Source organism: Hypomesus transpacificus, chromosome 26 (genome assembly GCF_021917145.1).
Source record: "Hypomesus transpacificus isolate Combined female chromosome 26, fHypTra1, whole genome shotgun sequence".
Classification (NCBI taxonomy): domain Eukaryota; kingdom Metazoa; phylum Chordata; class Actinopteri; order Osmeriformes; family Osmeridae; genus Hypomesus; species Hypomesus transpacificus.
The window spans coordinates 545,892-803,575 of record NC_061085.1 but is presented as its reverse complement, the minus strand read 5'-3'; the positions used below and the strand labels follow the sequence as shown (position 1 = coordinate 803,575).

Below are 257,684 nucleotides of genomic sequence, written 5' to 3'. Positions count from 1 at the left end.
AACTTTTGAGTAGAGGTTCAAGGCTTTTTGTCACTTAGTTCTTCAGCCGTGGATGTTTTTTTTACTCCAGATTAATGGAGGCTATGTGTAAAACAAGCCCCCTGACCTAGCTCTTCAGTTTGAAGCCAGAAAGGCCCAAATGGAGTTTGATTGTATTGCTTTCGCGTTTTGGCAACCTTGTTCTGGTCATTTGAATCCAAAATAGTGTTTTACAGTACCTACTTTGTTTTTACTAATGAGTACTTTTTAAAAATCATTAGTACTGTACTAATGATTTTAACTAAGTGGTACTTAACTGTAGGCTACTAATTTACCCTGATAGCTTGTTAAATCAGAACATGGACTAAATTGTGCCACAAACATTCCTGCTTCTTGGCACGTCTCAGGCTATGCTCTTATTCTGAAAGTGAATTTACAAAACCGGAAACGATTTTAAGGTCGTGTTCGTGGCCAGTTTCACTAACGCCTACTCGAGTTTATGTTGGGAAAGGTAAACCTGGACGTTATGTTTGGAAATGTATTAGACTATTTATTCAAATGGTAATGCATTTTTCAAATGGCAATTCAATGTGCAAAAGTGACAATGCAATCCGCAATTCAAATTGAAAAGCAGTTGTCAAATGGCATTTCAATATGTAAATGAAAATGCAATCCGCAATTCAGTTTGTATAATTTTGAATATAATTTTGAAATAACACTTATTACATTGCATTTAATATTGACAAGGTTTTTCGACTCTTTATTCAAATGGAAATGCTTTTTTCAAATGGCAATTAAATGTGCGAAGCAGGGCTGGACTAGCCGTCTGGCATACCGGGCATTCGCCCGATGGGCCGACGCATTTTTGGGCCGAATAGCCGATGTAATTTATACGCTTTTTTTGTTCGGGCCGGCTATGAAGAATTGACACCGGCCCATTGGTTAATTTTATTTATTGGCACTGGCCTGACCCAATCAAATCCAGGAACTCCTTTCCCCTGATTCATAATATCGCCTCCCTCAGGCCCTGATACACGAGCTGTTGGCTAATGCGCTAACATGGAGAAACGACCACCAAAGCGCAAATAAGGCACAGAAAAGTTAAGGGACATATAGATTTTTACAAAATCTACAGGCGAATGTACGGAGCCCCAGACATGACATCCGAAAAAAAAGAATTTGTTCCCACAAAATACTAATTTGTGGCCCATGAAATACTCATTCGTTCCCACGAAATAATTAGTGGCCAAGAAATGCTATTTTGGGGGGCACATATACCCAGGGCACGTTAAAGGTGCCGTCATGGACAGAGCTGATTTGATTGTATTGTATATTAGGCTGGTAATTGACCGTTGTAAAGTTGGTTTGAAGTTCGATATTCAACAGCTATTCTGACGCCCAGTATTGTGTTATTTTAACCGGTGTTAGCATCGCTACGACCGGCCGCTTAGCCAATGCTTTTGGCTGCCTAAACAACGCGTATGTTTAGGGACCATCAACAAATTACACGTTTCAAAAGTCAATAGCTTCTCAACAACATGAACTAGGAGCGTCTAAATAATGTTAAACTGTTGAAGATGTATGCATTCATGCTGCACAGCCTTTAGGTTTTTCATTTCTATCTCACATTAATTAAAGGACATTTTTGAAAATTTAAAACCACCACCTCAGAGGCTTTTTCCCCATAGGGCTTTTGCCTGCATATAATACAATTTAAAAAAAGGATTGTTCATTTCACCATGGAACTGATCTTCAGAGTCTTTATTCACATGCTCTATACTTTTATGTGTTTAGCATGCAATATGGTCAGAGTGTTTTTTCATGTTTGACGAAAGAACGCACGTGTTGGAACACAGGAAGAGCTTCATCCATGCTTGTACTGTTCAACAAAATTGCAAAGCAATGTGTGACATACTCCTTCAGTCCTTTGTCTTGCATCCTTTTCCCAAATCCTAGTGAGACAGCTTTTAGAATGTGGGCAGAGCAAAGGTGTAAAACTGTGAACTTATGAAGGTCACTGTTGAATTTCTGAATTTCAATGACAATATGGGCTCTTTCAAGATAGGCAGATATAGTCTCCCTGTTAAAGGACAGTAGCACACTATCCATCAGAGCCCAGCTGTAGTCTATCTCTACTTGTTGGACCCTTTTGATTTGGGATCTTTGAAACAACACCACCAGTAGCGTCAAGATGGAGAGTAACTGGTGTGGGTTGTTTAAGATGCTCTACCATTATATTTATTCCTACATCCATGTACATATGGACTCCAAATGGGTTCACCTGCAGGTGCTGAAAATGACCACCAAAAGAAACATTGCTGCTGCACATAATTTTCTCTGTGAGCATCAGCAGGGCCGCCCATAGAAATTGCTGGGCCCCTGAAAAGGTCCAGTGAATGGGCCCCACCTAATAGGTCTTTACTTATTAACGCATGCGCGTGTGTGCTCTCTCTCTCCTACATAAAACATATGTAAACTTAAAGAGACTTAGGCCCCGTTTACACGGAAGAAAAACGCATATATTTTCATGCGGTTTGGCCTTTCATTTACACGAAAACTGAGGTTTTATCACGGAAAACGATCATTTCTAAAAACTCCGGCCAAAGTGGAGATTTCTGAAAACTCTGTTTTTGTGCTTGCGTGTGCACTAGCTTAAACGGAGGTTTAGGTTCTCAAAGCTCACAGTATGGGACTAAAAAAGCATCACGTCATGAGAGTGTCCTGTTTATAGTAACACGTGCGTTCGACTTCATGCAGCGCCGGCGTCGCCTGCAGCCCGGCTGACTTGAAGCAGCCAATGGCTTTCTCAGTTTCAACGCAGTCGGCTGTCGGCACCGCTGGTGGTGCATGAAGTCGAACACAACAAGCATAATGGGGTCATTTATTTGTGAATTGCGTTACATATCTGAATCACGAAATACATTTGTGCATCGCATTTGTGAATCATTCTAACAAATGAACCTCGGGCCTGAAAGGTAAAGGAAGTCGGTTGTGTTATTCGTATTTGTTGATTTTGAAAATTGTGATTGGTTTGCATGGCTTTATCCTTCACATTACACTGCCGTCTACAGGTTAGGCATAGTTATGATGGCGCTCGGGGGCTTATATGCGGATTCATGTAAACAGAAACATTTTTGAAAACGTACTTGTGTGTACGACGTTATTTTAGAAAACGGAGGGGCAGAAATATTCGTTTCTGTAAATACCCAGCTATGTGTAAACGTGGCCTTACTCAGTGATGGGAGCTACATTATAGCAAAACAAGTACATCTTTATACATAAAAAAAAAAAAAGGTTTAATAAATATAACTGAGATGCTTTAACAACTTGTGTGGCGCCGGGCCAGACAAACACACACACCCACACAATAATTTGACAAACTGAGATCTGCTACACTCACCATATTTTCTAGTATAAAATACAATTTACCTGCCTTCATCTTTGCCTAATATACAGCCATCTTCCTTGTCTTTCTGGATGCAAAGTCTTTTATAATGTGTTTGAAGTCAATTTGTTTAGCTATTTCACACTCAATGGAAAGTATTGTGATTGAGCCTCTCCTGGCTCAGTGTGGAGCATAAGTTGTTATGATTTTGAGTTTACTGAAGTACCTTTCTCCTCCTGCAAAGTTACAAGTAAAGTGCAGAAAGTCCTCAGAGCAATGCAGAACATGCGCTTTCTCAGTGTCAGCTTTGCTCTAACTAGCTTCCTCTTGGCTAGCATCGTGGTTACTGCTGCTTGTCTCGTTAGCCTGGCTGGGAGCTTCTTTCGGAGTTGACCGGAAAAAAATATGTATTACTTTTATTTGGGGGTCGAATGCCTTTGCTAGCTCTCTCCTTTTTTTCTCTTTTCTTTTTTTATATCCCGATTTCTGAACAGGCATAGCAACGAAATGTAGCCTACTCTGACATTATTACCTTAAATTTAGATCAATAAATGACATAGCTAAACAAAAAACGACTCATACCATTTTTAGGAGGGGGGGGGGGGGTTTCATTTACATTTAGCAGACGCTCTTATCCAGAGCCACTTACAGTAAGTACAGGGACATTACCCCCGAGGCAAGTAGGGGGAAGTGCCTTGCCCAAGGACACAACGTCATTTGGCGGGGCGAGGAATCGATCCGGTAACCTTCTGATTAGTAGCCCGACTCCCTCACGGCTCAGCCATCTGACTCCAGGTCAGATTTCATTATGAAACAGGCTACATTTTACTAAAGCAACAATACAATGTTTGGTTGCTTTTTTAAGTAATGGTGAGTATTTCAGTTCAAAATAAATTGGTTATAATTTTAAAATATTTAAGACGAACATGATTATTGTTGGCATCGCGGCTGGGCCCCCCACCACGGCTGGGCCCCCCACCACGGCTGGGCCCCCCACCACGGCTGGGCCCCCCACCACGGCTGGGCCCCCCACCACGGCTGGGCCCCAGAAAGCTTTCCCCCCTTATGGCCCTGAGCATCAGCTCCAGCAGGACATCATTATGGAGTCTCGTACTTTTTTGCACTTCAGAGGAAATAATTTTCAGAACATCTTTTGTAAGACTCCTGATGATATTACCACCATATAGTTTGTCTTTTGGAGTCTTCCTGAGCAGCTGATAGTTGTAGTTGCTCGCACCTTTGTGGATCGATCTGGCAGTTTTACCTCTTCTCGGGAAGCTCGCATACCAACATTTTCTTTCCTTTTTGGCACAAGTGACTTCTCCTAATCTCAGCACTTTGATGGTTATGCTTTTTTGTTGTGATTATGGGCTATTGTTTTCTCCTGAACACATACACGGCTTTGCATGTCTTAAGTGTGCAAACTGCAGATACATGCAGGTATAGTCACATTCTTTTACAGTAGTGTGTAGCTTTAGACTGGGACAAAATTGCCCTGGCATTTTTTCTCAGACCGGCCCACCGCAATCGGTCGGACTCTGAGCCACTGCATCTGACACAAGAAACAGCGGGAGAGGGGTGGAGCCTGATAAGAGAAGTGATTGGGATATCCCAGTGTCAGCATATAGAAAGAACCACGTTTTTATTTTACACCGGCCCAACCTCAGCCAGCCGGATATTTGCCCGGTATGACAGATTACCAGTCCAGGCCTATTTGACTTTACAGTTGCCCTTTGGGTTTTACACCTGACTCCACTTCCTAGGAGTAGTCAAGTTTGGATGTGTGACTGTCATTAACACAAATTGTGAATAGATAAGAGAAAGTCTCAGCCTCCAAATGGACATGTATAAATGTCCTTTCTTAGCAGTTAAACAGGGCTTTGGAATATACAGGTCACATGATCAAAAAGCTATTGAAGTTTGAAATATTTAAAAATTCATCTAAAATAGTGTGAGGTGAAAATGAACAAAATAAAGGCTGTGTAACATCTATGCATAGTCAGTGAACGCTGAAATGAATAGATTATAGGTCACATGACCAAAAAGCTATTGACGTTTGAAGGTTTATTTTGAATAAAGAATACATTTCTAATTACTTGAGATGAAAATGAACAAAATAAAGGCTGTGCAGCATGAATGCATACATCTTCAACAGTTTAACATTATTTTGACACTCCTAGTTCACGTTGTTGAGAAGCTATTGACTTTTGAAACGTGTAATTTGTTGACGGTCCCTAAACATACGTTGTTTAGGCAGCCAAAAGCATTGGCTAAGCCAGCGGTTCTCAAACTTTTCCCCTGGCGACCCCCCAAAATTCTGTGCTATTTTTTTTTTTTATTATTTTAAAACCGGTTTATTGTATGTTCCCACAATTGTACAAACTGAAAGGAAAATAATCAAACAAGAAACAATTGTATCAAAGGAAAAATTACAAGGTGACTAGTTTATTTAAAACAAGAACTTACACACGACAGGCCTGAACAAGACGCATAAGCGACAAACCTCAAAAAATGTATAAAAATAAAATTAAAGCCAAGAGCATGCATCCGATCTTAATGTATTGAGGGTATTTATAGCTTGGGACTTCCAGTCTTATCACAGCATGTTGTCGTTTGTATTTTTTTTTTACATTAATGTGAAGGGTGGGCCTGCTTTTTGGAACATAAGACATTCATTCTTGGGCTGATGCCGCACACGGCGACTCAGAGATTTTCCTCCACGCTGCTCAGCCGACATCTGTACTTGTTTTTTAAGTACACTAGGGACGAGAATGTCTTTTCGCACAGATATGTCGACCCAAAGTGTGTAAGAATGGCCATAGCGGCCGCAGACAGTGCGGGGTACTCCTGTGCAACTGAAAGCCAAAACTCATCCAGTGTCTTGGATGCAAACGACATCTGCAACGTCCGATCACTGGAGAGCTCAAGCAACGCATCTTCGAGCTCAGAGTCTACTTCGCTTGAAGCGCAGCTGCTGAATGGCTGACGTATCCAGTCATATTTTTCCACATTCTCTGCGGGAAAGTATTGGTGGAATTTTTGCAGGAGCTGGTGGAGGTGACTGATTATTGAGCATTTAAGTGAAGTGACATTAATGGCATTCTCTTCCAAAAAGTCATGTAGGTCTGAGAACATTTTGAAATCGCCATTCTCGATACGGGCTGCCCAACGCTCCAGCTTTTTCATGAAAGCATTGACTTTGTCTGACAGGGATAGGATGTTACTGTTGGGGCCTTGCAGTGATATATTTAGTGAGTTTAATTTGTCAAATATACCCGACAGGTATGCAAGACATGCGATCCATGTTGAGTCGGCAAGATGATGCGCAAAAGTGGAGTGTGTGTTGGAGAGAAAGGTGTGCACCTCATCTCTCAGCTCGAATAGGCGTGTAAGAACCTTTCCTCTCGAAAGCCACCTAACCTCTGAATGGAACAGAAGTGATTCGTGAGTAGCTCCCATCTCTTGGCATAGAATGGCAAAGAGTCTGGTGTTTAGGGGGCGTGACTTGATGTGATTGACTATTTTGACTGCTGTTTGGAGAACATCCTCCAGCTCTGGTTCCAGTGATTTCGCTGCCAAGGCTTCCCTGTGGATAAGGCAGTGGGTAAACCTGATGTGTGGTGCAACAGTGAGAACCTTTGCTTTAAGTCCTTTATTTTTCCCCATCATAGCTCCGGCTCCATCAGTGCATATGCTTATGCATTTTTCCCAACACAATCCTGCGTCCTCCATCCAACTTTTTAGACAATTGAAAATGTCATCACCAGTACACCGTCCTTCTAATGGAGCACAGAACAGCATATCCTCGTGGAGTTTTCCCTCGTGACTGTAACGAATACACACCATCAGGTGTGCGACACCAACCATGTCTGTGGACTCGTCCAGCTGCAAAGCAAATCTGCTGTTTTGTACTCGCTCAAGCAGTTGACATTCCATATCGTGGGCGATGTCGTAAATGCGCCTGGACATGTGTCATTGGAGAGCGGGATGGTCTTCAATGCATTCGCAACCTTTTCGCCGTGCATTGCACTCACCATTGCAATTGCTGCAGGGAGGAGTAGACTCTCAGCAATTGTGTGTGGCTTCAGAGATTTTGCTACCAGGTGGGCCACCTCATAGGATGCTGCGAGGGCTTTGGTGGGCACAGTTGCTTGCCCATGCATTGCAGACTTTTGCCCAAGCAGTGCCATTTCTTTTCTTTGAAAGAACTGAATGGGTTTCTGGGCATGATCTGGGTGTCGAGTTTCTAAATGTCTTTTCATTTTAACAGGTTTTAAACTTTCGTGTGCCAGAACGTCGCCGCAAAGCACACATTGTGGATGCTCCACCTGATTTTTAACATGGCACGTGAATCCGAATTGAATGTATTCCTTTAGAAATTTGCGATGCTTTTTTTTCTCACCGGGGTCCCCTGCATCATGAATGCCTGTCCCACCTGAAGATCGCGGAACAGAGGCACTGGTGGATGGTTCAGAGGCACTCGTGGATGGTTCAGAGGCACTGGTGGATTGCTCTTCCGAGCTTTTCTCTGATGTTCTTAGCAGCCATCTGTCCATTTTCTGTTAAATGTGTATGCTAACAACCCCCGAAATGACCTGTCCTCCGACCCTAACTCAGTCACGGTATACCACAGCCTAACAGCTCCTGTTACCGTGGAAACGAAGCCAGCTGTAGCTGCTGCAAATGACCAACGCTAAAAATATAATTATTCTAAAATGGCCATTAGATGGCACTAAACTGCCTAACCTATTTAAAACCCTTTACTGCCTAAGCCAACATTCCATATGCTTTTGAAATATGATTCATATTAATATTTTATGAATTTTCATATTAAATCATACACCTTAACTGTTTATACCATATTGAAGAGGAGAATTAAGGGATTTTTATGATATGAGTAAATATATGATTACTTAAGGAAAATAATATTTTATCAAGGTGATTTCAGGCAGCCATTTTTTACATAAACTTCTCCATCCACCATACCTCATCAGACAACTTAATTCATTTTTAACCACTTCATTTACAAGATGGAGAAATACTTTGAGTAGGTGGAATATCTGCAAATATGTGGGAAATGTAGAACAGAAGACAGATTAGAAATATCATATTTTGATTAAAAGTTATGACCATTCTAGTGACTAGTGGAGACATAGGGGAAACCGGAATTCTCCTCCCCCAAAAGTAGCTAGCGCTATGGATGGATACTCCTCTCGATAACTAAAAAACGTTCGAGTTTCTTCCACAATCGACCGAATTGGCCAAACAAGGCATGTGCATTTACCTTACAGTGTACATAATCTGGCAAGTGTTGTTTTTCCAAGTTTTCTAGAAATCTGCTCAAATCGAGGCTTAACAGTGCTACTACTACCGTCTTAGCTGCCTGTCCTGTCGGACACGCAATTATTTCCTAAAAAACTTGCGTCACTCCCACAAACAAATTCTTTGTAAGTAAAAAGTTTAGACTTTTAATTGACAATATGGACAACACATTAAGAAATTTGTCTTTACTCATAATATCGTCTCCGATTTCGAAGCTGTAAATCTACCATGGTATCCGCTCTGGCTCCGCCTTGGAAAACAATGGCTGCCGTTGCTGACGATACATTTCCCCCTCCCAGTAACCCCTTAACCAATGATATATGCTTTGAGCTAAGTTGTCATGAGTATCTGTCAGTTTTCAGAAATAAAATCGGTGATTGGACGGCAAAGATATCAAGGCAGGAAACATGGGAATTTTATTTCCCATATTTGAATTGTCCGGCAGGAATCATCTCGCCTCCGAACATTTTTAACGACCCCAAAAAAACCTTTCCCAAAAAACCTTTCCCAAAAAACCCCACTTTGAGAACCGCTGGGCTAAGCGGCCGGTCGTAGCGATGCTAACACCGGTTAAAATAACAATACTGGGCGTCAGCATATCTGTTGAATATCGAACTTCAATCCAACTTTACCACGGTCATTCACCAGCTTAAAATACAATACAATCAAATCAGCTCTGTCCATGACTGCACCTTCAGCGTGCTCTGGGTATATGTGCCCCACACTGCCCGCATTATAGTTGGCCTACATCGTTATCCCCAAAATGGTATTTCGTGGCCACGAATTAGTATTTTGTGGGAACGAATTAGTATTTCGTGGCCACGAATAAGTATTTTGTGGCCACAAATTCTTTTTTGGGGGGGGGGGGATGTCATATCTGGGGCTCCGTAGGAATGCCACAAAATGTGACAACATGTCGAACATGTTTGGGGGGGGGCGTTAGTTGCTTCAACATCTGCATTACCTGTGAGGAAGGAGGAGAAGTAGAAACATACTGACAGGGTCAGTGAAGAAGTCGAGGAGGAGGAGAGTGACCATGACAGGGCCATGGGAACAAATGAGGAAAATATGGAAGAAAGAGTAGTTGACGACGTGGTAAGGAGTAGGCAAATTAACTCAGGAAGGGAGGGAGGCTGTGTGTGTTTCTGTATAGTATTTAGCAGACATGTATGTCCAAAGGGACAAAATATGAATCTTTCAATCATTAAAATGAACAGTAAACTGTTTTAAAGGTTGTTAAGCCAATATTAAGCAAAATAGTAATAATAACAATACAATATCAAATATCAATATGTATATATTTTTTTATACCTTAAATATACAAATCATAACTCTAAGAATTAATTAATAATTTACGTGTAAGATCAACAGATAAGTCTTGAAACCCTTCTTGAAGGATCCAAAACTATCACATGAACTCAGAACACAACAACTCATATTATAGAATGCACGCATATTTTAAGGACTGTCTGCAGGGAATGTGTCTGACCAGTCACGGTGAGTGTGGGCCGCCTGGGCCAAAAATGTTGAAACAAAAAAACATTGTAAGATTCATATTTTTTCGCTTTGGACAAAAGTGTCTGCTAAATACTATACAGAAACACACACACAGCCTCCCTCCCTTCCTGAGTCCCTGCTAATTTGCCTACTCCTTACCACGTCGTCAACTACTCTTTCTTCCATATTTTCCTCACTCGCTCCCATGGCCCTGTCATGGTCACTCTCCTCCCCCTCAACTTCTTCAATGACCCTATCAGTATGTTTCTACCTCTCCTCCCTCCTCACAGGTAATGCAGATGTTGAAGCAGCTAAAGCCCCCCCCAAACATGTTCGAAATGTTGTCACATTTTGTGGCATTTGCCTGTAGATTAAAAAATGTATTTTTGTCCCTTAACTTTTATGTGCCTTCCTTGCGCTTTGGTGGTCGTTTCTCCATTTTAGCGAAACTTTAACAATGCTAAACCAGCATACGCATTAGCCAACAGCTCGTGTGTCAGGGCCTGAGGGAGGCGATATTACTATTGGGTCCTGTCAGTTATAGTATTAAAGTGGTTGCTATGGCGTTTAATCTACGATTCCGAATTAAAGTAGGCCTAGGCAATGTTTCCAGCACAGACCCACTTACTAGAGATAAATATGTATTGTTGGTTTGATTCCTGGCCGTGGCGTATGACGTTGTGTCCCTGGGCACGGCACTTCACCCTACTTGCCTCGAGGTGTCCTTACTCTAAATGACTAAATGTAAATTATACTAGTAGTAGTGGGTAGATACAGCGTCAGTTTACAATGTTAGCTTCTGTACCTCCATTGCCTGTTGTTCTATCTAGCTTAACTTTACAGTGGTTAGTTAAGTTTGTTGGTAATAGTAGCTCTAAAAACTAGCTACTATGAAGATAATATTAGAAGTAGGCCTAATTGTATCAGTAACCATAATTTTTTAATCCAGTTTTGAGAATGTAATCTCACATTTTATAGCCAGCTAGCTAGGGTAGGGCTTCAGAGAGAGTACAATAGCAACACAGTACGTTGAAATAGACAAAAGTATGTTTGTAGATCTTTAAGATATTCAGCTGAGGATGGGGCATACCACACTGTTTTACTCTTGGATTTGTGGCTGTGGAAAGGGGAAAATTGACTCTCCCCTCTAAACTCCTGGGATACTTGCTATCTGATTTGTATGTTCCATATGGCATTTTGCACCTTAACTGTTCAGTCTATAGAGCTATAGACCTTTTTTGAAACGTAAACAGTGACAGATCAATTTAGAACGTAAGGCCCTGAACTACATCCGGCTAGCGTGTTTCGTACATTAGTCGCTAGCTACGTTACATTTACATTTATTCATTTAGCAGACGCTTTTATCCAAAGCGACTTCCAAGAGAGCTTTACAAAAGTGCATAGGTCACTGATCATAACACCGAGATATCCCCAACATTGCGGGTAGCCAAACATGAAGCATACATTGTGAAAAACCAAAAATAAGTGCCAAAGGGAAGAACCATAAGAGCATGTAGTTAAACAAGTTACAATTAAACAACATGAACCTCAAAAAAGTGCAGGCGTGTACCTGTAGAAAAGCAAGCAACAGTAAGCATATTTCACAGCGAGTTCAGTTACAGCTAACCAACAAGAGCAACAAGTCTCTAAGTAACAGTCATTGTGATCCTGGAGGAAACTAACATCAGGTCTAGCAAATCATTCCTAGGTGCCGTTGTTTTCCCGGAACAAGTGTGTCTTGAGCCTTTTCTTGAAGTTGGGGAGACAGTCAGTGTCTCTGATGGAGGTGGGGAGTTGATTCCACCACTGGGGGGCCAGACAGGAGAAGAGCTTGTCAGGGTGGCCGCAGGTCCTTAAAAAGTCTTAAAACGTCTTAAATTCAGATTGGATGGGTCTTAAAATGTTTTGTGTCATGTCACTGCGATAATGCAGGCAATCTGTTCTGCCAGGTTGGATATTTTTTTGTAGGCTATATGCGCTATCTATGGTAAGGTCAGAGCGTAGCCTACTGCGCAGATTTTTATTACGTAAAAAGCACCGGCAATACAGTTAATACAGCAATGGTTGATAGCCACTCAACTTAGAAACATGGGGAAATGAAAGTTCAATTACAAATGGCTTGAAAAGAACGAGTATTCTTGGTTATGGTTGGTGCCTGGAAATGCTTATGAAGCGAACTGCATGTTGGAAGAATTTCAAACTTGGGACAATGGGGATCAGAGCGATGAAATCGCACGTGCACAACAGCACAGAGACTACGTAAAGGCACGCCAGCAGCCTGCAATTGCTAGTTTCTGGTAGGGATGGGACGTATGGCACTGACGCATCGATGCTTGTGTCGCAAAACCAATACGCACAGTTTCGAAAAAGTGTTTTGGAGCTTGTATCAAATTACGAAACCACGTGACAGATGACGTTCAATGCTTCAAACGTCACGAACTGGTTCGAAGTTTTGCCGCTCTTCTGAACCAGAGCCATGGAAGGAACGAAGCCACCGCTTCTTGTTAAAGACAAATCTCACATTGTCAGAGAAGCAGCACCAGGCATCGCTAGAGTTTCTTCCATCAGTCATTATTATTTAGCCAAATCCGTATAGTAATAATTATAAATCCGTGCATTTGTGTTGTGTTATTTTATTGAAATGAAACGTAACATGATAGAACTAGGTAGGTCTATACAGTGCCCAGAAAACAAATGTTGATGATTCGTCAACATTGTCAACAGTAATAATAATTTGTAAAAATAAAGTTCCCCCAGTTCACAATAGACCTACATATCACAAATGTTAAGAAAAAATCGGTGTTATCTAATTTAATTGATATAAAGACCATATCTAGAAAAGTCCGTCCACCCGCAAAAAAAAGTAATGATTTCTTTGGTGGTGTAGTTGGTTAAAGCACTGTACGCCAACATATTGTTAATGCGAATCTGGAATCCTGAGTTCGCGCCTCAATGCAGGGACCCTCGTACGACGTTCTTTAACTTTTACTCTGAGAAAATGACATAATTCTAAAGGCCTACGGATGTATCACAACATTTTAATGTGTGAGAACTAATATCAGATCAAAATGAACACATGTAGCCTTAATTAAATATTGAATAACGTAGGGTAGTCTACCGTCGGAGACAACCACTACGCCTCATTCAGCCAGTTTAAGCGGCTGCTAGATGACGCTGTTCATTTTCAATGCGCCAATGGTTCGGCTCTTTGGGCCGGCACAATCCGGAAGAAACCACCAAAGCTTCACAAGGCATCGTTCGCCCATCCCTAGTTTCTGGTCCACCATTTCCACCGCTAACAACGACAGACACCCCAACCTGCAGAGACTCATTTCCGGGAGGTGGCTCGACCCCCCCCCCCCCGGGACGCAATCCGCACGCGTGATGTACCCCCTCAACCAGCACGTACCACCCCCCACCCCCCCGGTACGCAATCAGGATGCGCGATATGCACTTATTTAGACCATAAATGGCCATTGCAGTCTGGCACTCGCTCTAAATACAAAATCCCCAAATTCCAGGAGAAGAGGTGCGTTCGACATGGACTGCGGCTGCATGAAACGACCGGCGAGAGTAGCCGCTTGCAGTCGGGGAGGACTTGAAAAAGGCTCTGTGAAGTCGGACATTCCAGCTTCTCATGGTTTGCTGCGTTGATGTCAGTCATGGCCGATCAAGCGCTGTTTGCTTACTTTACTTTATTTATAATTTAACCGTTACTGAAGAGGCAGACTAAAACCTCTTCTTCAACACATTTTTTATTCAATTAAACTTTTTTGAGCGTTGGCGAAACTGAAGGTGTCCGAATATTACAAAACACGCGTCAAAGTTGTCGTGTGTGAGTCTGGCCAATCATGAAATAGCTGTGTCGTCACTTGAACCCGTGCAGTTGCTTTTGAGAAAAAATGCACTCGGCTACACAGCCGGCAGTTCTCGAATCGATCTCACGGTACTTTGATGGCGACGTCATAGTGACGTATCCTCGGCGTCGTCTCAAGTCGGACAAAAAGTTGAACCAGAATTCACTGTTTCAAGTCAGCCGCCTGCAGCCGGCTGCGGCGCCACATGAAGTCGGGTCATGTCAAACGCACCTATTGTATAGCATTTGCGGGTGTCCGGGAGCCGCTATTGAAATGCGGGAGACTCCCGGAACTTCCGGGAGACTTGGGATGTCTGCAACGATGTCAATTCTACAACGCTAGTCACGATAGGAAATCCAGAGCCAACAATGCCATCTGACCTCTGAGCAATTACACACATTTAGTCAATGTTCTTAAACTCAACTGATTATTGTCATTTTACTATACTGTTCATTTTGAACAGACATCAGTGTGTTTATTTAGAAATATTACTGTATATTTCCACTTTAGATTTGTATTTCCATTGTAGGTTTAGTCTTAAATTTCATTTGGAAGTGGTATTAAAAGGTCTTAAAAAGTCTTACATTTAATTAGTTTATACCTGTAGACACCCTGATTACATCAACATTTCTGTGGCTTGTTGAGTTGGAGGGAGGAGATGACAGATCTATAGCCAGAGCTGTTGTGGCTTTCCTGGAGAAGTGTTGCCTTGAAAAAAACGAACTCCAGGGGATAGGGACTGACAATGCCTCTGCTATAACAGGGATTAACAATGGAGTCCATAAAGTGCTCAAGGAGGAATATAATCTCAAAGATCTTGTCCTTATTCGCTGTGTGTGTCTATCTCTGCAGCTTTCTGTAAGTCATGCTTCCAATGACACCATCCCCGTAGTGTGGAGTACTTGGTTAGGGAAACTTATAACTGGTTTTCAGTGTCACCAAAGTGCAGGGAGGCCTACAAGGCCATATATGAGACCATCAACTGTGGGGAAAAACCCTTACAAATAACAAAGGTGTGTGCCACACGTTGGCTATCCAGTGAACCGGCGGTTTCACGCATTTTAGACCAGTGGGACCTGATTAAACTGCATTTTGCAGTCACCAAGTCCAGTGAACACTGTTACATTGCTGAGGTTTTGTACTCCATGTACAGTGATCCTCAGAACATTTTGTATCTGACTTTTTTGAAGTCAGTGCTGGGTGAGGTACAGTTGGCCATCAAGGCTTTTGAGGGAGAGCAGATAGATCCTCTTAACCTACTTGAAAGTTTAACTGATAACTAGCCTTTTTTTCCTATCCCCATCTCCCCCTCCTCACTGGACTGAGTTACATTTGACAAAAGAATACCACCAACATTGTTGTGTCGCAATCACGTTTCTATCTATCGGTCTATCTAAAGTCTGTAAGTAGCAGGGTGTTGAATCCACTGGAAATTATAGATTTACTCAAAGAGCCAATTGATGGATACATCAGTCCTGAACCGTACCTTGGTTACCTTTTCGAGTTGAAGGCAGCTGAGCTCCATGTTGCGCCTGAGGAGGATGCCCGAAAGCAGTGTGTAGCCTTCACAATCTCCCTTACTAAGGAGTTGAGGGTAAGACTGACAGACAAGATTGAAACATTGCTGTACATGTCAGTTTTCAATGTAGAGGAAACTCTAAAGCACAATAAGAACCTGAGCGAAATAGAAAAAATAGCCAAGCACTTTGGCTACTCTCCTGTAGAGATAGACAAGATTGTCCAGCAATGGCGTGCCATCCATCTCAGTAAGTGGAATAAAACCCAAAACACAGTGGGGTGAGGTTTGGAAGTTCAGGAATGCAGCTGATATCAACCAGTTTCAGGAACTTGCCATGGTTGCTGTGTCTGTGTTGTCCTTGCCACACTCAAATGCTGAAGTTGAGAGATTATTTAGCCAGATGAGTGTGGTAAAAAGCAAACTTAGAAATTGGATGTCCTTGCAGACACTTAACTCCATTCTGTATATCCGATATGGTCTGAAGCTGTCTGGTGAGGCTTGCTATGAGCACGAACTGCCTGATAATGTTTTGCAGCTTTTTGGCACATCAGCTGCTTACTCATTCAAGTCAACTCCCTCCATTGCTAAACCTGCCATTGAAAGCCTTAACCAAAATGAAAAGGATGTGCTCTTTCTGTGAGCCAGCACAGCGTGTGTGTGTGGAGAGGGGTCTGAAAAAAAGAACAATGAACCTGAATTAAGACCAGACTAGTTATCACCACACTTCTTGGGTCTCTTTTTGGTCTATTAAGATGTCAATGTTGTTAAAGTTAAAACCATTTATACCAAAAAAGGTTTAAAAGATGTTTTATAGTTATGGAAAAGAACATTCATGTTTTATCATTACTTAATGTAACAAGAAAATTAATTTGTAGTTCTAAATATATTTAGGATGTTTTTACCCACCTTTTGTCTCTCCAACAATGCCATTCCTCTTCAGTCATTTAGCGACTTTGAAGTCTTTTTTTTTTTTTTTTTTCAGGTACACAGAACAACACAAGGTGTCTAACCTTGTGTTGGGCACTGAAATTCTTAAGACAAGACAACGCAAGCACCTGGCATAACATATAACTACACGGAACATTATTTACATCTATGCTGAGCTTAAATAAGTGAAACTTCCTAATATACAGATAGCAATAAATAGTACACTATACTAACCTTAAATGCACAAAAAACCTGTTTCAACCCAATAACCTATTCTAACCTAAGTGGAGTACAGTGCAATAGTGCAAATTTGCAGATCAGTGACTATGTCAATGACCATTACAGGAGCCTGGTGGCGAGGTACAGTGAGGTACAGTAGTGCAATATTACTGAAAGAGCAACCAGTAGCTGAAAGTGACAGTGTATAAGTGACTAGTGTGCAGTAAATCAATGTCCATATCAGTGTCCATTCAGAAGCCTGATGGCCCTTGGGTAGAAACTGTTGTCCAGTCTGCGTGTGTGCAACCGGATGCTGCGGTAACGGCTGCCAGAAGGCAATGGGGTAAAGAGACTGAAGGATGGGTGGGAACAGTCTCTTAGAATCCTGCCGGCTTTCCTTAGGCAACTATGTGGTAGGTGTCCTGTAGGGCTGGGAGCTTCCTGCCGATGATGAACTCAGCAGAACGGACCACACTTCGTAGGGCCTTGTGGTCCCGGTCTGTGCAGCTCCCATACCACACTGTAATACAACCAGTCAGAATGCTCTCTATAGTGTATCTGTAAAAGTTAGTGAGGATGACTGAGTTCATACCAAACTTCTTCAGTCTCCTCAGGAAGAAGAGGCGTTTACGGGCCACTTTGACCACCTTGTCCGTGTGAACAGACCAGGTGAGGTCGTTGCTGATGTTCACCCCGAGGAACTTGAAGCAGCTGACCATCTCCACTTCCGATCCATTGATGAGTAGGGGTGCATGCTCCTCCTCCTGCCGCCTCCTATAGTCCACAATCATCTCCTTGGTCTTGCTGATGTTGAGAGAGAGGTTATTGTCCTGGCACCATGATGTCAGGGTGTAAACCTCCTCTCTGTAGGCTGACTCGTCACTGTCAGAGATGGTTGTGTGTCGTCAGCAAACTTAACAAGGAGGTTGGAGCTGTGCGTTGCCGCACAGTCGTGGGTGAACAAGGAGAACAGGAGAGGGCTGAGCACACTGCCCTGGGGGGTGCCTGTGTTGGTGATCAGTACGGATGAGGTGCGGTCACCGATTCTCACCACCTGTGGCCTCCCCGTCAGGAAGTGGAAGATCCACTTGCAGAGGGAGGTGCTTAGTCCCAGATCCACAAGCTTGGAGACCAGTCTGGAGGGGGTGATGGTGTTGAATGCAGAGCTGTAGTCAATGAACAGCATCCTCACATATGTATTGCCCTTGTCCAGGTGGGAGAGAGCGGTGTGCATAGTCAGAGCAATGGCATCGTCTGTAGACCTGTTGGACCGGTATGCAAACTGCATAGGGTCCAGTGTGGGGGGCAGCGAGGAGCAGATGAATGATTTGACTAGCCGCTCGCAGCACTTCATGATGACAGAGGTCAGTGCTATTGGGCGATAGTCGTTCAGACATGTGACCTTGGTGTCTTGGGCACAGGGATAATGGTGGTCCTCTTGAAGCAGGTGGGGAGTACGGACAGGTTAAGGGAGAGGTTGAAGATGTCACTGAAGACCCCTGCCAGCTGGTCAGCGAGGCCCCTGAGGTCCCTACCTGATATGCCGTCTGGGCAAGGTACCTTGCGAGGGTTTGAGTCTTTTTTAAAGACTCAAACCCTTTTTTTAACCTCACCTCGGCTACAGTTAGTGTAGGCACACCACTGGCTTGGCCTTCAGGTAGCTCCATTACAGGGGGGTCACTGTCTCTCTCAAAGCGAGCGTAGAAGGAGTTCAGCTCGTCTGGCAGTAGGACAGAGGACTGGGTCTCATTGTAGCCTCTCCTTTTGTAGTCAGTAATGGCTTTAAGTCCACTCCACATGCGCCTGGGGTCAGAGCCATGGTAGCTGGACTCCACCTTGGTCCTGCAAGCCCTTTTCGCTGCTTTGATGGCCTTCAGAAGGTCGTATCTGGCCTTCCTGTACTCATCAGGGTCCCCAGAGTTAAAAGCGACAGTGCGGGCTCTCAGCTTGGCCCGGACCGCGGCATCAACCCAGGGCTTCTGATTCGGGACAAGAAGGACAACCTTCTTGGGGACAACGTCATCAATGCAGTGCTGGATATAGCTGGAGACAGTGTCTGAGTATTCGTTAATGTCCCCATCTGCTGCCTCCCTGAACATCAGCCAGTCAGTGGTGTCAAAGCAGTCCTGGAGGGTCGCCACACACTCGTCACTCCATAGGTGAACTGACCTCTCAACCGGTCTGACCTGTTTAAGCTTTTGTTCATATGCGGGGAGGAGAAGAATGGAGGTGTGATCAGCCTTCCCAAAAGCAGGGCGGGGGAGGGGTTTGTAACTGCCCTTGAATGTTGTATAACAATGGTCAAGGATCTGGTCTCCACGTGTGAAGAAGTCAATGTGCTGATAGTACTTGGGCAGGACTTTCTTCATGTTAGCTCTGTTGAAATCACCAACAACAATGAAGGCTGCCTCTGGGTGCACATTTTCCAGACCATTGATAATCCCATACAGTTAATCCAAAGCAGCGGCCTTGTCTACCTGGGGGGATGTAGACTGCACTCATGACGACCGCAGTGAATTCCCGATGTAGATAGAAGGGTCTTATTTTAACAGTTAGCAGCTCAAGGACCGGAGAGCAGTGAGATGCTAATGCCGCTATATCCATAGCCCAGAGAGAGTTAACCATAACACAGACCCCTCCGCCCCTGCACTTCCCTGAATCAGCTGTTCTGTCCTGGCGGTATATGAATCCCAACGGTGTAACCGCTGCGTCGGAGATCTCCGGAGACAGCCAGGTCTCGACGAACCCCAGTACACAGCAGTTCCTGATGTCCCGTTGGAATTTGACACAAGCGTTAAGTTCATCCATTTTGTTGTCGATGGACTGAACGTTAGCTAGTAAGATGGTTGGAAAAGCAGATTTGAAGCACCGTTTCCGAGTTCGAACAAGAACTCCAGCACGCCGGCCTTGTTTCTTCTTCCTCCGTCTTGCAGGTAAACAGAGCGGCGGAACAACAAAGGGCCAGCTGCAGTCCGAGCTCGCACTCCGAAAAGTGGAATTTAAGTTCGTAAAATAATCCTTGCCAAGTGACAATTTAATGTCCAGAAGTGTCTGCCGGTCGTACTGAATAAACGACAATATAACATTGACAAAACAAGTAACTTTGATAGAAGTCAGCGAGTTTAGAAGCATTAGTGAGCAAGTTACTGTAGTAAAAAATGTTTTTTTTAACAATATCAATTGGCTGGGTTTGGCTGTTCGTTGAGATTGGGGAAGAACAAGTTGTCAACAATCAAGATGTTTACATTAACTGAAAAAACGGGAAGACTGGGTTTCTGCTGTAAAGAATAGCTACGTATAATAATATTTAATAATTGTACAATAGAGCTTTAAAAAGTTGGTTTGCGGTGCCCTAACTTGTCATGGAAGGGAATTTCCAATCATGCCTAGCATCAGTGGCATGGCCGGACAAACCATATGGGCAACTGGGCAACTGCCCAGGGGCACCAAAACTCCATCAACCAATTTTTATATAATAAAAAATAAATAATAATAAATGTAATTGCAATATTACAGTACATACATTTGGGACAACAGTGACCCAAAAAATCACTCACGTCAACGTCCCGCAATGTGTCTCAGTCTGCCTGTGGTGCCTCCTGCGTTGTGACTGTGCAAGCAGGGCACCCAAGTATTGCCCCTCCACCCACCTGTCCTAATGCTTGCCCCATACCCACTATAACTCTCCTGGGCTGCATTTCCCGAAAGAATCGTAAGCCTAAATTGATCGTAGAGTCCATCGTATGATGGATCTTAGTTGTACGGGTCGTTTCCCGAAACCATCGTAGCTAAAAAGGCACTTGAAAATCTTTGTAGATTAACGAGAGCTCCAGTCATAGATCCCTAAGTGCATCGTAGCACAGAGACTCAGTGGAGACACACGTAGGCCGACCATGAAAACTACATTAGACTAATGCTGAAAGTTACTTCCGATGGAAAATAAGATTAATTTAGTCCTCTTTTTACATCAGTTACGCTGGAACTGGGATATTTCTTAGTGAACCATACAAATTTAAGTGCCGAAACAATATCAGAATCCGGTTTATTCTCAAGTAAATGTAATAATTTGATTTGGTGGGTTTGGCGCATGCAATGAAGGTATTTAAAAAACAAATGTCAGTCTTATTCAAAAAACTATAACATTGAAATATGGCTGTTGTAATGTGCAATAATAACTAGAAATGCATTAACGTAACGCTTTTACGAGTACGATAACACAACAACAATTGAACATTGAATATGTTTATTAGAATTATAGGGCTGGTAGCACGCCAAGCACGGTGGATGAAGAGGCTGGTGGCAGAGCCAGTCTGATGTTAGGAGATGGTGGCGGCCAGGAAATGGAAATACTCCACAGGGTTGACTTGGAAGTCACATAGGGTGAAGGGGCTGGGGGGAGTGAAAACTCGTACAAAAATCATAAAAACCATTGAAGATAGCCTAAGTCCTGCACCGCAGAATGGTCCCCTCTGATGTGGGGAATTGGATATGGTCTGGGATGTGGCAAAGTAATGCAGTTGTGACAGCCTGCACAGATTTTGACACTGAGGCCTTGGAGAGCCTATGTCCCTGTAGCAACCGATAATGTAATAACGGCCAATAATGTAATAACGGCCAATAACGTTATAATTTAAATGTAATAAAACCAATAACGTAATACATTTCCAATAATGTAACAAAGTTGTTGAGCCAATAACGTGATAACTTTTTGCCAATAATGTAATAACTTTTTACTTTATTGGCTGGTTATTACATTATTGGCCTTGCATTGGATTTATTTTATGTAATAACAGAGCCAATAATGTAATAACCAAGGTGTCACTTTATTTTATCTTCAATTTCTGGAAAGAAAGTGTCACTCTTTAGTCTTAATATTGCATCTTGAAATTTCTATTTTTTTTGTGTGTGTGTACTGTAATTCGTCAAATATTTTGGTTAACGTTTTAATTTTCAAGTCTTAAAGTTGCGTCAGAAGAATCACTTCAGTACAATGGACAGCGTCTTGTTAAGTGCAACTTAAGAGACACATACGATGGTTCTCCTTATGAGCATGTTCGGGAAATGCACTTAAGAAATAACGATGGATCGTTATTTTGATCGTAGAGAACCCTTGTAACAGCTACGATCCATCGTTATCGGGAAACGCAACCCTGGTTGGTTGCTGTGCAGTAGTATGAAGTACAGTATGAAAAAAAATGTTTTATCATTGGTTCATTCAGACCCCACGTCAGCACAATTTGATGTTCCAAACACAATGCACAAACTCAGCAAAAGAGATCAAGATGAAGCGACAGCAACTTAGCGGAAATGCAAAACGACAGTTGAAAAAAGATAGAGTGTAGAAATGCGGCCACTTAAAAAAATGTCCCTCATGTGGTGGAATTTTCTATGATTGAATGTCTGAAGTCAGAAGAATTTGTCTTTATCTGTTTATTCTTGAAATCAAGGAGGAGCAATTCCAAAACAGTATCATAAATGATGTCTGGAGTAGAAGGGCTCTCTAAAGGTGTCATGATCTGAACACTCTTCTATACAGTAATTCCAGACAGTTACATCATTAGTTCAATAGTTCATGTCTATCAAAAGAGGAACTCTTCAATAACAGAAAGTTAAAATGAAATAGGTTGCAGAACTGGATACAGATGTTCAATATAAAAAACAGAGCTTAAGACAACAGAAGCAGAACTTGTCAGCAAAAACCCCTGGAGTATGGGCAAACAGTCAAATTGTTAGACGTTTGTCAGCAAACGGAAACTTAAGCAATACTGTCTTAGGCTAAAAGGTTATGCCATTTTTACAGAAGTTAAAACCGCAGCAATAATTGTTCTAGGCCAAATAATATTATAGACATCTTAAAGAATAGTAATTTTCTATTACACTCAAATAGCTAGTTTCTTTATTTGTACAGAAGAACATAAACTGCCAGGGGGATGCAGCAGTTAATTTAGCAGAAGCAGCAGCAGCACTGAAGCTAATCTAGCTAACGACATATCTGCTAAACCACCTAGTAGCAACGATGTCGATGACAGCTCTGCCAAGCCAGCTACAGCTACTGCTAGCAATGACAACAGCTCTGTGCAACAAAACACAGTGAGCGACAGTACAGCCGACGGTGAATCTCAGCCTCAGCAGCGACTGGAGCCGGAGGAGACCGCCAGCCCGGGCGTGAGCGGCACCCAGGACCAGGCGCCGGCGGAGGAAGATGGAACTGAGGCCCAGCACCAAAGTCATCGGTGGCATCAACAGTACATCACGACTGGCACCCGGCATTATGGGGAAGGGGACCCATCACAGAGAAAGTGTGGGAAGTGGCTATTCAGTGGGGGCCTGCAGCCTATCAGAACCGGGCTGCCAAATATCCATAGTTTGCGTTGTCCGCTCTCAATGGTTCTGAAATGATAGTTTCATTTGCAAAGGTTTGAACAGTGTAAATAAATAAAGCTTGATTTGTTTTGTACAAATGCTCATGTTCTCCTTTTCTGTGTAGATTATAGCAGATTTAAGTCTGTATATCCTACTTAAGTACCAAAAGTAAAAGTATAAACTTTCTTATGATGTAGACGAATAATATACCTGTTGAGATTAGTAAGGATCAAGCACTGACTCTCTACGAATCGTATGGCTTGTGTTCTGCGGGGCGGGGGTAGGTGGGCACCAGAGGCCCGTTGCCCAGGGGCACCATGAAGTCTTAATACGGGCATGATCAGTGGCGATGTGTCCTGGCTTAGGTTACTGAAATGAATGAATTTGCACAACTAGGGAGGACAATAGAACGCGTCATTTTTGGCCTAGGCTAACCAACTGTCAAATACTGTGGAACGCCGGTAGCAAACGCATTAAATCGAATGCTAAGTTAGCCTGAATGTAGCTAAGAACGCCACTGAGAATTCTGGCACCGGAATTTTAAGGTCCACGTCCTTTTCTTAGCTCTATAACTAGCGACTACTATCGAGATATTAAAAACAAACATGCCAGTTAACATGTAGACACTTACCCCTTAATGCTATCAAATGTTGGTTGCAATACATATTGAGGAAGTGTGTGAAAATAATGTTTATAGTTTTTGCTGCTTTGGCTACCTTTCATAGAAGGTCGGCACCACCGGGAGACATATCTTAAATGAAAGAGTAGGTTGTTTTCTTCAAAATAAGGTATATTTAGTCAATTTTAAAACATATACATTTTGAGAAAAATCAAGTTGAAGACATGTTGCTGAAAATCCCATAGGAATGCATTGAAATCTGAACGTTCTATTGAGAAAAAGGTTGGTTTTTCCCTTGTAACTTTTTCCCACATGTCGGCACCACCCTGATACTTCCTGGAAAGCAAGGTTACGTAGAAAGACGTCATCAGTCAAATTTTAAAGAAAATCGAAAGACATACATTTTGTGTTTTGGCTCCCTGAATGAGTCTTTCAGAAACCTGTGACGTCAGACGTTTTGAGCCTCTGTAACTCCCGCGCTTGACTCATGCTAGGCCGCTTCCAATGCTCACATCAATTGATTGACATCGTTTGTGTCCTACTAGCCTTATTATATATACCCGTATGTGGAAGCAAGTATCGGTCATGGTTACTGGTTTGAAAGATAAATATTTTTGACACTTTACATGCATCTTTTCAGTGTGCAGAACAAAAAACAAACATTGATGATATAAAAACCACTCTCTTGGTGACTTAAAAAAAAAGAAGTTTCTATCGAAATGATTCATGGTCGTGATATGCAAATGTTGTCACGTAGCACCAATCGGAACCAATCATTACCTTTTTGTCTGTCAGGAAATGCAAATCTATTTAAAAAAAAAGCGCGAATATTCTTTTTTTCCAGCAATCAATTTTGCAAGACAGGAAATTCTATGGCAGATAAAAAGACAAGAACTACTGAAATTGCATTCACAGGTGAGGGGGAGCAACACATGGCCACTTGCAAAAGTTTTGGTATGATTTTAGATCCAAATAGTCTTAGGGTTTGTGGTAAATTACCATTAGAAACATTAACAAATGGGATCATGATCGACATTATCACGCTTTGTCACACATTAGTATTTCAAATGCCAGCGCACCTTGTAACGTTTAATATAATTAAAAATGACTTTAAACTCCACAAGCATTGAAAAGATGTAACTTTACCGGACAAAATGACCAATTTAAATGACCAAATACTGTAGGCCTACTGGCAGGGCCGCCCATAGAAATGGCTGGACCCCTGAAAAGGTCCAGTGAATGAGCCCCCCCTAATAGGTCTTTAGGCTACTTATATTAACGCATGTACGTGTGTGCTCTCTCTCTCTACATTAAACATATGTAAACAGAGAGATACTTACTCAGCGATGGGTGCTACATTATAGAAAAACAAATACATCTTTATACATAAAACTTAAACATAAAGTTTAATAAATATAACTGAGAGGCCTTAACAACTTGTGTGGTGCCGGGCCAGACACACACACATAAAAATAAGAATTTGACATACTGAGATCTGCTACACTCACACCACATTTTCTAGTATAAAATGCAATTTACCTGCCTTCATCTTTGCCTATTATACAGCTATCTTCCTTTTCTTTCTGGATGCAAAGTCTTTTATAATGTATTTAAAGTCAATTTGTTTAGCCATTTCACACTCAATGGCAAGTATTGTGATTGAGCCTCTCCTGGCTCATTGTGGAGCGCAAGACTTTGAGTTTACTTAAGGACCTTTCTCCTCCTGCCACAGTTAATTGGTTAAGGTAAAGTGCAGAATATCCTCAGAGCAATGAGCAATGCAAAACATGCGCTTTCTCAGTGTCAGCTTTGCTCAAACTAGCTTCCTCTTGGTTAGCATCGTGGCTACTGCTGCTCGTCTCTGCCATAGATATATCGATGGTTTCTGCAGCCTGGCTGGGAGCATCTTTCGAAGTTGACTGGAGAGCAAGCAACAACAACCATTATCTAGCGGCTAACTTGGTCTAGCGTTATGTTGTGTAGTCTGTCCTGTACCCTGACTGTTTAATAATCAACACTTGGTCCAACCCTGCGTTCGCACCACTCGTTGACTTCACCGGTTAAGTCAACAATACAATGTTTATGTTTGCTTTTTTAAGTAGGCCCTAATCGTGAGTATTTCAGTTCAAAATAAAATTGGTTATAATTTCTTAAAATATTTAGGGACGAACATGATTATTGCTGGCATCGCGGCTGGGCCCTACCACGGCAGGGCCCCAGAAAGTTTTCCCATATATGGGCAGCCCTGCCTACTGAACATGTATTAGCAATGAATGATAGGTGTAGAACGCTTGTTATAAGCTTAGCGAGTGGCAGGCAGACAGCAGGCAGTTTATGAAGGGTCACTCTGTTTGAGGATGTAGACATCCACAGAGGACCCATCTTAGATAAGTTGTTGGAGTCAACGTCAGAAGAGTTTGATGCTATGACTCAACAAGTTCTAGAACTTGTATTTGCTAGTTTAGTGAAAGTTTGCTGTAGGTTGGTAGCGGACCACTTGGAACAAGGACGGTATGATGATGTGTCTGAAGATCAGTATCATGTCCTCAGATCAGTGCCCAAAACAAATGTTTCATGCGAGAGGGATTTTGTGATATTTGATTATTTGATTAGATCAAAGTTCAGGGCAAGTAAAATAGCATTAGAGGGTATGGTCATATTTAAGAAGAATAGGTCCTGGGAATGGTTGTCAGGGTTAGATCCAGATAGAAAAGCTAAAGTTCTCGCCTCAGCTCAGACATCTGTGAAAGGATTTATAAATAGGTTTGTAGTCTTGCAATGGGTATGTAATATTCAGACTGTATTGGGTAAGTAGTCATTTGTTTGGTTTTAGCATTGTGTTGTCTGATCAAGTGGGCCTGTGCGGCACTGACAGACTTAGCTTTGCAGTGTGTCATTTAGCTATTGGTATGTAATATTCAGGCTTTGTGGTAGCTTGAGGATATTCATGATGGACCATTTTGTGATATGAGACAGGGGGCCCCAGTAGGGGGTGACTCCCTGTTAAGCCAAATGGTCTGCCATAATATCTGATAGCTGCATTGGGTAAGTACTAGTAGTATTTGTTTGGTTTTAGCATTTGGTTGTCTGATCAAGTGGGCCTGTGCGGCACGGACAGACTTAGCTTTGCAATATTAAAACGGAGTATGTCTATAAAAGTAGATACAGGTAGGATTAAAAGTAAAACAGTTTGGTGATATGAGACAGGGGGCCCTGTAATGGGGTGACTCCCTGTTAAGCCAAACTGTCTAGCTCAGAGGTCGCCAACCTGTCGATCGCGATCGACGTGTCGATCTCGGAGACTTTCCCTGTCGATCTCCAAAATAATTTCAGAAATACTGATCTCCGACTAATTCATGAACGCGGAGGATTCTTAAACTGAACGCGCGTTCTCTTGTACCTGGATTTGCATATTGGCCTGTGCGTGTTGCAAAGCAATTCACCGACAGAATAAATGGGCGTTTTTTCCCGAAGACGACCTTTGAGAGACCTGCTATCCCAGGATACCTGTGGGCGTGGTTGCCGTTGGTTTGTTTATTTACCCGGCCGTGTTGTCCACATAGTGTTAGCAAGCATGGCAGAGGCACCACGAAAGAGGGCGAAAAACTACAGTTTCCATCATGAATGGGAGGAGGAATTCATCTTTACCTTGGTAAAAGACAAGAGTGTGTGTATGTTGTGCCACCAGCCACAGGCACTGTCTAAGCGAGGGAATTTGGAGCGGCACCACAACACTAACCATCCGAAATTCAAAGACTGCTATCCACCAAAGAGCGCAATCCGCGCCAAAAAAGTTCAGGAGCTGAAAGTGGAGTTGAAGGCTCAACAGTCGCTTTTCTCACAACCTACGTCTCAAAGTAAGGCTGCAACTGAGGCGTCATTTCGTATTAGCCACATTTTGGCTAAACACAAGAGACCTTTTACAGATGGGGATTTGTTTAAGGAACTATTGACCGTCACCGCAGAGACTGTTTGCAGCACCTTCAAAAACAAAGAGGACATAAAAGCTGCATTCCGTGCTGTGCCTCTTGGTCCTACAACAGTGACACGAAGGATCGAGTTACTGTCGGATAACGTTGGTCAACAGGTGTTGGAGGACTTGTCACTCTGTGAATATTTTTCACTGCAGTTTGATGAATCGCTGGATGTAATGGACACGGCTCAGCTTGTTGTATTTGTCAGAATGGCTTTCCAGGACTTTACAACAAAGGAGGACTTCCTCACTCTTCTCCAATTAAAAGAGAGAACGAGAGGTGAGGATATTTACAACGTTTTTAAAAGCTATGTCCGTGAAAAGAACATCCCCATTCAGAAACTGGTGGCAATCACTACCGATGGGGCACCGGCAATGTGCGGTGTGCACGCTGGTTTTATAGCACTGTGCCGTAATGATCCGGATTTCCCCGACTTCATGAAGTATCACTGTGTGATTCATCAGCAAGCCTTGGCTGGGAAAGTTGTGGACTTTTCTCATGTCATGTCACTGGTGGTCAAAGTGGTAAACTCGATTCGAGCAAAAGCGCTTCAGCATCGCTTATTCAAGGCGTTATTGGATGAGCTCGATTCGGCGTATGGAGACCTGCTTCTGCATGCTGATGTCAGGTGGTTGAGTCGCGGAAAAGTGCTGCAGCGATTTGTTGACTTGCTGCCTGAGATTAAGACGTTTCTGTCGAAAAGGAACGAGGAGCACGAGGAACTTTCAACGGATGCGTGGCTACTGGACCTGGGGTTTCTGACGGACCTAACCGGAAAACTGAACTCGCTCAACCACGAACTCCAGGGAAAAGACCGGCACCTCCTCCACATGATCAGCGCAGTGAATGCGTTCAAGGCCAAACTCTGTGTCTGGACCACGAATCTGAGGAAAGGGACGCTGACACACTTTACAAACCTGGAAAAAATGTCACAGTCCATCAAAGACTCTTCTGACTTTCACCCTGAGCAGTACTGTGTGCACCTGGACAAACTGGCAGCGGAGTTCAGTCGACGTTTTGGTGAGTTAGAAATCATGAAGGATATTGCTGCATTTCTTTCAAACCCATTCCTGCCTATTAATACAGAGGAGGTTGCAGACCAATTCGAGAAAGCATTTGCTTTGCCAAGTGGAGTGGACATGGAGATGCTTGATTTGCAAAATGACATTGAGCTGAAAGCCAGGTCAAGGGACAGTGACTTTTGGGGACTTGTCAGCCGAGAGAAGTTTCCTCTCCTCAGTGCATGTGCACTAAAAGTGAGTGCCTACTTTGGATCGACCTACCTCTGTGAAATGGCATTTTCACAGATGAAAATCACCAAATCCAAGTACAGGAGCCGGCTTACTGACAGACACCTCACAGACTGCCTCAGACTGGCTGTCTCTGCTTATGAGCCAAACTACAAGGCACTCACAGACAGTGTTCAGTCACAGCCATCACACTGACTTGTCACATGAGAAATTTGTCAGTGTTGTGTTGTAACTTCAGTTTATAAATAAAACCGTTCATATCCAGCCTGCTCATTGCAAAAGTGTTTTTTCTTGTTCATATTGTTCACAAAGTGTTTGATTTCATTCAATTACAATAAGGCCAAATATAAAGTTAAGTTGTAAGTTCAGTCTGGAGTCTGTTCTGTCTCTCAACGCCTCAATAGGTAGATCTTCGGGTCACCAAGGCAAAGGTCGGTGATCTTTGGCCTAAAAAGGTTGGTGACCACTGGTCTAGCTAGTATAGAAGTAATAGATACAAGTTGCTCCCCTGAACCTTCACCATGGATGCAGAGGTGCCCAATTGTCCTCTGAGAGCTATCAACCTGTAGGTTTTTTTCACAGGCAATGACTACATTTTGGACCATAAGTTTCATATCCCTATAAATAAAGTATATTATTCATAATACAATTAGTGTATACTTTTTTTCCATCATAAACAAACAGACGTGTTCAAATCAAGGTATTTGAAAATAATGGGCAATGTCACAACAAGCACACACAAAAACCCTGTTCAATGTTAAATACACCCCCAAGTGGCCCAATTTACATTACAGCAGTAATGCTAAACGTGACAAACATTTGCATATTCGTGGTCTCGATTTAACATAATTATTTATAGCGAAGTACTGGACACCCCATTAGCTCGCAATGTACAAAGAATGTAAGTCTGGATAAGAGCAGAGAATCTGATAATAGTATCTGCTAAATGACAAAAGCAAGTCATATTTCCCGCGCTGGCTAGAAGCAGAGCTCTGTGACGTAGAACAATGGCGTTCTTAAAGGGAAGCTTACAGCTTCTCGGTGCCACAAATCTCAAGGCTTAAAGCGGTGGAACGTTTCAAAAAATTACCTAAAATCACGACTAAAAACTGGATTTGTGAGAAAACTAATAGAGGTAACTGAAATCTGACTTCGGATAAGTTTAAGTTACGTTAGGTTACATACGGAATTGAAAGAAAAACGGAGCAAAACTGATAGGAAATTTTTGGTCTGTCCTCCCTAGCACAACAGGCAAGGGATCCACCTGAACAATAAATATACTTCAGTAGAGATACCTCGGTTGTGGATCTGATATTACCATGCATAGTCCTATGCTACCGCTGACTCTCATATTCAGCAGGGATGGATTAACGAACGGGCCTACCGGGCCCAGGCCCAGGGGCCCATGAGCTCAGGGGGCCCCTAAACCATAGCCTCTGCGTGGTGACGTCGCTGTTATTAACTTTGTATTGATATGATGATATGAAACGATGTGCCGTAGCCGGTATATTCTTGGCCTAAGTCATTCATGTCAGTAACAAACTGCCGTTGCTGACGATACATTTATTTATTTTCACTGCCAGTAACCCCTTAACCAATGGTATGTGCTTTGAGCTTAAGTTGTCATGAGTATCTGGCAGTTTTCAGAAATAAAATAGGTGATTGGACGGCAAATATATTAAAGCGGGAACCATGGGAATTGTATTTCCCATATTCGAATGGTCCGGCAGGAAAGGGTCGAGTGATATTATAGCAGACTTTTTTTTTTACTTTTTTTTACTAAGGGACTGTAAAAGGGACAAATTATTTGAGTTATTTGAGCAGTTGATGATGAGGTCAATCAATCTTGAGAAGAGCACAAGCAAAATGGACAACAGCCGTACACTAAGTGGAGCAGCTAAATGAAAGCTAAGGAAAGAAAAAGAAGCAAGGCAAGCAGATATTGTCAATCAAGTTCCTTGCATTTCAAGTTTTTTCTAAAACATTCAAAAGAATTATGAGAACAAGAACATTGCAGCGGACATTCACGAGCCCAAGATGGGAAGTGGTGGTGAGGAGGAGTGTTGACAAATGAGCAGCTTACATGCAGACTGCCCAATGGCCAAGTGGTTGATAGACAGTGAGTAACATATTCCCCATCCACAGGAAATATTTACTGTTTTCCATGCAAGCTGTTTTCCTCCCAAAAATCTCAAGCATTCGTTACTGGCTACTTTGACTGGAAACACCCAGAGGGAATCTGCGAGCACGAGACAAGTGCAGAACATGTAGCCTGCATGCTTGCCCTGCATCAGAGAGACACAGGTGCCACCGTGTATTCCGACCTTGTTAAGCAAATCAATGGAGAGAAGCAATATTGGAGAGAGGTGCTTAGGAGAGTGGTCTCTGTCATTAAGTTCCTGGGGGAGAGGGGCCTTGCATTTAGGGGAAATGATGAAATGCCAGGTTCACCACTCAATGGCAACTACTTGGGCATCTTGGAATTGTTGTCGCAATTTGACCCGTTCTTGGGAGCGCATATTAGCAAGTTTGGACAGATGGGTAGGGGCAATGTTACGTATTTATCCTCAACAATTTGCAAGGAGTTCGTATAACTTATGGGACAGAAAACGAAACAAGCAATTATAAATGAATTACAAAACGCAAAATATTTCTCTGTAATAGTCGACTCTACTCCTGATCTATCCCATGTAGATCAGCTCACATTTATATTTCAATTTGTGAACCAAACGGGCCATGTAGTGGAACGCTTTCTAGGATTCGAGCCCATCTCTGCCTCCACGCATCGCTGGGGCACAGTATTTGGAGATTCAAATGTGCGCATCAATCTCACTCTTAAATCTCTTTCCACTACACGCTGGAGCTGCTGTGCTGACTCAACAAAAGCACTTTGGGAAAATTACCAGAATATACAAGAGAGGCTCAGGACTTTGTCTACGGATGACACTGAAAAAAGGGACACGCTCTGAAGGTGCTGCACTCTGTGCACAAATGGAGACATTGGAGATGGCGTTCATGGCCATCATCATTCATGGTTTTGGGATACTATATTATCCATTTCAAGCAACTAGCACTGTTTTACTGCGAGGTGATATAGCCCTTTTAACTGCAGTTAGGGCATTCGAATCCTTGCGTGATTTTGTGGCTGCACAGAGACACTTTTTTGACAGTTTTGAGAGGGCCGCTCTGAGTGTACCTGGCGTCAGCCAGACTTGGAGACATGACAGCCATCGCAGAACGATACGCAAGACTTTTGCTGACGAGAGTGGAGAGCAGGATACTGAGCTTGATGGAAGACGCAAGTTTCAGGTAGAGACCTTCAATGTTGCCATCGACACGCTCACTCAGAGCCTTGGACACGTCTGGAGGCCTACAGGCACCTGTGCAGTTTGTTCAGTGTGCTTTTCTGTGAAAAATCTGAGTCCAATTCCTCAGTGACTGAGAAGGCAACAGTTCTGGCATCTGCATACCCATCTGACCTAGATGACAGTTTAGGCGATGAACTGATTCAGCACAGATCAGTTATTAAGCCTGAAGATGACACAAGCCCAAAAGGACTGCTCCGAAAAATTCTAGATTGTGGCCTGCAATCTATGTTTCCGAATGTTGAATGGCTCAATTGGCTGAGATGTTGTGCTGGTAAGCAAGGGCTTGTAGGTTCAAAACCAATCAAAGGCATAGTTTTTTATTTTTTATTCTGACAAAACGGTTTCTAGTCTTCAGATAAATCCTCCGGTTGTAAAACATAGCAATGCGTGTTTATTTGAGCCCATCACAACACTCCAATCATCTGTTTAGTGAGACTGTGTAAACCACTGCAAAACAAGTCAGGTTCACCACACTAGCTAGCTACTTGTAGTCTACGCATGGTAGAGATAACGCTCATGGTTATCTCTAATGAAGTAAATTGATTGTTCAGGTGGATTCCTCGTCTGTTGCACAAATTCATTTCAGTAACCTAAGCCAGGACACATCCCCACTGATGCTATGCATGATTTGAAATTCCCTTCCATGACAAGTTATGGCACTCCAAACAACCTTTTAAAAAAACTATAAGTAAGTTTTTCTTTACAGCAGCAACCCAGTCATCCCGTTGTCCCATTTTCATAGGAAATGTACAAGCAGTTTCAACTTTGGCTGAATCTAACAACGCTCACCACAGGAGAAACAACTTACTTTTTAATACAGTAACTGAACATGACAATATTCAACACTGAGAATAGCTCAATGGGCTTGGATGGTGACCTGTAAAGTATAAGGTCGTAGGTTGGAATCCAGCCATTATCTTTTGGCCTGTCATCATTTTGATTATCTGTTTAGTTCAATGGGATGACATCATTCTGAAGTACCACAAACAATTTCACCTTGGTATGTCAAAATATGATTGAATTAGAGCAGTTTCAACGTTGGCTGAATCTAACAACGCTTACCACAGGAGAAACAGCTTACTTTTTTATACAGTTACTGAACATGACAATATTCAACACTGAGAATAGCTCAATGGGCTTGGATGGTGACCTGTAAAGTATAAGGTCGTAGGTTGGAATCCAGCCATAATCTTATGGCCTTTCATAATTTTGATTATCTGTTTAGTTCAATGGGATGACATCGTTCCGAAGTACCACAAACAATTTCACCTCGGTATGTCAAAATATGATTGAATTAGAGCAGTTTCAATGTTGGCTGAATCTAACAACGCTCACAACAGGAGAAACAACTTACTTTTTAATACAGTAACTGAACATGACAATATTCAACACTGAGAATAGCTCAATGGGCTGGGATGGTGACCTGTAAAGTATAAAGTATTAGGTTGGAATCCAGCCATTATATTTTGGCATGTCATAATTTTTATTATCTGTTTAGTTAATCAGGACGACATCATTCTGAAATACCCTGCACAAATTCATGCAATTTCACCTTGAAATTCCTAACCTTTGTTGCAAAGCTGACCAAAGCTAATACTCTGCCCTTTCTATTCATACAATCTCAACAGTTGGTGTGTAGCAGAGAGGATAGAGACTGACTTGTAACCTTATGCTCATGAGTTCAAATCCCCATTCAGCCTATTGTTGTTGGCCAAACATGAAGTAGTTTTGCTCTCTTGTTGTCCAACTCTCGATCTTCTACAGTGTACATGTTTATAATATTTTGCGGAGGAACCTGCATCGCTGCTTGCAGCTATATTTGTTGGTATTCTTATTATTATTTTTCTTCTCCATGCGCCCCAATATCTCAAAAAGTCCCTTGTCATACATTTTCTAATTTAGCACATTGATACTACATCCAAGTGGGTACCCCCACACCAAATATGGGCCACATCGGACCATAGGGGGCGCCACAGGCCACCCCCAAAAGTCCGATTTTCAAAGTGATGGCATTTCCACCTTATTACTCCAATTCTCCTGAAACTTGGTGTGCATGCCTCATTTTTCATGAGGAACAAAAAAGCCTCAAAGACCCATAAGGTCCGCCATGATGGATTTTCCTGTACAGTGATAATTTGGGAAAACATTCAAAATTCCTCTGCTCTTGAACCAAAGGTCTTATTAACTTGAAATTTTGTACAGATATGTATCATTGACGTATTTAAAAATGTTACTTAAGGCAATTGAATCAAGTACAAAATGGCTGAAATTGATGTATTTATGTAAATGTACACATTGCCTCAATATGTTTGTGTCACTAAATCAAATGCATTTTTGAAGGATGGTTCAAACCTTATAGGCTTTAAGGTGACATGCCTCTGAAGTATCATGCACAGTTTTACCTTGATATGTCAAAATATGACTTAATTAAAGCTGTTTGAACTTGGACCAAATCTGACAATGCTCGCCATTGGAGAAACAGCTTTTTTGATTATCTTGTTATTGAACTTTGTGTATTCCATGCCTGGGAATTGCTCAATTGGCTGAGATGTAGTGCTGGAAAGCAAAGGGTTGTAGGTTCAAAACCAGTCAGAAGCATAGTTTTTAAATTTTCATTCTGACAAAACGGTTTCTAGTCTTCCGATAAATCCTCCGGTTGTAAAACATAGCCAATGCGTGTTTATTTGAGCCCATCACAACACTCCAATCATCTGTTTAACGAGACTGTGTAAACCACAGCAAAACAAGCCAGGTTCACCACAGTAGCTAGCTACTGGAGGTCGGATGGCTGAGCCGTTAAGGAGTCGGGCTATTAATCAGGATGTTGTTGGTTTGATTCCCACTCGTGCCAAATAACGTTGTGTCCTTGGGCAAGGCACTTCATCCTACTTGCCTCGGGGAGAATATCCCTGGACTTTAAGTCGCTCTGGAAAAGAGGGTCTGCTAAAATGAGTAAATGTAAATGTACTTGTAGTTTACGCATGGTAGAGATAACGCTAATGGTTATCTCTAATGAAGTAAATTGATTGTTCTGGTGGATCCCTTGTATGTTGCTCAAATTCATTTCAGTAACCTAAGCCAGGACACATCCCCACTAATGCTAGGCATGATTTGAAATTCCCTTCAATGACAAGTTATGGCACTCCAAACAACCTTTTATAAAAACTATAAGTAAGTTATTCTTTACAGCAGCAACCCAGTCATCCTGTTGTCCCATTTTTATAGGAAATTTATAAGCAGTTTCAACTTTGGCTGAATCTAACAACGCTTACCACAGGAGAAACAGCTTACTTTTTGATACAGTAACTGAACATGACAATATTCAACACTGAGAATAGCTCAATGGGCTGGGATGGTGACCTGTAAAGTATAAGGTCGTAGGTTGGAATCCAGCCATTATCTTTTGGCCTGTCATCATTTTGATTATCTGTTTAGTTCAATAGGATGAGATCATTCTGAAGTACCACAAACAATTTCACCTTCGTATGTCAAAATATGATTGAATTAGAGCAGTTTCAACGTTGGCTGAATCTAACAACGCTTACCACAGGAGAAACAGCTTACTTTTTTATACAGTAACTGAACATGACACTACTCAACACTGAGAATAGCTTAATGGACTGGGATGGTGACCTGTAAAGTATAAAGTATTAGGTTGGAATCCAGCCATTATATTTTGGCCTGTCATAATTTGTATTATCTGTTTAGTTAAACAGGACGACATCATTCTGAAATACCCTGCACAAATTCATGCAATTTCACCTTGAAATTCCTAACCTTTGTCGCAAAGCTGACCAAAGCTAATACTCTGCCCTTTCTATTCATACAATCTCAACAGTTGGTGTGTAGCAGAGAGGATAGAGACTTACTTGTAACCTTATGCTCATGAGTTCAAATCCCCATTCAGCCCATTGTTGTTGGCCAAACATGAAGTAGTTTTGCTCTCTTGTTGTCCAAGTCTCGATCTTCTACAGTGTACATGTTTATAATATTTTGCGGTGGAACCTGCATCGCTGCTTGCAGCTATATTTATTATTATTATTCTAGTAATTTATCTCATGAACACATTGGTAATAAGTTTTGAAATTTGGCATATTGATACAACATGCCACAACTACGGCCCAAACACAGACTGGCCCACATCAGACCATAGGGGGCGCCACAGGAAACGCCCAAAAGTCAGATTTTCAAAGTGATAGCATTTCCACCCCATTGCTCTAATTCTTCTGAAACTTGGTGTGCATGCCTCATTTCTCATGGCAAACAAAAAAGCCTCAAGGACCCATAAGGTCCGCCTGATATATTTTCCTGTACAGTGATAATTTGGGAAAACCTTCAAAATACCTCTTCTCTTGAACCAAAGGTCAAATTAACTTGAGATTTTGTACAGATATGTATCATTGACATATTTAAAAACGTTACTTATAGCAAATGAATAAAATACAAAATGGCTGAAAGGGGTGTATTTATATAAATGTCCACATTGCTTCAATATGTTTGTGTCACTAAATCAAATGTCATTTTGAATGATGGGTTTTTAAACGTAATCGACTTTAAGGTGACACGTCCCTGAAGTACCATAACAATTTCACCTTGATATGTCAAAATATGACTGAATTACAGCTGTTTGAACTTGGACCAAATCTGACAATGCTCACCATTGGAGAAAAAGCTTTTTTTTGTACAGCAGGGGTGTCGAACTCCGGTCCTCGAGGGCCGCTGTCCTGCATGTTTTAGATGTTTCCCTGCTCCAACACACCTGATTCAATTAAAAGGGTTGTTATAACGACCATTCATTTGAATCAGGTGAGCTGGATCAGGGAAACATCTAAAACATGCAGGACAGCGGCCCTCGAGGACCGGAGCTCGACACCCGTGTTGTACAGTAACTGAACATGCCAATTCTCAACACTGAGAATAGCTCAACGAGCTGGAACGGTGACCTGCAAAGTGCAAGGTCGAAGGTTTAAATCCAGCCACACTGAGTCTGTCTTAAATTTGAATATATGTTTAGTTAAACAGGATGACATCGTTCTGAAGTACCATGCCTAATTTCACCTTGATATGTCAAAAGATCATTGAATTACAGCTGTTTAAGCTTTGGCCGGATCGAACAAGCAATGCTACAGGATATACAGCTTTTTTTTTTGACAGAAACTGACCAGAATTTCTCAGCCTTGCGGGTAGCTCAATGGGTTGAAACGTTGTACTGCAAAGCATAAGGTCACAGGTTCGAATCCAGGCACCGTCTTTTGGCCTGTCATAATTTTGATTACTTGTTTAGTTAAACAGGCAGACATCATTCTGAAATACCATGCACAATTTCATGCAATTTAACCTTGAAATGTCAACCGTTTCTTAACCTTTGTCCCAAAGCTGACAAAAAAACGAATACTCATATCACGCAGTCGGAGCATAGCTAGATAATCAGCGTCAGCACCCTTGGGTACCCAGCATGCAGTGCGGCATGCCCAAAAATGCAAAGACTTGTGGAAAATAGTTTGGTTACAACAGCCTTGCAAGGGATTGAAACACAAGCTTGGTTGTGTTCGTTCAGTTAGATGTTTGTAATGTTATTGTTGGTTAGTTAATATAATCTTGTTGGTCACCCTGATTGTACATGTTGTGTAGTTTAATGGGACCAGAGAGTCGGCTGCTAAACCGGCACAGCCTATTCTTGCAAGGAGCTGGATATAAACGCTGCCCTAGCCCAGTTGCTCACATGACTTTAGTTAGTTGCGCATTGACCGAGAGTCTGGAATTCTTTTTGACCAAACATGAAGTTGTTTTGCTCTCTTGTTGTCCAAGTCTTGATCTTCTGCAGTGTACATATAATATCATGCCATTTTGCGGAGGAACCCGCAACGCAATTTTTTATGATTAATTTAGGCTTATAAAATGTTCCTGTGTTTGCTATTTGTGACACCATAGCTTGCTGTCAATTGTTTTTAGACTTTGTTCTCGTTGATGTTAGAGGTAGCTTAAATGTTCCCTCCCTCCGGTCTGCAGGAGGAGCGGTCTGGTGTGGTCTGTTCTTGACGTGAAATGTTGGCCCTGCAGCGCGAGAAACCGTGGAAACGAACGGAGCCTCCACCAGAAAACACAAGGAAGAAGTCAAACGAAGCATAGAGGATCACAGGAGGTAATAGGAGCTAGCTAGAGTAGTAAAGTAAAAAGTTAAATTAATGCGGCAGTGGTTAGGACAAACTTCTGGGGGCGAGAAGAGGAACGAGGCAGGGCATGAGGATATTGATAGCACTAGAAAATAAGAAAAGTAAATGTAATGCCAAATGGCTGACGGGTTGGGAATGGCTTGTGTTTGACAATGAAAATGTTGTCATGTTTTGTAAGGATTGCCACATGTAGTCTACATGAAAGAAAATGATGTTGCTTAATACTGACAGTCTTCTGCAATGTAATCACACTGTTCTTAATAAAGAGTATATTAGGTCGGTTTAATTAATGCCTGCTTAGGACAGGTGTTGGTGATTTCACATACCCTTGCATCATACTTCTGTGCTTCATTTTACGTGTTTTTCATGCCAATTATGTAAATAAAATGATCAAATGCATTCCGTTAAACTCATAATTGTTCTTATTTTCACCAGAAAGAATTTGGCTAGTGGAAATTCTGTGGTTTTAGAAAGTTACCTGCTACATTGGCTGGTGATCAAAAAAGTTTATTTAGAACCCTGCTCATATCCCATGTTTTGTTTTACCTTCGACCATACACTGAGTTGAGCAAAGACAGGTGGGTGATGTAAAAACAGCAAATCATATTGAACATTTATCGGTTTATGAATTACTACAATTTCACAGCAGTTATTTAACAAGTAACCAGCAAATAAACATAGACTACCTGCTGGTGCTCCACACACCTTCCCGTTGCTTTTTAGTTTGCAGGCATTACAGCTGGTCTAGGTCTTTTTAAGCCGTCTCTGTCGGCTATGTACATTGTTGACTCCCATAAAAAAATAGTTGCAGGCATCAAACTTTTGTAGGCTTCTGTTCTCTTTGCTTTTTAATTTTCAAATACTATTTGGTTGGCTAATTGTATTGGTAGCTACTATTTGAAATTGTGGTAGACATCGACATAGATTAGCTATAGCTAAGGTAGGCTATCAATTTCTGATCAGCTGAAAATAGATTATAGCCTAAAATAAATAACATTATGATCCAGTGGGTCGGTTAAGGCAGTGGTTTCCAACCTTGGTCCTCAGGACACACCTGTCCTGCATGTTTTTGATGTTTCCCTGCTCTAACACACCCGATTCAAATGAATGGGTTGTTATCCAGCTCTGCAGAAACCTGCTTATGACCATTCATTTGAATCAAGCAGGGAAACATCTAAAACAGGGGTGGCCAACCCAGAGCCTCAGTCCGGCATGTTTTAGATGTTTCCCTGCTCCAGCACACCTGATTCAAATGAACGGTCATTCTCAGGCTTGGGTAACGACCATTCATTTGAATCAGGTGTGCTGGAGAAGGGAAACCTCTGAAACATGCAGGACTGAGACTCGAGGACCAGGGTTGGCCACCACTGATCTAAAACATGCATAACAGGCGTGCCCTGAGGACCAGCGTTGGGAGCCACTGGGTTAAGGGACACTATTCGATGCATCGCTGCTATTCACAGCCAGTTAATTGATGGTAATATGCGCTAGTCATGTTAACTCGATGGTAATGTCACACTAGTGACACGGTTAAAAGCAGGTGTTATCCTTGGGCCACAGTCACACAGCCGAAAGACAGATGCAGAAAATAGTTTTTAATGGTACAATAAGAGATAAAATGTCCAAATACTAAAAACAATCTCTGTCCTTTAAAATCAGAAAACGTCTCGAAGCCTACGGCTGCTTTGGTATATGTCCACTCCGGTCGAGGACCGCCGTCGGCTCCGTGTAGTACCGCTCCTTCCTCCCTTGGTCCACCGCTCGTAATTTGCAGTGAGCCTGCCTGGACGAAAATAAAACTACTTGGCTACTCTGGTTGCACACCACGCAAGTAACTTCAGGAGAGATTCAGGTACTTCCCTTTTCTCAGTAGTCGAGCCGTGGTTGTGCCTCTGAAGTCTGAATGGAGTAGCGGAATACCGGTCGTCGCTTCTCTTGTGCTCTTGCCTGTGTCCCCGTAGAATTTTCCCTGGTTCTGTTCCGTCTCCTCTCCTTTTTTAAAGGAGTGCCTCTCATTGGCCAACCAATCAGTTCAGAATCAATTAGGAGTAATGGCTGCGTCCCTGTCAGCTGGGGAGTTTCCTGCCCCCGTCCTTGTTGTCAAACAGTACACACACAATCACAGCAAATAATATGAAAACACCACAGCAACCAATATGAAAACACCACAGCAAACAACCACAAACACAGCAAACAATATGAAAATACCACAACAACCAATATGAAAACACCACAGCAAACAATAGTCAAAACCAAACTAAAGTAACAGACAACATAGGCTGGCCAACTGACATCTGTGACAGTAACATCTTCAACCTACCCAGATACACATCAAGTCTCTCCTCCTGCCCTACACCCGCACCCGCCACCTACGGTCTTCTTCTGACAACCGTCTGGTGGTCCTTCCGCTCAAGACCGCCCAGTCCCAACACAAGCCAGGGTGTCTACAGGTATAACCTTTTCTGGAGACTGTTAAATGTGCCTAAAAACGCCTAAACAGCATGCCCAAAGTAAATTGAAAGCTGTTCTTGAACCATTTGGAGTACATGCATGTAAATGGACTCTTTTGAAAGCTGACACTCTGAAGTTATGTTCCTTGTTGTCAGGACCCCTGTCAGTCCTACTGGTGTTGAGTAATAGAAGCTTGAACACAAGGAAAGTGAAAGTTTCTATTTCCGCCTGGATTTTGTTTTGAAAACAGAGGCCTGAAGAGGCCTAGAGGTGGTAGGTATTAGCTGGAAGACAGAATTGGACCACAGGTTGAAGCCTTACCCAATTAAGATCAAAAGTCAAACATAATACCACAATATATTCATATTTGACACATGTTTTTATAAGAGTACATCCAGGCGTTTTCTAAAAGGGCCTTTTGGAGACTCCAGAATGACCCTTCTAACCAAGGTCAAATTCTTAGGATAAAAAGGTATAATTGTTATCTCTAATGAAAGGTGGTCCTTAGAACTATCATATATAACAGCTAAATCCCTCATTTGTATTACTGAAACACGAAAACTGAAGCATGAACACATTGGAGTGATTTATCTGATTTCCAGGATTGGCACACAAAGAAGGCTCCACAAAACCTGGCATATGGGGTATCGCCATTTACAGCTAGCGCTAAGCTACAAGGATAACTAGCTCTTTTCAGAATCAGTCCAAGCCAGTTAGAAAAAATCGTGTAGAGGGGGCGGGGGGGGTGGGCGGGGGGGGTGGGCGGGGGGCGGGCTGGACGCACAGACCTGGTTGGCTTTAGAGGACTGTCACCGGGGCATGGAAGCTCCTATTGGCTAAACCAAGGTGTCTATCAAAAGGTCAGAGTGTAGCGGCCATTTTAAGACTATCCCCGTGTTTCTACTTGACCCAGATCTCATGCTATGAGCTAAAGTGCGTTGAGAGACAGAATTTTTTTTTTTTACAAGTAACAATGAAGCAACAAGAGCGTGGCTATGTGTGGATATAATTCTTTGTTTGGACAACTACTCGACATGGTTTGATAATTTGGACCCTTGGGAATGTAAGCAGATGAGGTTTTGATGAGTTGTGTGCATACCTGGACATTCCTAAGTAATCGAAGGTAAGTACAACTTTTTTCTCTGGCATTGTTGAATGAACGGTCACCGGACAAAGACGTTGACGCTACTTTCTGTTGCAAGTTGAGCTTGAATTGGTTTATTTCAATGGAAGCACAAGAATCGTAGCTTTCCAACGATGTATAACTTGTGTACTAGTCGAAAAAAATTATTTATGATTTTTAATGCGTAATAACTGGGGGAGGAGGGGGCAGTGTTTCCCGCACGCAAAACAGGATAAACAAGTTGAATTTAAGACTTTTTAAGACCTTTTAATATCACTTCCAAATGACATTTAAGACCAAACTTACAATGGAAATACAAATCAAAAGTGGAAATATACAGTAATCTTTCTAAATAAACACACTGATGTCTGTTCAAAATGAACAGTATAGTAAAATGACAATATTCGGTTGAGTTTAAGAACATTGACTAAATGTGTGTAATTGCGCAGAGGTCAGATGGCATTGTTGGCTCTGGATTTCCTATCGTAACTAGGGTTGTAGCGTTGACATCGTTGCAGACATCCCAAGTCTCCCGGAAGTTCCGGGAGTCTCCCGCATTTCAATAGCGGCTCCCGGACACACAATGCTATACAATCTCCCGGAATTCAGGGATTTTGTATTTAGAACGAGCGCGAGACTGTGCAATGGCCATTTATGGTCTAAATAAGTGCATATCGCGCGTCCTGATTGCGTCCCGGGGGGGTGGGGGGTGGTACGTGCTGGTTGAGGGGGTACATCACGCATGCGGATTGCGTCCCGGGGGGGGGGGGGAAGCCACCTCCCGGAAATGAGTCTCTGCAGGTTGGGGTGTCTGTCGTTGCTAGCGGTGGAAATGGTGGACAAGAAACTAGCAATTGCAGGCTGCTGGCGTGCCTTTACGTAGTCTCTGTGCTGTTGCTGTGCACGTGCGATTTCATCGCTCTGATCCCCATTGTCCCAAGTTTAAAATTCTTCCAACACGCAGTTCGAAGCATTTCCAGGCACCAACCATAACCAAGAATACTCGTTCTTTTCAAGCCATTTGTAATTGAACTTTCATTTCCCCATGTTTCTAAGTTGAGTGGCTATCAACCATTGCTGTATTGACTGTATTGCCGATGCTTTTTTCGTCATCAAAATCTGCGCAGTAGGCTACGCTCTGACCTTACCATAGATAGCGCAGCGCATATAGCCTACAAAAAAAATATCCGACCTAACAGAACAGATTGCAATATCGCAGTGACATGACAAAAAAAATTAAGACCCATCCAATCTGAATTTAAGACAATTTAATACTTTTTAAGGCCTTATTTTAAAAAAACATGATTTAAGACTTTTTAAGTAATAGTCTGTAATTGTCTGTTTGGTGTAGGGATGCACTGGTTAAGATTCTGCCAAATCCGAATACCGAATCGTACTGCTATCCTCAGTCCATTAACACAGTAAACACATTAATGAAGTAAACACCAGTGTATTTCTGTATTTTTTTACTGTAAAAAAAATAGGCAACATTATGCATTCCCCCCAGGATTTCGCGGGCCTTTTTTGTGATAGTTGCGGGCTAAAATTTCTGATTTCACGGGAGCTTTTCCAAAAAGTTGCAATGAAAGTTGCTGTGTCTTTTTAAGTGAAAGTTGCGATAAAAAGTTACGAATTTCCCTCTTTGTAATTTTTATTGAGTTATTGGTTGAAAAATAAATAATAATTAAACAAACATTCATTAAAGAATAAAACCAATACCGCTCTCGGCCTCGCGAGCCCACATTGTAACGCGTTACACCCAACACTGTTCATCAGCCAATAGCCTAATACAGTATGTTCAGTTCACGTTCACCACAATTATGAACGAATTCATGAACTTTCGTTTAATGAACGCGTTCAGGTGCAACACTGGATTTAACCCCTACCGAAGAGAGTTGTGGGAGACGACGATGATTGGTCAAAGTTGCGGGAAAATTGCGGTGATTGGTTAAAATTGCAACGTCGCGCTGAATTCGCCGGGAATCGTTGAATTTGCGTGAATTGGTGCGATCACAACATCGCAAATTCCTGGAGGGTCTGATAATGTCAGGAAGACAAGTGGGAAAAACTATTTTGACATTTACCATATGCCTATGTTTACCCTATCTCAAGATCCAATCAATATCCAAAATATTAGCCAATATTAACCAATCACAAGTTCCATTTTCACTGTCTCTCGGCCTACTGCATTGAACGATCCACCTACGTAAACACCTTCCCGTAATCAAGATGAGTCGGCATTGAGTAATAGTCTCTGGCCCACTACCTGCTAGGGGGACTGACGAGATCTACAGCAGGCTTGTCTGTCTCTCTCAACAGCTGGTTGACTCGCTTTTGCTCAGAACAGGGTTTAGGATTTGTAGATAATTAGGGTTCCTCCGGTAGGAGGAAACCTATTGTTTTTGTTAGTATTTAGGGTTTCTCCGGTAGGAGGAAACCTATTGTTTTTGTTAGTATTCTTATTCTTATTATATTTCTCCGCTAAATGGCCCAATAGCTCAAAAAGTCCTGGACACGATTTTTTCCAGTTTGGCCCAATGATACAACAGGTCAGTCATTACTCCCAGACGGCCAGTGGCCCATGTGAGCCCATAGGTGGCGCTATAAAACATGCCCAAAGTCTACATGATTTCCTCAGCGCCCCATTACTCCAAAATGCCTGAAAATTGGTTTACATGCCTTATTTCTCATAGGGAACAAAAAAGCCTCAAGAACCCATAAGGTCCGCCATGATAGATTTTGCTGTACAGTCCAAATTTGGTACAACATTCAAAACCCTGCTACTCATAAACCATAGACCCAATCGACTTGAAATTAGTTCCAGATGTGTATAATACATGTCTTTACATAGGGCGACATGGAATAAGAAATGCAATACAAAATGGCGGAAAGAAGTGTATTTATGTAAATGTCCAAATTGCCTCAATATTTTTTTTGTTAATAAATCAAATATAATTTTGACTGATTGAGTGTAACAGAGGATGCCCCGTAGCCTTCACCCCCACCAGTTTGCCTACAGAGCGAACAGATCCACAGGAGACGCAGTGGCGGCAGCACTCCATGCGCTCTGTCACACCTGGAGCAGCAAGGGAGCTATGTGCGAATGCTCATTGTGGATTACAGCTCTGCATTCAACACCATCCTCCCACACAAGCTAGTGATTAAGCTGGGGGACCTCGGGCTCCCTTATACCACATGCAGGTGGATCAGCGGCTTCCTTTCTGGCCGCAGACAGTCAGAGTGGGCCATCACACATCCACAGCCCTAAAGGTGCCAGTATGGTACTCCGACTCCGTTACGGATGCGCGGGCCGCCGGATAGGACGGATTAATTAGCATTTCTGTTGCCTTTATGGTTCTCCAAAGGCTGGGGGTGCTGAAAACAATTCACCGCCAGAACAATAGGTGGAGAAGCGTTTTTTTGTCGAAAACACGTTGCTTTGTTGCGTCTTTGTAAGTTAGAAATCGTCGTTGTTTATCTCCCACCTCTCATCACGCGTGTGACACTTACCAGCTGTCACTAGTCAGTCGATGAGTGCAGCAGGTGCAGTCACATAATATTATAGTAAAGACTGTGTCTAATGCAATATAACCACCTGAAAGAGCAAACTTATCTCTATCATGGTAGGTATTATTTGTGGGGAAAATAGTAGCACTCTATAACAAAATGATATGCTTATCTTATATACCCCGCCAGGTCATTTTATGTGGCCCGCGGAAGCTTAATGGGCTATTGAAATAAGTCTACGCTCCTTTACAGCGTGCATTGACCATAAACAACATCTCTCACCATGCATTTCGATTGTGTTACGGCAAAGTGACGACATCCCGCCTCTAGAAAGCAGTGTATGCACATCAGTGTTAAACGCAAAGTTTAACTGGGTGAAGGCGAGCACGGTTTGAATGACAGCACTCCAATGCAGCCGGTTCTGCGAATCGGGTAATGGGTACCCATGTGCATTTTCAGCCAAGGTCCTCGGGCATTCAACCCAAGTTGGTATCGCTCTCGAACTTGGTTAGAGTACTCAGCCAAGCTAGCATGTTTCTGCTTCCCTTGTCGACAATTTGGAGCCAGAAATGATTAAGACATCACCTTCATTAGACAAGGCTTTACCAATTGGAAAACGGCAATGTTTATTTTACATAAAGCTCAAAAAGCTATTCTGCGTTCAAATGAAGGGCAAAAAAAGTTTTGCTCTTGCGCTATGCGCGCTTGCATTTTGTCACCAAACACTGAGAAAAATTTGCAAATTTATCCTCCAAGAAAAACAGCAGATTGTCCAAGAATTAAAAGCAAACTTCAATTGCAGCATAATAGGCCCTATGTTCACAAAAGCTACAACAAAAACACCATGTTTTTACATCGGAGGGGTCTCCGACGGCCCCGCAGACGACGGAGAGGGCGTTTCAGAGCGTTCCAACTATGCGTAGGCCCTTCCCATGTGTCTGTAATCGTGAAGTACGGAGTAGCATATAACGGCCTTTAGCCTCAGCACTGGCTCCCCCCGGGGCTGTGTGCTCAGTCCCCTGCTCTACTTCCTCTACACACACGACTGCACCACTGTCCATCACAGTAACACCATTGTAAAGTTTGCAGATGACACCACAGTGGCGGGGTTTATCTCTGGGGGGGATGAGCCCACCTACAGAGAAGAAGTGGAGCGGCTGTCGAATTGGAGCACGGCCAACAACCTTCTCCTTAACACTGCAAAGACAAAATAACTCATAATAGACTACAGGAGAAAGAAGACTGAGATCACACCATTGACCATCAGCCGGATCAGTGTGGAGAGGGTGGCAGACTTTCGCTTCCTGGGGGTCCACATACAGGACAGCCTATCCTGGAGTGTGGACACCTCTGAGCTGCTGAAAAAGGCCCAGCAGAGACTGTCCTTCCTGAGAATACTCAGGAATTGAGGAGTAACATCACACAAAGACTGCTGGTGTTCTTTTACCGAGCCTCCATTGAAAGTATACTCACATACTGCATAGGCATTTGGTATACCAGCTGTACAGTGGCTCAGAGGAAAATGCTCCAGAGGTCATCAACACCGCTCAAAAGATTGTTGGCTGCCCGTTGTCTCAAAAGAGCCCAGAACATCATAAGACACTTCACATCCTGGGCACTCCCTGTTTGAAATGTTGCCGTCAGGCAGACGGTACAGATCAATCAAGGTAAGGACAAAAAGACTCAAACAGTTTTTATCCAACTGCAATAACCACTGTCAATGCTGCCAAAAAATAATGTGCACAATGTCATGTTATGTTTTATGTGATGACTGTGGATGAATGACATTTACATTTACATTTACATTTAGTCATTTAGCAGACGCTCTTATCCAGAGCGACTTACAGTAAGTACAGGGACATTCTCCCCGAGGCAAGTAGGGTGAAGTGCCTTGCCCAAGGACATGGGTGTGTTGTTTATGGTACTGTCTCAGGTATATTTATTCTGATTTATTAGTTATTGTTGTTTATTTTAGTAATTTTAGTACTTTAGTAATTTTATCCTTTTTTTTATTTTTAGGCCAATGAATGTTGCACTGACTGGAAGCACCTTAATTTCGTTGTACCTGTGACAATGACAAATAAAGATCTATCTATCAGGATGCAACAGAGGATGCTGTGAGCAACACAGACCCCTTGCTGGACTACCCCTCTCTAGCTGGACAGCTTCTCTTCAGCCCTGACCCCAGGATGGCTTCATCCAGCTGGCCTGCTCTGCCTGCCTGCAGGCTCTGCTTGCCACTGCCTGCCAGCCCTCCAGAGACAGACAGTACAATACAAAATGGCTGAAAGGGGTGTATTTATGTAAATGTACACATTGCCTCAAATCTTTGTGATACTGATTATTGATTTAGTTAAACAGGTGTCCAGGTACTCCACAGTATGACTAGCTGTATAGTCAATATAGTAACGGTAATGTTTCATTCTGAGGGGATTCCTACACAATAGCTAAATCTGGCTCTTTTTTCATTTAACTGGCAAGTTTTCCTTTTACATGGTAGTTGCTATGGCTCAGGGGTATTGACAATTGCGGTGGACATTTGAGAATGAATACACCCAAAGCTGCTAGAATGTAGTAAGTATTTATTGAATATAGCTTTTGCAGAAAGGACCTGACACACACAGCGTACATTGGGTAGTCTGTCGGCATCTGATGAAACATTCTCCAGAAACAGGCTTTTTATACATGGAGATACAGCTGTAGCCACCTGCACACATCAGTGTCTTGTTCATATTAGCACAAAGTATCAAAACACAAGGCTACAGTTTTCTCAGAAACTTTCTAGAAAGTCACTAAATTATATATATTCACTACAACAGCTTGATTGATGGAAAGATTAACATTTCTTGTTTAGAACAGACAATAAGTCAGTCTTTTCAAAGGTATGCAATTTACTTAAAAGTTTAGTTTAATTGTTTATTTTATAGTTAATATAAAGGTGAATTGCCTTTCGTAATTAACAACTATAAAAGTCATGATTTGCTTGCTCTATAGAAAGTCAACACAATTGATTGTTGGTTTCACTTGTTGCTTGTCTACCCTTTTGGTTTGCCATTTACTATGTAGTCTACAGTTGGTATTATAGGCTTGTGTGCTGTCAGTTATGTGTTTACTGCCTTTTTTCTTACTGTGCTGCCACCTGCCAAAGAAAAATGTAATGTATGCATTTGATGAATAATAAAGGGTTGTTGTTTTACTATGTCTGGCCATTAAATCCATAGACATAATAAAGAATGTCTATGTTGAAATCATTAAGTGACCTAAAAACAGGTGTGAAGCCTGATCATTTCCGGTTATTTTCTGCCACGAGGTACGAAGGCAAACAAGCATCTATGAGAAGCAACTACTAAATCAAAGTAAGTCATCACAAATTATGCATACAAATTAAATATATTATATATATAGTCAACAGGGAATGAGTTTGTTAGGCTACTAGCGTAAAGTTAAGTTTGGTAATAATTTCAGTAGACCCTAACAGTTGTTTGGCGAGAACGAGAACTGAACGTTATGTGCTAGCCTAGCCTAGCTGTTGTTAGGTTCAGTTTTTCATGTTTTTTCCGCAAGATGATACAATCTCAACGTTTCATATGTTAAAGATATAATTGAAAGAGGCACATAGTAGTACTATACAAATTTATTCTAAGGGTAGTGACTTAGGTAGTCTGCGTTAGTCATTAAACTGAGTAGGATACCAGGGGCCCGTTCGTCGTAAGGGTTGAAGCTAAGTTAATCAATTATCCCTTTAGCCCGTTAACATTAGCGAGCTAACTGAGAACCGCAAATATCTGTTCGTCGACGGCTGATCCGCATCCAAATTATGTGGTTAATTTCAATCAGGCTAAACTTATCAGGTTAAGTGCAAGAGCACGTCCTACTTCAAAAAGCAGGAAAGGTCGATCACCAAAACCGTGATTTTCTGACGGTATGATGGCGGAAAAGACGAAAGAGAGAGCGCCATCTGAGCAAACTATTATAATGAGTCTCTACGAAGACAATAAGCATATTGTTATGGCTAAGTCAAACACCGCTGCCAGAGCAAGACAGGCAGGTTGGCAAAAAAATTGCCGATAAACTAAACGCGTATTTTGGTAAAATGTATAGGCTCATCTTTAGTGCCTTATTACCCCGATCAGTCAGATCACATTTTTTTTTATGTGCCTGCTGGCAGTAGGCTTAATGGAAATTAATCATCGAATGAGATCTTGCTAGCAAAAATAATGATATCAACTATTTCAGAATAAGTATAAAAACAAGGCCAAAGAGTATCTAATTGATCCGAATTCATAGACACTTATGAGGATATATGTAGGCCTACTGAAAGCACATGTACTAGGGTGATATCAGGTAAAATGGGCCACTTTTTGGTAAATCGTTTGGGACAATAATGCAATACCATGTATGCCTTTTCCATGTGTTTTTATGATTACTAATGACTGTTTTTGATCATTTTTGTTGAAATGATGTAATAAAATATAATTATTTAGGCCCTACAGTTCTTGAAACATCAGCTGGGGCAACTTTTTTGGCACAAGCAGTTTCAGGTAAAATGGACCAGCTGTTCAGGTAAAATGGGCCAGTGAAACTGCAAAGGGAAATAGTAATTTATCATCAATTTACATTTTTAAACACAGTTGCTTATACAGCCATATAGCATTTAAACTGCATTAAACAAACATATTCATATGTGCCATAATAAAAAAAATATTATCCTGAAGCCCAGACTCGTCAGAGTTCCATATATATATGTGACGGTGTGCCCTCAATACCCAGCTCGACCAAAAGGCTCTCATACTGGTTAAACCACTGGTTAACCACTTCTTTGTTAAGTCCAGCAGCCCGTGCTGCAGACAGGACCTCTGGCTTGCAGCTTAAAATGTAGCCTACCTGACGCGAAAAACCTCAAGGCTATGCAGAGAGTCTGAAGCACAGTAAAAGTATCTTTATTGTCCATTTCTTCACGTCAAGACATAAAAAGGAATCGATATGACGTTTCCCACGCTCCCACAGTGACACATAAAAAGCACAGGCACAACAGATAAGACATTTCTTAAAACATAGCGTTACATATTCACATACAGGAGCATAAGCTCATAAAGCATTAAACTTGCTGCTGCGTGTGATATTTGCAATGTACGGCCCGAGAAGGTCTTGCAAAAAAAAATGTTCCTTGTCGGCTGAATCGATATCGCTCAAACAAGAACTCATCCATGTGAAATAAAGGATCATGGCGATCGCGAAGAACTCTATTGATATGGAAAGCTAATCGAACTAGAATATGTCTCCTTGGTCAGGGTCTCAAAAAGGGAGCTGCCAATTATTTTCCGGGGGTGTGGCAAGCTTATCCAGCTACACTTACGTTAACCTGCTCTCGAGCAGGTTAGTGCTAATTGATATGTTACTATGGTGATTTATCGAAAGTTGCTTCCACGAACCAAAAAGAGGGGCGTGTTTTATCTTAGCCTGAAAATTAGCTCGCTAAACTGCTTAGCGAACTATGACGAATACCCCAGTTTAGTAGGCTTTGCATACACATGTACACATGAGCCCCCCGATATATCAAACCCCAATTTACCCCCTGATTGTAACTTATGTCATAGAGTTATATCCGTGATTCAGACTGTAGCCTGTTGCAACATTCCTTAAACGGTCTTAACAGCAGAGGTATTGTAGTCGAAAGGGAATGGGTCTCAATAGTTTCGTTACCCGGGCTTGCATGATTAAGTTAATGACTTGTGTGTAGCGTTAGCTAGCTTGTAGTCGTGGAGTGCATTTCATTAACACAGTGAATGAACTATTTAGTACTGTTTAACCAACACGGTTGAATATAGTAGGTTTAGTTAGATTTGTTGCCAACGTGGGACAACTGCATAAGACTTCTCAGACATCACTCATGGTTCCCAACAGTTGGTGTGTAGCAGAGAGGATAGAGAGACTGACTTGTAACCTTACGCTCATGAGTTCAAATCCCCGTTCAGCCTATTGTTGTTGGCTAATCATGAAATCGTTTTGCTTGTACATTTTTATAATATTTTGCCATTTTGAGAAGGAACCCGCATCGCTGCTTGCAGCTATATTTGGTCTTGTTTCTGGGCCAAACCTGGCTTGTTGAAAAGTGACGGGCTCCATCCTAGCAGGAGAGGTGCTTTTCTTTTGTTTAGGAATATTGAAGCTATTCTAAAGCAGAACTGACACTCACTAGAACAAGCCGGGCCACAGTCTCCTCTTAGAGAGTCTGATAGGTATGTTGATAGGCATGTTGTGAGCTGTTGGGGGCCCGATAGCTCAGCTTGTAGTGTAGCCAGGGTGGTTGCTGATGTCGTTTTTCCCATTGGTATTGATTATACCAATTTAATATGTATTCAGCCTTGCTCACCCGTTGCTCTTCCTACTAAGTTTTCTGATAACAGTGCCACCTTTCCAGAAGTATTATCTACGTCTAAAGCTGCCAAAAACCCATAATGGAATGTTGGGCTCCTAAACATCAGATCTCTATCCACAAAGGCCGTTTTGATTAATGATCTGATGTCTGAATGCAGCCTGGACCTGATTGGACTCACCGAAACCTGGCTAAAACCTGGCGAATATTCCCCCCTGAATGAAGCATCGCCTCCGGATTTTGCGTACTCACACATCCCTCGTGTTTCAAAGAAAGGTGGTGGTGTTGCTATGATATATAAACCTAGCTTCAACCTCAGCCTAAAATCTGTAAATACCTTTAAATCATTTGAAATAATTTGCATGAAACCACCAACTACTTTAAAAGGACTAATTCTACTACTGTTGCCCCCCCTCCCTCATTTTGTATAGTTACTCTATACCGGCCCCCTGGCCCGTATTCCCTCTTCCTAGAGGAATTTGCTGATTTTAGTGCTGATCTTGTGACATATACTGACAATATCTTAATTATGGGTGATTTTAACATTCATGTGGATGACCCAAAAGATCCTCTAAGTAAGGCCTTTACTGCTCTAATGGATTCCACAGGTCTCACTCAGGTGGTTTCTAAACCTACCCATCTTCCCTTGCATACATTGGATTTAGTTATCACGCGGAATCAAGATTAGTGACATCATTGTCCACCCCCACAATCCTATATTATCAGACCACTGCCTGGTAACCTTTAAAATGGATCTCTGCCAGAGCCTTGGAGGCACTCAGAATATTTCTATTAGCCGCTGCTTAACCCCAAACACAGCTCTGGAACTGGCTAGTATTATACCTGCTGCACTAGAAGCACTTGACGTCCCAAATAAATCATTAAATACTAAAACAAGGGATCTGAATTTGGTTCTTCAGCAATCCCTAGATTCTGTTGCCCCACTCAAACCAAGAAAAAGAAAAGACAAAAAAACTGGCTCCATGGTATTCAGAGGAAACCCGCACTCTCAAGAGGTCCACTAGAAAATTTGAGCATAAGTGGCGTACCACTAAATTGGAGGTTTTCCGCCTGGCCTGGAAGGACAGCCAAATGGAGTACAAGCAAGTCCTCATCAGGTCCAGATCAGAATATTTCTCAGTTTTCTAAGTTGATTAGTAAGAACAAACACAACACTAAGTTCCTATTTGATACTGTTGCGAAACTCACTAAGAAAAATACACTCTGTGTTAGTCAGATCTCTCTCCCAATGATTTCTTAAATTTCTTTGACCAAAAAATCTATGCAATAAGGGACAAACTACAGACTAGCCCTGGAGGAGTGGCCATCAACACTGATTTTCCCTCTGTACCCAGCATGCTGCATGTTGAGGCTCTCACTCACTTTAACCCTATTTCTATGGAAGCGTTCATCAAGCTGATAGATTCCTCGAAACCCACTAGCTGCCTTCTCGATCCCCTCCCTGCCAAACTTTGTAGGGAACTTCTCCCTATTATTGGACCACCCATGCTTAGTATTATTAATGAATCTATTGTAACTTGACAAGTCCCTGACGATTTCAAACAAGCTATTATTAAGCCCCTTCTTAAAAAAACAGGTTGTCTTAGCAATTACAGGCCAAATTTGCCATTTCTCTCCAACATTTTTGAAAAAGCTGTGGCAAAACAGCTCACTGAGCACCTCTCCTCAAATCAGCTTTATGAACCTCTCCAGTCTGGATTTCATCTCCACCACAGCACTGAAACTGCATTAGCCAAGGTAGTCAATGATCTATTATTAGCCTCTGACGCGGGCTCTAGCTCTGTCCTGGTTCTTCTAGACCTAAGTGCAGCTTTTGACACTGTGGATCATGAGATTCTCCTGGAACGTATGGAGAACTATGTTGGGATTTCTGGTACTTCACTTCAGTGGTTTAGATCGTATCTATCTGATAGATCACAATATGTCCACTATGATAGCTGCTCATCCAGGAGCTCCACTGTAAAATACGGAGTACCACAGGGTTCAGTTCTAGGCCCTCTGTTATTTTCACTCTATATGTTGCCTTTAGGAAACATAATTAGAAGCTCTGAGGTAAATTTTCACTGTTAGGCAGATGATACTCAGCTATACATGTCTATAAAACCTGGAGAATTTCCACATGCTATGGAAAAATGTGTTTCCGGGTTGAAAACTTGGATGACAGCAAATTTCTTTCTTCTTAATTCAGATAAAACCGAGGTTCAAATTTTTGGCCCAAAAAAACACAGAGATAATTGATCCATTCTGACCTTAGACTTAGACGGCGTCAAAGTATCTCAAAGCCAGCTGGTAAAAAATCTAGGAGTCACATTGGACCCAGACCTTTCGTTTGAGTACCATATTAAGCAAATCACCAGAACCGCATTTTTCCATCTACGTAATATTGCCAAAATACGAAAATTCCTCTCAAAGGATGATGCTGAAAAACAAATACATGCTTTTATTACATCCCGATTGGACTACTGCAATGTGTTGTTCTCTGGCCTCCCAATTACCTACCTAAAAAATTTATAGCGGGTGGACAATGCTGCTGCTACCCTATTGACTAAAACAAGAAAGTTTGATCATATAACATCTACTCTTATCTCTTTACACTGGCTCCCTATCCAAGCCAGAGCTGATTTCAAAGTTTTATTACTAACTTACAAATCTCTGCATGGATTGGCACCACTGTACCTCTCCGGTCTCCTTGCACCCTATTGCCCCGCAAGGACTCTAAGATCTCAAGATGCCGGCTATCTGGTAATACCCAAAATTAAGAAAAAAACTGCTGGAGGTAGGGCGTTCTCATATAGAGCACCTCTTCTCTGGAACAAATTACCTGTCTCAATAAAGGAGGCTGATACTGTTTTGACATTTGAAACAAGATTAAAAACGTTCTTGTTTAGTCAATGCTATGATTGTTAAAGGTAAGTATGTGTACTTTCTATGTAAACCTGTGGTGTGCGTTTGCCGGTGTGTATCACATGTAACTTTTAAATTGTAAGTATAGCTGATGTTCACATTGCCCATCTAGATGTCACAAATAAAGTCAACCTGTTACTGTATATTGTTACTGTTATAGTTCCGTTGGTGTATATTGTTATTGTTATAGTTGTTGTTACTAGTTGGAGACAACGGGGGACTGGTTGTTTTCATCCTTATTCGTATAAGTATAACCTATTTTAGAGTTCTTTCCCCTGGAACAGATTTCATGCTCCAACGGAGGGGAGCTGTCGCTGTCTTGGTGTGTGGGGCTGTATCAAATACCCTGTTAGCTCTGTTAAATTGATGCACTAGTCCACACTTGACCGGTGGGGATCTAATTATGACTGTAACTGTTAGCTGCTCCTGGCATTCTCTAATCCCTGCTCTCCTCTCTCTGCCCCCCCCCACACACGTGGTGTGGGGGGTTTGAGCTGTCAGGACCTGCCTGGTCGTTGGTCTGCCAACTCTGGAGCAGGTCGTCAACCTGATTACAGTCTCCATGACGGCCAACAGCATGTTTCCCGGTCCCATCCAACGTCTATAAAGCCGAACAATGGATTTTGGTGTTTCAAAACCCATTGACACTTTATGACTATGTTTAGCTTGTGTTCTGCTCCTCTCTCTTACCAACCGTCTCTGGAGGAGGGGATCCCTCTTTGAATTGCTCCTCCCAAGGTTTCTTAAATTTTTTCTCCCGTTGGGAGTTTTTCTGTGAGTTTTCCTTGTCTTCCTTGAGGGTTTAGGTTGGTTGAGGGGCAGTTCTATGGGCGTATGTGAAGCCCTCTGTGACATGCTAGCGTGTAAAAAGGGCTATACAAATACATTTGATTAGATAAATTGATAACAAAAAGTGACAGAGAAATGTTACAATAACGTAGGAGTTAGGGTTTGTGCGGCCTGGGGTGCGGCCGTCACACACGGGCTGTGACGCAGTCTTGTCTTTCTATGGGAAGGGAAAGAAATCTGCATGGCTGACTTGGGAAGTCTGTGATAAGGTTTCTGAAACCTTTACAAAACTCAGCAACTGTACAACAGAGGTTTCTGAAGATGACCTGCAAAAGCTGGAGAAATTTGTTGTTGTCATGTATGACAGATCAAGTGCAGCCACCGGTGTTGACGAGGTAAGGCTGAATCTCTTTGCCTGTAAGGAGAGGTCCTATGATGCGATCCCACCAACCAGTGCAGCCCTCATGGAACACGCAAAATGCGCTGCTTACCAGGCTGGTATCATATGTAGGGATGGGTATCGAGAACCAGTTTTGTAAGGACCCGGTTTCCAAATTTCTCAAAACCTGAATATCAATAAGGTCCAAGCTTATCGATACCGCTATCGAGACTAAGTAATATAATGTAACCTTGACTTATGTTTCGAGAAATAAGTAATGTTATTTAAATCAAATCACTGGTGCACAAACATACAACGTTTGACTAGTAAAATGACTAAATACAATTGAATGGCCTGCCAACCGCCTTTAAACTAAACAAAGAAGAATGTAATTGCTTCATTTATCATTTTGTTGCTAGCTACGATGGCAGAACGCACGAAACGGTCAAAGGCTTGGCTACATTTTATTACAGCCAAAGATAATTGGGATATGGGAAAACAACTGCGATGAACAAGCACCTCAACGTTGTGCATCAGATAAAGATAAAATGCAGTACTTCGACTGTCTCCGAGTCACAACGGTGCCAACTCCAGCTGCCTTTGCAGGACAATCCTCTGGTGAGCGCACCCCAACTTTGTAGCGAGTCTCCATCCATGACAATAATAAGCCAATTCAGGGCTCAACAGTGCAACCATTTCACTTGCATATGCCCCTAAAATTTGATGTGTGCGCGAACTGCAAAACATTTTTACGAGCACAGTGTGTGAGTAAAGACAAGCCTCCCCCCCCTCACTGCTGATCATTAAAAACATAGTCACCGCGAGCATGGCTCTGTGGGATGATTAAGCATCATGTTAAACAAAAACAGAGACAGAAGAAAATAGGGATAGGATTAGGAATGTTTGGGTTTGGTTAGCTGGTCATTTAGCTATATCAGGTGCCTTTTGTTGAAACGTGTTCAACTTTTCATGAAGTCGATGAGCTTGACAATGTCACTTTTCGTCAACCAACCAATCACAGTCTAGTTGCTCATCCAGGTTGTGGATGGTACATCCATTGTGCCTATATATACTCCTTTTAGCCAGCCTCCTCCTGAGAGCAACACGTTCCCCTTGTTCTATCTGTTTTACTTAAGAAATAGAAAAGTATCAATAGTGGTATCGATAAAGACTCGAATCGTTAAGCAGTCTCGAAAATGGTATCGATTTCGACAAAAATTAACGATACCCATCCCTAATCATATGGGGTCAAGCAACAGTAACCAATCCAGAAGTCGTCAGTCCTGCCGACTGGGGATGGAGTCGGAAGGGAGACATATGGCAGATCTATTGGACAACGCTTCCACCTATTGCAGCCAGCTATCAGGAACTGACCCAGTGTTCCTGCAAGGAAGGCTGAAACCGGAGATGCAAATGCTTTCGTTCAGGGCTTGCCTGCACTGCAGCTGTGTATGTCAGCTGTAGTGTAATGGCTAAAAAACTTTGCTAATTTGTTTAACCACTTCTTGGAGTTCCGGTGATGTATCTTGACGAGTGATCTACATAGAGTCCAGGAGACGTGGATTTAGTGAACTTGATTCCATTTATTTCGCAAGCTCCATCAAAAATAAAGTAAAGCATGAAAGTATTGTTTTGTTATAAATTCAAGGCTCTGCACGTTTCCCTGGTCACGCTTCCTGATCACGGTCAATGATGGTATGCGCAGGCCGGAACCCTGACTCTCCTTGGCCTGTCACACCTTTATCCTGATGCCAGTGATTGTCTGACCTATAGGAGGCACACACTCAGAAACAATTACTAATTGACCAATTCAAGACATATTAGATAATTACAAATGATATAGTCACACAAACTGGAGTGTCAAGTCATACACCCATAAGGACTCAACTGGCCCCTACACACCGGCCCCTGATAGTGTGCATGGGCGACTATCACAACATCCAAAATCATAAAGGAGCCTAAATTCATTGTAGTTTACTGTTACTCTTACATCAATCAATCATATCATGAGTGGGTATTACTCATCTCTGGCCAGTGTCATCTTTTCTGCTCCTTCTAGAAGCAGACAGAGCTTGGTTACTGGCCTCACAAACACACCAGTCTTTGTGATGATCTTCACCGTCCTCACCAAACCTCTGGAATCTGGTTGGACTTCTATTATTCTTCCAAGGTTCCAGGACCCTCGAGGGGCTGAACTATCCACCACCATCACAATGTCTCCTACTTGAAAACCTCTCTTGACCGTAGTCCATTTCTGTCTTTCCTGTAAGAGGGGTGGGTATTCTTTCGTCCATCTCTTCCAAAAGAGATCGGCAAGAAACTGAACTTGTTTCCAGCGCCGTCTGCTGTATGTGTCTGATTTCTGAAACAGTCCAGGGGGAAAAGCAGGATGGCACTTCAGAAGAAGAATATGGTTAGGCGTTAGTGCCTTAAGATCAGAATCATCTTCATGGACTGTGCTGATAGGGCGACTGTTCAGAATGCCTTCCACCTCACAGAAAAGTGTTTGCAAACCTTCGTCGTCAAGTGGTTGTTCATGAGCAATGGAGGTGAGAGTCTGCCTGACCATACGGATTAGCCTCTCCCATACCCCGCCATGATGTGAGGCTGCTGGTGGATTGAAGATCCATTGAATACCTTTCTGGAGCATTGTGTTCTGAATATTTTCTTTGTTCCAGTTCGAGATGGCGTCCTGTAATTCTCTTATAGCTCCGACGAGGTTAGTTCCGTTGTCAGAGCGGATGCGTGTCACCTGACCTCTTCTGCTTATGAACCGCCTCAGAGCGTGAATGCAAGAGTCTGTGTCTAAAGAGTGTGCCATCTCCAAGTGTACTGCCCTACTTGACATACAAGTGAAAATTACACCATAGCGCTTGACTAGGCTTCTACCTCTTTTAGTTACATAGGGCCCAAAGTAATCAACACCCACATTGCTGAAAGGTGGAAGGTCGGCTTCGAGTCTTTCTTTCGGCAGGTCTGCCATCTTCTGTTCTCCAATCCGTCCTCTGACACGTCTGCACACAACGCACTTGGATATGACTTTGCGAGCTGCGGAGTTGGCATTAACGATCCAAAATCTTTCTTGGAGTTGTGAGAGAACATGGTTTCTCGCGCCATGTCCAAGCTGCTCATGTATGTGTCGAAGTATTAGTGTGGAGACATGAATGTGTTCGGGCAGGATCATGGGACGCTTAGCATCCCCAGGCATTGCGGCCTTGCTGAGTCCTACTCTCAAGACTCCATCCTCTAGTACAGGATCCAGCTTGTAGATCGTGCTGATCCGCCTTAGTCCTTTCCCAACGAATTCCGTCTTTTCCAGCTTTGCTATTTCCTCTGGATAGCTTTGATGTTGATAGAACACTACAATTGCTTTCTCCGCCCTCATCAGGTCATCCAGGGATATACGTTGGCCGCCAGGTTTGTTCTTTCCGGCTTTCCTCTTGCTGTTCAGCATTTTGCTCTGGCTTCTTGTCTGGGTGTGGAGACACTTTACCCTGTATCTTTCTGTTCACACTGAGAACAAGAAGAAGGTTTCTCAAGTTCAAGTACCACACAACGGCTCTTTTTAACTTATTCCAACTTGAAAAGTATTCAAGCAACTGCCACGTTGGATTGTTCTGTGTCTTGATCACAGCACTGTACACTGCTGTGCATCTCTTGACCTCTAGGTCATCCTGTGTAAGTGGCATGGCTTCCAATGGGTTCTGTGGCCACTCATCTTCTGGTTTCCACAGGAACTCTGGTCCGTGGATCCACTTGCTGCATTTGATGAATGTGTCTGCACACATTCCTCTAGATGCTAAATCAGCTGGATTCAGCTTTGTTCCAATGAATTTCCACTGTGTGACATCGATGTTCTCTCTAATGACAGAGATCCTATTGGCTACGAATGTGCAGAATCTTGTATCTTTGTTTGCAACGTACTTTAACACTGTCTGACTGTCTGTCCAGAAGGTTGAACTGTTGAGTGTGATGTCTAGTTCTTTTCTGAGCATTCTGTCTACCCCAACGGCTACGACAGCTGCCACCAGTTCCAAGCGTGGTATTGTCGTCTGCTTCAAGGGCGCTACCCTGGCTTTGCCAAGCATGAAAGCTACATGCACAGTGTGTTTTCACTGTGTCAGTCGTAGATAGCTTACTGTTCCATACGCATGGTCACTAGCGTCTGAGAAGTGATGGAGTTCAGCCTGTGTGGGCTTTCCGAGTCCATCTGGCTTCACACAGCGTGTCACTCTGAAGTGTTCCAGTTTGTCAAGACCAGTCAGCCATTTCCTCCACTTCTCTGATGCAGCCTGTGGTACTTCATGGTCCCAGCTGCACTTGTTTCTGCAAAGGTCCTGAAGAAGCAACTTAGCAGGCAGAGTAAGAGGAGACAGGAAACCCAGTGGGTCATATATAGAACTGACCGTTGACAGGATGTTTCTTCTAGTGTGTGTCTTATCCTTGACAGAGATGTTGAACTTGAATGTGTCACTTTCTACACACTATAGCAATCCTAGGGCTCTTTCTGTTGGGAGTTTGTCCCTGTCCAAATCCAGTTCTTTCATTTCAGTGGCTCTGTCTTCTTTGGGGATATGGGACAGTACAGTGCGACTGTTACTCACCCATTTGGTTAGGTGGAAACCCCCACTGTGGCAAACACAAGTAAGGTCTCTCACCAGGTCCACTGCTTCATTTTCTGTTTCCAGAGACTTCATAAACGTCAACATAACGTCAACATAAATTTTTTTTCAATAGTGCTCGTCACTACCTGATCGAAACAGCCGCTATTGTCTTTAGCAGTTTGTCTGAGCGCAAAGTTTGCGCAGCCCGGAGAAGACACTGCTCCAAACAGGTGCACCTTCATGCGATGATCAACAGGGGGTAGAGACACGTCACCTTTAGGCCACCACAGGAATCGTAAAAAGTCAACGTCATATTTTGAGACTCTGACTTGGTGAAACATTGATTTTATGTCAGCCATGAGAGCCATAGGATGTTGTCTAAATCTTGTGAGAACACCAAGGAGTGTGCTGGTTAGGTCTGGCCCTTGTAGGAGTTCAGCATTCAGTGACGTTCCATGAAATGTTGCGCCACAGTCGAAAACCACTCTAAGAGTCCCTTTCACACACCATGGTGTGGGATGTACCATACCTTGCCGTCTTCTCCTTTAAGGTCGGCTTGAGGCACCTCCTCAGCATGCCCATTGCTTATCACATCCTCCATGAACTTGGTGTACTCACTTCTGAATGTTTCGTTCCCTTTGAACTTCCTTTTCAGGCCTATAAGGCGTTGTTCTGCAACCTGATACCTGTGATACTTATACAGCAGTGAAAGTTGGTGCCAGTGTATGGGCCACTGTAAAAGTTTGCTTTGGAAGATTTTTACAGTTTTAAGGGTTTTTATTATTATTTTCGATTTTGTTTCCTTATGGAATTACATGATCCAAATGCTTAGTACCTTAATGCAAAATGTGTATATTTAATGTTTATATTGTGTAAATAAAGTATTAGGAGTATCATTTGATGTGTTATGTTGTTATTTTATATAAAGTGTTAATTTTCTACCATTTACAGTATTATAATGGTAGTGAAAGTAAAAAAAGAAATAGATTCAGCGTGCAAGAAAACATAGAAATCGACACCAAGATCATTCAAATCCATCAAGTACTTGCATATCTTTGAGCAAAACCATTTTTGGCAGATGCATTCGGCGGCCATCTTGAAAAATGGCCGCCATCTTGGATTTTTGACTGGCACGTCAGGCAGATTTGTTAAGTAGACCCTTGGGAACCACCAAATTTGGTGCTTGTATCACATTTTGCACACATTTTCTATTATCTGTCCCACTACTATCAGACATCCTGTACTCATCAAGTTCACGTTGCAGTTGTCTGTTTTCTTCCAACGGGCGGTTTACTTCTGCACATCTGTGCACACAGAAGTTACATTCTGTTTGTGTCACTGCCCCCTCCTGTGTGTTGTGGGTCTCTTCTTCTGTGTGTTGCTCACCATCTCCAGCTTCTTGTATCTCATCCTCAGTGTGTCTCTCACCATCTCCAGCCTCTTGTCTCATCCTCAGTGTTGCTCACCGCCTGCTTCAGCCTCTTGTGTCTCATCCTCTGTGTGTTGCTCACCATCTCCAGCCTCTTGTGTCTCATCCTCTGTGTGTTGATCACCATCTCCAGCCTCTTGTGTCTCATCCTCAGTGTGTTGCTCACTGCCTCCTTCAGCCTTGTGTGTCTCATTCACAGTGTGTTGCTCATCGGCTTCAGCTGGCTGCAGTGTGTTTTTTCTTTGCTCCCTCTTCCTTTGCCTTGCAGAGCATGCATTGTTTGTGCAAGTGATTTCTGTGACCCCGATGGAGGGAGGGTGTCCAGTCTGGGTCAGTCTCATCTCATATGCAGGTTGACCTGAAATAACATGATAAAGGTTTTAGCTTCATAACATGGGACCAGAAGTGTTACTATTAGGCAGAAATTATACTAAAGTAAGAGTACATATATGTTACAGCCCTGTATAAGACGATTGCATGACATTTAACGGACATTTAACGGAGGATGTTTCGCCCATAATAAAAGACTTGAACTTGAACACAATCGCTGTTACAACCATGCATTGTTTTGACACGTGGATGTAACGTTAGCGCTTAATGTTGCGGGGCAGCAGGGACGGACTGGGAGTAAAAATAGGCCCGGGACTTTGATCCAGACCGGCCCACCAGAACCGGCCCCCGTATATGCCACCACAGCTGCCCTGCTAATGCATGCACATTCTGTGTTTGATGTGATGCTAGTTCGGGAGTTTGATACTTAATGCGAGCACGCATAGCGCCCAAACCAAATTTTTAGGCTTTATTTGAACGCAAAATAGGTGAGCTTTGTGTCAAATAAACATAGCCGTTTTTCAATTGGTAAAACCTTGTCTAGCGAAGGTGATATATTTTTGTCCCTTCATTTTTTAGCCCTACCCTTACGGTTTTCCATTGTTATTCTTCTCCCGGTGCTGCGGGGCTTTAAATTATCGTGCTGTCAGGGGGTGCACCCTCAGCACCCCTAGTTCCCGTGGCCATGGGCCCGCCAACACATTTGGACCGGGCCTTTGAACAATGCCAGACTTTTTTATTTATTTTATATATATAAAAATAAAAAACAGTTTACATTGATTAATATGCATAAGTAAGTAAATGTTTTGATTTCAATAGCAATGAATATGAAAACATATTTTAATAGGCTATAAATCCCTTGATATGTACGGATGTACGGTGCATAGCAAAATAATAAACTAATCTATAAATGTGCCACACTACAACAGGCAACCAAATATAAAAATACATTCATTTAAAAAAAAAGTTCTCAGGGCAGGACCCTCAGACTCCCCAGCAGATGTCCCCCCCAATGTTGACTCCATGTCTACGGCCTTGCTCCGGACAATGTAATTTTCTGTTACAGACTGACCCAGCCCCACAATAAAGAAAGGAAAACATTTCTGGCCCCCGGAGAAAAAACTTTGGGGACCCCTGGATTAGACATTCTCTGGTATAAGTAAGTAAGTAAGTAAGACTTTATTTATATAGCACATTTCATACAGGAATTGCAGCTCAAAGTGCTTTACATAAAATCAACAAAAACAATAAGGCGGGTTAGCTAGCTAGTCTTCTTGTCAAACATGTTGTCAAATTATATTTACTATTTGTCAACAGTACACAATGGTTTGTACACACACCTTTGATTCTTGCTAGCATAACGTTAGAGCTAGCTTAGCTTTCTGGCTAATAGCTCAGCCAAAGGAAAACCGGTGTTGGGCTGAGCGGAAATATCAGAGTTGGTTAACGTTGAAAAACGTTAGATTTTTATTGCAAAATGCATTAAAACATAATTTAAAGTTTGTAAAATTGTTTAAACTTTGCAGGTGACCAAAGGGATAGGCATGTTGCAAGGTGTAAAATATCATACAATAATGAGCATTATCCCTTACTTAATTTTAGATGTCAGTAAATGGTATGTTACATTTTTTAAATAGACTCTAGGGACGGAGCAAACAGCCTCTGGGCCCGTACGTTCCCCACCCATGCCCCTGCTTGAGAGATCCTGCACAGGAACATAAAACATCTGCCGTCGCAATCCGGGTGGAGTTGGAGGTTGGACTGGTTTACAGGAAGTAGAGTGTCATTTAGATGTATGTGTGTCCTTAGCTTGCTAAAGTACCTACAATAGCAGGCTGACAAATGTGTTCCACGTGGAAATGTGAGCTGACTTGCGCCTAAAGAGGATTAATGTAATTTTAGAATTCACCCCTTATTGGAATTGGTCTATGTTGCGCGTCGGAAATAAAGTTGCATGGTAAGTTAAATAATGATTATATTACTCGCTACTAGCTAGCTAGCACAGCAAACTGACCGCTAGCTTGTCTAGCTGTCGTTAAAATAATAGGGGACATGTCATGGTGTGTAATGGGTGGCTATCTGCTTCTTAAGCTAATTATATGAGGGGCATAGCTGCAACATTTTTTTTAGAAAAAACTGAATGTTTTAAAGCAACCAAAATTGACGGCACAAAACATCACATAACCTTTGAGATCTAATCAGTGTGAAAGTTAGAGCTAGGTACGCGCTTCAGCACATCGCCAACCTTTTAGAACGGATATTTTGTGCTGCAACGATCTAGCAACTGTAGCCTGTCTGATTGTTGTGGTACTGGTTGGAGTACCTGTTTAAGTTTACTGTTGTTGGTAATGTACTCTACCTATCTTTGTAGCCGAATAATGGTAGGCTCTAACTAGCTTGCTAATTAATACATGTATAAAGAGCAAGTCTAGTGAAAGCCAGCCTAGATAGCAATTTTCAGCTCTGATTGGACTTGCTACAGTAACCTAATGCCCAAAGCACACCTATCTTTGTAGCCGAATAATGGTAGGCTCCAACTAGCTTGCTAATTAATACATGTATAAAGAGTAAGTCTAGTGAAAGCCAGCCTAGATAGCAATTTACAGCTCTGATTGGACTTGCTACAGTAACCTAACGCCCAAAGCACTGTGGTAGTATTCTACACACACATTTTGCACACGTTTCAACCAAATCAAAATACAAATAGCCAAATTACAGAAATGTATCTAAATCAGGGACCAGTAGTGCATCTGCTAGATTTAACGGGATTTTGATGGTCAGTCAACGGTCTATATCATTCATAGGCATAAGTTAGTGCAAGTACAGTACCCACACCTCAGCTACTATAGTCACTAGTGTTGCATACTTAAAGACACCTTACAGTATGTTCTAAATGGCATAAATGCTGCCAATTAATAATTGACGTAAAAACTTATTGTAAATGCAGTGGCCTAGCCTACAGATTAAGGTAGGCCACTCGGAAGCATGTACACTGTCTGCTTCATTTGATCTTGATAGGCTAAGCATTCTGTAGCAAATAATAACAATATACCCACTATTTATTCATTAAAACTAGGCTACTTAAGCATAATAATGCACCTAAAATACAAACGTGAGCAAGGGCAGCAATCGCTATCGAATCAACAGACGTGCAATTTCGCTAGCAGGGGAAGAATACAAACAACGAAAATCACCAGTTAACTTAATTTAAATTTGCAAGAACTATAGACTAATACAATAACAGGCTTAAATGAACTGACAACATAAGTTATACGACTTTCAGTTCTCAAGGATGCACACGCGCAATGTCAACTGCGCTGTGAAGCGCGTCTGTGCTATTCTCCGACATGCGTTCTAACAATCACGGCTGATAGACGGCCTAAAATTTTGTACAGCTCTAATTCTGATACCGTGGCGGCAGAAATATAACCGTGGCGGGCCAACATAGGGGAAACACTGACCCACTGAATATTAAGCACCACAACTAAAATGTATGTTTGTAGATTTATTTTTCGCGCTAGTTAGCTCCTTGTCATGTGACAACGGAGCGCAGTGACAAGAAGTGACTGACTGCTAAGCGAACACAAATCTGCAGTTTCCCCTACCACTGTTTTGGAGCCCCCCCACTGACCTCCTACCCCCTAAAAGTATGACAATATATATTGGGCTATATTTTCAAGATCAACATGCAACAGTTGTTGAAAAATAGAGGCAATTTGCTTCTTGCTCGTCATCTCATAAGTTTGACTCATTTGGGACAAAAGTTTGCGCAACGTTGCTATTGTTATTTACACCTGATCGCCCGTGAGTGAGTAGCCTACACTAGCGATGGGGATTTAAATTGATTTTACGATTCGAATAGTGTCCAAAATGATTTTCGAATATCTGGATAATCTATTTTTACTAATGCGGTTTCGTTATGTAATTAGCCTGACATGACGCAAAGCATAGACTACAGTAAACACATGAACCACCCCATATTCTGGCAATTCTTGTGACTGTTAAGCTATTAGATTGAATAAGAGTAAAAATAAATAAATAAATATATATATATAATAATTAACTTGAAAAAAGACGTAGGCTCTTAAATTGGCCGAATAGTGCTTAGCCATTATTATGTGAAATAAAAAGTAAAAAAAAAAATTGATTTCAACGTATGACATAATTTGAAAGCTTATGTCACACAACTCTGCTATAAGTCCCTTTGTCTGTTGCTCTGTTCTCCTGTATTTTTTTTTACTCCCGTTTCACAAGCACAAAAGGGAACATTAGCCGATTGCTGATTTACCTGCAGGGCTCGACAATAATGATGGCCCGGGGCCAGTAAAAAGTTACGTTGGGACAGTTAAACTAGCAACTCACTGTCCTGATCGGGCCACTGCAAAGCATTGATTGAAAACAAATTACATTGTAAAACGTAATATCCTGCATGTTTTGTTATCTGCTAAATGCATAAATACATTTGCAGCTTGTGGGGCGCACCGTTTGCCAATCAGTTGAGTTTTGAGTGAAGAGTGGTTGTCAAATTGTAATTACCATTTTTTTTTTACAACTGGCGCGAGACACTGAAGTGAAGATGGCAGCAAAGGAGAGCTCAAACGGAAGCAACATGTTACACCTGACATGTTTGATCCGTTTCAATCGGACCACGGTCCGTTTTCTCTGAAAGTCCGGTTCGTTTGGATAGGTGAGAACACGCATTCGAACTCTGGTACGGACCAAACAACCGAACTAGGGGTGTCACGATACCAAAAATTCAGTAGTCGGTGCCAATACCATTAAAATAACACGATTCTCGATGCCAATTTCGATACCATGGTAAAAAAAAAGAGGATTGTCTAAGATTCCATGTAGGCTACTTGAACCATGAACTTCTTTAAAATATTTGAAAAATAGCAAAATGTCCTACAAAGACATACAAAACATGTGCAATAGAGCATAGCACAACATAATAAAGTGCAATTAAGCCATTCAGCCAACAAGATGAACATGACATGAGTTTACCTTCTAAGCTATGGGCTAACGTTAAAACTACAGCTAACCTAAACTATGTACATAAGCCATTGTAACACATGTGCCCACCATCTCAAACATCATGTAACGTGTATTTTTTTTTTTTGAAAAATTTATTTATTGAGTTTTAATTTTTTTGGCAAAAGAAAAGAAAAAAACACCAAAAACAGACTTAATAGAATAAAATAAAATAGTACAATGTAAAGTATAAATAACAATACATATATAAAAATAATATACATATACGCATACATGGATACCGACATATTACATTATGAGAAAAAGTATGTAAATGTACGCATACACATACACCCATATATAAATGCTTAGATAAATAATAAGTTAACAGAAATATTAAATTTTAAAAAGGATATTCAAATGAAAAAAAAAAAAAAAAAAAAAACCCTCCACTTCATCGAGCATCTGAGAGAGATCATTGTCCCTGATGTAGTTAATGAATGGGCCCCATATTACTTTAAACTTCTCTTGTTTGTCCCTGAGTGTATAAGTAATTTTTTCTAGAGGCAGACATAATGACATTTCTTTGAACCATTGTCTAATAATTGGTCTCCCATTGCTTTTCCATGTTAATGCAATCAATCTTTTGGCTGGTAATGGATTGGTTCTGATAGGATCTAATAAAACTTTTTAGTTGTAAATATTTAAAGAAGTGTTTTTTGGGAATGTTATACATACTTACTAGGTCCTCAAACGTTTTAAAATGACCGTCATTCGGATTATAAATATCCTTCATTTGTTTTATTCCTTTATCAGCCCATAACTTGAACCCACCATCAGCTCTTCCTGGTACAAAATGGTTATTGCCCCAAATTGGACTAAACCTGGAAAGAACAGAAGTTTCCTTGTGGTATTTATTTACATCATACCATACCACAATCATGTTCTTAACTATTGGATTTGTTGTTTTCTTTTTAAGGTTTTTAAAAGTATCCGAATATATATATGCAGGTAATGGAATCTTTTCAGAGCCGGATTCAATATCTTTCCATACTAGCGAGTTTTCCGTGTAATAATAATACTTCATAGTTCTTATTTGAGTAGCCCAGTAATACCATAATAGATTGGGGCATTGGAGCCCTCCCCTGTCATACGGTAGGTACAGAAGGGACAAACTAAGTCTGGGGCGTCTATTTTTCCAAATAAAATTGCAAAAAAGTTTCTTGAATCTAGGAAAGAAGTCTGAGGGAGGCGGCAAAGGGATATTTTGGAAAAGGTACAATAGTTTGGGCAGAATACTCATCTTCAATATATTAATTCTACCTAAGAGGGAGATTGGAAGTGTTGACCATTTTTCAAGTGATTCACAAGTAGATGCAATAACAGGATTGTAATTGGCTTGAACAATTTCTTCAATTTTGTAAGTGATTTGAATACCTAAGTATGTGAAACTGTTGACTGAGTTGAATTGACTTACGCTAGTCGGAGGGTTATTCCTATCATTCGAATTACACAATAAAATGGAGGATTTGGAGGTGTTAATTTTGTAACCTGATACATTGCCAAATCTTTTTATAAGGTCCATAAGCGCTGGAACAGATATATCCAATTTTTTTTTTAAAATAATGACATCATCAGCATAAAGAGCCAGACGGTGTTCGACTAGACCTGTACATATGTCCGAGATCAGTGAGTGATGTATTATTGCAATTGCTAAAGGCTCAATTGCAATCGTAAATAATAACGGCGATAATGGGCAACCCTGTCTACAACCCCTGTTAATTTGAATTGGTTTGGATAGATTATTATTAGTAACAATTTCTGCATATGGCTCTCTATATAAAAGTTTCACCCAATTACAAAAATTATTCCCAAACCCGAACCTATCGAGTACTTCAAACAAGAATGCCCATTCCACCCTGTCAAACGCCTTCTCTGCGTCTAGTGACAGGAAGGCTGTATCTGGTATCTCTCTCTGGTTATGTAGAATATTTAAGACTCTTCTTACATTATGAAACCCCTGACGACCTAAAATAAATCCGTTTTGATCTCCATTTATTATTCCCGGTAATACATTTTCTAATCTTTTTGCTAAAATTTTACACAGTATTTTTAAATCAGAATTTAGGAGACTTATTGGCCTAAGATTCTCACATTTATCATTCGTCTTTCCAGGTTTAGGAAGAAGTGTGATCAAAGCACCCCTTAAGGAGGGAGGAAGAATGCCTTCCTGAAAAGATTCAATAAACATTTCGAGGAGGGGCGCCTTTAACTTAGATTCAAACTTCTTATAAAACTCAATGGGCAGGCCGTCCGGACCAGCAGCCTTCCCAGATTTCATGCCTTTAATTGCCAAAGAAATTTCTTCTAGAGTTATATTTTCCTCCAAAGCCACCCTCTCCTCCTCCAAGACTTTAGGAATGTTTAAATTGCTTAAGAACATACTTTGATCTGATATTTCCGAATTTCTTTCTGAGCTGTACAATTTTGCATAGTAGTCTCTAAATGACACATTAATTTTAATAGGGTCAATAATATCATCAGCCCCATGCCTTTTCAGTACAGTAATAGCTCTTTCAGTTTGAAGTTGTTTTATGCGCCAGGCCATTTTCCTGGTTTTTCCCCTTGGTCAAAAATAGTTTGTTTGAGTTTTAAAAGATTAGCTGTAGCTTTGGTGGATGACATTTCATTATATTGAGTTCTTAGCAGAAGTAATTCTTGGTGTAATTTAGGACAGGTGTTTTGAAAGTATTTGGTCTCCACAATCTTAATTTTTGACTCTAACAGTGCCAGCTTTTGTTTAGTTTTTTTTAATTTGGAACTTGTAAAATTAATGATCTGACCCCTAATAAAAGCTTTAAAAGCTTCCCACCTGGTACTAGCAGATGTTTCAGACCCATTCACTGTGAAATATAAATAAATTTGAGTTTCAAGAAAAGAGATAAGGTCTGGGTCCCTCAGCCACTGTTGCTTTACTCTCCATCTAGGTGGATCCTTTTTCAGCCCTGGATCTACATATTTTAAGCTATTTGGGGCGTGATCTGAGACCAGTATACTGTCATAAGTACAGTCCTTGATCTTAGACATCAGACTTGCGGAAACAAGAAAATAATCGATTCGGGAGTATGATTTATATGTACTGGAGAAACATGAATAAAATGCCACATCAGGATTCCTATCTCTCCACACATCTGTTAGATTTAATGATTTGATGAAATGATGAATAATAATATGAGTCTTGTCTATATGCGAAGATCTGTCTTTATGGGGGTCCAGTGTACAATTGAAATCACCTGCTATTATATATTGACCATTAAGGGATGATAGTGTATAGAACAAGTTATTGAAAAATGTGTCATCATTATTGGGCGCATAAATATTAACCAAATTAAGCATTTCTGACAAAAGTGTCCCTTGAACTATTAAGTATCTACCTGCTTTATCTGCAATTACGTTGGTGATATTATAAGGAATCGACTTGTGAATGAGTGTCATAACCCCCCTTGCCTGAGTATTATAGGCCGCTGATAGTACCCTGCCCTGCCATCTCCTTCTAATTCTAATGTCCTCTTGTGCCGTAAGGTGAGTCTCTTGAAGGAAAATGATTTGAGGATTTATACTCTTTAACCTGGCCATAACTTCCTTTACCTTTTTAATTTTTTGCAACCCTCTGCAATTCCAAGATGTAAATTTAATTTCTAATTCACCTGTCATATAGAATCATAGCTTTGTGGATTGTACAACAAACAGTAAGCAAAAATGTACCAGAAAAAGAGAAGAGAGAAAAAAAAAAGAAAGGAAAAAGAAAACGTGATCTCAATAAACTGGTAACACACAAACCCCACACCCCAATGGCTCCAGAACTGAGCCTCCCCCCACCCCCTAGCTGCACACTCCAGCAACCTAGAAAAACACTCCACACTAAGTGAGGAATATTCAAGCTAAACGTAACATTCTCCCTCCACTATTTATCAGGAGATATCCAAACCATTATGTATGCGAGTAAATAAATTGAACCAGTGGTAACACCCTTTTGATATAAGGCAAATGTGCATTGAGATGCCGTCAATTTATAAATCCGCAAGATTACCTCACGTGCCAGTGACCCGGAAACAAAACAACCCGCGCTATGCGTTGTGGGATATGAAGTTTACTCTACTTGAATCAGGCATATTATCCCCCGAGCTGTTCTAACAGCATTCAAGTGGGGCATGTTCCCTTAACAAAACCAAACAAAATGTTGATTATATGTCACCTATACAGTAAACGTTGTAAAGTATGACAAACAATAACTTATGCGACTTTTTATAAAACAATTGGCCGCTGGCCACTACCCCTTATATACAAAGTTGTCTATGAAAACAAGATTAGCAATTTTTATCTGAACCAAACGAGCTCAATAATCCGTTAAACATGTACAGCAGTATTTCAGTTCTGCGAAACATTGCATGTAAACAAACTTACTTGTCCTTATACTCTGCCGTGGTCATAGCAATGTTTTACGTTGGCGTACACAGTCAACTAATCCCATTTCCCTCTTGGATGTTCCGAATAAATTCCTCCACGTCTGTTGGTGTGTCAAAAGTATGCGTTTTATCCTTGTAAGTCACCAGCATTTTAGCAGGAATCAGCATGCCGTGCCGAATCCCCAAGCTACGAAGCCGCTGTCTGGACGCGTCAAAACTTTTCTGTTTCTTGTGCTCTTCTTGTGGCAGGTCTTGGTAGAAGCGTACTTGTTTATCCTTGTAGAGAAGTTGCTTTTTGGTTCTGGCTGCTCTTAGTACGGCCACCTTATCTCTGTCGTTCAGGAACCTCATTATGATTGCTCTTGGGGGTGCGTCGGGCTCTCGGTTCGGGCCTGTCCGATGGGCTCTCTCCAGAAAAATAGCCGACGTTAGTGTTGTGATGCTCAGTGACTCCGGGATCCACTTCTCAAGAAAGCCACAAGTATCTCCCGCCTCTGTCTTCTCTGGTAGGCCAACCAACCTTAAGTTGTTGCGCCTAGACCTTGCCTCTTGGTCCGTGGCTTTATCTTGCAGCTCTCTCTTATCATGTTCAAGTTTTCGGACCTTAGCTTGGAGTGTAACCACCTCGTCCTCAGTGCTGGAGATGCGGACCTCTGCTCTCGTAACACGCTCTGTGCAGACGCTAATCTCCTTTCTCACTCCGTCTATTGCACTTATTACCCCGTCAAACCTGTCCGAGAAATCGTCCTTCAGCCCTTTGATGGCGTCAAGGATTTCTTTGCCTGCTATTACGTCTCCATCTTCTGGTTCAGCTTCGTCAGGCATGGCGCTAGCATTAGCGCTGTCGCTAGCTTCCCCGCCCGTCTTTGTCAAGCCAAAATCCGACATTTTTGCTTGTTTGCGTCTGGACATTTTGGTTGTCGCAGGTTTCTTTGACAAAGCCAAACACGCTGTTCACTTTTGGTGGTTGTAAATTAGGTTTCTATCAGTTTTTAATAAAAGTTTAGTGGAGGGTAGAAAAACCACCTGCTCAGCTCGCCGCCATTACCGGAAGTCTCTGTAACGTGTATTTTAGTATGACAGATTAAACAAACAGAAAAAGAGCATTCTTTGGATGTATTCAGAATTTCGCCGCGACTTCAACGAACATTGATTTATTTTGTATGATGCCAGATGTTAGCATTGGTGCTGCGCCTCTTCTGGAACTGAATCAGAACTTGCCTTGAATTCTTTAAACAAATCCAGATGAAGATCTTTCAGGTGCTTAGCTAAATTGGAAGTATTCCCCCTTGGTCTGAAGACTGCGGTTGCATTTTTTGCATAATGGCTTCTGCGGATTAATTATAACGCCACGGTCATCTGCCTCAAACGCAAACTACTTTTTTTGCCTTTCTTGTCAACAAGTCGAAGCGGGGCGATCGCTAAAGCAGCAGTTATCTTGTTTTTCTTAATGTAAACGTCGACTTGAACACTCCTGAAGGCGCAGCACCGATGCTAACATCTGGCATCGGCGCTCACGGTACTTACGGTTCTTCAAAAAAATGGGCATCGTCGGTGTTTTGTTATTTTAGCATCGGAAGGTACCGTAAGTATCGGTTCTCGTGACATCCCTAAACCGAACCATGGTCCCCCTAAAAATAAGGGACTCGGTCCAGTTCCAAGTGAACCATGATTCGGTTCGCTTTAGGTGTGAACGTAATCTGACATTTTATTGACCTATTCCAGGAAGCAAACCAAAATGTAGTGCATTGTGGGTTGAAAAAGGATGTTGACATTTGACAGAGACAGCCGTGCCACTCATTAGCAGGAACATTTGTTGAGGGAAAATGTGGGGAACTGGTTAAGTGAAAGCTTTTCTGCAAATATGGGCTGATGATCATATTGCAGAGATACTTGTGGAGACACATAAGAATAGTGAGGTATTTAAATTAATGATATAGGCCTACTGAAATAAAGGATTATTTTTACACAGTGGTCTAATGTCGTTTGGAAGTTAAAAAACGTAGGCAGCAATACATAAGTGTGTGATATTCTATGGAAAAGTGGTAGCTCGTCGGACAAATTATTTTTTTTCCCATGGTTTGATGACCTGGATATAATCTTGAGGAAAGACCAACGAGCAACCCAAAAAACATGGTCATAACAATTAAAGATAGTATTGCAATTTCAATACGCTGCTGTTGCTCCATTGTTGTTTCGTGACAAGGAAGTAGGGGTGGAACGGTACACTGAAGTCACGGTTCGGTTCGTACCGCGGTTCAGACATCACGGTTTGGTACGAGTTCGGTACAATGGGGGGAAAAGCAAAACAAAAATGCAGAAGCAGGGCTCCAGACTAACTATTGTACATGCAAGTCTTAGCTAAATGTATGATGCTCTGGATAACAGCTCTGGATAACAGCGTCTGCTAGACTAAATGCACGTTCTAGTAAGACAGCAATATCAGCGAGCCCTCAGCATTAGTACCGCAGCTAAAAGTCTAGGAAAGTTTAGGCTATTTTTCGCTATACTTACACTACGAACATTCATATTTAGCACTAGCGCAGGGTTCGACATAAGCGATGGCCCGGGGCCAGTAAAAAGTAACGTCGGGACAGTTAAATAGCAACTCACTGGCTCAATCGGGCCACTGCAAATTATTGATTGAAAAAAAATTTGCATCGTAAAAGTTAACATCCTTCATGTTTTGCTATCTGCTAAATGCATAAATAACTTTGCAGCTCGTGGGGTGCACATTTGGCAAATCAAGAGTTGAGTGAGTGACGAGTGGTTGTCAAATTGTAATTCTCTAATCTCAATAATTTTTTTAACAACTGGCGTAAGACAAAAGTGAAGATGAAAGCAAAGTAGAGCTATGAGTTCAAACGGAAGCAACTTTTTTTATGGAGCTAAGATGCACTGTGTCGTCTGTCGTATGTTCCCGTCTAAAGCAGACAAAAGTGGATATTTTTTACACAGGCACCGACAATTTTCGAAAACAATACCTGACCAGCCATGCTAGCAGACAGCACCTGGTTTGCATGACAGTTAAGCGGATGGTTAACAATCCGTCTTCCAGGCCGTTGACCATGCTGGTTAGGAATTTAAATGCAGATGTCCATCATGTTATTGCACTATTTATAACAACGGCATATCACGTAATTAAGACGGAAAGACGATCGCCTTGTTCCCCCGGGCTATTGTACTGCAGCAGAAGAATGGTGTCGACTTGGGTACTTAGTATCATACTGATGAAATGCAATGGAAGGTTTTATAAATTAGCATTGAGGGACCAGAGGTTTCAGTTTCAGCCAGACAGTCGTGCAGAGATGGCTGTCAGCAGGGAAGAGAGCACATTTTTTTGGTTAAAAGTCAGTTGTTTTGCTGACTATTACCTTATTATTTTTTATCACTAGAAATGTGATTTCATTTTTGTTCTTTTTATATCCAGGATGTGTTTAATAAATGGTTAAACATGTTAACAGAATAACATAACTTATAAGTCTTTGGTTTTGTTGTAACAATGATAAATTACCACTTTTGGCGGGGGGGCTAGTAAAAATGGCCTTGGGGCCAGTAAATTTCAAACCCACTGGCCCGTGGGGCCAGTCGCAATTTTTTTTAATGTTGAACCCTGTAGCGTTGCATAGGCTACGTCTTTAGTGCTGCTGCTAGCTATCTCTGACTCACTCAGGCACAGCTCGGCTACACAGGTGGCGGCGCCAATCAGTTTCAGAGCTAAGGCGGGGCTACAGATTGTCCCTAAAGAACACGAATATCTTACAGTAGTTCCGCACTACATTAATTAATTTGCACGCAAGTTTTATAAATTTTTATACCGTGTATTCTCCGTGTAATTTCACGAGCCGAACCGTGACGCCCGTACCGTACGGTTCGGTACGAATACATGTACCGTTCCACCCCTACAAGGAAGTGATTTTCCCTAAATCATTTTCTGTCCAAAAGATTAACAACCTGTGTGACCGCGTGTCATTGTTTTTAACAAACGTCATTGTATGTTTACAAAGTTGGTTCGCTTAAAACAGGACCGTGTGAACACTAACCGGACCTAATGATAAATGCAACAAAGTAGCAACTCATCCACTGATTCGGACCAAGCAAACGGACTAATAGGTGTGAAAGCACCAAAGATGCACTGTGTCGTATGTTCCCGTCTAAAGCAGACAAAAGTGGATCTTTTTACACAGCAACCAACAATTTTTGAAAACAATCCCTGACCAGCCATGCTAATAGCAGACAGCATCTGGTGTGCGGGTGGTTGACAATACATCTTCCGGGCCGTTGACCATTGGTCAGGAATTTAAATGCAGATGACAATTGTGTTATTGCATGACTTATACAGACCTACAAACTTGTCGCTTTTCGGCGACAATCGCCGTTTTCTTGGTCAATTGGGTCATTTACGTGAATTGTGTAGAACCGTAGAGTTTTTTTTTTTGGGGGGGGGGGTAGGCTGCCCTTCTTCTGCATGCCATTCAGGCTTAGAATTGCGAAACATTATCGGATAATTCTTATAATTGACCTTTCTGTGGGCCAATTGGAATCTTAACACTTTTTCTCTTGGCCAACGGAATCTTAGCACTTGCGTCAGAATCAGCTTGCGCTGAGCATAGCCTACCGAAGTTCAGTTAGCCAATGTCGTTAGCTATGCTAGCTAATGTTAGTTTGCTAGCTGTATATAACATTTCACTGGGTCTTACAGCTGTTTGTTTAGCAAGTCGCAGTATTTCCATAGTTTAACTGAGACGACGCAGTAGATACGACGTGCATATATGTGCTAGGCTGGATAGAACAAGCACTATATGGGATACACTGTTGCACAGTACTAGTAGCTTAAGTACTATCTATCGTGCCGTGGTGTACTGGCAGCATCATACATTTAAGCAATTCAAGACTTGCATGTGCAGTAAGTAATGTCACATTAAATGATGTATTTAAACTCAAGCTTGTGTGGTGCGTTGCTGTCTTCAATGCCACAGGCTGAACTTTGTCAAAAGAAACATTTTTCATTTCCGGCACAGTCAGTGAAGTTTGGTTAGCAACATCAGCTAGGCTAGCTGGCTCGTAGCTTCTTCTTTCAGCTTCTCCATGCAGGGCTCTAGACTGAGACCAAAGGGTCGGCTTTTTTTACTGACAATGATCGCTTCCAGCAAACTTCTTTTGAATTAGCCATTTCCCCCTAAATAAATATCAAGCTTATTTACGTGTTTGGCTGCATATTTTCAGTTAGCAGATGGTACGGTTTGAACTGCGATTCCATCGGAAAAATACTGCTGGTGACAACGTTGTTAAAATAGCTAGTTTCAAAGGGGGTTCGGCTTGTTTCATAATAAACTGACCCATCTGCAACCGACGCACGCCCTACAATTTCCCCCAGAAATTGTACCATCTCTAGTTCCTCTTTCAAGTAAAAAGCCCCTGTGTTCAAGTGTTGAGCATTAAATTAGCCGCATGGTCTGTAGAGATCTTGGGACGATGCTGCAATAGCGTACATAACAGAAAGTGTTTCATTCTGTAGAAATTGTGTAAATGTTTTATAGGGCTGTCCCCACTTGGTCGACTAGTCGATTTTCTGGTCGATATGCTCTTGGTTGACTTAGATCAGGGGTGGCCAACCAGTCCAAGACTAAGAACCATTTTTTTTTTACCTTGTTACTGCAAAGAGCCACATCCTGCACACGTGAACATCGCCCCATCCCTTACTCACTCTCTCTCACACACACACACTCACACACATACATACATACCACACACAGAGACAGACAGACAGAGAGACACAGACCTCTGCTCAGACAAATTTACTGTAGGCATGTCACCAGGGCCAGGAGATTCAGGCCCAAGATTCAGGCCCAAGTCACTGATCTGCAAATTTGCACTACTGCACTGTACTCCACTTAGGTTAGATTAGGTTACAGGGTTGTAACAGGTTTTTTTTTTTTGGTGTATTAGGGTTAGTATAGCGTACTATTTATTGTTATCTGTAATTTAGGAAGTTTTAGAGTTAGGGTTAGTATAGTCGTTTATCTATTGCTATCTGTATATTTAGGAAGTTCACTTATCTAAGCTCAGCATAGATGTAAATTTGTTCTGTGTACTTATATGTTATGTTATGCCAGGTGCTTGCGTTGTCTTGTCTTAAGAATTTCAGTGCCCAGTCTAACCTTGTCTGTGCACCTGACAAAAAAAAGACTTGAACTTGAAGACCGGCCCACTTTTTTTGTAAACCAAACAGAGCCGGATGCAGTCTGCTTTGACCTTTCTGGGGGGTATCATGATTACAGAAAGGGATCGTATTATTATTGTTTATATTGATACAATTTTTTAGACTGCTTAATGATCAGTGTTAATCACGCGGAACCAGACGTTGTAAACATTCTGGGCTTAGCCCCATAGGATGTATGGATTTGGTGTGATGCAAGATAGGGACTTCCACACTTAACAGTTGTTTGAGCTAAATTCAAAATAAACAGACGTTTTTCAATTGGTAAAACCTTGTCTAGTGATGCCATCACTCCGGCCATGCTCCCATCCATCCTCGCTGACGCGTATCGTTACGGTAGGGGCCCCCCGGCCCCGCTATCGGTGGCCCACCTGAGAAAACTTTTTGGAAAAGACGGGCTATGGACCCAACCAACTCTATTTGGGAGGGGAGAACTCCCTCACATGGTACAACCCATGCAGAGGCTGAGGTGTCAGAATTTGGTGCGTGTGTAGCCTACTTTAAGAGAAGATACGACTAACGTGACAACAAACAACTGTAGCTACAACTGTATCTGCTTTTCTGCCTGACTTTTCAAAGTGATTACCTTGTTCTTGCGAAATTAAGTCCCTTTTGGAAATTCCTGGTCAATGTTAGCATGGAGTGAGCTGAAGTGGCGCTGAACATTTGAAGCCTTGAAATGTGCTAACGACGCCTGGCATAAGGGGGAATGGCCATTACGTTCAACAAAAAATATAAACTCTCACAATCTGTTAAAAACGTCTTGTGTTCATCTTCATATTTGCGTTATGCTGAGCATTTTTTTTCCTGCTGTTTTCAGAGCGAACTTGACACCAATTGTTTACTCAACAACAAGGTTTTCCCTCCCTCCAAGCTCAGCTTGGAGTTTTATGTTGGTCCACACCAAACACGTTTCGCGTGTCTATTTTAGATACAAAGTGAATTTATACAGACGCGATCATGGGAAAATTCACGTCAGACGTGCATTTGCTTGGGATGAAAATATTGAACTCAACATGAACATTGAACACACATACATAAAAAAAAAACACAAACACAAAATTCGATATGAATGTAAGAGCCGCACGACACCAGGCAAAGAGCCGCATGCGGCTCGGGAGCCGCGGGTTGGCCAGGCCTGACTTAGATTGTTTTAGTCGAGCTGCCATATGGCAGTGTGAGATCTGCTTCCCGCTTGTGTCATCATTGCTGAATTAACGAAATGTTCAACATATATTATTTAAGACTAATAAACCAACTCTAAAAATATATAATTTAAAAGAAAAGGTGTTACTGTTTTCCCTTTGTTAATCTGCGCTTTGTTTTGGTTTGGTACTTTGCACAAGCACAATTGGCTGCAGAACTACAAGCTCTGCCATAGCCTACTTTGTCGGTGTTATTAGTCAAAATGGCAAAGACATCTGTGGTATGGCGGAATTTCATTAAAGTACACTTACATTTACAAAGTACCGGGTGACTTGAAAAACGTTGAATGCAAACTCTGCAACGGTTTATTTTTCATAGTTCAACGTCGAAAATGATGTAGCCTACCACCTGAAAAACATTAGTTGGTCTAGCCCTGCTTCACTCATGCTAACGCGCTGGGTTGAAAAAGGAATATGCCTATTATAAGAATCACATCCAAATCGAATGACATTATCTTCTCCGGCCAAGACAAAATCTTTCTCTGTTGCAACGTTCCCCACTCAGCTTCTACGTAAGTTCGCATGCTGCAAGTTTTCAGGTAGTGATAAGCGCGCTCTTATGATTTGCATGTTAAACAAACAATATTTTTAATTTGAAGTACATTGTAAGAGATACAAAATACCATTGACATTTGGTTACAACAGGACTGGTGACACGAGTCTTATTATTAGTAGGCTATTAGTGGCTGAATCTACAATGTCCAGCAGCCATTGAGTCAGATCACGAAAATATTTGTTTTTTAAATTTTTTTTAAGCGTTTCAAAGTTCGATTAGTTGATTCATGATGACATTTTAGTCGAGTTTTGGTCGACCAAAGAAAATTTTAGTCATGGACAACCCTAATGTTTTATGTAGTTAGATTGTCCGAGGAGAATGAGTGGAGTTGGTGAAGCGTCCTGGTGAGTTGCAGTCATTCGCCATAGTTCTAATACTAATCTGAGGCTAGTCTCCATAGATATCTATATTATGTCTATGGATATCTATGCCTAGTCTCTTCCACATCTCCCCAACGTGACGTCATCACCAAATTGCGCTAATATGCTAATGCTAACACCAAAAACGACACAAACTGGTCTTTAACACCATTTAGAGACACCATTTGGATTAGTGATATACATATCTTGAGTGCTTCATGTACCCATTTATCAACAGTGATGTTTAACCTGCAATATGGCCTTTAAATCACGCTCAGAAATGTGTCATTTGTATATTAAAATCACAAAACAATTGAGCCGGGGGCACGCCCCCCCCCCCACCCTCCGCGACACTGTCACCTTTTTTACTCTGAGGAGTTTGCAGGTCTGCTTATAACAACGGCACATCACGTAATTAAGATGGACCAGCCGTTCGCCTTGTTCCCCCGGGCTATTGTTAAAGTTTGCCAATCTAGGGTGGAGAAGAATACAAGGTTAAATGCCAGACCAAGTTCTTTGTAGTTTATTAATAAGAAATGATGCAATCAACAATTAATACAACACACCAGGATGTTCTCAGTGTAGTACAGTAAACCAAATTCTGTTTACCTGTCCTCGGGAGACAGGTCTTGTACCCCCCAAGAGAGGCAGGTGTTTGTTAGGTGATTGGTCAAAAGAGCAAGGGGAAGGGATGTGGTTATCCAATTAGGTGTCCAGGGTGTTCGTGGTGGCATGGGGTGGGCAATTCAAGGATCTGATGTTCAGATAGGGGGGGGGGGGCAGACAAGACCCAAAGGTCTGATGCAATAAAAGGGGGGCGGTTCTCCAAGGTAGGGAGTAGGGATGGGCATAATTAATCGAAGATCGATTATCGATCATTAAGAATTTAGTCGATGACATTATTTGTTTATCGATAAAACTAATGCGTGTTCTGTTGCGTAGTGTGAGTCTTGAAGGAATGCAATGGATTTCGCTATGTGGCAGCAATTAACCATTTTACCAAATGAAGCCAATGTTTGGAAAAAAACGCCACAGGCCTAAAGTTTCCATGTATTTCAAAAGTAAACATGAAGAGGTCACGGCGAAGTGTAGCGTGAGACCATTTTGACTTAAAAATGTCTTTGTTCACTGCCAACACTTCAAAGCTGAGTATAAATACAACTCCTCCACGACTCAAATGATGTACCACTTGAAGAACGTACATCCGACCCTGGTCAGTGGTGGTGCATCCTGCTCTCGGTGTTAGCACGGAGGAGCTGCGATGCACAACGAGCAGAGAAAATTACCCAACGGATAAAGTCCATCGAGATGGATATGCTACCCTTAAGTATTGTTGAGGGCGAAGGTTTTTATGAAGCTTTGTTAATTAGCCGGAAAAAAACGAGGGTCAGTTGTGTTTGAGCACAGGCTTCTAGCTGTCGGCTCCGTTTCTTGGAGTTACAGAAATTGTTGTTTTTCTTGTAATAGCTACAGATCTCAATGCGGAAACACGCTGTGTTTTTTTCTATTTTCACTGCATTTTAATATAGCCTATAAATAGTGAATTTTAATATAACAATTTTAATGATTAATCGAAAATCTATCGTTGATTCTCCCGACGGTCGATTAAGACAATTTAGTCAAATGCCCATCCCCAGTAGGGAGTAGGTCATCCCAAGGTCCTGAAGATGTCTGGGGTGATGGGGGCAGGGTCTCCAGGGCTGATGATGTATGGGGTGGTGGGCAGGGTCTCCAAGGGAAAAGGGGGCATCCAGAGAGAAGGGGGGCAGGGTCTCCAGGGGGAAAGGGCCATTCAGAGAGAAGGGGGGTATGGTTGGGTATGGGGAGCGTTAATTTTTATTGATATTGATACCATTTTCGAGAGTGCTTAACGATTCAAATCTTTATCGATATCACTATCGATACATTCGATCATTTATATAACAATAACTTGTGTACAGATGTAAAATAGAACAAGGGGAATGTGTTGCTCTCAGGAGGCTGGCTAAAAGGAGCACATATTGGGACAATGAATCCTGGCTCTGGCTAAATCTACATATGTCCACTGCAGATGTACTATCCACAATCTGGATGAGTAACTAATTGACTGTGATTGGTCGGTTGACGAAGTTACATTGATGATCGACTTTATTGAAAAGTTGAACACGTTTAAACAAAAGGCACCTGATATAGCTACATTACTAGCTAACCAAACCTTCCTTATCTTATCCCTATTTTCTTCTTTTCACTGTTTTTGTCTAACGGGCTGCTTAACGGGCAGCCCACAGAGCCATACTCCCGGTGACCGGTATGTTTTGAATGATCAGCAGTGGGGGAGGGGGGGGCTAGTCTTTACTCACACACCGGTCCGGTTTGCGCATGTATCTAATTTTAAGGGCCTATGCGAGTGAAATAGTTGCACTGTACAGTCCAGGGTTCCAGACTTTTTCCCTTGGTTGCACTGGTGCGCCCAACTTTTTTATTTAGGTGCACCTAGGGCTGGACGGTATGACGGTATATACCGTGCGACGGTAGAAATGTGTCTAAATGTGGAGTATATTTTGTCTAAGCGGACCACATTCATGCCGATGCTAATTAATAATATATTTGAGGACCCATTCTGCAGGTAGCCAATTCGATTTGTTGTTCAAGTTATGTCTCGTGCTGTAAAATTATTGTTGTAAAATTCTTTACATTCTTGATCTAGGATGACTAGTGAAGGCTAACTACTTACTAACTGAGAGCAGTGTTTCCCAAAGATTAGAAATCTAATTGTGGCCGGGAGGGGTGGGGGTTGTGAGACCGGGGGGGGGGGGGGGGGGGGGGGGGGTCGTAATAATTCCTTCGTTAATAATTTGTTGCACAGTTAATTTGTAAATAATTTGTTACATTAAATATTAATCCAAAATGATTCACACCTTCACAAAATTAACAACAACTAACATATCATTTCTGCATTATGCATGTAGCAACGCTAGTGCTAAACAACTATTTAACTGGTCGGCTCCATGACGCCGGGTAAGTAGCTAGCTCTTGAGACTTCTCACCAAAAGAACGAAGGGGAAACTTCGAGTACTGTAAGTCGCTCTGGATAAGAGCGTCTGCTAAATGACTAAATGTAAATGTGAGTAAGGTACCTAGCGAAAAGTAGCCTCAACTTTCCTCGACTTTTAGCTACGTTACGAATGCTGAAGGCTCGCTGATATAGCCGTCGGTCTTACTAGAACGGCATATATGTGCATTGTTGCTAACGTGTATTGACGTTGTGACTGTGTGCATATGTGAGAAAAACGCATGAGTGACAGAGAGACGGAGGGAGAGCAGGGGAAAGGAAATGCAGCTGAACAAATACGCTGCGTGTTTTAACCTAAATAGCGATAAAAAAAAAATGTTTTACGAAACGCAATATGTGGCGGCCGGTGTGATTCTGTGGCGCACCGCCACAAATTAGTCTATGTGTGGGAAACACTGGAGAGTGAAGTCATGCCGGGAAATATCAAACTGAGGCTTTAATGTATCGACCGAGCTTTAACGAGGTTGATACGCCGAAACCCAAGTTATATGGATAAATAATAATAATGGGTAAAACTCCGACTGATCGCTTTCGCTCATTTTGAAATTGTCGGAGGGCATTACGGATCCGCATTGAGCTGTGAGTAGGTCACCACGCGGATGGCATGACTGCGGATCAGCCATCGGAACGCTCGTACTCGTAACTTTTTTGAGTCTTTTGTTTTTACCTCAAGTGTTGTCTCATGTAAGGCAGTTGTTTTTGTTTGTAATAAATAATCAAGTGCGATGATGAAGTACGGTATGGTTATTTTGTACCATTTCTTATTTGAATTTACAAAACAATTACTATACCGTGATATATACCATAACCGTGATATAAAATTACTCATACTGTGATAGAATATTTTGGCCATATCGCCCACCCCTAGGTGCACCCAAATTTTTCCTTGCGTTACCACAATTTCAAGGTCACCTTTTTATCGCGCTCCATATACATTCATATACATTATGTAAATGACCTTAAACAAAAATAAGGTGTAGGTAAATATTGGTTTTATATGAACACAATTAAACTGTATATAAAAATATAAATATTTTAAGTGCTTCACTGAGCTGCCAAACTAAAACATTGCAAGCAAAATAAAACTTTTCAAAATAGAAAGTGCTACTGTTTAGAAAGTGCTTCCCTGAACTGAGACCTAACATTTCATGGCTCAAAGTCTTATAGCGGGTCCCCCCTTTGCTGTCGCATGCCCTTCAGATGGCCAACACCTGTAATTTGGCTTTCTTGCCCTTTGGCCTTGGCTAAACCAGCTTGCCACACTCTCTAGCATTAAAATCATAGCTCCATGGGTTAGCTCCATGGCCCAGCTCCGTAACTCGGGTGGGCAATTAATTTTGACAAGGTGCCACATGAGAAACCTGAAATGTGTTGGAGGGCCACATCAACAATAACTTGAACTTAATTCTGCTTACTATTCATTTTCCCCCATTGTAAAAAGCAGTATAGTATATATTTTGATTAGCTGCTACTGGTTATCAGAAGACTAAGGATATTCTGTAAATATTGTACATGTTAGTCAACTAGGAAAAGACTATCAAAGTAACAGTAGAGGGGCAATTCCATGCAAAGGTCACCCTTACCATAGAAAAAAAGTTGTGCCCACACAAATATAACTGTTGTTAAAATGTTCACTTATGTCTATATTTTGTTGCATGTAACCACTCTGATCTAAATGTATAGACAATTGCACTCTTTTAAATAATATGCAAGTTGTGCACTCATGCAAAAAAAACTTTTGTCAAATGGCCGTTTTGTACCATTTCAAGAACGGGGTAAATTGACTCCAGTTTTCAATAAAATCTTACCATTTAGCATTTTTCCTGATTGACAAGGGAATGATAGAGCATTGTGTATGCTCAGCTTCAGTTAAAAGCACAACTCCTTAAATGCATTAAGCCTCTTCAGGGTTTTTCCTACATAGATAAAATGTTGGCGTGCGCCAAAGCCGTTTTCCCAAGCGCCAATGACAAATCCAGAGCGCCAAAGGCAAAAAAACCTGTGTTCATCACGCGTGCAATGCATGTTAGCGAATATGTTCTCAATAGTATGTTTCAAGTAGGCTACAGCCGAACCCTCGTTCTGTTTTGATCAATAATAATCAAGTTGATAAGCGTGTGTTCTTGTATGATCAATACGCAACTGTGAGGTACGCGAATGGACAGAGCGGCCACTAAACTGTCGTTCCGCTGCGAGGGCCAGCCCGACGTGCACGAATAGTACACCTGTAGCCTACAAATGCTAATTACATTTCCACTCAAAATGCTGACAAAAGTTTGATTTACGATTTCAAACGCAGCCTTCATTGGTATTCTTAACCTGGAATGATAACATATAGTGCAGTGTTTCCTCTATGGCTATATTTCTGCCGTCACGGTATTAGAAATCAGGCTGTACAAAAGTTAAGTCCGTATATCAGCAGTGAGTGCATGTCGGAGAATAGCACGGACACGCGCTTCACACCGCAGTTGAGATTGCGCGTGTGCGTCCTTGAGAACGTATAACTTATGTTGTCAGTTCTTAAGATCGTTATTGTATAAGTCTATAGTTCTTGCAAATTTAAATCAAGTTAACTGGTGATTTTCGTTGTTTGTATTCTTCCCCTAGCTCTAGCTAAATTGTACATGTCTGTTGATTTGATAGCGATTGCTGCCCTTTCTCAGGTTTGTATTTTAGGTGCATTATTATGCTGAAGTAGTTTTAATTAATAAAAAGTGGGTATATTGTTAATATTTGCTACAGAATGCTTAGCCTATCAAGATCAAATGAAGCAGGCAGTGTACATGCTTTAGAGTGGCCTACCTTAATCGATAGGCTAGGCTACTGACCATTTACAATAAGTTGTTACGTCAATTATTAATTAGCAGCATTTATGCAATTTAAAACATACTTTATAACTTTATTGCTTTAGGGGAAATAGGACGAAAATGTGTGTGTGTGTGTGTGTGTGTGTGGGGGGGGGGGGGTGTAAAACACTTGGGAATAAATACATTAATTAGAAGAAAAAAAATTATGGAGCACCGAAGACCCATTTTGACCCAGGAAAAACCCTGCTCTTGTTTATGAGTCAGTGAGTTCCATGGCCAAGTCACGTCCGTAAAGTTTTGTAGAATAAGTTTATGCCTATCAAACAGGGCCGATGCTACAACATCCAAAGTTTCTGTGCAAATCTTATTTATACCAATGGTTAGTTTAATAAAAAAATCTTGCCCCTTTGTTACTTTTAAAAACTTTAATGATGTGTTATGGACGTGACGTTACGGACGCTACACAATGTAAATCTTCACAATACACTGCTCACAACACAATGGAAATGTTCTCAAATGAAACAGCAAAGCTAACAATCGTGTTTTCGGCTGTTATAACCACTTTCACCGACGTGTTTCAGTGAAAAACATTCCAGTCACAGGGCTCCAGACTGCAGTGTTTCCCACACATAGACTAATTTGTGGCGGTGCGCCACAGAATCAACACCGGCCGCCACACATTGCGTTTCGTAAAACATTTTTTTTATCGCTATTTAGGTAAAAACACGCAGCGTATTCGTTCAGCTGCATTTCCTTTCCCTGCTCTCCCTCCGTCTCTTTCACGCACGCGTCTTTCTCACATACACACACAGTCACTACGTCAGCACACGTTAGCAACAATGCATACGCCGTTCTAGTGAGACCGACAGCTACATCAGAGAGCCTTCAGCATTAGTGCCGTAGCTAAAGGTCTAGGAAAGTTGAGGCTACTTTTCGCTAGGTACCGACGGACACGTCTTAATCGAAGGTTCCCCTTCGTTCTTTTGGTGAGAAGTTTCAAGAGCTAGCTACTTACCCGGCGTCATGGAGCCGACCAGTTAAATAGTTATTTAGCACCCTGTATGCAGCGTCACTACCTGCATATGCAGAAATTATTTGTTTGTTGTTGTTGATTTAGTGAATTATTTCGACCCCCCCCCCCGCCACATATAGTTTTCTAATCTGTGGGAAACACTGGACTGCGACCAAATAGTCGCATTTTGCGACCATTTTTTGAGACAGTGCGAGGATTTTTTACAAGCACTCGCGCATGTGCGACCTAAAAATTTGGAATTTATTCGGTGTGCACAACGTCAGCACACGTTCGCAACGACGCATAGATAAGTTCTCGTAAGACAGGGATATCAGTGAGCTCTCAGCATTACTACCGTAGCTAAAACTCTAGGAAAGTTGAGGCTATTTTTCGCTAGGTACCAATAAACCTAGCTAAAAGTCTTGGAAAGGCTATTTTTTGTTAGGTTCCTCGAACATGTCTTAATCTGCCAGACAAGTGGGGTTCCCTTGGTTCTTTTGGTCAGTTTCACGAGCCCTTCTTACCTTGCGTCATGGAGCCGAGCAACTAAATACTAATTTAGCACTAGCGTTGCTACTGTATCCCTGCCTCTGTTTGCGCTGTTATACTCGGCATGTATCGTGTCGTGGTGTCGGAGGACTGATCGAAAAGCGCATCATACATTTAAGTCATTTAGCTAAAACTTGCATGTACAGTACGTAATGTCACAATAAATAATGTATTTAAACTGTAGCTTATGTGGTGCGTCGCTGTACATCAGTTGTAAAAATGGCAGTAAAAAACGGCCCCATCTGCAACTGACGCAGGCACACCCCACAATTTCCCCAGAAATTGTACCAGGGGCGATTCTAGGATCAGACATTTAGAGACCCCAATGAGAATGTGACATGAATACAGTGCTTTGCAAAAGTTCTAAACCCCCTTGCTAATATAAATCCCTAATTTCACTGGATAACAATTAATACTTTTGTGTATTATTATGCAAAATATTGAATTAATGAAAAAACTAAGGATGTCCCTTTCTTCATGAACTACCAGCATGATGTTTACAATTGCTACTGAATTGTACCCTCTCTATTTACATTAATAAATGCATTGCAGGTCAATATAAGGTGTGCCCCTAAATGTTCTGCTTGCGCTCCAAAAATTTTCAGTCAGGGGCTACTGTGCTCCTAGTATAAAAAGTTAGTCTGGAGCCCTGAGTCATGATTATAGTCGGAATCATGGGTAACATGATATAGCCTAAACATCTTCAACGATCGACATCTTCTCCAGTGATACTGAAATTTCGAGTAGCCTAATTGTCTTGCCGTAACTGTTTTTGCCATAACCTCGATCCCGGCTCCATGTTTGTAATATTTACTTCCTACTTGAGAGGCAACTCGAAAATGCTTGAGGGACTCGATTGGTTTAGGCATTTAAGGCGGCGCTCTGTAATTTTCTCGCGCTACCTCGGATCAAGCTGAGGTAGAGTTGACAGCTTCGATCAAAGATGTCTTAAAGGGGTCATTGACTGTGTTTTGGGGGTATTTCACACAGTTTATTTGTAACTCAATGTTTTTAATTTCAGTGCTTAATTAATATTTTAATGTTGTAAATCACTATTCATGTAGGGGTTTTGTGTAATTTGCAAAAGACTGGTCCAGACGCGTCACATCCATGACGTTCAAACGTCATATCCAAAATGCTGGTTTCCAAAAAAAGACAAATATTTAAAAAATATTTTTTTTTGTGTTCATTACTCAAAATCATTTGGAAGATTGTGTGAGAGTATAGCCCCAAAGCATTGCAGTGTGAATTCTTTGACGGAACTCACACTCATGGTTGGATCATATCGTGGTCTAAACTATTCAGAGACAGAGATAGGGCCGTACAATGCCCAGGTCTGCCATAACTGATATTCTGGTGCTCAGGTCGTAATTTCAATCACACAGCACGTAGCAGTGTAGGCCTACAGGAATATCTGAAGCAAAGATCCGCCCTATTTCTGTCTCTGAATAGTTTAGACCACGATATGATCCAACCATGAGTGTGAGTTCCGTCAAAGAAGAAACAAACGCTTAGTTCCTGGAGAGGCAGCGGATGCGAGGAGGTTAGGTGTACCGGTGCGACCTAGGAACATTTCTAGTTGCACCCGTACACATTTTGGTCGCATATGAGACCAAATTGGTCGCACTCTAGAGCCCTGCAGTCCCCCCAGGATTTCGCAGGCCTTTTTTGTGATAGTTGCGGGCTAAAATTGCTGATTTCGCGGGAGATATACCGAAAAGTTGCAATGAAAGATGCAGTGTTTTTTAGGTGTTTTTTGCTATGAAACTGCGGGAGCAAGTGAAAGTTGTGATAAAAAGCCGCAAATTTCCCTCTTTGTAATTTTAATTGAGTTATTTGTTGAAAAATAAGTAACTAATAAACAAACATTCATTAAAAAATAAAACCACTGAGAAATGGTCCCCTAAATAACCTTACCAACATGCCAAACAAAAGACAACCAGGACTACAAAAATGTAGCAAAATACACAACATGAAACAGATACCTATGGATCAACAAAATTCAAGTCTACAAAAAAGTCCAACTCGAACTCAATACGGAAGTAAGGCGGAAGGGAGAGAGTGAGAGGACACTTCTCGCTCAGTATTCGTTCGTGCAATTGGCTGTCAACGGTTGATGCTGCTGATTGGCGGCTCACTGGCATGTCCCACCTCCTGCCAGTTAAAGATTTAACCAGTGTTGGGAAAGTTCACTTTCTGCATGAACTGGTTCAGTTCATAGTTCAAGGTTTTGAACGTTAAGTTCACAGCTCCAAAAAATTTACTAGTTCAGTTATTTTTTTTCAATATGTTGCGATCTATAATTTTTCTAAATTATTTCCACAGCCCATACAGAACCACAGACGGCAATTATTTTATTAGTTTAACGCTGAAACTGTCAGATTTCATATTCATATCCAATTTTTAATCCTTATCCAACCAGGATTGAATTCGCATTGCACACGCAGCGATTGACTGGTTGGGCAATCCTGGATACAGGACTGTTAACGGTGTGGTTTTCACCTGGAAGTCTCTAGAAATCTGGCACCTTATTGAACGAAATTTAAAAGTGAAAGAGTTCACAGACACCAGAATGAACGCGTTCACAGTATCGTTCATCAGGCAGTAATACATTTACATTACATTTATTCATTTAGCAGACGCTTTTATCCAAAGCGACTTCCAAGAGGGAGCTTTACAAAGTGCAGAGGTCACTGATAATAACAACAAGATAGCCCCAAAGCATTGCAGGTAGCCAAAAACAGAAGTACACATTGTGAACAACCAAAAATAAGTGCTAAAGGGAAGAAACCATAAGAGCATGTAGTTAAGCAACTGTCAATACACAACATGAATCTCTAAGTGCAAGTGTACCTGTAGGAAAGCAATAAAAATAGGATTAAATATAATACAACAGTTTAAATCAGCTACCACTAACCAACAAGAGCAACAGTCTAAGCAAGAGTCATTGTGATCCTTGAGGAAACTAGCGTTGGGTTCAACAAACCATTCCTAAGGACCGTTGTACTCCCGGAACAAGTGCGTCTTGAGCCTTCTCTTGAAGGTGGAGAGACAGTCTGTGTCTCTGATGGAGGTGGGGAGGTGATTCCACCACTGGGGGGCCAGGCAGGAGAAGAGCTTGTGTTGGGACCGGGCGGTCTTGAGCGGTGGGACCACCAGGCGGTTGTCTGAAGAGGACCATAGGTGGCGGGTGGGGGTGTAAGGCTGCAGGAGAGACTTGATGTAGTCGGGTGCAGTCCCGTTCACTGCTCGGAAGGTCAGTGCCAGGGTCTTGAATCTGATGCGGGCCGTTATGGGTAGCCAGTGGAGGGAGATGAGGAGCGGGGTAACGTGGGAGCGTCTGGGTAGATTGTAGACCAGGCGGGCCGCTGCGTTCTGAATCCTCTGAAGAGGGCGGGTTGCGCATGCTGGGAGACCGGCGAGCAGCGAGTCGCAGTAGTCCAACTTGGAGAGGACCATTGCTTGGACAAGCAGCTGGGTGGAGTGCTCAGACAGGTATTTCCTGATCTTCCGGATGTTGTAGAGGGTGAATCTACACGACTGGGAGACCGCAGCAATGTGGGCCGTGAGGGAGAGCTCGTCATCCATGGTAACCCCAAGGTTCCTGGCAGAGGATGAGGGGGTCACCGTCGCAGATCCCAGGGTGATTGAGAGGTCGTGGGAGATGGAGGGTTTGGCCGGGATGATGAGAAGTTCCGTTTTGGCAAGGTTCAGCTGGAGGTGGTGCTCGGTCATCCATGCGGAGATGTCTGCGAGGCAGGCCTCAATCCTAGCTGAGATCCCCGGATCGGTCGGGGGGAACGACAGGTACAGCTGCGTGTCGTCAGCGTAGCAGTGGTAGGAGAAGCCATGGGAGGTGATGATTGGTCCAAGTGAGGTGGTGTACAGAGAGAAGAGGAGGGGTCCAAAGGCGGAGCCCTGTGGGACACCAGTGGAGAGCTGGCGAGGGTCTGACACTTTGCCTCCCCAGGAGACCTGGTATGATCTTCCCGACAGGTAGGATGAGATCCACTGGAGTGCAGTGCCAGTGATCCCCATCTCAGAGAGTCTGGAGAGCAGGATCTGGTGGTTAACCGTATCAAACGCTGCAGAAAGGTCCAGCAGAATGATGACGGATGACCTTGAAGCCGCTCTGGCAGACTGGAGGGCAGTGGTGACTGAAAGGAGGGCAGTCTCTGTGGAGTGGCCGGTCTTGAAGCCCGATTGGTTGGGGTCAAGCAGGTTGTTCTGAGAAAGAAAGTTAGACAGTTGGTTAGATACAGCACGTTCAATTGTTTTAGAGAAGAAGGGTAACTGTGATACCGGTCTGTAGTTCTGGAGGACGGAAGGGTTAAGGGAGGGTTTTTTGAGTAGAGGGGTAACTCTGGCCTGTTTGAAGGCAGAGGGGAAGGTGCCAGAGGTAAGAGAGGAGTTTAGAACATGGAGCAGAAAAGTTATGATAGATGGGGAGATGGTTTGAAAGAGAGGGGAGGGGACAGGATCAAGGGGACAGGAGGTGGGGCGATGAGAGAGAATGAGGTCAGAGAGCTCTGCCTCGGACAGGGGAGAGAAAGAGTTTAGACATTTAATTGGGTCAGTCATGGAGGGTGAGAGGGTAGGAAAGGTGGGTTTAGGGAACCGACTGCTAATGTCTGCGACTTTTTTCTCAAAGAAGGAGGAGAAGTCGTCTGCTGTCAGGGTGGAGGGAGGGGGTGGGGGAGGTGGGTTAAGAAGGGTGGAGAAGGTAGAGAAAAGTTTGTGGGGGTTTGAAGCAGAGTTAATTTTGTTAAGAAAGTAGAGGGTTTTAGCACCAGTTATGTGAGAAGAGTAGGATTTAAGGAGGGAGTGATACTTATCAAGGTCCAGACCGTCTTTGTACTTGCGCCATCTCCTCTCAGTTGCTCGAAGGGTGGACCGTTCTTCATGAAAAACATCCGTAAGCCACGGGCAGGAGGGAGAAGATCGTGCAGGCTTTGTTGACAGGGGACAGAGAGAGTCAAGTGATGCAGTTAAAGTGGTTAACAAGGTGTCGGTGGCAGTGTTAGTGGGGTGGGACGAGAATTCGTCAATGGGAGGGAGGGAGGATGTTAAAAGAGAGGAGAAATGGGAGGGGGATAGGGAGCGGAGGTTGCGCCGGAAAGTTACGAGGGGAGGTTGGAGGGAGAGAGACAGAGAATTTGATAAAGTAGTGATCTGAAATGTGCATCGGGGTTACAGAGGTTAAGTCAGTGATACAGTTACGTGTCAGGACGAGGTCTAGCTGTTTGCCTGCCTTGTGGGTCGCCGGTGTGCTCAGCAGCGTCAGGTCGAAGGAGGTCAGGAGAGACAAGAAGTCGACAGCCTGCGTTCCTTGGAGGTGGATGTTGAAGTCCCCGAGGACTATCAGGGGGGTTCCATCATCCGGGAGGACGCTGAGGAGCATGTCCAGCTCCTCCACAAAGTCGGCTAGTGGTCCTGGTGGGCGATAAAGAACAATTAAGCATGCTTTGATAGGATCAGTTAGCATCACATAATGGTGTTCAAACGATTTGGCAGTAACAGAGAGTGGTGTGGATGTGTATTTAATATGTGGGGAAAGAAGTAAACCTGTCCCACCCCCCGCCCGGTTGAGTGGGGTGAGTGAGTGAAGGAGTGGTTGACGGAGAGAGCAGCTGGAGTTGCAGTGTTCTCTGGGCGGGTCTCTGTCAGCGCAAGGGCATGAAGAGAAGCATGGGATGCAAACGCCGGGATGAAGTCTGCCTTGTTCACAGCAGACTGGCAGTTCCAGAGCCCTAAAGAAAGAGAGAGGGCAGGTGGGGAAGATCTGGATAGGTAGTGAAGGTTAGAAGTTGACCGAATATACTTTGTGACATGTCTACGGGTAGTGTAATGAACAGGAATGCTAAAGAAACACATGCTAGCTATGAATACGTTCAAGGTAGAATATAATTTAATTATGAATATGAATAGGTTGATACTTATCAGAAGAGGTGATCCGGCCCCGTCGGCCTTCCTCGGTGGACTCCGCAGGTAGACTCCTTTGTCTTTGTTCGACTGAGTCTTCGTGCGATGAGGCTGGCAGACGAGGCTGCCTCTGTAGTGCTAACCGCCTTAAATATGCTAATGCACAGATACAACGCCCCCAATTACCGTCAAACAAAAGAATACCCTGAGTACCCTGAAAACGAAAATGACTCACTGGCTAGCTCCTCCTTGACCAGTTTGAATTGGTTATCTAACTGCTGATCCTTCCGCTCTGCCCAAGAGACGAACTTTTAGCTAAAATACAGTTGTAATACAGTAATACAGTACGTTCAGTTCACGTTCACCAAAATTATGAACGAGTTCATGAACTTAAGTTCAATGAGCGCGTTCAGGCGCAACACTGGATTTAACCCCTACTGGAGAGAGTTGTGGGAGACGACGATAATTGGTCAAAGTTGCAGGAAAATTGCGGTGATTGGTTAAAATTGCAACGTTGCGCTGAATTTGCGGGGAATCGTATTCGCGTGAATTGGTGCGATCGCAACATCACAAAAAAACAAAAAGAGCCCTGAATTGGCTTATTATTGTCAACGATTAAAATGTTGCCAAGCCTGTAACCACTAGTTTTGTACGTTCAACCATCCTAGCAAGCAACAAAATGAGAAATGAAGCATAGTAGAGCGTCCGGCAAATTACATTCTTTGTTTAGTTTAAAGGCGGTTGGCAGGCAATTCAATAGAATTTAGTAATTTTATTAGACAATCGATGTATGTTTGTGCACCAGGGATTTGATTTAAATCGGGCTGCAACAACAAATCGATTAAATTGGTTATTGAAAGCGTTGGCATCAAATTTCATTATCGATTCGTTGTGTCGCGTGATTATTACGCCACTCAATATGTCGCGGAGATGTTTGAGTATTAAAAAGTTTAGCTGAGCGCGGACCGCAGCGGAGGTAGAGGAAAGGCCATCCGAGAGACGTTGTTGAGTAACGTTGTTCTGAAACATGTCGGAGGCAGAGAAATCGGTACGACCCAAGTCATCCAAGGTGTGGGAGCATTTCACACTAAATACATCGAAACAGTGTGTTAATTGACCGAGGTGAAGTTGGTTTCATATCCGACATTCGTCTCACATTCGGAAGACGCTTCTTTGCAGCATCGCGTTAGGGGCCGGGTGAAAACGACCCATACCATTTTGAAAAACAGACTTGTATAATATTTTTTGGAATATAAAACCTCAAATAGACACCAGTAGTGAGTAGTAGAGTAGAGTATCTTAACAATGTCTGGTATACTTCCACAGCCTTTACTTTTTCAATTAAGTTTCAAATAAAATGGTAGAAAATCACTAATCTTATAGACATATTAACGAGACTTATATCTTAAGTCTCGCTAATCTTAAAGGGGCGATTGACTGGGTTTTTGGGGTATTTCACACTGTTCCTTTAGGTCTCCAAATAGGGTATGTAACATTGGTTGGGTTGAAAATGGCCCGGGTGCTGTTCTATGCCCCCTGAGAGATCCTCTGAAATGTTCCCGGGTAAAAACACTAGCTTTTCTCCTTTTATGGCGTGCTCATTAATATTTAGATGAGCTGCGCGCTGATTGGTTGGTTTTCAACGAGTGAAGCTGGGGAGCAAGAACGCAACACGGCCAACAGCAGCACTCAATGAAACACCGAAGGTGGAGACTTGAAATAAAAACGTGCAAATAAATCTATTGTGTCTACACAACACTGTTTTCAACAGATTGACTACATAACATTTGAAATGATAACATTACTTGTTTCCACTTCTGTTGTTGAAGCAAACTGGATTGACTTAGGCGGGTAGAACGTTAAGCTACAGCTTAGCAACCAAACCATATTGTGATTAATCTTGGCTTCAGTTAGCTACCTCTAGATATCTTGCTGAAAAATAACCTGACAAAGATCTGGACAAACATGCATCGTGAATTGTACATTTACATAACACGGGTTATTTATTTGAATGAAATACAGTTAGGAACATGAAACAACGTTAGCCCCATTGCCAATAAACTAGGCTAAATTATCACACATTCTACCTATACTCTTGCGTTAGCAAGCTAAACTAGTTTACATGCTTACAGTCTAGGTGTTACTAGCAATGCTAACGTATCCTGTATCTAGCACCTGCCTTTCTCCAGTTCTTTCAAATAGATTATCTTCACAGGCGTTAGCAATAAGCCAGACTGCTGTTCAATTTCTGTTTTTTTTCTGGAAGCTTCCCTTCTAATGCCGACTACAGCTAGTCTAGCTAGAGTCATTTGATGTGTGTAGAAACGTATTTAGCATTCTACCTATGCTTTATACAGGACATGTTAGCATTGCTAATAACTGTTAGCACAACATCATACTGTCCTTACAGCTTGCGGTTGCAATGAGCATACGGTCGGAACAGCACCTCTTTCCAGGTTCAGCTTCCTAGCAAATCCTGCTTGAAATTGTCCAAGGTTGTCAAAACTGTCTTGGGTGAAATGTTCAGAGCAAATTAATGATTGAGTGTCGAACTTCGCCGGGATCTTCTCATAGACAAACAGCAGCCATGCCTGTCGAATGTTTGGGTCTTTGCGAATACTGAGTGATAGCCTTCCCTGTACAGCCTGGAACACAGCATTTAGGACCGTGGTCCATTTTTTATATCCTTGTTATAATTCAAAACGTTCTTCTTTGTAATTCCTTATAAGTAGCCTACACAGAGCAGCGCGCAGCTAAACTAGTATCGGAGATAGATGCTACCTTGGGCTGGTCTGGATGTAGATTTTGGGGCGTGACAAAGATACAGACCAGAGCCAAAAAGGTCGGTCCCCAGTCCTACGTCACTCGGGTGGCTTTGTTGAAAAGCTAGCGTTTTACAGCCAAATCCGTCGGAGGATGGAAAGCAACGGATTTATGGAGCTAGAAAGCTGACAAAAGTATCTGAATTTGAATATGAAAGATCTGAAATATTTGTGTGTCGAATTTCATAAAACTGAAATATCTTGCTGTTGAATAAATAATATCTGAATTATTTGTATGCCAAATTTAATAAAACTGAATTATTTTGATCCAAAAATAAAAAATTCTAAAATTCAGATTGCAGGAATTCAGATTCTTGAAATTCAGATTGCGGAAATTCAAATTCAGATTGCGGAAATTCAGATTTTGTCTGAACTAGGCCAAAGGTGAAACAGCTTGCTTTCACAGGGAAAAGTAGACCATTTAATAAATAGTTTTCGATGGACTCGAACGGGATGTGGATGGTTGGTCGTCCCCGTCCCATTTGAGGCTCCACAGCATCCAGCCGTTCCAGGACTGAAGAGAGGTTTACTATGGCAACCTCATTAATGTGTACGTCTGTGACGGCAGAGTATGCAGCCAAGCTCTCTGTGACTTGTTCTACTCGGTCACGGGCATCAGACTCAGATATATTATCCGTTTCTACCAGCTCAGTGTCTGCACAATTTGAGGGAGCGCCATGATCTGTGATGCGTCCTCTAAAGACCCGGCAATTCAATCAATTTCCCGGCACATTTGCCATGTAATGCAATGCGTATGTGCACACCGCCCCCTACCGAACAAGATGGGTAGCTCGGTCAGCAGGGAGCTGAAGAAGAGCGGCTACTGCGCCGCTCAGAATGCATTTTCGTTTTCGAATTATGGGCAGTTCTTTGCGGGCAGAACATGAAAATGAAAATGCAATGTCCGCTCTGTTTTTTTTTTTGATTATGGCATAACATGTGCAGTCTTGAGGAAGAAAATGCAAATGCAAATAGGATGATTGATTACTAATTTTATTTATGTGTCAAATAATGCAGCCACATTCTTAAAATGAAAATGCATTTCTGGAAATGCATTTGAATTTGAATTGTGGTCACGATTTTGCAGCCACGTTCTGAAAATGAAAATGCATTTCTGGTAATGCATTTGAATTTGAATTGTGGTCATGATTTTGCAGCCACGTTCTTGAAAATGAAAATGCATTTTTGGTAATGCATTTGAATTTGAATTGTGGTCACGATTTTGCAGCCACGTTCTTAAAATGAAAATGCATTTCTGGAAATGCATTTTAATTTTCAAATTTTACATTTCAAATTGAATTTTGGTATCTATTTGCTGGGGCATATTTTGAAAATTAAATTTCAAATGTCTTTTTCGTTTTCATTTTAATTAAGTGAAAGAATGAGCAGTCTTAAGGAAGAAAATTAAAATGCAAATAGGATGATTGATTACTAATTTCATTTATGAGTCAAATAATGCAGCCACATTCTTAAAATGAAAATGCATTTCTGGAAATGCATTTTCATTTGAATTTTGGTCACGATTTGCTTCCATAGAAAACACCTAAACTGTAGGCATGTCAACTAGTTTAGCTTGGTGTAACAGGTGTAACTAGTACTGTTCAGTTCAGGATTGTATGCCGCACAAGACGCGGAATATGAGGTGCTGCGAGATGATGTCATTAGAAATATCACATTACCTGCAATTGTGCTGCGCGGCAGTCGTGTCTATACGTTTGTTGTGGTATACCAGTAGTCATGGCATGTTTCTTATTTGACAGCTTTGTAACTGTATTTCCATGCTACAGGCATTAAAGTATTTTCCTAGCAATGCTTTATTTGGTAGTGGTTGTCACATTGACTGTAAGCTGTTTTAGGAAAAGTGATAGTACTAGAACATGTATGTTTGTAACTAACTAGACAGACTCTTTTTTTTACTTGGTAATAGCTGTATTTCCAGTGGTTTTCATGTTATGTTGCAGTCATGTTGACTAAGTCTTCGAGGAAAAGTACTACCATATATTTGTAACCGGACAGCCTCTTTTTAAACATTTTGTAACAATGATTATGTATTTCCAAACTACAAGTGTTGAAATTTTTCCTAGCAATGGTATATTTGCTGCCCATTTCTATTCCTGATTGCAAGTGACAGTAAAAGATGCGCACTTACACTGGTAGGAACACATTTTGATAGCATATGGACACAGTTTGCGTGCTGATTTGGCAATTTTCTGATTTGGGGGGTACTTTTATTAGATTTTGAGGATTTTTTGGGGGGGTACTTTTATTTGGGTGATAAAAGTACTTCCTCCCTCACTTGCTCTCTGTGCTCTCGGGTGCTGCACTTGACAAAGCACATCTCACGAACACCACGTAACACGCAATATTTGTGTAATTAAATTATTACTTGATACAACGGTAATTAGAAATATCCTAACTTGTCATACGCCTCCTCTTGCTGCCTCTGAGCACTCGTTGATATTGCAGAGCCACTGTTTTATGATAAGCTCACCACAAATCTTTCATTGCATGATTTTTCACACTTTCTGAGGTACAATCTTACCTGTTATCACAATGGCATTGCAAGCTACTGTAGATGCTGGTCAGCTACAGTAGCTTGCAATCGCATTTATCCAACACAAGCACTCATCATTACTAGGGCTGTCCCCGACTTTTTTTTGTTTAAATGCACAAACATTTTCGCTATCTGACTCAATGGCTGCTGGACATTGCAGATTCAGCCGCAAATAGCCTACTAGTAATAAGACTTGTATCACCAGTCCTGTTGTAACCAAATGTCGATGGTATTTTGTATCTCTTACGATGTACTACCAATTAAATATATTGTTTGTTTAACATGCAAATCATCAGAGCGCACTTATCACTGCCTGAAAACTTGCAGCATGCGAACTTACTTAGAAGCTGAGTGGGGAACGGTGCAACAGAGAAGGATATTGTCTTGGCCGGAGAAGATAATGTCATTCGATTTGGATTTTATTCTTTAATAGGCATATTCATTTTTTAACCCAGCACGTTGGCATGAGCGAAGTAGGGCTATAGGCCAACTTATATTTTACAGGTGGTAGGCTACATCATATTCGACGTCGAACTATGAAAAATAAACTATTGTTGTCAGTTTGCATTCAAAGTTTTTCAAGTCACCCGGTACTTTGTCAATGTAAATGTACTTTAATGAAATGCTGCCAAACCACAGATTCCTTTGCCATTTTTACTAATAACACCAACGAGGCTCAACGTGTACTCGCAAACCAGATATTGTGCGTGGAGCATGAAGGCAATCTCACTCAAGAACTCCCCAAATACAGACAATTCATCAAATGCCCTACCAGTGAAGAGAACACTTTGTATCACTGCTACTCTACTATCAGTAAAGCATACCATGCGGTTCCCCGAGCAGTACTGGGTCACTCGGACCACGCCGTGGTCCACCTGATTCCTGCATACAGGCAGAAGCTTAAGCGCTGTAAGCCTGCTGTGAGGACATCGAAACAGTGGACCAGTGAGGCTATGGAGGAACTGCGGGCGTGCTTGGACTGTACTGACTGGGACATGTTCATGACTGCTACCAATAGTCTGGATGAGCTCACGGAGGCTGTGACATCATACATCAGCTTCTGTGAGGACTGCTGTATACCAACATGCACCAGGGTGAGCTACAACAACGACAAACCCTGGTTTACAGCTAAACTCAGAAGGCTGAGGCTGGACAAAAAGGCAGCAGCTCGACTAAAAAAATCTTAGTCGACCAAGAGCATATCAACCAGAAAATCGACTAGTCGACTGAGTGGGGACAGCCCTAATCATTACACAAGGTTCTAGAGTGCGACCAATTTGGTTGCACATGCAACCAAAATGTGTAAGGGTGCGACTAAACATTTTCCTTGGTCGCACTAATGCACCCAACGTCCTCGCATCCGCTGCCTCTCCACAAACAAAGCGTTTGTTCTCCTTTGACAAAACTCACACTCATGGTTGGATCATATCGTTGTCTAAAACAATCAGAGACAGAGGCGGGTCTTTGCCTCTGAGGTCTAGATATTCCTGTAGGCCTCGCTCTGTGATTGAAATTACAACCTGAGCACCAGAGAATCAGTTACGGCAATCAGCATCAGCAAAATAAACGGAAGAAAAAACAAGACGACGAACAATGAAAAGAAATAGACCCATAGTTTTTTCTTTAAGAAAAGTAGGCAGGCCTGTTCCCCCCACACTCTCCCCGATCAATGCTCCGACAACAGCTCAGAGATGGAGCTACTTCAGCCATTCAAATTCTCAAATTAAAAAAGGAAAAAAATATATATACATTTCGGAAAAACATATACATTTCGGAAAAACTGGTAGACCATTTTACCTGGTTAAGGTTTAATAAGAAAGAGAACGTAATGCACTGGATATTTTGTATGTGGCCAGAGCATGGCAGGGAACGGTGCATTTGTAAGCGCATCAACAACGTTTCGAATCGAAATGCTGAAAAAGCACAATATAAAAACAAATACACACTTCATGCCGCGATAAGTGTGTGACTAAAGTGGCCCCTCTCCCGGCTGCATTTCAGCTGCTATCAGGTCCTCAAAACAATCAGAGATTATACTAAAATGTAACGTTGCATATAACATTGCAAAAGAAGAGGTGCTATTCACAACATTTAAGAAAATTATTCTGATGAAGAAAAATGGATTAGATGGGAACACAACGTACAGCTATGACGTTGCATTTGCCCAATTTATATAGGTAATAGCCCAATACATTTTTATTTTGCTTAAAATGTTGTAGTTTGGCAGCTCAGTGGAGCACTTTAAACATTTTATAAATGTTTTTTATAAAATATTTTGAGCGTGTGGCAAGCTTTTGAAACTTAGTTGTCTAATTCAGTTTTGGATAAACAATTTATTCAAAAGTTTCACTTCTGATTAGCTTATGTGTTACATAAGATCAATTGAATACTTTTCAACTCTTCATGACAAAAGCCTTTCCAAAATGTGTTTTCTTGCAGCTTGGCATGCAGGTCCCTGATCTCCACTAACATGGGGGTGAGGTTCAGAGTGCCGTTGCAGAAGCTGCACCCACTGTCTCGTGCCATCCACCAACGGTACTCCACTAATGCTAACCCCCAGCGGCCTCCACATTGCACAGCGGCACGCCACTTCACCTCCATGTCCCGGTTACCCATGCGCCCTCCCAAACCTCCCCCTGGCACTGGTGGCAGCCGCTATCAGCAGCACCGTAACTTTTGGATAGCCCGTCTGGCGGCTCGACTGCTTAAGATCAGATACATCCTGCTGGGTTCAGCGGTTGGAGGAGGGTACACCGCTAAAAAGGTAAGATGCATTTCAGCATGTTAGCCTATTCTGTTTGTAGCACCTATAATTGTTAATGTTTGCTAAGGTCCATTGACTAGATTCGAAGGGAGCAGTAATAAGATTGCAGGGTTTTTCCTGCATAGAGAACATTTTGCGCGCGCCAAAGCTGTTTTCCCGAGCGCCAGTGACAAATCCCGAGCGCCAAAGGCAAAAAAAAGTCAGCGTGCAATGCGTGTCAGCGAATATGTTCTCAACAGAGTATGTTTCAAGGGCAATTCCATGCAAAGGTCTAGCCTTACGTTGTCATACTCATAATTCTAGTCAGAATATGAGTCTGAGAACTCTCCGTTGGGCTTTGACTACGAGGCGTGTTTCAAACGAGCCTGGAAAACAAATGCCTCTTCGCTCAATTGGATAGATCTACAACCAATCAGAGCAACAGAGTATGTGACGTATGTTAAGCGCCGCATAGTTGTTGTCAACAGAACTAAACTGAGAGGCAGCTAAATCTTTACTGACTAAACTGCAAGCAGACTTGAAGTATGCTTGAAGAATGAATACAAACGATTTTTGCCGGTGTTGTAAAATTTATTTAAGGGTAGGTAGCGAAACAATAAAGGGCAATGCATATACGAACAAGTTCTCCGTTTAGGATTACAACTCCACAAAAGAAAAGGAGAAACCACAATGGCCACTTGGTTTTCATTGTGTCCCATCTTCTTCGCAACCATCGGTGCCAGCTGATAAATTAAACTTTTACCGATTCCCGTAGGAAGGACGGCAAAAACATATTTTCCATCGACAAATGCCTTGATTGCGTCTCTCTGTTCCTCTTTCAAAATTAATGCGCTGTCGATGTCTTCTAAAACAGACTCGATGGCAGAATCATAACATCCCATATCTCCAGCGGTAGCCATGTTTGTTCAAAACAAATTCAACTTAAGCTCTTGTGTCGTGGGTGATTACGTTACTGTTGATCATCTGTCCATCATCGTATAAAGCCCGCCCTGGCAACCAATCTATTGGTTCGCCCAGATTCTGTTTTTCTGTAGTTGGTCCCCAATACGAGACCCTCCAGGCCCAACTTCCCAACCAAATTTTTTTGGGGGCGTGGAGAAGTTGGGCTGGCAGCCAGGCTAGCAAAGGTCACCCTTACCATGGAAAAAAAAGTTGTGCCCACACAAATATAACTGTTGTTAAAATGTTCACTTAGGTCTATATTTTGTTGCATGTAACCATTCTGATCTAAATTTATTGACAATTGCACTCTTTTACATAATATACAAGTTGTGCACTCATGCAAAAAAACTTTTGTCAAATGGCCGTTTTGTACCATTTCAAGAACGGGGTAAATGGACTCGGAATGATAGAGCTTTGTGTATGCTCAGCTTAAGTTAAAAGCACAACTCCTTAAATGCATTAAGCCTCTTGTTTATGAGTCAGTGAGTTCCATGGCCAAGTCATGTCTCTAACGTTTTGTAGTTTATGCCTATCAAACGGTGCCGATGCTACAACATCCAAAGTTTCTGTGTAAAGCTTATTTATACCAATGGTTGGTTTAATTAACAAATCTTGCCCCATTTACTTTTAAAAACTTTAATGATGTGTTATGGACGTGACGTTACGGACGCTACACAATGTAAATCTTTACAATACACTGTTCACAACACAATGGAAATGTTCTCAAATGAAACGGCAAAGCTGACAATCGTGTTTTCGGCTGTTATAACCCCTTTCATCGACGTGTTTCAGTGAAACGGAATCATTGGTAACATGATATAGCCTAAACATCTTCAACGATCGACATCTTCTCCAGTGATACTGGAATTTCGAGTAGCCTAATTGTCTTGCCTTAACCGTCTTTGCCATAACCTCGATCCCCGCTCCATGTTTGTGATATTTACTTCCTACTAGAGAAGCAACTCGAAAGTGCTCGAGGGACCCGATTGATTTATGCATTTAAGGCGGCGCTCTGTAATTTGCTCGCGCTACCTGTCGGATGAAGCTGAGGTACAGTTGACAGCTTGTCTAAGACGGATGTCTAAGACAGATGTCTTTAAGGGGTCATTGACTGTGTTTTGGGGGTATTTCACAAAGATTATTTGTAACTCAATGTTTTTAATTTCAGTGCTTAATTAATATTTTAATGTTGAAAATCACTATTCATGTAGGTGTTTTATGTAATTTGCAGAAGACTGGTCCAGACAGGTCACATCCATGATGTTCAAACGTCATATCCGAAATGCTGGTTTTCCAAAAAAGACAAATATAAAAAATGTTTGTGTTCATTACTCAAAATCATTTGTAAGACTGTGTGAGAGTATTCACAGCTAAAGATTATTGGTGACCATTCTGAACTTTTATAATAGTAATTTGGCAACAACTCCATCCAAAAAAAGATAAGGGGTCCTTTTCTTGTACCCAGCGCAATTGACTTTGTACACTGACGCAAGTATCATTCCTATTTTGCACTCAACGGAAAGCGGACTTTTACCTTCACAGACGCACGTCGGTAAATTAGGGAATGAACTTGCGCTCCCAGGGCAGTTCAGCGAAAAGAGGGGGCGTGTTCCGGCACAAACGTTCCTTTGTGTTATTTTGCAGTTTGCAAAAAACGGTTCCGCCACAGACCAGGAAAAAGTTAGTCTAAAGTCAATGGCACGTTATTCAGATGCTATTTTAAGGGTGCATGCTTGGCCCGTGCGCACTACTGGCGAGGCCAGGCTCCTTTTCCTGCAAGCTACGTTACATTTCTTCCATGTCAATGATTGAAGAGTTTCATGAGTCTCTCTGTATGTGAAATTGATTTCTAACAATTGTGGCAAATTCCGTTATAATAGCAATCCGCAAGATAACAAGCGCGCCTGCTCTTAAAGGGAATGTGAAATGTTGCTCTGATTGGTTTATTGCATGCTACGCCCAAACCACACCTATGAGTAATGTAGCTACTTCAGACCAACCCATTTTAGATTTGAAAAAGGTGCAGAGTCATTTATCCCGCCGGTATAATAGCAACAGCGCCGGAGTCCCGCCCACAGTCACTTGCATTTCACTTTTTGATACTTGCGTTTCAGATTGTTAAAATAGGGCCCAAAATGTCATTATCAATGCTAATTTGGTGGCCATCTTGAAAATCTCCAGTGACATTTCAGATTGTTTGCTTAATGTCAAAACTAATTCACAAGTTATTTTAGATGTTGAGAAAAGCGCTGTGAAAGTTTGATTCTTGATTTCTCAACAGATTCCCTGTGTATTTCAGACACGTCACATCCATAACGCAGGTTTTTCCTCATAAAATTCAGCATAAAAGACTACATGTTTTAAAAATTGCTATTTTTATGTTCACCTAAGACTCAATGATCATGTCAATATCAAACTTTCTACATTAGACTTAATGGTTTACAGAGTTACAGAAAAAAGTATAGTCTCCAGAAAATGACTGTCATTTCTCGTCACATCCATACTTGTAAAAATTGTCTGAAAAATATTTTTTGCACAAAAAAAAAATCCTCTGCTTTTCTACCCATTGAGTACTTTCAGAATATGCATGACTAATTTAAATATTGTAAGAAGTTTTGTTTCACTGAGAAATCTTTCTTGTCATTTTGAGTACAAATGTCACATCCATAACGCTGGAATTGCCTTCAAGTAGGCTACAGCCGCACCCTCGTTCTGTTTTGATCAATCATAATCGAGTTGATAAGCGTGCCTTTTTGTCTGATCAATACGCAACTGTGAGGTGAGCATCGACGTGCACGAATACAGCTGTACAAATGCAAATTAAATTTCCACTCAAAATCCTGGCAAAAGTTTGATTTATGATTTCAAACGCAGCCTCCATTGGTGTTCTTAACCTGGAATGATAATATATAGTGCAGTGTTTCCTCTATGGCAAAATTTCTGCCGCCACGGTATCAGAAATCAGGCCGTGCAAAATTGGGCGGGGGGGGATGTAAAACACCTGGGAATAAATGCATTGATTAGAAAAAAAAAGAATATATATTTATTTATTTTTTGGGAGCACCGAAGACCCATTTTGACCCAGGAAAAACCCTGGATGAGGTTATAAATAAACAGACTACAGAATAAATTTGTTTTGCCGTCGTGTTTCATCTTAATGTTTTACTAACTTGGATATCCCTTAAACCAAAAATTAAAACAAACACATACTCTTTGTAAGAAACATATTCAGATAGATATTCAGCTGTGTTCAATGAGGTTCCAAAATAGTCTTCAAAAACAATTAAATAATACAGCCATTCCATTGCTTTTCTTTATATTGCACAATTTGGCTTAAAGATGCTGTAAAGTGGAATTGAAAATGAGTTTCAAGTTCATCACACCACAGAAGAATGTGTTGTTAACTACCCATCCAAATTCGAATGAAAAAAAAATAACACTTTGAAATAGTGAAAAAATCAGCAGTCTTCTCTGCTTGAGACTGGGGGGGCGTGTCGCCTGAAGGAGCTAAAGCTCCGCCCTCTCAAATTTATTGAATTTAGCAACAACAGCCACGCTAGCTAAATCAATTGCATGTATATGTATCAGAACAGACCTACCTGCAGTCTGGGTGTTTTAATTACTTTGTCTTTGCATCGTACCAGCTGAGTAACAGAATGCAACCGTCTGTGATCTGACGTAGATAGTTCGCTGTGACGTAGATAGGTTGGGTTTTTGCCCCGCCTATACAAAACCTGAGCTGAAAATGGGAGAGAAACGGTTTCAACGGTCTAACTCCACATTTCAGTGTGACAAAGTTTTCGCGCTTTGCACATGCTTTCAGGAACTAATTTCACGTGGATAGAATGTACTGAGAAGCAAATCATAGAATGTGCTTTACAACATTACATTACATTTTGCTTTACAACATCTTTAAACAAAACATTTTCATTGAAAGAACTTACCAATTCCGTTCAAGTTTCCATTCAAACAAAAAGTTGCAGTAAAACGAAACCAACACTGATTAATATACTTTTTTCACCGTTTGCTCTTGATAATTTATTGCTGTCTTCTTATATGACTATAAGAAGCTGAGTCAAATGAGCTGGCTCATACCAGAATGCCCATCACTAGTAGCATGTCTCAATTGTTTCGCTCACATTTTCCTGGCTTATCGTCAATAGGCATCGCACATATTTAGACTGAAGGGAAGATCCCATGACACGCTGTTTTTGGATGCTTTTATATAGGCCTAATGGTCCCCTGATACTGTATCTGAAGTTTCTTTCCCGAAATTCAGCCTTGGTGCAGAATTACAACCACTACGAGCAGTCCCACAATGAGCTTTCCTCAGGACGTGCTGTTTCTGTGTCTGTAGATTTAAATGCTATGAGGAAGAAAGAGGCGGGGCTAACTGCCATGCTTCGGTCGTTTGCAAGCCATGATGTCTCGAGGAAAACCAATATCATGCTCGCACGGTCGTAGCTCATTTTCTCAGTGGTGGGCCAAATTCTCTGTGTGGGCAAAGCAGAGAAAGGGGTTTCAGCTTTAATTTTCTCAAAGACTGAGAAGAATACCCAGGGCTTGGTTTACACCTATTGAAATGTCTAGACACTGGGGGACCAAAGGCAGGCTAGGGGAACTCATATTAATGTTAAATAACCTCCTAAAGTGAACATTAATGTCACAGGACCTTTTAAGCCTATTCTTAAACCTATTACTTTACTTTAATTTTTTACTTATTCAAGTTACTTATTTTAATGTAATTTGCCTGGGTTACGTTATGTTCCCTTTCCTTGGATAAAGATAAAGTCAATTTACATTGAGTCACACCCAAATGGACAGGTATGAATTGCAGCTATCAAACTATGTCACTCCCAGTTTGTATTTATCCAAGGAAAAGCCTTTCTTTCTTTCTCCCCTACTTATCTCATACTTCCAATAAAGCATGCATATTCCCCAAAACGTATATCTTAAAACAAATTGTAGGAAATAAATATGTCCCCCCTTAGCCCTGTTGGCACTGTTGAGAATTTAGAACGCAGATCATTGTGAAACCTCTATGTAAATGTTGCAATGTAATGATTGCGCAATGAGCACCAATTATAAGCAATATCACAGTTAATTGACCTTTCGCGTAAGCCACGCCCACCTTAGTTACCGTTGTTAGTCTGTCAAGCATTGCTTATTTGTATAGCGGGTACCACTGTAAACTGCTGTATAAGTAGCATACTGTACCTGTCAATGTAAGTGATTCTTTTTGAAGTAATACCTCCAGCTCGAGGAGAAATGGATTGCAATATGCAGTGGATATATTCAGAATTTTCAAATCAACAAGGAAGGGGACATATCAATAATTAGAGCAAAGCATACTGTACTACAATAAAGTAGTACTGTAGAGTTGAAATATTGACATGATACTTGCAAGATACATGCACTCTTTCTCTCCCTCCCCTTCTAACCGAGGTATAGGCCAATTCAAAAATTACAGCATAAGCTCCGTACATAACATAAGCCATTGTAACAAATGTGCCGACCATCCCAAACAAAAAAAAAGACAACGTTCATTATTTGGATGTTGTTAATATGAATCAGAACTCAGGTCAGTTCCGTAATTACGGAAGGCGCATCACCGATGGACGGACGGATGCGTTGAATTTATAGTACTCCGAAGGCTGTGGGTGCTGAAAACAATTCACTGCCAGAAGAGTAGAAGGCGCTGCACTGCAATGCTAGCTAGGTTATCGAAAAGTCGGAGCAAATTTACAAATTAGCCGTTTCATCAATAAAATAAGAACATTTTCAGCGACTGAACTGCCTATTTCTCGTCACATTTTAATTCAGATGCTGATTTACACGTATCGTTTAGCTGAAATATGAAAAGTAAAAAATTACAGTTGTGAGGTTTGTCCGCCTCGCTTGACATCTTGCAATGACTTCTGGGAAATCAGAAGCGTTCTGGCTGGTCAAGTCACCATCCGATGCATCCTCGATAAAAGGGGCGGATCAGGAACATTTCCGGGTATTTTTGGCGTTCTTGGTGACTTGTGTTCTTTGGATTGGAACCGTACTTGGGAAATAAAAGATGACGTCAAACGAGTTCGCAAGAACACAAGAACGAAAAAAACGTGGATTGATGAACAGCCATTAAGCATGGCGTGTGCAACATAAATATGGATCCGCAGAAGTGGGGAAACAGAAACCCAGGGGGTCAACCGGTCGCGTTGATGGTGACACTCTCTCGAGACAACTCTCAGGTTCCCCCCTTCTTTCCGCCATCCAGGAGTTTAAAAACAATAAACTCCTCCCCTTAATTACCTGGGCCCCAATCAGGACACCGTTCCACTCTCCTCCAATCACCACCATGTGCAAGGCCGCCGTGCCACAAAAATTTTACAATTAAAAGTTACTCCTGAGACAGGAATCTACCTCCCTCTCACCCTGCCACTAGGCGTGTGCGTAACACTTATATTTGCACTTGCCTGGCTGCCAGCTGTTTTCCTGGGCCCCCAATGGGTTCTCCTCCACTTGACCAGACTTGACACCTAGGGGTATGGCATCTGGTGATGCAAAAGTTTTAAGTCATGCTTTTGCTTAAAAACATAGCCTTTAGGGTTGCCATGGCTCATACAATTCTTGTAACTGTTATAAATGGTCATTCATCACTTTACCATCATTTCCCAGGGACACAGTGCTAGGCCGTGTGACGGTGGTAGGATCACCTGTACAGAAATGAAAGTGGAATGTAGTTTATGTACATATAGCATATTGATATCAAAACGAATAAACTTAATCCCACAGATGTCATGTACAACTTGGAAGAATTAGTGACATGATACGCTTATAGATTTTCAAGTATACTTACCCCATTTTCTCCACAACATTATACACCCCATTTTCTCCACAACATTATACACCCTGTTATCAAGAGAAGGGGTAAGTCAAGCGCTTTTACAGTAAATTTTTGTTGCATAGGTGTAAACAGTATTCCTCAAAATATAACATACTAATTTCATGAAGAATGGCCGTGAACTTTTTTCTCCAATGGGAATTCTAATGCACCTCTGTGCTAGCTGTAATACTTAGGAGTAATATAGATAGCAAAGCATTTTGTAACTCACGCAATTAATTTAAGGTGATTTTGAATTAGACGGCTTTGAAAATTCAGGGCTAAATAAACTACTTTGGAACAAGGTTTTGTAACAGTTCTGAGTGTTTTTATTTTCACTGATTCTTTTGTGGGTGATTTGAGAGATGCTAAACTTTGATATCATATATGCATTTTCACTATTTCAACACAACTCTCTGGAGGGTTTAACCTATTAAACTACTTCTAGCTAGCGAAATCCTAACGTTAACAATGTGAATCTGATCGCAGATAAACAGGCTGAATAGCCTACATTTGAAACCTATACGTAATAACATTCCCCATTCAAGTTCTGCTACTACATTTATATATTTAAAACTATTTCTGTAAGAAACTCACCTTTTGAAGTAGCTAATTTCCAGGTGAAATCCAATGCGTGAAAGACTTTGGAACTCCTGCAAAATCTCTTCTGAAACCCCAGTTTCAGCGATGCGTTAAAATGGGCATGCACAAAGTTGTTGCTCAGGGGCAGACTGAGGGGCAGGTTTGTTAAGGAAGAATTGTAATATTCTGCGATGACTTGTCTTGGAAATGAAACTATTAATTACAAGATGGAGGAAAACTTTGAGTAGTTGGAATATCCACAAATCGGTTGGCAATGTAGAACAGAAGACAGATTAGAGATATCATATTTTGATTAAAAGTTATGACCATTCTAGTGACAAGTGGAAACATGGGGGAAACCGGAATTCTCCTCCCCCAAAAGTAGCTAGCGCTATGGCTGGATACTCCTCTCGGTAACAAAAAAACGTTCGACTTTCTTCCACAATCGACCAAATTGGCCAAACAAGGCATGTACATTTAGCTTAAAGCGTACATAATCTAGCCAGTTAATGTTGTTTTTCCAAGTTTCACAAAAATCTGGTAAAATCGAGGCTAAACAGAGCTACTACTGTCATAGCTGCCTGTGTCACAAACGGCCAAACCGGTCACGTAATTATTTCCTGAAAAACTCACGTCAGTCCGACAAACAAATTCTTTGTAAAGTAAAAAGTTTAGAAGTTGGACTTTGTCAAGCTTTCGTGGGGCTCTGAACAAATGTGTAGATCTGTTGGATTCCACAGACAACTGTCTCCAAAAGCAAAGCATGAAGAGCGAAAATTGGGGCAATGCAGGCAAACTAGAAATATTTTTTCAACGACATCCGAAGCTCCCCTCCACTTTAAGCGTTTCAGTCAGCACTCTAGGCTCTCACATACACACCCATGTAAATCTCAGAAACGGTTTGAAAAACTAATGAAACATAATCAGTGATATTTAAAAAAGTTGAATAGATATCAAAAAGCTGAATATATTTTTTTTCCGTTTTAGGGTTTTGTCAACATTTTATAGTTTAAATGGTGGCTGTTGCTGAAGGATTGAGGAAGAAAAAGGATTTGAAAGTTGAAGAACTTTAAGAGGATAGAGAGGATTTGAAAACCATGTAAAAAATATTATGAATATTGATTTATATTAATTCAAGCATAAGAGGTACAAAGCTGAAAAGATATAGCAGTCATAGCCTGAAACTACTGATTTTTTTTATAGCGGAACGGTTTTAATAGCTGAAGATTTGAAGTCGCGGAAGAAATAGTCTCAAGTCTTTTATTTGTCAGGTACACAGAACAACACAAGGTCAGACTGGGCACTGAAATCCTTAAGACAAGACAACGCAAGCAGCTGGCATAATTTAACGTACATAGAACATCATTTACATCTATGCTGAGCTTAAATAAGTGAAACTTCCTAAATATAAAGATAGCAATAAATAATCCACTATACTAACCCTAATACTAAAACTTCCTAAATATACAGATAACAATAAATAATACACTACACTAACCCTAAATGCACATAGAATCTATTCAACCTATAACCTATTCTAACCTAGGTTAGAATAGGTTATAGGTTGAATAGATTCTATGTGCATTTAGGATTAGTATAGTGTATTATTTACCAGGTGAGGTTGTTGCTGATTTTCACCCCGAGGAACTTGAAGCAGCTGACTTTCTCCACTTCAGATTCATTGATGAGTAAGGGTGCACGCCTCCTATAGTCCACAATCATCTCCTTGGTCTTGCTGATGTTGAGGGAGATGTTATTGTCCTGGCACCATGATGTCAGGGTGTCAACCTCCTCTCTGTAGGCTGACTCGTCACTGTCAGAGATGAGGCCCACGATGGTTGTGTCTCAGCAAACTTAACAAGGAAGTTGGAGCTGTGCGTTGCCACACAGTCGTGAGTGAACAAGGAGAACAGGAGAGGGCTGAGCACACAGCCCTGGGGGGTTCCTGTGTTGGTGATCAGTACGGATGAGGTGCGGTCACCGATTCTCACCACCTGTGGCCTCCCCGTCAGGAAGTGGAAGATCCACTTGCAGAGGGAGGTGCTTAGTCCCAGGTCCACAACTTTGGAGACGAGTCTGGAGGGGATGATGGTGTTGAATGCTGAGCTGTAGTCAATGAACAGCATCCTCAAATACGTATTCCCTTTGTCCAGGTGGGAGAGAGCAGTGTGCATAGTCAGAGCGATGGCATCGTCTGTAGACCTGTTGGACCGGTATGCAAACCGCATAGGGTCCAGGGCAACCTAACCCATGGTACCAAAATTACCGCATTTAGCCGACCAGTACCGTAACGGAAACACATGAGGCCGAATAACCCTGAGAGTCCCCCCCCCCCATATGTAAGGGATAATGTATTGTCCGGTGGTTATTATCCAAAGATAAATCCCGACGGGACGAACAGGACCCTCGACGCGATCAACTGAACTTTTTGGAACATTCTGAAAAGCCGTATAATAAATGCAAGATATTGAAACTCAAGCTATTCTTTTGAGGGAAATGTATTCTATCAGAAAAAAGCTGCTCAAACAGAGAACAAATTTATTCCAATAGAAAAAAAAATAGGCTAGGGAAGTGTTCCCCAACCCTGGTCCTCGGAACCCCCTGTCCTGCATGTTTTAGATGTTTCCCTGCTCCAACACACCTGATTCAAATGAATGGGTCGTTACCCAGCTCTGCAGAAGCCTTTTAACGACCATTCATTTGAATCAGGTGTGTTGGAGCAGGGAAACATCTAAAACAAGCAGGACAGGGTTGGGAACCACTGGGCTAGGGCCTATCAAACAGCTCAAACAGAACATATGTTACAAAACATAACAAATATGCCTACATATAGTCTATACACCTACACACATACATTATTCTCTATGCTAAGGATGACCTGACCTGACAGCCTCTCTTGTGACATGGAGCTTCTGAGATGTTTTGATCAGTTTTAGCTTGGAAAATGACCTGTACGGCCCAACAATAACACCAGTCCGCGTAGCAGGATTCGAGTTATGCTACAGTTAGCTACCTATTTGCTGCGGGCTCGCCGGTCTGTCTGACCATCTGACCTATTTCGTCACGTCGCTTACCTTGGAAACAAAGAAAGCACAATTTTATATACTTTTCTTTATTTCAACTCTGGAAACACAGACAAGACAATAAGACAATGTGCATCCTATGTAATTCAAATTGGATAAAAAATAAATAAAAAAAGTTTAAAAAAATTCACCGGAAGCCCCCGTCCCTGCGAGGCCCCCCCCCGCGGTGCTGGGGCTACGGGGGCTGCAGGGGTAATCTCCTGCAGCCGACCAAGGTACAACGTCACGGCAACGTTGTCCACGGGACCAAAAATAACGTAACCACCCGACCAAGGTACGACGTTGCGGCAATGTTGTCCACGGGTCTAAAAATAACGTAACTAGCCGACCAAGGTACGACGTCGTGTCAACGTTGTCGATGGGACCAACTGGCTACATTCCCTTCATAACATTGCTACAACGTTGCCACAACGCTGCCATAAGGTAACGTCGCGGGTTACCAGCTGAGCACTTACTGGCAACGTTGCCGCAACATTGTGTTAGCTGGGATCACATTAACAATTCTAAAATGCCCGACACGCAAAATTTTGTGTTTTTTTTGTCAAGCGTCCCAAAACTCAGATTCCGAGTCGGACTTCCATGAAGCTATTTCGTTGCACTCATCGGAAAAAAACTCAATAAGTTTTGAAAAAGTCCCAACTTGAAAATGTTAGCGGTTTCACAGTCCTGTAGAGGAAACTTTCCTGAACAGATTGACATCAAGTTAAGGTTGTGGCATTAAAGTTCAGGTTAGTAGCCAAGGGTGTAAAGACCACCAGGCTAATGTCACTGGGCCAGCCTGCTGCTGCTGTAACTTGCTAGCCAACTTTTACTGAGGGGACTGTTTGAACGCGCTGGAATGATAAAAAAAAACCTTTATGTATATTTGAGACCACACATTCTTAGATGTATATTTCCACTATATGTTAATGGATTATGAAGTTGATCCGATTAAATGAGCGAAAACCAGGCACATCTGTCCATATTTTGTTAGTGAATCAGGGAAGTAGGGAAGCTAACTAGCTGGATAGAGCGATGGGGTTGTCAGCGATGGGGTTGTCAGCGCTCAAAATATAGCTCTAAAACAGGGGCACTCCTCGGACATAAGCTCCATTTAATAAAAATTAAAAAAATGCTGACATATGGTTTTCAGTCCTGTAGAGGAGACCTTCATGAACAGAATGACATCAAGTTTAGGCTGTGGCATTGAAGATCAGGTTAGTAGCCAATGGCTCAAAGTATTCTCAGCCAATTACAAACATCTTAAAATGGGAAAACCTCAGTGCCACATACGGGATGGTATTCACACAGGGATTGTCTCTAATTTGAGTGACAGGTTGGTTGAACAACTCATCTGGGAATTTTAATTTAAGTAAGGGGAGTGCTGAGATTTTACTGTCACCATTTGGCTTCCTAAACAGTGATAGCATTTTTCTAAACCATGTACAGCGTTACAGTGAGCTACACTGGCTTAAAACTACAGGTATATAATGATAATTTTACCCATGAGTCGTTTACTAGTAATATAATGTCATAATAAATCATGAAACATTCATTTATATGTGAGGCATGTTTATTAGTTTAACGATTGAAAACGGATGGATCACAGACCACTGTCGTATATGTCGTCCAACAGAGGCTAATTATGCCAACATCTCAGTGAAATAGCGAAAATGTACGTAGGTTTTCGAAAGTAAATGTACTAATAATATCAGCGTACATCGTCTTGTACATTAAATCGATGGACGGATTAAGAAACCACGGGCCCCTGGGCCTGGATGTGTCAAGGCCCCCCCGCCCCCTTTTTGTTGTTGTTGTTGTTGTCAGGAATAATATTGATATTGTTGTTTAAAAACGCAAAAGTACTTGAGTAATCAACAAAATAAACAACGTTTATATTCCAAAAAGATTTGATAGTTGTAACCCTAGAGTGTACATTTGTAGCCCACACAACTCTCTCGTTCTTGAAAAATGACCATCCTAGGCTTAACAATATGATATCTTCAATAAATATTGTGTTGGGGGTGCTTAGACACAGCTCTAATGCTATTGTTTTGCACTTGCTAATTGGATTTCTCCCTACAAAGTTGAAGGGCCCATATTGCATGGAGTACTCAGCCCCTCTAAAGTCCTATAGATAAACTGAGTGGATAAACACTCACTTGAAAGGTTTCATGATGGTTTCTTTCTTGTGACATCTTCAAAGTGAATGTTTAGGCAATTTTTTTTGTTTAATCAGTAGGACTTTTGGGGCCCTGTTAAGCCTAGCATATACCGGCTATGGCGCATCGTGTCATATCAAATCAATACAATACATATTAAGTTAATAACAGGGACGTCACACTCTGGGTTAAGGGCCCCCTGAGCTTATGGGCCCCTGGGCCTGGGCACGGTAGGCCCGTTGGTTAATCGATCCCTGATTAAATCTCACAATTGTGTTTTATCACAATGTTAAATGAGCAAAAAGTTCAGTTTTGCATTTGTTGACGCTTGGAACTCCGTTGTGATTACATTGAGAGCAGAACGTTTGTCTTCCCCACTCATGTTTTTAATGATTGTTTTCTTTTTGCAGACTTATGAGGAGTGGAAAGATATGTTACCTGATCTCAGTGAATACAACTGGGTAATACCTGATTTTGTTTGGGAGCTGAGTGAACAAATTGACTTGGGTAGGTTGACCCTTATCATCACTGCCCTCAGATATAAGATCTTAAATTATCAAAGGCCCTTAGTCATCGGCGTATGTAGCTGAGTTATTGATGTAGTAGGCCTGATCTGTAAACATATGATAACTTTAATTTACTTTCATTCCTTTTACTTCTAGAAAAACTGGCTAAAGCCCTCCCAGAGATTGAAGAGATTGTCAAGTTTTTTCCTGACCTGGATAAGATAGGAGCGAACTTTACCTTCCTCAAGACCATCCTGTCCACCGGTAAATAAACAATCATTATTTGGACCAGGTCTAGATCAGACTCCTGTATGGTGTTGTACATTACTGATTTGTATGCTATTTTGTTATTTAAATGGTATTGTTCTCTCATTGTCACATTAAATAATATCAGTTTTCCTGGCAATCACTGTAACGCTCTTTGTAATTAATATGTTATGTTATTGTTGCATGTTTTAGTATTATTTTTCCCATCAAAGCACTTGTGGGAAATTGCAAAAAAAGGGCTATATACATTTTTATATAACTTGACATTATTAGCTACATTTGCTGACTTCCCAAGAACAGGAGTTGAGAAGAGTTTTAGCTAGGCTAACCCTACCCATACTATACTTGAAATGAGATTTTGCATATTGTTCATATCACTCATGAGATGTAGGAAAAACTGTGCCTTTGGAGTAATCAGACCTTTTAACTTTTTCCACATTCTTAGACTTAATTTAAAACACATTTCTAATTAAAAAGTGATTATAAGTGTTTTTGTCTTCAACTGATGCAGGCTACTTCTATGTACCTTACCTCACAATTATTCAAAATGTTGACAATGGAAACAAAAATTGTATTTATTTAAAGTACAGATATATATTTTAGCTCAGTTGTAAGAGCTTGCAGAAGAGTTAAAATAAATATATTTTTAACATTTCATTTCATTTGTACAGTTAATTTTCCCTCAGTTTTTTTGGGGAATCATCATTTAATGGTCTTTTAATGACAATAAATGCAAAGATTTGTCTACACAGTTCATAGTACGCCAGAACAAAAACCAAGTCATGAATCAAGTAACTAGGAGTTGGTTTCGCAGACACAGATTAAGCATAGTCTTGAAAAAATTAAAATAAAAACAAGCTCAATGGAATTTTCTATTGAATTTGATTTATTTGTCATGGACTAGGCGTCTGCAAAACTGGCCCTATATGTACAAAGCAATACAGTGGTGGAATAGCTTCATAACAAGTCTCTTATTGTATTGAGTGATCTAGCCAGAAAACTTTTGCGGAATTCAGTTCCAAATTAGTCTGTCAGACCTTGAGAGGACTATCAAGGAAGAATGTAAGAAGGTTTTTCCATTTGCATGCTGGTAGAGGTCCAACCAAGAAGGCTCATAGCTGTAGTCACTGCCATAAGTCCTTAGTAATGAACAAAAAGCTTACATAATTATAAAAATAAATACAAAATGGGCTTACCTTTTCTAAATATGTTTTCAACTGATCATTATAGGATAATGTATGTAGATTTATGCAACGAGTTATCATTATTTATAATACAATATCATTATTATATTCAAATGCTATTTATATAATATAATCTATATATATAATCTATTATATAATATAATCTAGCGCACAACCAGTTTTTGAAAAAGGGGAAAGGGTCTGAATACATTCCAAAGTCATTGTAAGTATTTTTGCGTAACAATACTGGAAAGGACAACTTAATCTCTGGCTGTTTATGGACGTACTATACAGAAGGCAGCAACAGTCAAGCTTAAGCTACATCAGGACTGGGACTGATATTCAGCAGTTAGCCTCATCCCATCTTTGCTTCAGTCTTTTTGATTAGGTTTTTTGTTCTTTCCTTTCTCTGTCCCCACCCTCACCCTCTTCCCCCTCCCTCTGAATTCTTCACAGGTGTGAGTGTGGGTAGTGAAGTCAAAGGAGCTTCTGGCCTGCATCTGTTGTTAGGTGTGTAAACCTCAGACGCCCATATCCTGCCTCTGCCCCGATGTGCTCCTACCTTGAGCGATTTGAACAGCCCCCTCTAATACCCGTTTTTCATGAAGACCCACAATGTGGTTATATTATTATAGTAGAATTGTTGAGCTGGGTTAAACCCGTGTCGGACCAGTTCATACTAAACAACCTACAACTTTAACTACATTTAATTACACCAAAAAATCATGTTTTGCACTGTTGGACTGCAGCATTTGTGACTTTGTAGAAGCTCTTTAATTTCCTCCTTCAGCAAATTCTAAAGTGCACTGTGTAACATTTTTATTGGTGGCAACAAGTGGGAAGGAAAACTTTTGTTAGCACAGTCAATAGAAGCCCGTGCACAGTCACCATTCATATTCAGAAGCACTGCTGTATGGCACAAGTTTAGTCCAAAGAGTTTACTTGTGTCCTCAGTTCAGTGTGAAATGGGTAGTACATAGTACAGGGGTAGTCTAAGATGGCACACCCACTGAATGGGTTGCTGTTAAATACAGATTGGCTTGGTCCTTTAGCACTTGAGAAATGTTGAAGTACATTTTACAGGATATACATACAGGAGTATGTATTTTTCAAGGATCACAAACCTACACTTGCTAGTGGAAAATGTGTGTATATTCATGATTCAAAGTGAAATGATAGAATACAGTGAAAAGCAAACATGCGGCTATACAGTGAATTTAACTGTGGACTGCATTTATCTTCTGTCTGTAGTGCTCTTAACAACAGATACAGTATGTTCACCCCTAACATTTTTTTATTTAGATACCTCTTGTTTCTGTCTGTCCGTTTGTGCCTGGGTTTGTCTCCTTTGACTTCCACCCTTCTTTGTATAATTACGGTTCTTTGTGTTTGGGATGACTAATCTCTGTTTTGTGGAGCTATCCATGTCCATTTGCAGGCTGCTTAAATGTTTGCAAAATCTACTATAACTGTATATAAGTATACAGTACAGACTTTTACCATGCCCATTGTACACTGTTGAATTAAATACGGATCTTGAAAGGCAACAGTCAATGCTGACAGACGACCAAGGCCCAGTAACACTCATCCTAAAATGTTTAACTTGGATTGAAGGACTCATGCAATAAATTAACCATACAACTATAAATATTGCATAGGAGAGCTATATATATATCAGGTACCCACTGGTGGTGTAGTGGTTAAGGTCTCCACCGGTAAAATCTTATTTCGCATTAGATTTGGTTAAAGATCCTGTAAAGTGGAATTGAAAATGAGTTTGAAAGTTCATTACACCACAGAAAAATGTGTTGTTAACTACCCATCCAAATTCAAAAAAATAAATAAAAACACTGACAAGTGTGTTAAATTAAGCTTTGAAATCATGAGAAAATCAGCAGTCTTTTCTGTTTGAGACTGGGGGGGGGCGTGTTGCCTGAAGGAGCTGAATCTCCGCCCCCTCGAATTTAATTGAATTTAGCAGCAACAGCAACACTAGCTAAATCAATTGCAGATATCAGAATAGACAAGGGCTGCCACTAACAACTATTTTTCTATAAATTAATCTGTAGACTATTTTATCGATTAATCTAAACGATTAATTTTCCTCCCCAAAAAGTAAATTGACCATTTCAGTTCATTTTATTTAGAAAACAACAAACTTTATATGTCATTGACAAACAAACAAACGCTTACAAATTAAAGTGCTAAACTTTAGGTTTAAACTATCAACCCCAACGTTAATTAAATTAATTGAAATATTTAGATAAGGTACACAACATATCCCAACAAACACGAACACACACCCCTTTTAAACCAAAAATTCCAAGGTGCTGGTTCTGGGCTGGTACTTATGCCAGTTTGGTATCAATTTTTGGGTTAGGGTTAGGGTTAGGGTTAACCCTAACCCTAGATCGGTCAGGTTTTGGCTCTATACAAAACCTGAGCTGAAGATGGAAGAGAAACTGTTCAACGGTCTAACTCCACATTTCGGTGCAACAAAGTTTTTGCGCTTTGCACATGCTTTCAGGAACTCATTTTGCACATATATAATGTACTGAGAAGCAAATCATGGAATTTGCTTTACAGGATCGTTAACATTTCATTGTTACATAAAAAAAAAAAATCAGACGGATCAATTGATAGGTAAAAAAATAAATAATATCCAGCTAAATAATCAGTATTAGACCCACAAGATATATGTGGCTCTAGTAATGGGTAAACACTTAGCTAACTACCTTAAACTATTAAATAAAGCAAATGTATACAGACATAAACAGTTTTCAGACATTTTCCAAACATTTCGATTCAGTCACATGGGAGCTGCGTACTGTGGGTTGTTTTTTTCTTCTTCTAATACTTAATTCTAAACAAGCACAGCAATTATTTATTTTATCACTGTTGTTTTATCCAAGCACTCTTTAGATGTTGAGGCTATTTATAATTTTATGTAATCGTGTCTGGGGGTGTGTGATTTTATCGCTCAAGGTGTTACAATGTGATCATTCACACCCATGTGGTAATGTTTTACAAATAATTTGGGATCGGGAATGAGTGACATTGTTATTATTAGTTACGAGTATGTCGTCTGTAGTGTATACTTAATTGTGTGTAACCATATTGTATTGTTATTTGTGTGCCATGGCAGAAACCCCTGGCGAACCCCAACAAAAAACCACAGAGGCCCCTGCCACCACCTTTGCCACACCGGAGAGCTCTGATAAGCAGTTCAAGAAGGCAAGTTTCAATGACCCGACTATCCCAGTTCTCTTTTTCCCTATGCAATGACTGGCTTTGTCACAGCTTACTGCTGTTTGGCGCAATTTTATCTGCCTTAGTCAAAACTGAAAAGAAGAATTGAAGAAATCAAAGAAAGAGTTGCTTACCTATGTTCTGGACATTTTAATGTTATACTTTTTGTTTTACTCCTTCAGTGTCAATAGATATAGTATATATAGTTACGCTATGTGAAGCTGAGACTTATTACATTGAGTTGTCTTGTCCTATCAAGATTGTCTTTGAATGTGACAGCACTCCATATAACTGAGATACAGCATACAGTATGTTAACAATCATGGGTAGACATGCTGCTGATATTGTTTTCTACCCTCTCAAGCTTTACAAATGTTTTTGTTTTTCCAGAAGATGCCTTTCTGCATTCAGGATATGTCACATCTCTGCTTACTGTACTGTATGTTTTAGCCCCCATACTATATCCATCTGTCACTTTCATATCATTGTCTGTTTTTCCTTTAATGTTGTCTCTCTGTCGTTGACAGACTTCTCACTTTTTTCTTCCTGTAGTCACACTCCTTCATTTGTCTATAAATGTTACGTTTAGTGTCAACATGGTACAACAATTGGACTATTGGCTGAGCATCAACAACAAACTGGCTGACCAGGCTGAACACAGAGAACATTCATCCTATCTTATTCTCCAGATTCTCTCTCCTTAGAGATGATGACAACACTATTCTTGCTCCATCCCTGATAGATCACTCACTCTCAGTGCTTGCTTTGCATTTAATTGTCATATTTACCATTCAGATGAATTAGCATTTTCTCCTCATCTTAATACTATAAAAAATATACCGTTGCCACACGCTATCCCATATATAGTGTGATACTATATTCTTGATAGTCCGTGATGAGTAGACTGATATAGATATACATTAATAATATTCAATATCTAGCAACTGCTTGTGCTAGATATTTAGTATCTCTAAGCATATTCTTTCTGTTTCTTGAATATGCAAAGGAATGACTGTACTGTCAGAATGAATGGGTGAGCAGCATCTTGCCCATGTGCCACTGGAATTAGAGATGCTGGTTATAGGTTGCCTGCCTTGCAGTCAGACTTCTGGACTAGCAAAGTCTGGAGCCTGCCCTTATTGACCTGAAACAGACTTGGTTTAGTCCCCTGATGGATGATGGCAAGAATCTCATAGTTACAGTTTACGTTAATCTTGAGCATCAACTGAAGCCTACACATTTAGATGTGTAGGCTGTGTAAAAGGTTGTGTACAAGTGATGTCCTGACCCTAGCCCCACCCTGTGTGTGGACTTGGTTCTTTTCGATTGTTGCTCCTGCCTCTGTCTCATTGTGCCGTCCCTCGCAGGGGCTGCTGGGAGAGCTCATTATCATTCAGCAGCAGATCCAGCAGCACGAGGACGAGGTTCGGCGGGCTGCCGCCGCTAATAACGCTCAGCCAGCGCCCCCGCCTGACCCCGCCCCTTGCCCACCACCTCCACCAAGCCTGCCCCCGCGCCACAACCCGTGTGCAAGCCCAGCAACTGTTCTGAACCCCAGCCCCAGCCCCCCTCAGCAGAAACGCAAGGTGAAGGACACACCTCCCTACCCTGGCCATACAGAGAAAAGCCCTGTACAGTACTCTCTCCTCTGACTGCCCCTTCCTACTCACAATCCAGTTAACTATTAAGATCCTGATAATCAAATTCACACTAAAGAAAATCAGTCTCGTAAAAGTACTGATAGGATTGAAGATTGTAAACTAAGATTTACCATTCGCCAAGTTTGATATTTATTTGTTTGTTTCATTTACTAACTATTAAAGCAGCAGTACACTGCAGTAATGCAATTGGCAAGGGACAATTTGCCATTTTCAGAAATTCCAGTGCTTTCTGTAATCTTCCTTTTAACAAATACCAATAAAGAAGCCGTTGATACACATTATTACTTGGGTAGGCAAGCTGTAGTAAAACAGGTCAGTTATTTTTTGATTGTGTTGCCACGTCAGTGAAGGAATGGCATGCATTGACAATCAAGCCTACAGAAGTTACGTACACCACATGCATCCTGGCGATGCAAAGCACTGTACTACAGTCAACTATGCACCCAAAATATGACAAATGTACAGTTGATAAGCATCATGGAAGGGAGAGGCATTCCCCAGCATGGTGTGTCTGTACTTTTGGAAATGCCCAGATCAACCGTACATAATACAGTTTAAAATGTTTGTTTAAATAGCTTCTGATCTTCATAGTTATGTCTTATGTTAGGGAATGGATACACTATTGAGCATTGCATGCAAGAGTAGCTTATTGACAAGCATATCTGAAAAACCTTTTTCTCTTTGTTAGTGTCCACCTGAGTGTGTGTGTGTTTTTTCCATTTAATCCCCTCATGTCCTCTGTGCTCTGTCCTCCTCTGTCTGTGCATCCTCTCCTCCATCTAAATTACTGTCTTCTAATTGATTGTTGGGGTTGTAGAATCATTATATATCCTGTTGTAATGATGTCATGTAATGTTTATTTCACTAGGATTTCAATTAATCCAACTTTCCCCAGACATAGGTTGGTGTGATTTGACTCTTGATATTGATACAGCAAAATTCATGATTGAATTCTTTCTGGAATCTTTTTTTCATTAACTGGATTTCCCTCCCCTATAGTGCTCCCTAGTACTGGTGTTAAAATGCCCTGTGGCTGTGGGGGAGGATTTCAGTTTTCCTAGGTGTTTTCGGAGTGGTTCATGCATGATGTAATTGGGAAAGAGAATACCAGACATGTGAAATGGATTGTTAACTTTATCCACCTCTAGTCTTTTTTTCTTTGTTTCTTTCTCCCCCAAATCCAGTCTTCAGACAGAGAAAAGATAGACCAGCTCCAAGAGGAACTGGTCCGAACTCAGGTGGGAAATAATATCAGTATACTAGATTTGTTTTACTGTTAATTTTTAGTAGTCTAGATGAGTGGTTATATAAGTTTGGAGCTCTGTGTCTTTACAGATAAAATACCAACGCATGCTAGAGAGGCTGGAAAAGGAGAACAAGGAGCTCAGGAAGGTGGTCTTGCAAAAAGATGACAAGGGCATTCATCAAAGGAAACTAAAGGTGATGATGCACACAAAAAAAAACTAGTTAAGGCGAAATACATTATTTTTCTATCCCACAATCCCAAGTTTTCATCCTGTGTCTCCCTGCAACAGAAATCTCTGATCGACATGTACTCTGAGGTTCTAGACATCCTGTCTGATTATGACTCAAACTACAACACGCAGGACCAACTGCCAAGGGTAAGGGCTTTATAGGTGTGGCTTGCTTTAACTCTTTCAGCTTGGACACAAATGAAGCAAATGAAACTGCTACCTCAGTCCCCTTGCTTACTTTCTGTCTCTCCTCTCCCCTTCTTTCCTCTCCCCTCCTGTCTTGTGTGGCAGGTTGTCGTGGTGGGGGACCAGAGTGCAGGAAAGACCAGTGTGTTGGAGATGATTGCTCAGGCTAGGATCTTTCCTCGGGGTTCTGGAGAAATGATGACGCGCTCTCCGGTAAAAGTAAGTCCGGCTGAATTCTAATTACCTTCCTTGACTCCTCTATGCCTACTTCCTCCTTGTGAATGCACGGTATGTAGACACAAAATGGTTCTGCTTCATTTGACTGACTGACCGCAGATCTAATTTTCTTTCATAATGAAGTTGGCTCATTTCCTTTGCAAATGCATCTGTTTCTGTTGTAGGTAACTCTAAGTGAGGGCCCTCACCATGTGGCCATGTTCAAGGACAGCACCCGAGAGTTTGACCTGGGCAAAGAGGAGGATGTAAGTTCATGATAACACATTAAGATCTTTGGGCCACCTGGATCAACCAATCCACTTAACTAATAGTTGATCAGCGGATCCCCCCACTTCTCCGTAGCTGGCAGCCCTAAGACATGAGATTGAGCTGAGGATGAGGAAGAGTGTGAAGGAGGGACAGACTGTCAGCCCTGAGGTGAGTTATGCCATCCTATTGTCTTCAACCCAATTTTAGACAGCAACAACAGAACAAAAAAAGTGTTTTATTACAATTGCTGGACATTAAGCTTTTCAGGTAGCTGACAAGTTGGCGCCGATGATGGCAGCTTCGGTCGTTTTGTCTGTTAATTCAGTGTTCTGCCAAGATTTCCGGGGTTCTCTAACAAGAGAAGTGCTTCTAAACATCAGGACTACAACTTCCAGCAGCAGAATTAGTGGGCATTATAGTCAAAGCCACCCTCGGCTTTGTCCTAGCAGCGAAGCGTCGTAGGAGAGGTAAACAAGCCGGTGCGACTCTGGGGCACGTACAGCGTTACCGGGGATATTTCTCTCCAACGTGCGTTTGCTGAGCAACAACCATGTGGGTAAAGGTGGTGGGCCGAAGCTCAAAATCATGCATTTCAATGATCCCTGGCGATGGAGGAGCTGGATTTTTCTGTATCGCTTTAAAACTTTTCTACAACCCTTAAAAAATGTGTTGGCATGTCCAGTTCTTGCAAATTTTTCAAGGAACAAACATTTTGTTTCTTTATCGACACAGGCAAGAGCTCATATACAAGACACCTTCATAAAATCCACCAATCGTATACCCCGATATTCAAGGCGAGTAAAGGAGGAAGTAAACATTTACATGTGCATTTTGGTGAGCCGGTATATTGTCAGTGGTCGACTGGCTTCAAATGTATGGAAAAAAGTAAAACAAATGGCTAATTCAGGTATTCTCTAAAGAAACATTGCAACATTCCACTTAAACGAGCATATTTGTTATATTATTGCGCTGCTATTAGTCATGGTCGTTAGCAGGCTTCTGCATAACTAGATAACGACCCATTCATTTGAATCAGGTGTGTTGGAGCAGGGAAACATCTAAAACGTGCAGGACAGGGGGTACTTGAGGACCAGGGTTTAGAACCACTGGACTAGGGACCCTGTTCTAAAGAGGTCCAAAATAGGTAATGCAATTTCACCTCTAGGTGGCTCTGTAATAATCTGCATTTGGCACCAATTATTTTCAGATCAATTTGATTGATTGAAATTGATTTTCTGTTTTTACCGTAACAGTTTTTCCGGTAAAGCTGATCAAAGTCGGCGATGGAGCCACCAAAACAGGAAGTGAGATCATATCTCAGGAAATATTTGCTGAATTTACATCAAACTTGGTACAGGTGCACAGGACCCTGTTCCAAAGAGGTCCACAAAAGTTTGGGTCATCTAACCGCTCATGGGTGATCCCGTGTCTGACACGTTACATTTTGATGATACCAGCTGAATTGATGTGGTCCCCATTATGAATGAATGAATAAAACGTTTTTGGAATGAATGAATAAAAGGAATTCACCAAATTTGGCACAGATTATCTTCAGACCACAATTACGTCAAAATATGACTGAATTTTGAATGAATGAATAAAACGTTTTTGGTGAATATCAAATATTCACCAATACGTGCTTGTCATGACTCTGATTCTCTGTTTAGCGAGACTGTAAGCCACTGCAAAGGAAGCCAGGTACACCGCAGACACTGTAGTCAAGCTGTATGTAGTCAATGCAATCCTCACACAAACTATCAAAATGATTTTAGATTTTCGAAACTGCCAAACTTGAAGCGTGTACTAGGAACCCTCTTCTGAGGATGTCAAAAGTTTCTTCTGGGTCATCTGGCCTGCTTGGCCACCCCATTGCTGCTTGCAGCTATATTTGAAAATGAATTAATGTTACGGTATCTTAATTGAGGGAAGTCATTTCTTCGATAAGTCAATTTAAAAAAAACATCGCCCAGCCCTGGTATATACTATCCATATAAATTACTGTAAGTATATTAGGGACCATTCTAATTGCCCATTATTTTAATAACCAAATAAGTCACTTTTATATGCTTTTGCTTGTGAAAGGCAGCACATAACACTTTCTTTGATCGCAAGAAAGTTAGAATAGTCGCTTGTATTTGAGTGGGTGTATCAGTTATTCGCTAGCACACAGGGATTCAGGGATATGTTATGGGCACACAGTGGAAGATCCTGTGATTCTAGAGGTTACCCCTTACCTTGAATATGAGTGTCAAAATTAAAGCTGGTGGAAAGCTGGTGTCCGTCACAGGGTTCTCAATATTTCTCAAAGGTTTGGCTTGACATTACCATCGGCTACCCATTAATGTTTGGGTACTGAAATCCGGGAGACGGGGGCAGGCTGTGCTGGTGTTTCTGTAACTTCTTCTGCCACTCATGTAGACAAGTTCGTGTTCCAAAAAAACTAAGATGCAACATCCAATAAAACCAAAGTGATATGCACACTGCGGGAAGACGTTATCACTCTGGATGAGAGCGTCTGCTAAATGACTGAATGCTAAATGACTGAATGTTATTGTTTCACCGAAGCAATACCAGCCTAAAGTAACCTATACCACCTCAACGCGAAGCATGCATTGGTCGGCGAGGGGAGTTCAAGTAGAATACGCCAAACCACCCTCACTGAACAGCGTAGGGCCCTCACTAAGTCTGCCTGTGACAAGGTGACTAGCACAGTTGCCAAATGTATTGCAAAAAGCTGTAGACCGATTGATATTGTTGAGGACGAGGGGTTCACCAAAGTTTTGCGAGTGGCAACGAGTGACTTGAGCATCAAGGTACCGCAAAATCAAAGACGCACACTAATGACAAAAATTCAGAAAATCGGTCATATGTAATTAATCATGATTAATCCACAGAAACCTGTGATTAATTTTATTACAATTTTTTATCATTTCACAGCCCTAATAAAAAGTTAAAACGTTTTTTTAAAGAAATCGCCTCGCTCCCCTCGGCTTGCTACTACTTTCAAAAACACAATGTTGGCAGCTCTGTGTATACCAACACGCACCAGGGTGAGCTTCAACAACGACAAACCCTGGTTTACAGATAAACTCAGAAGGCTGAGGCTGGACAAAGAGGCCGCGTTTAGGAGTGAGGACAGGGACAGATTCAAGGAGTCGAAGAACAGGTTTAGCAAGGCGGTGAGGGAAGCTAAACTACTGTACTCAGAGACACTAAAACACCAATTCTCTACAAACAACTCTGCTTCTGTCTGGAGAGGGCTCAGGCAGATTACCAACTTCAAGCCCAGAGCAGCCAGAACAACTCATAGCTCAATGCTCTCAAGACAGTGGAGATGGTTGTGTACTTCAGGAAGAATACAGCCCCACTCACCCCCATCACCCTGTGCGACTCCCCAGTCAACACTGTGGAGTCCTTCAGCTTCCTGGGCACTATCCTCTCCCAGGACCTCAAGTGGGAACTGATCATCAGCTCCCGCACCAAGAAAGCACAACAGAGGATGTACTTCCTATGGCAGCTGAAGAAATTCAACTTGCCCAAGACAACGATGGTGCACTTCTACACAGCCATTATTGAGTCCATCCTCAGCTCCTCCATCACCATCTGGTACGCTGCTGCCACTGCCAAGGACAAGAGCAGGCTGCAGTGTATCATCCGCACTGCTGAGAAGGTGATGCAATCTGCCTACCCTCGAGGACCTGCACACCTCGAGGACCCTGAGGCGAGCAAGGAAGATTGTGGCCGACTCCTCCCACCCTTGACACACTCTGTTTCAGTCACTCGCCTCCGGCAGAAGGCTGCAGTCCATCCAGGGAGTCAGATGGCGGTGTCGGGCTAGTAATCAGAAGGTTGCCTGATCGATTCCCCGCCGTGCCAAATGACGTTGTGTTCTTGGGCAAGGCACTTCACCCTACTTGCCTCGGGGGGAATGTCCCTGTACTTACTGTAAGTCGCTCTGGATAAGAGCGTCTGCTAAATGACTAAATGTAATGTATCACGACCAATACCACACGCCACAAAAAAGGTTTCTTCCAATCTGCTGTTGGCCTCTTCAACTAGGCCAAGGGTTCACACTGACTTTAATGTCTTTAAACACATTGAAATTTGCATTACAATACACAATTTGTATCTTTTGTGCCATTTGTATTTTTTGTTGTTCTTTTTTTGTTGTTGTAATTTTATACAAAAACTTCAAAGCTCATGGCAAACAGCTAGTTTGGCCATGGCGTAGCATTGCATTAGGACACAAATAACTTGCAGTGCATCCCAAAGCGACAGACTTGTATGACCTAAACACACTAAAATCCCCCCCTTCTTCTTCTGATTTGCTGGTCTCAGACTACTAACCAAGTATTAATGTCAAGCTCAAGGATATTTTAACTTAAATCATGCTAAATATTTTTTGTTTTGATGCCAGACTATTTCCCTGAGTGTTAAAGGCCCAGGTATCCAGAGGATGGTCCTTGTGGATCTACCGGGATGCATCAACGTGAGTGCAACTCAAGATACTTTGAGTTAAACACAGATGTACAGTTGTAATAATGCTGTGATGCTAATGCAAATTTATGGATTTATATTCTAGACTGTGACCACAGGCATGGCTGCAGATACGAAGGAGACTATCTTCAGCATCAGCAAGGCCTACATGGCGAATCCTAACGCCATCATCCTTTGTATCCAAGGTGAGACCCAGTAGTCAATATTGACAGATTATCTATTATCCATTAGGAATAGGACACGGTTTTTACTTAAACTTAGATGACCCATCTTAGTACTGCTTGCCCTATGCGTGCAGTTTAACCAAATGCACATTTGACAGTTGCAACAATCAGATATACAATTTCGGGTTGTTTCCAAAATGTGCAATTTTTTTGTATTTATATGAATAACCTGGTTTACAAGGCACAGCCAATTATATTCAAAGGCAGTATTTCGTGTGTTTTGTTTATTACTAAACAACTAGTAGGCCTACTTTGTGAATGTGACTATTACATAAGGTAGTAAAGAAGTCTCTTTGTGAACCCTATTGCTGTGAAAGTACCAAGTCAATGAAGTCAGGTGCCAAGTACAAGTTCAAGAAAAATTCAAATATTTATTACAGATCTGTAAGGTGTAGTTGTCTGATACGCTCAAGTTGAGCATCTCCAAGGACTAACCAATGAATACAGGAACGAAAGGCAGTTAAATAGTATCACAATATGGGAGTTTTTACTCTCACAAGAAACGTTTAGGGGGTGACATCAACATAGCCTTCGCAAGCACAGACAGAAGGTGTCTACGCATTCATGGTGCTAGATAGCGTTTGTTTAGTCTTTAGATGGCTCATAGAAGTGGTAAACTTGGACCTACACTAGTGTCTCAGACATTCCTTAGTTGCATCTTACAAATAACTAACTTATATGGCTATGCAGACATAAGCAAGCTTTAGCAAACAGCATAATGACAGTTTATCAAGGATAATTCAGAGATGGGCACATTTCTCTCCTGGACATGACCAAAGGTCATGTTCTCATAAGCCAATATAGCAGGGTATAGATCAAACATTGTTTATTATATTCAGAACATTCAAAACCGTTTAAGAGTAACAACGTAATCATTAGTTGTAATCTTTCAATATTGTTAATTGATCAATGGTTTGTGACAGACCTCTTCAGTAGCAAGCTGCTATTCATTAGACAGCAGCAAGGACATTACACAAATGATGAATGTGGGGGCAAAGAAGGGGAAAAAATGAAACACAACTTTGAATTGAACAAAGATATGTGTTGAATTCATAACTTTGTTCATAACAACTTTTCTCCCTTATTCATGTTCTGTTTTCTCAGACGGGTCAGTAGATGCCGAGCGCAGCATTGTGACAGACCTGGTCAGTCAGATGGATCCCCAAGGGAAGAGGACCATTTTTGTTTTGACCAAAGTGGACCTGGCTGAGAAGAACCTGGCCAGCCCCAGCAGAGTAAAGCACCACTTTCATTGGTCCACTTTCCTCATGTCCTTGGTGATGAGAAAAAAGTGACTGTGGTCTTATTGAATAATTGTTTTTCTTGTTCTGTAACAGATTCAACAGATAGTTGAAGGAAGGCTGTTTCCCATGAAGGCTCTGGGATACTTTGCTGTTGTGACAGGGAAAGGTGCGGTGCTCTGACTCTGTAAACTACTTTGGTATAACTTGTTTCTTCACTGAGCTGGATCAGCCATTACATGTGCTCTGCTCCTCTCCAGGCAGCAGCAGTGAGAGCATTGATTCTATCAAAGACTACGAGGAAGACTTTTTCCAGAACTCTAGGCTGCTGAAGTGAGTTTATCACCAAACTATTTCTCTTTAAAGGCAGGGTAGCTAAATTTTGTGACTTTAGGTAGGTAAACAGAGAAGTAGGCCATAGGTAGACAAAGTAGCCTGTCCAGTCATTGCATTTGGTCTGAATGCTGTCCATTGTAGTGGAAATTGAGAGAATCACTTTTTCTTTAACTTCTCTTTCCTCACATAAAAGAGAAGTCGGGATTCAAATTCAACATGGAAAACACCACATCAGATTAGCCGTTTACACATCCATCTCAGTTCTGGTCGACAATCTGCAACTTGTCAATTTGGTTAGGATTTATTAACCAATGTTTGCCACGCATTGGTCCACCACCAAACTAAGAATTAATCATAACACACACATCTCAGTAGCAATAAACTCATGCAGAACTCTAACCCCTAATGGGACTCAAGATCATTTGTACGACTTCAACGCAACGGGCCTCGAACCCTTTAACATGTATTAGTATACTTTAGTAATTACATGACTTCAATAGACCTAGATAGCTCATACAATTTCCCTAAAATATCGCAATAACATGTATTTGTGAGAAAGAAAATAATTTGGTACTAGATATGACAATTTCAACCAATCCATTCACAGATCAGGATCCACTGTGAATTTCGAGAACATTCCACATTACCCATACACTCATCCACACACCCATGGATGGACAACCATATGCACAATTCATATTACAACTGGCGCAGCAACAAATAAACTGGCCACATCTGCAGCTTTGAACAACATCAAAGACTAAACACAGACCACAACTGCATCTTTGAACTACTCAGACTAAACACAGAGGATTTACAGTTGGAATGTAGCAATATCACAATTTGGATCCAAATTAAGTAAATGTAAGAGATAGAATTGCACATATATTTATCAGACTAAAATTGTACCATTCAAACAAAACCCCATCAAATTCAACAATAACTTCAACCTCACCATAACTTCGCTCAAAGTAATCGATCTCAATAACTCACCACTTTCCCCTGTTCAAAATGCCGCATTGTACCACCTGACACTGAGGAAGAATCTCATTCTTGCCACTCACGAGTCCAGGTCGCACCTCAATGAACATCCTACTGCCGCCTCCAAAACTGTCGTGGACATTTTTGAGAGAATCAATCGTTTAAGCTGAAGTCGGGTGAAGTATAGAGTTAATGTTTATTTGACGTAGGTGTAAATATAATAACGTTACCAACATAACATCATCAACACACAAACATAAGACAATAACACAAACACAATTCCATACAGCTCCATCTAGCATTCTAGAATGGAACCGGGAGAATCCAGCCCACCAGCACTACACAGCTGATGGCCCTGAACCCCCCAGAACATTCTTCTTCAGACCATTTTATAGATATGACAGTTCTTAAAAGTCATTGGTCCATCCTACAGACATGAAGCTATACCAAATCTCTTCTGTCATTGGTTAAATCCTTAGAACAATACAGTTGAATCCACATGGTCTTCAGACCAACTGTCTCTTCCCCCCAGGTGAAAAGAACTCTTTCAGGTCACCCAGACTTCACGTGTCCTAGACTTCATGTCTCCTAGTTAGGTGTTATAAAACTACAGGTGGCATCTCTACCAAATGAGTTGATACATTGTATCAAGCTTCTCAACCAACTGTAAACTTGTCCTAAAACACATTCATTGTACATAGGCCCAACATTTCTTTCACACCATTCATTTAGTTCAGTCCAAAATAAATGGTTGTGTTTATGACAGTCCTTGGACAGATATCTGATTTATTACATTTTGCTGTCAGACCTTTAGGTTTATTGGTTGCTAACAGAATGTGGAAGGAAGTTTATTAAGCAAATATGACAAAAAGTGCTTCTCAACAACATAACCTACCCTGCCATTTAGGGGATATTATATAATTGGTGGAGCAAAACAACTGAATTGCCTGTATGCGTGAATCTGAAAATAATATTGTACTCAAAGCATTCTGCTTTTCTCTGATGTCTGTGTTTGTAACTGTGCTTCTGCCCATAGGGACGGCATGCTGAAGGCCCACCAGGTGACCACCAAGAACTTGAGTCTGGCTGTTTCTGACTGTTTCTGGAAAATGGTGCGGGAGTCTGTGGAGCAACAGGCTGATGCCTTCAAAGGTAACCAGGAAGATTGCACCACCAGACACACCAACAGACCTTTAGCATGCTGGTGAACTTCAGCAGTCTGACAATCTGGATTAATTCAGAATGTCCCCTCTTTCTGTCTGAATGAATTTTAAGTTAACCTTTACAGCCTGGTGTCACATGGGAATATGTTGTAGAACAGAACTGTCTGACCGTCGTCATACACCGATCAGCCAACATTATGACCAATATGACGGTGTGAATAACACTGATTATCTCGTTATCATGGCATGGTCAATGGATGGGGTATATTAAGCATGAAAGTAAAAATGTTGTCCTCAGAGTTGATGTGATAGAAGCAGGAAAAATGGGCAAGTGTAAGGATTTAAGCGACTTTGACAAGGGCCAAATTGTGATGGCTAGATGACCGGGTCAGAGCATCTCCAAAATTGCAGCTCTTGTGAGGTGTTCCTGGTCTGCAGCGGTCAGTACCTATCAAAAGTGGTCCAAGGAAGGAAAAGCGAAGAACCGGCGAAAAGGTCATGACCGAGGCACGAGGGGAGTGAAGGCTGGTCCGTGTGGCCCGATCCAGCAGACGAGCTACTGTAGCTCAAATTGCTGAAAAAGTTCATGCTGATTTAAACTGTTATATGTTTACCGTATGCACCTTCCTGCCATAGTAAATTCCTTGTTTGTGCGAACTTACTTGGCAAATGAAGCCGATTCTTATAGAAAGATGTCAAAGCACACAGTGCATCACAGTTTGTTGTGTATGGGATAAGGATGGGCGGGTTAATCGAATATCCCTATATCCTAAAGTATGTAGTATTCAGATACTTTTTTCCAATACTTATGAGGGCAGGTTAATTTAAAAAAAAAAGTTTTAAAATTTTTATAAAAAAGGTTCATGTGTCGTGAATTCTAATAGTTGTGACTTTAGAAACGATGAAAACATAATCAAAAAAGGTAGGCTATTCGACTCTGCGTTCTGCTGCGAGTCTCCTTTCATTTCATTTGGCGCTACAAGAAGCTTAGTGTCCTGGCTAAGCAGTACCTCGCAGCAACCTCAGTTTCTGCAGAGAGTCTTCGCCGGCCTGCTCGTAAATCGACTCCGTACTCGCCTCTCCCCTGAGCATGTTTACATGCTAATTTTCCATGCGAAGGGATAATGCAGTTGTGGCTTATTAAATTTTTTACCGGTAGCCATGTAGCGTAATCAGCTATTTTTGCATTGTGTGGTGGCGCACCGAATGCAATAGGATTCCAGTTTCAAGTTAATATGCAATATTTCTCCATGTGTGTCTTTCATTTTTATCAAGGATAGCCTACCCAATGTGTTTAATTTCGTCCTATGTATTTTTGTACTTTTTATTTCACATAATAAGCTAAGTGTTATTCTGCCTAGTTTAAGAGCCTACGTCTGAAGACGCAGCGTTTTTTCAAGTTAATTTGTCTTTTCGTCATGTTAATAAATGTATCTTTCATTCGTTTTCTTTATTTAACCCTTATTTAATAATAGCTAATAACAATAATAGCTTAACAGTCACAATTATTGCCAGAATGTGTGGTGGTTCACGTATTTACTGTATGCTTTGCATAACGATTTCACCACTGTGTAGGAAACCAAACAGCGACAGTACATTTTCAGCACTCCCCTTACTTAACCTCTTTTTCCTCCGGGCCCGCCCGCGGGCCCGAAACACTGCCCCCTCCTCCCCCAGCTACTACGCACTAAGTACCAACAAATATATATTTTTGACTGCTACACATGTTATATATCATTGGAAAGCTACGATTCTTGTGCTTCCATTGAAATAAACCAATTCAAGATCAACTCGCAACAGCAAGTACCGTCAACGTCTTTGTCCGGTGACCGTTCCTTCAGCAAAGTCAGAGAAAAAAGTTACTACTTACCTACGATTACTTCGGAATGTTCCAGGTATGCACACAACCCATCAAAACCTCATCTGCGTATTCCCAAAGGTCCAAAGTATCTAACCATGTCGAGTAATTGTCCAAACAGTGAATTATATCCACACATAGCCACGATCTTGTTGCTTCATTCTTCCTTTGCCCAATTTTTTTTTTCAGTCTTTGACGCACAATCGCTCATAGGAGATAATGTGGGTCGAGTACAAACCCGCGGATAGTCTTAAAATGGCCGCTACACTCAGAGCTTTCGATGGACACCTTATTTTAACCAATAGGAGCTTCCATGCCCCGGTGACAGCCCTCCAGGTCTGTGCGTCCCGCCCCCCCCCGCGCCCCCGCCCCCCTCTGCCCCCGCCCCCTCTACACGATTGTTTCTAACTGGCTTCGACTGGCTCTGAAATTAGCTAGTTAGCCTTGTAGCTTAGCGCTAGCTGTAAATGGCGATACCCCATATGCCAGGTTTTGTGGAGCCTTCAAAATAAAAGTCGATTGCGCAATATGTCAGTGTTCTTTGTTTGACAATCCTGGGAATCAGATAAAGCACTCCAATGTGTTCATGCTTCAGTTTGTGTGTTTCAGTTATACTAATGAGGGATTTAGCTGTTATACAGTGCCCTCCAAAAGTATTGGAACAGTGAGGCGAATTCCTTTATTTTCGCTGTAGACTGAAAACATTTGGGCTTGACATCAAATAATGAACGTGAGACCAGAGATCAACGTTTCAGCTTTTATTTCCAGGTATTTACATCAGGATCTGATGCACAACTAAGAAAATATCACATTTTGTTTGAATCCACCCATTTGTCATGTGAGCAAAAGTATTGGAACAGATATACTTAAAACATATTTAAGTGAATAAGACTTAATATTTAGTTGCAAATCCTTTGCTTTCAATAACTGCAGCAAGTCTGTGACCCATTGACGTCACCAAACTTTTGCATTCTTCCTTTTTGATGCTTTCCCAGGCTTTCACTGCAGCCTCTTTCAGTTGTTGTTTGTTTTGTGGGGTTCCTCCCTTCAGTCTCCTCTTAAGCAGGTAAAATGCATGCTCTATAGGGTTTAAGTCTGGAGATTGACTTGGCCAGTCTAATACCTTCCATTTCTTGCCCCTGATGAACTCCTTTGTTGTTTTGGCAGTGTGTTTTGGGTCGTTATCTTGCTGCATGATGAAGGCTCTGCCAATCAGTTTGGTTGCATCTTTCCTTAAATTGGCAGACAAAATGTTTCTGTAGACTTCCGAGTTCATTTTGCTGCTGCCATCATGTGTTACATCCTCAATGAAGATTAATGAGCCCGTCCTAGAAGAAGCCATGCAAGCCCAAGCCATTTCATTACCTCCACCGTGTTTCACAGATGAGCTTGTGTGTTTGGGATCATGAGCAGTTCCTTTCTTTTTCCAAACTTTAGCCTTTCCATCACTTTGGTAAAAGTTAATCTTTGTCTCATCAGTCCATAAAACTTTGTCCCAGAATTTTTGAGGTTCATCTCTGTACTTTTTGGCAAATTCCAGCCTGGCCTTCCTATTCTTCTTGCTAATGAGTGGTTTGCATCTTCTGGTGTAGCCCTTGTACTTTTGTTCATGAAGTCTTCTGCGAACAGTAGATAGTGATACCTTCACTCCTGCCATCTGGAGGTTGTTGCTGATCTCACTAACAGTTGTTTTAGGGTCTTTCTTTACAGCTCTCACAATGTTTCTGTCATCAACTGCTGATGTTTTCCTTGGTCTACCTGTTCGACGTCTGTTACTTAGTACACCAGTAGTTTTCTTCTTCTTCAGGACATTCCAAATGGTTGTACTGGCTATGGCCAATGTTTCTGCAATGGCTCTGATTGATTTTCCATCTTCTCTAAGACTCACAATTGCTTGTTTTTCACCCAAAGACAGCGCTCCGGTTTTCATGTTGTTTTCACCTCTGAATACAGTCTGCATAGACAAAACCTATCTTACCCAATCTGAACCTGAGTGTAGACATTCAGTGGTATTTATTGATTGAATAATGTATGTAATAGGACACACCTGGGCAACAAAACACCTGTCAGTCATATGTTCCAATACTTTTGCTCACGTGACAAATGGGTGGGTTCGAACAAAAAGGTGATATTTTCTAATTTGTGCATCAGATCCTGATGTAAATACCTGGAAATAAAAGCTGAAACGTTGATCTCTGGTTTCACATTCATCGTTTGATGTCAAGCCCAAATGTTTTCAGTCTACAGCAAAAATAAAGGAATTGGCCTCACTGTTCCAATACTTTTGGAGGGCACTGTATATGATGGTTTAAGTACCACCTTTCATTAGCGATAACAATCATACCTTTTTATCCTAAGAATTTGACCTTGGTGAGAAGGGTCATTCTGGAGTCTCCAAAAGGCCCTTTTAGAAAACGCCTGGATGTACTCTTATAAAAACATGCGTCAAATATGAATATATTGTGGTATTGTTTGACTTTTGATCTGAATTGGGTAAGGCTTCAACCTGTGGTCCAATTCTGTCTTCCAGCTAATACCTACCACCTTTCAAAGGTTTCAAAACAAAATCTAGGCGGAAATAGACTTTCACTTTCCTTGTGTTCAAGCTTCTATTACTCAACACCAGTAGGACTGACAGGGATCCTGACAACAATGAACATAACTTCAGAGTGTCAGCTTTCAAAAGAGTCCATTTACATGCATGTACTCCAAATGGTTCAAGAACAGCAGTCAATTTACTTTGAGTATGCTGTTTAGGCGTTTTTAGGCACATTGTTAAATCAAAGGTCCCAGATTGTTTCACCAATTGAAAAACTAATCTGATTACTAACCTGAACTTCAATGCCACAGCTTAAACTGTATGCCAATTTCTTCACAAAGGTTTCCTCTACAGGGCTGTGAAAACAGCTAACATCTTCCAGTTGGGACTTTTGTTTTGAGATATTTGAGTTTGTCTGATGAGTGCCCCTGTTTTAGACCTCAAACTGTAAAGCAAGCAATAATGCTAGTTTCCTGCTCAACCTTGGAGTATCGAGTTTGGCACCGGTTGAATTTCTTTGAAAAGAAACATACTGGACGGTTTACTCTATCATCATCTTCCTGAAGAACTGCCCCAGCTCCTGTACCACTGGCATCAACTTCCATTTTAAATGGTCTGTTAAAGTTTGGAGCTGCGAGAATGGGGATAGTACAGAGTAGCGCTTTAGCCTATTCAAAAGAGCGTTGACTGTCTGCTGTCCAACTGAACCACAGGGCTGAGTAGGGAGGTAAGTGGAGCAGTTATGCATGGCGAACTCCAAGAACAATACTGGAACCCCTTCATCCCAGTCTGAATTTGTTGCTCAACAATATTTCTTAAGCATCCCCTTCAAAGTCTGGTGCCATCTTTCTAATGCGCCCAGGCTCTTGGGGTCTCAAGTCTCAAGTCTTTTATCTGTCAGGTACACAGAACAACACAAGGTCAGACTGGGCACTGAAATTCTTAAGACAAGACAACGCAAGCACCTGGCATAATGTACACAGAACATAACATAATCTATGCTGAATTTAAATAAATGAAACTTCTTAAATATACAGATAGCAATAAATAATCCACAATACTAACACTAATCCCTAAAACTTCCTAAATATACAGATAACAATAAATAATACACTATACTAACCCTAAATGCACATAGAATCTATTCAACCTATAATCTATTCTAACCTAGGTGGAGTACAGTACAACAGGATGATGTGCACTGGAGGTTTTATGTGTGATGGCTAGTGTTTGCATCACAGGGGCAAATAGTTTTGACGTGAAGTTGGAATCTTGATCCGATTAGGGTAGGCAGATGAACATCTAAAAACATGCAGGGCTACAGTAGGCCCAAGTACCAGGATCAATGACCAGGATTGAGAGAGGCTGATGTCGAGGGAATATTACAGAAGCTGACAGTTAAATGCGCTTTTCCCTACTTACAACGTGGATAGCCGGTCACATGAGCCCAGAGTCTTCAGACAAGGGCGTTACTGACAATAATCACTTCCAGTAAACTTGTTATATTAGTTTTCCCAAAATAAATTTCAAGCGTATTTACGGTTTTGGGAGGCATATTTTCTGTTTGCAGATTGTAGTGTTTGAATAGCGATATCCATACTGACACGTTTGAATCAGCTTGTTTCAGAGAGGGTTCTTTATTAATGAATGAATACAATAAGAGTGCTTCAAATACTTAAAATATCAATAGAAGGGAAATACTTCAGGGGAAGTTTAAGTCATATGTAAGGACCATTTTTACACAGGATTGACATATTTCTTTGTTTTCATGCGACTGTTTCATCTAGGCCTATGTGACGCTGCCATATAGCCTATCACCATTCTCTCCTGCACTAAGGGAAATGAGAAGAGAACCGTTCCATTCTACACTTCACTTTTGGTATTTTCAAGTGTAAATGAGCAGCAAGAAATGTATGCTTTTTAATCTATGCAATCTTCATAAGTAGGCCTATGCATACATATTGAAAATATACAGAAAAAATATAGCTGCAGCAGCAATGGTGGATTCCTCCTTCAAAATGGCAAAATGTTGTAAAATTGACATAATAGATAGTTACACTGGGATTAACCAGAAAACTTTAAATGGTAATTTCTGTCAGAATAAAATAAAATATATATTTTTTTATCTCTGGCTGGATTAGAACCCACCACTCTTCGCACATCAGTGCTGCGTCTCATCCTGCTGAGCCATTCACAGACTTAGACTCTTAATTGTTCAGTTTTTGTATCAGAAAATAAGACATTTCTCCAATGGCAAGCATTGTCAGATTTGGTTAAAGTTCAAACTGCTGTAATTTAGTCCTATTTATATATGGGACATAAAAACGGGATGACTGGGTTGCTGCTGTAAAGAATAGCTTACTCGTAGTGCTTTAAAAAGGTTGTTTGGGGTGCCATAACTTGCCATGGAAGGGAATTTCAAATCATGCCTAGCATCAGTGGCAATGTGTCCTTGCTTAGGTAACTGAAAAGAATTTGCACAACAGGCAAGGGATTCACTTTGAACAATCAATATACTTCATTTGAGCTGAATCTGACACTACCATGCGTAGACTACAAGTAGCTAGCTACTTGCTTGTTTTGCAGTGGTTTACACAGTCTCGCTAAACAGATGATAGGAGTGTTGTAATGGGCTCAAATAAACACTCATTGCATTACAACTGGAGGATTGACCGGAATACTTTTTTTTTTTTTCTATGTTTAAGAGAAAATAAGGTAATTTTGAATTTGACTTCAGCAACATGTCTCGAAGTTGGGACAAGGCCATGTTTACCACTGTGTAGCATCCCCATTTTTAAAAAAAAAACAGCCTGTATACATTGCATCCGGAAAGTATTCACAGCGCTTCACTTTTTCAAAAATTGATTAAATAAAACAAATTATGGATTAAACACATGGCAGATCCATTAATTGCCATTGACTGGTTTTGAACCTATAACCTTTTGTTTACCAGCACAACATCTAATCTAATTGAGCCATTCCCTGATTTGGTTTTTACCAGGTTCAGTAACTGGATAACAAAATAAAACATTTACATAAATACACCCCTTACAGCCATTTTGTCTTATTATTATTTTTTTTCCAGGTTTGTTTATTAAAGTTGAAACAGCAATACAAAAGCAGTTGAAAAATATATGTACAATAACAAGTTTCCTTTTTTTTTGTGTGTACACACAAAATAAAATAAACAACAAATCAAAGCAAACTAAAACACAACAACCCCCCACAGACAGTAATTAGGATTACATACCAAAATACAGACACATATACACATTCAGCAAAACATTACAATAAGTAGTCACCTTAAGAGTACAACATAAGACATATTGCCAGGTTTAGGCCAGTCTAGTCTTAGTCAGGGATATGTGAGAAAGTAGTATTCTCAAAATAAAGAAAAAATGGGCCCCATACCTTCCAAAAGTTTGGAGTAGAACTCCTTGTAGAAAGTCACATTTTTTCCAATTGAGTGAAATAAAGGACATCTGCCAACCTCCGTGCATGCCAAGGGGGGGTACTTAATTTCCATTTAGTTTAAATCAGTGTTCTTGCTAACAAGGTGACAAAGGCAATAACATCTCTATTACATTTTGAAAGGGAAGGTACAAAGCAGGACACACCAAACAACCCTATCTTCAACCAGGTCTGAGATAGTTAAAAAAAATATCCGTCCAGTAGGTACACAGAGACGGGCAGAGCCATAACATGTTAAGTAGATTGGCGGGGATTTGCTTACATCTATCGCAGTTTGGGGATATATCTTTGTAGATCCAAGCCAGCCTCTCTAGTGTAATACGTACGGTGCAGAATTTTGCACTGAATAAGGCCATGGCGCGCACATATTGAAGATTTATGCACACAACTAAGAATTTCGTCCCACAACCCCTCGGATAACTCCTCTCCCAAATCCTCCTGCTACAAGACTCTTACGTGATCCAGTGGATCTGGATGAATAGAAAGAATTTGACTATAAATATCTGAAATTAACCCTTTCAAAGAACAACCAGGTTTCAAAAACCTATCAAGAGGCGATTCGTAAGGCAAGTTGGGGACGTTTGGGAAGGTTCTGCGAGCAAAATTGCAAACTTGTAGGTATCTAAAAAAGTGACATTTAGGGAGTGAGAATTTCTCTGAGAGCTGTTGGAAGGACGCAAAGGTGTTGTTAATGTATAAATCCTGAAATGATACTATGACTTGACCAAACTGAAAAAGCATCGTCTACAAGAGATGGAGGGAAAGTATGATTAGTGGCTATTGGAACTCGGATGGAGAAAGATTGTAAACCAAAACAGCGTTTGAATTGAGCCCAGATCCTAAGAGAAGTTCTCACAAGCACATTCTTACTGTACGGAGAAGTGGAGGATAAAGTGGAAGAATGTACGACAGCCTTCAGGGAAACTGGTTTAGTAGAAAACGCCTCCATGGTTACCCAAGTGGGCATGGGATCTAAAGGTTCATATTGGAGCCAGAACTTTAGAATTCTAATAGTAGCGGCCCAGTAATAGAATGTCATATTGGGAAGAGCCAACCCCCCAAGTGGTTTGGGTCTCAGTAAATATTTTTTACGCAACCTAGGGACCTTTTTATTCCAAATGAATTCCAAGATTATGCTGTCAAGTTTACGGAAAAAAGACTGAGGGAGGAAAATGGGGACAGATGAGAAACTTGGGAGTAGTCATCTTCACAGAATTGACACGACCTGCCAAAGACAAGTTGAGAAGAGACCAACATTCAAAGTCCTTTTGAGTTTTAGTGAAATTTGCCTTGAAAAGGTCTTTAAATTTGTGAGTGACATGAATCCCAAGATATTTAAAGCTATGATGTGCTACTTTGAAAGGTAGGTTTGTAAAGGGAATGTTTGTGCAGCTGTATTGATAGGGAATATCTCGCTCTTGGTAAGATTTTATTTATAGCCAGATATCTAATCAAAGGACTGAAGACAAGCCAGGGTGGCAGGTATAGTGACAGATAAGTTGGAAAAAAAGAGGAGTAGATCATCAGCACACAGAAAAACCTTTCATTCAATATCGTGTCTGTGTATGCCAGATATATGGGGGTCACAATGAAGCGCCACAGCAAGGGGTTCAATGGCAATTGCGAATAGAAGGGGACTTAAAGGACAACCTTGTCTCGTAGAGCGAAGGATATTTAAGTCAGATGGCTGAGCGGTTAGGGAATTGGGCTAGTAATCAGAAGGTTGCTGGTTCGATTCCCGGCCGTGCCAAATGACGTTGTGTCCTTGGGCAAGGCACTTCACCCTACTTGCCTTGGGGGGAATGTCCCTGTACTTATTGTAAGTCGCTCTGGATAAGAGCGTCTGCTAAATGACTAAATGTAAATGTAAGTACTCAGATTGAATAGTATTTGTTCTAATTGAATCTTGTGGAGAGGAGTAAAGCAGCTTAATCCAGGATATATATTTCTCCCCAAACCCAAATTTTTCCAGTGTGCAGGGTTTTTCCTGGGTCAAAATGGGTCTTCGGTGCTCCAAAAAAAATGTATATATACATATATATATACATTTTTTTTCTTTTTTCTAATCAATGTATTTATTCCCAAGTGTTTTGCACACCCCCCCCCCCCAACACACACACACACATATTTTCGTCCTTTTTCCCCTAAAGCAATAAAGTTATAAAGTATGTTTTAAATGGCGTAAATGCTGCCAATTAATAATTGACGTAACAAATTATTGTAAATGGTCAGTAGCCTAGCCTATCGATTAAGGTAGGCCACTCTGAAGCATGTACACTGCCTGCTTCATTTGATCTAGACAGGCTAAGCATTCTGTAGCAAATATTAACAATATACCCACTTTTTATTAATTAAAACTACTTCAGCATAATAATGCACCTAAAATACAAACCTGAGAAAGGGCAGCAATCGCTATCAAATCAACAGACATGTGCAATTTAGCTAGCAGGGGAAGAATACAAACAACGAAAATCACCAGTTAACTTGATTTAAATTTGCAAGAACTATAGACTTATACAATAACGATCTTAAGAACTGACAACATAAGTTATACGTTCTCAAGGACGCACACGCGCAATCTCAACTGCGGTGTGAAGCGCGTGTCCGTGCTATTCTCCGACATGCACTCACTGCTGATATACGGATTAAACTTTAGTACAGCCTGATTTCTAATACCGTGACGGCAGTAATATAGCCATAGAGGAAACACTGCACTATATGTTATCATTCCAGGTTAAGAATACCAATGGAGGCTGCGTTTGAAATCGTAAATCAAACTTTTGTCAGCATTTTGAGTGGAAATGTAATTAGCATTTGTAGGCTACAAGTGTACTATTCGTGCACGTTGCGCTGGCCCTCGTAGCGGAACGACAGTTTAGTGGCCGCTCTGTCCATTCGCGCACCTCACAGTTGCGTATTGATCAGACAAGAACACACGCTTATCAACTTGATTATTATTGATCAAAACAGAACGAGGGTTCGGCTGTAGCCTACTTGAAACATACTATTGAGAACATATTCGCTGACATGCATTGCATGCGTGATGAACACAGGTTTTTTTGCCTTTGGCGCTCGGGATTTGTCATTGGCGCTTGGGAAAACGGCTTTGGCGCGCGCCAACATTTTCTCTATGTAGGAAAAACCCTGGTGTGGAACAGATAGTTCCACTTCACTCAAAAGTTTTCTCAGCATCCATGGATACCAACGCTTCTTCCGTGGGAGCGATGGAGGGATTGTAAATAGTATTGTACCTGCCTAATGCTGGGGACACACTACAGGATTATCGGGCCGATTTCGCCCCTTCCGACAATCCTAGGTAACGTCCCGATTATCTTGATGGTTCTACAGATTAATTTATCAGATGTTCCCGAGTGACCGAATCTGCTCGGAAGGACGTCGGAGGTGCCGCCATCGTGAATCCTAAATATTCAACATGTTGAATATTTGCGATCAGAAATCCTGATGTGTGGGGGAAACCCCGAGGACAAACGCCGAGTTTATCACGTGAAACGAAACAATATCCCATCAGAAAGCAAGATAAGAGAAGACGGAAGCATAACAAACAGAGCCATGGGGCAGCAGAAAGTTAAATTGAATTGATTTGTGGCAACAGCAAACCCTTTTTTTCGTGAATTTTCTGTGAAAATCATTGCAAAGACTATTATCGCAATGTCTTCCTGCATATCGTCCGCCATGCTTATTCTTAAGTCTCGAGAAATTTTGCGAGATTTCTTGCGTTAACAGTCGGGACACTAGTTGGAAATCTGTTTGTGTGTGGTATGCTGTCTTTGTCAAATCATGGCACACCACACACTGTGGAAGCGAAACGGCTAAATCTAGGATTTTTTTGCCTTCATGTGTGTTGGCTCACACAGTTTGAAGATATTATAAGACCAAAAAAGAGACACTAAATCGTTTAGTGTGTCCCCAGCATAAGGAAAGAGTGTATTACATATAAATCCTGTTTGGTCTGGCGAGAGGATAGTTGGGAGAATAGGGTCTAGACGAAGAGCCATAAGTTTAGATAGTATTTTAAAATCAACATTCAGCAAATTTATAGGACGAAAAGAGGCACAGACTAAGGGGTCCTTGTCTTTTTTCAGAATAGAGAAATAGACGCCTGATCGCGAGTCTGAGGAAGAAGGCCATTTTCAAATGATTCATTATACATTTCCAATAGCAAAGGGGAGAGCTGGAGACAGAACATCTTGTAGAATTTGATGGGATACCCGTCCGGTCCTGGGCATTTACCACTTTGCAATGTCCGGACTGCTGAGTTGAGCTCCTCTACTGTGATAGGCAGATCTAATTTATCTGCAGCAACTTCTCCAATAGAAGGGATATCCAAATTATTTAAAAAAAGATTATTGAAATCGAGAGAGGTGGAAGTTTGTTTGGTTGCATAAAATGAGATGTAGAAGTCTTTGAAAGCATTATTAATCTCTAATGAATCAGAGGTCTTGTCCAGGTCCATGCGTATCTGAGGGATTTGTTGGGAAGGGGCTGCCTGGCGCAGCTGGTGTGCAAGTAATTTACTAGCTTTATCGCCATGTTCAAAATAAGTTGATCTGGTTCAGAGTAGGAGGTCAGCAGTGTGCGTCAGCGTTGTGTCATAAGGATATCAAATTTGGCTAGAACAGATAAGTGTTCCTTATATACATCTGGGGATGGATTAGTTGCATATACGCCATCGAGTTGAGATATACGCTGAGTTAGCATCGAGAGTTGGTCAGACCTAACTCTTTTCTGATATGCAGCATAAGATATTATTTCCCCCCTGATTAAAGCTTTCAGGCTTTCCCATACAACAGAAGCTGAAACATCAGGAGTTTTGTTTATGCAAACAAACAGATCTATTTGACAAATAATAAAGTTAACAAAATCCTGATCAGAGAGGAGGCTTGTATTGATTCTCCATGGAACACGCAATTCAACACGGCCTGCAAAATGAACTGCCATAGACACAGGAGAATGGTCAGAAAGAACCATTGCCTCGTATTTACAGGATGACACCAATGGAAGGAGTTTGTTATCAAAAATGAAATAATCAATACGTGTAAAAGTGTGGTGGACACTAGAAAAGAAAGAAAACTCCCTTCCAGAGGGATTAAAAAAGTGCCAGACATCAGAAACAGAAAATTAGTTTGTAAAGGCTTTAATTATTTTGGAGAAATATATTTGGTGAACATATATTGGAGGACGAACGATCTAGCTGGGGGTTGAGCCAGGTATTAAAGTCTTCTCCAAGAATTAAATGATGTGTTGAAAGATCAGGAAGTTTCGAAAGTAAACGTTTGAAAAAACTATCGTCATCACAATTAGGCACATAAACATTGGCCAAGACTATATTGGTGTTATACATCTGACCAGTAACAATGATGAATCTGCCATTTGGGTCAGGACTCACCTTTGAGTGAACAAATGGAATACATTTATTTAGTAGGATAGCTGCCCCCCTAGATTTGCCAAGGAATGAAGAATGATAAACTTGCCCCACCCATCCACTCTTTAACCTTGCCTGGTACCTATTTCTGAGATGCGTTTCCTGTAGGTACACAATGTGGGCATCTAGGTGTCTGAGATGGTGAAGTACCTTACTGTGTTTTGAAGGATTATTGAGCCCCTTGCAGTTAAAACTAAAACATTTGACATTACTTCCTTGCTCCATAAATATATAAGTTGGAGCATGACTTTGGCCATAGAGTACCTACCCTGTAAAGTAGTATAAGTGATAAGACATACGACTGTGACAAACAAAAGCACCTGACTGTAAAATGGGGGGGAAACAAAACAGAACAATAACACAGCAAGCAAACAAAAAAGAAAGACAAAAACATAGACCACGCACCCCCCTCCCACACTAAAACATCCATGGATAACCCCCCACCTGCCCCATCATAAAACAATACCAGGCACACACCAGTACAGTTGTCCAACAACCCCCCATCCCCCATCTGCGACAAAAGCCTCTCCCTAATGGAGATGCGTGCATACCCCTCTTATTAATAAACACAATCGCCCTCTAGTTTTAAACACACTAAACTACAGAGGCGTATAAGGAAATGCGACACATAAAATAGCCTGCAAACTGCACTGTTAACAAATGTCATATGTGCCGAGTGCTGGTGTAGAGAAAATAAACAGTAGCCTAGACTAGTATCAAAATGTCCAGGGCTAGCCTTCACAAAAAGTCTCCATAAACACTGAAAAACAAATAGGCTAGCATTATAAACGGGCAAGATTAGAACGTATAGCCTAGCTACAAAAAAAATACATGAACCTAGACTCATCCAACCATCTCTGGAGTCGCAACTTTCCGAATGTTTTTCTCCACAAATTCTAAAGCCATGTCAGGATCCTCAAACCTTTCAATGGCGCCGCATGGTAGAGTGATTAGTAGAGTAGCCGGGAAGCGAAGACCAAACTTGATATTTGGGCAGGAATGGAGCACTTTCTTAACTGCAGCAAATGCGGCCCGTCTCTTAGCCACCGCCGGGGCGAAGTCGGGGAAGATAGAGATTATTTTTCCTTGGTTAATGACAGTCTTTGCCTGTGATGTGCGCCGTAGGATTTAGTTGCGGATTTGAAATTGACTCACCCTGACGATAAGTGGTCGTGGAGGGTCCCCTTCCTTGGGTTTAGCGCGTAGAAGTCTGTGCACCAGGTTGGCCTGTCTTGGAGACTGAGTAGGTCTTGGAGTAGCTGGGCCGTGAAGTCAGTGGGTTGCTGATTTCGGTGGTTTACCAGTCATCTTCGATGTTGTAAGCTGTACAGTCAGTGTAGGTTGACGTTATCTTCTCTCAGCACACAAAATATGTCGAACAGACGTCAAAATAGATGAATTATATCATCTAAAATGCCACATTTCCAGTAGCCACTGCAAAACACGTCTCACATCGCCAATTGCTTAACAGCGCCCCCCAGCCATTTTGTGTTTGATTCAACTGTCCTAAAGGGGCGATTGATTGCAAAACCGATTTTACCTTGTCGTAGTTGAATAACGACAGTTCGGTGGGTAAAATGAACATACAGTGAACCTCAAAGTCGATTGACACCTCTTTCCTATGCAAATCTCAAAATGAAAAAATGTGCCTTGTCTATGAGAAGATCCCGTCGAAGTACGACACTCAATTATTCATTTGCTCTGAACATTTCACCCACAGCAGTTTTGACAACCTTGGACAATATCAAGCAGGATTTGCTAAGAAGCTGAACCTGAAAATAAGTGCTGTTCCGACCGTACGCTCATCGCAACCGCAAGCTGTAGTCCTGTATCTATCATAGGTAGAATGCTAAACACATCAACATACTTTACTTAGCAAATGACTCAACCTAAGCTAGCTGTAGTGGGCATTAGAAGGGAAGCTTCCGAAAAAATTGCCAGAAAACGAATAGCAGTCTGGCCTATTGCTAACGCCTGTCTAGATTATCTATTAGAAAGAACTGGAGAAAGGCAGGTGATAGATACTTTAGCATTGCTAATAACAGTTACGACAAAATCATACTACAACTTGCAGTTGTGATGAACATAAGGTCGGAACGCACGTCTTTTCAGCAACAGGTTCATAGCAAATCCTGCTTTACATTGTCCCAGGTTTTCAAAACCGTCCTTGGTGAAATGGTTTGCGCAAACGTGTCGGTGGGCGAACTGCACAGGGATCTTCTATGCTACGGTGTCGACAAACATCAGCCATGCCCATCTAGTCAATGTTAGATAGACTCTAGCTCATCTGCTTTTTATTAACGCTGATTTGCAAGGAATGCAAGAACAGCTAGATAGCGAAAACACCTAGACACTGTAGGCATGTAAACTAGTTTAGCTTGCTAACGCAAGAGTGTGTGATGATTTAGCCTAGTTTATTGGCAATGGGGCTGACTTTGTTTCATGTTCCTGGCTGTGTTTCATTCAAATAAATAACCCATGTTGTTATTTAAATCAACAATTCACGATGCATGTTTGTCCAGATCTTTGTCAGGTTATTTTTTCAGCAAGATATCTAGAGCTAGCTAACTGAAGCCGAGTTGAAACACGACAGTTTGGTTGCTAAGCTGTAACGTTCTACCCACCTAAGTCAGTCCAGATTGCTTCGACAAAAGAAGTGGACACAACGAACGTAAGAATTTCAAATTATATCTAGTTAATCTGTTGAAAACAGTGTTGTGTAGACACAATAGATTCAAGATTTCAAGTCTCCACCTTCGGTGTTTCAGTGAGGGCTGTTGGCCATGTTGCGTTTTTGCTCGCCAGCTTCACTTGTTGAAAACCAACCAATCAGCGTGCAGCTCATCTAAATATTAAAGAGCATACCATAAAAGGAGAAAAGCTAGTGTTTTTCCCCGGGAAAATTCTGAAGATCTATCAGGGGGCATAGAACAGCACCCGGGCCATTTTCAACCCAACCAATGTTACATACCGTATTCATAGACCTTAAGGAACAGTGTGAAATAGCCAAAAACCCAGTCAATCACCCCTTTAAGTAACGTTTTTAAATACGTCAATGATACATATCTGTAAAAAAATTCCAGTCAATTTGACCTTTTTGTAAGAGGAGATCGATTTAGAAGGTTTTCAAAAATGATCACTGTACAGGAAAATCCATCATGGCGGACCTTATGGGTCCTTGAGGCTTTTTTGTTCCCCATGAAAAATTAAGCATGCACACCAAGTTTCAGAAGAATTGGAGCAATGGGGTGGAAATGCCATCACTCTGAAAAGTGGACATTTGGGTGTGGCCTGTGGCGCCCCCTATGGTCTGATGTGGGCCAGTCAGTGTTTGGGTGTTAGTTGTGGCATGTTCATGTATCAATATGCCAAATTTCAAAACTTTTTACCAATGAGTTCATGAGATAAATTACAAGAATAAATATAGCTGCAAGCAGTGATGTGGGTTCCTCCGTAAATTGGCAAAATATTATAAAAATGTACATTGTAGAAGACCAAGAGTTGGACAACAAGAGTGTTCATGTTTGGCAAACAACAACAGTTTGTATGGAGATTCGAACTCAAGAGCATGTGGCAAGTCAGTGTCTATCCTCTCTGCTACACATCCAACTTTCTTTCAAGTTTCAAGTCTTTTATTTGTCAGGTGCACAGAACAACACAAGGTTAGACTGGGCACTGAAATTTGCAGATCAGTGACTATGTCAATGACCGAACAGGAGCCTGGTGGTGAGGTACAGTGAGGTACAGTAGTGCAATGTTACTGAAAGAGCAACCAGTAGCTGAAAGTGACAGAGTATAAGTGACTAGTGTGCAGTAAAATGTCCATATCAGTGTCCATTGAGAAGCCTGATGACCCTTGGGTAGAAACTGTTGTCCAGTCTGCGTGTGCGCGACCGGACAACTTTACTATTCTAAGAATAGTAAAGGCATTCAGTCATTTTTTGACACATCAAGGTGAAATTGCGTGTGGTAGTTCATAAAGATGACATCCTGTTTAAATAAACATATAATTAGAGTTGTGACAGGCCAAAAGGTTGTGGCTGGATTTGAACCTATGACCTTACTTTCAGCAGGACACTGTGTCAGACCATTGAGCTATTCTCAGTGGCTGGAATCACACGTGTCAGTTACTGTATGAAAAAGCCGTTTATCCTGTGGCAAGCATTGTTAGATTAGGCCAAAGTTTAAGCAGCTGTAATTCAGTCATCTTTTGACATATCAAGGTGAGGTTGCACATGGTAGTTCAGAATGTCATCTGGAAGCCTCTAAGGTTTGAAAAATCAGCCAAAAGAACATTTGCTTTATTGACACAGACAATATGAACATTTAAATTCAGCCATATTGTCTTGTATTCATTTTTGCCAAATATTGCTTTGAAAGACATGTATCCTACACATTTACAACAAATTTAGGTTTTCTAAACATGGTGCAAGAAATCCGATGCGCTGTCTAGATGAAGTCTTATCTACAGAGCACAAGTTAATAAAGATCTAGTTCTGGCTCTTCTGGTGGAGGAGTCCCCTCAAAATGAAACAGCGCTACAATTATGATTGTGCAGCGATGTGTTGAACCTGGATTCCTGTTGAACTAAATAGTACATTTAGTCATTTAGCAGACGCTCTAATCCAGAGCAATTTACAGTAAGTACAAGGACATTCTCCAAGTAGGGTGAAGTGCTTTGCCCAAGGACTCAACGTAATTTGGCACGGCCGGGAATCGAACCAACAACCTTCTGATAAATAGCCTGACTCCCTAACCACTCAGCCATCTGATCCCCAGAGATTCAAACTCAAGAGCATGAGGTTGCAAGTCAGCCTCTCTGCTACACATCAACTGTTGAGAGTTTATGAATAGCCATATTGTCTTGTACATTTCCTATAAAAACGGGACAACGGGATGACCGGGTTCCTGCTGTAAAGAATAGCTTACTCGTTGTGCTTTAAAAAAGTTGTTTGGGGTGCCATAAGGGAATTTCAAATTATGCCTAGCTACAGTGGCGATGTGTCCTGGCTTAGGTTACTGAAATTAATTTGCGCAACAGGCAACTTCATTAGAGATTTCACGGTTGTGAATCTGACACTTCCATGCATAGACTACAAGTAGCTAGCTACTGTTGTGAACCTGGCTTGTTTTGCAGTGGCTTACACGCTAAACAGATGATCGGAGTGTTGTGATGGGCTCAAATAAACACGCATGTTTTACAACCGGAGGATTGATCGGAAGACTAGAAACCGTTTTGTCAGATTAAAAAATGAAAACTATGCCTCTGACTGGTTTTGAACGTACAACCAGGGTTCTAAATTAACTATTTTGATCACCAGCCAATGTAGCAGGTAACTTTCTAAAGTAAATTCAGCCAATCAGAATTTCCACTAGCCAAACTCTTTCCGGTGAAAATAAGAACAATTATGAGTTTTACTGAATGCATTTGATCATTTTTTCAACATTGTTGGCATGAGAAACACATAATGAATAAATAATAAAATGAAGTAAAATGAAGCACAGAAGTATGATGCAAGGGTATGAGAATTCACCAACACCTAAGTAAGGATACGATTTATTGTAAATGGCTAAAAAGTCTATTTGCGTCATGAGATTGACTCCTGCCCATGCATTTACAGTAACGTACAGGAATTAATTAAACCGATTTAATATACTCTTTATTAAGAACAATGTATTTACATTACAGAAGACTGTGTCAGTATTAAGCAATATAATTTTTCTTTTGCGTAGACTACATGTGGCAATCCTTACAAAACATGACAACATTTTCATTGTCAAACACAAGCCATTCCCGACCCATCAGACATTTGGCATTACATTTTCTTTTTTTGTTTCTAGTGCTATCAATATCCTCATCCCCTGCCTCGTTCCTCTTCTCGCCCCCAGTAGTTTGTCCTAGCCACCGCCGCATTAAGTTAACTTTTTACTTTACTTTACTTTACTACTAGCTCCTATTACCTCCTGTGATCCTCTATGCTTCGTTTGACTTCTTCCTTGTGTTTTTTTGGTGGACGCTCGTATAAAACGTTATCACGTAGCATTACGGCACAGTGTTCATGGGAAACTTAGGAAGTACTGCCAGGGGGATAAATTACCGAGAACCATGCCGAGAACAGAGCCTTATGTATCATTCATGTAATTATGCCTCATGTTTCACCGGCCAAACTGGCTAGTGAGTTTTAATTAACACCCCCCCAAAATGAAATTTAACCCGCATTTGGCGGGTTAGCGGGTGTTAATTTAGAACCCTGCCTACAACCCTTTGCTTACCAGCACGACGTCTCAGCCAATAGAGCCATTCCCATACATGGATCATGCATATTTTAGTAACTGGAAAATAAAATAAGCCGTTTCTCCAATGGCGAGCATTGTCAGATTTCGTCCATTTTCAAACAGCTGTAATTCTTTCATATTTTTACATATCACGGTGAAACTTTGCATTGTACTTCAGGGGGCTGTCACCTTAAAGCCTATTAGGTTGGAAAAACCATCATTCAAAAAAACATTCAATTTAGTGACACAAACATATTGAGGCAATGTGGACATTTACATAAATACACCCATTTCAGCCATTTTGTATTTGATCCAATTGTCTTAAGTTACGTTTTTAAATACATCAATTATACATATCTGTACAAAATTAAGTCAATTTGACCTTTGGTTCAAGAGAAGCAGGGGCGGCTCCAGAATATTTTCAGTGGAGGGGCACAAGGGGGAGCAGCCGTGAATTGGGGCGGGAATCCAATTAAGTAATTAATACAAAAGTAATGTCACCACTGACATTTTAAATTCGATTAATGGGCATTATAGCAACACAAACATTTAGTTTCCTTAAATTGCATGATACCATATCAAACCATCAAACCATATTACCGTGCACGTAACTCTGCCAGGCTATTGCATTTTGTACTTCTGTCGATCAATTTCATATTTCTTGTTAGTTAGCCTACTGCATCCAATCAGCGCTAAAGTGTATTGGGGGGGAGTGTTTTCATTTGGGGGATGTACTCATATTAGGGGGTGTGGTTTGCACTTCAGGGCCACCGTACATATTAGCTCTATATCACATAGATTAAACAACAAATTTAGCCAATCCCAAATATAAGTAGGCTACTGTGTGAAATGTGTTATGGAGGGCATTTGGATTTTAATGAGTGACAGTGATCAGCTCAACGTGCCCTTTACTGTCATAAAATGACAGTTTACGGCTAGCTAGCTAGCTTAGTCTGACTTACCCTAGCAGTTACATTTAGCTAGCAATTTAAGTCGACATAAAATCCTAAATGTCTTGCATTACGCTAACAGAATTACAACAAAAGCTCATATTTATATTTTATTTAGCTAACTATATCAATATCATAGCTTTGTTATCTTAACCGTTAGACCAAGGGAAGAAAGTGCTACTTACAAAACGGACTCATGTAACATTCAAACTGGTTGTCTTGAGAATGAGCGCGGGTCCTAAGACAAATCTACAGTAATGCTGCAGATTGTTGTCGCAGCAAAAGGCCAATTAAGCAATAAAAACTGTGCTATCTGGGGAATGTGCGATTTAAATTATATTGTATAATAAAAATTCATGTATCCTATATACACACACCATCAAAACCTACCTCAGTTTACGCTGTCCAGAGTGTAACCTTTAGGGAAAGCGGGGATAATGGCTTCTGTCATGTTCTGTCCAGGCAATTATTTCGTATTGAGATTGACATCATTCAGAGCCAATGAAAATAGGGGGGGGGGGCACCTGAGAACGTGCCACTCCGTGCCCCCCCATTGGCTCCGCCCCTGCAGAGAAGAGGAATTTTGAAGGTTTTCCCAAATTATCACTGTACAGGAAAATCCATAATGGCGGACCTTATGGGTCCTTGCGGATCTTTTATTCCTCATGAAAAATTAGGCATGTACGCAACATTTCTGTGAATTGAAGCAATGGGGTTGAAATGCCATCACTTTGAAGTCTGATGTGGCCCATATTTGTTGTGTGGGTACCCACTTGGATGTAGTATCAATGTGCCAAATTAGAAAAATGTATGACCAGGGACGTTTTTGAGATATTGGGGCGCAAGGAGAAGAAAAATAAGAATAAGAATACTAACAAAAATAATAGGTTCCCTCCTACTGGAGAAACTCTAATAATACCAACAATTTCAATAGGGTTCCTCCTGACGGAGGAAATTGTAAAATGTAATAAAATGGACCCATCTGCAATGGCACACCTCACAATTTCCCCAGAAATTGTATCCTCTAGTTTATATTTTCCATTTACTTTTATCAATGATGAGAATGAGACATAACATATGGAAGTTTAGAACATCATTACAAGCATCCCCATTTAAGTAGAAAACATTACAATTATTTCCTCAGGGATCAAGATTCACTATCCAGAACTGGCCCATTATGGCATGTATGCACAACCTCTCTGTACACTATTCAATACAGGCAAGAATACCCCACACATAATAATAACACAATCACCTTATAATTCTGTTTGAACAGCAGTTGCACAAAAAAAAGAACTACAACATAAAGCTTTAACATAATTTGACTAAAGCACTAGATCAGTTCATCCTGATCTGATCCACCCGTTTTTTTGTTCTGTTATTCCTTGCTTACATTTTCTTCCTGGCCCAGATCAGCCCACCCATTCCCTGCCACATGTCTCGTCCATCCTGTTTTACCATGGGGAATGAGCCCAGACAGCTGCTGGCTCCCTCTAACAGCACTGGTGATGAATAGCCTAGCGACTGCCACTTCCCCTTCACATTGTGTGGCGTATTGATCAAAAGCCCATCAAAAACCTGCCAAGCCTGGTGCTGCCTTGGACCCTAATAGCAATTACCCTAATATCCATTGTGTAAGGAGAGATGGTGTGTGTGTGTGTGTAGTAGGGCTGTTCCCGACTAAGATTTTCTTTGGTCGACCAAAACTCGACTAAAACGTCTGAAACGCTTAAAAAAAAAACGTACAAACATTTTTGCGATCTGACTCAATGGCTGCTAGACATTGCAGATTCAGCCGCTAATAGTCTACTAATAATAAGACTCGTATCACCAGTCCTGTTGTAACCGAATGCCGATGGTTTTTAGTATCTCTTACAATGTACTACAAATTAAAAATATTGTTTGTTTAACATGCGAATCATCAGAGCGCGCTTATCACTGCCTGAAAACTTGCATGCGAACTTATGTAGAAGTTGAGTGGGGAACGTTGCAACAGAGAAAGATCTGTTGTCTTGGCCGGAGAAGATAATGTCATTCGATTTGGATGTGATTCTTATAATAGGCATATTATTTTTTCAACCCAGCGCGTTAGCATGAGTGAAGTAGGGCTAGACCAACTAATGTTTTTGAGGTGGTAGGCTACATAATTTTCGACGTCGGACTATGAAAAATAAACCGTTGTTGGCAGAGTTTGCATTCAACGTTTTTCGAGTCACCCGGTACTTTGTAAATGTAAATGTACTTTAATGAAATGACGCCATACAGATGTCTTACACATACACAGATGTCTTTGCCATTTTGACTAATAACACCGACAAAGTAGGCTATGGCAAAGTTTGTAGTTCTGCAGCCACTTGTGCTCGTGCCGTGTGCATATTACCAAAACAAAACAAAGCGCAGATCAACGAAAGGGAAAACAGTAACACCTTTTTTTTTTATTATTATATATTTTTAGAGTTGGTTTATTTGTCTTAAATAATATAATCTACAATTTCTGTTGAACATTTCGTTAATTCAGCAATGATGACACAAGCGGAAATCAGATCTCACACTGCCATATGGCAGCTCAACTAAAACAATCTAAGTCGACCAAGAGCATATCGACCAGAAAATCGACTAGTCGACCAAGTGGGGACAGCCCTAGTGTGTAGTGACTGTGTGTGTGTTTTCTTGAACTCAGACTTTTGAGACTGTATCCACGGCACCGAATCCTTGCCCGGAGAGGTTGAGTGCTGTGCTCATACAAACATAAAAACATATTTTTTGAGTTTGGCTGTATTGAATAATTGTAGTCCCATTTTAAAAATATATATGTTTAATGAAAACAGACCATAGCATTACAGTGTGTGTGTGTGTGTTTGTATATATATGTGTGTGTGTGTACATACACACATATATATATATATATATATACGTATATATGTATGTACTATATGTCCAGGCTTGATCCAGCTATTTGTTTCATATACAATTTTATAAAAATCTTATTCCTCATAGCCTGTGTCTTCTAAAAGCTTTACTACATAGAATAATGCATGCATATGTAAACTACTGATTCAGATTTAAGCCAAACTGCAGATTGTTTTCATGTTCAAAAGTATCCAGCTGTTATTGTGTACTTTCTGTCACTAGCATCTCGCTTCAACCTGGAGACAGAGTGGAAGAACAACTACCCTCGTCTTAGAGAGCTGGACAGGGTAACACACACACACACACACACACACACACTATTATGTCCAATACACACTCCTAAACTGTCTGTGTCACACCCACACCAGAAACCTATTCATTTTGGTAATCTTGTTTCTAGAATGAACTCTTTGAAAAAGCCAAAAATGAAATATTGGATGAAGTCATCAGCTTGAGCCAAGTGACACCAAAACACTGGCAAGTACAATTCTTGTTTAGTGTCATTATATTATTGGGTGACGTGTGGCTGTATTTCAACATGTGTCCATAAGATTGGAAAAGTACCTGTGGGATATATGGCGAGTAAGCTATTTGTTGTAAGGGTGTACCACAGGGTGGTTTGAGGTAACAAAAGTGCATACAAGTGGAAGTGCAATCAGTCATATGAGGAAACACGCTTCAACAGAGCGAAATGTATTATGTTAGACAAAATGGCCTACTGCCATTCTTAAACTGACATTTGGGATGAGAAGACTGCATGCATGTTCTGAAGTTTGATGTTACTAGTGCACAGTACACAGTGCCCGTGAAGCAGTCAGTGATTAAGATGTCAGTGAAACACACAAATACAGATTACTTGAACTATAGATAGTGCATAGTGCCCGGGATAAAATTTGTGGCACACACACACAGATTCCTGGAAATATAGGACACAGTGGCGGCGATGATGTCGGTGACACACACAGATTTCTGGAATTGTAAATGCCTGCCCGTGATGCAGCTGGTGATGACAGTCCTTTTCAGTGGCTTTGGTACCCATGTTTTTCAGATCACAATTGAAATTCTCTGTCATCTCTGAAGTACTTGTTCAACCTCCACATCATCTATTCTAGTCACGTCATTAAATTAATTTCTCATGATTTTAAACAAATTGCCAATGATGTGGTACATCCAAGCAAATTATTATGTAGCCTTCATTTGTCTGCTATAAATTGCTAATGTTATGTTGATAAAATTATATGATATTGGTTCTCTGTTAAATTGTCTTACCACCATAAACATCTAGACATTTTTTATAACAGAAGTCATTACATGCACAATGGTTGAGCCAGTTGTCATAATTGTAGGCCTAATTCACCATACAGCGCTTGCATGTACAGTTCTGCCGATCAAGGACACCAAAGTGGCAGGAATAGTGCCCGTGTCTGCGTAGCTGGTGATTACAATGTCATAGTGGATTTGGTTTTAAGAGTCTGTGCACATTTGCAATGAGCAGGCAGTTTTGACATCAGTAAACACATTAATTTGTGTAACAAAATTCACTGATCTATACTGAAAGTATATCCACTATATATTGTTGTTCTGTTAGCTAGCCAGCATTTCATCCATAAAGAAACCCCTTTGAAAACAGCTGATTCAATGTTTTGCCAGCAGTCAGCTCTAACCTTGATGATATTACTCAAAATCAAGTGGGTCGACTACAACCACAAAAAGGAACAACCTGAGGTACTGAAGCCCAAGGAGAACAGAAGTATTTTGGGCTGCTCTCCCAGACTGACCACAGGCGGGCAAGCTACAGCTTGTTCCCTGTCGAACTATGGCTTGCAACGACTGCAAACAACTTACTCAGAGGATAGTCGAACTGGAGGTAAGAGTCAGAACCCTCCTAGATATCAGAGAGACCGAAGACTTCATAGATGCCATGCTACCTAGCCCGGAGGCTAAGCTACCGGCTAATGAGCCACCCTTGGAACCAGCTTTCTTTCCACCAGCCGGTGGACCGAGGATGAGTCATGGCCTGCTCTTGGCGCTAAACCAAAGAGGCCTAGCGCCGCTTCTACCTTCATCGGAGATGTGACTGGCTCCAGGGATAAAAAGCAAAATAAGCGTGGCAGAAACTCTTCCCGCATCACCTCTCCTCCTGTCCCACTCAGAAACTGATTCAAACCATGGGAACTCTCTCTCCCTTGTGTGTGGAATCCAAGGCGAAGAGGCACAGGAGTGCTAGCCACGCAGCTAACAAACATGAAGGGCCCAGATCGCAGACACACCATGATGGTAGCTACTACACACATGCAAATCCAACACATCATAGTCTGCTGCGACCGGGAATCCCCCATTTCACTCCAAGCCCCTCTCGGACCACTCGGGGCGCTGTTCGACCCCCCTATCAAGCTTAATCAGACAACAATATCACAGGATTGTAAAGATCCAAGGTATGCCAAGACTATCCACAGCCCATCAGCACTTAGAGGAGCTAACACTGCTAGCACTTTAGAATCTACTTCTAGCACTGACACAGTGGCTAACCTTGGTCTAGCACAATGACCTATCATTGCTAACCCAAATAAGATAAGAACTGGCTCCGCAGCTACTAATAAGATGAACGTTAGAAATGCAAACACAACACCACATATGGCCACTATCTTGATTGGAGATGCCATGACAGCACATGTTAAACTGGCAAAGACAGAAAATATTTGTCTTAGCAACACATCTGTCGAGGAACTGTCGTCAGAGGTACTAACAATCCTCAACAATAAACCAAACAACCCTAAGATTATCATCCACGCTGGCTCGTTTGATATCTTACACAAGAAAACTGGTACTGAGATACTTAAAAAACATTTCACACAGCTACTGAGCACGCTCAACAGATATCAAGATGTATTCATCTGTGGACCAGTTGCATGCTTTCGAAGAGGAAAAGAAGCCTTCAGTCGACTCCTATCTTTCAACACATGGTTGGCATCAGTCTGTCTGGCACACAAACTGGGATTTATCAATAATTTCAATGTGTTCTGGAACTGTGCAGACCGTTTTCAAGCTTACGGACTCCACCCAAACCGTAGAGGGTCTCAACTACTACAGCAAACATCAGTCACGTGCTCCTGACCACAAATCAAGTTTTCCCTATCCCTGTTGTGTCTAAGCTGACTGACACATCCCAAACAACCTCCCATGGAACAAAACAGAACATTCAACAGCCTCCTGCAAGGCCTTGCACAGATCAGCACCCCCCAGATGAATTATCTTGTGATGGAACAGCTCAGTGACATAGACTTTTCCAAAGGACAGCCACCATGCTATTTCACTAGACATACCGGTCATCATCACAAACAGAAAATGGCATGTTAAAATGCATGGTTACAAACCGGAAACTAGTGTTAGAAGTCACAGAACTATCCATATTCTTCCAACAGATTTATCAACCCCTGTTTTATATGTTGATACCCCACAGATGAAACTGGCCCTTCTAAATGTTAGATCATTACATTTACATTTACATTTATTCATTTAGCAGACGCTTTTATCCAAAGCGACTTCCAAGAGAGAGCTTCACAAAGTGCATAGGTCACTGATAATAACAACAAGATAGCCCCACAGCATTGCGGGTAGTCAAAAACAAGAAGTACATATTGTGAACAACCAAAAAATAGTGCTAAAGGGAAGAAACCATAAGAGCATGTAGTTAAACAAGTTAAAAATTACACAACATTAATCTCTAAGTGCACCTGTAGGAAAACAATAAAAATAGGATTAACTAAAAAAGAATACAACACTTTAAGTCAGCTACCACTAACCAACAAGAGCAACAGTCTAAGCAAGAGTCATTGTGAACCTTGAGGAAACTAGCGTTGGGTTCAGCAAACCATTCCTAAGTACCATTGTACTCCCGGAACAAGTGTGTCTTGAGCCTTCTCTTGAAGGTGGAGAGACAGTCCGTGTCTCTGATGGAGGTGGGGAGTTGATTCCACCACTGGGGTGCCAGGCAGGAGAAGAGCTTGTGCTGGGACCGGGCGGTCTTGAGAGGTGGGACCACCAGGCGGTTGTCTGAAGAAGACCGTAGGTGGCGGGTGGGGGTGTAAGGCTGCAGGAGAGACTTGATGTAGTCGGGCGCAGTCATGTTCACTGCTCGGAAGGTCAGTACCAGGGTCTTGAATCTGATGCGGGCCGTTATGGGTAGCCAGTGGAGGGAGATGAGGAGCGGGGTAACGTGGGAGCGTCTGGGTAGATTGTAGACCAGACGGGCCGCTGCGTTCTGAATCCTCTGAAGAGGGCGGGTTGCGCATGATGGGAGACCGGCGAGCAGCGAGTTGCAGTAGTCCAACTTGGAGAGGACAAGTGCTTGGACAAGCAGCTGGGTGGAGTGCTCAGACAGGTATCTCCTGATCTTCCGGATGTTGTAGAGGGTGAATCTACACGACCGGGAGACCGCAGCAATGTGGGCCGTGAGGGAGAGCTCGTCATCCATGGTAACCCCAAGGTTCCTGGCAGAGGATGAGGGGGTCACCGTCGCAGATCCCAGGGTGATTGAGAAGTCATGGGAGATGGAGGGTTTGGCCGGGATGATGAGAAGTTCCGTTTTGGCAAGGTTCAGCTGGAGGTGGTGCTCAGTCATCCAGGCGGAGATGTCTGCGAGGCAGGCCTCGATCCTAGCTGAGATCCCCGGATCGGTCGGAGGGAATGACAGGTACAGCTGCGTGTCGTCAGCGTAGCAGTGGTAGGAGAAGCCATGGGAGGTGATGATTGGTCCAAGTGAGGTGGTGTACAGAGAGAAGAGGAGGGGACCAAGGACGGAGCCCTGTGGGACACCAGTGGAGAGCTGGCGTGGGCCTGACAGTTTGCCTCCCCAGGAGACCTGGTAGGATCTTCCCGACAGGTAGGATGAGATCCACTGGAGTGCAGTGCCAGTGATGCCCATCTCAGAAAGTCTGGAGAGCAGGATCTGGTGGTTAACCGTATCAAACGCCGCAGAAAGGTCCAGCAGAATGATGACGGATGACCTGGAAGCCGCTCTGGCAGACTGGAGGGCAGTGGTGACTGAAAGGAGGGCAGTCTCTGTGGAGTGGCCGGTCTTGAAGCCCGATTGGTTGGGGTCGACCAGGTTGTTCTGAGAAAGGAAGTTAGACAGTTGGTTAGATACAGCACGTTCAATTGTTTTAGAAAAGAAGGGCAACAATGATACCGGTCTGTAGTTCTGGAGGACGGCAGGGTTAAGGGAGGGTTTTTTGAGTAAAGGGGTAACTCTGGCCTGTTTGAAGGCAGAGGGGAAGGTGCCAGAGGTAAGAGAGGAGTTTAGAACATGGAGCAGAAAAGTTATGATAGAGGGGGAGATGGTTTGAAAGAGAGGGGAGGGGACAGGATCAAGGGGACAGGAGGTGGGGCGATGAGAGAGAATGAGGTCAGAGAGCTCTGCCTCGGACAGGGGAGAGAAGGAGTTTAGACATTTAGTTGGATCAGTAATGGAGGGTGAGGGGGTAGGAAGGGTGGGTTTAGGGAACCGACTGCTAATGTCGGCGACTTTTTTCTCAAAGAAGGAGGAGAAGTCGTCTGCTGTCAGGGTGGAGGGAGGGGGTGGGGGAGGTGGGTTAAGAAGGGTGGAGAAGGTAGAGAAAAGTTTGTGGGGGTTTGAAGCGGAGTTAATTTTGTTAAGGAAGTAGAGGGTTTTGGCACCAGTTATGTGAGAAGAGAAGGATTTGAGGAGGGAGTGATACTTATCAAGGTCCAGACCGTCTTTTGACTTGCGCCATCTCCTCTCAGCTGCTCGAAGGGTGGACCGTTCTTCACGAATAACATCCGTAAGCCACGGGCAGGGGGGAGAAGATCGTGCAGGCCTGGTAGACAGGGGACAGAGAGAGTCAAATGATGCAGTTAAAGTGGTTAGCAAGGTGTCGGTGGCAGTGTTAGTGGGGTGGGACGAGAACTCGTCAATGGGAGGGAGGGAGGATGTTACAATAGAGGAGAAGTGGGAGGGCGATAGCGAGCGGAGGTTGCGCCGGAAAGTTACGAGGGGAGGTAGGAGGGATTGGAGGGAGAGAGACAGTGAATTGGATAAAGTAGTGATCAGAGATGTGCAGTGGGGTTACAGAGGTTAAGTCAGTGATACAGTTACGTGTCAGGACGAGGTCTAGCTGTTTGCCTGCCTTGTGGGTTGCCGGTGTGCTCAGCAGAGTCAGGTCGAAGGAGGTCAGGAGAGACAAGAAGTCGACAGCCTGCATTCCTTGAAGGTGGATGTTGAAGTCCCCAAGGATTATCAGGGGGGTTCCATCATCCGGAAGGACGCTGAGGAGCATGTCCAGCTCCTCCACAAAGTCACTAAATAACAAATAATTTCTAGTTAATGATCTGGTCAAAAAAAACAAATTAGATTGCATCTGTTTAACAGAAACCTGGCTAAACAATGACACGGCAACAGCAACTGTGATAGAAGCGTGTCCGCCAGATTACAGCTTTCACCAAGTTTCTAGGAAATCAAAAAAAGGTGACAAGTTTCCGAAGATTATTTTGAGAACAGGGCACTGCAAAGTTCATATTTTGTAGGTGTCCTTTTTATAATCCAAAGGGAGTGCAGTGCCGCGATTTACGTTGTTTGTACAAGCCTTTCCACATTTCAAAAAAATAATTTGCCACCAGTTTTACAGATCTTTTTCAGCCATGTTCAGCTTGAAACATAGCTTCACTAGCGCGCGCATTAGGAGACTGTATTGGACGCTGTATGATAACTTCAGTGAATTTTGTTTTGTTAACAAAATAATGCTAAGCGAATTTTCTTTTACAACCGATATGTCCAGGTTAGTAAGTAAGACTTTATTTATATAGCACATTTCATACAGGAATTGCAGCTCAAGGTGCTTTACATAAAATCAACAAAAACTATAATACAAGTGAAACATATAACAAAACACATGCACTCTCGCACAGTCTTTGTGGTTTCCCAATTGAAATAAAATAAAAACAAAAATAAAGTACAATTATAATAATAATAATAAAAACTACAAAATAACAAAATACAATAACTTAACAAAATAGATCAAATGTAACACATAAGCAATAGTGCAAGTCAAACAGAAGCCGCAATCTTTGCGGGAATACAAAACAAATCTATACAAACACTAATATAACTCATAAAAGTTGTAAAACCCTTCTGAGATAAAAATGTGTTTAATGCTTTGGTAAAAAGGTAAGTTTTAAGCTGTCATTTAAAAATGTTCAGCGTATTTGCTTCCCTAATATTTATGGGTAATTTGTTTCATAATTTTGGGGCGTAATTGGCAAAGGCTGCATCACCAATCTTCTTATGACTGCTTCCGGTGACCTCTAATAGGCCTGCATTTGATGATTGCAGTGTTCTAGCTGGTGTGTAGTTTATGAGGGGGTTAGAAATGTAGCTAGGTCCTTGTCCGTGTAGAGCTTTGTATGTGCGGAAAGGGACCTTAGTCAATTCTGAAGGTAACAGGGAGCCAGTGTAAAGTAGCTAGGACAGGACTAATGTGTTCTCTCCTTTTAGTTTTGGTTAATAATCTATCTGCCAAATTTTTTATGAGCTGTAGTCGTTCAGTGGTTTTCTTGGGAAGACCATTGAAAAGTGCGTTACAGTAGTCCAGCCGGCTGGATACAAAAGCATGAATTAACTTCTCTGCATCATTTTGGTTTATACAGTGCCCTCCAAAAGTATTGGAACAGTGAGGCCAATTCCTTTATTTTTGCTGTAGACTGAAAACATTTGGGCTTGACATCAAACGATGAATGTGAAACCAGAGATCAACGTTTCAGCTTTTATTTCCAGGTATTTACATCAGGATCTGATGCACAAATTAGAAAATATCACCTTTTTGTTCGAACCCACCCATTTGTCACGTGAGCAAAAGTATTGGAACATATGACTGACAGGTGTGTTTTGTTGCCCAGGTGTGTCCTATTACATACATTATTCAATCAATAAATACCACTGAATGTCTACACTCAGGTTCAGATTGGGTAAGATAGGTTTTGTCTATGCAGACTGTATTCAGAGGTGAAAACAACATGAAAACCGGAGCGCTGTCTTTGGGTGAAAAACAAGCAATTGTGAGTCTTAGAGAAGATGGAAAATCAATCAGAGCCATTGCAGAAACATTGGCCATAGCCAGTACAACCATTTGGAATGTCCTGAAGAAGAAGAAAACTACTGGTGTACTAAGTAACAGACGTCGAACAGGTAGACCAAGGAAAACATCAGCAGTTGATGACAGAAACATTGTGAGAGCTGTAAAGAAAGACCCTAAAACAACTGTTAGTGAGATCAGCAACAACCTCCAGATGGCAGGAGTGAAGGTATCACTATCTACTGTTCGCAGAAGACTTCATGAACAAAAGTACAAGGGCTACACCAGAAGATGCAAACCACTCATTAGCAAGAAGAATAGGAAGGCCAGGCTGGAATTTGCCAAAAAGTACAGAGATGAACCTCAAAAATTCTGGGACAAAGTTTTATGGACTGATGAGACAAAGATTAACTTTTACCAAAGTGATGGAAAGGCTAAAGTTTGGAGAAAGAAAGGAACTGCTCATGATCCCAAACACACAAGCTCATCTGTGAAACACGGTGGAGGTAATGTCATGGCTTGGGCTTGCATGGCTTCTTCTAGGACGGGCTCATTAATCTTCATTGAGGATGTAACACATGATGGCAGCAGCAAAATGAACTCGGAAGTCTACAGAAACATTTTGTCTGCCAATTTAAGGAAAGATGCAACCAAACTGATTGGCAGAGCCTTCATCATGCAGCAAGATAACGACCCAAAACACACTGCCAAAACAACAAAGGAGTTCATCAGGGCCAAGAAATGGAAGGTATTAGACTGGCCAAGTCAATCTCCAGACTTAAACCCTATAGAGCATGCATTTTACCTGCTTAAGAGGAGACTGAAGGGAGGAACCCCACAAAACAAACAACAACTGAAAGAGGCTGCAGTGAAAGCCTGGGAAAGCATCAAAAAGGAAGAATGCAAAAGTTTGGTGACGTCAATGGGTCACAGACTTGCTGCAGTTATTGAAAGCAAAGGATTTGCAACTAAATATTAAGTCTTATTCACTTAAATATGTTTTAAGTATATCTGTTCCAATACTTTTGCTCACATGACAAATGGGTGGATTCAAACAAAATGTGATATTTTCTTAGTTGTGCATCAGATCCTGATGTAAATACCTGGAAATAAAAGCTGAAACGTTGATCTCTGGTCTCACGTTCATTATTTGATGTCAAGCCCAAATGTTTTCAGTCTACAGCAAAAATAAAGGAATTCGCCTCACTGTTCCAATACTTTTGGAGGGCACTGTATATGGTCGTACCTTTGCTATATTCCTCAGGTGAAAGAAAGCAGTTTTGTTCACTTTATTAATGTGAGAGTTGAAATTCAAATCTGAGTCCAGGATTACACCGAGATTTGTCACCTCTGGTTTAAGCCAGGGGGTTAATTCTCCTAGATTCTTAGTAAGCATCTCTCTTTTGGATTTGGGGCCACATAGTAGGACTTCCGTTTTGTCTTCATTTAATTTAAGAAAGTTATCATTCATCCATTTGTTTATTGCCAACAGGCAGTTGGTAATGGAATTGATGGCCGTTGCATTGTTGGGTTCAGTGGATATATATAGTTGTGTGTCATCCGCATAGCTATGGAAATCTATGGTGTGTTCTCTGATTATGTCTCCGAGTGGTAACATATAAAGAGAAAAAAGTAATGGACCTAAGCAGCTTCCTTGAGCAACCCCATAGCAGTTCTCATGTTTCTATGATCTCCTAAACTTCCTTCCTGTGATATATGATTTCATCCAGTTCAATACACTCCGTGAACCCAATAAGCTTTTCCAGTCTATTGATTAGGATGTGGTGATCAATGGTATCAAATGCTGAACTGAGATCTAACAGGATAAAGATAGACTTTATTTGCATCAGAGTTTAGTCTGAGGTTGCTAATTATTTTGGTGAGAGCAGTTTCAGTACTGTGATATTTCCTGAAACCTGACTGCGAAACTTCCAAGATGTTATTTTCTTCAAGAAAATAATTTAATTGGACTAATACTATTTTTTCCAGTACTTTACTAATAAATGGAAGGTTTGATATAGGTCTGTAATTTGCAAGTATACTGTTATCCAATTTGGGTTTCTTTAATAGGGGCTTTACAACAGCTGTTTTGAAGGCGTCTGGGAAGACGCCAGTTCTAAGGGATGTGTTTATAATCTCTAGCACCGGACCTGAGACACTATCAAACGCTCGCTTAAAGAATGTTGTGGGTATAGGATCAATATCTGAGGTTGTGGAGTTAGATCCGCTGACAATTTTGGAAAGTTCACTAATTGTGATACAGGTAAATGTGCTCATTGTTATGTTGCAGAATATACTGATGTCAGTTTCAACCCCACTATTAATAATACTAGCTCTGATCAAATGTATTTTGTTCTTGAAGAACAAAGCAAGCTCTTCACATTTAACTGCTGAGGCTGGAGGGAGGGGCATGCACAGTGTTTAGTAGCTGGTCACTGGTGGAGAAAAGAACTCTGGAATTTCTGGCATTTTCTGTAATAATGTTGGAGAAAGATTCTCTCCTTGCTAGAAGGATGGTTTTGTTATAGGTGGTTAGTGTATCTTTGTAGATATTGTAGTGGAAAGTGATCTTTGTTTTCCTCAATTTTCTCTCTGCTGCACGGCATTTTCTTTTCGTTTGACTAACATTTTTATTACTCAGCCATGGGGAGGTTCTGCTTGTGGACTTCTTTTTGTTTTTTTTGGTGCAATTGAGTCTGACACAGATAATGGTGCATCATTGAGGTTCTCTACCATTTCATTCAGAGAGTTATCATGATTAGTTGGCTCATATAGAGCAAATTGTTCAGAAAATGTCATCATAGCTGTGTTATCTAGATGTCTTCTTTGGACTAAGAATTATTTTGTGGTTTTTGTTAGGATAATTTCCACATTAAAAAGTATACAATGATGGTCTGAGAGGGGTAGATCAGTTATTGAAATATTATTGATGTTTAGTCCGAATGTTCTGTTCCATGGGAGGTTGTTTGGGATGCGTCAGTCAGCTTAGACACAACAGGGATAGGGAGAAAAACTTGATTTGTGGTCAGGAGCATGTGACTGATGTTTGCTGTTAGTAGTCGAGACCCTCTACGGTTTGGGTGGAGTCCGTCAGCTTGAAAACGGTCTGCACAGTTCCAGAACACATTGAAATTATCGATAAATATCAGTTTGTGTGCCAAACAGACTGATGCCAACCATGTGTTGAAAGATAGGAGTCGACTGAAGGCTTCTTTTCCTCTGCTAAAACATGCAATAGGTCCACTGATGAATACATCTTGATATCTGTTGAGCGTGCTCAGTAGCTGGATGAAATGTTTTTTAAGTATCTCAGTACCAGTTTTCTTGTGTAAGATATCAAACGAGCCAGTGTGGATGAAAATCTTGGGGTTGTGTGGGTTATTGTTGAAGATTTTTTGCACCTCTGATGACAGTTCCTCGACAGATATGTTGGTAAGACAAATATTTTCTGTCTTTGCCAGTTTAACATGTGCTGTTATGGCATCTCCAATCAAGATAGTCCCTCCTTGAGTCACCACCTTACCGCGGTGGAGGGGTTTGCGTGTCCTAGTGATCCTGGAAGCTATGTTGTCGGGGGCTTCATGCCCCTGGTAGGGTCACCCAAGGCAAACAGGTTCCAGGTGAAAGACCAGACAAAGCGTGGCTCAAAAAACCAACCATGAAGAAATACAACAATGGTTCTCAGTTGCCCCTGCCCGGAAGCGGGTCACCGGGGCCCCCCCCTGGAGCCAGGCCCGGGGGTGGGGCTCGATAGCGAGCGCCTGGTGGCCGGGCCTTTTCCCATGGGGCCCGGTCGGGCACAGCCCGAAGAGACAACGTGGGACCCTCTTCCAGTGGGCTCACCATCCGCAGGAGGGGTCATGGGGGTCGGGTGCAGTGTGAGACGGGCGGCGGCCGAAGGCGGGGGCCTTGGCGGTCCGATCCTCGGCTGCAAAAGCTAGCTTTAGGGACGTGGAACGTCACCTCGCTGGCGGGAAAGGAGCCTGAGCTGGTGCGCGAGGTAGAGAGTTTCCGGCTAGATATAGTCGGCCTCGCCTCGACGCACAGCGTAGGCTCCGGAACCAGTCTCCTTGAGAGGGGCTGGACTCTCTTCCACTCTGGAGTTGCCCTTGGTGAGAGGCGTCGAGCTGGGGTGGGAATACTGGTTTCCCCTCGGTTCGGCGCCTGTACATTGGGGTTCACCCCGGTGGACGAGAGGGTAGCCTCCCTCCGCCTTCGGGTGGGGGGACGGGTCCTCACTGTCGTTTGTGCTTATGCACCAAATGGCAGCTCAGAGTACCCACCCTTTTTGGAGTCTCTGGGGGGGGTGCTGGAAAGCGCTCCTCCCGGGGATTCCCTCGTCCTCCTGGGGGACTTCAATGCTCATGTGGGCAATGACAGTGAGACCTGGAGGGGCGTGATTGGGAGGAACGGCCCCCCCGATCTGAACCCGAGTGGTGTTTTGTTGTTGGACTTCTGTGCTAGACACGGTTTGTCCATAACGAACACCATGTTCAAGCATAAGGGTGTCCATATGTGCACCTGGCACCAGGACACCCGAGGTCTCAGTTCGATGATCGACTTTGTAGTCATGTCATCGGACTTGGGGCCGCATGTCTTGGACACTCGGGTGAGGAGAGGGGCGGAGCTGTCAACTGATCACCACCTGGTGGTGAGTTGGCTTCGATGGTGGGGGAGGACGCCGGTCAGGCCTGGCAGGCCCAAACGTAATGTGAGGGTCTGCCGTCAAGCTGAAGAAGGAGGCCTATCGGACTTTATTGGCTGGTAGGACTCCAGAGGCAGCTGATGTGTACCGGCAGGCCAAGCGGAACGCGGCTTTGGCGGTCGCGGAGGCAAAAACCCGGGCATGGGAGGAGTTCGGCGAGGCCATGGAGAATGACTTCCGAACGGCTTCAAAAAGGTTCTGGACCACCATCCGGCGGCTCAGGAGGGGGAAGCAGTGCTCTGTCAACACTGTATACGGTGGGGATGGTGCGCTGCTGACCTCGACGGGGGACGTCCTGGATCGGTGGAAGGAATACTTCGAAGACCTCCTTAATTCCACCAACACACTTTCCGACGTGGAGGCAGAGTCTGGGGACATCGGGGGGGGCCCTTCTATCTCTGGGGCTGAGGTCGCCGAGGTGGTTGAAAAGCTCCGCGGTGGCAGGGCCCCTGGGGTGGATGAGGTCCGCCCGGAGTTCCTTAAGGCTCTGGATGTTGTAGGGCTGTCTTGGTTGACACGACTCTGCAACATCGCGTGGACATCGGGGACAGTGCCTCTGGACTGGCAGACCGGGGTGGTGGTTCCCCTCTTTAAAAAGGGGGACCGGAGGGTGTGCTCCAACTTTAGGGGGATCACACTCCTCAGCCTCCCTGGGAAAGTCTATTCAGGGGTCCTGGAGAGGAGGGTCCGTCGGATTGTCGAACCTCGGATTCAAGAGGAGCAATGTGGTTTTCGTCCTGGCCGTGGAACAGTGGACCAGCTTTATACCCTCCGCGGAGTCCTGGAGGGTACATGGGAGTTCGCCCAACCAGTCTACACATGTTTTGTGGATTTGGAAAAGGCGTTCGACCGTGTCCCTCGGGGGCTCATGTGGAGGGTGCTCCGAGAGTACGGGGTACCGGATTTCCTGATCGGGGCTGTCCGGTCCCTGTACGACCGGTGCCAGAGTTTGGTCCGCATTGCCGGTAGTAAGTCGAACTTGTTTCCGGTGAGGGTTGGACTCCGCCAGGGCTGCCCTATGTCACCGATTCTGTTCATTACCTATATGGACAGAATTTCTAGGCGCAGCCAGGGTGTTGAGGGGGTCCGGTTTGGTGACCTCAGGATCGGGTCGCTGCTTTTTGCGGATGATGTGGTCCTGTTGGCTTCATCGGGCCGTGACCTTCAGCTCTCACTGGAGCGGTTCGCAACCGAATGTGAAGCGGCTGGGATGCGAATCAGCACCTCCAAATCTGAGGCCATGGTAATCGACCGGAAAAGGGTGGAGTGCCATCTCCGGGTCGGGGAGGAGATCCTGAACCAAGCGGAGGAGTTCAAGTATCTCGGGGTCTTGTTCACGAGTGAGGGAAGAATGGAGCGCGAGGTCAACAGGCGGATCGGTGCGGCGTCCGCAGTGATGCGGGCTCTGCATCGGTCCGTCGTGGTGAAGAAGGAGCTGAGTCGAAAGGCGAAGCTCTCTATTTACCAGTCGATCTACGTTCCTACCCTCACCTATGGTCACGAACTATGGGTAGTGACCGAAAGAACGAGATCGCGAATACAAGCGGCCGAAATGAGCTTTCTCCGTAGGGTGTCCGGGCTCTCCCTTAGAGATAGGGTGAGAAGCTCGGTCATCCGGGAGGGGCTCAGAGTAGAACCGCTGCTCCTCCGCGTTGAGAGGAGCCAGCTGAGGTGGCTCGGGCATCTGATTAGGATACCTCCTGGACGCCTCCCTGGTGAGGTGTTCCGGGCACGTCCCACTGGGAAGAGGCCCCGGGGAAGACCCAGGACACGCTGGAGGGACTATGTCTCTCAGCTGGCCTGGGAACGCCTTGGGGTCCCCCAGGAAGAGCTGGCGGAAGTGGCCGGGGGGAGGGAAGTCTGGGCCTCCCTGCTTAGGTCGCTGCCCCCGCGACCCGATCCCCGGACAAGCGGCAGATGACGATGACGACGACGACGATCAAGATAGTGGCCATCTGTGGTGTTTGCATTTCCAACGCTTACCTTATCAGTGGCTACGGAGCCAGTTTATAGGTTATTTGGGTTAGCACTGATAGCACCTTGTGCTGGACCAAGGTTAGCCACTGTGTCAGTGCTAGCAGGAGATTCTATAGGGCTAGTGCTTGCAATGTTAGCTCCTCTAAAACCAATTTTTGATAATCCTGTGATATTGTTGTCTGATTAGGCTTGATAGGGGGTCGAATAGCGTCCCGAGTGGTCCGAAAGGGGCTTGAAGTGAAATGGGGGACTCCCGGTCGCAGCAGACGATGATGTGTCGGTGTTTGATTTGCGTGGCTGGCACTCCTGTGCCTCTTCGCCTTGGATTCCACATACAAGGGAGGGAGAGAATCTCTTTCTGAGTGGGACAGGAGGAGAGGTGATGGAGGAAGAGTTTCTGCCTCGCTTTCTTTGCTTGGTGCCAGTCCCCTCCGATGAAGGTAGAAGCGGCGCTAGGCCTCTTTGGTTTGGCGCCGAGAGCAGGCCATGACTCATCTGGTCCACCGGCCGGTGGAGAGAAAGCTGGTTCCAAGGGTGGCTCATTAGCCGATAGCTTAGCCTCCGGGTTAGGTAGCATGGAATCTATAAAGTCTTCGGGCTCTCTGATATCTAAGAGGGTTCTGACTCTCAGCTCCAGTTAGGCTATCCTATGTTTTTTGCAGTCGTTGCAAGCCATAGTTCTACAGGAAACAAGCTTTAGCTTGATTGCCTGTGGTCAGTCTGGGAGAGTGGCCAAAAATACCTCTGTTCTCCTTGGGCTTCAATCCCTCAGGTTGTACCTTTTTGTGGTTGTGGTCGATCCACTTTGCCTCTATCAGAAGTACTTGTTTCTGAGTAATATCATCCAAAAATATCAAAATGATTCAAACTTCAGAGCACTTCTCCATGAATGTGACTGCTCTCTTCCTATGTCCTTGAGGTAACCTTAAATTACTTATTTTGTGATCTGGCGCTATATTAACATTTACATTACATTTATGCATTTAGCAGATGCTTTTATCCAAAGCGACTTCCAAGAGCTTTACAAAAGAGCATAGGTCACTGATCATAACAACGAGGTAGCCCCAAACATTCCAAGCAGCCAAAACATGAAGCATACATTGTGAAAAACCAAATAAGTGCCAAAGGGAAGAACCATAAGGGCATGCAGTTAAACAAGTTACAATTAAACAACATGAAACCCAAAAAGTGCAAGTACAATTAAACATTATGAAACCCAAAAAGTGCAAGAGTGTACCTGTAGAAGAATAATCAACAATAAAATATTTCACAGCGAGTACAAAAGTTTAAATCCGTTATAACTAACCAACAAGAGCAACAAGTCTCTCAATAAGAGTCATTATGAACCTGGAGGAAACTAACATCAGGTTCAGCCAAGCATTCCTTAGTGCCGTTGTACTCCCGGAACACGTGCGTCTGAGCCTTTTCTTGAAGGTGAGGAGACAGTCAGTGTCCCTGATGGAGGTGGGGAGCTGGTCCACCATTGGGGAGCCTCCCTAATATAATGGTACGGGAAACACTGGACATGCATGACAATGCACAATGTCATGCTGCAAAGGATACCTCTGTGTCATTGGCTGCTATGGGCATAAAAGGAGAGAAATTCATGGTGTGGCCACCATCATCCCCTGACTTCAACCCTATTGAGAACATTTGTAGCATCCTCAAGTAAAAGATCTATGAGGGTGGGAGGCAGTTCACATCAAAACATCAGCTCTGCGAGGCTATTCTGACATCCTGCAAAGAAATTCAAGCAGAGACTCTCCAAAAACTCAAGTTCAATGGATGCAAGAATTGTGAAGGTGATATCAAAGAAGGGGTCCTATGCATAATAATTTGGAACAGTGCATTTTATTTTTAATTTTTAATTTTTTTATACTTATTATTGGAAGGTTTGTTCAATTAAGCAATAAGCCCCAAGAGGCCGTGTTTTGCGCTGATTTTAGAACATTTAAGGGGGTTTTCGAAAAACCCCTTACCTGTTCTAAAATCAGCGCAAAACACAGACTCGCAGGGCTTATTGCTTAACACATTTTCTAAAACTGTTACTACAAATATTTGATATGGTTTCATAAATAAAAACAATTAGAAACAAAATAGTTTAATAATAAACTGTCACTCTTCCGCCACTACAAAGTATAGTTCCTACATAAATCGTTGCCACACAACAGCCAGATGGACACCTTTGCCGTCTTTTTTTATTTAAAATATTTGATGCGTAGTGATATGGAATGTTAAAGAATGTTTTGAGGACAACCTGTAAGGTTATGCTGGATTTTACAATGGCATGGAACGCGATATAGCCAATAACAATCAAGGATGGGAACAACCAGTTTAAGAATAAAATGTTTGTCAAGTCATCAACTGTTAACATTATACTGACTCATGCTCATTTGCATCGACTATTTGGGAACATCAGAGAAAGACACCAACATTTCAAATGCACGTTTTTTTTATTTATTTTTTTTACAAATATTCTAAATTCTCATTTAAATTTGACAGCCATAATCCTGTTCTTTAGTAGTTGTGAAAAAATGTCAGCGCTACTTATACCCAAAACCATGACTTTATCATGACTTGTTTGCAGCATTCTATGATTAAGAGCTTAATCAAAGTAGACTGTATGAGACAGGCTAGGTCATGGCCTATACAAAATAATGTAGCTCAAAAAAAAAAAATTGTTTGTTTTTGGCTGAGCAAGTGTAATTTTTTGGGCTGTACTTTTCCTCATATATTTTTATTAGGGTTATTTTAATTCCATTATTTTATAACATGTATATAAACCTGTTGCTAGTCAAATAAATAAAGTGTATTTACTACTCATTTTCCTGTTGACACAGAATTTGTATTAATATGTTGTCTTTTTTCTAAAACTAATTATGTCAGCTGACTTCAGAATTTCATTGAACAAAACAGGTTTGGTTCTAAGTAAGGTGACATCACATTCCAGGGTCAATCCTTCAGCCAATCGGGTGTACATTATATATTTATGTTCTGACAACAGGAGAATAAATGAGTCTAACGCTATCAAGTGCGATGGCTCAATTTGCTGATGAAACTACCTGGGGGTGTTTGGCGTATATTGATAAGAGGGAGCAGGGAGCCCGAACAAAGGGAGGCGAATGAAAAATGAATGTGTGCTTATGATAAATGAGAAGGTCCATGGCCCCAAGGGGGAATCCAGCTAGGCTGTGTCCCATTGTCACACAACCATGGCTGGATACTGAGATAGAAGGTTTGCAGACTTTTATCAAGGGCAAATTCAACACTACACCAAGTGTATCTTGCATGTTCATTGTGAGTGGTGTTGTCCAGTCACTCTCGCCCACAGCACCACTGAAAGGACATGGGAACTGTATGAACTATAATTAGGTTAAACTAAAAGGACTACCCTTAAACCTTTTTAAGGAAGAAACAAAATATCCCCTCAGTAGATATGGTTTCCCATCTTAGATTGGGATATTTCCAAACCACGGCTTTAATACTGGATTGTTTCTCTTGAAAAAGGATAAGCAGATCTTACTGATAGGACTTTATTTTATGTTACATCAATGATTTTATGACCTTTTATGTCATTACTATGTACTAATTGTGGCTACTATATGACCTTCGTTGTTCCTTCCAGGGAGGCCATCCTGCAGAAGAAGCTTTGGGAGCGTGTGTCCACCCACGTCATAGAGAACATCTACCTGCCAGCCGCCCAGACCATGAACTCCGGCACCTTCAACACCACTGTGGATATTAAGCTCAAGCAGTGGACAGACAAGCAGCTGCCACACAAAGCACTGGAGGTAGTAGAATACAGCTGGCTCAGCACATCTGGCCAAAGGCTAATTGAAGAGACCATGCATAGATCAATGTCTCCATAACTTCAACAAAAATGTGTAAATTATAATTTTAATTAGATTCCCCAGTTGGGTAAGAGTTTATTATAACTACAAGGTATGAAATATAGTTTTAGTTTAAAGTATGCGACCAGTCATTCATTGTGTCCTTGTGATATGTCTTGATAGTGGTAGTTGTGAAAAAAGTATTTATTTTAATACAAATAAATACAAAACGTACAGTATGTTGTAAGTATGTCTATGCCTGACAGCCGATGTTAAGAGGTAAGACAACTGGTCTTCTTTGCTCCACTCAACTCCAGGTTGCCTGGGAGACACTGCAAGAGGAGTTTGCACGTTTCATGTCAGAGTACAAAGGGAAGGACCAGGACGACATATTCGACAAACTGAAAGAGGCTGTAAAAGATGAGAGCATCAAAAGGCACAAATGGAATGAAAGAGCTATGGACAGCTTGGTAAAATACACACACACGTTTTAGTTTTTTCAAACATGGGTATCATACAGAATAGAATAATTGGAATCTTTGTCATTGTACAAAAACGAAAATTGGATGCATTCCGATCAGTGCAACACAAAGTAATCAGTTCAACTGCATTTGTATACAAGCAAAGTATTGTCACAGAGAAGTGTACATAACAAGAACATATTGTGTAAACATCCTGTAGCCAACTTGGGTTGGTTGGACCAGCCTCCAAATTACTCACACACACATCACCCGGACACAGACGTTCACATTGTAGAAAGACACAGTTACTCTGCAGACTCGCTTGGGAATATGCCTAACCTTCTGTCTCTGCCTCATAGGTGCTCGTATCAATATATTGTTTTGACCCCTGTGTGTCCATCAGAGGGTGATCCAGCACAATGCTCTGGAGGACCGCTCCATCACGGACAAGCCCCAGTGGGATGCTGCCATCCAATTCATGGAGGAGACCTTGCAGTCTCGTCTTAAAGACAGTACGCATCTCCTTTCTTTTTCCTCCATCTCCTCTGCACCTACAATCGTCAATTCAACAACAATGACGATCAGCCATACATAGTTGGGGTGTAACAGAGGGGCGTCTGTGTTCCCTCGAAACGCCTCGTCAACTGATGTTTGGGGCGAACACGGGCTGTAGGGCTCATTTTTGGATACTGACTTTGCATTGTTCGAAGTTAGTGAGAGCAGTGTAAAGTAAAATCTAGATGTTTGGTTGTGTGTAATTTACGTTTGAATTACATGTTAAATTTGGGCAAACGGCAGATAACAAGTGTTTAAGAGTGATGAAGAAAGTGTTTTGTCCGTCTCTTCATAAACGGAGTGACCAAGTTCAGTTGAGTTCTGGATTTTAATAAGTATTTATCAATCTGCAGATTGGGAGAGAAAACCAGACCCCTGGAAATAAATGACAACACCAGGCTTAGGTCTCAATCATGTGTCTCTCCCCTCTGAAGGCCGGAGGAGGGAGGACTATTTTTTATAGGGCACAAGAATGTAAACATAGATAGTGACAGTCAGGCAGTAATGAATTTACAACAGTCTCAGAGAAAGAGATTCACAGCTCCCAACACATGACCACTCAGACTAGAGAGATCATAGTTGGCGCTCTCCTTGTAGTCATGACAGAGGACGTTTACCCAGTGCTTTCTCCTGATCCCAAACATTATTAACCCTGACACATAAATACAATCTACTCTTATTAATAGCAAGCTTACATGAGAACATACTAATTAGTATCCAATTACTAGTTCTAATGATGGTGAATGATTTAAGCACACAGGAAATCCCAATTTCTTCCACAAGAGCAGCCTTGGTGATTATGTCTTCACATGAACTCTTAATGGTTCACGTTTCAAGTATTTTCGGGTGAGGATGTTGATACTGACAGTAGTCTTTCAATCTCTTTTACTTGCTCTCTCCTCTCTCTTTACCGTATCTCTATCCTGTGTCACCATTCACTGAAGCTGAGTCAGTGATCAATGACATGGTGGGTCCTGACTGGAAGCAGAGGTGGATGAGCTGGAAGAACCGCACCACAGAACAGGTCAGGGTGGTCATTTTAATATGTAATCACATTCATTGCAAATTTTTTATTATTATGATTATTTTTGTAATACGTAAACCTGCTTTATTATTTCCTTTCTCTAACCTTCCAACAAATTCTGAGGGTTCTATGGGCATTTAGCAAATCTACAGTTTGACAGCTTTAAATCTTCTCACTTCAAAGGGGTGAGGGCGGGGGGGGGGGTGCTTATTGCTAAGGTGTGGTAATTTACAGATCGACTGTGAGGAGAATAGAAGAGATTTTACTTGGTACATTTCCACATCTACAGATAAAGATGAGGATATGGCTTTATCAATTAAGATAAACAGTGAAGTTACCACCTTACAGTTTTGTAATGAGTGTAATGTTGATCAAACTACACAAAATGTGCATAACTTTTTTTTTCTTTAAGGCAGGTCATTCACACAGTAACATTTACACAAACGTAAAACAACATTTCAAGTCAGAGCTTTTCTAAATTAAGGAGATTGAAGAGATAACAGCCATATGAGGCGGCTTCTGAGTTCCTCCTCTTCCTCGCTGTCCTCTCCTTGTCATTTACATCCGTCTTGCGTGCTTCCTGTATGTCGTCTCCCCAGCACACTCGTAATGAAACCAAGAATGAGCTGGAACGCCTGTTGAAGCTTCACGAAGACCACACTGCCTACCTGGCCAATGACGAGGTCACCACCGTCCGCAAGAACCTGGAAGGCAGAGGGGTTGAGGTGGACCCTGTCCTGGTGAGGAATGGCACTTTAAAGACCAGCCCCCCCTCGCCCCCCTTCTTAACCACAATAGAATTATCACTTGGAACATATTCCTAGTCTTCATTTGTGTAGTATCAGTGTTGTGTATTTTACATGGTGTTTTCCTTGGTGTTCAGTTGTGAACTCCCCCACACCTTTATTTTTGCCCCGTCAGATCAAGGATACATGGCATCAGTTATACCGACGCCACTTCCTCCAGAAGGCCCTGTCCCACTGTAATCTCTGTAAGAGGGGCTTCTACTACTACCAGAGACACTTTGTTGACTCTGAGGTGAGGAGCCTGGGGGGGGGGGGGATTTTAATGCATCTTGTGGTCTGTGCTCAAGGTGACATGTGTTTGGTGTTCCCCCAGCTGGAGTGCAATGATGTTGTGTTGTTCTGGAGGATTCAAAGGATGTTGGGCATCACGGCCAACACACTCCGCCAGCAGCTCACAAACACCGAGGGTAGGTGGGAGGCGTGCGACCTGTGGGGGAGGTGTGGCTGGATGGGGGGGGGGTTATTTAGCGTGACGTGTCTCGTACCTCCCGTCAGTGCGCCGTCTGGAGAAGAATGTGAAGGAGGTCCTGGAGGACTTTGGCGAGGACACAGAGAAGAAGGTCCACCTCATCACGGGTAGAAGGGTGCAGCTGGCAGAGGACCTCAGTAAGTTAGTCACCACCCACCCCACCCAAAAAAAAAACGCTTTTGCATTGTGAATACCTGCATGCCTTTGGTATGTCATAGAATAAACCAAACTCAATGTGAAATTTGATAAAATATTGCTAATTCTACAAAGATTTTCCTGGTCATGTGTTGGTAAACCCCTTAGAAAAGATAATAAATAATTGGATTATAGTTATTTTCTAAACACATTTGTTTGTTTAATCAATATCACACATCTACAGTCTATTTCAATGGAGGAAAGTAGTCACTGTGCCGTTTGGTAGCATTTTGTGCACCACGCTGAACATGCACCAGAGAAAGCAAAAGAGAGAGTTGTTAGGAGATCAAAAATAAAAATAATAGGCAAGTATAGTAAAGGTAAAGGCTACAAGACCATCTCCAAGCAGCTTGATGTTACAAATATTAAGTTCAAGATTCGTGGACTGTAGCCAACCTCCCTGGGCGCAGGCGCAAGAGGAAATTTGACCCACAGAAGGATAGTTATGAATGTTAGGAAAAAAAACAAGGATAACTGCCAAAAAGATACAAGCTGAACTCCAAGGTTTCTGATTGTGCCATTTGTCGCTGTTTGAGCAAAAGTGCCTCAATGGAAGAAGATCCAGAGGCCTGTTCCATAAAGCAAGTTTACCGAATAAGCCAGACTTATGTCAGTTAGTCTGACTCATTTGTAGTTAATTCGGTTCCATAAAGCTAGCTCAACGTAGTTCGAACTCAGTTACTATGGTAACTTATGCTTCGAAACTAGCCTTGTCCGAGTCAGGCTAATTGTCAGGCTTAGACCGTGTTCTTGCTTAACCAGACGTTCCTGTTAAGGTGCCAGTATGGTACTCTGACTCCGTTACGGATGGGCGGGCCGCCGGATAGGACGGATTAATTGTTGCCTTTATGGTTCTCCGAAGGCTGGGGGTGCTGAAAACAATTCGCCAGAACAGTAGGTGGAGAAGCGTTTTTTTGTCAAACACGTTGCTTTGTTGCGTCTTTGTAAGTTAGAAATCGTCGTTGTTTATCTCCCACCTCTCATCACATCAAGTCACATAATATTATATTACATTTACATTTACATTTAGCAGACGCTCCAGAGCGACTTACAGTAAGTACAGGGACATTACCCCCGAGGCAAGTAGGGTAAAGTGCCTTGCCCAAGGACACACCATCATTTTGGCACAGCGGGGAATCGATCTGGCAACCTTCTGATTACTAGCCCGACTCCCTCACCGCTCAGCCATGTGACTCCCATATTAAAGACTGTGTCTAATGCAATATAACCACCTGAAAGAGCAAACTCATCTCTATCATGGTAGGTATTATTTGTGGGGAAAATAGTAGCACTTTATAACAAAATGATATGCTTATCTTATATACCCCGCCACGTTATTTTATGTGGCCCGCGGAAGCTTAATGGGCTATTGAAATAAGTCTACGCTGCTTTACAGCGTGCATTGACCATAAACGACATCTCTCACCATGCATTTCGATTGTGTTACGGCAAAGTGACGACATCCCGCCTCTAGAAAGCAGTGTATGCACATCAGTGTTAAATGCAAAGTTTAACTAGGTGAAGGCGAGCATGGTTTGAATGACAGCACTCCAATGCAGCCGGTTCTGCGAACGTACCCCATGTGCATTTTCAGCCAAGGTCCTCGGGCATTCAACCCAAGTTGGTATCGCTCTCGAACTTGGTTAGAGTACTCATTCAAGCTAGAATGTTTCTGCTTCCCTTGTCGACAATTTGGAGCCAGAAATGATGAAGACATCACCTTCATTAGACAAGGTTTTACCAATTGGAAAATGGCAATGTTTATTTTACATAAAGCTCAAAAAGCTATTCTGCGTTCAAATGAAGGGCAAAAAAAGTTTTGCTCTTGCGCTATGCGCGCTTGCATTTTGTCACCAAACACTGAGAAAAATTTGCAAATTTATCCTCCAAGAAAAACAGCAGATTGTCCAAGAATTAAAAGGCGGACTTCAATTGCAGCATAATAGGCCCTATGTTCACAAAAGCTACAACAAAAACACCATGTTTTTACATCGTTACTGACGTTACATCGTAGTTACAACTGGCCCTTTGACGGCAACCATAATGCTGATGTGGCCCCCGGTGAAAATGAGTTTGACACCCCTGCGATATAGACAAAGCTCTGGTTTTGTGAATTCATTTCTCCACCACCAAGTGTATAATCCAATGTGAAAAATTATAAACAAAAAGGCTGATATAATTGGAAACAAAAAGATCCATACAAACTATGTACTGTCAAAACTACAATGTACTACTTTAGGTCACTAAACTGTGGCAGTCAGTGCACAGACAACAAACTCACGTTTCTGAGTAGAGCATAAACTAGCTCACAATAAACTTTGAAAATATGATTTACCACAGACATTCTCATTTTCTAATTCTCATCAGTTCAATATGTAGGCTACATTTATAGAAAATCTACTTAAATAGCTTACATAGGCTACAACATTTAGCCTAATGCATTAAACAATGATAAACAATGATTTGATACACAATATAGCCACGTTAAACGTATGGCTATATGGTATTTTGTGATTTCAAATGTTTAGGCATCAGGCATAGGCCTATCTCAAACTAAATTATCAGAGTATAATTATCATAGCGATATAATTGTTAACAGTAGCCTACAATTACAAAACTAATCTAAATCTATAGGCTACATCTATCCTCCATTTTCCCGACACAACAACCATGTTAAAAAGTTAGCCTGCTGGGTAATGTATTGATTAATGGTAGGCTATTTATTGAAAATCTCAAAAAAGTAAATTACGATGTCTTTAGAGGGTGTCTGTTTTTTAATCAACGAAGTAAAGGTCTAAAAAAGGACCTCGACCTACGTAGCCTATTGTTCATGTCAATCATGACGTGTCATTTTAGTATGATGAAGCGGTGGATGAGGGAGCTGTCATAGTACACGGCTTAAAGGGAACGTTCTTTGCCGTGTGCATTGCTATTGCCGTGGTGGATTGTATGATCCATGTTTTACCTTTTGGGTTGTTTAAGAATAGGGTGCACGCGTAGCTTGACTACTTAAATCTTACTTGAATTAGTAGGATTGCGTAAACTGAAATTGGCCTTAATGGAACCTCTTTAGCCCCGCTTGACTAATTAAACTAGTTCAAGTCTGGTTTGGGACTTTAAGTCCAGCTTTTTTGAGCGGCCTTTATGGAACAGGCCTCAGGAGGACTCCACTTTTGAAACTAAAACATTAAAAAGCCAGACTGTAATTTACTCAAATGCATATTGACAAGCCATAATTACAGTGGCCGAGACGTGTCAACGCTTTGCAAAACCCGCAACACAAACTCAAAAGGCACAACACAAATGCAAAAAGCGCAACACAAAAGCAAGTCACAATGAGCTACAACGGAAAGCAATGAAACATAGGTGGTTTTAAAGGAGGAAACTTTGTCCCTTTAAGTAGCGTAAGTAATAAGTACAGCTTTGTACGCTAGCTAGCAATGATAATGTTATATGATTGTCATAAACAAGCAATGTTGTTCAATGTCTTTATATTTTCAAATGTATGTACACTAACATTTGAATTACGATTGTGAGACAAATGTCTCGAGGACTTGACATCACACCATTCCTGCAATCACTCGATACGGTCGCCTTACTATTAATTAACCAGCATATGTCCCATGGAAAAAATGTCTCGAACGCTCAGAAAAAGCGATACTTTTCAACACAATCGCTCCAAATGGCTCGTTGCTTCGGAAAGCTTTGTTTCCACCATCACTACCGCATAGCTTCATAATGGTCCAACATTAGTGTACATGCACATGAGAATATAAAGGCAAAACCTCTGTTTCATTGACTTCCATTGTAGATCACTTCCATTGTGTTGTGACTGTTGCATTTGTGTTGTGGCTTTTGCAAAGGTTGACACGTCTCAGCCACCGTACACAATCCTTCTGGGAGATTGTACTTTGTACAGATGCGTCAACACTGGAGCTTTTTGGCAAGTCACAAGCTCTATGTTCACAGACGGAAAAATTAAGCTTTCAAAGAAAAGAATGCCATACATACCCTGCAGTGAAACAGTGAGGAGGCTGGCACAGGGTGCCTTGAATCTGTGCAGGACTATCAAGGCAATCTGGAGCAAAACGTACTGCCCAGTGTCAGAAAGCTGTGTCTTAGCTGTGTTGCAGGTCATAGGTCCTTCAACAGGATAATGACCCAAAACACACAGCTAAAAGCACCCAAGAATGGATAAGAACAAAACATTGGAATCTTCTGAAGTAGCCTTCTATGAGTTATGATCTGAACCTACAGAACAGAACAGAACGGAAGAACTGAAACTGGCAGTCCGGAGAAGGCACCCATCAAACCTGAAACAGCTGGAGTAGTTTGCTCAGGAAGAGTGGATCAAACTATCTGTAAACAAGTGAGGAAGTATCATTGAAAGTTCCGGAAATGTTTGATTGCAGTGATTGCCTCTAAAGGTTGTGCAACTAAATGTTAGGTTGAGTGTCCCCATCATTTTCTTTTGTTTAATTATTTACAATATGTTGGAAATCAAAAGCAAGTCAGATTTCTTTAAAATATGGATTAAACAATGGTAGATGTAAATTATTTTAGTCAGTTTCAAGTTATTCCAGAGGAAATTGTGCAATGTTAGTTTTTTGTGTAGGGGTACCAACAAAATTGAGCATCTGTACAACTCAGTGTCATCATCAGATAAGACCACTAGGTGGCAGGGATCGTAAAGAAATTGTCATTCTGTAAAGAGAAAATTTACATTGACAGTACAGAGACAGTCCCCGAAGGCAAGTAGGGTGAAGTGCCTTGCCCAAGGACACAACGTGATATTGCACGGCCGGGAATCGAACTGGCAACCTTCTGATTAATAGCCCGATTCCCTAATCGCTCAGCCATCTGACTCCCACTTCAATGGTACAATTGTTATCTGTGGCGCGAGGCAAAAGTCAGCCAACGCCAGTTAGGCAAAGTTTGTTTTGCGCCAGCTTCCTAGTTCGCTGGCTGGACAGTTGAGGTCAAACCAAGCGATATTTGCCTTGTCAGTGGCTCTGAAGTCACCAAAAACATGGACACCCTGCCACCACAGCACCAGGGGACACCAGACCTGCAAACACATGGTTGCACAAAACCCACATACACCACATGCATAATCATCCCATGTTATCCCACATAAATGCACAGACTTTCACTTTTCCTCCAGTGGGACCATACTCGGTGTCACTTTCAAGGCTGAAAGAACACACAGAGTTGATGGGAGGAACAGTTGTCATAGTAAGCCAGCTGCCGCTTGTCGTGTCCAGCCTGCATTTTCGTCTTTTTCTGTTGAGACAGCCCTTGTAATTAAACGCAGCCATGTCAAGTGTCTTTTCTGACAAACCCAGACTAACTCTCTCTCTCTCTCGCACACACACAAACATGCGCACACACACAAACTCACACACCACGCAGTCACTCGAACACACACCACGCACTCACTTGCACACACACCACTCTCACAAGCACAATAACACCGGTAATGGAGAGGAAGTGGTGACAATGCTACCACCATCGATTACAGCATGAAGAAACCTCTCCCTAAGCTGTGTGGATGCACAGCTGGACTGACCATGAGTCAGCGGGCCGCCATACCTTCACCCATCTTTGTCTGGGCTTGCTGCCGCTGTCACAGGTTGACCTCTCAGAGGACTCCAATCACATGGTGACCACAACACCGACCCCCCAGGGACTGGAAAATGTCTGCCTGGCACTATGCTAATAAAGGCAAGCCCAGGCATGTGGACATTTGTGCCTGAGTAAATGTTTGTGCAGCGTGTTTGGGGAGTTGCTAGCTCACATGGAGCCTTCTTTGTGGGACATGTCGCGTCAGTGAGAGAGGAGGTCAGTAATATCAGGGAGGGTGACTGAGGCATCCACAGCATTGTTGTTTATTCTGTAAGGCCCTGCTAAGTGCTTAAGTGTGTGTTAGTGGACTAGCACAAGAGAGGCATGCTGCCAGGCAGACGCTTGTCGTCCCACTGTAACACCCCGTCTATCGCTTTCTCTCATTACACACACAGTCATAAACTCACACCTAGAAATCACTTGTCTTATTTCCGTTATGGTTTGTGTTTGTACGATAAAGCCCTGCTTTGTGAGGGGATGTTGCATTCGACCGGTTTTGATCAGTTTATCAGTGTTTGCCGAGATGGACTTGGACTTAGTGTCACACTGCTGCTCTCCAATTGGTTGATTTGATCAGACCTACACAGGATGAAGATTGGTTTAATACAACAATGGTTTAATACAACAATGCTGGGAAAGTGAGCAAGTATATTACTCTGCTCTGACCACATCTAGGAATGATATGACCTGCCTGGCCTTGTAAAATCAAACCTGTTCCTAGGCCTGTCGCGATAGTCAATATATTGACTTATCACACGGTATTTGGAAATGAGCGCAATAATTTTTGGGGCCGCGATATATTGCAACTGATAATTTTTTTAATAAAACATTATGATTACATTCATTTTTACATAATAACTAATGTCACCAACATTTTAGTCGATCCCGCTGCCTTGTCTGCCTTCTGTGTCAAAAGCGTAGGAGGGACTAGCGCAGTGGTTCCCAACCCTGGTCCTCCAACACACCTGATTCAAATGAATGGTCATTAAAAGGCTTCTGCAGAGCTGGATAACGACCCATTCATTTGAATCAGGTGTGTTGGAGCAGGGAAACATCTAAAACATGCAGGACAGGGGTCCCGAGGACCAGGGTTGGGAAGCACTGGACTAGCGTCTCCACACACACAGAGCGGACACCGACATCTGAAAATAAGCCGTGAACTCACTGTGTTATAAAGTGTTCCGTTTCGTGACATCTACAGTCAGCTAGTTAGGAAGACCAAGTACAAATTGACTTGGTTTCAAAGCGGCAATCTTCAGCTCCGGTGTGGGAAAATTTTGTCTTTAAGTCGAATGAGATGAGAGCCAATTAATGTGAACGAGCCGGTATGTCGACTTTGTTTGAAAACAGTGGAAACGAAAATAGTCAACTAACTTAACATCTCACCTAGCAGTAACTATCCCACCCAGTTTTTCAACCTGTGAACAACAACGGCAGCTGGAGCTGGAAAGGGGTTTTCCATACAATTCTCTTACAGATCCATGTCTTTTCCCGACAGTGCAAGACAGCGCGAAATGGCGCACACTCACGGATCGTGTAACTAGTTATATAGCCAGCAAGATGCAGCCATTAAACAATGTCAAAAAACCAGCATTTACAAATACGCTGCAAACTTTTGACAAACACAGGGCTGCCAACTCTCACGCATTGGCCGTAAGACACACGTATTTCAACCATTTCGCTTGTATATCTGTAGATGAAAAGACAACGCCAACCAAGTAGCCCTGTTAATGTTGTAAAGTAAACAATAAGGGATGGAGTGAAGCGACACAGACGCTTGAACAGCCGTATAAACTTGCCCGGGGGGGGGGGGCATTACGTAATCAGAATTCCGTAATCACGTGCGTGCAATAATATCGTTTATCGCAATACATTTTGGTGCAATATATCACACAAAAAAAAGTACTTATCGTGGCAGCCCTACCTGTTCCATCCCAGGGTCTCCGTAATCTTTATTCGTTTAATAAATTGCTTTTTGAGCATGTGTACAATCAATGACATAAAAAACACAACACTTATAAGATACATTAATCATTCAAAATACCCATGACAATTTTCCATAGCCATGTAAAAGGAGGGTCGCATGAACGGAAGTCCAAAATGCTTGATCGTTACGTTGTTCAATTAGTAGTAGTAGTAATAGTTCCATGAAGTTCCTTGCGGGCCATTTGAATAGGTTAAAACAGAGCAACAGAATGCAATTTTTTATAATTAGTACTAAATAAATGCATTGATTTACAGAATAGCACATTAACATGTGTATGTATTATCAATGTAAACGTATAATATTTAAAAAGTACTAATAGTTGAAGATTTGTGTGAACACACAGCATGGTCTGCCTTGTTGTTGTTGACATATTTTAATGCAGAGCCATGTAAAGATAGATTCTGCTCTATGGCTCTGGGCTAACGTTACCTTTGTTAAAGAGCATGTTTATTGCTTTTAATACTTTTAATCAGGTTTACATTATGTTTTTAAACGCATATAATTGGCAAGAGCAATCACATCCTAATGTATATTTATATATTTGGGATGGAAAGGATATGAATGTTTCAGATAATTTCTAATTTCAGATAATGACTTGACTTGTAATCTTTATGGTTTTCAGATTTTTCTGTGTTCTTTCCTCCTTGTTGTACTTGCATAATCTCCATTATGGTTTGCTGTGCTGCATGGGATGCTCTCACATGCCCCAATGTTAAATTTAACAAATATTTAATTCCCCCCACCCTGCAAAAAATTGCACAACGTTGGATAAAATAGCATAAAGAGAAAGGAATTTAAATTAGGCTGTTTGTGTTGCCAGCTTTTAGTCTAATCTGTTACAATGTTCCCTAAATGTATTAATTTATTGGGGGATAATACACATGTTAATTTACATTTTACATTTAGTCATTTAGCAGACGCTCTTATCCAGAGCGACTTACAGTAAGTACAGGGACATTCCCCCTGAGGCAAGTAGGGTGAAGTGCCTTGCCCAAGGACACAACGTCATTTGGCACGGCGGGGAATCGATCCGGCAACCTTCTGATTATTAGCCCGACTCCCTCACCGCTCAGCCATCTGACCCCCCACTGGATTGGATTTAGATTTGCTAATAAAATACAATCTGATTATTTTAGTCCTACACTTAAACATTGCATCACAATCGGCCTATTCCACTGCAATCCATTGCGCCGCTGGTATTTTCTGCTAACTTCAGGGAAGTATTGAGAGGCTCAGCAATCAGCCCTTGCTGTAATGGTCCATTGGAGTGAAAGGATTTGACTCAACTCTCTTTACATGACTCGGGTCTTACTTATCTGACTTGCTCTCCAATTTTCGTTTAGTTATCAGTTCTACACCAAACTGCCAATATCATTTGTAAGAGACTACTTCAAGTAAGAGAAGTGGTCAAAGTTGAGGAATGGGATTCATTAGCAGGGTGTTAGTTAGAGAGAGCAGGAGAAACAGAGAGGGGGCTGTCATGTCTGTAATGGCAGTTAGATGTGTGTGCATGCTCACTGAGAGGGCTGAAGGAGCCCATCACTCTAAATCAGGGGTGTCGAACTCCGGTCCTCGAGGGCCGCTGTCCTGCATGTTTTAGATTTTTCCCTGCTCCAACACACCTGATTCAATTAAATGGTTTGTTATAACGACCCTTCATTCAAATCAGGTGAGCTGGATCAGGGAAACATCTAAAACATGCAGGACAGCGGCCCTCGAAGACCGGACTTCGACACCCCTGCTCTAAATGATCAGACTGAACTTCAGGATATGCCCTAGTGCAGGGGTGGCCAACCCTGGTCCTCGAAAGCCTCAGTCCTGCATGTTTTAGAGGTTTCCCTTTCCAGCACACCTGATTCAAATGAATGGTCGTTACCCAAGCCTGAGAATGACCGTTCATTTGAATCAGGTGTGCTGGAGCAGGGAAACATCTAAAACATGCACGACTGAGGCTCTCGAGGACCAGGGTTGGCCACCCCTGCCCTAGTGGACAGCTATAAAGTTAATATATAAAGTTTTATGGATACCTCATTCTGTTCACGTTAGAAGTTCTCCAGGCTCAATTAATTTTCACATTCCTCCCTTGGGAGAAATGAAGTCACCAGCTCACTACCTCAAGGAAAGGCAAGGAATTGACCCCCGGGTCAACTGTCTAGTACCAGGGGCTTACACAATCCATCTCTTACTCAGGTTGAGGAAAGACAACCTCACTGTGGATCCCCTCATCGTTTTTTCCATCTAAAGCTGTCTACTCTGCACAAAAAGTGTTAGTATGATCAACTCTCTGTACTGTGTTCTACACAAAATAGACTAATCACATCGAAGCACTCATGTTGAGGTATTCTGCTTTTGCCCAGCAAACGCTCTCGACCATTTGAAAACAGAAGAGCTGGCACACTCAAAGCTGCGCTTCATGGGTCCAGGTTTGTACCAAGCTGACCATTGTTGGGACAAGGGGGTATAGACATACTTCTCTTAACAAAGACAGCAATGTGCTGCCTAGGGCTGTCTACCACTGAACACCGATTTGCCCTCACAGTGAGGCAGAAGAGGGACCGACCACTACTCTGATTTCACACAGGGGAAGAGAGCCAGAGGTGTGTGTGCATGTGTCAAAGGTTCAGATCAAAATGAGTAATGGGGGGTGCAGGCTGTGTCTATTTGTATGTTGACTTTGAATGAGAGCAAATCAAACAACCCGAAGCAGCTATAGCGTCTGTGGCAGGGAGGCCAGCTCTAATGTGAGACTGCAGGCCAGTCAGGAGACCACTGCATCCAGGCATTTTAATAATCTTAATAGACAAAATTCAATTACACAAGCCCAGACCTGTCCAGGTATGCATAATATCCCTTCCTCTCTCTCTTACTCGCTCTTTGTCTCTCTCCCATCCCTCTGGCTCTCAATTTTTCACTCACACCCTTTCTTCCCCTCACTTAAGTGTCCTCTTTCCTCCTCCTGTTCCCCTCTCACACCCATTCCTTGTTACAGATTGACACCCTCTGTGACTCGTAATGGGTTGAAATTGCCGTGTAAACAGCACCAGCAAATGCACTTTTCCTCTCCTTTCTTTAAAAGCATAATTCTTAGCCTTTGAGATGCCATATGAATTTGTGAGGCTGAAAGAGAAATTCAAGTTCCTGTCTGTCACTACCCTTTGTGGCTGTTGATGCGGCTTGTTATGCTGATAGAGAGCGCGTGTCTTGCAGTGTGTGTGCGTGCGCACAGTCTGTCCTACACACAGCTCCTGTTTAAGCAGACGCATACAGAGGCACTTTTGTTCACCTTGGTAACCCAGGTCTTTTCTGTCTCTGAGTTGAGTTTAGGCTCAAAAGTGGTGGGACAGTGTGTTTCTGTGTGTGTGTTTCGGTGAGGACACAGCACAGTACAATATCCTCTAGTTGTCTGGGCCTGCTCACTGAAGGTCCGTTTACACAAAATAGACTAATCATCAGTTTGCTATTTTTATTTTAGTGGGAAGTGCTTCTCGGTATCCTTCCACCGTAAAAGGGAGCGGATGGTTCTTAGTTAGATTAGATTTTACAGTATTGTCAAGATTACAGCAGATCCTTCTCCATACCCTAACTCTCTGCTTGTTCTCCTTTGCAGGAGCCTAGGCATCTGCTAGGAAATGCAATGGCACATGTCTCCATTTTGGTAGTGGCAATGGTCAGGCAATGTCAACTGGCATTTTAGACATACAACTGGGGCATGTTTAAATCATATGTGCATCTTCATTTTTAAATGAAGCCACCTTTAAAACAGCACTAATTTTATTTAGTACTGTACACTTGAGACAGGATGGTACAAATGTTACTCAATTTGAGGGTTTTTACTTTAAAAGGTGTTATTTGTGATTAGTTTAGCTGTAATCGTCAGCCTATAGAGAAGCTTAGAATGTGAATGTGAGCATCTCAACCTTGTGAAGCATAAACAGTAGGGTATAAAAGTCTGAGATCACATGGAACATTTACTGGGGGACTTGAAGACTGACAGCTTGAGAAATAACTGAGAAAGACTGAGAAAATGGTGACATCACAAGACGTTATTTGAAACATTGTCAAATTAAGCTGGGATCATTAGGTTTTGCACAAACTCCATGCCAGCTCAACTGCCCGCTGTCATCAAAGCAAAATGGGGACATACCAAATACAAACACAATGACCAGGATGCAAAAATAACAAGAAAGTCAGATATTTATTTCCAACACAAATGTCATGGATATTGAAGGGAAGTATGCCACAAAGTCACACACAAACATAGTAACAAGTTGACTCCCAAGTGATGAGGGGTTTATATCTTTCTGGAACAGTAGCGCTAATGATGAAGAAAAGAGTTGATAAGCCAATCACAGACTGACAGCTCAATCTATTAATGAGAGAAAGTAAAACAGCAGGGAAGACTTTACAATTTATTCAGACAGACTTGTGTATGATTGTTCATAACACAGTCCATGTTACTCAATTTTTATACAACAAATAAATTGTGACGCTAGTCAAATCCTAACAAAGCCTAGCTTTCTGAATGAATTTGTTTCTGTAGGTATCACTTACTATACTTTGACTGTCCTGTTTGTTTGGGACTGAAATATAGGTTCATTTTAGGCCATTATATAAATGCCTATAGCTGAAGTATGTTAGGAAGCCATATGACGTTCATAAAACCGTTTACAGATTTGTTTTTTGAAGATCATTAGGCTTCCTTTCCAGATCAATTCCCTTGCACCTAGTAGAACTCACTCAAGTCATATTTACCAATTAAATCTGAATTATTATTTTGTGGTTAGTTGATTGATTGAATAATTCATATTCCCTCGCAAAGCAGTTGACATATTTCTTTAAACCAAATGGGAGTACTAGTCAGAGAATAAAAGACTCCTCAACACATTTAACTGATGTTTTCAAACTTGATGTATCTTTGTTCTTTTTTTTTTTTCTTGTTTAGTCTAACATTTGACTGACCCCTTGGTTCAATCTCTCCAGACCTGTCTCTCTCCCCTGGGCAGTTCTGCTTTCCCAACCATCTGGTTTCTAAATAAGACCTCCAGAGCTAATTCATGGTTCTGTCATTTTTGGGCCATCAACATTACCATCTTTCCATGCACCCCCTGCAGACAGCTTTTATTACATTTACATGTTGTCATTTAGCAGACGCTCTTATCCAGAGCGACTTACAGTAAGTACAGGGACATTCCCCCCGAGGCAAGTAGGGTGAAGTGCCTCGTCATTTGGCACGGCCAGGAATCGAACCAGCAACCGTCTGATTACTAGCCCGATTCCCTAACTGCTCAGCCACCTGACTCCCTAGCCACCTGACTCCCTTTTATAGCGTGTTACAGTACAGATTTAGAGACAAAGAAAATTACATGGCAGGAAGGCCCCTTGGTTTGTTGCAGAAGTTGTTACATTTCTCTTTCTCATTTATTTTGTCTTTTTTACACAATGTCAATTTGGGACAGGAACCAGGCAGTGGCGATTTCTTTAAGACTGCAAGGGAAGCTCAGCTTCCCCTAAAAATGTCAAAACATTTATGGTAAAATATTCACTATTGGGTTAACATTTTAAATGCGTTAGAACACATCCATCTCGAAGAATCAGTTACATATATTAGCAGGTCGACTGACTTATTTCCTTCTCATACATTCCCGTAGCGTCACAGTGAATTTCCCTGTTGAAGCCCAGCAGCCATGGACTTCAATGGGGCTGGTTTGAACAGTTTTTTTCAGTGCTTTGAAACTATACGGTCATTGGATAAATACTGCGATTATGTTCCGCCCACGGACGCTCAGCTTCTCTGGGGGTGAATGGAGGAGTGGGCTGGCCTGGACGTTGGGCTTCTGCGTGATGATTGGAGGGTCTGTCGAAAGACTGCATCTCCTTTTGATTGACAGCGATTTTGTACTATAAAAAGTTGCCAAAGATATTCAAGCTCAGTCCCATCGCGGATTTTGCAACTGTAGTTGAAAGACAAACTGCTGCAACCTATTGCCAGCTATTGCTATTTCATAACATTATTAGTAGTGTCGTAGGGGTGAACTAGCCAGCTAGCAAACTGCACAGGATAGCAGACAAGGCTAATATTGTCAACCTGATTTTGGCAAAGCCATTTGAAAGTCTTCCTTACGAGGAGAAACTTAGAATTAAACTGCAGGGCAGATCAACACCTAAGATTGATTTAGTGCATAAGGTAGGGCAAAGTAACAGGTCTTTTCAACTGTCCTGGTATGACAAAGTTAGCTGGCTGACTTGAAGTGCTGTGACAAAGAAAATGTACTGCTGGCCATGCCTCTTGATGAAACCATCTAACAGATGTGTTGTTTGGTCAAAGGTGGGGTTGGAAAATTTGCCTAACTTTGACAGGGAATATAAAATGCATGAAAAGAGCAATGAACATGTGAGTGCATGTGCAAGATTAAGTTGCATGGGCAAGATCAGGGTTGAGCATGCAATCATAAAGATTTGGGGGTGAATGGGGGAGTGGGCTGGCCTGGAAGCTGGGCGTCTGCATGATGATTGGAGGGTCTGTTGAAAGAATGCATGTCCTTTTGATTGACAACGATTTTGTACTATAAAAAGTCGCAGAAGCTATTGAAGCTCAGTCCCATTGGGGATTTTGCAAGTATAGTCGAAAGACAAACTTCAGCAACCTATTTATTGGTATTTGCTTGGCGAATTGCTAGCCAGTTTTCATACATACTTTCACATTTCATACAATTATACACCACATTCCTTGTTTCAGTTTAGCTTAATTCCCACATTTCCTTCGAGTTTAATATTGTTTCGTTAGATCGTTCGTTCATTTATTCATTCATATAGTTGGCTAGGTTAGTGTTGTAGGGGTGAACTAGCCAGTGAACTAGCAAAAATGTATATGATGTAGGCCGAAAATGGGCTTCCCCTATTTGAAAAGCCAGCAGCCGCCACTGGAACAAGGATAAGTTGCGACCTCTGTCTTGTTACAATGAAGTAGTTATGGGGCGCCATGTTAAAATACCTCTTGGCTGAAAACCTTTGAAACCTTTTTTTTTTTTTATACTGGTTTCTCTTTTTAAACTGTTGTCTCTCATTCTTGTCTAATCCAGAGAAGGAGCATCCCCATTTGATGAGATTTGGTCCCTCTGTCTCCCAGCATGCTTCAGCCACCCTCCTTTCTGTCTCCCTTTCTTCTCTTGCATCTGCATCAATCAGTTGTTCAACAGGGTCACAATGTTTCACAGTGTAATTACAGGTAAATTAAAGGCTTTTCCCCCAGCCCTTTCTGCCACTGTTTTGGCCACCACCAGTTTAGAGCTCAGATGACTGGGATTGAAAGAGATATCATTTCATGTGAGGATCAGGCGAAAGAGGAACCTGAAAGAAGGGATTGGGAAAACCCCCATCTGAGAGGATCAGAGTGTGGCCCCTAAATCAACCCAACCTTACACGCACACACACACACGGCCACCTTGAAGAAAGAGGCCCCTGGATAGACACCAATGGATTGTAGGAATATTCATGATCACAGAAAGTGGGTGGTTTAATGAATGTGTTTTGGTGGCTTATCTCTTAGGTAAACAAGGCCGCTAAAAGGGAGTTTTACATCCTCAGACGCAAGAGAAAAGGGACTGGTTTTGTGACTGAATTTTGTGACACTGAATAGAATGTGGTCTTGTTGCAGTCTTTTCTTTACCTGGCATCTTGAGGGACTAATAGATGGCACTGGGCAGTTTACATGTTTCTTAGCAATTGTAACCAGAATAATTTGTTTGTTGACAGTGTCTGGAAATCTGGCAGGGACCAGTTTTAATGTCCTTAACTGGGTTTGCAAAAAGTCTGTAGTGTTTGCCTGTAATTTTTTTGACCTTACGATGTTTGTGTCTCTAAAATGTCAAACTTTTAAATGCATTGTGCTGGCACAAATAAGTGAGAATATGTTCATTCTCTCTACAGAAGAACCACACCAGCAGTTGACGTTTTAGAGGAAAGTTACCATGATTAAGTTGGCATTTGGCATGTGTACTCATAATACCTTTACCATAATGATGATGTCATCATTGTGTACACTGTGGGACTTGAAGCAGGATGAGGTTACAGACCCACACCTATTCTGGAGCCAGATGTGTTGGTGTGCCTGAGCTATCCCAACTCATAATGCCTCCATTAGGTGTTGAAATCTCCCCCCTCAGCCCCCCCAACTTGTTAGCAGAGTATCAAAGGCAGGGAAATGTCCTTTAGCCACCAGCCAGCCATCACTGTGTGTGTATGTGTGTTTGGGCAGGAATTATTGTATCAAGGGTTGGCCCACAAGTTGTGTGTGTGCTAGAGTGTTTGAGTTGCAGCTTTTCTTATTGTTTCAGCTCTCCTAGGTATTTGTTACTCCTCAAAGGCTGCCATGTGCATTTCTTCCGTCAGTGAAGGCATAACTGCTCTTGTGCACCCGTTAAAGGGGACCTCATATAAGCCCCTCATTTAAAGATAGTTACACTCTAAAACATGTTCTGAGTTACCACTTTTTGATGTTTTTTGTCTTTTTTTTTGTTGACCTAAAATGTATAATTAAGACTTTGTTGTATTATAATTCTGAGAATGAACGACCATAGCAATTTAGAAATCTTAAGACCCAAATTCTTCTTTTTGACTTCCGTTGAAAGCAATGAGACGCACTGCTTGAAAGGTGTTGTGTTGCCAATTGATGAACAAACAGAGACTTGTGTACTTTGATTGGAGTGTGTGTTTGAGTTTGTGCTTGGTGGAGGCAGATTATAGAGTGGGTGAGTGTTGGAGCTTCACTCGGGTGCAGCTGGCATCCAGGCTCTTTCTTTTTCTGTTGGTATGCTGACTTCTGGTAATCCCAGCCCAGGCCAGCCACTGTTTAGTTCAGTCATCAGGAGTTTCTGTCTCCCCAGCCGCCCCTCGTGTGCTGTACTTGTGCACATGGATGGATTTCTGCTCAAAGATGGCAACAAAATGGATGCAGGAGTGTAACGTACTGCCATATCTTTACAGCATATTTCCACTACACTAAATTTGTGACACGGTCTGATAAAAAGGGGATGTTGTTGTCCGAGGTCATTTCTCAGTTTTTTACAGATTGTGAAATTGCAGATTGTAAGCTTTCAAATTGTGTCATACATTGAAAACAGAAAATAGTTACGCGGATCTGAATGTTGGTAAACCTGGAAAGCTCTAGCCAAGATATTCGTCTTAAAAGATTTTAGACCTTTTCACACCTCAAGAGAAGCATTGTCGCCGGTTATTTCATGCAGTGAATTTTTTTTAAATAAAACAATATTCGCACAGGTTCCTGATTTCTTGACTTATCCTAGATGTGTTTTATCTCCCGGTATTTTTGTACTGACTACATTGCACTGTACCTGGCCCATTATGGTTCAAGTTGCGTTAAGTTGTTGGTGCAAATCGCATCTTTCGAAAACAGTTTGAAAGATGTTTAGTCCGCGGATATAGGCTTAAACAAACGTATGACAAAAATGTATGCCGAACATGCAGAAGGCATGCTTGAAATAAAATCAAATGTATTTGTATAGCCTTTTTTACACGCAAGCATGTCACAGAGGGCTTCACATACGCCCATAGAACTGCCCCTCAACCAACCTAAACCCTCAAGGAAGACAAGGAAAAACTCCCAGAAAAACTCCCAACAGGAGAAAAAATTGAAGAAACCTTGGGAGGAGCAATTCAGAGAGGGATCCCCTCCTCCAGAGACGGTTGGTGGGAGAGAGGAGCAGAACAGAGGCTAAACATAGTCACACAGTGTCAATAGGTTTTGAAACACCAAAATCCATTGTTGAACTTAAACTACTTGTGAAACATTACATTTAAGGGTACTTTACTCAAAACCAAATCTGCTGATCTGCTGTACTTTTTACAGAGAAACATAGCCTACATACGAAACATTACAGCTGGTATCCCGCGATATATATGCTTTATTCCCTTTTCTCTGAATTTTCGATCAATCACACATCTTCTTGGAAGGAGGTACCATGTCAAAGTATCAGAGGGATCAACTTGATTGTGGTGTGAGCTAACAAGAAATATGATATGTGCTGTCTTTATCTGAGTTTGCAAAGTAGCCTTGTTTTGAGGTTGATTGTGTGACTATTTTGAGCCATGTGTTGCAAGTGTGAGAGAAGAGGTGGCAAGAGGTCCATTTTTGTCTCTTGGGGGGAGGGGGGGGGGGACAACAACAAATTTGGATGTACACAGCTGACTGATTCTAAAGTGTTCAACAAAAAAAATACAGAGCAATAATCAACCAAGGTTTTATAATAAAGATTTCATCATATAGATGCAATTACAATTCTAATAATATATATTGTATATTTAAAGGGGCCTCGTCACACTAAAGGGAATTATTATTTAAAACCTGCATATATGTTTTGTTTTACATTCATTTTAAAGTTATTCATACTTTTTATTTTGAAGCATGGCATACAGATGAGCGTTCATCTAGCTTGTCTCCTGGTAACTGGCATATTAAAGCAGGGTAGGTAGGGTTTTTGAGAAGCTGAAATAAACTTCACACCAGATAGCAATCAATTGATTAAATGCTCTGGGCGTAAAATGAAATAAATCCAATATCTGATTCACCTGTTTTTTTTTCTCTAGAAAAAGTTCGTGAGATTCAGGAGAAACTTGAAGCTTTCATTGAAGCTCTTCACAAGGAGAAATAGAACTGCAGGTATTTAATGCTGAAAAATATGATTATTATCACTAACCAGTACTAAATTAATGTTCTTCTAATTCTCATTAATTGCAGAACCCATGGACGAGAAACTACAAATCAGAGCTTGAAGATGCACTGATCTAACACAACAAAATCCACCCTTACATGTAATTACTGCCCCCCACCCTCTCATATGTTATGTCCACAAACGTCTGATTTGAATGCCCATGGCTTATCTTACAAACTTAGTTAATTCTCTTATCTCGTTAATTATTTTTTCAAGCTGTCCAGAAAAAAATAAACACTGAATTGAACTGAGTGCATTGAAGCCCTTGGCCAAGCACTTCAATGTGACTAGCATGGCAGGCTCCAAGGGGACAGTCTCTCCCCCATGTCCCCTTCAGTGCTTAACATCCCCTTGATGTGTTCACCATACTACCAAAAGATGTTGTAATTTAAACCCTGGAGGGGAAAACGGACAAAATTACGTACACTTCTTTCTTTTCCTTCCTCGCTTCTAATAAATGAGAATTATGCTGTACAGGTTGCTCTTCCCACATCATTGTCACTGGTGTGTGTATGTTGGGATATGTGTGCATGTTTGTTGGTATGTGTGCAGGTGTGTAGCACATTTATAACTTCCTGTGCCCATAGGATTCCATCTCACTGAATCACCGACATATCTGGCACACTTCAGATCACTTTGATCATCTAATGGCCGCTAGTTTCCAGCACTTATTTCCTGGTTGCAAATAGAGCACTTGCCCAAGTCTTTAATTCCAAAACAATATATATCCACTTGGAAAATAGTTCCAATGATTTCTCATTTTTCAAATTGGTGATATATTCTTTTGGATGAAAACACATCACATAGACTTAATGTAAGATTGTTTTTATTTAGCACCAGTAGAAATGGTTACTGTGTACTAATGTATTGCTCTACATTATTTAAACCATACAGATTTCACTTCATTCGTCTACATGGATTAAATACACAACCTCAAAATTATGTACATTTGTACCTATGAATCAATGAATTCCTGCACTAAGATTGTATGTCCTATTCTGCTGTAGCACATTCGATTTGAAAGACGTCTAACATTGAAATTAGTGTGAGAGCCTTACTTACTTACTCTTTCCACTATAGTGTGTTTTTGCCTGCAATATCTTGTGTGCTCTCAAGAGTCTGTATGACATTTAATTTCAGGAGGCTTTAGATCTCTATACAACCTTCTATTGAACGATAATTGAGTTGCATTTTGAACCGTTTGATCAAATCATGGGAAAAGACTGGTTTCTCATGGGCATAGTGTTTTTCCTGGAAGGAAAGAAAAGGGTTAAACGTGACATCAGCACACATTCTCCTTTATACACATGGACTTCTCTCCATCTGGCCTACTTTTTCTCTCCCTCACATGCTCTCATTTCCTCTTGCCAATCGACTCACTTTGATCAAGTGGTCAGTCAGGTAAAAATGTTTCCCACTCCTTGTTTATCATTCTTTTCTCTGCCCATCTTCACCCTCTCTTTACACTTTCCCCTAGCTGTTGCTATGTCTATTGTCAGTGACAAAAAAAGGTTAGACATTAACTTTGTCCATTGTCCACTAGTTTAATGCCTGTATGACAGTATATCCATCGGTGGGTGAAACCTATATTGCTCTAGAATGTTATAAAATGTTATGTTTGCATGATGTGACACATCAGATATGCTTTATTTATTCATTTTAATTGTTTGTAAAAGAAAAAAAATTATAAATAAGATTAATGTCATTAAAATTGTGTTTTTCACGAGTGTTTCCCATTGTTTAATGCCTGATTTTTACATCAACAAGGAACAGCCGCAAACTACCAGCTAAAGCCAGAATGGACAAAGGTGTAATCTGTCATCTTCTGTTGATGTAGTAAAAAGGCATTATTAAAGTTACCTTTTGAGTGGCTGTAACTCAAAAGGTAACCAATAACATGTAGTCAAAAAGTCAAACACATCAAGCCACTTCTAAAATATGAAGAGAAGAGCATCAAGAATGAGAGTTTGGTTGTTTTATCAAGGTACAGTGAGAGATGGGATACAATTAACATTCTGTTATACGTGTAATTCAATTGTGCTCACTAAGATGTATTGCTGGTAAAGTCCACGTAGGATCTGTGTGCTGTTCCATACTGTATGTTTCCCTGAAGAGGCCTTTGCTCCAGGTCGGACTAAACTGCCTCCATGCTCAGAACCCTCTAGGGTGCTCTTCCAGGTGAACAGTCTTGATAATGGGGCAGCCTGGGGGGTAAATCGGGCATAGACAGCGAGGGAGGTGGCAAGACTGATTAATAACATACTGTAGGGCGAAAAGGTCATCCACTCCTGGGCAATTGTCTTTCACATGGGATTGCTTCTTACTGTACCTACAGACAGTACCTCCACCAAGGGTCACTGTTGGTGGGGGCAGGTTGCACATTTTTGCCTTGTCTTGCTTGTTTCAGGCATCTAAGAGGTATATATCTTTATTCCATACATACACACACACACGCCTTCCATTAAATTGCTGTTTTTACATTGAGGGTGCTTTCATATTCAGTTTGAAAAAACATCTAAAAAGCCTTTAACCTTTTGAAAATAAATGAACCTAATGTCTTTTGAACGGGTCTCAAAAGGCAGGCAATAAGTCAACCGCCAACCTGTCTGTGTGCCATCAGATCACGTTCAGAATAGGAGGGAGGGCTGGACATATGCAACTATTAGCATCTCCAAAGGCAGTCACGTTGACGAATAGCAGGCCTCACAACGGCACACTGGCTCAGTTCGTGTTTTGCTTCTATTATGGTACTGCCACAAAGGCAGCTAAGGCCTGGCAAAGACCTGTCAAATTTGCCACTGCAACAGAGGCTCAAAAAGCACCATTTCTCTGCTTCCAGAAAGACCAAACTTGTTCTTTTTTCAGAATCCCCCCTTCTCTCTCTTCCATCCCCCATGGTCTGATGGTAGAAATGATGTGTCTGATGTGTGGAGTATCAGGGTGGGTTTAACTAGTACAATGTACCTTGCAAAAAGGAGATACCTATTTGTTGTTGACTTTAGTTTGACGGCTTGTGGAGCTAGCCTTTGTTTTTTGGTTTGTGTTGGATAAATTGATGTAGAGACTGTGACAGTCTGGAACACAGTTACAACTAGGCCTTTACTTCAACAAGCACTCTGGATGGCAAACCTTTGACATGGCACTTTCAATTGTTGTTGAGCGAATTCATCCTCATTTTCAAACAAGTTCTTGAAATGAAGGCTTCTCGAAGATTGATACGTAGCAGAACAAGGTTAAAGGTCTGTGATTAAATGGGATTTGTTTAAATTATTTAAATTATTTTTATTTACTGTAACATTTGAAATCATTATATGTGTACTTGTCCTTCAGTGACTACACAGCAACAACAAAAAAGGTGTATTGAAATATTTTATGATATGAAAGACTTACTGTAAATATGATTGATATATTATCAAATTGTTTCGATGTGAGGCAAACTGACACTGAAATTATTAGAGGATTGTGGAAGCATCAGGCTTCATTCTTTATGTCCAGCCTAAAGACCTAGACTTTCCCTGGGGCGCTGGGCTTTCTACCCAGAGAAGAAAAGATGTCACAATTGGCTATTGTGCTCATTATGTCTGAGGCATCTTCACATAGCCTGAGGGGTCCATTCAAAGCTAAATTAGATCCAAGCTGAATTGGCAAAGTCACAGATGTCAGTGAATGTCCCTATACACTGATCAACCCCCTCTTTTACTCACACAAACATACACACACACAACCAAACACTATTCTACGGGTATCTACAAAGGAAGCACTGAAATTCTTCCTCCCATGTGCGTGTCCCTCTGTTTAAGAGATTGCGTTAAATCACAATGATGGCAGGGCAAGTACCGGCATTTCCCATCATTCAGACTTGGGTAGGCCCCAAGAAATTCTGAAATTCTCACAGCAGGGAGGGCTATAAATGAATAAACATTTATGTCTGAAATTGAGCCATTTAATGGATTCCTGATTGCAAGCCTATATGTTTGCTCTAACCCTCTCAGGACACTGTTGTTGGCTCACGAATTGGGTTGCTCCATTCATAAAACAGGAGCCTGTCTCATTATTTCATTCTTCCTTGACACTAACTGTTCATATGCTATAACTGGATACCCGTCCAATCAAACACCCAGAGACGGACCAGCAAAATACATTGAAACAGGAAGGGATACCAACAAAACAGAGATGAGAAGGAGGGAGAGCACTGTAGTCTACTTTCACAGGCACTTTTATGTGCAGATGAGGTTGTCATGGGAAAACAGATCACCACATAAAATCTTTCTGAAGCGAGGATAAGTTAGAGAGGGAAAAGAGAAAGGTTAGGAGCCTCGGTTACAAGCAGGACCAGTGGTTTTGCATGCACTTAAAGGGATTATTTGGCTATTGATGTCAACTAAGGCGCAAGCAGGTGAGGTCTGGGCTCATCCTTTAGGTAAACAGCTCTGGGAATGGTGGGGTTGCCAGGTTTCAAAGCTCGGTTGCCGGGGCGAAAGTGTATCTGTCCACAAAGGCTACATCGGGGTGGCTTATCCCTTTCCCTGTGGAGCTATAGTGACTGGAGGCTAGCACTTGTCCTGGGAGGGTGGATACTGAGTACCCAACTTTCACTGCTTTGAATGTCAGTGTGGCCACACCAAAAAGGGTCTGGTGCCATTACTTGACTGTCCAGAATGGTATCTTAGCAGGCCCTAAAACTAAATGCAAACAGAGGGGGGACTTGGTATGAATGAGCCAGCATGCTAGCCTGGTCAGGCTGACATAGCATAGCGGCATTGACAAGTGTTAAAGTGACTTTGAAATGACAGCTTAGAAGTTGAAGCAATCAGTGTCAAACTGTCTTTGTGTGTCTTACGAGCGACTGAGTTGATATAGATTAATGTATTATTTGGTTGATTGTGAGTAAATACACTACCTCGTTGATTTAATTTTTTTAAATGTTATGTGAGAATGTATTAAAAATGTCAAGTATTGTATATTCATACAACACTTATTGTGATTTACTATGCATCTTGATCAGCTCTGGGCCACTGCCCCCCCCCCCCCCCACCACCACCATCTTCTTAAAAGTGATGTGTCTTTGACCCTCTCTTTCTTTACTGTTCCTCTAACTCCTTGCTAGGTCAATGGTCAGTTTATTCACCTGCCTTTAACCATGACCAGACATGTGCTGCTTCTGAAAGACCCTAGGTTGTCTTTCCAACTCCCCCCCTTCCTCCTATGCCCTCTGTTCCTGGCCCTCACCCCAGCCTCGACACCCCCCCCCTCTCTGGTAAGGGCATCCAATATTGAGGCAGTGTCCTGGGGCAGACTCTTGATGTGTTTGACAGTTGCTAGTGAACTGCTTTGTTCCTTTCCTCCAGGTCTGGAGGACAGCCCACCAGTCTAAACCCTGCCTTCTATGTGTGAGTGTGCGTTTGTCTGTGTGTGTGTACAGTGTGCGCACAAGTTTTCTCCAAGTGTGTGTGTGTCTATTGTTCTTGTGTGGGCGTGTGTGTTTTGTGTGTATCCCTCATTGCTGTGATCCAGTGCTCAATAATGTTTGCTCTGACAATACTGAACAACTGTAGTCAGTCTTCCTTCCTCTCCAGCCCTAAGAAGACACTTGGAGGGCAGGAGTCAACCCTTTCTCTGCCAGACGTGGTCTTTCCTTTACGAGGTGAAAGGTAAATAAGTGTGGCTTTGATAGATGGATTGTTCCTAGGGTGCAGCCCTGACTGTCCTTGTTCAAACAGGACCATCCTCACAACATAGTCCCTATGACTCTTACCAGGGGAAGATTTAGATTTAGAAGATTCTGTTTCGATTTTTACATATAAATAGACATGAATTAATCAGTTTGATGAAATTATTTTGTATTTGCCCTGTGTGAGAGACCTAAGAGTCTCAGAGTAGCCCTCCAATTACTATAGATTAGATGCTGTAGAATTACCATTACGTACCTAGGCATCTTGTTTTCAACGGGTTAATCCACTGAATCAGTAATTTACCATATACAGCTCTCTCTCTCTCACTCTCTCTTTCCTTCTCTGTGTCCGTCACACAAACACATTTACACACCTTATCCTCTTTAGAATGAGATCCCAACCTCCTGTACTGTGAGGAGTTGTAGACAGAAACAGAAGACAGAGGTTTGTCTGCAGGCTATATTTTTCATGTTGTGGACCTCTTGATTGAGCTACACACTCCACTCCTCAAACACACACAATCACCAGAAATTCTACCTTCATTTTCATACCCTGTTCAGTGTCCTTCACAAAATAGTCTCCCCTCAAACACACACACACACACCAACAGGCACAAATTATGCTGAGGTCTCCAGGGACCAATTAAGAGCTTGCCTACATGCCCAGGGCAGTACGACACCCCTCATCTTCACTTCCAACAACTCCCTTCCAAATCCCTCACTGCCCCTATGTCTGCTCCTGACCCCTGACACACGACCCCAGTGCTGAATCAGAACACACAGAAGCGTTACAACAAGACACCCAAAGCCATTCCTGCTCCCCTACCTCACAAACACACACACAGTGCAGTGCATAGCTGGTCGTACTGGATAATATGAAGGGCAGTGAGGTTCAGATAGAGGTTTGGAAATCTTAACCATCCCAATCGAACATATCCTCAACCAACCCCCACAACAGACACAACACAAACAGAACAGTGAGGTTAGGGATTTGTCATTGATGAAGTTCAATAAAGTCTAAAAACCAGACTGCTGCATATGGTTAGTGAGAAACAGTTAAATATGGCATGAGAAAGACTTAAGGATGGCAAACATTTAAAATTGGCATTGACATTGATTCAACTTTTGTCTACTCTATTACGTTATTTAGCCTACAAACTATCTGCAAAAAACTGAACTGAGATATTTTCATTTGTAAAAAGTAATTCTGCTCCCTGAAACAATTACAGCAAAGCACACTTTAATTTTAAGATACAAATTTAAGTTGTTGCATTATGTTGGTAGTATCAGGACATTAAAGAGACCAGCCCAGTGGTGTAGACGGGGAGAGGTGAATAAGGCCAGGCTTACAAAGCTAAGCCCAGCCTGAAAGAGTATAGGTAAAGCAGGGTAGTGAGGGATCATCCCTGTTGTAACACTGCCCATCCAACAAAGACGAAGGGAACAAGGGAGGGTCTGGTGTTCTGGCGCCATTCTCTGTCCAGGTCTCCATGCCAACACACACACAAACACACACAATCATACACTCCTACAACCTCCTACACACATCTGAAGGTTACTGAGGGTCCAGAGCCCTCTGCCCCCTGTCATCCCACCCATATTCTAATCTGCTGGATTAGATCCTGCAATGCTTTGTGGACTGATGTGTCCCAAACAAGGCAGCAAGTCAAAGGTCACCCTGGACTCTGACCATGGCCCCCGGTGGCCCTGGTGACAGGGCTTTTCCTATGGCACTCTTGGGGGCCTACATGGGCCCCCAAACCCAGCAGTGCTCAGTTTCTCTCCTCTTATCTGTGTGGCAGGTCCAGTATCTCATCAGATGGTCTGGAGATATGGGTGGCTTTGTCCTGTCAAGCGATAGACGCTGAATAGAGAGGCCACGATGAGGTCAGACTGATCGTAGTGCTCTACTGCCTTTGAAATGCTATTGATACACCCAGACCCCTCACTGCTCCCTGCCCTAACCTGACCACCGGGCGAAAACCCTTCATGTTGTTCACCAGAACATTGTTCTCTAATCTACCAGATGTATCTATCTATATAAAGATAGAGAAATAAAAGGATATTTATACAAATATAAATAGATATGTAGATAGACATGTACATACCATTCCCAGAAGGCAATCAGAGCCTTGTGTGAATACACTGGTTACATTGGCATGTTCTGATTGAGTATTGCAAGTATTGCAAGGTGAAGTGTTCCCGTAGTCCTTACAAACAGAGAAAAGAGAGACTTCCTCACCGGTTCACACAGAATTCAACAACGTGTGATAGACACACATTAATCGTTAACTAAGAGTAGCAGCCGCTAATGGCAATGTCTTTAGCCTCTACTCACAAATCAGCCACACCTGACACTACATTTTAAGCTGCTTGTTTCACTGCCAAGCTATTTTCATCAAGTGATCAAATGTCTTTAGTGAAATAAAACACATACTAATCACATTATAGCAAAACAAATCATTTGAGTTTCCTGAAGAGATAAAGTTCTCTGGGTGCAAGCAGGCAGCATCTGGGACAGTTTGTCAAACACATTCCTGAGGGAGAGAACCGTACATTATAAATAGAGCAGTGGTGAACCAGAATATTCCGTGTTGATATGCTTACCGTATGCCTATTATTTGTTGACATCAAATATGTAGAGTGTGGTTATGTGGGTCATGGGGGTCAGTAATGAGCTGTAAGGGAGTCGGGCTATTAATCAGAAGGTTGCCGGTTCTATTCCTGGCCGGGCACTTCACCCTACTTGCCTCAGGGAGAATGTCCCTGTACTTACTGTAAGTCACTCTGGATAAGAGCGTCTGCTAAATGACTAAATGTAATGTATGTGCTGGGTCTGAAGACTGACATAAAAACTTTGTCAAAATTGCAAACAACAAAATGACAACCTCTTGCTATCCTCCCTCACCTTCTTCCTCCATCAATTTCCCTTCCTAGCTACCTCCCTCCCATACATCATCCCTCACTCCCCTACTTCTTTCTTCATACATAATAGCTACAGACACTTTCCCAGTGCTTCACATCGTTGACAGAAAATGGCCAGTGTGGCAGCATCCAGTCTGACCAGAGCCCTTCTGTTACCTCAGAGTGTTCCCCCTAATGAAGCCTGCACTGCCAGTCGTGTTGTCTCCCGGAAGCACAGAGGACGAGACCCAGATGTCTCGGTGCTGGCACCTCACAAGCTAATAGGCCTGGCTTCTCTCCTTTCCTTTCCACTTTCCTACTGCCCACAGAACCAAGAGAAGCAATTAAATTCAATTGGAGGTTTGCTAGGAACTAACCCCCTTGGGGCCGACTGGACATTTATTTGTGGTCTGACCTAGTTGCTGGTTCTGATAAATAGGTTTGGGGGGAGAAAGCCACCGGAGGTCATTAATCTACAATGCGATCAGGACAACCTTGCACGGTCAATTCTCATTAATTGGCCATTTACTCTAACGCAAGCTGGAGGTGCCAAGGAGAAAAAAAAAATATGGTCCTTTGTTGATCCATAATTTGATCCTCACCGGCACTAATATGAGAAACCCCAAAAAGCGCTAGAAAGATTCAAACACCTCATAGTGGTAAAAAAACACCTCTTCAGTGCTTAAAAAACAAATCCCAATTTGTGACTTTTGGTATAACTGGATAACTGAATAACAGGTTCCAGGACCAAACTAGTTCTTTCTCCAGACCTCTTACTGTATTTAGAATATGCAGATAAATAAAATGAATGGAACTATAAAAACACTGTTGAGGAAAAGTATAAGGTTAAACTACTTCTCATGACACCGTCTCAAATAAAGAAGCAATGAGTATCTCTCTTTTTGTCATCATTTGGGCTGTTCAGTCTTGGCTGAGCTTGTGTAAACACTCTTCCAGATGGTAATAGACTCATTGACTTGGGCTGATAACAACCTTATCTCGACTGAGCCTTCCTCTCCATGGACAAGGCTTAGTCAGACACTGCTGCCAGGTATGGATCGATGGAAAAAATAAATGTTGGGAGGACTTAAAAGCAGGGCACAAACTCTCCTCATCTTACTCTTATCAGGAAACCCACTCTTTTTTCAGTGCTCCAAGTGCTCATGCTGAATCTCTGCTAGGACACAAAAGAAACCATAGTCACAGTAGGCCTCACAGCGATGGGCTCATTGAACCAGCGTCATCATCACACATACAGACACAGTGTGTCTCATCATTGTCTCGCTGTTTCATTCCTCACTACTCACACACACTAACCAACACACCACACACAAACAAAAACACACACCCGCATGCACACACACTGAGGCCTTATTTGAAACTAAATAACCATCCAGGGAGAATACCCAGCCCTCCAAAGCTCATCCATGCCCTGTGGATAAGCTCAATAGATGACATAGAAGAGACTGCACATTCATGTTCTAAAGTTTTTTTTTGTTTTTTTTTTTTAAGTTGGCTATACTTGGTCTGTGGAGTTGTAGTACATAGATTACATGTAATCAGAGAGTGAGGGAGTCAGATGGCTGAGCGGTTAGTGAATCGGGCTATTAATCAGAAGATTGCCGGTTCGATTCGGGCCGTGCAAAATGACATTGTGGCCTTGGGACAAGGCACTTCATCCTACTTGCCTCGGGGGAATGTCCCTGTACTTACTGTAAGTCGCTCTGGATAAGAGCGTCTGCTAAATGACTAAATGTGAATTTAATCATAAGGAAAAAAGGTGTCAATCACAATATGATCCAAGGGATTGTTGCACTGTGTCTGGGTTTTTTGCTGCTATTGAATGATCCCTTTTAAACAGCAAGCCGTGGTTGACCAGATGGACTCTGGCCCAGGTGACTTGTTCTGTTCCCTCTCATTCAGTGGTCAGACGTCCAGGCCCTAGTTAGCCTCTCTGAATGCATTCTCATCCCCCTATACACCCCACAGGACACCCCAGACCGGTCAGCTCCAGGACCAACCCAAACAAAAGGTACAGGTAAAGGGGTCACAGCACTGTGACAACCATCCTTGCAGCAGGCTCCAACCGTGCCCCCTAACACTCCACCTCCCACTGCAGGCTCCCCGCTGTGAGCGGGCCATCGAGTCTCCTGGAGGGTCATTGTGATGGTCACTGACCACTGACAAAAGGCCCCCCAATGGTCGAGACGTGACTGGAGGAGCCGTGAAAGCAAGGGGCAGCGCTCGGCTAATTTAGCGGGATGCTGTCTGTGGGGGGGGGGGGGGGGGGGGGGGGGTGGAAATTCTGTTTGTGCAAGCAGTCTTTCTGTCTTCACAGAACTGACCTGAGATGGCATTGAACACATCAGTCCTAATCATAAGTCTCTTCTCAATCCATAGAAATCTGCTTAAAAGACAGATGCTTCGGACCTTTTCACTCCTCAGGTATGTAACAGGCCACCCACGTCAATGAATAGCTATCTTTTCTATGGCGTAGTTGGTAGTGGTCATGCTTGGCAAGTTGGAGGTTGTGCGTTCAAGCCCAGTGAGTGGCGAACGAGCCTTGTTGTGACGGAGCGTGGCTACAGCTGTTACATACCCTTCACATGAGATACAGTGCAATTATATTCTTTTGATGTTGCAGTCACACCTAGGCAGTAGGAGTAACCTGCTAGGAGGCTGCACTCTGCTTCCCGAGTTTTGAGTTGTTGGTTTCACCTGTTGCTTGTTTGCCCCTTTTTTGTTTGCTATTTAAACCCCTGTGGTCCTATAGTTTCTTTGCAAAGTCTTACTCTTTTCTTAAAAGTTTGCCTTGATCCACTTAACCTTGTCCATTCTGTGTTTCTGACCTTTTACCTGCCTTCTGAGTAAGATTCTTGGATGTTTTACTTAGTCCTGTTAGCCATATTATGACCTACTGCCTGTATTTGGATTACAATTTTGGATTACCTCTATTGCCCTGTCTGCCTGTAAACCAATCTCTGCCTGTTCCTGGATTACAATAATATATCTATTTCAATAATAAAGCCCTCTGCACTTGGACCCCGCCTGAGTCTGGTCTGGTTACAGTCTCTGAATTGAGTATTTCAAGACTAAAGTAACTGTAATCTTAGAAGTATAGACCAGGGTAGCGGGTTTAACAAACTGTGAGCCTTACAGGGCGTGTCCACTGCAGCGACGCAAATCGCTTGCCTTCCCACAGTGCACCACGCTCGGGGGCGTGTTAGATAGATGAATATAGAGTTGTAGTTCTCTACAGTCACTCTCGATCAAAATACAACTTTTACACACGTTAAGCAAAAATCAGATACAGACTAGATGTTGCACAATTTTGTCTACTGCACACAATACCGATTTTCCCAGTAAGATTGTAAATAATTGTATACATAGGCCTAGCTGGATTTTGATAACCACACCCTGCATTCAGAACCAACAACTTACATTCCCTCCCGCTCTTTTATATATTTTTGGAGGGAATCCATTGGTATAAATATAGACACAGTCTGATACTGTATCATTCATCATGAATAACATTCAGAGGATTGCTTTCATCTCCCTCCTCTACTGCCGGAGAAGACGCCGCCGACTCTTCTGGGTTCATCCCATTCGCCGTTTGCGGACAAACAACGGAGCTTATGACCGGCTGGTTCAGGAGCTGCGACTGGACGACGACATGTTTCAGCGGTATGTTTCTGCTGACCAGAGTGGGACCCCGGATAGCGAGGCTAAACACCTTGTTTATTTGTCTACGGTTAGCATTAATAGCATTTATAGTAAACATTTAATATATAAGTGTTCTCGGACATAAATATAGTGTACTTATTTTCTATGCATTATTTTCTGTCTTTGTAGATACCTTGCCACGGGGGATTCGTTCATGTCAATCAGCTTCAGCTATCAGGTGGGCTCATGCACTTTGGCACGTATTGTTGGGGCTGTGTCTAAAGCCATTTGGGACTGCCTGGTGGAGGAGTTCATACCTGTGCCGACTAAGCAGGACTGGAGGGCCATTGCTGAAGGCTTCCTTCGGAGGTGGAACTTCCCAAACTGCCTGGGCTCCATCGATGGCAAGCATGTAGTCATCCAGGCCCCTCACAACTCAGGGTCACTGTACCACAATTACAAGGGGACATTCTCCATCGTTCTCCTTGCGGTTGTGGACGCCAACTCCATGTTCCGGGTCATCGATGTCAGTGGCTGTGGACGGAACAGTGACGGCGGGACCCTGGGGAACTCTGCATTTGGTGAGGCCCTGAAGTATGGGACCCTGGACCTCCCAGAGAACTGCATTCTCCCTGGAGCAGAGCCACGTGGACCACTGCCACACGTCTTCGTGGGTGATGAGGCCTTTCCTCTGCGGAGCAACCTCCTGCGCCCCTTCCCTGGGACACACCTCTCCAGGGAGAAGAGGACAGGGCCGGCCCAAGGCATGAGCGAACTAAGTGGCTGCTTAGGGCCCCTGTGGCTACCAGAGGGCCCCCAAGAGCATATTTAATTACAGTTTAATGTATTATGTAAAAATATATATATTCTTTTTTTAAATTGGCAACGATAAGCAACACCAAGGGGCCCCCAAATCAATTTTGCTTAAGGCCCCAGAAAGGCTTGGGCCGGCCCTGGAAGAGGATGTTCAATTACCGCCTCAGCCGTGCCAGGTTGACAGTAGAGTGTGCCTTTGGCATACTCTCCAGCCAGTGGAGAATGTATCGGCGTGTCATTGGTGTCAACCCGGCAAAAGCGGAGGCGTGTGTGAAGGCCACCTGCACCCTCCACAACTACATCCGGAGGTCCAGGAGAGGTGCCAGGGGATCTCCAGCATCCAATCCTGGCCAGGAGGGGTCAGCAGGTCTCCAGGAGGCTCCACGAGTGGGCAGCAACAACGCTGCACGTGCAGCAATTCGTGTGAGGGATGAATTCACTGCATATTTCAATGCAAAAGGTGCAGTGCCCTGGCAGCAATCGGTTGTATAGCCCATGTCATCAAGAAACAAAAGCTCTTTTAAGAGCCACCCACATTAATCACAAAAAAGAATGTTATTTTCATAAAATATGAGCTTAAATCATTGTTTTTCTTATCTTTATTAATTTTCACAACCAACAATTCATAGTAAATACCTAACATCCCATTCAATAAAAGAAACACAAAGTTTTGTCAGTGACATTTTTTATTACGTCACTCTGTGTGACCTGCCTCTCTGCCTCAAAAAACATGCAGTGAATATTAAACTTTAATTTGGACCGCGTAGCTGGTGGCAGTCTTTTGAGTGCAGAGAAGGCTTTTCAAAAAAAGCTAATCTTCATCCTCTGCTTGAGGTGGTGGAAGAGGAGCAGGTGTCTGGGCCTGCTCCATAGCACCAAGCATTCTCTCCTCGAATTCGGTCAGCCTCTCTTTGCGCACCCTCTTTCAACCAGAGGATCCTGGGGGTTGGCTAGTGGTTGCAGCTGCCTGACTAGCAGCGGAAGCTCTGGCCTCACTGGCAGGGGTTTCTGGCTCGCTGTCTGGCACTGGCTGCTGTCTGCTCTAGATCTTCACTGGCCTGGCTGACTGGGGATGTGGTGGCAGGCCTCTGGAAGTTGCTGCCGGAGTCCCTGTACTCCATAAATGGAGCCAGGTACCCCATCACAGCAGCATACTTCCAAGTTTTGTATTGGAGGACCTGCTCCACTCCTGTCCAACTCTTTCTCCCTGTTCTTCTCCCTCCTGAGCTGTCCCTCAAATTCTTCCACTTTTTTTGCAAACCTCAGCAAGAAATAAATTATTTGAAAACTGTTTAATAGACATACACGTCGACGTGTAAAGACGTATTATTACTTCAAGTCGAAGTCTCTGCTAATCTGTTGATACAACTATGGAGTCCCAGCTGGGCTAACTGGCTAGCTAGCTGTAGTTACCACAGCACGAAGTTACGTAATTTGACTAGACTGAATTTGAAAGTACAAAATGCCCACCAGGAGCACCAACATCTTCGGCAACCTTGCGCCAAGCATCGTTTTTTTTATTTACATCTCTGTACGAATACAGAGATGTGTCGTACAACACCGGGTAAGCAGCTACACAAGTAATTATTTTCTCCTCCTTTCTGAAACTGAGAGCTAGAAATGTTTACCATGGTTGCTACGTTATAAGAAACAGGAAAACAATCCGATTGGCCATCGCTAGCGAAAATCGCTCCTCATTTGCATAAAGTTTAGAAAATCTCAACCCGAATCGCTTGAATCGCGTTGTGTCGCTACTCACAATGCACCAAGCAAGCGATTCGACTGGCTCCATTGAAAATGAATGGAAAACATATTGTCGCTCGCATCGCGTCGCTGCAGTGGACACGCACTGTAACCTTGAACTCTGAATTGAACTCTGACTTTTCGGTTCCAGAAAAGCAGATTTGAATTTGTTAAGTCAACTCGGAGTACGTCCACTCTGAGATAAACGTGGGCAAGAGAACTATTAAAAGTCAACATCAATGGAGCTCCGATACTAGGATCCACCATGGCACCCGGCGACCAAAAACGTCCTACCTCCCCACACTTCAGATATAAGTTTGTTATGTGTTTGTGGTCGATCTGAGCACACAGCCTCAGGAAAAAAGCAACACGGCTGTAGCAGTGTATACAATTGGCGTGAGAGACAATTGCTACCAAATCAATGCATACATTTGAATGCAATAGCCAGTCCATACATTGAACATTTAACCCCACTGTCCGTTAATATTGCAGGAGAAAAAGTGGTGGACTTTTTCTCTTAATAGAGACTTAATAAAATAGCATGTTCAATGTTAGAAAAACATACTACAAACAGTTGAGGAATATTTTGCTTAGGCCTATAAGCTTGTGAATGTAGCCTCTACGTCACCTTGATTTTAATCATATTCGACATGATACAATGTAAATATCAGTTGGTGCCAATTTCAAGTTGTAGTAGCAATTACCTCAGACAGAATGTTTTTCATCACAGAATGATGATGATTACGATGACGAAGAGACATTTATTCTGCTGCCGCAGAAATGGATGCAGAGAATTATGAATGGTATACTGGTAGTTCTCTCCCCATGTACTTTTATTTACAGGCTTGTGTGGAATTGTCAGTTACACTCACATTATAAGAATAATGAATATAAAAACGCATATTCTGATCCTGTTGAACAGAGCATGGATGCTGTGTACAGTGAGATGTTCATTTAATGGCAGGTGAATTCTGCATGTGGAACTGTGAAATGTTATGTAATCTCATGTATTCCCAGTTACAGGTAAATGAGTTGTACAAACTGCATCTCATGAAGAAAGTGCCAAAACCCGACCAAGAGATGGTGTAGGCCTACTTAGGGTAGAAGAATAAAGGCTAATCTTGAAAAAGATTTACTGGAACACCAGTTACAGGAGGGTGCATGGTCACAGGTGATGTTAATTGTAGGAACAATAGCCTATAAGGATACTATTAGTTGAATCTGCTGAATTTCTATTTTTACCAAGAGATGGTGTCCTTAGGGCAGAAGAATAAAGGCTAATATTGTAAGGCATTCAACCTGCCCCCAGTCTCAACTTGATGGCTCTCACACATCATTGCAGTGTTTCCTCACTCTAAATTCCTCCTATAAATTTCTGCCGCCACGCTATCAGAAATAGGGTTGTACAAAATTTTAGGCCATCTATCAGCTGTGATTGTTAGAGTGCATGTCGGAGAATAGCACGGACACGCTCTTCACACAGCAGTTGAGTGTGCGTCCTTGAGAACTGTAGGCTAAGTCGTATAACTTATGTTGTCAGTTTATTTAAGCCTGTTATTGTAATAGTCTATAGTTCTTAATTCTTATTAAGTTAACTTAACTGGTGATTTTCATTGTTTGTATTTTTCCCCTGCTAGCTAAATTGCACATGTCTGTTAATTCGATAGCGATTGCTGCCCTTGCTCATGTTTGTATTATAGGTGCATTATTATGCTGTAGTAGTTTTAATTAATAAATAGTGGGTTTATTGTTATTATTATTCTGCTACAGAATGCTTAGCCTATCAAGATCAAATGAAGCAGACTGTGTACATGCTTCCGAGTGGCCTACCTCAATCGATAGGCTAGGCTACTGACCATTTACAATAAGTTGTTACGTCAATTATTAATTGCCAACATTTATGCCATTTAGAACATACTTTATGAGTGTAAGGTGTCTTTAAGTAGCCTAACTTTATTGCTTTGGGGGAAATAGGACGAAAATATGTGCAATATTACATGAACTATTAGACTATTACATTAACCTGCTCCGATTAATGGGGTTACAACTTTGTCTCGGCAGGGGTCGGGGGTCGGACAGACCTGCCCCCACTGCAAAAAAAAAATCCCAGAGGAAACACTACATTGTGTAACTTACTGTAGCATTGCTACTCATATGTTGTAAGGGTCAAGATTGTGGTGTGATTGGTTGTTCTTGGGTATAAAAAGAATTATTGTTCAAGTGAAGCATTGTTCTGTGGATTCTTGATCTCCTGAGACCTTCTCCTCAGCTTTGGCTTGTCCTACTCCTCCTTCCTCACCTCTTGCTTTCATTGATTTCATTCATTTGCAATATGATTGAATTATTATTTCATTTAACCTTACTTTGACCATTCTTGCTCTGATTTAACCCTATGGGCCCTATTTTAACAATCTGAAACGCAAGTATCAAAACTCAAAGCGCAAGTAACTTCAGTGATGTCAGTAAGATGCTAGGCACTGAGTTATGAAAGCCAGGTTACCTAATTTGTTGTTAGGATAATACGTAAAAACAGTAAACAGTACAAGCAGTAGCCTATGCCGCTGAATGTTAGCACAGCCACATAGCCAATCTTTTCTTCCATACCAGTCTGTTTGAAAAGATCGAAAACATATTGTCCCTTTTGCTGCAGTAGTCCATCTAAGTCTGGCGTAGCCTCTTGCTATTAACTCGATTTTTTGAATAAAACCGAGCTTGGAGAAATTCCTCAACTCTGAATATCGGCAGACACCGCTGCTGTCATTTTGACTTGAATTTTGCAGGGATTACACTTGCAACGTAGCCAGTGTAATGACGTTAGCTGCGCAAATGTCCAGTAATATCTCAATTTTAATTGGTCCATGTTTGATACGTAACGTACATGATTACTGGCGTAACATATTTTTGTGCAAAGGCACAGAAGAGTTGTGCCTTTCGACGTACATGTTTACACAAGTTTTGTGCTTGTCGTCCGCAATGAATGGACAGCAGTGGCGGGGGGGGGGCCACGGCCCCCCTGGGAAAATTGCTGGCCCCCCACTGGCCCCCCCCCCCCCGATCGCGAGTCGCATATTGTACGTCATCCAGAGAACTTTTTTTTCTCAATTATGGAAAACGGGATTTCAACTTCACTGTAGGACAAGTCAACCTCAAAAATAATTTATGAACACGTTAGCCTACAGAAACCACAGTCTACGATTGAAACGTTTCGTCATTGAAATCCACGCATCCTGTCATGTATCTCCACACTCTGATCCTGACACCCCTGTGTCACCCCTCCCCCCACAAGAGGTTGCACTAAGGCAAATGAGAGTGCCGTCTACAGCCAGTACATAGAAGGTAAGGGAGCTCATTGTCGATGAAGGCTAGACCAGTTGGACGCTGCTAAGTGCAGATATAGTTAAAGACAAAAGTAGGCTAAGTACAAATATTCAATAAACTGTTTTTTTTTTTTTTAAATGACCTATTTACACTAGGCAACCTAGCTTACGTTGGTTAGCTACAGTAGTTCAAGTTCAAGTCTTTTATTTGTCAGGTACACAGAACAACACAAGGTTAGACTGGGCACTGAAATTCTTAAGACAAGACAACGCAAGCACCTGGCATAACATAACATATAAGTACACGGAACATAATTTACATCTATGCTGAGCTTAAATAAGTGAAACTTCCTAAATATACAGATAGCAATAAATAATCGACTATACTAACCCTAATACTAAAACTTCCTAAATTACAGATAACAATAAATAGTACACTATACTAACCCTAAATGCACATAAAACCTGTTTCAACCCTATAACCTATTCTAACCTAAGTGGAGTACAGTACAATAGTGCAAATTTGCAGATCAGTGACTAAGTCAATGACCATACAGGAGCCTGGTGGCGAGGTACAGTGAGGTACAGTAGTGCAATGTTACTGATAGTGCAACCAGTAGCTGAAAGTGACAGTGTATAAGTGACTAGTGTGCAGTAGATCAATGTCCATATCAGTGTCCATTCAGAAGCCTGATGGCAAAGTAGTTAGTCTAATTAGCTAGTGCTAGTTAAATTCTGTATTTTGGGAGGGCTGACTGTCTTACCTTGTAGCTAGTTTAGACAAACAAAAGGTTACTTTAGTCTAGAGAGAGTAGCCTATTGCTAACTTAGGCAATTCGGGCCTATCACACCAGGGGCGTATTTTTTTAAACATTGCTCTTAAAACCCCATTGTTTGCTATGGTACGTCAGTACAGCTCTGTTGAATACCATGTGTGGCGGCAAGAGGAAACTCTTCACATGGTGAAAATTTGACTTTCTGGGTGGTATACATCTTTGGAATCTACAAACTTTCCTGAATACAAATCTGTTTAAATAACTCATATCTTTATACAACTGAAGTTACATAATTTTAAAGTTGACCTGTGTCAAAAAGTGATAAGGGAGAAAACTGCATTCAAAGATTCCGGCTCCATTTCATTGTAATTCTATTGTGATGCATTAGGGAAACACTAACACTCGACTGTTTCAAACAGATTGTCAATCTGTTTACATTAATAACTTCTCAGCAAGTTATTTTTTTAAGTTTAACAGCCTGACTTCATTGATCAGTTGTTTAGAGCTGCTGCAGCACCCAAAAGAGCAGACTAACTGATTTGACATGGCTTGAAACTCTTGCTAGTTAACATGTCCAAAAACCGTTGAAATGACCTGGTTTTCATAATTAATCATATACTTTTTGTAGCTTACATTACAATTACGTTTAGGGTGTTAACTAGCCTATACAAAACATAAAAATTCAATATTTTTTGGGCTTATACAGTAGCTTAGCCAACAATGTGGACACGACATCAGGACCGCAACACATATGCGTTTTTTGTCTAGGCGTTTTTGAGGCAGACGCTTTTAAAAGTTATTGTTAGGCTATGTTTTTTGATTTTGGTATGCCACCCCAAGATTTTCCCTTGCCCCATCTGGCCACCCCTATGAAAAACGTCTGGCGGCGCGCCTGATGGACAGTAAAAGCACTGCTTATTCTACCATTATTTTGTATTTGATTATGCGTAACTGCTACATTTGTCATCCTAACGTCTACCCAGCTAGAAATTGTACGTTTCAAGAACGTTCCCGTTGGTGTAAAGGACGTCGCCTTATAACGTTCCCAGAACGTCCCATATTGGTCTCAATGTGGAGTTATTTAAAGGGTAGAAGGATGTTATTTCGGGGCCTTTCAGGACGTTCTGGGAACGTTTAGGGAACTATTATAGGACCTTTCCTCTGTATCAATGCTAACCTTTGCAGAACCTATTAGTGACATATCAAACCTTCAGGGGACCAACCTATAATGTGTTTTCGGTCCTTATCCCGTTACCTGAACCCAGGGCCCCCCATAGAAATTGCTGGGACCCTGAAAAGGTCCAGTGAATGGGCCCCCCCCCCCCCTAATAGGTCTTCACTTATTAACGCATGCGCTTGTGTGCTCTCTTTCTCCTACATAAAACATATGTAAACTTAGAGAGACTTACTCAGTGATGGGAGCTACAATATAGCAAAACGAATACGTCTTTATACATAAAACTTAAACATAAAGTTTTATAAATATAACTGAGAGGCCTTAACAACTTGTGTGGTGCCGGGCCAGACACACACACACACACAACAATTTGACACACTGAGATCTGCTACACTCACCACATTTTCTAGTATAAAATGCAATTTACCTGCCTTCATCTTTGCTTATAATACAGCCACCCCCCTTGTCTTTCTGTATTTAAAGTCAATTTGTTTAGCCACTTCACACTCAATGGAAAGTGTTGTGATTGAGCCTCTCCTGGCTCATTGTGGAGCACAAACCATTTTTATGATTTTGAGTTTACTGAAGGACCTTTCTCCTCCTGCCAAGTTACAGGTAAAGTGCAGAATGTCCTCAGAGCAATGCAGAACACAGACATCCCAAGTCTCCCGGAAGTTCCGGGAGTCTCCCGCATTTCAATAGCGGCTCCCAGACACCATAGAGTTAATATAACTAGAGACAGCTACTTCTGTCTTCCAAGATGGCGTCCCCATTCATTTCAATGAAAAGTGCTCAGTGGCGCAGTGAGGCAAGCGAGAGCGCTAAATGGACCGCGCCATCTTTCCAGACCGACTCGTCCGGTCTTGCGCAGAAGCTTATTCCTAGTTCCGAAACTCGTGCATGCTTGCAACTAGCTGTATACGTCATACTTTGCGACAACCACTCGCGAGCTTGTGAGCTGGAGCTAAGGCATAGCAGAAAACTGTCAGAATGTGGTACAAGCCCGATCAAGAAGCAGATGCATGTAAACGTTTCGCGAGCTTGTGAGCTGGAGCTAAGGCATAGCAGAAAACTGTCAGAATGTGGTACAAGCCCGATCAAGAAGCAGATGCATGTAAACGTCAAGAAGATCAATACAATTAGTACTGTAGTATTATACGTGCAGGGCCTATACGTTGTTCTTTTTGCTTCGTGATTATAGTTTGACTGCTGTATTGTGTTGGATAAATAAACTGTAAACTTATATATCTGGCTCTGTCGTTGTTCTAGCTTTGCAAAGCAAGCTAAATTAAGCCTGTATAGCCTACCTATGTTACTATTATAATGATGATGAGTGTTGTTTACTATTACTAGCTTATTGTTAATGCCATCGTTGTAGTGTTGACAAAGTTAACAATATAACGACCATATTGTGGCTATTAGACATAATATTCATATTCGTCTTTGCTCCAGAATAACATGTCAACAATCAATAATGACGCCGTAACATGCCACAATATTACAACTAATTATATGATGCTATAATTACGTTTGTCATGCCGTGAGCATAATAATTTGTTCATTACAAAATGGTTAAATCTGCTTTAAAATAACGGACATAAACTCTACAAACAACCGTCATGTATGTGTGCAACCATTTGTAAAACGTGCTACAATAAAGGCAGGCAACTGTAGATTATCAAGCCCTTTCTCCTTGTTCTCATTCAGCTCAGGTAAATCAGCGATTTGCTGATGTTCCCTTTTGTGCGCGTCCCCTGTTCGTATCCGTGAACACGTTTCCAGGCAACTTTTCTTGACGTAAGCAAATAAATGGGCCGCTAGTTTACCCATTTCGGATTGGTTTCAAATTTAGCAAAAATCAGGAAAAATTACTCTATGAAAAAGCTAGTAGTATGAGCCAGGTTCGAGAATCGAACAAAAATTATTGGGGGAGATAGTTTTAGATATGTTGACTGGAGTTAATAGAATAAAAACGAGTAGAAAAAATTGGGTAGAAAATCGGAAATGCAATACCACCTACATCCACTGGGGCTGTTGCCTCAAGCCGAGAGGCGAGGGGTGGGGGCTTGCCAGACACCCGCAAATGCTATACAATCTCCCGGAATTCAGGGTTTTGTATTTCGAGGGAGCGCAAGACTGTTTTATGGCGATTTATGGTCGAAACAGGTGCATTTCGCGCGTCATGATTGCGTCCCGGGGGGGGGGGGGGGGGGGTTGGTCTGGTACGTGCTGGTTGAGGGGGTACATCTTGCGTGCGGATTGCGTCCGGGGGGGGGGGATGTCTGAGAACTTGCACTTTCTCAGTGTCAGCTTTGCTCTAACTAGCTTCCTCTTGGCTAGCATCGTGGCTACTGCTGCTCGTCTCTGCAGCCTGGCTAGGAGCTTCTTTCGGAGTTGACTGGAAAAAAATATTTATTACTTTTATTTTGGGGTCGAATGCCCTTGCTAGCTCTCTCCTTTTTTCTCTTTTCTTTTCTGAAATCCCGATTTCTGAACAGGTCCTGGCATAGCAACGAAATATAGCCTACTCTGACATTATTAGCTTAACCTTAGATCAATAAACATCGCTAAACAAAAAACGACTCGTACCATTTTTAGGAGAGGGGGGGGGGGTTTCATTATCAAACAGGCTACATTTAACTAAAGCAACAATACAATGTTTATGTTAGCTTTTTTAAGTAATGGTGAGTATTTCAGTAAAAAATACATTGGTTATAATTTCTTAAAATATTTAAGACGAACATGATCAGCAGGCATCGCAGCTGGGCCCCCCACCACGGCTTGGCCCCAGAAAGCTTTCCGCCCTTGGATTTTCGTGTGTGGGTATTAAAATGGAGACACAATTCAAGTTCATGATCTTTTATTATCAGACTGGATGTTGATGCCATCAAGCTCTTAAAATAACTCCAACACAGAAAAGAGAGAACAACGGAACAGAGAAACATAGTTAAGTTTTGCCTACAGTACAGTTCCGTCTTCATTGGTCTCCGCCGCCCTCCGACTGCCGAAATAAGAAGAACAAAATTCAGGAATTACTGTTAAACCAGAATGTGTTAGCCTATGTGTATGTATGCCTAGTTACTTATTACAATACAACGCTTTGACATAACATGTATATGTTTCTTTTGTATATGTTCATTTCTGACCAGTGTGTCAAGAGCTAGCTTACTGTACTGTAGCCGGTTGGGGTCCCTTGCGCTAGCTCTAGCTATAGCCTACAGTTCACTCAAACCTAGCTCATGACAGTAAATGTACACATTGTTATAGGCATAGGCTACAAGCAATACTTATCGCAAAACATTTTGATATTTTTCTACTTCCATTTACTTACCTAACAACGAATAATACTGCTCCTTCTAATGTGAAGATAAATGACGGTTTAAAAAGTGAGCGCCTTTGACTCGCGAGTGTCTGGCTGCTCATTATGGAACGTTCTTGCTCAAACAGTCAGTGATAGTGATGGGAAGTTCGGATCATTTTACTGATTCGGTTCTTTGAATCTCGTTCAGTAAAATGAACGAATCTTTTTTTTCCGTTCATTTCAACAAGGGGGGGGGGGGGGGGGGGGGGGGTGCTATACATCCACTGCAAAACGTGTATCAAATTCTTATGTAGGTTAGTGCATGACATGTGCACCAGCAGATACTATTTTAAAAGAAATTCCTGCATCAAAATAATGTATCATGATAGTTTGTATGATTTGGTCATTTATTATCACACTAGCATTTAATTATCACGGCAAACAATTACACTGCAGTAAACTGTAAGTGTAAATGTAAAGTGAAAATAACAAAACCTGTCAGTATGATGACTTAAGCGAATATCATTCGCGTCTTACTAAAACAGCGGCCACACGAAAGGGAATGAGGAAATTGTTTCCTCTACTAAAAAATAAAATGCAGATCACGTGAAAAAAGGATCCAAAGACTCGTAGAAAGACCGAGTCGGGAAAAGTGAATCGTTCGTTTCCTCTAGCTACCAGTACAGAGCCTATGCACGTCACGTGAAAAATGATCCAAAGACTCGTAAAAAGACTGAGTCGGGAAATGAACTAATCGTTTGTTTCCTCTAGCTACTAGTACAGTGCCTATGCAGGTCACGTGAAAAATGATCCAAAGACTCGTAGAAAGACCAAGTCGGGAAATGAACGAAACGTTCGTTTCCTCTATTTACCAGTACAGAGCCTATGCAGGTCACGTGAAAAATTATCCAAAGACCCGTACCCGAAGACCGAGTTGGGAAATGAACAAATCATTTCCGTATACTTGGAAGAGCCCATGCAACAGTCCCGATGCGCGGCCACGACAAAATGAACGAATCACTCTTCGAGAGGACTCGTTACTCCCGTGTCCTTGTAAGGATTCGAACGAATCGTTCACGAACGTCACATCACTAGTCAGTGATGAGCCGACGATGAGCCAACGTATCTGCGACGTTTGAAATAGAGCACAGAGATTAGAAGAAATAATTTGCCGATGCTTATTTTGATTTTAGTATGTGTTCCGATGACACGTTATTAGTATAAACCTATTTACTGTAAACTGGGGAAGCAGATGGCTGGGCGGTCAAGGAACCGGGCTAGTAATCTGAAGGTTGCTAGATTGAGTCCCGGCCGTGCAAAATGACGTTGTGTCCTTGGGCAAGGCACTTCACCCTACTTGCCTCGGGGGGAATGTCCCTGTACTTACTGTGAGTCGCTCTGGATAAGTTAAATGTAAGCTTTCACATCTTTCCATCAAAAAGCAACCAAGATCTTCCGTCCATCTCGTAATAGCCTCGTTTTGGTTTAAATTGTACGACGCACGTGAATATAGCGAAAGTTGTATGTGACCATAAAATAACCAAAACAACGTTCCCCCAATGTCATACACAGAACGTCCCCATGTGACTATCAGGGAACTATATGGGGACATTCTTTAAAAGTCCCAAATGTCATATTTGTAATGTTTGCGGTGTGACCACAAAATAACAATCATGGAACGTCTCCATAAAGTCATACAGGAAACTTTCAAAAAAGTACTTTCAGAACCAAATGAGAACAAAACGTCCCTAATGTTCTGTAAAGGTTAGGGACGTTCGTCACATTTAGATAACTTTTGGAGAACGTTATGCAAAGTTCCAATAACGTCCCCCCCTACTAGGGTAAACACATTGCCTACCCTGACTGCACGTCACTGAGTAACTTTGTGGGCGGGACTTTGACTTTGCCCAAATCTAAAATGGGTTGGTCAACAGAGGATGTACTTCCTACGGCAGCTGAAGAAATTCAACCTGCCAAAGACAATGATGGTGCACTTCTACACAGCCATCATTGAGTTCATCCTCACTTCTTCTATCACCATCTGGTACGCTGCCTCCACTGCCAAGGACAAGAGCAGACTGCAGCATATCATCCGCACTGCTGAGAAGGTGATCGGCTGCAATCTGCCTTCCCTCGAGGATCTGCACACCTCGAGGTCACTGAGGCGAGCGAGGAAGATTGTAGCCGACCCCTCCCACCCTGGACACTCCCTGTTCCAGCTACTCCCCTCCGGCAGAAGGCTGCGGTCCATCAAGACCAAAACCTCACGCCACAAGAACAGTTTCTTCCCATCCGCTGTTGGCCTCTTTAACAAGGCCAAGGACTCACACTGACTTTAAATCACAATCTGCACAATGACACCCTGCACATTGCAATTTGCACTATTGTATCGTTTGCACTATCTGCATTTTAGGTTAGATTGTTAATTAGAGCTACTTATATTTTATATTTTATTTTATATTATTTTTTATTCCCATTAGTATTAGCTAGACCCCCCTTAGTCTTAGCTAGACTTTGCTCCTTTTGTATAGTTAGTCCATATATTTAAGTTCCAATATTCCTATATGTTTAATGTATGCACCTCCCTGCCAATTCCTTGTTTGTGCAAACATTCATGGCGAATAAAATCCCTTCTGATTCTGATTCTGAAGTAGCTACATTACTCATAGGTGTGGTTTGGGCGTAACGTGTAATGAACCAATCAGAGCATCATCTCACATTCCCTTTAAGAGCAGCGCTTGTTCCATGGCGAATTGCTGTTATAACGGCGGATTTGCCAGAGGCATGCCAGTAGCGGTTCACGGCCGAGGAGACCGACGTTCTCGTCAGGGCCGTAAAGGATAGAGAAGGGACATTGAATGGGAAAGGCAGAGCAGTTTTCTCATTGCACTAAGTTGCCCACTCATGCTGCTCATTCAAATTTTTAGTATTTTTATATATATTTTTTTTAAATTGTCATCGTCGTCGTCATCTGCCGCTTATCCGGGGGTCGGGTCGCGGGGGCAGCGACCTAAGCAGGGAGGCCCAGACTTCCCTCTTCCCGGCCACTTCCACCAGCTCTTCCTAGGGGACCCTGAGGCGTTCCCAGGCCAGCCGAAAGACATAGTTCCTCCAGCGTGTCCTTGGTCTTCCCCGGGGCCTCTTCCCAGTGGGACGTGCCCAGAACACCTCACCAGAGAGGCGTCCAGGAGGCATCCTGATCAGATGCCTGAGCCACCTCAGCTGGCTCCTGTCGACGCGGAGGACCAGCAGTTCTACTCTGAGCCCCTCCCGGATGACCGAGCTTCTCACCCTATCTCTAAGGGAGAGCCCGGACACCCTGCGGAGAAAGCTCATTTCGGCCGCTTGTATTCGCGATCTTGTTCTTTCGGTCACTACCCATAGTTCGTGGCCATAGGTGAGGGTAGGAACGTAGATCGACTGGTAAATAGAGAGCTTCACCTTTCAACTCAGCTCCTTCTTCACTACGACGGACCGATGCAGATCCCGCATCACTGCGGACGCTGCACCAAACCGCCTGTCGATCTCACGCTCCATTCTTCCCTCACTTGTGAACAAGACCCCGAGATACTTGAACTCCTCCGCTTGGGACAAGATCTCCCCGACCCGGAGATGGCAGTCCACCCTTTTCCGGTCGATAACCATGGCCTCAGATTTGGAGGTGCTGATTCGCATCCCAGCCGCTTCACATTCGGTTGCGCACCGCTCCAGTGAGAGCTGAAGGTCGCGGCCCGATGAAGCCAACAGGACCACATCATCTGCAAAAAGCAGCGACCCGATCCTGAGGTCACCAAACCGTACCCCCTCAACGCCCTGGCTGAGCCTAGAAATTCTGTTCATATAAGTAATGAACAGAATCGGTGACAAAGGGCAGCCCTGGCGGAGTTCAACCCCCACCGGGAACAAGTTCGAGTAACTACCGGCAATGCGGACCATACTCTGGCACCGGTCGTAAAGGGGCCAGACAGCCTCGATCAGGGAATCCGGTACCCCGTACTCTCGGAACACCCCCCACATGAGCCCCTGAGGGACACGGTCGAACGCCTTTTCCAAATCCACAAAACATGTGTAGACTGGTTCGTCGAACTCCCATGTACCCTCCAGGACTCTGCGGAGGGTATAGAGCTGGTCCACTGTTCCACGGCCAGGACGAAAACCACATTGCTCCTCCTGAATCCGAGGTCCGACAATCCGACGGACCCTCCTCTCCAGGACCCCTGAATAGACTTTCCCAGGGAGGCTGAGGAGTGTGATCCCCCTAAAGTTGGAGCACACCCCTCTGGTCCCCCTTCTTTAAAGAGGGGAACCACCACCCTAGTCTGCCAGTCCAGAGGCACTGTTCCCGATGTCCACACGATGTTGCAGAGTCGTGTCAACCAAGACAGCCCTACAACATCCAGAGCCTTAAGGGAACTCCGGGCGGAGCCCATCCACCCCAGGGGCCCTGCCACCGCGGAGCTTTTCAACCCCCTCGGCGACCTGAGCCCCAGAGATAGAAGGGCCCCCCCGATTTCCCCAGACTCTGCCTCCACGTCGGAAAGCGTGTTGGTGGTAGGAGGTCTTCGAAGTATTCCTTCCACCGATCCAGGACGTCCCCCGTCGAGGTCAGCAGCGCACCACCCCCACTGTATACAGTGTTGACAGAGCACTGCTTCCCCCTCCTGAGTCGCCGGATGGTGGTCCAGAACCTTTTTGAAGCCGTTCGGAAGTCATTCTCCATGGCCTCGCCGAACTCCTCCCATGCCCGGGTTTTTGCCTCCGCGACCGCCAAAGCCGCGTTCCGCTTGGCCTGCCGGTACACATCAGCTGCCTCTGGAGTCCTACCAGCCAATAAAGTCCGATAGGCCTCCTTCTTCAGCTTGACGGCATCCTTCACCTCCGGAGTCCACCACAGGGTTCGAGGGTTACCGCCGCGACATGCACCGACCGCCTTGCGGCCGCAGCTCCGGTCAGCTGCTTCAACAATGGAGGCCCAGAACATGGCCCATTCCGACTAAATGTCCCCGCCCCCCCCCCCCCGAGACATGATCGAAGCTCTCCTGGAGGTGGGAGTTGAAGCTCCTTCTGACAGGGGGTTCTGCCAGCCGTTCCCAGCAGACCCTCGCATTACGTTTGGGCCTGCCAGGCCTGACTGGCGTCCTCCCCCACCATCGAAAGCCAACTCACCACCAGGTGGTGATCAGTTGACAGCTCCGCCCCTCTCTTCACCCGAGTATCTAAGACATTCGGCCCCATGTCCGACGACACGACTACAAAGTCGATCATCGAACTGAGACCTTGGGTGTCTTGGTGCCAGGTGCACATATGGACACCCTTATGCTTGAACATGGTGTTTGTTATGGACAAGCCGTGTCTAGCACAGAAGTCCAACAACAAAACACCACTCGGGTTCAGATCAGGGGGGCCGTTCCTCCCAATAACGCCCCTCCAGGTCTCACTGTCATTGCCCACATGAGCTTTGAAGTCCCCCAGGAGGACGAGGGAATCCCCGGGAGGAGCGCTTTCCAGCACCCCCCCCAGAGACTCCAAAAAGGGTGGGTACTCTGAGCTGCCATTTGGTGCGTAAGCACAAACAACAGTGAGGACCCGTCCCCCCACCCGAAGGCGGAGGGAGGCTACCCTTTCGTCCACCGGGGTGAACCCCAATGTACAGGCGCCGAACCGAGGGGAAACAAGTATTCCCACCCCAGCTCGACGCCTCTCACCAAGGGCAACTCCAGAGTGGAAGAGAGTCCAGCACCTCTCAAGGAGACTGGTTCCAGAGCCTATGCTGTGCGTCGAGGCGAGGCCGACTATATCTAGCCGGAATCTCTCTACCTCGCACACCAGCTCAGGCTCCTTTCCCACCAGCGAGGTGACGTTCCACGTCCCTAGAGCTAGCTTCTGCAGCCGAGGATCAGACCCCTCCTGCGGATGGTGAGCCCACTGGAAGAGGGTCCCACGTTGTCTCCAGGCGCTCGCCAGGCGCTCGCCATCGAGCCCCACCCCCGGACCTGGCTCCAGGGGGGGGGCCCCGGTGACCCGCTTCCGGGAAGGGGCAACTGAGAACCATTGTTTGTATTCTTCATGGTAGGTTTTTGAGCCACGCTTTGTCTGGTCCTTCGCCTGGAACCTGTTTGCCTTGGGTGACCCTACAGGGGGAGCATAAAGCCCCTGACAACATAGCTTCCAGGATCACTAGGACACGCAAACCCCTCCACCGCGGTAAGGTATTGACTCAGGGAGTTTTTTTTTTATTGTTATATTTTTTAATTGTTCAGAATTCAGAATTTGTGTTTATTCACCATGAAAGTATGCACAGACAAGGAATTTATTTTGGAAGGAGAGCCTACCTAGGCAGCCATTTTCGGCGCCAACTAGAAAAGTTACAGCATAACATGAGGAGAGAGGCGGAAAGAAAAAGGCAACCCCCATACAATGCTCCTTGAGGAGTACAGTGTGGGAACAGGCAAAAACCTCAGCACATAAGCCCAACAACATTTACAAAGACACTTGCAACGGGGAGTGGGGGGGTAGACAAGCAGCATCTGGACCTGCAGCCATGGTAGGCGCTGGACACAGACCCACCAGCCACCCAGGGGAAACAAGCAGTCGAAGGCGTTGGATGGGGGTGGGGGGGTGGTGGTATCTGTAGTAGGTGAAAGTTAATGTGTGAGTAGGTCTAGGTTGGCGCCCTCGACCTAGGCCACAATCAGTCCGAGTCTCCCTATGCAGATTGTGTTGGCAAGGAGACATCCTTGGTCATGACCCGGGTAGAGACCAAGCCACAGATGTTGGTGAGGGAGGGGGAAGGGAAGAGCAAGATAGTCTCGCTTCAGCGCTCTCCAGGGGAGTTGTCTTCCAGCAATGGCCTTGGCCAAGACCTGTGCTGGTTACGGGGCCGAAAGTAGATAAGATTGGTGTCGTTGTTTTGACGAGTAGACGCGACTCAATTTTCACGTCCACCCTTCAGGAAGGTCTCAAGCTCCTTGATCCTCCTTTGCAGAGCCGCAAACTTATCCCTGTTGTAATCCATATTGCGCTGTAAGTTCACAGTCAGAGCTCCAACAGCTCTACCCACCGAATCAATCAGGTCGGGCAGCCTAAGGGGGCTTTTGATGGCCGCCGCCGTTTCCTTGACTTTCCGATATACAAGCCAACCGCCTATTCCAAATAGCAGAAAGCCTGTAATCACGGTTCAGAATATAAAGATATCTTCAACGTCCTCCACGGAAAGCGCCGTTAGACACACGACACGCCAATTCGCCCACGCGTCCATCGTGTAGCCAGCTGCGAACGTCCCGTCAGGACAGTTGGGTTCCCCCGAACCCGAGCTTCTCTTCGAGAAGATGGTGTCAATTGCATTTAGAGACCAGCTAATTAATTCCATGCTTCTAGTTTCGGAGAGTGGTGGTGAGAGAGTATCTTGAGACAGACAAGACAAGACAGAACCAAGCAGGGAAGGTCAGGGAGGAGAGGAATTTAGTTCTTAGAATTAGTTTAACCATTGCACTTGTTTTACTTAATTTAAGACCCGTATTTGTTTCTTGTTTGCACCTTCCTGCCACAGTAAATTCTGTGTTTGTGTAACATACATGGCGAATTAACCGAATTCTGATTTTGATTGGGATGGGAGAACAAACCCACCCAAATTAGCTTCGGTTAAACAGGCGTGGGAGGGAAAATTAACACAAATCAAGTTCACATACATACAGATTTCTCATGAAAATCTTTTTAATCGTTGACATGAAAGAAATGTAACACACAGCAATACAATAAATCAAAACAATGGAACGTAGCTTTGCAGGAAGAAGACCCTGGCCTCGCCAGCAGCGCGCACGGGCCAAGCATGCACCCTTAAAAAAACATCTGAATAATGCGCCATGACTTTAGACTACGTTTTTCCTTATCTGTGGCAAAATTGTTTTTCTGAAACTGCAAAATAGCTCCAGGGAATGGAATGTTTCCCTTACGGAAAGAAAATATATTTACCAATATATGATTTGAAATACATTTAATATACTGTAATATATTATTTTCCATTACATTGACCAATATATTATATATGGAAATACATGGGACAATATATTGATGATAAATATATTACTAATATATTATAAACTATAATATATATTCATGTAATATATTGCAATGTATTGCAGAATACAGCAATGATTGCCGTTTTCCATATATTGCAATATATGGAACATTAATATATAATATATGTGGTTATATATCCCAAAATAAATGCAATTATGTATTCATAAATAACCACCATAATCTATGCCGCTTTCTATGGGAAAATGTATGGGTAATATATGTAAAGATATAGTGTCACATGTATGCTTCATATATGGTAGAATATATTTTAAATATATGTAAAATTATATGAAAAGATATATTGTACAATGCATGTGTACATATATGAGAACATGCACATAAAATGTACAGACATATATGGTGATATTTACATTTAGTCATTTAGCAGACGATCTTATCCAGTGACTTACAGTAAGTTACAGTAAGTACAGTGACATACCCCGAGGCAAGTAGGGTGAATTGCCTTGCCCAAGGACACAGCTTCATTTTGCGCTTCCGGGGATCGAACCGGCAACCTTCTGATTAATAGCCTGATTCCCTAACCGCTCAGCCATCTACAAGGTATTCTAATAAGGTTGTCAACGGCAGAATTTCAAATGGAATCCCGATTCAAACAGTACCACCTGCTAAGTGAAAATGTGTCCCCAAAAACGTAAATACCGTAAGATTGACATATTTTTATAAGATTCCCCGGTCAGGAATAGGCTTTAAGGTGACTTCCCCCTGAAGTACCCTGCAAAGTTTCACCTTAATATGTGAAAATATGCCTGAATTAGAGCTGTTTGAGCTTGGACCAAATGTGACTATGATTGCCATAGGAGAAACGTCCTATTTTATTATTCAGTAACTGAACACTGCAAAATCTAGATCTTGGAATGGCTCAATTGGATGAGAGGTTGTGCCGGTAAACGAAAGGTTCCAGGTTAAACTCCAGGCGTTGGCGTTTTTTTTACAAAACAGTTTCTAGTTTTCTGGTTAATCCCAGTGTAACTATCTATTATGTCAATTTTACAATATTTTGCCATTTTGAAGGAGGAATTCGCCATTGCTGCTTGCAGCTATATTTTTTACATATAATTCAAATATATTCTACCATATATTAAACATACATGTGACACTATATATTTACATATATTACAAATACATTTTCCCATATAAATCGGAATACATTATGGTGGTATTTATAGATATAAAATTGCATATATTTTGGGATATATAAACACATATATTATATATTCATGTTGAATATGTTGCAATATATGGAAAACGTCAATCATTGCTGTATTCTGCTATATATTGCAATATATTACATGAATATATATTATAGTTGATAATATATTAGTATTGCTGTCAAACGATTCAAATATTTAATCGCGATTAATCGCATTAATGTCATAGTTAACTCGCGATTAATCAATTAATCGCACATTTTTATCTATTCTAAATGTCCCTTGATTTCTTTTTGTCCCATTCTTTTTTCAATTTTAAAGCTCTTATCAACATGGAAAAGTGGTTCGGATTGCTTCGTGCAAATACTTTTTTATTGAAAACAACATTGCAATCGCCTGGCTTTGACGAGGGGGCGGAGAATTCGCATGAATCGCATCAGCTGTGTGCTTGGCCATCAAGTGGTATTTCAGACTGGACGTGCTGCGATGATAACTCAAGTTTACAGCGACAAAACACACAGATCACTTTGGTCTTGTCAATGGAACCATTTGGCAACTTTTTAAAAGTAAACTTTCCATTCAGAATCTTATTGGCATCCATTTCGGCGTCTCGCGCTCGCCATCCACTCAAAACGTAACGTTAGCCTACTACCAGAGAATGTCTAATATCCGTAAACGGGTTCTGCTACTACTCTTTAGCCGGCTCGCAAGCCAAACAAGTGTGTGTGTGGCGTGCCTGTTGTTTTATTTCCGGTCTAGCTAGATCCGGTGTGGTGTTGTAGTCTTTCTAACGTCGGTAATTGTTGCAACAGCATGTGAAAAAAACTACAAAGTTTGCTAGGCCAAAAAGAGCGTTAATCGCGCGATAAAAAAATTGACGCCGTTAATTTGGGTTTGCGTTAACGCCGTTAATAACGCGTTAAACTGACAGCACTATATATTAGTAATATATTTATCATCAATATATTATCCCATGTATTTCCGTACAATATAATTATTAAATCCCATATATGGATATATATTGCCTAATATATCACATCATATTTTCCAATATACTGCAATATATTTTCCTTCCGTAAGGGTTGCGCCAGAACACGCCTCCTTTTTTTCGCTGAACCGCCCCCGGGAGCGCAAAGTCATTCCCTAATTTACCGACGTGCGTCGGTGGAGGGAAAAGTCTGCTTTGCGGCGTGTGCAAACTAGGAATGATAGCCTACTTGCGTCATTGACAAAGTCAATTGCGCTGGGTGCAAGATAGGGCCCATAGTCAAATAACTGTTATTCCATTGGTATTGGCATTATTTGGTTAATGTTAATACACTGTTCAGTTTCCCATCTTCCTTCAAACCAAAGGGGAATCAGTTTAGGTTGTTTGGCCAATATTGACCCCCTACAATCTTGAAATAGATTTGCTGAAACACCAGTTAGGCTACAGGACATGTACACAGGTGAATCATGTAAATTGTAGGAACAATGGCGGATAAAAATACTCATTGTTGTATTTCTATTTGTAGTCAATGAAGAAGACCAAATAAAATCTATTTGTCTTTATTTCAGTGCCAAAAAGCATTTGACCGGGTCTGAGTGCACATCCATCGTGTGTAAAATCAGCGATGTAAGGGCTGAGAATGTTGCTAAAATAAATTACAGATTGTGACGGGAAACGGTAAGGTTAACTTAGGTATTAATCAGGGAATTAAAGCATATCGTATCGCAGTTACATTTACATTACATTTAGCAGACGCTCTTATCCAGAGCGACTTACAGTAAGTACAGGGACATTCCCCCCGAGGCAAGTAGGGTGAAGTGCCTTGCCCAAGGACACAATGTAATTTGGCACGGCCGGGAATCGATCTGGCAACCTCCAGATTTCTAGTCCGATTCCCTAACAGCTCAGCCATCTGACTCCCTGATAAAATATTATAAAATAATAAAATCTTAGTTAAAATCTTCTCCCGGCATATCCTGTAACTAAGCAAATTACATTTTGTTTGAGATCAGTCGGCTGATCCAGGAAAGGATATCCCATGTCTGCCAACGGTATAGCTCAGAAAGTGGGAGGGGATTGGTAAAAACGCAGAGTTTGTCATGGAAAACCTGCTACCGAGGAGGTTAGGTTCACAGAGTAAGTTACCATGGACACTGTCCAAAAGTTTTCGTTACCTCTCTTTCTGGAACGGAAAACCCGGAGTATGCCTCTTTTCAAGGTTAACCAACTCAAAGTTTTCACTAAACCCGCTACTTGGAATACTCCCCAGGCCGCTATTTAGATCTGGAGTGTAATGTTGTTGTATTTTTAGATACAATGACTGCATTGATGGGATAGAGGCAGAGGCGTTGTTAGACATAAAACTCTACTGGGGCACAGGCCCCTATTCATATCCCTTTTTTTCTTTCAAGCTTGGTCTGCACAATGCACTACGAGGCTATAGAAACTCCCATTGCTTAACCCACTATACAACAGTTCAGGGACGCAAGTTTGATATCAGCTTTGGCAGGGACATCAATAGTTTATGCAAGCGCACACATTTTTTGCGCATTCATTTGACCGCAAATACTGTTTTTTGAGCTTCATGTAATAATGTTTTTGTGTTTTAATCAAAATAAGATTAAAACACAGGTAGGCCTGTCATTTTGAAATTATCTTTAGTTTTGTCATGTTTTCTTAGCCTACCTCAATTCTGATTTGTGTGCCGAGTCCGACACCTGGACTTCTGTGTGCGTGCTGCAGTGGCTATTTGGCAAGCTCAGATGAGTGCGCTGACATGGCAATCTGCGTGCATCGGTTTGTGTTTTCGGTTAAACACTTTTACAAGCGTTGATTGGGATAATGCGTTTATTTTTTCCGGGATTATCAATCCAAATTAATGCACTAATAAAGTACATTGTTAAAACTCAAACTTCACATTTTATTGGAGCACAGCAGATTTATACTGAGATTTATACTTTATGCCAATCAATTGAGCAATAGTTTTTTTTTACACTTAATATTAATATTATCAAGATATTATGTTGTATATTATATATATACTTATATTGTATGCACTGAAATGATAATGTACCTTTATATCACATTCTGTATGTTATAGGAATCACATTGATTGGATTGTATAACTGAACGATGTAAGAGGCAACATGTGTGTGGAGATAGGTAAGCAACAGTCTGGATCCCGAGTGATAAACTTAGATGGAGGATTGTTCTGCATGTGTACCCTTAAGGAAAGAAAACATATTCACCAATTTATGGCTTGAAATATATTGTAATATATTATTTCCTATTACATATTCCAATATATTATATATGGAAATACATGGGATAATATATTGATGATAAATATATTATACACTATAATATATATTCATGTAATATATTGCTGTACATATATTGCAGAATATACAAATGATTTCCGTTTTCCATAAATTCCAATATACGGAACATGAATATATAATATATGTGGTTATATATACCAAGATATATGCAATTATGTATTCATAAATAACCACCATAATGTATGCTGCTGTATATGGGAAAATGTATGGGTAATATATGTAAAGATATAGTGTAACATGCAGTGTTGGGTGCAGTAGTCAGACTACTTTTGTTGTTAGGTAACGAGTAACTTTTTTTGCGCTGCCGGGAATCAAACCAGCAACCTTCTGATGATTCCCAAACCGCTCAGCCATCTAAAATGTATTCTAATAATGTTGTCAACGGCAGTATTTCAAATGGAATCCCGATTCAAACAGTACGATCTGCTAACTGAAAATGTGCCCCCAAAAACGTAAATACCGTAAGATTTACATTTATTTAGGGGGAAATGGCTAATTCAAAAGAGGTTTGCTGGAAGCGATTGTCGTCAGTATATTTTTCCATATAATTTTACCTATATTTAAAATATAATCCACAATATATTGAACACATATCTGTACATATATTTCATGTATATCTTTCCATATAATTAGGATTCCCCCGTCAGGAATAGGCTTTAAGGTGACTTCCCCCTGAAGTACCCTGCAAAGTTTCACCTTGATATGTGAAAATATGACTGAATTAGAGCTGTTTGAGCTTGGACCAAATGTGATTGCCATAGGAGAAACGTCTCATTTTATTATTCAGTAACTTAACACTGCAAAGTCTAGATCTTGGAATGGCTCAATTGGATGAGAGGTTGTGCTGGTAACAGAAAGGGTTACAAGTTCAACTCCAGGCATAGGCATTTATTATTATTTTTTTGACAAAACAGTTTCTAGTCTTCTGGGTAATCCTGGTGTAACTATTATGTCAATTTTACAATACTTTGCCATTTTGAAGGAGGAATCCGCCATTGCTGCTTGCAGCTATATTTTTTACATATATTTAAAATATATTCTACCATATATTAAACCTACATGTGACACTATATCTTTACGTATATTACCAATACATTTTCCCATATAAATCGGCATTTACATTATGGTGGTATTTATAGATATAAAATTGCATATATTTTGGGATATATAAACACATATATTATATATTCATGTTGAATATGTTGCAATGTAATGTACAATATAAATATTAAATCCCATATATGGACATATATTGCCTATATATCACATGATATTTTCCAATATACTGCAATATATTTTCCTTCCATAAGGGGTGTGTGGGTGTTTTATTAAGTATGCAGTCATACAAGCGTTTGAATTCTTACTGTACATGTGTGTGTAGCTCACTTATGTGTGCGTATGACCAATGTGTTTGCATGTGTGCTCACCAATGTGTGTCTCTGTCAGGCTGCAGCCAGAAAGCAGACTGATTAGGAGCTTCCCTCCAGGTTCCCAGGACTCCTGCAGCCTACCCCAGACAGAGGACAGCGCAGAGAGGAAACAGGGTACTCTTATCTCCCAAATAAAAGTACCGGTACGTTTATTTTTTTTACACGAAAAATCCACCCGGTACGTTCTTATTTTGGACGGTACGTTTATTTTTGGGGGGAAAATCGAGACATAATTTTAGATAATTCCATGCATTTTTTTCGGAAGGGAAGATCAATTTGAACTCTGCTGTGAAAACGTTAGTTAACTTAGCTAGCTAGCTACTGGCAAGTAGCTTACATTAGCTAACAACGTTAGCTACCAACTGAAGGTTGTCAGTGCAAGCTAGTAAATGTTAGCCAGAGGCTCATTATGGCTCTGATGTTAGCTTTAGCTACTGTACACTCACATAACGGTTCCCATTCAGCACACCAGCATGACAGTCACAACCTATAGACAACGAGCCTCTCATCGTCAAATAAAAATACCAGGGTATTTACTGTTTTATATTTGCGAACTTGCTGTTAGATACTTTGAAAGTGTAACTAGTGCTGGTGTAAGTTCAGGATTGTATGCCGCACAAGACGCAGAATATGAGGTGCTGCAAGATGATGTCATTAGAAATATCACAGCACCGGCAGTCGTGTCTATAAGTTTGTTGAGGTATACCAGTAGTCATGGCATGTTTGTTATTTGATAATTTTGTAACTATGTATTTCCAAGCTACAGGCATTGAAGTATTTTCCTAGCAATGCTTTATTTGGTAGTGGTTGTCATGTTGCTGTTTTAGGGAAAGTGATAGTTGCTAGTACATGAATGTTTGTAGCTAGACAGCCTCTTTTTTTAACTTTGTAATAACTATGTATTTCCAGTGGTTTTCATGTTTTGTTGCAGTCATGTTGACTGTAGGTTTTTGAGGAAAATTACTACTATATATTTGTAACCAGACAGCCTCTTTTTTGAAATTTTCTAACAATGATTATGTATTTCCAAACTACAAGTGTTGAAGTTTTTTCAAATGGCAAATATACCTGGCAATGGTATATTGGCTGTCCATTTCTATTCCTGATTGCAAGTGACAGTAAAAGATGCGCACTTACACTGGTTGGAACACATTTTGATAGCATATGGACACAGTTTGTGTGCTGATTTGGCAATTATACGGGGGGTACTTTTATTAGATTTTGAGGATTTGTCCGGGGGGTACTTTTATTCCGGGGGGTACTTTTATTTGGGTGATAAGAGTAAGGAGTCCAGACAGCCCAAACACAACACAAAACCTAGGGACAGCCTGTCAGTTGGGAAGGCATTCAGGTCCCATGCAGGTAGTCTGCCTAAAAGGAGCCACTTAAAGGAGCCACGCATGACACAAGAGGATTCATCCTGGACAGGATGTGGTCTGCAGGACTACCCAGACCTTTCAGATGTGTGTTGTCCCCCAGGGGAGGGAGGACATGGTTCTGACTCGGTGTGTGTGTGTGTTGGTGTGTAGGGGTGTGTTGATCTAGAAGGAAGATTGATGATGGAGGACAAGGCTGTCTCATGCTGCATGAAGATGTTTTATGTCTGAAAGTGAATAAATTGGAGGAGACAAATTTAATTAGGCGACTTTGAGATCTGAAGGAGGTGTTACATGAAACAATGGCTATTTTTTGTAAAGAGACTGAATAACTGATAAGCTGTTTGTGTGTGAGTGTGTGTGCCATGTCCATACTTACAGATATGAATGTATCTGTTTTATAAACCGGGCTGTGTATTGCAATTCTCAACTCCATCGACCATCTGTGTCCTGTGTCTCCTCTTAAAAGTGAACAGTGCTTTTGTTTATGATAGGCCAGATAAGTTATAGTTTGACCTTAATTTCCCAAGGCCACCACAGAACAGGCAGCATATTTCAGTGACTCACAGCTGTCCTGGTAAGGAAAAATATGTTTCTTTCCTGGTTCATATTTCAAAGTGTAGGTGATGATACAAGCAGCCTGGGAGATGATGGTAGCTAGCCTGCTTGTCCCAGACAAATAACATTTATGCCACCCAAAATCTGTACAGGGAATGGGGGTGATGAATGGGGTATAGAGGAATGAAGGGGGGTTGGGCTGGAGATACAACTATGACAACAATGAGGAAAACATGCAGCTTCCTTGAAGCTGAAAACCCCTCTTGGTGTTGCTGAAGAATTGATGACAATGCCATTAATGTCATAGCTCAGTGCGCTTGCACTGGTGACCAGGTCTGGACTGGGACTGAAAAACGGCCCGGCCCACGACCGTGTATTATTATTATCATTACCGAGAGTGAGGTCATGCCGGGAAATATCAAAATGAGGCCTCGCTATCGCTATCGCGGGAAGAGTATGAGGAGATGTTGGAGATGTTCTTCGAAGCTAACGATATTGGGGCTGCAGAAAAAAAAGAGCTGTGTTACTAAGTGGAGTGGGTGCAGCCACTTATGGTTTGTTGCGGAGTTTAGTTAGCCCACAGGCATCGAAGGAGAAAACATATGCTCAGCTCACGACGATTCTGAAGGCTCATTATGACCCGACACCGAGTGAAAGCGTGCAAAGGTTTAGGTTTAATTTACGCATACGGAAGAGCAGTGAGTCTATAGCGGACTATGTGGCGGCATTACGGAGGTTGGCCCAGCATTGTGTATAAAAAAATTCACTGCGGCAAATGCTGAGACCGACTGGTGTGAGGAGTAAACAATGATAGAATGCAACGTAGACTATTGTCTGAAGGGGGCTTGAGGTTCGATAGGGCCCTGTAGTTGTGTTTGGCTATGGAATCAGCGTCAAAGGACGTGAAAGAGATGCAGGGCCAGTTAGCAGAGGACACGGCTCAAAGTGACTATGGGATGAAATTATAGACAGCTGTCCACAGGTTGTTTTCAGACAGTGCACAACGTAAATGCCCCAGTTGTTACCGCTGTAAAGGTTAGCATACGGCAGATGAGTGTAAATTTGCTATAGCGCTCTGCTACAACTGTGGTAAGAGGGGACATATTAGCAAGGCCTGCAGATCTAAGGAAGTGGCGGCTAGTGCATAAAAAGCAGTGTACAAGGGGAGCCAGAGAGGCGAAGGCAGAGGCTTTAGCAGAGAACGGCGTACACATCTTCTAAGAGAAGGAGAAAGTGACACAGAGGAAAGTAGCACTCACACCATCTACAGTGTGTCGCAAGAAGTAGCCAAGGTGGCTCCCATCACGCGCACAGTGAAAGTAAATGGAACAGAGGTAATGTTTGAAATAGACACTGGCTGTGGGGTGACCATAGTGAGCAAACGACAATATGTGCAGCTTTGGAAGAAAACTGCCATATCAGAAATGAAGCCTTGCTTGCTAAAATTGAAAACCTACACTGGAGAGAGGCTCGGAGTCCTAGGCAGGGTACAAGTGCAGGTGCAGTACGCACACACAGAAAGGACATTGCCGGTAGTGATATTTGAGGGTGATGGACCTAACCTACTGGGGCGAAGTTGGCTACGGGAGCTGGGCCTGTCGGATCAGTTGGTGAACAGGGTGGTGTCAGCACCTCCATTGCAGCTGGAGGAGATACTCAATAGACATGCTGAAGTGTTTAAGGAAGGGCTGGGACAGCTTAAAATGTTCAAGGCGAAGATCGATGAAGACATGGAGGCTCAGCCAAGATTCTGCAAACCACGGCCGGTGATATATGCAGTAAAGCCATTAGTGGAAAGGGAGTGGGCAGCGCCCATTGTACCAGTCAGGAAGCCGGACGGGTCAATTCGAATACGTGGGGATTATAAACTCACAGTAAATCGTGCATCGCGGCTGGATCAGTATCCCATTCCTAGGTGGAGGACCTGTTTGCACAGCTGAATGGGGGACAACTCTTCACCAAATTAGATATGAGTCATGCCTATCAGCAGCTGGTCCTGGAGGAGGAATGTAGGAAGTATGTCACTGTCAACACACACAAAGGCCTGTTTACCTACACCCGCTTACCATTTGGGGTAGTGTCAAGTCCTGGGATTTTCTAAAGGACCATGGAGGGCATCCTGGGGGGCATCCCACACGTGGCCATCTACTTAGATGACATTCTGATCTCAGGACCCAATGACCGAGAACACCTGGAACACCTAGAGGAAGTACTCCTTTAGATTGGAGAATGGCGGCCTTAGGCTAAAAAGAATCAAGTGTGAATTCATGGGTAAGGAGGTGGCGTTTTTGGGACACAAAATAGATGCCAGCGGGTTGCGTCTGCTGACAGGCAAGATGGAGACTGTTGCTGGAGCCCCTCAACCACAATGTCAGTGAGTTGAAAGCTTACCTGGGGTTGTTAAATTATTACCACAGATTCCTACAAAAACTCTCCACGCTGCTGGCCCCGCTACACACATTGTTACGGAAAGAGGAAAATTGGTCATGGGGTTCGAGGCAGCAGAAGGCATTCGAAGAGTCAAGTGCTGCTGCAGTCCTGTAGTGTGTTAGTGCATTATGATGGAAACAAACCTCTCATCTTGGCATGTGATGCCTCGCCCTACGGGGTGGGGGCAGTACTTTCCCATCTAATGGCGGATGGTTCGGACAGACCGATAGGATTCGTGTCAAGGACCTTCAATCCCGCTGAGAAAAACAACTCCCAGCTAGACAAGGATGGACTGGCAGTGATGTTTGGAGTAAAGAAATTTAATAAATATCTGTACAGGAGACAATTCACTATTGTGACGGATCATAAGCCGCTAATCTCACTATTCAGTGAGATAAGAGCCATACCACAGATGGCGTCGCCCCGGTTACAGAGATGGGCAGTCACACTGGCGGCGTATGAGTACACCATTGTATACAAGGTAGGCCGGGACCACGCGAACGTCGACGCTCTGAGCAGACTGCCTCTGGAAGGGAAAGAGCAGACAATGCCTGAGGACAAAGAGAGAGTAATGCTGTTTGAAGATATTGAAACACCTTCAGTTTATTCACAGCAGATTAAGCAGTGGACTGACAAAGATCCGGTGTTGGCTAGAGTGAGGGACTACATCCTGCGAGGGTGGCCAGGGGAAGTGGGAAATAAGGCATTTACACCATACACGAGGCGTAAGGATGAGCTTAGCATACAAGACGGATGTTTGCTGTGGGGAGGACGAGTGGTTGTCCCTCCACCGGGACGGTATGCTTTGTTGAGGCAGCTTCACCAAGGCCACCCAGGCATCACTAGGATGAAGGGGTTGGCACGCAGCTACATGTGGTGGCCGAACATGGATGCCAAGGTGGAGGAGCAGGTGAAGGCCTGTGTGGCATGTCAGGAAAATAGAAACAGTCCGCCAGTGGCCCCATTACATCCGTGGGAAGTGCCAGACAAGCCATGGGAAAGAATCCATGTTGATTATGCAGGTCCATGGAGAGGGAAAATGTTTCTGATTCAGGTGGACCCATACTCAAAGTGGATTGAAGCGCATGCGGTGAGTAGGTCCACATTGGCTGTCACGATTGAGTGCCTGAGACAGAGTTTTAGTCAACATGGCATACCTGAGGTGATGGTGTCGGATAATGGCAGTTGTTTCACCAGTGAAGAGTTCCAAGAATTCATAGAGAATAATGGGATAAGGCACATCACTACGGCGCCATATCACCCCTCTTCGAATGGCTTAGCGGAGAGGGCAGTGCAAACCTTTAAGTCACTGGTTGAGAAGAGCACAGGAGACTCAATTGACACTAAAATTGCACGAGCACTGTTCAACTACCGTTAAACCCCTCAATCCACCACGGGAAAATCACCAGCTGAGTTATTGTGCGGTAGGAAGTTGAGGTCAACGCTTAGCTTAATACACCCAGATTTCCAAGGCAGAGTGCGCAGGAAGCAGGAGAAACAAAAGTATTACCATGACAGGCATGCCAGAGCAACGATACTTGAGGAAGGGGACTTAGTCTTCACACGCAACTACAGCTCAGGAACAACATGGATACCTGGTGCCGTAACAGAAAAGACTGGTCCTGTATCCTGCAAAGTCACACTCGGGAATGGACGAGTGTTGAGACGACACATTGACCAGGTGCGTGGCAGAAGTTCCCCAGCACCAAGGAAACCGGAGGCCTTACCTGAGGCTTCACAAGTGGAACCACCAATCGGACCGGAGACAACTTTCTGCGCTGATGATGACGGCACGGCCGCCGAAACAGCCGATGAACTGACAGAGCCATTTCCGGCAGAGGAACAACCAGCAGTGAGAAAGTCTCAGCGAGCTAGAAAGGCTCCTGATTACTTCTCTGCAAGCTAGAAATCAAAAAGACATTGAATGGTTGGAATGGCTATGATTAGTTTAGTAGTGAGTTCCACATACACAGGACAAGAATGCGTCCTGGAATCTCACTGGGATGAGGTAGTCCACCCAAATCCCTATCTTAAAGATGCTCTTGAGGGTTGTGTATATATGGGAATGGAGATATTTATTTATTTGTATTTATAAGGAAGGAAGTAACAGAAAATGATGTGTTTAATTTGTGAGTTAGCTTCTACTAGTTTTCTCTGAGGGGAGGGAATGTTGTAAATTCAGAGAAAAGCCTACCTGCACTAATCCCCACTAACTCCCCTAGGGGGAGGTAACGTTGGGGTGAAGGTATAAGACACGGTCTTAGAGAGACAATAAGGAACAAGAAGTTTAGGCCCGTGGCTATGCTATGTTGGTGTGCAGTGGACAATAAACAAACGTTTAATCAAACTATCGTGTGGTCGTGAGGATGTTACACTCCTACTGTCGTTGCTATATAATAAGTAAGGGATAATGCCCGACGACGTGTCCAATATTAACTACCTACTAACCTAACAGTTGAGGTAAGTAAGTTGTTTAATATATGGCATTTTTAGCTCTTTTCATTTTGTTAATGAAAGTAAATGCTAGGCTAATTGTAGCTAGCTCCCAAGTCTTCTCACGGTGTGTTTCAGGTGATGCCTAGCAACCAATTACTTTTAATAGAAAGCGGACAACATGGTTGTGCTAAAATAGCTTTAATTCCAACACAAGTAACAACTTTTAGAAAGTGAACAATTTCTTTGTCGCTGTTGACGTCTTCAGTATCGTCTGGATAGTAAAACTCAGCTGACTCCTCGATATCGCTCATTTTGAAAATGACGTCAGAGGAGGGCAAGAATAATCCGTATCAGACCGCGGACTGGCGATGAGGTCAATACGCGGCTGGCATGACTACCCATTAGCCAATCAGAGCGTTCGTACTGTCGTTGCCATATAATAACAACTGATAATGGACAATGCAGAGGCGTGAACCGTCCGACGCGCAGCGGAGGTGATATTGGACACCTCGAAGGGCATTATCCCGCTTACACCATGGACACTTGCCAACGAGTTTTTTTTTTACAACTATTAATTTATGTTTTCAGGCGTTTTGCAATAGAAATCTAAAGTTTTTTTACGTTAACCAACTCTGATAATTCTAGTCCGCTCAGCTCATAGAACCAACACCGGCTTTCCTTTGGCTGAGCTATTAGTCCGAAAGCTAGCAAGATTCAAAGGCAATAACATTGTGTACGGTTGACAAACAGTAAATATAATTTTACAGTATGTTTAAGAAGAAGATTTACTAGCTAACCAGCCATGTCACTGTCCTAAAACCAATATCAAGATTTTCACAAACAAAGTATCGGCCATATACTAGTACTAGGCTACGGCCACAGCCTGTGGAGCGAGTTGAATAGCAAATGGATGCGAGATGACCGCATCAAAGTTTACATTTTCTCCTAACAGTAATGATAATTTGACAGTATGTTTAATAACAAGACTAGCGAGCTATCGAGCCATGTCATTGTCCCCAAATAAAATCAAGATTTTGAAGAAGAAAATTATCGTCCATGTGTAGAGTTGCTGCAACTGTCACGTTGGCCGCAGCCTGTCTGAAGTAGATTGCCTAGCGTAGTGAATAGCGAATGGGATAGGAAATGAGCGGTTACGTGACACTGACACAGTACATTCAGAAAAGTAACATTTTTCAAATAGGTTAAAATAAATATTGAAGTCGCTCATTTAAAGTCTTTCAAAATTGTAAATGGAGGCTTTGACTCCGTCCCTGTTGTTATGGTTACTTATTTCAGACACTTTAGTAGCCAGCGCAATAATTTAGAACGGTGAAAAGACAGTTTTGCTGCAATGATGTAGTAGGTGTCCGTTATCACCCTTGGACACCCCTGCAGCCAATCACAATCGAGTATTCACCAAGACCATGGTATAAATATATTATCAGGTGGCTGAGCGCTTAGGAAGTCGGGCTAGTAATAAGAAGGTTGCCGATTCGATTCCCCGCTGTGTCATATGACGTTGTGTCCTTGGGCAAGGCGCGTCACCCTACTAGCCTCTGGGGAATGACCCTGTACTTACTGTAAGTCGCTCTGGATAAGAGCGTCTGCTAAATGCCTAAATGTAAATTTAATTTATTTTTGCATTATGCCGCGGCCATTTCACCGGCCGTTCGGGAAATTTCCCGACTCTCCCGAAGGCCAGTCCGACCCAGCTTGTGATCCACATAAAGAACTTGAAAACGTAAAATGTCTTGTCATTAGAATGTGTTTGAATATTAAAATAATCTAGTGGATTGGGAAGACCTGTGAGGGAGAAATGGGCGAGTGAAAGAAAAGACAGTATTATCGTTAACTGTTTTGTCAGGAGACTTACTTTTACACATATTTTGTCAACAGTGCTTCTGCACATAATTTTAGATTGGAAAAGGGCTGGTAGCTTAAACAAATTGTTTAGTTAATTAATGCCAGTGTTTTTCCAATCCATAATGCGTGTGAATATACATTTTACCCCCAAAGATGTTTCTGATAGAATTATGACTGAGTCATATAATAATAATAATAATAATAATAATCAGACTTTATTTATATAGCACATTTCATACAAGAATTGCAATTCAAGGTGCTTTACATAATATCAATAAAAACAATAATACAAGAAAATATATTTACCAATATATGATTTGAAATACATTTTTATATATTGTAATATATTGTTTTCCATTACATTGACCAATATATTATATATGGAAATACATGGGATAATATATTGATGATAAATATATTACTAATATATTATAAACTATAATATATATTCATGTAATATATTGCAATATATTGCAGAATACAGCAATGATTGCCGTTTTCCATATATTGCAATATATGGAGCATTAATATATAATATATGTGGTTATATATCCCAAAATATATGCAATTATGTATTCATAAATAACCACCATAATGTATGGTGCCTTATATGGTAAAATGTATGGGTAATATATGTAAAGATATAGTGTCACATGTCGGCTTCATATATGGTTGAATATATTTTAAATATATGTAAAATTATATGGAAAGATATATTGTACAATGCATGTGTACATATATGACAACATGCCTATACAATGTACAGACATATATGGTGATATTTACATTTAGTCATTTAGCAGACGATCTTATCCAGAGTCACTTACAGTAAGTACAGGGACATACCCCGAGGCAAGTAGGGTGAATTACCTTGCACAAGGACACAGCTTCATTTTTTGCGAAGTTTGCAGGAAACGATCATTGTCAGGATATATTTCAAATATTTTTCCATATAATTTTACCTATATTTCAAATATATTCCACAATATATTGAACACATATCTGTACATATACTTCATGTATATCTTTCCATATAATTAGGATTCCCCCATCAGGAATAGGCTCCTGTTCACGTTCCTGGAGCGCCCACGAGCCAGAAACGCTGCCCCTCCCTCCCTCAGTTACAACGCACTCAATCGTAACTAATATATTTTTTAGACGGCTACACAAATGATACATCATTGGAAAGCTACGATTCTTGTGCTTCCATTGAAATAAACCAATTCAAGCTCAACTCGCAACAGTAAGTACCGTCAACGTCTTTGTCCGGTAACATTTCCTTCAACAATGCCAGAGAAAAAAAGTTTTACTTACCTACCATTACTTCGGAATGTTCCAGGTATGCACACAACCCAATCAAAACCTCATCTGCGTAATTCCCAAACGTCCAAAGTATCTAACCATGTCAAGTAGTTGTCCAAACAGTGAATTATATCCACACATAGCCACGATCTTGTTGCTTCATTCTTCCTTCCGCCAATTATTTTCATTTCAGTCTCTCACGCACTATCGCTCATAGGAGGAGATGTGGGTCGAGTACAAACGCGGGGATAGTCTTAAAATGGCCGCTACACTCTTCCCTTTCGATTGACACCTTGTTTGACCCAATAGGATTTTCCATGCCCCGGTGACAGCCCTCTAAAGCCAACTAGGTCTGTGCGTCCCGCCCCCCCACCCCCCCACCTACACAATTTTTTCTAACTGGCTTCGACTGGCTCTGAAATGAGCTAGTTATCTTTGTAGATTAGCGCTAGCTGTAAATGGCAATACCCCATTTGCTAGGTGTTGTGGAGCCTTCAAAATAAAATTTGATTGCGCAATATGGTTGACAGAATCAGTGTTCTTTGTGCGCCAATCCTGGTAATCAGATAAAGCACTCCAATGTGTTCATGCTTCAGTTTTGTGTTTCAGTAATACTAATGAGGGATTTAGCTGTTATATATGATAGTTCTAAGTACCACCTTTCATTAGAGATATCTATTATACCTTTTTATCCTAAGATTTAGACCTTGGTTACAAGGGTCATTCTGGAGTCTCCAAAAGGCCCTTTTAGAAAACGCCTTGATGTACTCTTATAAAAACATGTGTCAAATATGAATATATCGTGGTATTATGTTTGACTTTTGATTTGAATTGGGTAAGGCATCAACCTGTGGTCCAATTCTGTCTTCCAGCTAATACCTACCACCTCTAGGCCTCTTCAGGCCTCGTTTTCAAAACAAAATCTAGGCAGAAATAGAAACTTTCACTTTCCTTGTGTTGTTCTATTAGCTTCTATTACTCAACACCAGTAGGACTGACAGGGGTCCTGACAACAAGGAACATGACTTGAGAGTGTCAGCTTTCAAACGAGTCCATTTACATGCATCCCCCTGAAATACCCTGCAAAGTTTCACCTTAATATGTGAAAATATGAATGAATTAGAACAGTTTGAGCTTGGACCAAATGTGACTATGATTGCCAAAGGAGAAACGTCTTATTTTATTATTCAGTAACAGAACACTGCAAAGTCTAGATCCTGGAATGGCTCAATTGGATGAGAGATTGTGCTGGTTAACGAAGGGTTCCAGGTTCAACTCCATACATAGGCATTTTTTGTTTATAGTTTTCTGGGTAATCCCAGTGTAACTATCTATTATGTCAATTTTACAATATTTTGCAATTTTGAAGGAGGAATCCGCCATTGCTGCTTGCAACTATATTTTTTTTACATATAATAAAAATATATTCTACCATGTATTAAACATACATGTGACACTATATCTTTACATATATTACCAATAGATTTTCCCATATAAATCGGAATACATTATGGTGGTATTTATAGAGATAATATATTGCATATATTTTGGGATATATAAACACATATATTATATATTAATGTTGAATATGTTGCAATGTATTGTACAATATAAATATTAAATCCCATATATGGACATATATTGCCTAATATATCACATGATATTTTCCAATATACTGCAATATATTTTCCTTCCGTAAGGGGTAATAAAAGTAATAATATATATACAGTACAATTTTAACAGTTAAAACAACATGCACTCTCACTCATTTAACAAAATGTTTTTTATGGCTAACTACTGTGCTTTGCATCAGAGTCTTGTGAGAGATGTAGAGACAGACAAACATACCTTTTATTCCAGTGGACTATAATGTGTTTCTGTGGATATTTATGATCTATGTCTGTTGATTTAATTTACTGTTTGTTGTCTGTTGACACTTAGCTCTGTTAGGTGAAGACTCAAAACTGTTGACAAATACTTTTGGGATAACCCATCCACTCTGCCAACTGGCTTTCATATTATTTGTCCAAACTGTGATTGAGAAGGTCAGAAAAGTTCTCCTTAGAGTTTCGCCTTCTTTCAAAGCTGCCTAATTCGTGTACAAAGGAAAGAAGGAAAGAGAGGAGAAACAAAGGGATAGGGAAGGGCTAACAATAAACAAAACCCATTCTTGTTAAGAAGTGACACACACTTACACGCACACAACATAACCACAATATCATCACTATGGCAACCTGGATCTTCTCCCCAGCCCCTCATATCAGGACTCCGGGAACTCTGCCCCTTCCCAACCTTCATTCATGCCTTCTCTTCTTCTCTGGAAGAAAACCAAGCTGGGACGTTGAAAGGGCTTTGAGGTAGGTAAATGTATTCAACGACACTGGCCGGATTATTCTTTTCTGCGCCAACCCTGTAACATTTGTTTCCAGGCTTGTCTGAGGGCCGGGACAGCATGTTGGGCTCTTTGTCCCAAATGCCTGCCACACATCCCTGCAGTTAATGACCGTCTTGTCCCAGACCGCTGGAGCAGAAATCTGCCTGTACCACCACAGGGCAGGGGATGGGGTCAGTCTCAAGGTTTTTTTTTCTTTATTTTTTTTTGGGGGGGGGTGGGGGGGGGTGGTAAGATGGGAGGAAGGAGAGGAAGGAACTTTAGGGGTTGCTATGGAAAAAGAAACAAGAGAGAAACAGAAGAGCGGGGGATCTGGTGTTGAGACAGGAGAACGAAGGGGGGGGATGTTGACAAAATTTGGGAGGACGATGACAAACTTAACACCCAAGCCCTCCTTACCTTCACTCTTATATCTCCATTCTTCCTATTCCCTTTCTTTTCTTTTTGACTGTTGGTCAATCTTTCTCTCCTCTTTCACATGAGAGGCCCCAGAAGTTCTATCCTCATCGCTGTTTCATTCGAAGTTGCCTCTTAGAAGAGGCCATACAATACAGCTTCTCGCTTTTCATTCAAGGTTTGGATATATGAGGAGCCAGGTGGTGTAGAGAAGGTGAGCCTGTATGTCTGTCTAACTGGAGTGCCCTACTCAGCTCTCTAAGATGTTGAAGATGAAAACAATTGGGGGCCTCTCATAGTCCAAGGTGGCTCGGTATTTGCAGTATTCTCTCTCCTCCTACTCTCTTTCTCTCTGTTTTTCTTACTCTCTCTTTCTTTCTCTTTATTTTTCTCACTCTAACCCTGTCTTTCTCCCTCATGCTGTCTTTCTTTTACAGAGAGCAGAGTTAGCCTGTGCTTAGGAAGGCTAAGCAGCATCCACACTTGACTTTGCTAATCTGCAGGACACCAGAGCTCTTCAGCACAATGCTGACTTGGGCAAATGGGACAGATTCTCTGAGAACAAAGGGATCTAACAGAATTTGTTTTTTTAAATAAATAATTTGTGTTAAGACTGTGCATATGTCTGTTTTGACCACACACCGGAAATGTTTTAAACAACATAGTTGTTCCATAATGTCAAATTAATGTTTAATTAAACTTTGTAAGATTCCTTACACACTTGCCTTTTTTTCAAAGTATGTACGTATACACAAGCGTAGGATCATTTTACCTTGTCAAAGGATATATTATAGCAAATCCTAATCTTTTCATTAATCTCTGTGTCATGTTTCTAAACAGTTCAGTGCTTGCTAGTTTCTAATGTTTTTGTGAATATTCTGTAGCTAATTGCCATTACAAATACAATCATGACAGAAATATTATAGATCTAAATTATATTAGTATTTCTTTTTTGTATTAGCTAGCTAACTTACCTTCTTGAATTTTATTATGACGCAGAACGCACCGCTACGTAGCTACACTGAGGTGATAGTGCATTTGGGCACTTGTCACTCACACTGTCTGTGATTGTTGAGTTATAGCATAGTCAGTGTAATACTGAGTGATATTCTTTGCCATAAATATATTGTAATATTTACGAATACAGGTAAGAACGATATATAAATGTATCCATGGCCACGGGAACTAGGGGTGCTGAGGGTGCTGCAGCACCCCCTGACAGCACGAGCATTTAAATTGATATGACTTGAAAATCCACCACTGTGGCACAGCTCCGCAGTAGCGGACTGGCCATCGGGAGCACCGGGAGAAGAATAATTATGGAAAACTAGGCTAAGAAACTTAGGGTGGGGCTGAAAACTTAACAGACAAAAAATCACCTTCACTAGACAAGGTTTTACCAATTGAAAAACGGTTATGTTTATTTTACATAAAGCTAAACTATTTTGCGCTCAAATAAAGGCCAAAAGATTTGTCTTGCGCACTACGCACGCTCGCATTAAGGATAGAACTCCCAAACTTGCATCACATCGAACACTGAATATGCTTGCATTCGCAGGGCAGCTGTGGTATGGGGGCCAGTTCTGGTGGGCCGGTCTGGATCAAAGTCCAGGGCCTATTTTTACTCCCAGTACGTCCCTGCCGCCCCGCAATATTAAGCCCCCCCCAGCACCCCCTTGATAAAATATGTTCCCGCGGCTATGAATGTATCGACCCCCCCGACCTGTGGTTTTTACCTCTTTTGGGGGGTCCGAGCCTTAATCGGGGGGGTCAGACCCCCCCAAACCCCCCCGTAATTCGCACCGTTTGGAACCCTTAATTTGTATCTATTTTATCTGTATTAAAAAGGTTAACAAAGTTTGACCAAAAATTTCGTGTTTTACATAAAATACTGTTGATTACAATAACAAAAGTATTGTCTTTATCAATTCATTAATCAGAATTTAAATGATCAGACATTGCTCTGCATCTTTCAGACATGCACTGTATGAATTTACCAATAAATCCCATTAGTAAGAAGAATGACTAGGCTACTGACTGTAAATACTCAAACTAGAGCTAAATTCATTTTATCATTCTCAACCACACTATAAAGGGCAGTTATGTGTCCCTTTGACTAATTCTTAATTGATCTTTACATTAAAGTCTACTAAATTAAGTACATTGTAAGAGCTGTTAGTGGTTATATGTTGGTACAATCCCATTAGATCCAAAGAGCCGCCATTGACAGGAGACTACTGGGGAAAACATCTACATCTGTCATCCCATCATAATTCATTCATGAAACCCCTCATTAATTTTCCCTTGGTATTATACAGAATATAACTGGAACCCCAAACCTTATCTAAACAGTCATGACTAATGAAGCTTAGCGCAAGTTCAGTCAGGCAAGACCAAACTCTGCATGCTCGGGCCATCCACATGTTGTCTTATTACTCACTCCCCTCGCTATGCATGCTCTCTCCTTTCCCTTTCATCGGGGTTCTATGTTCGATTAGCCGCTCTCTCTATCAATTAGCGCAGTGCCATGCCTCCTCCGCTAGCCTATCATTACTGATGCCGTGCCTTTAAATACTTTTCTCTCCCTCTTCAGTTTGTCTATGCGACCACTGTGAGGGACCCCCACCTCCCCGTCGCCCCCCGGTGGCTTTGTCTCTTCTGATCCCTCGGCTTGTCCTCGCTCCTGGCTGGGTCGTCGGCTGCCGCCACCGCCACCAGTGTTTGGACTCCATGGGGGATTTCTGTCCGACTGCAGGGCTGTCGCCCATTGATCATTGATTTCCCAGAGGGGTCTAAGCGCCAAACATTTCCGAATGTATATGCAAGTAGTATGGTAGGGTCTCCTTGGGTTGATCTCTCCCAACATGGCTGACTAAATTATTACACTCATATATTCATCAAGTGGATGAATGGGAGAAATGGAAAAGGAAGAAGTAGGGTAGTTAATCTATGACAGTTTTATTTTTTATTTGAATGTAATCATGTGAATCAAGCTGAATTGGGTCTATTTTCAGATCAAGACATTACATTGTAGCATCTTCGATTTTTATTTTGAGGGCATACACACAAACACACTCAACAAGTCATATAATGTACCATTGCAGTCATCTTGAATGTTGCACGCATACGCAAAGTCACACATGGACACTTGAAAGCATACACTTAGTCATTGCACCATTGTCTCTAATGAACCCCATCTTTCTTGTATATCTTCTGAACTGTGTAACTGGTAAAATGTTACCCTCCTTCCTTGCTAATCCCGGCAGCTCTGGGGCTTTGAGGTACAATAGCAGGAAAGGTCTGATGATGTCAACCAAAGAGATGAAATTGGCCCAAAAGTCAGAAAATGTTCAAGAAATATACACATCTTTCAATCAGATTGAATTCAGTTTTACACAACATTTAGTTATTTGAGGTTGGAGTTAACCAAATCTTCACATATCCTTCATGGTCAAGCATTCTGCTTCTCACCTCCCACTCACCCCCCAGTGACCCTAATACTTCCCAGCCCCACCATCCAAGAGTTGAGTTTGCATGTAGAGAGTGTTTATTTATTTAAACTTGAGATCAGTAAAGATACTACCTGTTTGGGTGAGCAACAATGGTCTGTAAGGCTGCAATAGCACTCACCAGAGACCATCACAGATGAAGACACTGTTGGACAATTCCGTAAATACCTTTGCCACAAGAGGGAGATGTAACCTCTGTGTGGAGGACACTTTCCACACTATTCAGACCATCAACAGCAGGCTTTTTTTTACATTTTCAACCTAAAAGTAGCATGCATCATATTTATTTATTAGCACTGAGTTGATGCAGGTCGAAGAATCTTGTTTTTCTCAAACAACAAACCCAGTAAACTATGACATGAGTGTTCATTGCGACTTCAACAAGTTTATACAAACAGTAAAGTCTTTGAAGAGGTGTCAAAATTAACTGGTAGCTGTAATAATTATGACTATGAACTAGTTGAAGTTGAACAAAGTCAAACTCTCTGTATGATTGTTACATTTCCTGCAGCTCATGCTCTCACATCTATCTACCAGAAATGCAAGATAACAGTTGAAGGAAAACGTTTCTTTACATCTGATCATATTTGAAAAATGAGATTTGAATTGCATCCACATTATGAACAGGAAAACGTTACCTACTTCAAATAATCTTTTGTAAATAAAATTTGAGTCATTTAGCATGTTATTCATGCAACATGATTTAGATGAAAACAAGTAACATAAGCAGACAGTGCAAGATCATACACATCCACTTTTTTCTATCCATATCACTGCACAGACAGATGTACGTGGAAATCCCTTCATATGACTCACTCCATGATTTTGGAATAAGAAAGGCGTAGGTTTCATTATACATAGGTGGGACACTTTTTGAAAACGGCAGAACTGTCTTTCCCCCTTTTTGGGAAGGACATTTTAGTTAATGGCCTCATCCTCAGTTCTTAAGAATGCTGTCCTGCCCACATTTGAAAACAAAAATCTATGCCCCTGGAATAAGATGTTCAATAAGCAAGTGTAAAGCATAGACTATGGCATCTTGACAGTAATGTGTAGTTCATTGCACTACGGTGCTGCCAAATCCGAGGAGAGCCAGCACTGAGAAGAGCGAACCCTGGGTCCTCGTGTGGAGTGCTGGGAGGATTCAGAGTGATGAGAGATAGTAACGAGTGATAAGTCATAAGAGAAAGTCTCGAAAAAGGGCCTTGTTGTTCATTCACAAGATGATTCACAGGATGACGATATTCCTATTATTATCCACTAGCAGGGAGATACAGTTTAGTAGACCATCCTCAGAAATCAGAATGCCTGTCCATGTTTGCTCCATGGATTGCATAGAACCACACAATAGAAACCAGAGACCAACAGGAAAAGGTGGAGGTCTGATGATGACACGCAGCTCCATCTATTAAGAAGAATACCAGGGAACTGGGGTGAGTCTGGGCTATGGCTGGAGTCTCTGTGTTTGTCTTGTCTTAGATGTTTGTCCTTCCGGGGTGCTAGTTGACTCAGATGCATAAGTAAACAGAGTGGGAGTGAGGCTGTGTGGGCCCTCCATTCTGCTGTAGCACTAGGCTCAGTGGATTAGGGTAATTCTGGACCATGAGGGGAGCATGTGGTGCTGGGTTCACTGACAAGTACCAATGACTTAGTGGCTTTGTCAGGGGGACACCCAAGTAAGATCCAAATAATTTTATTTATCTCCAAGAGAGATAGCTTAAACATGTGAAAGAGTCTAGAATTGTAAGCAAAATAAGGCCTTGCGTTTTGGTCTTGAGTAGATGAGTAGTGTCAAGGCTAAATGTAATGTATTTTGACTGATGAAGTAGCAAACTAAGGCAATCAGTAATCTGGCACCATCCGATGACAGTGATGACCACTTTCGACCATTTGTTAGCCTGGCTCTGCCCTCCTACGTACTTCCGCTCAATTTAGATTTTGCTTCTGTACTGCGTCTGGGTTTGAGGTACGTAAGTCAGATGTCTCCGGTTAACTTTCCACCTGTCCAATCAGCGGACAGAGGGAGTGGCTGAGAACGATGACGTTGATGTTGTGCCCTAGTTTGTGTTGTAGTTCCGTAATGGCGTTGGAGAAAGATGCGAGCGAAGCCATTTGGTCCGTTGTGGCAACGCTGCCGGATATCCAGAAGTTAAAGCCGAAGCAAGAACAATCTTTGATCCCCTCGGGGTTCGTTTGATTTTCCAGCTAGCTCTGTTAGTCATGAAGGAGTTGGCTAAGGCGAACGCTAGCGATTGGTTATGGCAGATCCAGAGTGGCTCTGGGCAGATCCAATAGTTTTTAACTTCAACAGAGTACCTGCCTTAAAGGAAGTTGACGCTTGTCAATGGAGCGAGCCCAGACTCTCTGTACAAATGAAATGTACGAGAGTCTAGTTAGGACCAGGCTAACCATTTGCTACCTTAAATGTAAAGTAAAATAAATGAAAAAACACAAATTATGGGAAATTATACAAAAAATATGTTTTGGACTTAAATGGACAAAAAACAAAAGAATCAGAAGCACACCAAATAGGATTGCAAAAAAATAAAAGAATAATGATTGGCGGCTGACTCTGACTGGGTTAACTATGGACTCTACCATTACCCAAGCATGCACTCCCTAAAGAAGTAAGACATATAATGTAGATTTTCTAAATATAATGGCCAGGTTTCCCAGATTCGTTAAGAAGCTCTTAACTCTAAGAGCTTCTTAGGTTCTTAACGAATCTGGGAAACCCGGCCAATGTCAGAGATTGTTCAGGTTCAAATTATGTAACTCTTTGGTAAGACATGGCTCTACAATGTAACCAGTTGCTAACCATAGTGGTCGAGGTCTAAATTACACCTGCAGATTGACTCGCTATGGTTAAAGTGAGTTTCCTTTACAGTAGAACACAACATAACTGTTTTGTTGCAACTAGCAATACATTTAGCAGTTTGTTCCGACCCGATAAAGTAGAACCACTACACAACTCTCTAAGTAACACGTATGCTGTTTGAATTAAACAATGCAGTGTTGGCCGATTCAGATGACAAACTGTCTCCTTAAGGATTTCACCAGGTTAATTTGTCTACATGCAACAGGGGAAAAACAGTTGAAGGGAATGGGTGAGATACCACTGTGAGACACCACCATGTAAGTCCTTGTGCGTATGCATATCCATGTGTGTTGTTGCCTCTCCGTGTGTTTGTCTGCATCCTCTCTCCCCGGTGACATGTGGCACAGAGGCACCGATCTTGGCTCTGCGAGCGTCACCTCACCACGCTTCGTGTGTCACAGCCTGCCACTTGCTGTGTGTCATGCGTGGGTGTCTCCTGACACGTGTGTTATGTCCGTCTGGGCTGATGGCGTTCCTGAAACACACCCACATAATGACACTGTCTGTCTACCCTGCAGTAGAACTCCCTCAGGTCCACAAGGAACCAAGGAAATTACTAACCTCTGTAATTGAATCTCAGATTTCTATTTCATGTACATTTCACAAACTCTCACAAAATTATCTTTCAGTAGGTTTACTGAAATATTTAGCGTTGAGCTGTAGGTGGTTCTGTATTCGCCACTCCTCAAAGTCTTCTACCACATTCTCCTCTTGTTCTCCTTTTGAACATCCAACAAAAGCAGAGTTGGTTCTGTATCATTCCCTGGTTAATTTCAGTTTAGTATACAGGATTCAGTTAGTGTGATCCCTGGAATGCACCACGCTTAGAAAAAAAGGGGGAGAGGGAGGATGAGAAGATGGAAGGCTGGGGTCTTCCTTGACAATAGCCCTCCCTCTGATTTCTCTCCATGGGTGTGGGCGGAGGAGAAGTTAGGGGCAATTCAACACCCTCAGACCCCCCAAGCCGCCCCCACATTCTGTGGATGACTACCTGCCCAGGAGTCCTCCTCACCCATCTGTCCCCTCACTGGTGGAGCGGCCCTTGTCCCCCCTTCTTGTCGCCAACACACACCCCACCCTGGAGAAGAGGTGCTGACTCAGCCCCTTGTTAATACATGGCTGTGTGAGGCTGGCAGGAGGAGGGAAAGGGCGGGAGGAGAAGGGGGAAAAGGGGATACAGTCAATCTTGGCTGGTTGGATGTGTGTGTGACAGTGCGTGTCCACTGCAGCGACGCAAATCGCTTGCCATCGCTCGCCTTCCCACAGTTCACCACGCTCGGGGGCGTTTCAAACAGATTAATGTAGAATGTAGTTCTCTAAAGTCACTGTTGTAGTTGTCCTGGCCAAGTGTGCAGACTTGGGTTTACGTAGTTGCAACATCGATCAAAATACAACTTGTATACAAAATTAAAAACTGTTTAATAGACATACACGTTGACATGTGTAAAAAACGTTTTACTATATTCCGACCTCAGTCTCTGTTAATCTGTCGATACGATAGGGAGTTCCAGCCGGGCTACCTAGCTAGTTACCACCGAACAAAGTTAGGTAATGTGACTAAACTGAATTTGAAAGTACAAGCACCCACAACTTCGGCAAACCTTGCGCCATGCATCTTTTTTTTAAATTAACATCTCTGTACGAATACAGCTATGTATCGTACAGGACTGGGTAAGCAGCCACACAAACGATTAGTTTCTCCTCCACCTTGAAACCTAGAAAGCTAGAAATGTTTACCATGGTTGTTACTTTACGAGAAACAAGAAAACACTCCGATTGGCCATCGCTAGCGAAAATCGCTCCTCATTTGCATAAAGTTGAGAAAATCTCAACTATGTCGCGTCGCTATCCACAATGCACCACGCAAGCGATTCGCCTGGCTCCATAGAAAATGAATGGAAAACATGCTCGCATCGCGTCGCTGCAGTGGACTCGCACTGTGAGAGAGAGGTGCGGGGGGGGGGGGGGAGTGAGTGCTGTAATTGTTGGTTGGTTGTGAAGATTGACGGTGGCTAGTTGGATGTTTCTGTGGCAGGGGTTGTGTAGGGATGTAGGTTTTAAGGTGTGTAGACTGTGCAAAAATATGTACATACATAGGGCTGGGCGGTATAACGGTATATACCGTGCAACGGTAGAAATGTGTCAACCGGGAGAGATTTGGCTATACCGTTTCAACCGCGGTATACTTTTCAGTGTATCCCACACTGACAAATTTATGGCGATGCACTACAGAATCAACACCGGCCGACAGATATTGCGTTTCATTTTTTTTTTTTTTGATTTTGTGAAGGTGTGAATAATTTTTGATGAATATTTAATAAAATAATGTTCTGTGTAACAAATTATTAACGAAGGAATTATTTTTAACCCCCCCCCCCCCCGTTTGTCTGAGGGCATTACGGATCCGTATTGCGCTGTGAGTACTAGGTCACCACGCGGATGGCATGACTGCGCATCAGCCAATCGGAACGCTCGTACTAGTAACTTCTTTGAGTCTTGTTTTTAACTCAAGTGTTGTCTCATGTTAGGCAGTTGTTTTTGTTTGTAATAAATAATCAAGTGTGATGATGAAGTACGGTATGGTTATATAATACAATTTCTTAATTAAATTGACTGTATTTACTATATCAATTACCATACTGGGAGTCAGGTGGCTGAACGGTGAAGGAATCAGGCTGGTAATCTGAAGGTCCCGATTCCCGGCCGAGCCAAAATTACTTTGTGTCCTTGGGCAAGGCACGTCACCCTACTTGCCTCGGGGGGAATGTCCCTGTAGTAAGTCGCTCTGGATAAGAGTGTCTGCTAAATGACCAAATGTAAATGTATACCGTGATATATACCGTAACCGTGATATAAAATTACTCATACCGTGATAGAAGATTTTGGCCATATCGCCCACCCCTATTCATACATCTCCACAAACCAGAAGGGTTTCCCCTTACATGTTTTTGTTGTCTCTTTTCCTTCTATTACATATTTATAACATTGTTACAATTTAGTTCCCAATCCATACTTCCATGCGAGCCCCTTTTGTTACTGTAATGCCCTATGTATAAACCACACCCCATGTTTTTAAAGATTCATGCAAACATTCTCTTCAACCAAGTGTCATTCAGTCATGCTTATGTCCCACCTGTCCTGCTAGTCCCATATCCTGCCTCACCAAATCTCCAACGTCCACTTGTCCTGCCCTCTACCAACTTTTCAAATCCCCAGATGTATCTTTGTACACACATCAACACTCACATCTGACCCCTCTTATGGCCCTTGTCAGTCTTACCACTTCTCTAGCTGTGGTCTGTCCTACCCCTGATATACAGTAACTCCTGTATGTCCCTAGTCCTTTTCTAGCCCCTGTCAGATATCAGGCTTTGGGGGGCGCCTGGTGAGAGCCTTCATACCTCCTCACTGTGGGGCAATTGTGGGACACCAAGGAGCGACATGTGTCAGCAGGCCAGGCCGACCAAGCAGATGTTGTTTCCTCACCTAGCATAGAAGAAGGGAAGGAAAGCTGTCAAGAGAGTGCAGGAACCCCACATACCCCCACACACCCCTCCACCCCCACACACACATACACCACCCCCACACACACAGACACCCCCACAGTAGCACAATGAATGACACACTGAGAGGCCTGCAGGATTTGATAGAATTGTTAACAGTGCAGGGGCCAAGTCAGGTCACAAAAAAGCCAAGCATCTTTAATAGAGCAACGTTATGGCAGCAGGAGATGAGGAGCAGTAGAAAAGTGCTGACGTGCTGTGAAAAAGGCAACTTGAAAAAAGAGGCAAGGAAGTGTGTGGGCTCACATTGGACCAGTGTAATGGCCACTTGCCTCCTTCCTTTCTCTTTGACAGTAGAGCATATACCTGCCATCCTGAATGATTTCACCATAAGGAGAACAGTGTGAGAGGAGGGCGTGACACATCGTTATGCATGACCATGACAGCACTTTTTCCAATTGGCGTAATTTCAATGAATTTGTATGCTTTAAGACATAATTGCTGCTCAAATTAAGACCACATAGCAGACGCATATCAGACTGTGACACCACCCTCCCTCCATATATTCTCTGATTCAATTTCACCCCCCTTCCTCCTAGTGAGGCTACCTGCAGGACATTTCCACCCCCAAAAACCAATATAAAATCAAACCTCAAAAGTCCTCTGTCCTTTATCGAGCCTAACATTCCAATCATTTATTCCTCCGCCTCCCACCACGCCTCACTGAATACGTGCACACCACAAACAGACACACACATGCATGCACAAAGACACACACAAACACATGCACACATTCATACACACTCATGCCCACACACACTCACAGACACACAAACACACAGACAGCTTGCTGGCCCATCACTCTGAACTCTGACAGTGAGTGGGTGCCCTGTGACAGGTCATATAGATCTCCACTGCTGGGAAAAAAGTCTAACAATAGAGAACATGTGTCAGTTTTAGGACAAGCTCTAACTTGTCTGACCCCTCATATAAGATGTACCCCTAAAAATCATTGCTCAAAAAGAGCAAATATTTGCCAGAGCTAAACTACTTCTTCCGGTAATGTAATCAATA

The 257,684-nt window shown here is 42.1% G+C and overlaps 1 protein-coding gene and 1 pseudogene across 5 annotated transcripts; both read left to right on the top strand.

The window, feature by feature from the left end:
* Positions 1-64,112: 64,112 nt before the first annotated feature.
* Positions 64,113-198,322, top strand: opa1 (OPA1 mitochondrial dynamin like GTPase). Of its 5 annotated transcripts, XM_047049946.1 has the most exons (31): positions 64,113-64,322; positions 101,300-101,624; positions 115,651-115,747; positions 115,903-116,010; positions 117,654-117,707; positions 120,343-120,431; positions 121,814-122,032; positions 123,292-123,345; positions 123,443-123,547; positions 123,643-123,729; positions 123,874-123,987; positions 124,170-124,250; positions 124,348-124,422; positions 128,672-128,743; positions 128,837-128,936; positions 130,080-130,210; positions 130,313-130,385; positions 130,477-130,549; positions 132,570-132,685; positions 156,366-156,430; positions 156,544-156,620; positions 174,538-174,703; positions 175,060-175,212; positions 175,607-175,715; positions 176,703-176,782; positions 177,382-177,522; positions 177,704-177,820; positions 177,902-177,995; positions 178,084-178,194; positions 196,467-196,539; positions 196,618-198,322. In XM_047049946.1, the coding sequence occupies exons 1-30, from the start codon at positions 64,294-64,296 to the stop codon at positions 196,529-196,531; spliced, it is 3,180 nt and encodes a 1,059-aa protein (XP_046905902.1). In that variant the 5' UTR covers positions 64,113-64,293; the 3' UTR covers positions 196,532-196,539; positions 196,618-198,322. The 5 variants fall into 5 exon arrangements, with proteins under 5 accessions (XP_046905902.1, XP_046905904.1, XP_046905905.1 ...); XM_047049948.1 differs by lacking the exon at positions 117,654-117,707; XM_047049949.1 differs by lacking the exon at positions 121,814-122,032.
* Positions 198,323-237,238: 38,916 nt separating this feature from the next.
* LOC124487576 lies at positions 237,239-240,237 on the top strand (annotated as a pseudogene).
* Positions 240,238-257,684: the final 17,447 nt, after the last annotated feature.

Excerpts from the sequence above, each read along its gene's own strand:
- opa1 (XM_047049946.1), top strand. The coding sequence starts at position 64,294 with ATGTTGCGCGTCGGAAATAAAGTTGCATG. Across the intron at positions 64,323-101,299 it reads GTCGGAAATAAAGTTGCATG|CTTGGCATGCAGGTCCCTGA; the intron begins GTAAGTTAAATA and ends GTTTTCTTGCAG. Across the intron at positions 122,033-123,291 it reads CCCCTCAGCAGAAACGCAAG|TCTTCAGACAGAGAAAAGAT; the intron begins GTGAAGGACACA and ends CCCCAAATCCAG.